Raw genomic sequence first — 288,358 nt, forward strand, 5'->3', positions numbered from 1 at the left:
AGGTCAGCATAAATGCCAGCTGTCTTCTTGGCATCCAGCATGGTAGGCAAACCAGAGAGCTTCAATCTTTGTGGACAGTTCTGTCAATTTCCATAGGAAAAGGGTTATATTTTTTCTACACCTTGTTACTTCAGCAAAAAGCATGGGTTTTAGATCTATTCCATGGATCACAAAGATCATTAACACACAATGTGAGGTGACATTCAAAATTCTCCAAACCTTCCAATTTTTCTCACTGTATATATACAGTAATGGTAAGATTGAGCTTTGCTTTTGACGCATACTTCAGTTTAAACCCCAAGGCTGCTATTTCTTTTTTTCTCTCTTAATACAATACCACTGCTATCCTGGGTGAGAACACATTCATCACAACGGCTGCGCCACTAGCCCAGAGGGTTATTAGCAGGGGAAGTTTCACTATCCCCTTGCTAGTGAACTGAGAGGCTGTAAATTAAGCTGGATCTCCTTTCCCCAGAAGAGCACTGGAGAGAGCCATTAGGACGGCCCACCCTTAGTCTTTTCTTCTCACTACACCTGTCACTTTTGTGATAATATTTTGACCATATTTTACACCTTTCTTTAATTTAAATCTACATGAGAATATATTCTCTCTTGACTCCAACAATCGGAGGCACCTGAGAAAATTCCTTATGTGTTAGGACTGTTAGACAAATTTTTAAATATACGTGCTTTGTACTATTTTTTTCTTTTACAAAAGGAATACCATTTAATTGCAAAAAGAATTTTAGAAGAAATAATATGTTTAAATGTAAATAAAAATTAATGGAAAGCATTATACACTTTAAATGGGTAAATTATATGATGTATGAATTATATCTCAATAAAGCTGTTATAAAAAAACTAAGTGAAAGCCCACTGTCCTAGTGTATGATGTTTGAAACTGCAGCTAATTGTAAGTGGGTTGTACCTTTCACAGATACTTTTATCATGAATTTAGATTTATAATACCCAAGATTCCTAATCTATAGAAAAATTTATTTATAAGAAATTCCTAGTTATGACAATATTTGTTGGGAATCCTCTTTACACAGCATACTGTACTAAGTGCCTCCAACTTAGCAGGTCCAGAATTGGACTATTGCCTTTCCTTGCAGGATTCTTTAGGCAGAGACGGATAACCTGCAGTACCCTGACTGCACGTGGCCAACCTAGCTTCTCAATACAGCCCGTGCTCTTATCTCAAAAAGAAAGATTAGGCTGCTGCCTCAGTGTGGCTGCACAGATATAACTTCTGTGATTAAAAAACAGTGTTGGTTTTCTCTTGACATTCTTCTATCCAATCAGCTAGGTAATCTAAGTTGTGAGGAATGTACCTTTTATCATTTACAAAAGCTTATTTCATTTAGAGTGGAAAAAAGTGTCCTTTGAGCACTTTTATTTGGTTGAATTGGCATTCATGCTAAAGAGGCTGCCCAAGGAGACCTTCCAAACCTACTGCCAGCATGCGCTCAAGTGCTTAAAGCAAAAAATGTGGGGTTTATTCCTACCCTCTCCCACACACTCCACATCCACTCCACAAAGTTCTGTTGCTTCTTCGTCCTAAATATCGCTCCAGCCTATACTCTCTTCTTGAATTCCATTGCCCAGCCTTGCTTCAGGCCCTGGCGCCTGGATGACTAATACAGCTGGTCTGCTATCCTCCAGAATGGCCTGCTCCAACCTGCCCTCAACACCACCACCAGAGGGCTCCTAAAACACAAATCTGGTCCTATCACTCCCTGAATAAAACCCTGCAACAGCTCCCCATCAAGCACAGGACACAGCAAACTCCTCTCTGATCTAGTTACCTCTCCAGTATCCTCTCCTGACAACCTCTTCCACCCCTCACCCACCAAACTTCTTCCCAATCACACATTCTCAGCTATACAAGATACTTGCAATTCCCTGAAATGACGTGTTCTTTCACACTTCTGTGCTTTCCCAAACACTGTCTTCCCAACCTCTAAGGCTCTCACTTCTCCTGGTGAAATCATATTTCTCATTCAAGACAAGACTCAAGGGTCTCTTCCGGTGGAAGCCTTTCCTGACCCATAGCAGGACATGTTGATGGCCTCCTTTCCCTCTCCTTATGTGTATGTGTTTTGTGTCCGTGTTTCATGGAGGGATCCTGACCTCAGAATTCATGGGACTTTAGGAAGACAGTAAATAGATTTCCAGAGATCTGTGAACATAGCAAGTTAAATACAGAATCTTGCATCCATTTTAAGTGAGTCGTTTCTGGGGAGAGGGACCACTTCTTGCCTCAAGCTCTCAAGAGGAAGTCTCACCTACAGTGGTTAAGAACTTTCTGTACTAAACTGTGAACTCTTTGAATGTGGACACTATCGCGTTAATTTTTGTCTCCCTGTTTGTAGCACAGTTCATGGGGCTAGTGAATGCTAAATATATTAGCTAATGGATGAATAAATGGAGTGAATGAAATAACTCATTTAAAAAGAATTTATTGCTATGGGCAAGAACCAGTGTTGGATATAGCTGTGATTAAAATAGATCTGGTTCCTGCTTTCATTGGGGAAATAATCTGGCAAGGAAGACAGACATTAAACAATTCATCATGCAATTACTATTTAATTGCAGTAGTGGGAAGGCCTATAAAGGAGAAGTACAGGCTGCTAGAAGAGGGCGTAAGTGGGAGCTTTGATCCAGTCTGGGGGTCCAAGGCCAGAGAATGCTTCTTTGAGGATGTAATGTTCATAAAGTAAATGAATAATAACTAAGAAATATTATAAAAATGATAACTACAATTACTATCCATTAGTGTGTTACAAGGTTAACTAGAGATAACATAACTTATACATAAAGAATAAAAACCCTAATTAAAAAATTCACTTTTAATGATGAAAGAGATGATTAGTCCAAGTAGGGTTAGCATTACTCCTAGATGAGATCGCTTAGCTTGGATGTTTCACCAGGAAGTACCATGGAAGAGTATAATGCCTGAAATTTCATGAAACTCCTTTTTTTTTAATCTGCCAAAAATTTTCTATGGTGTAAGGCCAGTCCTGGATACTTGGAACCAAGCCCCCAATGCAGCATGTCTGCCAAGTCACACACAAGAGAACTCAGTCTTCCTAAAATTAGTTCTGAGGCTGGCCTCAATCCTCTGCCCTTCCATTCCTGCCATCCTCGTGTCCTTCCATTCCCATCTCTTTGTTTCTTTGGCATCTTCTCTCCTCTGCCCTTCTGGCTGAAGAGTCTCACTTGGCTCTCGACTCACCTGCTGTGTTTCCCAGACTTAAGGGAGCATCTCCCATCCTGGCCCTGCCACTCCTCAGACTGATCAATGTGTATCAGAGGCCCTGGCATGGCTCTGGGACATCCCACCTCCTCATGGGCTCAGGCTGGCAGCCCTGACTGCACTTGGACTCTGCACATTCTGACTCTTCCAAGTTCACCTGGGAAAGCCAGAATCTACACTGTGTGGTTTTAAAATTCAAGACTGACCTGAAATATATGGGCTTCTGTATTTCTGGGTCGCCCCTTTGTGACTGTGGGGATCTCATTTTAATGATCACTACTTTTTGTTCCTTATCTGTGGGCTACAGAGACCCATCCCCCAGCTTGGATTTTGATTACAGTTATGCTGAGTAGAAAACTTGGGCCTATCAGACACACATACACACACACACAAAATTAATTAAAATAGGCCTCTAATTGGGATTAATGTGTGTTATAGACTGAATTGTGTCCCCCCCCCCAAGATTGATATGTTGAAGCCCTAACCCCCAGTGTGGGATGGGTCTAACTCCTCTATTTGGAATAGGGCCTTTAAGGTTAAATGAGGTCATAAGAGCTGTCTTAGTGCATTCAGACTGCAATACAAAATACCATAGACTGGGTAGCTTACAAACAACAGAAATCTGTTTCTCACAGTTCTGGAGGCTGAGAAGTCCAAGTTCAAGGCGCTGGCAGATTCGACGTCTGGAGGACCCTCTTCCTGGTTCGTAGAAGGCAGTCTTCTCTCTATAACCTCACATGGTGGTAAGGGCAAGGGAGCTCTCTGTGGTCTCTGTTATAAGAACACTAACGCCATTCATGAGCGCTCTGCCCTCATAACCTAATCACCTCCCAAAGGCCCTACCTCCTAATATCATGACAGCAGGAGTTAGGATTTCAACATTTGAATTGTGGGGAGACACAAATATTCAGTTTATAGCGCGAGTGGAGCTCTAATCAGCTAGGACGTGTGTCCTTATAAGAAGAGGAAGAGATAGCAGAGGGCTCTCTTTCTCTTTTTCTTTCTCCCTCTGTGTGCACACAGAGGAAAGGCCATGTGAGGACACACAGAGAAGGCAGCCTTCTGCATCCAGGAAGAGAGATGTCACCAGAAACCAACAATGACAGCATCTTGATCTTGGACTTCCAGCCTCCAGAACTATGAGAAAATAAATTTCTGTTGTGTAAGCCAGTCAGTCTGTAGAAATTTGTTACGGCAGCCCTAGAGTACTAATACAATGTGATCATTTGCTTTCCTCTCTACTACAACCAAGCTGCAAAGCACTATTAGATAGTGTCATGAAGCCACGGCTGATTACGTGAGTTAAGTTGGGAAGAGAAATGCTACCGTGAGAATTATTCCGGAACAAAAGATTGAAGATCATGAATCTCATTCTCTTCACTTGCCCATCATTCACAGACATCCAGACTCCTCTGGTCTCTTTCCTATCCTCTTGCCAAAGCTCACTTTCAGGGAGGACATTAAATTCGTCCCCTCTAAGTGGTAAATAATATAACAGCATGAAGTGTTAAGTCGCTTAGGGACGTGAATTTAACAGAGAGCCAAGTGTTAAGCTAAAAGGTGATAATCTAATAGTGAGGTATCATCTAGCATCTATCTATCCAACAATATAATTCTGTGAACTCAGAAATATCCCCAGTACCAGACACAAAGCTCTGGGGATAATAGAACAAAGAAGGCAATTACCTGAATTGTGGAGCTCACATGTATTGGGAGAAATGATACGTAAGCAGGTCATAATGCAGTGTGATGAAGGCAACCATATAAATGTAAACAAAGTGGTAGAGGAGGAGCACAGAGCTTCAGACTCAGGCCGGGTAATGAGGGGGTGTGTGTGTACATCTATATATTTATATGTACATGCACATGCACACATGCATATAAAATATATAATATTTCATTATAGGTCTGTATTATATTATAGGCATGTGTACACTATTATATGTATGTATGTCTGTACATATATGTGTATATGTGTGAGCGTGTGTGTGTGGAAAGCGAGGCCTTACAAGATAACAGCTAATGCTCACTGGATACTTAAATACTACATGCCAAGTATACTGTTTACATGTGTTTAATCCTCACAACAAACTGTGATGTAGAAAATTGTTATTATCCTCGTGTTTGCGAACAAGGAAACAAAAGCACAGAGAGGTTAAACCATCCAAGATGACACAAGCAGTTAGTGCAGAACTGGGATTTCTACCCAAGCAGTCTAGCTATAGAGCCTGCCCTACTAGCTACCGTATTATCGTGTCTCTCTGATCCTGCCAGGAGTCCTGAAAATGTACAACACACTCATAAAGCCCCATCTGGAAACGGTCTTTAGGTAGTTGGAATTGTAGTCAAGATTTTCTGGTTGCAAGAAAGAGAAGCCCACTAAAGCAATTCAAATGCCCAGGGATTATTGTCTAGGACATCACGTCAAAAGGAAGCAAGTTCCCCTTGGACCACTGCAGCCCATCTCTCTGCCTCTCTCTTGCTCTCTGAGGCCACAGGATCCCCCATCTCTGCTCCTCTCTGTCATAAATTCCTGCTTCTTCCTGCAGACCCATTTCTTCTACTTACTCATCAACATGCACATAGTTGAAAAAGGCCAAGCTAGCCCCGTAGAACTTTTCAATTTATTCTAGACATATAATTTGATTCGTCATCACCAGTTGATGGATTAAGAGCATTACTGGGGGTGGGGGTGGGGTGATGTTTGAGGGGGTGCTCAAAGACTTAAGGTGCAACCATAGTCAAACACCCCTACCGCAGGGGCTCAGAGCGGGAGGCTGCTGTTCAAGGAGACCCGAGCTGGGCAGGTCCCCCACTCAGGTCAGATAAACCCACCCAAGCATCATCCTTCTAGGCGATCTTTGCTAAAACTAAGCACTCATTTTAAATATAGCATGTACATCATTCTCCTTAACAGAATCCTATATTGCATTTTTCCCTTTTTAAAGTAGCTGAGCTCAATGCCCCATGACATCTGTAAATGTTTTGTTCCGAATAAGTAGCAGTGGGCCTCAGCATTTAACATATAATATGTAGAGAAATGGAAAAGGAGGTAATGATATCTGAGGAGAGAGATATAAAGTTTTAAAAAACTGAAACAGGTGCCAATACTGTAAGAAATCAGATTCAGTCGTCTTTGGGAATTAGTACTCATAATTTTCTTAAGTTAGAGAGTTAAGGAGCAAATATTTATAGGTCCCTACGTAAACTATGAGTAGAAAAAAGTCAGCCAGAATTCATCTTCTTGTTTTAAAAACTGATGTATTAATTTATTTGGCTAATTTATTGGGCTAACCCCTAGACCATAGTAATTTAAAAGGAATATAATGTGGATGATTCTTAACCAAAACTATGAAAAGTGTCCTTTTTCCCTTTTGCTGAAGAGAGATAGAACAAATCAGTTGAAAAGAATTTGCTTAGAAGGTGACAAACTAAAACATGCGTACTTTTCAGTTAAAGTGGAAGCTTAGTCTGCTATTTTAGGCAAGATTCTATAAATAAATGTGAGATTGGCAATATAGCATCATGTTTAACTAGAGTTAGACTGAGTTTGATCCTAGCTGTACCATATGCTATCTGATCTTGGTAAGTTATTCAACTCTCTGGATTAAAATTTCTTTATCAGAAACATGGGAAAAGTAATACTCATATCAGGTTATTCCAAGCATAAAATGAGTTGATCCTACGTAAAGCTCTTAGCACAAAGCTGTCACTTCATAATTATTCATAATTAGTAGCATTTTCTTTCGATGAGAACTCCGGGCATGCGCATTGAAAGCCATGGTTTAGCAATCGCTATTTAGAGTCTTGTCTTACATCATTCTTCCGGTTTCTTAGTTTAAAAGGCATTCTTTTCTTTAGTTTGTTTTTTTCTTCTGATATCTACTACTTCTTGTATTTCAGACAAAATATATCAATTACATTTCTGGGTGCTGACTTCCACTCTTTTCACTCCTTTCAAATCAATGAACAAAAATATACATTTATTACCTGAGGGCTCAACTCAGACCAGTTTCTTTATTTGTAAAGAATTATCCTCAAACATGTTTCTAAAGTTCTAGTCCTCAGAATGATACTGAAATGCATGATAAAGTGTGTTTCCCCGTTAGCATTTATCACATCCTCCTTTTCCTTTTTGTATAAGTCTGGACTCACGTGGAATTCTGGGAGCTGTTTTGAAGCTATTGATTAAGCGGTGAATCAAACAGAAACAGACATCTCCTTAAAGCAGTGAGCACTGGACACTGAATCACGGCAGGGATGTCTTATCCTCATCTTGTCAGCAAAGAAGAAATGTTAACACAAAGCGGCCTCACAGCAACAGTGTAAAGAGCACCTGAAGGACATGGAATTTTTTTGTAGAGCACCACAAAATAGTAACATATTTAATCATTGCATGATCTAAGAATAACCTTAGTAGCAGAAAACATACTGCATATTGTACATATTTAATATTTTTAAAAACATACCTCAAACACAGGTCCACATCAATAGGGGAAGGCTGACTCTAAGACTATGTGTGATCAGCTATTTTCAAGCTTTCTATTGCTATTTGATTAGTACTTCTTTGTTAACCTGGGGGATCATCTAGGTATTTGTGAGGACCCAAACCAGAGTTTCAAAATAGTAACTGGAGAAAAAAGCGTAAATTGAGAAACATCTATTGATTTACATAATATTTTCTGAGCACTAGGAAAAGACCTCTGTTTTGCAGGGAGAGCAATGAAGCACCTTAGTGTGGTTCACTGAAGGCACGTGCCCACAGATGCAGTCAGAAGACATCCATTCATTGTGTTCCCGTCCTGTGTTAGGGCCTGGGGACATAGTGACGCACAAAATTATTCATAAAGCTTGCAGTCTAGTGGGGAAGATAGACGTTGAACAGGTAGTTATACTTATGACAAATGTTATGAAAGAAAAGTGCAGGCGGAGGGGTCATAGGAATGTATAATGAGGGTAACAAATCAAGCCTGGGCAATCAAGAGAAATTCCCTAAAAAAACAACATTTCAATTGAGTCTTGGCGAGCAAGAAAGAGTTAATCAGGTGAAGAAGGCAGGGGGTCTGGGAGTTAAATGTGGAGAAGAGGGGCATAGGCACCTGGCTATGTAATGATCAGAGATGGAAATTGTTCTAGAAACTGGACATTGGGCCAATGTGCCTGAAACTTGAGACAGAGGAGGATGGTAAAACAAAATGTGAAAAAAGAATAAGTGTGGGCCAGCTTATGCTAGGCCTCATAGCACACATTGCAGATTTTGAAGTTTATCCTAAAGAAAATAGCCATAGATTATCTTAAAGAAAATAAAAAGCCACAGATAATCTTAAAGAAAAAATAAAGCCACAGAAAAGTTTTAAAAGGTGCCATTGGATACACCAGGGAAAATGAATTGGGAGGGAATGAGGGATGATGTATGGAAATCAGATAGGAGGCTATAGCAGTAATCCAGGCATGAGATTATGGTGGATTAGACTGGGGTGGATGTAGTGAGGATGGAGCAAACTTGATGGGTTTAACAGATAATTCAGGGCAAAATCAACGGACATGGATTTTTAAAAATTTATCTCAATAGAACAAATCAACACAGAGAGTGGGAGTATGAGCTAACCAGAGAAACGTGGGATTGCTGGACTGAGGGTCTGTTTGAGGCTAATGACTGTCATTTTCCCCAAAAGTACTCTGCAGTCCAGGTGCTATTGGGTTTACACAGAGATGTTGATTTTTTCAGGCTTGTGTGAAAAATGAACAACTCAGGAAATTTAGTGATGGGCAAGAGAGTGACTGAAATGATAGGCCATGGAATCCAAGCTGTGTTAAGAAACAATAAAACAGGAAGAGATAATACAAGGTAAAATGCATAGTGAGAGCAATTGAGAAAGCAAGCTAGAAAGCCAGGAGGTTAGCGGTAATCAGAGAAATGATGTGCATATTGGTGATTTTCTAGATAATTGTGGAAATAGATGGCTGAGGTAGAGGAAGGATAAGGTCTTTGACAATGAAGAGTTAAAGGGGTGAGAGGCTAGTATTGGAGACGTGGGGGTGACCATACCAATACGAAAGTCAACCAAGCTGATAACAGGGTTTAGAGTGGAGAGTGAGACTATGAGCCAGATACCAAGGTCTCCACTGCATGATGGAAAGTGTCAAGGATGAGACAGAAGACAATCATGGGAAGGGGAAAAAGAGTATAAGATTCTTAGCTTACCAACCGTTAAAAACTAGTTAGAAACCATAATGTTAAACACACACACTCACTCATACACAATGCAAGTTTTACACTAAGGTGTGAAACAGGGTCAAAATGGATGACCAAACGGAAATTAACACTTACTGAGCACCTACTATGTGCTGATGTAGTGGATATCTATGTTTTGTCTGCCCAGCATACTTTCCCTTGCTTCTTCGGGTAATGGTATCTCCCATTTCCTATAAAGAGTGTCATTCCCACTCTCCTTATGGTCCTGGCGAGGCCGTCAAGGACTTAACCCAGTCTCCCGCCCTTTGTAAAATCAGGTGACCTAATCTAGAACAATAAGCATCTATCTCCTGAGAGTTTAAATCTTGAGAAGAACCATAAGTGGTTGGAGATGAATCCACTCATCCACAGAAATCCTCGTGCCCAGAAAACAGCCAGAACTTCCTGCTGCTGAGATGCCTAGAGTCTCCCAGCTCTGCAACTTGGTTGTTCGCTTCCTCCTGGATTCTGTGAAGTTCACAGTATCATTCTAACAGATCTGCTTTTCTCCATTAAGTTTGGAGTCTTGGTTTCTGTTGCTTGTAACCCAAGAGCTCTGACACTGCCAGGCAGGATGCTAGTGCTTTATATGTGAATTCATTTAATTTTATACTCACAACAGCCTTGAAAGGAGGATATCATAATCCCCATTTTATGTGTAAGGAAAGTGAGGCTCGTTGAGGTTAAAGTAACTTGCTCGCAGCCACGCAGCTAGTAAGTGGGGAAGCGTGACAAGGGGCTGGGTCTTTGTCTTGGGTGCCAGAGGCTATGCTCCTTCCTCTTCACAAATGAACAGCGATATTAAAAAGTTTTCCTTCGTTGCCACGTAAGCTTAACATTTTAGATGCGTTCTGCTGTAAGTGATCTTTACTAGATATCAGAAGATACAACAAACTAAAGTTCTCTTATTGTTTTAATGTATATGCATATGTGCATTAATTTCCCTACTTAAAATATCTCATAATCACACAAAATCCACATCTCTTATTCTCTATTCTTTTGTGTTCTAAATTTTTTTGTATTTCTAATTAAGAAAAATTAATTGCACACAGTCTCATAATGGTGATTAGTGTGACTGTGAATCCAAGAGCACATTTAATAACCGTAGTATTAAAGAAAGCTAAAACACAAAGATCAGTAAAGATGTATTGCATAGGTAGGGAACTCTACTAGGTGTCGTAGGAGAAATAAAGTGTAAGAAGTGAAATTTTCCCCCAAGATACTTACTGTCTGATTGGAAAACCAAATAATAAAGACAAGAAAAGTAAAATAGTAGATGGAAATGCAACAAAAATGCAATAGTAGTATGAGTCATTGTAAGAGAGGTGACCATAAAGTCCTATGAAGGACCTAGAAGGACCCTCAGATCTAGGGAAACAGGAAATGAGGAACAATCTGGTTGTTTCTGTCCACAAGGAAAATGGATGATGCCTAAAGAACAACCTAAAATAATAAAAGGTTTCATGATGCATGGTTGACGCACAGTATATCTTCATCCCAGGGGAGAATTTCCAGAAGTCGATTTTCCAGGTTTATAGAACACAACTTCTGAGTGGTCACTGTAGCAACCGTGACATTTTCTTGCCTCTTCTGGCTGAACGAGTAACAAGTTACACTACTCATCCTGAGTTTATTAAGAAGTGTCATCATCTCATGTTAGAAACCTCTCTGGAGGGTTCGGTGCTGTTCTCTCAGGTTGATTATCTGAGATTTATGTCCTGAAATGCCAAATAGCATTTTTAATCTGTCATCAAAGCAAATTATCGGAACCAGAAATGACAAGATTTAACACATGGTTTTTCACGCCTAAGACTAACAGCAAAAACTGCAATGTATTTCACCACAATCAGAGTAAACTTGATATATTAATGAGTGGTTTTTCCTCTCTCGCCAAATAATTATAGGTCCCTTCTTACTAAAAACAAATTATTTTTATTTCCTTTAGAAGACTATGATTAATTGTGCAAAATTACACTTGTCTTTAATTGAGTAGATTTCCTTCTTTCCTCCGGATTAGTGGCATATTATATATTATTAAATACCTTGGGAAAACCCAAAGAAGGAAATCTTCCTCTTCAGGACTAGAGCTGGGTTGGTGATGGTTATTATGGAACTGTACACAAAGGTTGACAGGTTTCATTTCTTTGTTAAAATGACCTATAGCAAACTGAGCGAACAATGTCGTACAGTTCTGTCTCAGTCCATTCGGGCTCCTACAACAAAATGCCACAGACTGGGTGTCTCATAAGCAAAAGAAATTTAACTCTCACAGTTCTCGAGGCTGGAAGGTCAAGATCAAGGTGCCAGCAAGGTTGGGTGAGGGCCCTCTTCCAGGTTTGTAGTTGGTGACTTTTTGCTGTGTCCTCACAGGGTAGAAGGGGCTAGGGAGCTCTATGAGGCCTCTTTTATAAGAACGTTAATCCTATTCGTGAGAGCTCCACTCTCATGATCTCAACACCTCCCAAAGACCCCATCTCCTAATGCCATCACATCAGGCATTACGATTTCGACATACGAATTTGGGGGGGTACATAATCATTCAGACCATAGCAAGTTCCAATTCTATTTTATTGGAAACACATTGATATCACCCAAATCTCACCTAGTGGACAGTAGTCTTAGAAATTTTCTTAGAAAAGCATAAAACAAAAACCAAGAGAGACTGTTACCATGTGAGGGGCTAAGGTTTTGTAAAGACATATTCCTAAGGCAAGGTTTCTCAACCTCAGCACTACTGACATTTTAGGCTGGATAATTTGTGTGTGTGTGTGTGTGTGTGTGAGGAAGACTAGCCATGAGCTAACATTTGTTGCCAATCTTCCTCTTTTTTTCCTCTTTTTTTTCCTCAAAGCCCCAGTACATAGTTGTATATCCTAGTTGTAAGTCCTACTTCTTCTATGTGGGAGGCTGCCACAGCATGGCTTGACGAGCGGTGTGTAGGTCTACACCCAGGATCTGAACCAGTGAATACTGGGCCCCCATATTGGAGTGCATGAACTTAAGCACTATGCCACTGGGCTGGCCCCTGGATAATTTTTTTGTTGTGGGGCGCTGTCTTGACATTGTAGAATGTTTGGCTGCGTCTCTGCATTAGATGCCAGTAACACACACATCCCCAGTTAAGACAACCAATGATGTCTCCAGACATTGCCAAATGTCTCCTGGGGGGCAAAATTGCTCCTTGTTGAGAACCACTACCCTAAATTATAGCATTCCTTCCTGGCCCCAAATCTGAAAGGTATTGTACCTGATTCTGCCAGTTGTTCCCCAATAGCTGTAATCCTGCTCTAATACTAGAAACACTAGCTAATCCCATGGCCGTCTAGAATAAAGACCATACTTCCCAGCCTCCCTTGCTGCTAAGTGGGGCAATGACACCAAGGTAATGTTCACAAGATTTAAGTGAAAGTTATGTGGGTAACTTCCTGATCATGCCTATAATAGGAAAGGAGTATTGTCTCCCATTCTACTTTCTTTCTTCGCTGGCTAGGGGTGAACATGATGGTAAACATGATAGTGATGGATTGAAGCCACCTGTGGAGTATGGCAGGGCAATAAGATAAAAGGCCACTGTTTGATCTGGTAGAGACGCCATATCAGCTCTGACCCCAGAGACAGAAATAAACTCTTGTCTGGCTTAAACTACTGTTATGCTGGAGTCTTTGTTATAGCAACTGGCATTTGCATGTTAACTAACTAAAGCAAATCCCGACTACTGCTGCACTTCCTAAGGCAAGAGGGCAGCAGTTAAGATGGGAGGAGCTTTCTTTGCCCACTGGAATTTAAGGAAGGCTCCAACTAGGTCTCCACCCTTGATTGGAAAATAGTCCTTTTTCTCTCCAACCCTGCTACCAGGGGAATAAACACTGAGCAGTGAGGGAGGATGGAGTTAGTGATCCAGCCAGTTAGACCCGCTGAATTAACACAGGTGATCACACAGGAAGACAGTATACACGGGCGGCCCCTTCTGGGCTTAAACTGAGATTGATGTCTGAGCAGGTGAGGCTGGCAGTCTCCTCCACAATTGTCTATTTGCATGAGATGATTTGCCACAGAAAGTGTGTGCTAGGATGTACTTGTGTGTGAGTATCAAGAATGAGAAAGACATATCAGTGGAAAGGATGGCCGGTGTCTAGTCACCTGCCCAGCCCTGAGGACAAGGTGGGAACCAAGGGAGAGTGAATGTTCACAGGCCCAAGTGAGGGAAGGGGTTCAGGAGGGCTTCATGAAACACAGGACACAGGGTGTGGCAAAGCATACACAGAACAAGGAGGATGAGCTCTCCCCCAACTTTGGCAAGGAATGCAGCCCAACTGCTGTGAGGATTCTAGCTCCTCGATGGTGACAACAAGAGGACCCTGGCAGAAGCCAAGGGGAGGGCAGGGCCCTGTGGACATCATCATACCTCACAGGGACCTGCCAGAGCACAGTGGTGCTGAGTGGGAACTGGAGTTTGCTTATGAGCCCAAATGAGATACCTCTATGGTCACACCCAGAAATACTTGAGGATGGGGTAGAGTGCAACAAGATGAGGCCATGTATCACCAGGTGAAGTCTCAAGTTGGCCAAAGGTGACCGTTAATGTTGACTGACCCCCGCGGCAGACAATGGTGAATGCCTGACCCAACTAGCATTCCAAGACCCTTCTCCCTACAACACCCCAGCCATGAGGGACCCACAACCGTGTTCAGGGCAATGTGACAAAAACAGAAAACCATGATGATGCTTCTGGGAAAACATTTTTCTTCCTGGTACAAACACCGCCCTTTCTCCTCTGTTCTTCCCAAAGGAATGTGGATATGAGCCTGAAGCAGCAGCTGCCATCATCTTTGAGCCTCTGCAACCACTGATTTCTGGACTTCTTGTTATGTGAGGAAAATAGCCTCATGTGCTTAACTGACTGTAGTTGGGTTTTCTCTCATTTGCAGCCATTGCTAACAGATATGTGGCTACAGGCTGACAAAGCCTGTGGAATTGTACCCAACAACAAATGTTCCTGTCAGCCCTCCTGAAAAAGTGGTCTGAGGCTCATATACAAGCCAAGATCTCTTTCCACACACTTTGCTCAGCCTCTTTGTGTGACTTCTTACAATGTTTTAATATTCATTTACCTATCTAAAAAAGTTTGGTACTGGCAAGGATGCAGAGAGAAATGAATCCCTCCCATACTGCTGGTGGAAATATAAAATGGTACAGTCACTCTGGAAAAGTGTTCAGCAGTTTCTTGTAAAACTAAACACGCACTCTTCATACAGGGCAGTAATCATATACTCTTGGGCATTTATCACAAAGAAGTGAAAACTTACATTCACAGATACCTACATAAAAACCTGTACACGAATGTTCATAGCAGCTTTATACATAATTACAAAAACCTGGGAACAACACAAATGTCTTTCAAAGAGTGAATGGTTAAACAGACTCTGGAACATCCATGCAATGGAATACTACTCAGCAATGAAAAGGACTGGACTATTGATACACGCAATAACCCAGATGGATCTCAGGGGCATTATGCTTAGTAAAAAAAGTCAATCTCAAAAGGTTACATACTGCGTGATTTCAGTTCTATCACATCCCAGAAGTGACAAAAGTATAGAGATGGAGAATAGATTAGTGGTTGCCAGGGGTTAGGGACAGGAGAGGGAGGAAGGGAGGGAGGATGTGGATATAAAGAGATGGAACAAGAGAGGTCCTCCGCAATGACGGAAGAGTTCTATATCTTAGTTGTGGTCAATGGGTACGCAGATCTATTTCTGGGATCAACCTGCATAGAACTTTAAACACACACACATGCACACACACACACACACACACGAGTGCATGTAGAAACTGGTGAAAGCTGAATAAGGTCCAGTTAGTTTGCTGGTTTTGATATTGTACTACAATTATATAAGATGTTACTATTGGGGGAAGTTGGATGAAGAACACACGGAACTGTATGGATTAGTTTCACAACTTTCTGAGAATCTATAATTATTTCAAAACAAAGATTTTTTTTTGTCAGTCTTCATAATCAGAATAAAGAGATAACTGACTATCCACCATATCTTTTCTGAATGGAATCTATAATCATTTTCCTTAAAATTTCTTATATAGTTTTAAGCTTGATAGATATTTTGCTTTATCAAAGTTAATGTGACATAACTACAGAGAGAGAAAAAGGTTGGGATAGGGAAGACAGTTGGGAACAATACACATCCTTTTGACTTAGAGATTATCGGTAAAGAAACAATGGAAATATTTTCAATATTTTTCAAATCTTTAGTGAGAGAATTGAACTTCAGTCTTAGTCAAGCCTGAGCAATGGTTGGAAAAAAGTAAGGTAAATATAAATACAATGCAGATGTGAATTTTTAAGTCAGTGACATTGTTTCAGGAAACTCATGATCCAATTACCCTTTATGGGCCAAAGAAAGACTCTCTGTCACTCATCACACAATTAATCATTTTTTTCCACCTCTTTTGGGAAAAAAAGATGAAATTAACAAATTGCGACTATTAAGCAAGTTATACAAAAGCTGTCCGCGCTTTTCCCAGAAAGATAAATTGTGCATATTCACAACAAGTAGAACAAGAAACGCTGGCAAAACACAAGCTCTCTTTGAGGAGAATAAAAGGGAAGCTGTCCGTTGGGCCTCAACTGAAGTAGTGAGTAGTGACTGAATGTGCCAGTTACCCTTGAACGTTGTCCCCACCCTCATTTCTGTCTAGAGGGGTGATAAAGGTGTCAGAAAGTTTTCGATTTTTGAAGTAGTCATTAGGTTATTCACAGAGGTAGCTGTAGATCAGGGACAAAATCCCAAAAAGTAAAAGGAGAGTCCAGATTGCCACAATTTTGAAAAACTTACTCTCCCAAGCCCTAAAGTGGGTGTGGGTGTTACACGAATGCTGTGTAGCATGTCCTTGGGTAGAACACAGAGGATCCAGTAGACAAACTGACATCAGTCACCTGGTGTGTTGAAGTTTATTGAAAAGACCTGAAGTTAGCCCTACAGGGGGAGGCGCCTATCCTTGATTTTGGCAAAGCCCTCATATATTCATGAACCTTCACGCTTTTTTAGTTTTACCTTGACCTCTAGTAGTTTGCAAACGTGTAGACTTGGAAAATGTTCTGGAAGCAAATTACACAAATTGAAAAACCACATATAGCTTCTCTCTGAACACAGCCTAGCAATGTCAGACACACATTAAAATCGTGACAAATATTGGCTACTAAATGAATACCTGAGTAAACAAAATTTAACATAAACTTCTAATTCCCACTCTCCTTTTAAAAGACCAACTGGGGATTGCTATATCATCAACTTCAAATTTCAATGGTAATTTTCAGAACGTTTAAGAAACAAAATGTGAAATGCTAGAAGAACCATAACAATTATTTGAAATTACTTATTAGGATTAAAACTTTCGGAGAAAGGAAAGAGCTATTTGCGGGTTTTGTTTATATGGCATTCCATCTGCAGAAGAACTGGGTTTTTTAAAAGCAAAAAGCTGCATTATGGCACCAGTTTAAGGGCCCAAGATATCCAGCTGTTAGGAGAGACTGGATCGGGGAAGACGGTAATTGTGACCATAATTCATATTGTACAAACTGGTCAATTCCTTTATCTTTAACAGTGACTGCAGAAAATGTCAAAGCTCGATTTTTTTTTCTCCTCTGACTCTCATATTTTGCTGTGTGACTCACGTCCTATAGTAACTCCTGGCTGACTTGAAAGGCTTTCTGAGACATCAATTCCCAGGACTCAATTTTCTCTATCAGATCGTTGGAAATAAATCTCATTTTATATCTCAGCTCATAACAGCAGTGAAAATGCTTTACTGTGTCTCTGCTTTCTACTGCTGTGTTTAATGCTACAGCTGAGGACTTGATCGTCCCTCCAGGAGACACGGAAGATGAGAATATCTCCCTCCCCCGACCCTTCAGCTCCCAGTAACAATTGAGCATTAAGGTAGTAAATCACAGTCGTAATTATCTAGAGATATCCAGTCAACTGGCTTAATGAGACGGGAAGTAGGTTGCTGGGGAAGAGGAATGACATTTTAACAAGACAACTCGCATCAAACTGTAATTTATCCTTCACAACACATTTAATTTTTCTGGAAAGTTATCAGAAGCAAAATCGCCATTTTGAAGATGCCAAACCCTGCTAAACCCTTTTGAATCTCTTCATTAAATCAACAGAAGCCAACAAAACAGTTTTTAAATATTTGAAAATAGATGCTGGAGAAATGCTGTCTACCTACTGCATTTCTGGTGGTTCTGGAGCATTTGCAATTTAAAATAGTCCCTTTGAAAAGACAGTAGTTCAATACTTCTTTTTTCATTCTGCAAGACTTTGCAAATTCCGTACTTGCATTTCCACCTTGTCCTGATAAGGAAATTGACTAGAGCTGAGCTTTCCATTTACCGTATCCAAACCTCACCAAATATCCCCAAACCTGTGAGCGCCCAGCATCCCAGAGTCTACTTGAGGCTGTGTTCAGATTTAGACACAAAGTTAAAGGCTTCTCAAGGGATGGTCGGGGCAGTGGTTTGTGCAGGCACATCTGGGGGATGGGGCAACCGTATTCACCCTAGAGGGGAAGCTAGAAAGAACCACGCCCTGTGAAAGTGTGGCAGTGGTCACGCTTGTCTCTTCATGCATAGCAGCTTTCTGACCGCAATGTAGGTTCGGACTAAACTGAAAATAAAAAATGGAAATCACAAACGCGTCTCTTAATTCTCTCTTTTTAAGTTTTGGTTGAAATGCCTTACGTGTGAGGCCTGCAATCACAGCCCGGCCAGGTCTCTCTTCTACAAGCCAGGTCTGTCTCCTGCATGCCTGTTTTTTGTGCATTTCATTGCTGTTCTCTTTTCTTCTTTTCCTTCATCCTGACCTATTCTTGTCCCTCTTTTCGTTTTTGTTATTTCCTCCCTTGCTCCCTTTCTCCCTCTTTCCCTCTTTCTTCGTCCCCGCCTTCCTTCCATCCCTCCTTGCCTCCTGCCTTCCTTCCTTCCCCGTTCGTTATCTCAGCTCCACAGAGACCCTTCCCCTTGCTCTCTGAATTGGCTGCTGGCCCTTGGTTTAGACGTAATTCAAAAATAGGTACTTCCCACGGATCTTTTTAGTTAGAATTTTGCTGATACTTAAAGCCTGCATTTCTGCTGTGCCGTTGAGGAGATTCAAAGGGCTGACTGCTCCGTTACTTACACTAATACACGCATCTCCCTGCAGCCTTTGCTTAAGGAAGAGGCAGCCACTGTGGTGGAGCAGCAGATCCGCAGAGTCCTGAAAGAGATTATTCTGGGAATGCGTACTCAGCACAACTGCTCCCTAAGCCGGAAATAGGTTTATTTGCTCATGATTTGGACTAAAAAAATAAAAAGAATTCAAACACAAAAGTAGATAGACTAAATAGTGACCATATCAGCCTTGACCTCACTGATTGACTCTTCACGACTGTAATGTAGGTATTATTATTTGCCTCAGTTTACACCTGTGGAAATGGAGGCACAGATAGGCTAAATACTTGCCCAGAGATGCACAGCTCATCTGAGTTAGAGCCGGGATTTGAAACATAGGCTGGCTCCAGAGCTCCCACCCAAAACCACAACTCTACACTGCCTCTGTAGGTGTGTGGGTATATAGGACATAGTTTGGAGGGTCTTTAAAAATATAAATGGGACAATAGTGTACATACTCTTCTGACATTTCAAAATCATTTCTTGGGGTAATGGAGAGTGGCTGCTTACTGGATATGGAGTTTCCTTTTGGAGGATGAAAATGTCCTGGAACTAGACAGAGGTGATGGCTGCCTACATTGTGAATATCATAAAAGTCACTGAATTGTGCACTTTGAAATGATTAATGGTTAATTTTATGTTATGTGAATTTTACATCAATTAAAAAAATCAATTCTCAGTATCTTGGAGAACTTTCTGTACAATCCTATGAATAATCACTGTAACCGTTCCACTATTTATGGACAATCAGGTTGTTTCCAAGTTTTTGCTATTACAAATCATGCTGCAATAAAACTTCCTTGAACTTACATATTTGTACGTACGTGTGTTTCTCTGTGGAAGATCCCTTGAAGTATAATCATTGAGTTGGAAGTCGTGCTGGTTTTAAGTTTTGATAAATGCTGCCAAACTTCCCTCCAAAAAGATGTGTCAATGTATGCACTTAAACAAGAATCACCACTGGGAAAACATTTCTATATTATTGCAAAGTGAATCTCTCTTCTTCCAGTGGAAGTTGGGTGTGCTGTGCATTGATCTCTGCAGCCACATATTAGAATACAACACTCCCTTCTCAAAGCCTAGCTTTGCTTTACTCTGTAACTCAGACAGCAGGTCAGCTGCACTGTGGTTCCTGCGCCCCTACCACGACTTACAGTGTTAGAGGCCCCTCTGCCTCCAGATCCTAAATCCCTCTGTTCTCTTCTAGGGGACCACTTCCGCTGCTTTCCAAAAAAAGAAAAAATCCATTCCCGCCAAATATTTTGTCAGTTTTAGCCTATGCCGAGGCCCCTCTGGGGACCTTCTTCTCTCTCTTTCTTCCTCTTCCTCATCCTCTGTTAGACAAAGTCACCTGACTCTGGCCTCTGAGAGCTGGGCCTTAGCCTAGCCAAACCCTGGAGACTCAGCTCCTCCCAGGGGGACTTGTGGAGGCAATTTCCCCAAAGATGGGTCTCTCCCTAGGAGGACTTTCCACATCAGTTGCTAAACATGTACAATATTCCGAACCTCCTTCCAAAATGTGTCAAGTCTTCTACCCTGAAGAAAGAATGTGCTGACTCCTCCTTGCGGGAAAATGATGCACCCTCCCACTCTGATCTGCCTTTCCCCACCTGCCTCCTCCCACACAGGAGGGGAGATAGCAAATAATTCTCTGGCTCCTTTCACTCAAGTCACTTCATCAATTCTCTGTCAGATTGTCCTTCATCAGGTTAGTAACACCCACCTCGGCATAAGCACATCTAATCGTTCTCAGCAGGTAAAATGAGACACTTGCTCTCCTTTGCCACTTTTCTTTGTGCCAATTCCCCCACCCTGGCTACAAAGATCACATTTTATTCTTCCCGGGCATCTGGATGATTAAGGCCTAGTCACCTTCTCTCACTGCTCACTTTGTCCTAAGAGTGAAGTTAGGAAAGGGACAGAAGAAAAATAGTTTCCTTTCCATCACCCACTTTAGGAAAAACAGCATTTTAGTTCTTGCCTTTTCTCAGTAGAAGGAATTTCTTTTTTTTTTGACAGAAAACACCCCAGGAAGTACATCTGTGGCAGAATCTTGCAAAAGTAATGTCTTCCAAGAATCCAATTATTCAGACTCTCTCTGACTCAAAATCTTTAACTCTCAGGGGTTTGGGTTTACCCCGCAGGGGCAAGCGTCCAAAAAATGAGAGGCTGGAAGGAGCAAATGGTTTCCTAAGGGACAGGAGACACCTGTTACATTTGAATCCCCAGAAGCACAAAGACTGTCCTCTAATTTTCTGAGAGCTAATTGTTCCAAGGCCCAGAGGGACCCTCCACATAATCAATTTCTGCAGAGGCTTCATTCCCTGGCAAGAATAGCCTTTTATTTTAATCTTTTTTTTTTTCCAGTGAGCTTAACCCCTTTAATTCCATCTAATTCTTTAATGAGGCTCTGTTTCCATATGGACTCTCACATTTTTTCTTTTTTTTTTGTTGAGGAAGATTTGTCCTCAGCTAACATCTGTCGCCAATCTTCCTCTTTTTTTGCTTAAGGAAAGTTCGCCCTGAGCTAACATCTGTTGCCAATCTTCCTGGTTTTTTGCATAAGGAAGATTATCCTTGAGCTAACATCTGTGCCAGTCTTTCTCTATTATGTATGTGGGTCACCACCACAGCATGGCTGATTAGTGGTGTAGGTCTACACCTGAGATCCAAACCCATGAACCGGGGCCGCCAAAGTGGAGCACACTGAACTTAACCACTACACCATGGGGCCAGCCCCAAGGACTCTCACATTTTTAAATATGTTGTCCACTTCTATTTCATAAGCATTAACAAGATCATCTGGTTTGCTTAACTTGAGCTGTGTCTACACCATGTCAAAAACAAAAACAAGACAAAAATGAAAAACCTAAACAAAAGCAGTTCATTGATTTGATTGTCAACTGGACAATTAGTTAAGCTGATTGCTTTACTGAACTAGCCAGTGATTTGGTCAATGTGATTAGTTGATTCCCTTAAAACTATCAAACCATATAGATAGCCAAATTCCAGAAACTCTTCTAAGTAATTTCTGTGTTCTCTTCCTTTAAAAGTAATCAGAAATAAAGCTATTCTCAATTTTAGGGGGGAAGTTCTGCCAGCTCCTGATGAATGTCATAAGGCTAAGAGTTGTGCAAAAATTCAACGTAATGGCACATGTCTTCTAGAATCAAGGAACTCATCTAAAAAGTACTGAAAACTTCATACTGCAGTAAGGAATCTCTGGAAATATAAATATCCAGGATCCTGAGGAATTTTTAGTTCATCTTGTTGAGAATTCTGCAGACTCATATCCATGAATTTCAAATGGATTCAATTTTTACTTTTTAGAAATGGCAAAGGGTAACAAGTTGATTTCTCAATATGGTCTCGGAGTGTAACCACAGGCACTTCAGGACCAGTTCAACTGACCCCATCTCTTATTAACAGAGTGATTAAGAATTGTCTTTCAGAAAATATGCAAAGCCACATAGCCAGAGCATGTGCAGAAGAAGAAAACTTGACCTGAAATGACCGCAGAACCAAAGATCCAGAACCAAAGGACAGGGATCCGACTGGAACTTGAAAGTCATACTCTTATCAGAAGTGAGGGATCTCTCATTCAGGAAGATCTGGTGTTAACATTTCTTCCCCACTCATCATAAATGTTTAGAACCTCATCATAAATGTCTAAAACCTTACCATAAATGATTGAAGCCCACCAGTCAAAACCTGTCCCACCAGCATTTCTGGGTGCCAGCCTATTCTCTTCTCCCTGACTTCTTAAATTTCACCCCAAATCCTGAATAGGGGAGACAGATCTGGGGGACACACTCCCTGTCACCCTGCAGGTCGATCTTGCAGAATAAAGCTGATCTCTTCTCCCAATGGTAGTTAATTGACCATTTATGTGCATTGGGCAAGAGAACCCCAATTTTGTGCAGTAACAAGAAAGCCTTCTTGGTGTTCTGCAGCACGCCCCCTGAATGAAAACTCAATTGTAAAATGCCACTCTGGGCAGCAGCTGGACTCAGATGGGGTCCTGCAACAACTAGCTACCAGGTTTTTTCTTTAAATTCTAAAAGATTTTATTCCAAGGGTACTCCACTCTGACAGAACTCTAGTTTAGATGATTTTTCATCAGTCCTCCTCCAGCTCCGATCTCTGGCTGTCCGCAGCCCTCCAGCTCACATGCTACAACTTGCAGCAAAGGGCAGTTGTTCCAGTGTTGACGGCTAAATTGGAAGGCCCTCACCTCTTCCCATCTTTTCATCCTTACTGTTTCCTGATCCCAAAACCAAGACTTACTCAAACATGTGTATAAGCACACACATGCACACCTTATTTTAAATTATTTTAAGAAGCTGGCACCATTTTCTCCATAGCCTTTTGTTAATTTCTCCCCTTTTGTGGATTTTCAAATGCAAGCATTTATCAGAGCAGTCGAGTAGGGGAGAGACATAAAAATCTGTTGGATATGGTGATATATGAACCTTTCAAGATCCTGCTAAGAACAGAAATGCTCATCTGTCTGTGCCTCAGTTTCCCCTCCCAAAAAACGAGGGCCACTGTATCTGCCAGTGGTTTGAGAACGATGAATAGGATTGTGTTTTCAAAGTCTCTTTAAGCTTCAACGTACAACGGTGCCAGCAAAGAACAAAGTATCGTTTTCCTTCGGGCAGACTAATTAAAACAAAATCCCATGAGTCCCATCTCTATGTGTGTCTCTCAAATTGATCACGCAGTGATTTTTAAGAACAGAGCGGCTCTGTGTCATTTATTTATAATCGCTTTTCATTGTTACAGTGGGGCATTCATACCCATCACCTTCGGGCTCTGGGGAACTGTTCACATTCATTAGGGAAAGGAAACAGTCTTTCTTTCAAATAAGCAATTTGATTGCTTCAGGAATAGGTCTGTAATTACTGGAGCATTGGGATACGTTATTGTTAATAAGATGAGGAAACTAGCTTTGCTGCGAATCAGAGGGGGTTTGGCCTCTTCTTGCAAAGACTGTAATTAAAAGAGGGGCCAGCGATTCCCTGTGCTCTGTGACAGGGCAGCCACCAGACTGGAGACGCCAGGTCAGAGGCTCTTCCTCCCACTCTTGTCCTTTGTGGAGTTGGCAGCCCAAATAGAGTAGACATTGGAATATTGAGGTCATCACACGGAAAGGATGTACCTGAAGAGTGAACCCCCCTGCTATTACATTATGGTGGGATGTCAGGGTTGCGACTTATATCTACATTCAAAATAGTATAAAAGCATTAACTGTGGGAGCCTGACGAGCTTTTAGAATTTTACTTTTTATAGCCAGAGGCTACATCAGAGTGAATAAACTCAGGAAGATTTAATACTTGAAATTCAACAGAAACATATTTGTGTCCTATTAGCAGTGGGTAATCTGGTTTTCTGGCCTTCATTATACCAATCCGTTCAATCATTTGTTCATTCATTCAGTTAACCCCACACACATTTATTCGTTTCCTGTTCTATCCCAGGCCAAGCGCTGGGCTCCGGGGCAAAGCGTCTCCAGCCCTTAAGGAAACCCCTTACTGATCTCCCCAATCCCTGCTTCTTGTTCTGCTATTTTGGTTGTTAGCCTTTCCCTTTCTGTCATTCTTGCCTTTCACATTCAGCTTTAAAGTCTTTTGCCATTTTCTTCCTACTTTTGCCCAGCCTTATAAAGTAACCAGCTGTAAACAAGAAGGGACATTACATTGAAATAAGCCTCCTTTTGCTGCCTTTTGTGAACCATTGAAAACATCAGAAATGACATCAAATAAAATGCAGTTTGCGGGCATTGTACACAGAACTAAACCTGGGAAAGCAGTTCTCAGTGGAGAGAGTTTCAGTGAAGGACAGTGCAAAGAACTTCTGAGGACGTTTCAGCCGTGGATACCTAAGGACAACTGCTCATTTTAGTGCAGATCTATCTGCTGGAGTGTGAGGATTTGAAATCATTTTTCAAAGAGCAGATTCTTCTGTCAGGACCTCAGGGAAACTTTCTTCTATTAGAAAAACGTCAGTTTGGGAAGAGAAAGAAGAGCTTTCCTTGCTCCACAGGACTGATGCAGCTGCCTTGCGTGTTTAAAGATGACACTGTTGGTGCCATTCTAGCAGAGGGGGCCCCTAAACTGTGACACTTCGGTGACAATGGAGTCATACTTACCCGTACTTTCCTTCCTGACCCTCATGACCAATGGTGATACTGGCTCAAAACAAGGTTGACATAAGGGAAGCCATATTGTAGATAAGAGACCATGTGGTAACTTTGAATGACCTCTGACTAACTAACCCAGCTGGATTTTCACCCTCCAGGAGATCCACCTGCTCTCTAGATTTTATGACTGCTGCTTGTGCATATAGCTCCCAGCTGTGATCAGACGATAACTTCGTTCTTTTGAGTTCCTTAGGAACGTGATGACCCCCGAACAGTCTATGCTGATAGCCATCACCAATGACAGCTGAAAGATCTGGTGTGGCGACTCTTTGGTCAACATTCCTAACTCCCTCTCCTCTTACCCACTGGCTTATATACCTGCTTCAAGATTCTGTACCCCCTTAAGACAGTTCTTTTGGACATTAGTCGACCATCTTCCTTCTTGCTAGCAAGCTGTAATAAAATGCCTTTTCCCTGCCACCATCTTGCCTCTTGATGATTGGCTTTGTCTTGCGGTGAGCAGATTGTGCCCTTTGTGTGGTGACAATGGCATTCCTTGGAGAGATGGTGGACAAGGTTTTGAAGGGTAGCAGAATATGCCACCCCAAAAAATGCCACTTTGGTATATTGATTATTTTGATCTTCAGGCACTTGAAAAACAGCAAATGCAGTGAGAGGCTTTCTCTGAACTCCAGTTATCTGCCTAAAAACAGATCCTCTAAAGGATCTCAATTGTCATAAATGCCTTCTTGGGAGTTTATCAACTAGGGAGGATTGACTTGTCACAGTAGAGGGGACTAGAAGTCGATAGCACACACAGATGGACTTTGCCACAAGGTATCATACCTCCCACCTATTCTTCTAAGGGCCCATTCATCTTTCCTAAAAATCATTTACTCCGCTCAAGAGGCCTACATCCCCCCCTTCCCTTTCCCTATTAAGAAGGCATTAATCCTGAGTTCTAAGCCACCTCAGAGAGTCACTCCTTTTTCCCTGGGCATCTCCTATATACACATGAGCTATACATATTAATGAACTTCTGTTTGTTTTTCTTTTGTTAATCTGTCTTTTATTACAGGGGTCTCAGCTAAAAACTCGGAAGGGTAGAGGGAAAATCATTTTTCCTCTCCTACAGTTTAAAGATACGTTAGTCAGACTTTTTGGTGGCAAGTAACAGACACCAACTCGACTTGCCTTAAGCACAAAGGGGGTATGTGGTATAAGGATAGGGAAGTGTGTCAAAGAACTAAGGGCAGGAGGGCAGCCAGACCTTAGGAAGGGCTGGAACTGAGAAATGAAAAGCATTCACAGTCCCAAGATGTGCTCTCAGATCATCTCTCCTCTGCTTTTTCTTGCCTATCTGCTTCATTCCCTGAGTCCAGCTTTCTCAGCCTCCCCTAAGGCTGAATATGGCTGAACCACAGCTAATGAGTCTATCTGTAACTGTTCCAGTCATGAGCAGAGACTGATGGCTGTCTCTTCATTTCTACTCCTGGGATGGAAAATCTGATTGGCCTTGCCTGAATCACGTGTTCACCTCCTGTTCAATCATCTGAGGCCTGCAAGATGAGCACATAACACAGGCAGAGTCTCTAGGAGCCCACCTATGTGGATCAGGGGCACTTCTCAGAGAAGGTGGAATGGGTTGAGAGCTGGAATTTTGAGTTTGGGTAAAGATACTCCCAAAAAGTGTCTCTAGGGTAGCCACCCAATTCTGGAAACACAGTACACAATACATAATAAAGGGCTTATTAATATCACACGATAAAATCATTAGTGTTTCCAGAATTGGCGGCTATCTTGTACCACAAGAGATGGAGTCTATAACCCTGAAATAGGAGGAAGCTACAGGGCATGAATCCATGATGTTTACAGGGCACGAATCCACGATGTTGTCATTAGCCTGGACGTCCATTTATCTGCACTAACCAGTCACAAATGCCCATGTGGATCATGTAAATAAATTCATACATAACAAAGAGATAATTATCTCAGCTTTATAGTTGAAACCAAATATCCTCTAGTTACAGAGAATATTTAGCAGGCTAATTAGGAGCATTCATTACTCTCCTGCTAGTTCCCCAAGAATGATTCATCTAAATCCTAAGTAATCCAAATCCTAGTGCTCAACATTCCAGCTAACTACCCCTAGCTCGTATGTTTATTTACCATGCCCTCTGTTAGCCTTTTGGCAGCTGTAGGATCATATTCATGTGGAAAAAAAAAAGTGATCTCTCTAGCATGGATGGCGGCTTCAGTGTAGCTGGACTTATGTGTCAGCTAAGGGCTTTCAAAGGATGTGTTGAGAGAGAAAGAGAGGCAGAGAGGGAGGTAGGAGTTGTACCCCCTTTAATGACCTAGCCTCAGCATCATGTTTGCTGTATTCTACTTGTTACAAGCAACAATCTAAAGCTGACCCACAATTAAGGGGAGGGAAATTAGACTTTTCTTTTGATGGGAGGAAGGTTGAAGAATTTGTGGATATATTTTTAAATCACTGTATGAAGTTTCTTTTCCTTGCACAAGGAAAAGCACAAAGATAGATATGCCATGCCTATTGCAGTGGCTCAGCAGCGTTATCAAGAACCCAAGCTCTTTTGACCTTTCTTCTCAGCATCTTTAAGGACTTGGCTTATCAAGTTATGTTCGTATAATGGCTGCTGCATCTCCAGGCATCACATCTGTATTCTAGGCAGGACAAGGGCAGAACGTCATTTGTCCCCCACCCCCTAATGCCTCCCTGTCTGAGCAGGAAAGTAAAAGCTTTCTTATAATCCATCCAGCTGACTTCCTCTTAGATTTAATTGCCCCAAATTGTATCCCATGGCTCTGTCAGGAGCTCAGTTGGGCTGGGTGTGAGAGCTGAGCTGTCAGGCGTTGGAGTAGCCAATTAAAGCAACAAGGAGCCAAAGTGAAAGTCACAGTGAAAGCTTTCATCACTTTCTACAGGAGTATAAGCAAGAGGCTAAAATGAGAAGGTGTCTGCCCCCTCAGCTTCATTTTCCTCCATGGCATGGTGCACCCACACCACTGGAGGGTAGGCTGGATCAGCACATAGCTGGGGGTTGTCTTACTCTTGAGGGAACCTCAAACAAAAGGCTCCTGAAGTTTTATGGACCTGGGGTGAGGTCAGGGGAACATGGAGTGTGAAGGGGGAAGAGCTAAGAGTGAAAAAGTACTGAGTTGGAGTGGAGAAAAGTGTCTTCAAGTTTCCCTGATAAAGAGACCTCCAAATGGAGCGAGTAATGCAAATACGCATGAGAGCATGGCCGGCCAGGGGTCCCTGAGCCCTTGACTGCAACTCCCCTTAGAGATGGCAATGTGCTGGCTGTGCGCAGAAGTCTGATGGGGAGGGCAGATTTCCCAGGGGGGTCTTCCAGGTAAAGCTTTTGTAATTGCCTATGTCAGGCTTCAACAATTACACACAGGTTTTCAACCAGGAGCTGGACTCCTCAGATTTCATCTAGCTGCAAGAGAAGCTGGGAAGTTGAGATTTTTTTTTTCTTTCTAGCCTCTACAATAAAGGAAGACAAAGGACCAAGGCGGCCGGGAATGCATGTCGAATGAACAGATCAATGTTATCTCTCAAGCAGCATAAATTCCCAGAAAGGATGCTGCATTTCATGACAGATATTTGGATGTTTGATGTTCAACTGTGAATTTTTTAAACATATTTTAATGTACACATGTAACAGATATCAAGTAGGAGAAAGGGAGAAAATGTGAGTTTGAGGAGAGAAAAGTCAGGAAAAAAATTAGGGAAGGAAAAAATGAGAAGAGTTGGTAGGGACAAAGATGGAGCCTCTAAGGCCACAGGGACAGGAAGGGAGATCAGAGAGCTGGGAGCTTGGTTTCTCAACCAAAGTTCAGTTGGTGTTGGTTTCATTTGACGTTTACCATGTGACAGGCCCTCTTATGCCCTGTCCCGTCAGCTGCATCTCAGCATCAAAGTTGGTTTGGCCTGTTTGGGGCAGTAGCAGGATAACTCCCTTGTCAGCATAAAAGATTTATAATCCCAAATGAATCCTGCACTTTTCCAGACTCTTCTTCAAGCAGAAAGTTCTGAAAATGAACACACCCCAGCTCCATATGTTTATTTACCATCCCCTCTGTTAAACTTTCAGCAGCTGCAAGATCATGCTCATGTAAAATAAAAAAACTTCCTGTTAAATTCATTTCTTTAATGCTTAATTTTTTCCTGCCAAAATAAGAGATGAATTAACAATGACTTGGCAGCCAATTAAAATTCATAGTAAGCTATTTTGTGACCCTTGGGTCAGAAACAAATTTCCCATAAACCTTAGAGAGTATCTCTCCTGGGTTTCTTTGGGGTGAGAAAAATTCCTATCCTGCTCTCGGGTTCTCATCCCTTGTGCAGGATGATGACCAGCCGTGTTCCTGAGGCATTGTTTGTGAAACTGAGAGACAAGTCTTGATTCCCTACTCAGTTATTTTTCTGAGATGTGGAGAAAAGATCTGTGGCTACAGCTGCCAGTGAGTGATTCTCAGCAGCAATTCTATGTAAGTGGTGGTTCAAGAAGAGACACAAGGAGAGGGTTAGGGCAAATGTCTGTTTTCCACAGTTCTGAGATTTGATCATTCTACTGAGCTGAGAGGAGAAAGGACTAGAAGGATACCATTGCCAGGTGTTTCACAGGTGTGAAAAACATGCCAAAGGTGAAGTATCTTCTTTTTCACAAGTCAGTGACAGGATTGTATCATTTAGGATCTGTAAGTGGATCTATATGGATGGAAAAGTCTATTTCGCAATGTTTAGAACTTCCCATTCCAGCAGGATTAGAAAACTCTCAAATTCCTAGTAGTTGACAAATCTTTTTTGGTGATGGTCATTCCCCTGAGAAAAACAGTCTTTGACTTTCAGTCATTAAAAGGATTGGATACATGCAACATGTCTCTTTATGTCTCCATATTTATATAAGAGCAAATGCTTTCCAACATGGAACATCTGTGAAGATAATATGCCATTTCTGATACTGTGCTGTCAAAGTGACAGAGAAAAAAAAGGATTTATATAAAAAGAAATGCAAATATAGCTAGCTGGTTAGCCAAGGGGGCAGAGGTAGGGAAGACTTACATTAACCCAATCTCCCCAGTCGCTAAAAACCCGACAAGGGAAATATGAATTTTAACTAGCTGCCAAGCAATTGGGTAGTCATGCGTGACACAAAAAACAAGGGAAACTTTAATTTTCTCCTTGTCAGTTTTAAACACAGAGGCTGTCAATTCAGCAAGTGCAGCTACTAAACATATCACAGAAGGGCACCATCCTACCAGTCACAATATGACATCAAGCTCAAGACCGCTGTGCCATCACCCTTCCATCACATTTCAACCAGTCCTGCCCCTGTTATGGGCTGTTTCTTTTCTGGGTAGCACCCTGCTCCCTGGGCTCTGCCATAGCCCTCCATTTCCAGTCAAGGAAATGTGGAATGACGTCTGCTCTTTTAACAAGCATTGTGAGCTTATCTTCCAGGGCCACTGTCTGGCACCATCAATGGGATTCTTTGGTCATGTGCAATCACTGGTCTGGTGCTAATTTAGTTCAAGTCAATTTAACAAAATATATTAAGCGTCAGGTTAATACTAGGTGCTGGAGCTCTGTGTCATGTACCTTGTTTTCAAATATGATTTCAAAAGTGCTGTCAAACCATTGGCAATCTGGTCACAGTCATAGACACCCCCAGAAAACCTTTGAGTGTTTAGGAAATGTGATACCTACAGTAGTCCCCCCCTTACCTGTGGAGGATCTATTCCAAGACCCCCAGAGGATGCCTGAAACCATACATAGTACTGAACCCTATATATACTAGATTTTTCCTATACATACTTATGATAAAAGTTTAATTTTTAAACTAGGCACAGTGAGAGATTAACAACAATAACTTCTCTTTGGCATATCCATATTGCCAGTATCAGTACTGTTGCACTGTGGGGTCATTATTAATTAGAATAAGGGTTACTTGAACACAAGCACTGTGATACCTCGACAGTCAATCTGGTAACCAAGATGGCTACTAAGTGACTAACGGGGGGAGGTGGGTAATGTACACAGTGTGGATATGCTAAAGAAAGGGATGATTCACATCCCAGGTGGGACAGAGCGGGGCTGCATGAGATTTCATCACGCTACTCAAAACAGTCTGCAATTTAAAACTTATGAATTGTTTATTTCTGGAATTTTCTATTTATTATTTCAGACTACAGTTGACCATGAGTAATTAAAACCATGGAAAGCGAAACTGCAGATAAGGGGGACTACCTTATACATCCACTCAACAGATATTTATTGAGTGCCACCTACTCTCAAGGAACTTACATTCTGGTGGGGGTAGATAGGTAATAATATGTAATCATACAAATAAATAAGATGAACCACTTGAAGTTCCTGCTATGAGGAATATGAAATATGCTAATGGGATAAAGAGATGCTGTGGGGTGGGGGAAGAGGTAGGGAAAAACATAAGAAAGGACAGTCAGAAAGGACCTCTCTTAGTAGATATTTGAATTTAGCCTTGAATAATGAGGAACTAGGCAAGAAAAGATGAGGTGGAAAAGAGTTTCAGGTCAATGCTGAGGCCAGAATGAGCTTCCAGAGAAGTCAGCAGGACTTCAAGCAGGACCCAGATCCTAGGTAGGAGATCCTGGTAAGGAGATTGGATTTTATTTTAATTGTAACAGGAAGCCATTGGAGGGTTTTCAGCCAGGTCATGATACAATACTTTGGCCGCTGTGTGGAAAATAGACTCTGCAGAGCAAGAGTGGAAGCAGGGATGCCAGGTGGGTGGCCTTGCAGCGGTCAAGGGAAGCTATGGCGTCATTCTTCACAAACGAAGAGTCTGCCCTAACAGGCTCATGCTGAAATTTTAATTGGGCCTTACATGAATCAAATGCCTAGTGTGTGACTGGCCGATATTCAATCATATATTATATCATTACAGCCTTAGAATATGGGGTTCCCCTGACCCACAGTTGAGAATCCCTGAAGAATTTACTCTGATCTATCTACTCTGAATATACCCCTTTGAAAACAACAACAGGCATTTGAGAAATATCTGACTAGGACTTGAATCTGAGGCCACAAAACAGAGAAGAATTCGCTGATAAAAATGGTCCTTCGTTCCCATCCTTGTTCACGGCTGTCTCCCTAGCACCCAGCACAGAAGCTGACACATAAATATTTGTTGAAGGAGTTAATATGTTAGCTTAATAAAAGCTCAAGAAGTACTACTGTGAAAGCTTAGTAGTACAGCACCCCAACCAGCTGAACTATGCAGCCTTGGACAGTAGCCTTGGTATTTGGACTATTTTTATGGAAGGGTAGGATGAACCCACATCTACTCCAATCTTAGCATGCCAGCATCCAGGGCTCATTGCTGCTCAAAGCTTCCTGAACCATGTGGAAAACTCCTTCTCTAGCCTGTCTTCCCGCCCCCAAGACTTCACCCTCCAGGGAGACACTGTAGACCAGCATCTCGCTCACACACAGTGCCCTCTCTGTGGGTGCCAGCCCCTTATTCTGCTTCCCAGCTGCCCTCTCTTCTGCCCTATTTCCCACTCTGTGCCAAAAACAGGGGAGCCTTTTGTGGGAGCAGTCAAGCTGTAAATCACTATTCATATTTCTTGGAGTAAACTTAAGGCTGAGAAAAGGTTCTGGAATGACTGCCCTGGGGACTAAAGCCCATCTGGAAACATGAATAATGTGAAATTTATCCCTCCATGGATCCCCCTCAAGACCAATTACAATATCATCCTTTCTGAGAATTGCTGCCAAATTTTTATGGGGTCACCAGAAAGTTATATCTTAAGTGAAAACTGCACAGATTTATATAGTGGGTAGTTAACTGATGAGAAGAGGTGCATGGAAGTAAACTACAGGAAACAATGATACTCCACAGATGGGAATGTCTATGAACTTGGCTATTCACTTCAGGAAGTGGAATGCATTTATTCATCCATCCATAGACAGTTATTGAGTAACTATTGTATGCCGGCCATTCTTCTAGGCACTGGGGAGGGAGCAATGCACAATACTAACATTGCCCTCATGGAGCTGACATTTTAGTGGCATTGGAAGGTGAGCCATAAAGGGCCCACTAAATATGGTGCCATAAGTCAACAAGTGACTTTTAGTCCTGTTTGCGGCATAGACTCACCGAGAAATGTGACGAAATTGAGTTTCTTGCTTCATTATAATTAAGAGTGAAATACATGTGCTGCCCTATTTCTTGAGAATGTGGGATGGAATCGTATTCATTGTTTGAAAACTCCTAGAATAATAAGAGATTTGGCATTTATGTGTTCCCTCATACTTCTCTCCTTAAGCTGCAAAGTTCAACTGAGAGGTATTTGGCAAAAGGCCTCTTTGGCTGAAGCAATCACCTGACAATGTGAGTGGGGATCTGAGCCAGCCAGGTTCTAACTCAACTGGAGCAGTTTGATTAGGTGATGAGCACACATTATCATAAAATTGCAGAGCGGCTGTAATTCACCACATCACGGCTAGAAATTATCTGCCTCCAAGGAAAAATGTCAATAAGCAGTCATCTTTAGTGTCAGTAGTTCTTAAATTTTAGTTTCCGAAGAATCACTCGATGAGTCTGTAAAGGAGAGAGATCCCAGCTTTTCCCCTAGAAATTCAGATTGAGAAGGTCTGGGAAAGTGTCCAGGAATTTGTATTTTACCCACTATCCCTGCTGATTCTGCTGCAGGTGGCACCATACTCGGAGAATCCCCACACTGTGTTAACCATAAGGTAGACGACACAGACCTCCAATTCCCCTGCCTAAATGTAAAGCATCTTGGCCAGGATCTCTTCCTTGGGAGGAAAAGAGAAAGGGAAGGCAGTTGGAACAGTCACCATTACTGATTATGGCTCATTCCTTTCTCTCATGCATCTAGCAAATATTGTTTAGCAACTACAATGGACAAGGTACAGTCTACCACTAGAGGGAGGATGTAATGATGAATAAGTATTAGCTGCTGCCCCTGGAGCATAAGATCTTTAAGGATGATAGAATGGAGTGAACCAGGCCTGAGTTTGCCTGACACTGCACTGTGCTAGGAGTTCTTTCAAACACCCTCTTACTAAGTCTTTCCAGGTTTTCTTTCCTCATCTCCTTCAAGTCTTTCTGAACTGTCTCCTTTTCAGTGAAACCTTGTTAGATCATTCTAAATCAAACTCAGCATGTCAAAAGCTGAACTCCTAATATTTCCAACTTGCTCCTCCCGAAGTCTTCCCCATCTCAGTAAAGAGCAATTCCATTCTTCCAGTTGTTCAAGCCAAAAATGGAGTCAAATTACTTCTACTGCACCTTACATCTGATCCATCGTAAGTCCTGTTGGTTATGCCTGTAGAATATATCCAGAACCCCCTACTTCTCCCCACCTCCATGCTACTAGTCTGGTCCAAGCCACCATTACCCCTTGCCGGAATTCTTGCAGTGGCCTCCCACCTGTTCTCTCAGCTTCTGCCCTGGTCCCCCTTCAGACTGTTCTTGACACAGTAGCCAGAGTGATCCTGTTAAAATGTAAGTTTGATCAGGTCACTTCTCTGCTCCAAACAGACTTTCCACGTCACTCCAAATGAAAGCCAAAGTCCTCACAATAACCCACAGGGCCCTGACCTGCCTCACCACCCTCATCTATCCACCTCTCTTTCTGCTCTCCCCCTCACTCACTCCCCCTACCCACACCAGGACGGTCCTACTTTGGCACCTTTGTACTTGCTATTATTGGGATTCTCTTCTACCATTTGTTCACATGGCTTACCCTCTCCTTTCCTCCACGTCTTAAATCAACTATTGCTTCTTCACTAGGCTTAGCTGGCCCCTTTGTCTAAAATGTGAATACTTCTACTCATTTTACCCATACATCCTTCCTGTTTTACACTAAAATCTCCATATTTTCCTATTTTTATCTTGTTTCTTGTCTCTCTCTCCCACCAGAAAGTAAGCTCCATAAAGGCAGAGATTTTTGTCTGTTGCTTGCTGCTGTATCACCCGGGCCTAGAACAGTGCATGGTATGTGGTGGGCTTTCAATACTATTTGTTTCGATAAATGAATGAATAAATAAAATTACAATCCCCCTGCTCTTTCTATCTCCTCTCCACGACTTATTTTCTCTATAGAATTTCTATATAGAAATATATATAGTTTCTATATATAGAAATATATAAATTCTAATATACCCTATATATTCTATATACTCTATATAAATTCTAATATACTCTAATATACCATATAATTTACATATTTATTTTACTTACTGTCTACTTTTCCTCACTGGAATGTAACTGTCACAAAAGCCAGGATTTCTATCATGTTTACAGTTGTATCCTTATTACCAAGAAGAGCATGTGGCTCTTTGCTCAATAAATATTTATTGAATGAGTGAACTCTTGATGTAAGAGTTGTATTTTTACAGATTGGGAGACTGACTCTTAGTAAGATTAAGTAAATTAAGCATGGTCATTTATACAACTAGTGTGTAGCAGAGTCAGAGTTAGAATTTGGGTCTGTGCAACTTTGAACCTGTGCTCTCATAGTGCGCTACTTGTCTGGTCAAGAAGGCATTTGAGCTGGGTATTAAAGGATGGGTAGGAGTTCAGCAGGTTGATTCCCTCTGCTGCAGAATTCTTTCCCTCTCCTTCACCATAAAGAATAAATCATAATTTGTGTGTCCATTCCTCTGGAAAGCCTGATCTGAATTGCCATGCCTGAGTCTAGGATCCTTGTCTTTCCTTGTCATTTCCTTCCTCCACAGCCTGGCAAGCCAACTGCCTGTTTATTCCTTTTTTCATCCCCTAGGTTGTAAGGTCTGCAGAGGCAGGGGTTGTTTCTATCTTGTTCACTGGTGTTCTTCAGGCCTATCACATGATCTGGTTCACATCAGATGCCCAGTGAAGATCAGTTAGTTTAATGAAGGAGGGAAAGGAAGATTCAGGCAGAACAAATAATTGAACAAGACTCAGAAAATTAGAGAGGGCAAGTAGTACTGTGTGCCTGGGGCAGAGGTTTCATTGAGGTATAATGTGGGATACATATAGAAAGCTGGCACTAGAAGAGATTATGAAAAACACAGAATGTTCTGGATTAAAAATTGGTCTTTGGTAAGCTATGGGGCTCACTGAATTATTTTGAATAGAAAGGCACAAAATGCTTCTTTCAGAAGATTAATCTGATACTGATAGGAAATTGAAAAGAGAAAGAGGAAAAGCAGAATCTGCTGCAACAGCCAAACCATAATGGTGAAAAATATCCCAATTTGGATGGCGGCAATGGGATTGGAATGGAGTAAACAGATGTGAGAAGCATTTTGAGGACAGATACCGGATGTTAAAAACAAAGCAGACCGGGAATTGAAGCTGGCTCCAACACTTTGAATGAACGTGGCTAGAAGAATAGCGGTGCCTTTTATGGAAAACTGGAGAAATTGCAAAGAGGACATAATCCAGTGGAAAGAGAATGAGGTTGGCTTCGAGCATTTTAAATTTGAAACATTCTCAGGCCATTCTGGTAGAAATGAATTGAATTGGAAATTCAGGACTAGAATTCAGGAGAGATGTGTCTCTACAGAGCCTTAAGTACTCTAGCTTCTCTAACAGTAGGTTAGTTAATGCTTAGCTTTCTAGCAGTTTGGCTGTTGTGGACAACTGAAAAGTTTGCAACATTGTTCAAAGGGTTGTTTAATTTTCTGAAAATACTGAGTCATCTTTTCTCATTAAATGGGGCAAACCTCTGAGTAGGTTAGGGTGCACTTTTTCCCACCTATACCCTTTGGAGCCAGAGGGTTCTTGGCGTTTGGCTGGGAGGGGTATTAACCCTGTGGACATTTGGAAAACTGATAGAGAAAGACACACATTGTAAGTCTCAGAAAATTTGTTTAAGTCTTGAGACAAACGCTTTATTGACGATCTTTCTGGTTGAAGCAGATTGCTAGGACTTCAGTGCTGTGCGTGAATCCACAAAGTTTCCATTATTTGAAGACTCAAAGGAAGCTGCTATGTATAGCCAGCAGCTTAGTAGAATTAAACTTGTTTATGCTTTTCCATCTACTAAAAATAGATATGCAGAGGTTTGAAATCCATCTCCAATTTTTAAAAATATCTGATACAGATGAGGCAAAATGTTTGTATTTGTTAAATCTGGATGGTAGATACTTGGTTATCTATTATATTATTTTCTGCACTTTTCTATATGCTTGAAACACAGTAGTTCATAATTTTTTTAAAAAAACTTCTAAAAACAGATCTGCAAAACAGAGCTGAAGACTGAGATTCTGAGGCTTAGGCTAGTCTGGGAAGATGACCCACAGAAGCAATGGAGTGACCCCACTCTCCAAAGTTCCTGTCCCCTCCAAGAACAAAAGGCCATGGTGGTGACCAGACTGTTAGAGGTCATGGGATAGAAAGGGAGGTAGTAATTCTTTGCTCATGCTGTGGGTCCCACAATGTCTATAACAGTCCTCTTGAGGTCAGCCGCCAGCTTGGGAAGTCACAGATCCACCACTGATGGTTAGAAATCAGCATGCTCCCATGTTGACAATTACTTATAATCCAAGCACAGTAACAGAGGAACTTTCTTTACATCCACCCCCACATTGTGCCCCTAAGCTCAGGCTTGGTTCCAGGGAGAGGGTCACCATGTCACTTAACTGCCATGGTGCCTTTCTGAGAAAACACATCAAACCATGCTGTGAGTCTTAGGGACCACTATTCTCCTCCCAGGGCTATGTGTCGGCCTGCATCACCTGGGTAAGGTGGGAAAAGAGCTCCCCAGTGACAACTCCTCCAAGCCCTCCACAGGTTTCCAACTTTGTGTTCCCTTCCTTTGGACAAGTCAACGAAAGCCCCTTTATGCAGGCTCACAATAGTCTGTCTAAGGCTTATGCTTTGGAAAATTCAGCATTTCTCAAAGCTGACAAACATCTCTGACCTCAGCTTCATCTTTCATTCAGGCCTACGTTGGAAACACCACCGTCTGATAAACATCAGCCACACCAATCACATGGTAGGCCCAATGTGGTGACAGCAATGTTGCAGTAAATTAGCTTTTCAGACCAAATACACCAGTAATCCCACTTGAAAGAAATGTGTCCCTGAGGACCACCTGTGAGCTTTAGACTTCTGCAAGGAGAAGGAATCTTGATAGAGGAAGAAGAGTAGATATTTCTTTCAGGGCAGAACCTAAGTGGAAATCCTCCCAATAAAGTATCTTTCAACAAACTGGAGCAAACTTGCCTCTGACTTTCAAGCCTTTGAAAACAGCATCTAGTTCACAGCTCATCCCCTCTGGAACACACAGCTCTTTCTATAGTTCCCACGAAAGCTTCCTTTGGGCCTCCCACCAGCTCCCACATGGGCAGAAATGAAATCCCTTTCTCTCAGGGCTTTGCAAGCTGAGACTCCTCCAGATTGCTGCCTCTTCTGTCAGCTCACACAAGTCTACCCTCTTCCTGCCAGCCCTGCTGATCACCCCCCTCTTTCAGCCAACACGCCACTCTGCCAGGCAGTAGCCTCCTTTTTCTCACTGCACAATTAGGAACAGTCTCTGTGTTCTCAGCTTTTCCTTCCTGTGCCTGTCATTTCCTCCACGAACACATGCTGCTTTGCAGTCCTCATCACACACACGACACCATTACTGAGACAGGTCGGGCGTATGGTGCCAATCGAATTTGCTGTACCAAGTTGCCAGAACTTTCTGGAACAAATAAAATGTAATATTCAGCTCTTGGAGCACCCCCGAAAGCAGACCTCCTAAAGTCTGTTTCATTTTCATGAAAGCATTTGAGTCCCAAATTTTACTCTGAGAGATGAGTAATCAGAGATTTTAAAAGTCATGGTGACTGTATCCCTCCTTTTTAGCCTCCTGGGACCACTGGAGTTGCAATTCCTCCTCTAGTCTGGGGTTTTGCAGGTCAAGTCCACTGATTTCTCTTTCCAGTGGAGGAAACATGGAAAATCACCAACACATCTCCATTCTTCTAGTGGCTCACATTTACCACTCTTTCCCTGTATTTTTCTTCATGGATGACTTGTAAGAATACATGAGTTCTCTTCTTCCCTGTGGCCAAATTTTTGTCCAGTATAGCAGGCAAAATGGCCTGGCATCTCATCATTGTCATGATTGGAGCCTGTTGGAACACAAAATCAATTCTATACATCTATATTGATTGTCAAGATAACAGAAATCATCTTCTCAGCGGTGCTGTTGCCTCTTATTTTGAGGGGCAGGGTACAAGAACAGAGCCCAAGTCAGGCCTGGGTATACATTTAGCAGAAGAGGAAATGAGCCCCTTCTGAGAATCCCCAAACAGCCTTCCTGGGTAAAGGAAGACTCAGTGTACCTCCTGCGCACCCAACTTGCCGAGCACAGAGAAAATTCGAGAGAAGTGTTCCATGGGCTAAACCAAAGCATTTGAAATTTGGGGATTTCAGGTTGAAAAATACTTAATCCGATCATGTATATGCATTCTTTATGCCAGATGAGGTTTATAATGCCATACATACAAATGCCAGAGTTAAAACGAAAGGTGACAGATTGGGGAATGACATAATTCAGCTCGATCATCCAATTCGCCTCTTGTCCCCATAATATATGTTTTGGTAAATAGCATTTGAGGGACAAAAAGAGGATGCTAGATCCAAATTAATACAAAATAATATAAAGAAAAAAAGCCTCCACAGGTGAAATACCCAAAGTTATTATTTATAGATGTTTCATGTTTTCAAAGACCCCATCTTGGCATCTGTCTTTCATAGACCCTATACAGCATATTAAAAAATGCTAGTTAAATCTTTGAATGTCACAGGACTTGTAAACTGCATGATTTGTTTCGTATCAAATAAAAACCAGAACCTTTCTAAATTAAACCAACACTCCTTTCCCGAGTTTTATCTTGCTTATGTGGGGCACAGAAAGTTGCAGCCATTCCAATATAAACCTCTGCCAACACCAGCTAATATTAAGTAAACGTGTAGGATCAACAACTGAGGGTTGTTCAGATTCTTTCAAGTCTCTCTCGTGCTTGGCTCATCAGGATCCAAACCTCTCTCCCTGAGCTCCCAGCTCTAAAATTATAGGACTCTGGTTGTTTTGGCAGCCATTCAGAGGGAAGAGAAAACAGGGAGCGAGGAGGAACACAGATAATTACTTAAGCATCACCTCCAAAATTCTGATGGCATCGAATAGGAAGGCTGTTCAGAAAATCATCCTAATTACACCACATTGACACAGCAGTGACGGGACAAGCATCGTTTAACAACCACACATATTCACTGTTCCATACTGACATTTTTGTCATCCTTCTGGCCTTGATGATTAAACAAAGACATTTCTTAAGCAATAGGTCCCCAGGGCCCTGTGGCTTCATCTTTTCCTGTCTGAATCGAAGGGAGAAAGGGCAGCTCCACAACCAGTTCTGTGTATTTCTTATTATGTTCCTTAGTGGTTCCTAAGGTGGCCGTAAAGCGAACGACTCTGTTACATAAGACAGTCATTGTTGAACCAAGATCTCCCAGGGCCTGTGTCTTTCCCTGGTAGCAACCGTGAAACACATTAACTTTTCGAGGCAGACTAAAATACACCCTAATGGATAACAACTGTAATTCCTCAGCTAAATGCTGCCTTTGTGGTCTCTAAGTCAATGTGCTCCCCCACCGAACTCCAGCACGCAAGGATGGCAGTCCTTGCGTTTCAGATGTATCAAAGCGCGCCCTTTGTTGGCAGATGCGTCACTGGACGCCCAATTTGACCAGCCATTCATGGCAGTAACACAGCACAGGAGAAAAACAGGGTGATAACAAAAGTCACATCACCTGAATGTCCAAAAAGTTAAGATAACAGAGATATTGCTGAAATTTCTCCTGAAACTCATCAGGATGGGGCTGTGCCAGGTCAGGGGGTGGGCTGCCTATGCTCATGGGTGCTGGGGCAAGCAAATGCTAAGAGCCTGCAGGGGACCCTCCCTGTCTCTCTCTGACTCGTTACTTAGTGCTTTATTTATCCCCACCCCTCACCTCTGCTTCAAAATGCCTCAGTCAGCAAGTCGCTGAACTAGATATTGTGGTGGTGTGGTCTTTCATGCTGGTCTTCTCGGCAAGAATCTGATTTCAGTCCTTACTCAGCATCACCCCATCAGATATGGCTACACTGTGAAGCGAATGAAATTGAAGCTTCAGACTCCCTCATCTGTACGAGCTCCTTCCAAGGTCCTAGGAAGGCCCCTTGCTATGTGTTTGTCCATTTTTTAATAAAATAGACAAAGGTAAGGTATTTTAACTTCAGATGGTTAAAACCATTCATATCCCACTTCAATGCCCCCTTATGTAGATGGCATAGAAGCGGCCATGAGCATTTTGGGGACCGGCTAAGGTGAAGCTGAGTTAGGGACACGTTTAGTCAGATTTAGTGGGATATGTTCATCTGGTTCACAGACATGTCTGTGCATAGTTAAAGTCACTGCTAGTCTTCCTTGTGTAGGAATGGCTTCCAGGAAAACTACCACCCATTGTGCCAACTCACCCAGCGTCATGACAAGAATTACGGGGCCAGAATCTGCATCACAGGGTAGATGCGTACTGTGGCTTCTGGCACCACAAGCGTGTGGATCAGGAACCTAAAACATAGTCTGAAACATGTGGAACCAGACGCCAGTCTGGGGGAAAATTCTTCCAGATTTTACAGCTTAGATATAAAGGGAACTTGATAGAAGTTATCCCAAATTTAACAACAACTTTAGAATTTTAAATGACATAACCAATAACAATTCTTTCAAACTATCAATAAACAAATTTCAACCCACCATCCCAAAGGAAAGATTGAGTGATTCTATTCTCCCTAGAGAAAAAAATTATAAAATGGTTTTCTTTAAAAAGGGGAGCAAAGAATATACAGCCAAAGAATATAGGGAGGAAAAGTACTACAGAAGGATAGCAGTCAGTTAATTAATAAAAATATTGTATTATTTTTCTGGATTTTGTGATTTTATATTATTTGTTAGCTTTTTAAAATATGTGATTTGTTGTGACTTCTTTACTCATTGTTTCATAACTCATTTTGTATACATAATTTTGTATTCTTTTTCTTAAAGAGGGTCCCCCAGATTGTGTAAACTTCAGGCTCCACAAAACCAGGATGAGCCTCTGCCCCACAGCGTATAGAAAAGTGCTGGTGAAAATGTTGGATGTAGGACACTCTCAATATTCACCGAATTAAATGCTCTCCCTCTTCCTTATTAAAAAGCATTTCCTCTGCTTATTTTCTCTCTTGCTTTGCCGAAGAGCCCAGCCTCAGCTGCATCAAGCTCACACATCTCTCTGAGTCCCGTAGAGCTGCCTCCTCCAGACCATTTTCTCCACCTGCCATCAGGGTCGTCCACCAAAAGCTCATCAACTCTGCTGAGAGCCCACCAACACTTACATGATCCAGGAAACTGGGGATGAACGGCGCTTGGCGGAGGGGGAGAAGATGATCTCTCGAAATGCGGGGACCACTGGTAATGCCAGCATGAGCAGCAACATCTCTGTGGAAGGCCCAGCGAGGGCATAACAGCTATCTCAGTAATCACTGGGGTTGACCTGGCACTGCACCATCATGTCCACAATTGAAATTTGCAAAAAATACATCAAAGACAACATAAAACTGGTCCAACGCAGACGTGAAGAAGAAAAACCTAGTTTCCCTCTAAAACATAAAGCCTTTATGACAATAAGTTACGAAACAAATCACAACCACTGTGTTCATTTAAAAATCAGTCAGTTCTTTACAGACGAAAACAGGAATCCAGATGGTTTAAGCCTCCACTAGATTTTGGTGAAGGCAATGTGATCTACATGTGATTTTCTCTGTGGGATGGTTTGAAAACAGAGAAATATCAAACTTGGTGAATTCCCTTGAGCTCTTTTTTTTTTTCTTTCTTCTCCCCAAAGCTCCCCAGTACATAGCTGTATATTTTAATTGTAGATCCTTCTAGTTGTGCTATGCAGGTCACTGCCTCAGCATGGTCCAATGAGTGGTGTCAGGTCAATGCCCGGGATCCGAACCGGCAAAACCCTGGGCTGCCAAAGCAGAGCGTCTGACCCCAATCACTCAGCCATGGGCTGGCCCCTCCTTTGAGCTCTTACTAGGGAGATCTGATTTTCCTTATGCATGCTACACCAGGACTGGGAAAAACTAGATTGATGTCGTCTTGACTTTAATTCACATATTTTGATCTTCATTTATTTGGAATGGAGGCATACGGGTTATCAAAAATTAAAATAATATTTTAAAATTTTAAATTGAGGTTCTTTTTCTTCCCAAAGTTTTTGGCTCTCCACCCATTGGTTCAATGGCATTCATTACTTCAGGAGAAAGTGGAAACAGCCAGAACAAAGCAGTGGGTGAAGGTGCTGAATGAATTTATAATTCACAACATCTGAAGTTGAAGAGACTTGAAAGAGCTAGTCGTGTGTATGTGAGAGAGATGGTTTTATTTTGAATTCCAAAAGGCTTAGCTTTAAGATGATAGTAAAAGCTTGGAGGACCAGAGCATAGAGTTTATAGGTGTTAACCTCTAACAGATACAGGTCATGGTACAAGGTCATCTCTTCGTCACAAAAGAAAGCAATAAAAATATTTCCTGATTCAGGACAGAGGGGCAGGGGGCGGGCTGCGGAAGGCAGAGCCTAGACAGATAGAGAGCCTTGTCACCTGACCTAGGTGACAAGACGTCTCCAAGGAGGCCAGTTCAGGCCGGAGAATAGAAAGCATGGGACTCAGACCCAGGACTCATCCAGGAGGACACGATGAGGGAAAACAGCCCTGATGGAGTTAAAATTCTGAATTGACTGAGGAATTACCCAAAAGCAGCTTTTAAGCAGGAAGGGGGACAATTATCCTAAAGTGCCAAGATTGCGTTTTCCACTACCTCATAAGCAAATTGAGTGCAGTTATAGAGAAATAAAGTTCCATTGCTGCACGTCTGAGATGTCACTATAAATTTGAAACTCACTATACACATTTGAAATCCCTGCCCTCCCCCCCTCTATGCCCCCAAGGGGTTCCAATCACCAAGGCAGCCTTGCACGCTAAGAATTTGCTTACATTTCGGGGTGTAATTAGCAGGACCTGGACCAGACATACAGGAATACTTTGAACTTCCAGAAATTTACTTTGGGGAAGTATTCAGGAGAGAGAAACAATTGGTCTTTTATATAGGTTACAAAGACATGAACATTGATAACCCCAATGTCATCCTAATAGTCACAATTACTATCATGATGTCCTAACTTAAGACAATATGATAAGTTGTACAGTGTCTACTTCTTTCCTCATTTCTCCCCCCTTTAACCTGACTCCTATCTTGGAAGCAGAGAATTATAATGTAAACACTTGCTACAACTGTCCTTGTTAAGTGGCATCCGCAATGATTAGGAATACCTCATGGATACCACCCCTGTCTCACTGGGTGCAGCCTACAAGTTGTTCAACCAGTAAGACTACTGCTTCCCTTTATTAGGCCTCTGAATTATTTCGCTCCTCGTATGTGGGTGAGAGGCTTAGACTGTGGTTCTCCAAGTGGCCTGGAGCTAGACATCCTTGTTTGCTTTCTCCGGAGTAATTTCACCGACTCCCCTCACCCTTCTGTATAAGGAAGCTGCGGCTCACAGGCCTATGTGACTGTAATGATTCATGAGTAACTGAATAAAAGCATTACAAACCCAGTAGGTAAATTGAGGACATTCTTTAAGCTCCATTATAAATTGGGTGTAGCCCAAGTCTTCAGCAGAGACTAAGTCAGTGATTACTGGTTGTCTGCTTTCCTTGTCCTCGGGGAGTAGCTTGTTGGCTTGCGTGGGCGGCCAGAGGTCATGGAGCTCCCTGGAACTGCAGCCTCAGCTCTGTCCTGAATCCTTCCTCAAGAGAGAAACTGAATTCCTGGCAATTTATTTCTCTTTTATTGTGGCCCACACTCACAGAGCCCAAACCGAAGAGGCCCAGGAAGACTCTCGCTGTTGACCATTTATGAGCCCTACCCTCTGACTTTGGAGCTTCCTATGTGCATTCCTAAGCAATCTTTGTCACCCTCAGGTCATCCATGAAACGTCTTTATGCATTTTTATGTTAAAAAATGCTTATGTGTATATTAGAGCTAGTTACGTTCCCTTTGTAATGCCTTATATTTTCATAAAAAATAAAAATAAAAAAAAAAATAAAAGCTTAAAGTTGAAAGTTTTAAGCAAAAATAAACAAGTGGGACTACATCAAACTAAAAAGCTTGTGCACAGCAAAGGAAACCATCAACAAAATGAAAAGACAACCTACTGAATGGGAGAAAATATTTGCAAATCATGTATCTGATAAGGGGTTAATAGCCAAAATATATAAAGAACTCGTACAATTCAATAGCAAAAATTCCCCAAACAATCCAATTAAAAAATGGGCAGAGGATCTGAATAGACATTTTTCCAAAGAAGATTTATAGATTATCAACAGTTACATGAAAAGGTACTCAATATCACTAATCATCAGGGAAATGCAAACCAAAACCACAATGAGATATCACCCCACACCTGTCAGATGGCTGTTATCAAAAAGACAGGAAATAACAAATGTTGGTGAGGATGTTGAAAAAAGGGAACCCTTGTGCACTATTACTGGGAATGTAAATTTGTGCAGCCATAACGGGAAAAAGTATGGAGGTTCCTCAAAAACTTAAAAATAGAACTACCATATGATGCAGCAATTTCACTTCTGAAAAAAGATATGTGCACTTCCATGCTTATTGCAGCGTTATTTACAAAAACCAAGACATGGAAACAACCTAGGTGGCCATCAATAGGTGAATGAATAAAGAAATTGTGGTATGTATACAGAATGGAATATTATTCAGCCATAAAAAAAGATGGAAATCCTGCCATTTGTGACAACATGGATGGACCTCGAGGGCATTATGCTAAGTGAAATAAGCCAGACAAAGAAAGACAAATACATATGGATAATCTCATTTATATGCAAAATCTTTAAAAATAAATAAATCAATAAACCTGAGCTCATAGGTATAGAGAACAGATTAGTGGGTGCCAGAGGCATGGATGGGGAGGTGGGTGAAATGGGCAAAGGGGGGCAAAAGGTTCAAACTTCCAGTTATAAAGTAAATAAGTACTGGGATGTAATGTACAGCATGGTGACTACAGTTAATAATACTGCATTGTATATTAGAAAGTTGCTAAGGGAGTAGATCTTCAAAATCCTCATCACAAGAAAACAAATTTTGTAACTATGTATGGTGATGGCTGTTAACTAGACTTATTGTGATGATCATCTCACAATATATGCAAATATTGAATCATCAGGTTGTACACCTAAAACTAACATGTTATATGTCAATATCTCAGTAAAAAGTTTTTAAATAAAAATATTAAAACTAAAAATAATTGAAAATTTATTTAAGCATCGCTTGAGGCCCCTTAACAGCACCTCTAAATGCTGGTCACTACTCTCTTATCTGAACATCTTCAGTGAGAGGTAACTTACCATCTCCCAGCATAGGCTCTTCTAGCTTTGGATTCTCAGATAGAAAGTCTTCCTGTTATGAAAGACTCTCTATAACTTGCACTAGTTTCACCTCCTGACACGCTGTGGGAAAGTCTTACCTTCTTTCATGTGCAACTTCTTCGGGTAATTAGTAACCACTTTCTTATCCCTCCCTTCAAGGCCTCTCTTCCCAGGCCGCCCTCCTTCAGTTTCTGTTAGCGTTCTCCCTCTACCAGGGGTGGGAACCCTGGTGTTCCCCTCTGAACATCCTCCAGTCTGCACCCCCACAAACTGGTGCTCATAGCTTGGCACAGTGCTCAGCTGTGGTTTATTTAGTGCAGAGCGAGGCAAGCTTTGTTCTAAATACCATGCATCTATTTACGCAGCCTAGGGTTTAATTAGCTTTCTTGGCAACCACGTTAAACTATGGTTTGTTTCTTAGTAGCAGCTACATATTTGAGTAGTTGGGATTTTCAAACCCCAAAGGAGAGCCTAACATTTACTACTGATAGACTTGGTCTTGTAATATGGGCTGGTTGGCTCCAACTTGGAGAGAACTTTTGCGATTCTGATTTTGTCCTTGAATGTGTCAGCATTCCACTCTAGCTCTGTGTCACCTGCAAATAAAATAAACTTATTTTCTCCCTCCACCCAAGCCACTGATTAAAAAAAAATCTAGTGTTGGGGTCGGTCCCGTGGCTGAGTGGTTACGTTTGCGCACTCCACTTCACCAGCTCAGGGTTTTGCCGGTTCGGATCCTGGGCACAGACATGGCACCGCTCATCAGGCCATGTTGATGCAGCGTCCCACATGCCACAACTAGAAGGACCCACAACTAAAATATGCAACTATGTACTTGGGAGATTTGGGGAGAAAAAGCAATAATAGTAATAAAAAAAAGATTGGCAACAGTTGTTAGCTCAGGTGCCAATCTTTGGAAAAGAAAAAAGAAAAAAATCTTGTGTAGAACAAAAATGCAGACTCCTATGGTATACTAATAAGCACCTTCTTTTAGATTAAAAAGGATTAGTTAATTAGCAACCTTTAGCTATGATCTTTCAACCATTTATAAACTTACCCATTTACCCTACCCCTCAACATGTGTCAGTAGGACATTAGCCATTCTTTATGGCAGCCATCATCTGATACCCTTTTCTGTTTGAGGCAATTACCCACCTTATGGGTTTTTTAAAAGGCGAGGCCACCTCCTAGTAAGAAAGGTGAAAAATGTCAGTTACTGGATTCCCAGCTTCCTTTGCAGCTAGAGTATAGGCATGTGATCCAGTTCCACCAATCAGAGGCATCATGCTGAACTTTGACCCAGAAGCTAGACATGCAAAGAAGTTTGGACTTTAAGGATTCCATTCTGGCAGAGGGTGGGGATAGCTTTATTACCTTTTCAGGATATCAGGGTTGGTGGTGTGAGCAGTGCAAGCAGTGGTGCTCATGCCAACATTGACAAGCTGTCAGGTCTTCACAAGACCAGCTCTTTCACTTTGGGAGGTGGTTCTGACTTGTGATGTCCAAGCCTGGTTGTCTACCGCTTCTGGAGAGGCTGTAAGCTGCTCTATAACCTTGAATAAAATCCCTTTTCTGCTTAATCTAACTACAATTTGTTCCTGTTATTTGTGACCTAAAAACAGCAAATGATACCCTGCTTCTCTACCTTCTCCCCATGGTACTGGAGTGACCTTGTCAGACTCTTTCTGGAATGTAGACACATCATATCAATCGCAGTTACAAATTTGTCAGTCAAATAATCCTGTCAGAAAAGGAGATGAAAACGGTCTGACGTAACTTGTTTTAGTGACGCTGTGCGGGCTCTCCATAATCACTGCTTCCCTTTCTAAGAGCTCAGAAACCATCTTCTAGCGTTCTCTTCAAGCCTCTTACCAAGAATCAATATCAAGCTCACTAATCTAGAGTTTATAGAATCTGCCTTCTTTCTCTTTTTGAAAATTATAATTACATTTTCCTCATCTCTTGTGGCTCCATTATTTCTCCTGATTCCTCAGAGATTATCCAAAAGATTTCTCAGCGGCATCTGCAAAGTCTCTCAACATCCTGGGATCCAATTTTCCTTACTGGGAAAATGTTCTCATACAGTCCTCTCATATGTTGGATTTATACTTTTTAGTTTGAAGAACATTCTTCTTTGAGAAGACAGAAGTAAAGCAAGACTCGAGAAATTCCATCTTCTCTGTTCTTTTTGAATACCACACCATCCAGTTTACACTGTAGAAGCTCCTCAAAGCCTGTCCACATCTCTGAAGACCAAAGTAGGGTGGAGCCCACTGGTCTCTCTGCAGTGTCAAATGTCTGAACCAAAACCCTGTGCCCTCAAGCTTGAACACACCATCCCTGTCCATGGTTAGTGCCTTATGAATGTTGGGATGAAGCGAACAAATGGCCTATAACCTATCCCAGGCATCCCTTCCTGCCGTCTGAGCTTCCTTCCTATCCTCGTATCCTTAGATTTTACCATAGAAAAATATGAACGATCCTGGAAAAGATGGTTTATATTATCCAGGCCTTATTTAACTTCATTAAACATCACGTTTTAGTCTCACTTCATACAGCTTACTTATCTTTGGCCAACAAAAGCATATTGCAAGATTATTTCAGATTGTTTCTTAGAATCATGAGTCTTGAAATCATTATATTAAGTTCAATTAATTTGCACAGAAATATCCACTATTCAGTTAATGAAATATTCAGAACTTTAGAAATAGGGTTGGAAGTGAGAAAGGGAAAAGGTCCAAGAAAAGAGAGGAGAGTGAGAAAGGTGAGCAAATAGAGTAGGGAGAGAGCGGTTTTCAGAGAGAATGATGATATCCAGAGTAATATGATTATATACACCCCATATTTCTCTGAATTTTTTTTATATCCTCCGTAATTCCGGTGAAACTTGTTTAAGCTGTAAACTAGCAATTTGAAGTCAAAGTTGCCAAGACTGCTATTTAATATTTAAAGAACAAAGTATACAGAGGGAGCCAGGAAAGAAAGTTGAGAGAGTATTAGCAGAGGGGTGGGAGGGGGCGGGAGAGGGGTGGAGTGGGGAAGGAGAGGAAGGAATAGAAGGTGGAAGAGAGCAGAGAGAAGACATACACAGCACACAACACTCTCCCCATCTCCTGGCCTTCCTCTGACACCCTGCACTCCTATGCTACAAGACATTTGTCTTATTTATTTATTTATTTATTTAAAATTCCTACGGTAAGCATGATTTCTTGGTGTGGTTTTTTTTTCCTCTCCAAAGCCCTAATGCATGGCTGTATATCCTGGTTCTTCTATGTGAGCCGCCACTACAGCATGGCAAATGACAGACGGGTGGTGTGGTGCCATGACTGGGAAACAAACCCAGGCCACCGAAGTGGAGAGCGCCATTTCACCAGGCCATCAGGCCATCAGGGCTGGCTCTAGCATTAAAACATGTGTGCATTCAGTACTCGTTCAGTTGCTTTAACTGAATGTTTCATTTTTCTATTTACTGAACCCAGTTTCTCTGAGACTGCTACTTCCTGGAGGGCACACTTTCTCTAATTCTGCCTACTTTTCTTTTTTTTTAAGATTTTATTTTTCCTTTTTCTCCCAAAGCCCCCAGGTACAAAGTTGTGTATTTTTAGTTGTGGGTCCTTCTAGTTGTGGCATGTGGGATGCCGACTCAGCATGGCTTGACGAGTGGTGCCATGTCCGTGGCCAGGATTTGAACCGGTGAAATCCTGGGCTGCTGAAGCAGAGCGCGCAAACTTAAACACTTGGCCACGTGGCCAGCCCCTCTGCCTACTTTTCAATTCAACCCAGCAGCACTCTCACATAAAGGCTTTCTGAGAAGTAAGTCATTAGACTATGTCTAGTGTCCTGGAAGTGGGCAGAAATATTCAGAAATATTGGGAAGTAGACTGTTTGAAGGAACTGAAGACATTATGAAGTGCCCGGGGCTCCTTGGTAGAACTGGGATGTTTCCTCTGCAGTGGAAGCTGGTTTCCACAAGGCACTCCAAAAGAATTCTCACTACACCATGCTCAGAATGCTCCCTTTTCTTCTAAATTCCCATCGAAATGACCTGAAGAAAAACAATGTAGTGAAACATCTATACAGCTCCTGGTAGGTAAGGGATAGTGCCAACCACATGCCAAAAACTTACAGGAATTTTCTTTAACCTGGATTGTGGTCAAGACCAGACAAAAAGGAGGATCAGCCGGGCCATGGATCCACTGCCTTGGAGGGAAAGTCCTGCCTGAGAGAAGGAACGGCTCTCCCAGTGGGAGCCACCAACCTCTCTGGTTGGGATGAGGCTTGAGATGAGGAACACAGTCAGCTTGCTCCACCTATGCCTCTGAGAAATTACCAGATGCTGGATTCCACGCTGGGGACATCTCACTGTAGTCTTTGGGGCTGACAGTTATTTAGCAGAGATGAGGTGATGAGCAAGTCAATTCTCTCTCAACTCTGGCTCCCATGAGGGCAGCTGTATAGTTAGAGAAAAGTCATCCCCTGGATAACTTCAGACGGCCGTGAGACACGTGTGGTGGGGGCCTTTTCACAGTGGTGCCCTGCCAGAAGTTACCTGTGTGTTATTTCTCCTATTTGGTGACAGTGAAAGAGGAGACCCTCCCCTAGGAGAGTAGGAATAGATCAAAGACCCTCATTGCCTGGAGAAAAGGGGCAAATTCATGAGACACTTTGTCCTTTGAGGGTCTCAAAGGAAGTCTGCCCCATCCTTTGGAGAGCAGATCCCTGAAGAGCTGGGTACGTGGTGGTCTTGGTCCACAGAGTGGTGAACCAGAAATCATCCCTACCCAGGGCTCCTGGTGGTCCTGCCGCATTGCATAGCCCCAGGAGGCATCACTCACCCAGAAGACACAATGATGGTGCTCTCTGCAGTTGTACAAAGCCGTGGCTCACCTCCATGGGTGGGTTTATGCCCCTGGGGTGAATGTGCTTATGATGAAGGAGTTGGTCACTAAGGGCTGTAACACTCTGGCCTTGGGCCTGGTAGGAAGTGAGGTCCCCACAACCAAGTCTGGTTCTAGGGAGTCACTGTTTCCAGAGCTGCTACAAAAGGCCTTTGCTCTAGCCTAGATGGAGTGGCAGGGGCAGAGGACACAAAATTCAGTGACAGATTCAATCTCTCCCCCATCCCCTTTTACTGAGAAGACCTAACCACTCCCAACTCCTTAGCTGCTGTGGTCACCCCTACCCTCTGCCACCCTATACCCATGAGCTGACAAGGAGTTGAAAGGGTTTGACTCAAAGTCCCCAGGCCAGTTTGGCTCAGATCCTCCTTCACTGAGATGAAAGTAATGTGGAAGATCTTTAACCTGAAGGTCCCTGACCACTAAGACTGGAACAGATGGGGTGCAAACCCTGAGATCAATTTCTGCAGGAGATACTACCTCTCTCCTGAATACCCTTGGCCACTAGGTGAGTTGGGGGCCTTCTCTGGCTCTGGACTCTGCATGTGATTTGCCAACACCAGGCCCTATTCAGCCATCAGCTCCTCTCCACCCTAATCACTTAGTGATGTGGGATCAAGCCCATCGGGACTTGCCCTCACACCCAAGCTACTAGAAAACTCAGGGACATGAGTGAAGGAAGGTCTTAGAGCACTTCAGGAAGACGGACATCTGGATTCCCTGCCATGGTGGACAGGGGCTCTTGAACACTTGCTCTCTGGGGATGGAATGGGTCATGTTATTCCTCCAAGAAAACTTTAGGTCCAAAAGATACGGTGTTTGGTACCAACAACCCTCCACCTACTCTCATCCTTATCTGTAAAATGTCAAAGAAAAATGACAATAAATCTAAACATTTCCCTTCTACCAAAGCTCTGCGGCAGAATCCATGCCTTTCTAAAAGAACACATCTTAATTCCCATCCAGGTACGTGCAGACCCCTCTCTTTAAGGATAAGCAGAATCACAACAGACAGAATTCTCCAAACATATGAAAAGATTGAACAGTGCAGAGGAGACCAATCTGAAATACCAGAGTAACTGGCCCCTGTCAGAGAATACTGCAAGAAACGGGAGAATTGCTTAGAGAATGTTTAACTTGGATTCCTAACGAGTCCTTACAAAGAGTTTGCAGGTGGGCCTCCCTCAGCAGCTTTCCACGTGGACACCTGGCAGTTACCTGCAAGCAGAGAAGCAGAGCTGAGCCCAGGAGGGCTGGAGTTTGCAGCAAGACTGCGCTTCCCAGCCCCACCCTCCAAGCTGCCCGGCACCGCAGAGACTGGTACCCTGTGGCATCTGACAACCCCTTTCTATTTTGGAGTTGTGTGAGAGAATGGAACGACAGAAGGAACGGGGGAGTATGCAAAAGCACAGGTCACTAGGGATAATCTTTGGCCACGTCAGATGACACCTCCCCCAGGTCTCCCAGCCCATGCGAAGCCAGCCCTGTGAGGGAGTTGGGTCCCCCAGCATTAGCCAAGGGCACACGCTTTGCAATTTGAGACACAGGAATCCATGATCTGGACTCGCTGTCCTTGAGGATCAGCAAAGAATTGTCTGGCTCCCAGGATGTTTCCCTCTGCAAGAGAGGGACACAAACAATTCTGGATACTTCTTCTCCATTTTGTCCTGTCAGGAAGGAAACATTTTCTAAAGTCACCCTATGTTCTTGATCTTGAGAAATCACCAGCAGAGTTAATAGACATCACAGGAACTGCAGAATCAACAACAATGTGTTTCTTTCCTCTTCGTGGCCATATGCCCAGAGGGAGAGATGTAATATAAGAAGCAGAGAAAATGATTAGAAATGGAAAAAAAATCACATAAAGGGAACGACTGGCCAAGATGTGAGTCCAAATAGCAAATGAGGAGGCTTGCAAGCATTCGCAGCAGCAAGCACTTGCTGAAATTGCTACTCATGCCAGGGCTGTGGGTTCTCTGCACACAATTATATGAACAGCACAGTAGGCAAGGGGCTATGTGACTGTTCTCATAGATGATCTGCTCTTAACTTTGCACAAGAAAAATCAATATAAGGAAAACATTGTCATGTTTATATATCAAATATCATTCTGGGTTCAATGAGATTTTTGTATGATTTTAAAGACATCCCTTTTATATGTCAATCCCCCTAAATTCTGCCAGCAGGATTTACACATCATTGCACAATTACAGTATAGCAAGAACACAGAAATTTTATTTCAATTAGGGTCTACAAGATCTTTGCAATCTTTTCCTGAAGAGGAATAGCTTTAAAAAAACCCCAAAAAACAGAGGAGGGAAAAGGGTCAGTAAGGACAGCTGCCAAGAATTTCTTGGTTTGGTTCCAAAGCATTCTGAGTAGAATCTCTCAGAATGTCAAATGTAACAGCCCACTCAGGGATTCAGTTGGATTGTCGGCGATGTGAGAAGAGATTGGGAGACAGAAAGTTCTTTCTCGGTTCTTCTCTCTGCTACAATAGATACTGTTGACCTCTACTTCTGGAAACTGCTCTCCTGGCTTCTGGAATGTGTGACTTATTCCGACCCTCTCTTCCTGGTCTTCTTACCGGGAGAAAATGCTGTGTGATGTTCTTCTTCACGCAGCGACCTCCCTGTGAGCCTCTCCAAACCGCGGCTTTTGGTCCTGAGCTTGTCCACCCAACACACCCCTTCTCCTTGAAGGAGTTCAAAAAGACTTGATTGATGTTTTCCTCACTGTCACCTCACTTGAACCTAAATTTCCTATTTTCAGCTGCCTACAAGACATCTACAGTTTAAACCCCGGCCGTCATTTCAAGCTCAATATTTCCACAATAAAACCATCTTTACCTGGAACTACTCTTCCTATCCAACCCCTGCATCCCTTTTAAAGCCTTCCCCAATGCCACAGTCATCCTGATGCAGATCTTAGATTACTTTTGTTTTTTCTCCTCTCTTTCCTGTACTCATTCAGCTATCAATTCCTATTGGCTCTTTTTTCAAAAATGTCTCTTCTAGCTTGACTTTCCTCTTCCTTCCCTCTGCCACCCCACCTACCTCCCATGGTAGGGCTCCCCATCTCCTCATTCTTCCCGACTCCCTGACCCCCTGGGGCCTCTCTGTAACTCTAATCTTACATACGATGCTGGCCTCATCTGTTCTCCATGTCACTCCTGTATTAGGAAACCTTTGGCAGCATCAAAGCAAACACTTCTGCTTGGTTTGCATGACTTGCTAGCATTCAGTCATACGCTAACTATAAAATACACATTTGTTGCATGGGTCATGGGGTTTCCATCTCCCCACAAATGTGCCTGCCTGGTGTCTGCTGCCGAGCCACTGTGCTTGGGGGCCTGTCCCCAGCATGTCCTTTGCTTTCTCTGATACCTATTCAAACCTCTCTCCATTCTTCATTGCCCAGGTCCTATCACCTTTTGATCTAAAACTTCCTCCTGCCTTCCTGGGCCTCCCTCTCCTCCGAGTTCATGTTGTGTTTGTAATTGCTACCTCAAAGTTATCATAATGATGCACTGTCTTCTAATATTTCTTATAATTTCAATTTGTATTTTCTCCCCAACCAGACTGTAATCTCCTTGAGGACAGGGACAATGTCTTTTATTTCTTCCTTCTATTATCCTTTCCTCTCGATATCTCTTTTTTTCAATGATCTCACTTTTGAAGCTATTTTTATTTTTACTGTGTTTCTTGTATATATTGTGGTAAGCGATCTCCAAACATTTGCAGAATAAAAAAGCATTTCCTCTGTATCTTTCACAATACCTATCACTGTGCTAGCTAAACACACAGTGGTGTGTGAGAACTCACTCAATAAATATGTAATTGGTTTTGAAATATAGTAGGGCATATGTCTATTCACCTCAGGCAACTAAAGAATATATTTCAGCTCCTTAAGAATCCAGATCTAAATGGAGTCATTTCAGTCTTTTTCCCTCTCTGACTCAGCTGTGCTGTCTTTTATTATATCCCGGTACCCTGATCTTCACTTGATACAACTAAAACTGAAGAGAGAGAAAAAGTAAAAACAAACACCGCCAAAAACCTCAGTGGCTCCTCAGATGGGGATTTAAGGGGACTCATTGGTGGACCTTTTCTAGATGAGGACATTTGTTTATGGAATATTCCGCCAGCTGCTAAGCTCCACTACCCAACACCTACCCTGAAAGGGAGGGTAGGGCAGGCAGAGACGGAGACACAGAGAGACAGTGAGATGAGAAAAATAATCCAAAACAGAGAATTTTTTTTATGAAAAAAAAACCCAATGCTTTCTCTGGCATAAGGAATAGTTCAGGATCAAAGGCTAAGATTCTGATTTTAAAAGTTTTGGGTCTGCTTTCTTCATGCCTAAGCCACTGGGTGAATTTAGATGGTGGGAGAGATCATTACAGCTTTGCTTACGCAAAACATTTCTTTTGTGATACCCTCTTCTTGAAAGCTTCACTCGCTTCACTCACTTCAGTTTTATTATAGGGGCTGACTGATAATATACCAATCCCACACATCTGTCTCAGTGGGTAAATAAATCACAGGAAAGAACATTTCAGCTTAAAGGGTAGAAATTCAAGCCCAGCTTTGATTTCTGCAAGCATCACCACATCAGAGCAATCCCACAATTGCTACCCCGTAGAACAAGCACTGCCAGCTATATATGGAGACTGCCCTCTTGCTATGGTGGCCGGAGCAAGAGAGGGAGCAGGCAGCTCGTCATATTTCTTCATATCTGCGAGAGCCCGGCTCTTCCTTTCCAGACAAGAATGGAGGAACGATTCCTCACTCCCTCCCTTAAACTTGCACCCTTGCAGGTGGCTCTTTTGCATGCGCTTGGCTGCTTGAGCGCCATGGGGCCAACATAACATGTGAGCCATTTTTAAGTACTATGTCTGTTAAATTATTCTCTACGTCCATCTTCATCTACTGGACATAGGGTTTCAACAACCAAGGTGGTCTCATTTGATAGAGTGGTTTAAAGCTAGTAGTTGTTTCACACAAAGGACCCACAAGACTTGGTGGTGCTGTCATCTGGTATCTTCTAAACCAGGAAAAAGATTTTTACCCACAGAATCCCCCAAAACAGGATTCTCAATCAGAATCAGTTCTGAACAAAACTTCTTACTAAACCTTTGTAAGAAAGGAAAAATGAAAGAGGGTTACAAATTAAGACCGCAGGCGATGGCTGAATTAGCTTGTATTAAAGAGCGAGCTGGCAGCCAGGCATTAGTCTTCACTGTTTCTGCCTTTAGGGAGTTTATTGAATGTGCTTTTGTGATATAATTTATAAGGAAATTGGTTTTACTCAAAAGGACATTTTTACTTTACGTCTTGTAGCACCCTTGAGTGCTTAAAAAACGGGAGAAGGTAATTCCATTAAGCTTTCAATTTTCACTGGCAAGAAATGAACCAGATGTGATTGGAAAGATAAGGTCCTGGCCTTCACCTGACCTGACCTTGCTCCAGGGGTCAGGGAATAAGAGGCATGGCCTTTGTTCCAGAGGTGTCATTTCACGTTTAATTAGAGGGCTCGAATTCCATTTTTTTTTCTCTATAAACCCCACCCCCCCAATCTGCTGAGAAAACGTTCATTAAAGTTCACAGTAGGCGGATCACTGATCATCGTCTTAACAGCTTTGGGAGTCATGTGTTCATGCTGGTGATCCGCAGTGGACTCAGGATCATGATGAATGTTAAAATCAGGACACACGTGGATGAGACGAGACCTGACCTTTGAGGAATTACAGATCTTGTTTGCATAGAAGGCTGCCCTCCACCCAGTCACACCAGAAGCCCTCAGTAGAGTCTCCCAATTCTCTCCTTGGATCTCATCTCTTAACTTCATCTGTTTCTTCGAGGGCAGGGGGAGGAAGAAACTATTAAAAATGAAAGAAATAATCTCTGTTGCTCAAAGTTAAGATGCTTCCACATATCTTGGGAGGGTTTCTAATACGATCAATTCTGTGACACTTAACTTATCAGTTGGAGCCTTCAAATGAGAAACTGGATATGGTATAGCAATGCCATGGCTTTGTTTTTCCCCCTTTTTCAGGTGATCATTTAAAAATAGATTTTTATTCTCTAAAACTGCACTAATACGGTAGCCATTAGCCACGTGTGATTATTTATATTTAAATGTAAATTAATTCAAATGAAATCAAGTTAAAGATTCAGTTCCTCAGTCACAGTAGCCACATTACAAGGGTTAAATAGCCACGTGTGGTTAATGGCTCCTATCTTGGGCAGCGCAGATCTCTAATGGTTCCAGCACTTCCCAGAGCAGTTCTCCTGGACAGCACTGCTCTAGAATAAATATTGATGAAGTTTATTTCTCTCCTATGCTTATGTACATATATTCAGAATTCCCAAACATTTAAATAGCAATTCAAATGTCCTTTTACAACTACCATATGACTATTTGAGCTGTCATTTAGGTCTCGTGATTTAATGGCAGCTGGGTATGGCAGACTGATCTCCTTCAATAGTGGGTCTTTCAGACACTCCACTTTCACAAATAATTGAACTCCTTGAAAGATAAATTTGAGAATCTGCAGAAAGAGCTGGAGAAAGCCTACAGCTGTAGTACCAGCAAAGACTCTATGAATTTTACATCTTATTTGCTCCAACACTTTCTGCTCTGTGAGGGAGGGCTTAGTTTTTTTGTTGCTACTTGTCTTCTTGCCTACAGCAGCTCTATTGAGAGGGTGTCGCATTAAGCTTAAAGGCCCCTTCCTTTGTGTGAACCAACAGGAGTGGGCAAGGTCTATGAGTTCCAATTTGCCAAGCAGATAACCCTGGCTCTTGCTCTCTCATCTTCCACCACCTGGATGATGAGCTCTGTGTTGAATATCTGCATCTATTTCCATGGATAATTAGGTAGTATGCTTGCCTAAAACTGCTAGCAACTCCTCTGGCAATTTTCAAATCAGGACACACAGGAGCGACAGCCACCAGCAGAAGTCCTGCCTGGTGTCAGATATGTCCTCAGATGAGATCAAATTCTGGAAGCCTGCATGCAAGACTCATCTTTGGTTGATAATTTTCCTTAGTTTTGCACCATGGCAGGAGTTTTCTTAGGGGTTCTGCATCTTGGGAACACAGGCAGAGGCCCCAGTGAAATCTTAGGATTGATTTAAGTATGTGTAAAGTTTATTTTGTAAGGACTTTTTCATGGGATCCATCGTATCATAAAACAAGTCAGTTGGTTCTCAATTTCTCAAAGTAATGGTGAAGGAGTAAAAGTCAATCCTTTATGGAAAATCAGCCTCAGGGTTATCTTGGGTTCTTAAAGACACTGTGCTCTGAACACTCATAAAAGGAGTGGAAATGTGGAATGGCTTTTTCTAAAAGATGACACTTTTCTATCTGTTCTTGAACTGAATAGTGAAATGAGTAATAATTCTCACCAAAGTGGGTATCCCGTGTTTTTTAGCTTAATTTCAAAGATCTCATTTTCCTAAGAAATTTTTAATGTTTGTCTTCCCCCCACTTCCCCTCTCCCTTCCAAACATATGACATCCATAGAAGGCCAGGGGCTTTAGTTTTCTGTGTCTCTTTCTGATGAGAGACTCACTTTAAGTAAGTTAGCTTAAGGTCCCATCTTCAACGGTGAAGGCAACCACCATTCCAGTTTCTTGTATATCCTTCAAGAACTATCATATTCATATACAAGCTGAGAGATGTATTATATATATCTTTCCCCTCCAGACTTTTTACTAAATGGTAGCATACTCTTCATTGTCTTTTTAAACTATACATCTCAGAGATGTTTCCATATTGATATATAAGGGACTTCCCCGTTCTTTTTATGGTTATGTAATATTCGGTTGCATACACTTAATCAAATTCATTTAACCAGTTCCCTATTGATGGACATTTAGGTTGTTTCTAATATTTTACTATTATAAACAACACTGCAGTGAATATGGTAATGTCATTTTATACTTGATGAATAAGTATATCTAGAAGACAAATTCTTAGATGTAGAATGAGTAAATGCATTTGCAATTTTGATATTTTCTAGATTCCTCTCCCTAGATGTTTTATCAAATTACATTCTCATCAGCAAAATATTAAGTGTTCCTCATTTTGTCAACACAGTGATTTCTAATTTTTAAAAGTTTCCAATTTTATAGGTGAAAAATTTCACTGTAGTTAATGTGCATTTACATTTGGGATGAGGTAGAGCATGTTTTAATATATTGGAATTTCTTTTTTGATGAACTGTCACTTTATATTGGTATCAGTCAGGTTGGCTGTAAGAGATTAGATTGCAGTGGCTTAAACTCAAGGGGTTTATTCTCACATAAATCCTATCTGGAGATCAGTAGTTCAGGTTGGCATGAAGGCTGCAAGTTTATCAGGGTCTCAAGCTCCTTCTTTCTTTCTCCTCCACCATATTAAAATGTGGCTTCCATCTTAAAGTTCACTTTATGGCTCAAGATCATTGCTGGAGTACCAGCCATCATGTCTACATTGCAGGTTGCAAGAAGGAAAAGCAAAATGGTAAAACAGTGTGTGCCTCCTTCTTTTTAAGAAGCCTTACCAGAAGTTCCCTCCAACAATTTAGCTTATATATCAGCAACAACTTAGTAACATGGCTGCATCCAAGGGAAACTGGAAAACGTAGCTTTTTAACTGAGCACATTGCCCAGCTATCAGTTAATAAGGAACAAGAGAAAAATGGATATTGGAGGCAATTGGTAGTTTCTGTCACAAATCCTTGGTCAATTTTATGTTTGGGTTTTTCTTATTCTTACTGATTCCTAGGAGCTCTTTATATATAAAGGAAATTCTTGTCTGCTACAGGAGTTACAAATAATTTTTTTCCCGTTATTTTCTTTTGACTTTGATTATGGTGTTTTGTCATGTAGATATTATTTCTGTAGCTAAATGTATCAATGTTTTCTTTTTTATGGTGTCTGGGTTTTGAGCCAGATGTAGGAAAGCCTTCTCACTTTGAAGTCTATTATGGTTTCTTCCAGTAATTTCATAAGGATTCAGACCTTGAAAGATTCAACTCAAGGTCAAAGCCTTCTGGAACCAAATTTCTTTTTTCTTTTTGGTGAGGAAGATTGTCCCTGAGCTAACATCTGTGCCAATCTTCCTCCATTTTGTATGTGGGTCACTGCCACAGCATGGCTTGATGAGTGGTGTGGAGGTCCACACCCGGGATCCAAACCCACGAACCCTAGGCCACGGAAGTGAAGTGCACAAACTTAACCACTATGCCACTGGGCGGGCTCCCCCAAATTCATCTAAGTTGCAAGCAATAGCAGCGGCTCACTGATTACTGGCGGGGATAGTTCTGTTATCTTTGGAGACTTAACAGTAGCACTAAAGTAGCCTTACCCTAGAATAATACCACTGAACGATGGCTCAAAGATTAATGCCAATTGCAGGTCGCTTAAACACGGTTACTGGGAGTCTGGATCATTGCAGTGCAATAAGAATTTGCATCGAGTGAGATCAAGGTGGTGTTTTTGAAATGGAAATCTAAATAGCCAACTCAGAAAGTTATTAATAGGAAACATAAAAGGGATAAAAGAAACATTCATTTTTAAACCAGAGAGAGGATATTTTAAAATGGTAATAGTTCACATTGGCTGGTTATCACTCCAGTAATTCCCTCCTGTTGCTGGTGATAATTACTACCAGGAATGGAGAAAGTCCCTAGCACTCCCCACTACAGCCTGGAGTTCCGAGGAGTCAGTGAAGGGTAAGCTCTTGCTAAGCCTGGACATTGGCTACTCTCTTGTAAATACCCTCTCCGTGATTGTGGTAGGTTGGCAAATTCTTTTTCTTGGAAAGGAGTAATTTCAACAGGATGCTATCTTGATAGAGACATAGTTTAATTTGTTCAAAACAACTTTTAAAAATTTCACATGGATATAGACAAGCTGTACAACTTAGTCTAACATCTATTAAATGCATTTTCTAAACTTGAATTCTAATTGTCGTTTAGGGCTTTGGATTGAAATATTCACCTGAACGTCTGGAGGGATGAAAAACATTGCTCTGTTCTTATTGTTTTGTCAGTGCCTTCCAGTGGATTCTGATTCCTAGTGAACCTGTGTAGAGCAGATGGAACCCTACTGGGTCTTTTTGCTATATCCTCTCACCTTCCGGCCTCTATCAGACAATGCTCTGCTGCTATTCATAGGGTTTTCATGGCAAATTTTCCCGGAAGTGGGTGGACAAGTCTTTCTTCCTAGTCTTTGTTAGTCTGGAAGCTCCGCTGAAACCTGCCCACCACGGGTGACCCTGCTGGTATTTGAAATACTGGTGGCCTAGCTTTCAGCATCACAGCAACATAAGCTGCCATAGTATGACAACTGACAGATGGGTGGTGTGGTTCCCTGACTGGGAAACGAACCAGGCCATGGAGGTGAGCATGCTGAATCTTAGCCACTAGACCACCAGGGCTGGCTCCTATTCTCATTAGGAACAGAAAATTAAACGCATAGCAGTTGGAAACATCACCTTAATTTGTCCCTTCCAAATCCAATTAGACCCCGTAAGGCATTATATGCACATACTCCAAGAGAGTGAGATGAAAGATTGGAAACCAGAGATGAAAATGATGCCACAGACTAAAAGAGCACTTTTCAAATCAGTGACATTGTCTCCTTCTCTCCTCACCTTCACCCAGGGAGGTGGGGCAGCAAACAAGGGGAAACCAAGTAATAAGTGACCTGCTCGGGTGTTTACAGAGATAGCTTTTGGCAAAGCTATGATACCAGCTAGAATTCCTGATTTTTAACTCTGATAAGTAATTTGATAGGAACAAAAAGTTAAATTAGGAAAATATTTTTCAACATGACATACACAGTCTTCCAAACGACTTACTGGCATTCCATGGAAGATTAAAATCATGGTGAGACTAAAGATGATGTCCCCAAGCCTTGCTGAGATCTACATTGCATAGAGTCGGTTGTAGGTCTTGTACTCCTTCTACGGCTAAGATAAAACTTCTAGCAGTCACCAGACTAATTTAGTCACCAGGAAGGGGGAGAGAGGAGCAGAAGAGTGACACAGTCCCTGGTGAGACTTCGCCAAGTCTTTTAAGAAGACTTTAAGCTTCCTGGGGAACCGATTTGTTAGCTGGAGGGGTGTGTGATAACCACCAAGCTGATTACTGTAGACATCCTCTGCTTGAGGTACACGCAAAGAACATTTATGGAGTAGAAATTAAGTCAAATGTATTCCAGGTTAAAAAAACAAAAAAGCAAAATTTTAAGGATTGACATAAGGGACACCATAAAGGTTGAACATCAAATTTTAATCTTGAACCTCTTCTCCAGTCTTCAAATTATTAACATGAAAAGGAATGATAAATTGCAACTTTATCATTACCATATCGCTGTGTAACAAGCCCTTGTTACAAAATCTCCATCTACTGTCTCCAAAAAACCAATAGAAAACCCATACATTATATTATCTAAGTGATCTATTAACAGATGAAATTTTAACCAACTTCATACCAGGAAACTATTAACAGAGGTACTTCAATCACATAGCTTAAAATATGGAGAAAAGACAGGTAAAAAAATTATCTTAACCTGTAGTAGTCTTTTTACTTTTTAAAATTTTTATAAAATACACTAATTTCCCAAAATAAAGAATATTATGACACATTGGTGTCAACTTACACAGATGAAAGCTGATGTCAGCTTTTTTTCCTAACTAAAGTTCATTTCACCAAACCTTTATATATTACATGAATATCCAAGTAAAGTATTTTTAAAAATTCAACACACAGGAACATAATGTACAGTGTTTTATAAAAAAATGGTTAATTTAGGAATGATTTCATTTCAATCACATAATATATCTTTTTAAGACTATGAAACCTCTTGCTATTGCAAGGAGACTTTTCAGTTCACGTTTCCATTTCCCAGTTGTAATTCTCAAAAGCAAAAGAATGCAAAGGTTTTTTTGTTGTTGTTTTTTTAATGAGAAAACTGTAGCAATGATCTCATTCACTGCCAGGCTGTCTTCCCTCCTTTTGTTTTTAGGACTACCCAGACCCACGACTGCGTGGCACCGGAATGAAACTGGGAGAAGAGGCCAATGACATCAAAGAATGGATATAAAAAGACGGGCTCAGCTGGATCCTGCCACAATTGTAAGGTGTGGGCACTTTCACTCACGCCAAGCCTCCCAGAACTGCAAGGGAACAGTCACACGAGCGGTCTCCTGGCGCATCCTTTACATCTGCCAGCCGGGAGGACAGAAAGGAGCATTTTCACTGATGATTTGCGTAATGGCTGATGGATGCCTTAGCCAGGGAGGGAGCGAGTGAACTCAGAGACCTTGGTCAGTAGCGGCTTTGGGGTAGAGAAAACAGTATGTTTATTTTACACCTCCTGCGTTGGTCAATTCTGAGTGCAAACTCATCTCAACAGGAAATTGCAATGAAATATACACACCATGCACAGTCTATATTACTGTGGGAATCCAGTAACACATGCAAGACGGTGGGAAAAGAAACACGCTGGATGAATGTAAACTTTTCACAGTGTTCCTTATAGCCTTGACTTGGCACGAGGGCATCACTTACCACCACTATCTCACAAATGTTTTATGGTGTCCCGGGCATGCAGATGACTTGGGGTAAAATGGGCAATTACACTTCAGAGCCATTCTCAGACAGGAGTACAACTTCAATTTTCCCAACTGCCAACCAATGAATTGAGCTGCTTCTGTTAGAAAACTAAATATATTCCTGAATACATTTTTGTTCAGGGTTGTGCTTTATTCTTCCTTATCCCTTCATTGACTTCATTCTAGAGAAATTAAAAACCCAAAAAGTTAAATGGAGGATTAGGTCTTAAGGGTGATTCCTGGCCAACCAGAAAGACAGGGAATCACAAACTTTTTTTCTCTCAAGTTTCTGTCTCCCTACCCCAGGCCCTTATTGATACGGATTCAGTTGTGTGTTTCGGTTTCCCAAAGAGGAAAGCCAACTTAGAGAACCGGCATTTCTGTCTTAAAGAACAAAATACAACATTGTAGGGGGGTGAGGGGGCGGTTCATTCTACACCAAAAAGAATCTCTTGCTCTCAACAGGAGATAATCCAGCTTCTCCTTAGCTATCATTTCATAAATTAATAATTTCTTAAAATCATAATCCAAAGAATTTATCTATTACAAGAAAAATTCAAGTTTAAAAAAGCAAATAAATTAGTTAAGCCTTGTAAACAATTGTCCATTTAAGCTATATATCTTTTTAAAAAAGGTTTCTCTGTATAGTAAATCAGACAGTACAAGGCACACCTTACACATCAGAATCCAGAGCGATAACACCCACACACACGCCTTCTTCACACTCCTCGCTGGTCTAACTGTGCTGGGGGGCACTGGGGTCACACGCCAATCCTTTGCTCATCACCTGTCCATCTGGACGTCCACAAATGTGCTCTTTCCATTAAATTGCTTTGTGCTATTTTGTTGTGTGATGTGACTTTAAGCGTTCTCCATGTTCGTCTCCTCAGATGTTTTCCACAAAGCTTCCTGGGAAAAGGCCAGTTTTCCCATTACGCTGTAACGTGCCTTTGAACCATCCATCCTCTCTTTTTTTATGAACAAACACAATATCTCCTTCTTTAAGTTCAAGTTCTGCCTCACTCTGAGGAGGATAGGAAACCACCACCCTGTGCCTAGAAAAGAGAGATGCATTTTAGTTAAGCTGGTCAAAGTAGTGATAAAAATGGTGCACTATTAGTCTATATAGCCTTAGACATGACCATGATGTAGCATGAGTTTTTTAACAATGTTTGTAAAACAACTCAAAATACCATTATTCTCTGTTTAGTAGAGACTTGGTATTATCCGAGTTTGGATACGTGTAACAGTCCGCTATGACCCAGACTGGTTTATTTGAGTGACCTTTACAGGGAGAGCCATTCCCATCCCCTCCCAGTGTTTGTATCTTGGCCATACAGAAGGAGAGCTTTGTTCCATTTCCCAGGACACGAAACGTCTCTGCCCTTCCCTCTCCTCCAAGAAGAAAGGAGTGAATTTACTCGATTCGTGAGACTGGGAGAAACAGCTGAGCAGGGGAGTTCAGCCCTCTTTGAACTGCCTGCCTCTGGGCTGAGTGGGCTCTGCTCAGCCTCTGCTTCCACGTTGTAAGCACAGGGGGTCAGGCCTGCCTTCGGGAAGTGGGTCTGGAAGTCCATCTCTGTGTTCCTCACACTGGGGTTTGCCATGGGTGAGGCAGCAATTCTACGGAAGTTCATCTGCCCCATGTACCCCAATTCTCCCTCGGGGAGGGTGTGCTAAGGTCCAGAGATGGAGGAGAGGACCATGGCCACAAATTCAATCCAACACCCCCAGGAATGAGGTTGACCTTCTGATCTCCATTAGTCTGATACCTGTCTGTTTCTCCATTGGTTCTCAACTCAGACATCAGTGGGAAAAGGGGTAATTATCACCTAATTATCAACCAAAAGCCCTGTCAGTGTAATATTACCTATCCCCCTTTTTCCACGCTCCTTAGTCTCCTTCTGCAAAATTCTGGTTAGCAGCCATGGAAGCCAGACGGAGGTGACTTGTTTTATGCTCCATATCCTTATATCCTTCTCTATTTTTCCAGCATTATTACTCTCCTTTATTCCTCTCTTGCTTTTCCAACCAAAGGGGGAAAAAATGGTGGTGTATGGTAGCCAACCTCCCACAATGCATAGAGATGACCTGTGTGACCAATAAAATACCGTGACAATGACAGTGTGTGATTTCTGAGGGTAGATCATAAAAGGCATTGTGGCTTCAACTTTACTTTCTCTTGGCTCACTCACTCTGAAAAATCAGCTGCCATGGGTGAGGCAACTCAACATCCCTATGGAGAAGATCCCACAGTGGGTAACTAAGGTCTCTTTCTCAAAGCCAAAACTAACTAGCCAATAGTGGTGTGCGTGGACCACCTTAGAACTGGGTCCTCCAGCCCCAGTCAGCCCTTCAGATGACTGTAGCTCAGGTTGACACCTGGACTGTAATCTCAAGAAATACCCTAAGCCAGAATCACCCAGATAAGCCACTCCCAAATTCCTAACCCACAGAAAGTGTGAGATGACAAATGCTTATTGTTGTTTTAAGCCACTAAGTTTTGGGGGTAATTTGTCACACAGCAATGGATAACTAATAAATGTGGAGATACATCTTTCTCGGTTGGATGCTAAGTACTGAGTATTCAGTTATAAAGGTGATTTCAAGTTTCTAGTTTCATTTAGTTCTCAAAGCCAGAAAGTGAATTTAAAGCTTCATAGGACCCACTCTTGACTGCAAGTAAAGAATGTTATGGTTTAAAAAATGACAGAACAAATACTATAGAACTGCCCTGAAACTCATGAAAACCATTAGAGACTAGTCCTTTCAGAAGATTCACCAATCTCCCTTCCATAAAAACTAGAATCCACTCACATTAGGAAGGACCACGTGACAGTCCCAGACTACTACTCCACTAAAGAAGGCATCCCTGCAAAGGCTAAGTGGCTGCCCAAACAATTCCCGAGCTACTTTGGGCACAGGGACCAAATTATTCCCCAAAGTCTAAAGCAAAAGCACAGCATGGAGGCTGGCTTATCATTTCCAAGGAAGGTTCAGCTAATTCAAATATGCTTATTTACAGACCACCAGGCTCAGGGTTCAAGCAAGCATGGAACGAGGGAGGAGGCCTGGCACTACGGGGGAAGCCCTGGCCTGAGGGGTTGACATAGCCTTTAAGGTCATTTGGAGCAGCTTAACTTCTGGCCGGTTATCTCAGTTCTCTCGACCTCAGTTTCCCCATCTGTAGAATAGGATTGTAGTGGACTAAACAGGTATTATCACATAATGTAGTGAGATTGTAAGTGTGATGCTCTTAGCACGCTGTCTGTCACATAGTTCACACCCCAAAATGCTGGCTCCCATTACGATCATATGGCTCAGCCAACAGCAGCGGGGCCTGGTGCTTCAAGGAGGTGAAGGATGGGCCCGTCAGTAGCTGGCCACCTCTATTCAGGACAGGAACTCAGGTCACCACCTAGAGAAGACCTGCCTGATAATAAGACATGACAAACTTTAGAATGACACAGTTAGGATTTTAGAATGCCTTCCCTGACATCTTTAAAAGCAGGACAGGGCTGGCCCGGTGGCGCAGCGGTTAAGTTCACACGTTCTGCTTCTCGGTGGCCTGGGGTTCGCTGGTTCGGATCCGGGTGCAGACGTAGCACTACTTGGCACGCCATGCTGTGGTAGGTGTCCCACATAGAAAGTAGAGGAAGATGGGCACGGATGTTAGCTCAGGGCCAGTTTTCCTCAGCAAAAAGAGGAGGATTGGCAGTAGTTAGCTCAGGGATAATCTTCCTCAAAAAAAAAAAAAAAAGAAAAAAGAATAAAAGCAGGCCAAATAATTTCATCACGGACTTATCTGAAGGAAGAAGCCTAGTCCTTCCTTCAGAAGGAATGAAGGAAGGAATCCAGATAAGAATTCTCAAGTCTGATGCCAACATGCTGAAAAATCCATGTAAAAAGCAATGTGAAAGTTGCTCAAAAATTTGAGCAAAGCTTTATAATTCTGGAAAAACGTGTACACGTGACTCAAACCATATTCAGAATATCTCTGATGAAATGTATTCCCCACTGGTTCTCTGTGAGCTGCCTTAAAGGTGAAATGGAACAAAAATAGTTCTTGAAAAACTTGAAGTGAATTAGATTAATATTTGCATTTTATAAAATGCACTAAACCAATTTTGTTAAAAGTTTTTTTGAACTAGAACTGCTGCTGGGCTAAGAACATAATCTTCCTGCCAAGTTCCCAGTGGGAGCAAATTTTCATTGCTAAGTTATAAACCTCTGGGGGGTGGAAGGAGAAACCACGTGCATAATGGAAACTGTGACACAGTCTCGATTGTATGAAGACTACCAGGTGCGGCGGTAACAGACTCTGCTTAGAAAGCTTCCAGCTCGGATCCTGGCCTTGAGCCTTGTGAGGTGTCTGCATACAGATTTCTAATACAGACTCTTACGGCCAAACACTGGGCACAACTGGCCAACTATCTCAGGCATGGAAAGGCTTTGCCAAGCAGAATGTTGACAGATCAACAAACAGATGGAAGGCGCAGCTGCGGGGGTCCTTCACAAGTGCGGCTCCACCCTCGGCCTCACTTGGGTTACGCTGTCTTTATGTGAATGGGGCTTTGGGATGTTGTGAACATCATGAGTCAAAGGTTACTCCCCTGTGAACTCTGCGGGATCTGCTGATGCACCCTGAAAATCTGCACCCCATCCCCTCCTCCTCATGCTCACTGCCACCATCCTGGCGGACGAACTCACTACCTGCCACCTGCAAATACTCTACCTGTCCGCCCTGCCTCGACTCTCTTCCCGCCCTCACTCCACTCTACACGCAACTAACAGATTCATTTTCTTAACTGGCGACTCTATTTGTAGCTATCTATTGCTCAAAAATCATTACGGGCTTCTCAACGCCTGTGAGTAAGGTTAATCCCCGACCTGGTACATAAAGCCCTCAGTGATCTGGCCTCAATGTCTCTTTACAGCTATAGTTACTATTATCTCCAAGAATGTACCAAACACTCTTCTAAACCCGAACACGTCCCCCAAATACGGCCTTTATTTCCCCCCCTCAGTACGTTGGTTTCTGTGGTTGCTTACGCTGGGCACTCCCTTTGACGACCCCCTGCCCACCCACACCCAATCAGCCTCTTGAAGCCTCGCTCCAATGCCCCCTGTGGAATCTTCTCCAGCCCCATGGCTGGAAGTCATCTCATACTTGACCAGATCCCAGAGGCCTCACGGATATTTTTTACGGCACTCAATGATTCTGCACTGGATCACTACCATCTGCATCCCTGTCTCATTTATTCTACCAGACTGTAAGCTGCTTGAGGGGCAAGATGATGGTAAATTCACGTCATATGCCTCACACCACTTAGCATAGTACATATGATAATTCTTAACAAACACACTGAATGACAAAAGAAAAGGCCTAAGTGTATAGTAAGACTTTTTTTAAATGTACAAAGCTCCTTAAAAAGGAAGGACATTCCTGGGGGTGGGGGGGCTTGGCCCCACGGCCGAGTGGTCCAAGTTCTGCGTGCTCTGTTTCAGCAGCCCAGGTTTGTGAGTTCAGATCCCGGGTGCAGACCTACTCCGCTCATCAGCCATGCTGTGGAGGTATCCCACATATGAAAAATAGAGGAGGATTGGCATGGATGTTAGCTCAGGGCTAATCTTCCTTAGGTGAAAAAAGAGGAGGATTGGCAACAGACATGACCTCAGGGTGAATCTTTCTCACCAAAAAAAAAAAAAAAAAAAAGGAATGAAATTCCGACACATGCTGCAACATAGATGAACCTCAAAAACATTATGCTAAGTGAAATAAGCTACACACAAAAGGACAAATATCACACAATTCCACTTATGAGGTACTCAGAATAGTTAAAACAGAGATAGAAAGTAGGATGATGGTTGACAGGGTCTGGGGGGAAGAGAGAATGGGGAGTTATTGCCTCATGAGTGCAGAGTGTCAGTTTGAGATGCCAAAAAAGTTCTGGAAATGGATAGTGGTGATGGTTATACAATAATACAAATGTACTTAATGCTACTGAATTGTACACTTGAAAAAAAAGGTAAATTTTATGTATATTTTACAATGTAAAAAAAAAGATGAATGAATAACTGAGTAAAGAAAAATAATGGAAAGATTAGTTAAAAAACAAACAAACAAAACATCCAAAGCTGAGTGGCGACTTGGTCACTGGACAGTTCCTCCTGCTCCCTGTGAACAGAGAACTTGGGAGGCAGTGTGGGGTGTACAGTGTGGCTCACAGACTCAGCCTTGAATGGCCTCTGCCCTGTGGTGGCTGTGTGACCCTAACTCAGTTTTTGGTGGTAGTTACCAGGGTGAAATTCGAGAAACAGGCTTGCTATCTAAAGAAGCTCCATTGACATCCCAACCCCAATCTTCCTGGTTTGGGCTACAGTGTTCTGGCTTCTATCTAAATGGGTACTTGCAATTTTTTATTAGTATAAATTTTCTACGTCCTTTATTTTTCTGGCTTCTCTCATGTTCTCTGTAGTTCATACATTTTTGTTTCTAATTTCCCCTGGTATAGACCAAATTGGACCCCCTGTGACTCTGGGAGGTACCCGGTCCATCACCCTGGTCTGGGTGGGTAACCTTTTACTGCTTTCTGCCAGCTGCCACAGCAATCTAATATCTAATTAAGTATTTCACTGGCAAAACCATACTAGCTTGCTGTAGCTTGCTTGAAGTCTAAGTAAATTATGTCGATTGCTTCGCCCAGTGGGTTCATTGTCACTGACTCAAATTAATCATACTGCTTAAGCTTGACTGCCTTTCTGTAAATCTCTCTCTATCCAATTTGTATGTTTCCAAGTCTTCTAGCTTAATCCCTGATCAAAGACCATAGGGTCTTTTCTAATTTAGGAGATGGGCTTATAGGTATGTGGTTATCAGTTTAATTCCTAAACTTAAAAATATACAGATAGAGATGACTTGCTGTGTCTCCTTAAGCCCTTTATCTGTATATTTTTTTGGGTAAGAGAAAAAAAAACTTGTCTTACAGACTTTCTTTTATTTGCCATTCCTTCTGAAATATTTTGTATCTATTTTCTCTTTGCAATTTCCCTAATTGTTTTTCCTCAATCCTTCTAAAATAGAGCCTAAAATATTAGTTCTATTATGTCTGCTGTCATCAATTATACATTTTCTGCCTCCAGGATGTAGCGTTATTTCTTGCATGTTTTCTTCAGTCTCTCTAACAAACACAAAAGAATTCTTTTGTTCCTTAGAGACTTGTCTCAGCTGACACCAAGACCTGTCAACACACTTCAAGGTTCATCCTCCTTATTGTGAGATTGCTGAAGTCTTTATATCACGTGAATGCTTCTTTCCATTGACAGCACTGGCTGCCCTGGTCGCATTCTTTTACTTGAGATTTATGGGACAGGGTCACGGTTTGAGAGGAAATTTTATGCTCGTTCTCACTGTAAACTGTAGGTGAATCCTATCTTACACTGCACCAACATTATACACTGAAAAATATTTCTCTGAAATTCAATCAGTAAAAATTTACCAAAAGAATCCCATGCTGTGTCTGCACTTTGCCAGGGCAGGAGTTGTTGATATTTATATTGTGAATCAAGGAATCTAAGACCCTCAAAGGTTTTCTGAATCATACTGATATGAAAGTTAATCTGTCCCTCACTTTGAGCATTAAGTACTTTTTATTGTGTTGAAATTTTTGAAATATTAAAACAGGTAATCCCTAAATGATATACTTGGTTGCTTTCTCCTAACCAAAACATTTCATTCCCAGTGGATAATAGAACGTTTTCCTATACTACTTGTTTCCATACATCTTTCCTGTTGTTTTTATAGTTTTTATAGATAGTAGTTATAAGCAAATAACTACTATCACTTATCATTGTATGATGGCAAAAGGGTGTGAAAAGTTGATCAGGCTGGCTATTATATTTAATATCACATTGAACACATGGGTTGTAAAAATATAAACTCGAGCAGAAATCTTCTCCAAAGACCCCTTTCCCACTTGTAAAGATTGAAATGGTTATAAAAAAGCTGCCAGAGAGTTCCAGCGGGCCCGTGCCCATCTGTCCCATCGTTAAACTCTCCCCATTCCCTATCTGATGGGCATCTCCCACTCCCCGAATCGCCATCACCTGTCTGCATTAGCAATTTCTCCTTTTCAGATGCACTGAACAGCAGGAGCCTGCTGTTAGAAATGAGCTCCTCTAAGAGGAAGGGGCTGGAATGCAGAAGCCACAGAGATTGAGGACATCTGGCAACTGAAAAGGAATGTATAATGGGGGAGGGAGGCGGCAGTGCCCAAGCCAGTGCCTAGGGAGAGTACGGGCAAAGTGAACCATCACTCAGAACAGTCACACAAACACCACAAATGACAGGGAAAAGAGGACAGAGACGCAGGGCACGAATGAAAACCCACAGATCAATGCCTGGGGGGGAAGAGGAGCCTTTGTGACCAAAAGAAAGTAAACAAGTCACTGGACTAACGCCAGGGCCAGAAGGCGCAATCCCTGGAAAGCAGAGGAATACCGCAGGAGAAAGGGTTGACCCTCTGAACAAAGGACTAAGTGATTTTAGGACAAAATTTCAAAGCTTTACTAAGAGCACAATAGAGGAGGGAAAAGGTAGAATGATTTTATTTGTGGGGAAGGAATACTTTTTAGGATAATGTCTCATTCCAAAATTTGTTTTATAAGGATTAGAACTCCAGGAAATTATTTCACCTCCCTATAAAAATATGTAATAAATTGTCTACTTTGTACTTAATGCACACAGGTTGTATGAAGTGTATTCTTTTCCAGTTTATTTTTTGGTAAAAAACTATGCCCCCCTAATTATATGAATGAAGGCCTCAGATTTTGGTGGGTACAAATGCTCATCTGAAATACAGAATTAAGGTGAATTTAAGACATTTTAGGCATAACACTTCATAGTAAGATTTCAAATCAGTAACAGAGAAAATGCTACCTAAAGGCAACACCTCCACCCATTAGAAATTTGCTTTATTTATGAAATGCAATACAGAGGGAATAAAGCTTACAGAAACAATAAAACAGATGACGCTTCTTAAAACAAACGTTTATGTATCTCTGCATTATGTGAAAGCGGTCCACTATTTTTAGTTTACTTCATGGTGTTCTTCTGGGCAACAAACAGTGCTTCACTTTTAATTCATATTATCTCAGCAGATATTTGTCTTATTATATATATTTTTTCTTTCCTAATGCACTCCTAGAACCCCAGTGCCTGTATCAAACAGAACTGCCCTCATTTGTAATCATTATTCAAGGCCAGAATCACTAAAACAGGGTCCGTTGTTCTGAGTGTAACCGAACCAAGTCAGTGGGTCAGGAGGAGAGTCAGATCTCTGAGAACTCAGCCACACTCTCCTGGCTCAGGAAGAACAGAAAGAGAATTCTCTTAGTGGGCAGAATTCTCCAGCTGCTTTACAACAAGCAGGTAGTGATGTGAACCTTTAATAAAAAAGGGCAAAGGATAAAACAAGAAAGCGATTGCTGACAATGGAAGAGAAGTTGGAAGGAAGTAGAGGCAAACAGGTTTTCAGTGATTGACAGATTTCATCCGGATACAGCTCTGAAGTGGTTGTCTAAAGAAAAAACACGAAAAAAGGCTGGGGGCCCAACCCGTCTAAGAAATACGGGAGGAAAAAGTAGAGACTAGAGTATGTTGCAGCAAGTAGTAAAAGAAAACCAGTGCTTGATTATTACAAATTCAGTTAAAAAAACTTTGGAGGATGTGGGAAAATATCTTGAATATCTGAATAAATATTCCAGCATAAAGCCTTCAAGGCATTTCTTAGTTTTCTCGTGGAACAACACTGAACTCACCTTTCACAAACAACAGGCCTAGACTCATTCACGACAGCGCCCAGGGAGGAGCACGGCTGACGAGGAGGTGGAGCGATGGGAACAGCCGAGTCCAGGGAGCTGGCCTTGCGGTGAAGAGCATCCTGGGCCAGAGCCGCGCCTGCAGCCCCCGCTGTGGGCGGGCCATCCCCATCCGCGGGGCAGGAGCCTGCCCTGCCGTGGGCGCCCCCTAGTGGCAGCTCAGGACCCACCGCTCCCTGCAGAGGCAACTCGCCGCCACCCAGCTCCACTTCCAGGGTAGGTGAGGCTGGAGGGGACACTCGGGGCTTACGTTTAGTGGAGGCGCCAGAAAGCAACTTCAACAAACCCTTTTTTTCTTTCTAGAAAAAAAAAGAGTACATTAGTTGGAGACAGACGGTACTGTTGCTATTGTAATCTATAGGGTGCTACAGTTTCAATTTTTGATTTGATCTTTTAAAATTATTTCTGTGGATATTTGGTTATTCATGATCTAGCTACTAATTTCGGTATAGTGTTAACCCAACCTTTTGCTTCTCTTTCTTCTCCCTTTCTGCCTGCATGTTTTTGCTTGTTTTAGACATTCCACTGTCCATCCCTGTCTTCCACTTAGGTAGGATAAGCAGGTAAAACAACTCAAAAAACTCACCAGTTCACATCTCAGGCTTGGTGAAGGCAGAAGTAGACATTTTAGGACAAAATGGAAATTTCAGATTATGGATTTAATTTCCTGAAATTCTGCCTATCCTACCTCTAATTCTTGTGTGCTGAATTAAACACAAACCTAAGAGCAGTTTACTCTCCATCCACAGACTTGATTCCTACCATTTATGGGTAGTGATGTCTTGATCAAGGTTAAGGGCTAAACCACTTCTCACATGTCACCACCTTGATGAAATTTACCCAGCCAATAATAACAGAAGTCAAACCATTTCTATTGTACAAGTATCTCCTGGACTAGAAAGCCAAAAACAACTCCACAAAATTTTAAATAAAGCTTCAGTACAATCAAAAACATTGTCTCTTTTTGCAAGCAAATGTACAAAAAAGCAGCTTTCCCAGCAATCTCACTCCACAGAAACCATCTCTTGAATCTTTGTCTGTTTTGACACTTCTGCTCTTTGTTCTGCTAGGAAAACCAGATCTCGGCCAGCTCTTCTTCATTCCAAACTCTAAGTGTCAATGTTCTTGCTGATGACCAAGCATAGATAACAATCATCATTTGAAATTGTTTTACTAAGATGTCACCTGCATCATAAATTCCTCAGAATGGAAACATTGCTTGAAAATAAAATTATTTCATAGAAAAAAACTTCTTTAGAAAACTCTGTAGGAAAATTGGAATTATTAAGGTCCACTCGGAGAGAAATAGAATTATGAGGGGCCCACAAGGAGATATAACACTGAGGAATTTTTCTTGGGAATGAGTTAGTTCATACTCAGTAAAAATCCCTTGGGGAAAAAGAGTCTGAAGCCATAATAACACAGTTCCATTAGAGACACGATGACAGAAAAAAGGAAGAGACAAAGGTAATAATTTATTGGATGATGAAAAAGCATCCCAGAGAAACTGCACCAGAGACCCCCATTTACCTAATATTGCTCACAGTATGTGTGTGTTAACCCATGGGTTAGAAACAGAGGGAGGGGAAAGATAGTGGGGAGCGGTGGTCATTTCTGTACATGCTCAACTCAGGCTGCCAACGAGCAGAGCCGATCAATCGATCTCCTACCCCTCTTCTCCCTGCTCCAGCCTGAGGAAGTTCTTTTGCATTTCTCTTCAAGGCCTGGCCTCAACTCCCCTTACTGGCTTTGCTTCATTCAACTTCACATTTTCCAAGGGGTTACTATATGCATGCCAATAAATGATCCTATAAACTTGGCTACCTGCTTGAGTGCAGTACCTGTACGTCATACACCTCTGTATCACGCACAGTGCCTAGTGTAGAGACCGTGCCTACTGAGCTGAGAGGCAAAGACTGGAAAAGGATGAGACAGGTGGCAGAAGGGAAAATATTTAGCTAGTCCCAGGGCTAAGGAAATAAGAGAGGATATTTTGGATTTCCCAAATCCAGTGGTGAGAAAGATTCCCCTCTACACAATGGCCAATGAAGTGGGCTGATGAAACACCTGCCAAGGCTACTGCCACACTTCTTGAAGGAAGCCTGAGGTCTGGGGGGCCAAAAAATGAGCTGGGAAAGAATAACATCCTATAGCTTATCCTTCTAAGGAACAGTCAGCCACTACTTCCAGCTATTCCCGCGATGATGTAAGAAAGCACACTCTAATTCCTGGACCCCCAGAGATCCAGTGTGAACATCAAGTCCGTTGATAAATTACAATCTTAGCAAGTCACAGCTAAAGATGTTTCTTAAAAGCTCAGTTCCGGGCACTCAGAAAAATATCAGTTAACTGGAATGGTGCTCAGGGAACAGGCCCTAAAGTGATTAAGAAGAAAAATGACTTGGTTCATCTAAAATGATTAAACACATTAAATACAGCTTGCTTTAATGACTTCTAAGGGATGTGTTATCATCATCAGCCGTTGCTAACTACCTATAGTGCAGAAGGCAGAGGAGTAGGTGTGGTGGCAGGGTGTGGGGTAAGTGGGAGTGCTAACACAGAAAAGATGCTGCCCTGGTGCCAAGGAGCTGTGCTTTTTATATTATATTCTGATGGTTTCTGCATTAGCAGAAATGTGCCACTTGAGAGAGAGAATTTTGCAAACTCAGACACTTATCATCTAAGGACACCTTTGTTTTTTCAAAATCCAACAGCATAAATGAAAACTACAGATGAATTAATAAAGACTACACTTCAGCAAAGCAATTTTTTGAATGTAATGTTAGCATGCATGAAAAAAGGGCATACCCTTTAACAGAAACCTTAATAATTCTTCTCTTGTAGGTTTTCCAGGAAATTATTCCTAGATGAAATAATGTTTTTACAGTCATAATTTTCTCTTCAGAAGATTTGATGATTTAAAACCACATCTCATAAAAAAGAACTATTTGGGTCAGAAAATAATCACCAGATAGCCAGAAAGAGTAACTTTTACATATAAAAATAATTTCTGAAGATTAACTTAATAACTTTCTATTAGTCATATAACAGAGGATGAGTAGAATATGGGAAACATCAAGTCAGAACTTCTTCCCAAGCAAAAATAAATTTCATTTCTACCCACTGCCTCTTCCTCTTTATTCCTCTTCTTGTCCTCAGATGTACGGAGAAAGCAGCAAAAGATAAAAAGTCTTCCTGGGCCATAGGTCATCAAAAATCGACATAGTCAGGTTCCTGATAATCAGAGTCGCTGTTCTTAGCGAAGGCACCTCAGAAACTTAATTCATATGATTGTCTAATAACAATCACTCATTTTTCAACAAGTATTTATTGGGTGTCTAATATGAGCCAACAATGTACTAGGCTCTGGGAACACAGTAGTGAGTAAGACAACAAGCAGTCACAGTCTCTAGCATGGCTGCAAAACAGGCACTCTGCGAAAACATAAAGCAGAGTAAAGAGAGAGAGAATCACTAGGGGGCGCTGTCTGAGATGGGGGGCTGAGGAAAGGCTTTTTAAAGGAAGTACATAGGAGGGAACGGCCATGTGAAATTCTAGAGATAAACACCACCGGGTTCAAGAATCTCGTTAAATGCTTTTACAAGGATTTCCACATGCATTCCTCGCACCCACCTGATGACAGACGAATCAAAATCAATCTTATTCTCATTGTCTAAACCTCTCTAAGCTTGCCCAAAACTACGCAGCTCGTAAGGAGTGGAGGTGGGATTTGAACCAAGCCTCGCTCTTCTTTGAGTTCAGCACAGGCAACCTCTCTAGAAGCACCTCCACTCTGTGGAATAAGAGCAGATCCATTTACTGATGGCTGCAGATCATAAAGGCCGTCTGGAGCCGAACTCTGTGTGCAGATCTGCACTGTCCAGACCTGGTCTGGATCCCAGCTGTCAGCAGGGGCAGGAACAGTGACTCTGACCACTTAACAGGGAGAGTGGGCTTCTCCTTAAGAGAATGAAATGGCGAAGCCCACAGACCATCTTGTTTTTGACAGGGAAATAAGAACTGGGAGAAAGGAAAATCATGTGAGCAAAGAAAAGTGATCAGTAAGGACTTCAGACAAGTGTTCAGAATAGAAGAAATTGGGAATTTAAAAACTAGATGGGTCCTCTGCTTAAGAAAAACCAAGAATAATGGCAAAGTTCCTCAAACATGAGCAGACTGACTGAAGAAAGCCTGCGGTTGGCTCCTTAAAGGAAAGAGTCATTCGCAATTGCAGGGGTAGGGGGAAGGTTTGAGGCACTAGACGTTGACCTTTTGTGGCCTACTTGGAGGAATGCCGTCTTTCAGGAACAAATCCAGGATAAGGCGGAGAGCAGGAGAACCAACCCCACTCCTGCTGATTCATATGAGAATAAATGCCAACGTCAGAGAAGACTTATGAAGCATCTCCAGACTATGAAGGCTGAGGCAGGAAATGGTAGTACTGGGGAGGGTGTCTTCTTTTCTTTATCTGATGTGAGGGTTAAAACTGTTAAATTAATTAAACCATTCGAGGTTTAATTAGAGGCCATTAGTCTGAGGTGGTTCTAATGCCTTAGCAACCTACATTAGCAAACCAAAACCTAAGCCAAAAATGCCTCAAGGTTAAGACATAAAAACCTAAGACAACCAATCACAACAGCCAACTAGGCTTTCCCAAATAAGGCAATGGTTTGAGCTATCGCCAATCCAATAATTTCCTTGCTTGCTTCCATGTCTTCTCTATGAAAGTCTTGGCCCTAGTTCCTGTCAGCTGACTGCTCCAAACCATCTGCAGTGTGGGGCTACCTGATTTGTACATATTTTTGCTCAAATAAACTCTTAAAACGTTTAATATGCCTCAGTTTATCTTTCATCAGAACTTAGAGAATATAAGAACAGTCAATTACATAACTGGTGCTGAAGAAAAAGACTTTATGATTTTATTTACTGGATGAGAGCTTAATATACCAAAATAATATTTGTTATATTTTAGTATATGGGGGAAAAAGCATATATACATCATAAATCAGTGGTTTTCTTTGCAAACTTGGATCACGTTTAAGTTTTCTGTTTGGATGTCCAGATTCTCTCTAACTTCTAAAGAAATATGTATAATTAAAAATCTTTTATAATAAGAAAACTATATATATACACACACACATGCACACGCACACACACACACACATATGTATACATAGTATCTCATAAGGACTGGGAAACACATTTGCCTGGAGACTAGCTGATCAAACAATGAAGCCTTTAACTGAGTATGAAACTAGAAGAATGTCCAGATAAAGCTATTAAACTGATAACTGTAAAAGATATCAGGGATCTCATAGAAAGAAGAGTAATAATCATAGAAGGCTCAGGATTTCAAACAAGAAACAACCGAGATGATGGTTGGAAAGATATTACATGAGTTTAAAATGCCTACTTATCAAACCACAGAATGCAGTTACCAAAACCCACTAGAGATTTTAAGTCAGGGACAAAAACACCTTTCTGAGACTTTGTGAGATAGGACTTCCAAATAAAATATTGCTTAAAAGGAACAACCCGGCTAAGTGAGGAGCTGCAATAGTCCTGTATGTATCTGGAAAAGCTACGTGCCTCTGTGGACACCCGTGGCAGCCCACTGCAGAACATGTGGGTACGGAGAAGAGGAGGCGGCAATCATCAAGCCATCATTTGGGGGATACACTGTGCACTGTCTGGAGAGTTTATGTAAATGGATGATGCTGAGCCCATAATGACAAAGGAAGATAGAAATAATGAGGGAATTGTCCAACACCTGGATATTTGCTGGAAATCTCAAATAAAACTAGAATCTCTGATACAGTTAGAATCTCTTATAGAATTTTTCCTTGACTTGCTGATAATTTCATCTCATGGAAGGTTGAGCAAACTGCAACTTGGGATCTAATTCTGATCAACTAGGGAAAAGTAGGGACCAGGTAAGTAAGGGTAGGGGGTACAGGGGTTCAGCTGGTGAAGCAGAAATATCAAGGACTTAGAGGTAAGCACACAAAGAGAAGTTGACTATAGTCAGGTCTGGACTCTAAAGTTTAAAAGAACTGATTTTGAAAGTTCAAAGAAAATATATGCATGACCTAAAACTCAAAAGGAAAGATATTTCAAGAGGAATGGGAAGACTCTCCAGAATGAAATTCTAACCATACAATTGCAAATTACCCCAGTAGATGAAAATGTAGAGGCATCTGAAGGTATGGATGTGATCCCCTGGGGAGCAGTCGAAAAGGGCTCAAAGTTTTAAAGGACTCCCACAAAAAGATCAAGAGAAGGGCCTTCAGAAAGAACATATCACAGCTCGTAGCAATTCAAGAAAGCTAAAGATCAGAATGGGCTTCAACTTGCAAAAATGCTAAAGATCAAAAAAAAAAAAAAGGTGGAGAGACTGCTTTAAAGTTATGTTTGAAAGGAGAAGAACAAGAAAGACATCCACCTGCTGTTTGGGATGGATGGTGGTTCTCAGATGGTATGAAGAAAGGAAAGGATAATCTTCCGACTGGAAAGGAAGAACAAACCTTGATAAAAGGGAAATGGGTGAAGAGATTGGGATTTAGAGATCAAAAGACTACTCAACAGGTTGAATTCACCCCTGGAACAGAGAAAACTAACAGCTGAAATGCAACCAATAATCTGCAACAGATCCTGGTGAATCTGGGATCAGGTCAACTCAACAGGCCAAAGAAGGGCACATGCAGTGTTAAATTTCAAAAAGAAGACCACAATGCACTTTGCAGACAGTCTGGAAAATTCTAGAACAGTGTAGGAAATGAAAGGTTTACTTAGAAAAGGAAATGAGACTGAGGAGGAGACTCCTCCAGGAGACACTTGCCAACTGTAAGTAACAGTCGAAATGATGGGGCAATTGGGGCACTGTTTGGATGGGAGAACATCAAAGACATTTTGATCTCAACAGGCACCTGGTAAGTTCTCCCATGATATCCTTGTAGACATGATGAGGAACGTGGGGCTAAATGACACTCCAGTCGTGTTAATCATGGAATTACTGACTTTCTATCAAACAGGAGAAGTCTCTCTAGTGGACTTGGAACATTAAATGAGGTAGCAGATTTAGGAAGGGAAAATTTGAAATCTGTGACGTGAGGAATAGTGAAAAATCTTCAAGAATGTAGCCTTCAAAAAAGAGAAGATAACCCTGAAATACCTCAAGGCATCACATGGAAACAAGATCAACATTTTCTATGTAGCCCCTCAAAATAAAGAAAATGGCATATGACACTCTGGAGCCAGGGCACACGTGGTCAATAAGGTGTCCAAGCAGAGGTCAGTGGCCATTTGTCAAGGATCAGGACTCAACAGGATAACCTGTAAGTGCAGGTAGTAGTTGTTGCTGTAACAAATTACCACAAACTTCGTGGTAAGAATCGGGTCCTAAAATCAATGTGTAGCAGGGCTGCATTCCTTCTAGAGGCCCTAGGGAAGACTGTTTCCTTACGTTTTCCAGATTCTAGGAGCTGATTGCATTTCTTGGCTTGTGGCTCCTCCCTCGCATCACTCTTATCTTTGATTCTGATGTCACCGCTCCTTCTCTGGCCCTGATCCTCCTGCCTCCCTTTTGTGAAGATCCTTGCGCTTATATTGAGGCCACTGGGGTAGTCTCCTCATCTCAAGACTTTTAATTGAAGCACACCTGTAAAACCCCTTTTGCTACATAAGGAAATAAATCCTCAAATTTTAGGGATTAGGATATGGACATCTTTGGGGAGCCATTACTCTGTCTCGCAGGGGTCCCTTTCAAGCCTCAGAGATTCAATGTATTCTTTCCTGGTAGGGCAGGGGCTCAAGACTCCCTGTTCTCCTCAGTGACAAGGGCCCTGAGTCACACTGTCCAGAAACCTTCAAATCGAAACTACAAAATAATTCTTTTAAAGATATTGACAAAGTTGAACATGTCAGTTTGAGCACAAGTTTAACGTAGTTAATTATAAACACTGAACAGATACCAATCTCTTTCAAAAACGCTTATGTTAACCCAACAATTAAATATTAACTTTTTAATAGGCTGTAAAGTTTATTTCCTTATAAACCCCTACTTACAGGCTTACCTAACCATTTAAGTAGAGCGACATACATCACCAGGTGGCTAAGAGTTTATGATTACCCCTGAGCTTTCCAGAACTGGGCTATACCTTTAAGAGAAATGCACGAAATACTGAGGAAAAAGTCATGATTATAAAACAATTATCCAGACTTTGTCATCACTCTTCTCTTTCTGTTCACATTTAATCACCATCAATTTCCCTTGCCTCCAACCACCTGTCTCCAAACCCAACCCTAGGTTAGTCTTTCAAACACAGCTTTCCATTTATATTTTCTTTCAAATTCAGCCTCAAATGAGAGATTTGTAAAAGATCTATGGATTTAATAAGTAAATTTTCCCCTATATTCCAAGTCAAGAGAAAAACTATCCATGCTGACTATAATCAAATATACTGTAGAAAAAACAAATCCACGAATAACACTTTTGATAAACAGTTCCAATCCCTTTATATATTAAATTTTTTTTGCAGAACTGTTAACAAGAAGCCACAGTGACTGAACAGGAAGAATGAAGGACCGCACAATGAGGAAAGAACAAGTAGACAAAGGGGAAAGGAAATTCCTCCATGAGACGTAAGCTGCATGAGGAGTAGTGACTAAGTCTTATTCACTGTGGTCTCCACAACATCCAACACAGGGTCTGGGAACTGGTGGGCGTTTAAACGCAGAGAAACATGACTCTAGCACCTGGCAGAGTGACTCATACATGGTGGGCACTGAAGGATCGTTGAACAACGAGTCTTTTCATCACTAGAAAGCACGGGACACAACATAAGCAGAGAAAGAGGACGCTGGTCTTACTTTACTGTCCTTGTCTGGCTTGGTTGCTGAACTGTTCCCACAAGCTGATGAAGCACTGTCAGGAGAGGTGGGAAGTCCGGGGAGAATGGTCACTGTTCGGCCACTGGGCTCAGTCTCCAGAGAGGCAGCGGTGATGTTCGGGGAGGTCAGCGAAGCAGCTGCAGCACAGGCCAGGGGGGCATTGACTCGACCCATATTGACAGCAGCAACGTGGGTGGCAGGGCCTGCCATTGAAGGCGGAGGTTGTGGGGAGGCCAAGGAATGGTGGGGCAGGCCTACAGATGCAGGGCCCAGGCAGGCGGCATTCTGTACCTGGATGGGTGTCACCGCTGCTGTAGGGCGTTCTTGGTTGTGTGCTGCAACTGGTAAGATGACAGGAGGGAACACAGTAAAATTCGACTTTCTAATAAATGCTTCTAACTGAAACATGAGTCATTTCACTGCATCAGACCATAATGAAAGGTTGCTATTGCATTTATTATAATAGATAATGGATGTATGGGTGGTTTAAAAGCACTTAATCTTAGCTGGGTCCCTAGACACTATTTTCCTTCCAGATTAGCCTGTGAGTCTGTTGAGTGCTTAGAAGCTCAGCTATTATCCCAAAGCCCTTCAGCTAGACAGAAGGCCTTTCCACGGAGTGAGAGACACAGAGCCAGTTTCTGATGGTACTCTACAGTGTCAAACTAGGTTGGCCTCCAGTCCTTTTTTTAATTATTCTCCCTTTTCTTATTAAGCATTTTCTTTCTTTTGGTTTTTCTGATAGAGGTCACAAGTTTACCACACCATCGTTCCCTAAGACTCCTGGTAGGTTTTCAATGCTATAGAAAGAAGAAAGCTATTTAAGATCCCACTGGATCTAAAACAGACATGTGACTAAGTTCACCAAAGTAATCAGCACACTGGTGAACAGAGTAGCACATGGTGGTCGCAATGCTGCAGCTGCAGCTGCAGCAGTGAGATCTGAGATCATGTGATCTTGACTGTGATCAAGTACTATTGACATTCTTAGAATCAGCCTAATTTCTTTCAGACTTTTGATCCGTGATTCAGGCTTCAATTAACGTGTAGGGCAGGCTTAGCCAAAACAAGCAGATGGAAAACGCCACTGACTAGACTGTGCCTGCTTCTATTTCCTAATGTTATTCTTTATTTTTATTTTACATGTGCTTTTCTCAACATCTGTTGTAAAAGATCTGGTATTAGGCAGGCAACCCTGATGCTGTCCGGTCTGGTGTCCTCCTTACCTGTCCTCACAGCATTGCGGGCCTGGTTGACTGTCATTTGCCCAGTCATGTGCAACAAGACCTTAGCCTGAGGGCTGGTCTGGATATGAGCTGCTGACACCACTGCTGTGGGGACAACACTGGGACTCGCAGCCATACCATTGCCCTGGAGCTTCTGGGCAGGCCCTCCTGCGGTGGAAGGACTGACCATGGTCACCCCTCGACTTGTCTGACCAGCAGTAGACATAGGGACTTTAGCTTGGGAAGCATTTGTCACCGCCCTGCCAAGACAGAAACACAGACAGAAAGCCCAATCCATCAGTGAAATGGGAGACAGAACAATTAAATGCAAGAAAAATGACTCAGAGCTTTAAGAGAGAACATTCTAAAAAATGAATGGAATTATTTTTACAAAGTGTAAGAATAGCAAATTCAAGGAAAACATGTCCCTGAGGCAGAGAAAGGTCTTAAAATGTATTCTGAGTCACAGAGAATCACACATCATACTTTGCTCAAGAATATACAGTACTGGGTTCAGCTTTCCATATCAAGACCAAACCTCTCCACTGACTTGAAGGCCCTGGATTCTTCTGCTTCATCTATTGAAGAAGCCAGGTTTGCTACCTTACAATATTCCACATTTCCATTGCCTTGCTCATGTTTTCTGTCCTCTCCCTAACTGCCCCCAGTCCTGTATGTGCGTGTACACACACTCTTGGAATGTCCTCTCTGGCTTCTCTTGACCTATCTTAATCTCATTTATGTTTCAAGATCCAGCAGAAACCCCGTCATCTCACGAAGCCTTGCCTAAGGCTCAGGCTTAAGACTTTATGATTCTGCTCTGTTCACGTGGATTTCTTCCCTGTGGCCCTTAACTACAAAATGCAGTGTATTGTTTTTTAGTAAATTCCTTAATAAATACTCTTGACTCACAAAAAGTTCCTTGAAAGCAGGGCTGGTGTGAAATGGTTCTTTTCCATTCCTCCAGTATTTGCACAGTTACAGGGGTAGAGCCAGCTCTAAACTAATACGTACTGGCTGAATTTAATTAAATTAGGTTCAGTGTAGTTTTGTGTAATGTATTTTCTTGATATTCTAAATTTATTTAAATGACAATTCTATATATAGTAACTTTCTATTAAATAAAATACCTTATTAACTCGAACGTCCTTATTATTTACCATGAAGAAAAACAGAGAACTTACTATAGGTAAGCATCTCTCCAGAGACTTTGAATAATTTGTTTTTGAATTTTATGAAAATGTTTTCCTTCATTAACTTAACGTTTTGTTGTTGTCTGGTTTGTTTTATTTCCCTTAGTTGTTATTTGTTTCCCACCAGGGAGGGTCTATCTGCCACCTTCTGGATGGGCCGAATCCTGAATGTAGATTTTTAACATATACGGAAAAGAGGGTTTATATTGATTAAAAATCTGCAAGTCAAATTAAAGCTAACGTTCTGTCACCACCTGCAACAATAGTGATTTCCCTTTGATTAGGCTGCTGGCCAACCTATGAATCAAGGCCAACAGCTGACAAACATGTCAGTTCATTAAGCCATTTATTTAAAATCAAGGGGTTTGAGGAATGATTTAACGCAGTTTAACCTGGACCATTCTGAGCCCCGCAGCCAAAAACTGGGGCTTCCTCAATGTTGATGCCATTATAGGTCATTTCCTTCAGTTTCCAAGGCTACTTTCCTCAGTGACCAGAAGGTAGACTATCTTTAAATAAAATAACGAAAATTTTGTATATCTAAAGCGCATACTTCCTAGTACCCTATAATGGGCTTTCTCAACCTCGGTGACATTTTGGGCCAGATAATTCCTTTCTGTGGGAGCCTATTCTGTGTATTGTAGGATGTTTAGCAGCGTCCTTGCTTCTATGCACTAGATGCCAAGAGCAACCTCGTTCCCCACCCCACTCCATAGTGATAACCAAAGATGTGTCCAGACATTGCCAAATTCCCCTGGGGAGCAAAACTGCCCTCAGTTGAGAAGGATGAAGGACCTACATTATACTTAAGAAATTTTATTTCTGACTGTATTACAGAAATTAGTTGCCAGAATTCAGAGGTAGTCATCAAGCTACTGGAATAAATACAGAGCAGACCACCTGGGTTTGGGGACTTCTTCACTATGAGAGCTCAGACACATTATTTAATCTCTCCGTGCCTCTATTTCCTCATCTATTAAGTGAGGATAATAGTAACACCTACATCCATGAGTTGTTTAAGGACTTAAGAGTCAATATATGCAATGTGTTTAGAAATCTGCCTGCTGGCACATAGTAAGCATTATATAAACATGTAAGTATTGGTAATATAAGCTTTTGTGTATACTAAACACCACATTTTTTGTTTTCTAGCAGAAAAATGTTGAAAATGGTGTAGTTGTGTCTTGTCAACATATAACTTAAAGCAAATAACTTACAACCCAGTACATTTATTGGTAGAAACCTATAATTTCACATACATCCATGTGAAAAGTAACCTAAGAATTTTAGAGTTAGAGGGATTTCAGCAAATATAGATACGGATTTTTAAAATGTTGGTTATATAACAGGCAATTATAATGTGAGAAGAAACATGGATAGGCTGAAAACCATGGACAAGAACAAAGCTGCTCTGTTTAGAACTCAGTGAACCATTTATTCAAAACCATACCTCGTGACTGGTGCCACGTAATTGCCAGGGAAAACCCCGATCTTGCTGGTGTGCATCGAAGTCCCTTTGAACCAGCCATCTTGGCAACGCTCAAACACTAAAAACATCTCGCCTTTTCTCAGCTCCAGCTCATCCTCCTTCCGGGGAGTGTACGGATATATGGCAACATACCTAGAAGGGAAAAGAATATTTGATTTCAGGTGGAGTAGCAGATAATACCCCAAGATGCTCAAAACTCTTCCCTGCTACAAAGTCTTGAATATTTTGTACAAACATAAGCAGAAAGTATAATCCTTTAACCTGTAAGCACCAGGGTAATTGTCCATTGAAAGAGGTTTTTCCATCCACATTTAAAAGACAGAGGCCTTTCTGATTAAGAACCGCCAACCTGTTCACGGTCCTGCTGGTGTGAAGGTGACTATCCCATCAAACGGATTTTGTGTGGTGTGAAAGAATTAATGCAGCTTCCCAGAGGGCCCACCCTGCTGCCGGGGATTAGGTACCCACTGGGAAAACTGAGCTCTTCAAATGGCACTTGTTAGACTTGGGAAGTAGCCCCAAATGAGGACATATGGTGTGAAATCCCACTGGGAAGCACAACGTGCTGCCAGCCACACACAAGTCAAACCTGGAGCCTTGGGCTGCACCTGCTTTTGTATGCCCAGCCAGGAAAAAGGCTGGATTTAAAAAATCAAAGGGAAAGTAAGTCCAGATCATAGAGAGTGCAGAACAACCCCATGATGCAAGGTGACTGTGTCACCAACATCTGGAAACCAGGCAAGCAACACTAACTAATAGTTTTTACCGCTAGTTCTAAACTGTTCCATGTATAAATTCACACAATGCAGGATCCACAAAAATCTAGCCATATTCTCCCATCAGTAAACTCAGAACAAGATAATTAGACTTTTCTAGATACATATTGCTGGGGACTTAAGAGTTTTCACATGCACACTCCAACTAGATCTGATTTGTGTGGAATATCTTCCTATTCCTTAGTATTCTAATGCAAGGAAAGAAAATGGAGACAAAAAGCTCAAACAGGAGTAGTACAAAAAGGCAGATCCATCCACTATAATGTTATGAAGAAGCAAAGAGCCAGGTTTCCCTGAACTCTGAAAGGCCGTCACTCAGCAGGATGGCTGCCTGGCGAGCTCATGCATTAGGCCCACTTTGTTTCAGCAGTTTCTGAATTATATGCATGACTGGGTAGAAGTTTGCAGGACACAAACAACTTGGATGAGCCCTAAGCCTGTCACCAGCTCATATCAGAAAGGTGTTTCTCTACCTCTGCTGTTTGGGCTTAGTTTGAAATGAACGTTTACGCAGTAACAGATGACACCCTCACTTACAGACTGGGGCGAGTCTGAGGCCGTAAATGTGCAATCTGCTCTGTGGGTCCTGCGCTGGGCCTCGGTCCCATCCCAGCAGCAGCAGCAGCAGCAGCAGCAACAGCAGCAGCGCCCGGAGGTGTGGAGGCCAGGAGAGGGGGCGGGGGAAGAGGAGGATTCATAGTCTGGTAAAAGAAAGAAAGAGAGGAAAAAAGAAGGAACAAAATATTTATTTACATCTTTTATGGAAGGTGGGAGGGAAAATGAATCAGAAATCCACGGAGAAAGACTTTAATGGAATCCACACAGAGCAGAACGAGCAGGCTACCTCCCATGAAAGCCTCTTTTTTTTAAACTTCATCTCTTGTTCGTCTTTAAAGATCTTAAAGCCACAGCAGCCTTTTTAGCAAACAGGTAAGTAATCACACTGGGGAGAAGGGGAAGAAAAAAATGAAACAATTGCATGTACTTTTAAGATTAATAGCACTTCTAAGTACAGACTTGGACAAGAATCCAAATGCCTTTCAAGGGGGCAACTATAATGTCACAGCGCTTGCTAGGAATTAATTTGTGATTGTTTCTGTAACCTGAAACTTAAACACAACACAAAACAATTTAGCTGCATTCTATCTCAAACCATTCCCTCAGAAGAAAATTTCCTTTGATGCCTGGTCTCCAAAAAGCCCAAACAATAGCAAGCCACAATCACTGGGCTATTGTTGCTACTTCTGGTTATTCTTTTCTTAACTTTGCCAGCTTTTGAAATTTAGTACTATCAAGGCTGGTAATCTTTAACAAGTACACCAGTGAAAAGCTGCTGGTTCCTTTATGGGCACAGACTAATGGGGTTCTGCCTACAGGCTTCCATGCCCTTTGAAAAAAATCAATGGAGCAATTGTTACCTTCTGATCTACAAACCCCAGATAATTCTTTAGGGTCTGTATACTGAAACTCCTGGGAAAACAGGCACACAAAGACCCGCCTGAACCCCCACCACGCCCTCCCCAAATCTTTGAACCACTAGATGTAAAAACTGAATCAAGGAAGAAATAAGGAGACTAAAGAATGCACCCAGGAAAGCATAAATGGCTTCCACATACCAGCATATTAATAAGAAAAAGCTAATGATCTCTAAACATGGTTCATAATAGTCATTTTGTTTCTGTTTTTTTGAATATCAACATGTACTTCATCAGCCTGTTAATGTACATAGTTCCAGAAACATAATAAACTGAATAGAGAAAATTCTCAAATTTCTAGACATACGTTGCAATTGTTTCACACGTTATATTTAATTTTTTGCTGAGGTGACTTTCAAGAAGGATTTTTCCCATACTGCAGCTGAGCTGTTGCAGAACATTCCGTGCAGAAATAAATAAGGTACAGAGCTGTGAACAGACTGCTAACCTGGCTGAGGCAGAGGTCAGTTCAAAAAGTTAGAACTTCATGAATGTTACTCACGTTCTCCATACAAAACATGACAGCATTAAGATTTGTTACAGCTCTGGAATTTGCATGTACTGGGGCTTGGAGCTTTCAAAACCTTTACCCAGGAGAAGGTCAAGTGTTCACTCCATTCGGTCTCCTCCCAGTGACAAAGTGGAGAAAAATAAAGATAATCCTGGTCAAACACTCAGCAAGTGTGACCCGGGCAGTTCACGGGTGATAACACATCAGTGGCTTGACGGGCGAGATAACAAGTCTAGACTGTACAGAGAATAATATACAGAGACTGTAAAATTACCACTGAACTGATTTCCATTGAAACCTCCCTAAGCCCAACCTCAAAACAGCGTGGCTGTGGAAAGGCAGAAGACAAACGGCACGAGCTCAACAAGGAGCCCAACAACTACCGCTCCTGGAAAGTACTTAAAACAGAACCTGAGGCACAGAACCAGAAAGCTCCATTTCACACTCTAAGTAGAATTCTATGTCAAGAGGAAAGGAAATTAAAATTGTCTGGTATAGCTTAACTTTATTAAAACGGAGGCTGTACTAAATTGGTCCCAAGAAGAAAAAGGCACAAAACATCTATGGACCTGATAAAAACCCAGCCATATTTTGTCAACAAAATATAAAAAAAGGTCACCTCTTATAGTTAAAAAATACAATAAACAAATGTTTCGTTACTTTTACAAAGAGTAAGTTAGAAGGCATTTAAGATACGGCATAAAAGAGGATATTCTGAAAAATCCCAAAGGTTGTGCTTGAGAGAAAATGCAGTTATTTCTCTCTTTTTTGTAGTTGAAACATAGATGCTCTTAATAAAATTGGGCAGATTTTGTTCCCAGCGCTGGGTTACATATCTTTGAGGAGATGTGCACGTGTGTGTGCATGTGTATTTTGGGTATAGAAGCACACAGACAAACACCAAGAGAGAAAGTCTGATCAAAATCAGATTCCTAGAGGTTGCACAGCCCTGTGGGGTTGGTAAAATGATAGAGCTCTGGTGAGTCCAGGGCCGTGACAGACTAGGAAGTTCTGTGGGTTGCTTTATAAACAACCTAAACTGAAATAATCTGGTGATGTGGAAGTTCAAAAGGTAACCCACTGTGTCTTGCGCTTCAGGCAGTCTGCTATCCTGCGAGACCTGAAATTTCTACAGAGCAAACCACAGCCTTTCATTCCCCCACAGCTGACCTGGAGACCTGCCTATTATTTCATAGCCCAGGCCAGCCCAGGCCAGCCCAGGCACCAGAGGCTACGATACATTCTCTACCAGCAGCAAAAAATTATCTATGGACCTGCTGGAAGCATAGGTGACATTTTGCTAACAATATTTTGTTCATTTAATATTGTTCAGAACCAAACGTGATACTCAAATGTCATTTTCACTAGACACTGCATGCTAAACTAATAGGGGCTTGAGAACTGCTCATCACCTATAGTTCTAGCTTTATGGGAATGCAGCAGTGTTTATTATCAAAGTGAAGTTGTCCATAGCCATGGCCCAGGTCACAGAAATACTGATGTAGAAAACTGGATGTTATTCTGATATTCATTACAAATGAGCTTCCTGCTTGTGCTTCTATAGATTCAGACCTTCTGTTTACCAGTATGTGGTAATGGTCTGACACAAGAATTACCATTTCTGAATAGTATTTAGCTTAAAAACAGGACTTAGTGGTCTGCTAATGTGAAATGGCCATATTTTGCCGTATCCAGGTTCTGTTCCCCTGTCCCACTGATCTTGACAGAAGAGGCAGCTTTACACTGTAGAAGTAGCATGGGCTTTGACAGATTCCAATCCTGGCTCAGCCTTTTAGGGCAGTCCTCAATTTCCACCCTTTGTGAGGGAGAGCACCAGGAAAGAACTGTCCTCTCTCTGAGTGGTCTGGGTTCCAGGCCACCGACAGGCCACATTTGCTAGGGGACACTGTAAGTGAAAAGCTTGAGTATGTGGGTATGAAACCCCTCCTCTCTGGTTCTCTCTCCTCCTTTTGCCCTTTTATGCTACTAGCCTGGTGGTTAGATCTGGATTTGACTAAGGATAGGTGACAAGCTCCATTAGGTCTTAGGCCTGGGCTGAGGGCTGCAGGCCAGCTTACCAGTATAGTGCTTTTCACTGGAGTTTGGGGCACAAGTTGAACTGAGAATAAAGGGTTCATTTTCTTTCCAGCTGTCCTTTATGTGTGCATGTCCCTCATGTACCTCCCAGGGTTGGAAAGTGAGTGGCAGAGGAGACTTTGGGCATTTCGAGGCCCTTGGGCAAATATCATTTAATAGCCCCAATCCCATCATCATTTCTTTCTAAACATCTGATTTCCAATCAACACACTTTCGACACTACACATCAACATCTCTAAACAGTCTGTGTACTGAACTCGGACACACGTACACTGGCCAAAGAGGGAAGAGTTCAAGCTGCTGCGCCCCAAGTCAACAGTTACCAATTTCAGCAGAGTTACCACCTACATGCAGCAGTGTTTGTGCAATTAGTTTAGTATTTTACTTTCTTTTTTATGACAATGAGTAGGAAGTAGAAAAATGGAAGTACTGATGCTAGTGATTAAAAAAATCCTTCGGTTTCAGAATTTAATAAAATTAAGATAAAGATGGAAACTAGTGAGTCTTCAGTTTCAACTGGATGCTCACTGGAACTGACGCCAGTCAACTGTGGTACAGCTATGAAGAAAAAGAAGAAATTAAAGAATATCTAAAGAGTGCTAGAAATAGCTGCTTAGAAGACTAGGTCTAAAGAGGAAGATATAATTAAGAATTCGGTAATTTAAAAAATCTCTCTGGGAATGGAGTTTCTCTCACAAATTGTAGATGTATTGTTCTACATTTGATTTGTAAGAAGAGACACCTATATTAGTCAATTGACTTTGTATACATTAAGCAAGGTTTCTACGCCTTAACATACCCATGTGAGATGGAGTTATAATTAGAAATAGTTCAGGGTAAGCTGCCTTTTCCAGTGCCCTGGAGCACAGCAGAAGCTCAACATGGTACATGGAAGCTACTGTTATGATTCACGAGACTGTGAAGTTCAGACACCATCTTACTCATCTTTATACTGCTGTCACTTAGCTTTGCAGACAGAAGGTAACAGATCCTCAATGAGTGTTTCACGAATGAGAAAACATTCTGTGCTTCTACCCATCTTAGAATAATATGATATGGATCAAGATGCCTTGGTTCCTGAGACGATAGAGTCCTTTTTTGTTGTTATGATGAAAGTTTTGGCCATATCCTACCCCTCATCTTGATTTTCAGAACTCCTCCTAATTCCAAGGTTGGCAGTCCCACCCCTGCTAGTTCCAGAGCCCTTCCCTTGTCCTGCCTACAGCAGAAAGTTCTGCTTAGCCTTCCACAATGGGCCACAATGGACTAACTACATAGTGGCTATTCTGAGAACCTGACATCATTTAATTTTGTTTTTTTAAATAAACACACACACATACACAAAATGTGTGTGTGCAAAATTTTTTTAGTGAGGGTTACACATTTTTGGAATGCAATCTGTTTATGAGTTGGCTGTGGGCTATATTTGGCCTTTATTGACCTGGCTACTTTGTGACATCTTGCTGCTAAACACTTCTCAGCTGGTACAGAGGACCAGCGATTATTATCACTTGTTTTAGAAGCTCTTCTGCCCTTGTGTAGAAGATACAAGACTAAGATCTTCACCTTCCTCTCGCAAAATTAGTCGGAAAAAAACCATCACTACTATTAATAGTCTGATGTCTGAATTAGATTGGTGTAATACAAGTTTTGCTCCTAAAACTAGATATTTAACATTTTAACTGTTAAATGTGAGATGTAGGGGACAATATGCTCATAACTTCATTCTGCATAAAACATTAAAAAGTCTCAATTCATTAAAAAAGTACTAGAAATAATTTCAATTTCCAATCCTAATGGTGGCATTTTATTACCTGTAAATCCATGCCATGAAAAGCATGGTTTCCTTTCTACCAAGCTGCATACGATTGCTGTGATAGTACTCAAAGTCTTGGGAAATATTTCAAATTTTAAATAGGATCCTTGCTGTGATTAATGTAAGATGCAGAGGGCACATGTTACTGAGATTTTTTCCACTTAAACCTAACATATTAAATCCAAAACATTTCTGCCAACCTACCAGGCACTTTGAGATCTAGACATCTCCTGGGATGACAGGCAGGCCTGTTCATAGTTAGCTTTTCATTAAATGGAGTTGGCACAGTAGACACACTGTTTAATAAACCTTCCTCTTATTTAAGATGCAGGCTTTCTTATATAATCCTAGGATGAAATGGTTGAATGTGAATTAATTTTTGTATATTTATGCTCTCTTGTGACCTGTCCCATTGATTTGCCCTAGAGTGCACCTGTAGCTAAGAGCAACTGGCCATTTATTATATTCTAAAATTTTCAGCCCACAAGGGCTGAAATTCAGCCAGCTTTATGTCTTTTCCACTAATTAATTTTTCTAAGATCAGAAAAGTCACTCTTTTTCCCTTAAGAAATCAAGTTAGAATTTTTCCATGTGAAGTAGTCATCTGGAAATGGAAATACCAATTGGTTATGAATGTATTGGGGTGGGAAGAGAAGGAGAGTCTTCTCTGGAGATGTGTGGGCAGGAGGATTATGGAACTTGGCTCTGGTCAAAACACCCAGGGCTGATGGAATCTCAGGGAAACCACATTTCAATAAAAGTTAACTGAATTTCATCTTCTCCCCAGATGAATCAATGAAACTTCTCCTCCTGCACCAAACAATTGTACTACCTAGGAAGCTGTAACCATTCTGGGAACATAAAAAAAAAAGGCTTTAACTCCTAACCAGAACTTTATTAACCTCTATTTAAATCCAAGAACATGATTAACTCTATAAAAAGTATTCAAAAGTCTAAGTCAAGCTAGATAATAACTCTGCATTTATTTATATCCCACCTTGTTTCAAAGTCAGTTTTCAATTATTCATAAAGTGTATCAAAACAAAATAAATACAAAATAGGAAAATGAGGCAAAAGGCAAAGGAGGACAATAAAACTAGACGGAGCCAACATTTTGACTAATATGTTGTGAGGTCCTTACTGGGCGGGGGGGTGGGGGGGGGGGCAATTTTGGCTTTAGGCATTCTAGCAGAGGGAAACATAATCTTTATAACATATATAAAACCCACAGCCTAAAAACAAACCAGCTGCTTAGAAGCCTGACTATTCCTAGTACAGGGAGCAGAGAAGCCATAACAAAATGAACCAGGGCCGCCAAGGCATTCTGAGAGTAAGCCAGTGGCACATGTCACAGGCCCACCTTGCAACAGTCCTCATTGGAGGCCAAAGATGAGACCAATAATAGTCATCCCCTTCTACATTCTAGGCACGGTGCTAACTCTACGAAGTAGATAGTATTAGCCTCATTTTATAGGTAAGGATGCTGAGGCTTAAAGAGGCTGAGTAACTTTTCATGGTCATATAACTACTAAGTGGCTGAGCTGGGCTTCCCACCCAGCTCTGTGCCCCCACCACTGGCCACACTGTTTCTCTGAGACCATCACAATCAGGTGAGATTTTATAAAGTAACTTACAGGGGTGGGGTCCAATGGGGAGATCTGATTTAGAGAACTTTTCTATCCTCATTCAACTCAGCACTGGAAGAAATAGTCTGAAAGCATAAGCCCAGGCATTGGCCTGGATGAGAGAGGTCTCACAATTGCTGGCTCCTTGCAGTTCAATTGCCTGCAATTCTAGGAAACAGGATTTAACTACTGTGTTCCTGCCGCCTAAGGTTGCATTTGCTTGCTTCTTCTCTTTTAATTTTCTCTCCGTAGTGTTCCTCTTCTCTGTATCTCTCTCCCTTGTCTGCCCTCATTCTTCCTATTAATTTCCCCTGTTAGGATGTTTTAAAGCAATTAGTTTTTAGACACTGTCTGCAGGATGCTGTTTTCAGAAGCAAAATGAACATCGTCTGAGGGGGCCTTCCGAGGCAGCAGGGATCTTTGGCAGCCGGAGCTATGGCTGCGCCAGCAGAAGACAGGAAACTACAAGGTGAACCGTAAATGTAGAGATTTGGAATCCACTTCCTGTGTGACTCAAAGCAAACCATTGAGTCCAGGCATCCCAGTTTCCTCAGTATTTCTATAAATGTGTCTTTGTAAGAAATAAGCAAGGTCTAGAAACTCAAAAGAAATCAAGGTGAAGCCCTCAGGAAATCAGGCTGAACTTTAATGAAAATTAGAAGTATTTTACAGAGCTCTTCTAAGAGCTTCAGGCCACTGATCCTCTCCCTTAAAAAATTAGCAGGCTGCAGGCAAGAGGCTTTCTAATTTTTTGTAAGATTCACAGAGATAACAGATGAAAGATCCACCCCACCTGGCAAGTGTCAAGGTAAACTGCAGGTGTTAGGAGGTGAAGTGTCCCAGATCAACATGACTGAATACCAAAGAGAGAAATAGAGATGGGAGACACTATACTCACTCCAAGGGCAGCCGGGTAGGGAACATCTGACGGGAAAGTGAAGGAAGGGCCAGTGGTCACTGGGCTGCTTGGGGGTGGGGTCACAATTAACCCAGTGGTACTTATGTGAACCTGCCAAGTGAAAAAGAAAAGTTAATAGAAAGAAGACTATATTTAATACAACGGGTTATACTGGCTAAACCTTGGAAGGGAAGGCAAATCACACCTTAAAAAAAATCTATAGCTTCTATTATTTTGGGAAGACTGAATCCCTTTCAGTTTATTCAACCCAAATTTACGGATTACCTAACTTGTATTACACACCGGAGAGTCACAAGATAAATACTGGCCACTACAAAGTCTTAATACAGAGTTCAACTGCTGTTGGCTTTCACGATAACAGGCTGCCTCACTCGGGATGGTACCATGAACCAAAGTGACCTTTCAGATGGTCAGCCTGGTGCCCGACTAGCCTGCTAGCCGTCTCCCTCAAGATCCTGTTAAGGTGGCTGTGGGCTGAATACTCACCTGTCTATCAAGACGTTAAATCCATGTGAAATGGTTAAGGTATTTTGCTATTCTCGGGATCGTTTTTCATGACTTTTACCTTTCATTGGGGACACATAATTAAAATGCAGCTGCCTAGACAGACCTACGGCAAGTAATTATTTATAAAACCTTTAAAGAAACAATGTCAAGGCAAATTAACTGTTTTCAAAGGTGGCTTATCCACCATACTACCCAAGATGAATTTACTAGACAGAAATTGAGTTATTCGGGTCATTTTCTTGCTTGTGTTCAGTTACTAGATCAATTTCATTCAAGTTGCATATCAGGTCCAACTGCAGAATGCCGCGGTGTGACCTGATGCTGCAGAAGTAGGGATGCGGGTTCTTGAACAAATGGGATGTTTTTCCTCCACTATTAAAAGAATGTGGCTGGCTGGTGCCTTGTTTCCCCAAAGAAACAATGATACACCAAAAATGCTAGGTTTTTTGTAATAAAAACTTAATCCCTAACATAGTTTCCTCAATTTCCGTAAATTAAGAAAAAGACGATCAGGACAAAGAAAAGCTCGAAGATTTGTTCCCAGAAGGCCAGAAGGAAACTTTCAGTTTCCCACCGGGTTAGGCCTTGCCAAGACCGGGCATAATCAGCACCACAGCATACAATTTATTTTCACAAATAAATCTGTGTTATACATGGAATCTATATCCTTTTAAAATTACATCCGTACCTGTTAGCTCTTGTATAGATTGAACCTAAGGCTTGAATCTAAGTAGATCCAAGCGATGCCACTAACAAGAGTTTTTCCCCAAAGCCTCATTTTCTGCCTCTCCTGTGAACCATAGCCTATTTCCAATTAATTTCTAAGGGGAAGCACACTGATTTTTCATTGTAGGATAAAACCCAATGGCCTTTAGCTATTTGATCCAATAAATCTGTTTATATACATACGTCAAGGACAGCTGCAAGTTGGCACCACATTAAAGATGAAGTCTTTCTTAGAGGATACAAGGAAGCTCACTTCAAACTGTGCACCATTATCAATGAAACTTTGGGATAGAAACAAATTACCAAAACACAGCTTCCTGGGCCTGACCCTACAAATATCTGAGAAAGATCTCACTATTGACTGATGTTTCTCTAAAAGGCCCAGACTGGGAGTCAGGATAATTAGCTGCTAATGAGCTCATGGTCTGGGACAAGTCACTTCACGTCTCTGGAGCCCCATGAGGAGCTGGACCAGCGGCTCCCTAAGGTCTCTGCTGTCACAGATGCAGGAGCGAAGCATTGAACATGGAGAATCCTGCAAGCACCAGTTCAACATGGAGCCGCTCCTGGCACTGGAGTAAAGGAGGAGACAGAAGTCATCCAAGAATGACTAAAAGCAGAAGAACAAGAAGCAGAAGTAAACCAGCCAAGGGTGAGCATGTCCAGAATAAATGCCCTGAATAGGGACAATCGGACTTGCTGCTGTGCTCATCCTTTCTGATGGAACTGCCAGTTAGGTTGGTCTCCTCTCCAAGGAAGGGCTATGTGGAGAGGGAAGAGCTGGGGAAAGCAAATGGAAATGAGTCGGTGGATCTTCTGCTTCCCCTGAAGCCACTGGCAATACAAAAATGCCACAGAAACATTTAATATTATGAATCGCTTCACCAGCTGGCAGAGGCCAAGAAATACTGTGAATGTGGCCAGGGGAGCAGACAAAATGTCTTGGTTGCTTGTAGCACCATGTGCTTTTACAGATGTCAATCACAGACATCTGTCTACATTTGTTCTGGTGACTCACCTGGACAGCACAGCCTATAAATAATCTTCTAATTTATATATTTGAAAGTTCAGCTGTCTCTCAATTGTCACCAAATACAATAGCAAGCAAGCCCTTCGCTCCCTTCTTCTGTCCATTTCCCCATCCTGTTGCCTAGAATTTGGATGTGACAGGAAGATCTCTAATTGCCATACAGAAACATGAGGATAAGGACCTAGCCAGCTGGAGGAAAGGTGAACTGGAAGGCACCCTCACACCAGCACTGAACTGGCTTCATGGATTTCACTCAAGTGAGAGAAAATGAACACTCACTTCTTTAGGCCCCTTACTTTAGATTTTATAAAAAATGCAAACAAACTTAATCCTAACTAATACATTAAGAGAAAAAAAAATGGAAAGAACATTGAGGGTAAAGGCCGGCATGAATAAGGAAAAGCCAGACAGAAATCAGACTCAGAGTAGGAGACACACTCAGCAATGGGCCTCAGTCAAATCTACTGAGAGGTCCCTTGCTGTCTCTTTAAACAGCCTCACATGAATCTTTTTCCTATACCCACTGATCTCCATCATTAGGAGAGTGTGTGCCTGTCACATATATTACACACACTCCTTGCTTTATTGTGGACTGTGCTCCTCTCCAATGTACACAGTACCCTAGACAAGTAGTGTTTTCTGTAAACCTAGGCTGGAGAAACCAGGCAGCACTTCAAACATCTCCCATCCTCTTCTAGAAATAACCTCTCCCTGAGGCAACACATTACCACTGCAAACAGAACGAACTAGAATACGGGAGGAGGGGTGGAATGGTTGAAAGGGAAACTGTTTTAACGAACACAGAAAGAGCCTTGTTTCTTAAGCTACTCAACCAAAACAAAAATAGCTCTACTTCATAGCCTTCATTCCCAGCTCTGGTGTGGCAGCGTCAGACATGCTCACACCTGATTGCTGAGTCCTCTGCAAAAGAGGTAAACGCTAAGTTGATCTTCCTTTCTCTTTTAATTTTCTCTCCTGCCAAAAGATTACTGTCCATTCTTTTAAAGCTATTTCCATTCTACGTTGCCACCAGTCTTACTAGCCCCCTCTGTCAGAACCTTATTTAAAACTCTGCAGTTTTGAACCTTTCCAGGGTAACCTCACTTGGTGCTTCTTACTCTGATCTATAATCCATGTCTATTTTTCACATGAGTATTATCATTTACATGGAAAATAACATGGTTCTCCTCCCTACACATTTTTCAAGTGACTCATTCATTAGACAAATATTTATTGAGTGCTTATTCTATGTCTGACATTTGGGATGTATCAGTAAACAAAACAAAGACTTCTGCCCTCATCATAGTCATGTTCTAGTGGGGTGTGTGTGCATACACGTGTGCACGCGTGTGCACTCTATTTCCCTCATACGATCACAAGTTTCATGGCCCTACCACCTAAAAAATGCCAACGAACCACAATCTCATTCATAAAGTGAATGCATTTAACTCACAACATGCAGTATGAATCTAAAGGAGTTGGGTCAAATAAATGAGGCTGAGAGAAAATAATTTTTAATAAAATTGGCAAGGAATACCAAAAACTGTACTGTAAATTTTTATTCTGTGCTCCAAAACAGGCACTTACTAAACTATAAACCTCTTGAGGACTAGGACCATGTATTTGTTTGTTTCTTTTTTTCTTTAAAGGAAAATATTATTTTTATATTTTTTACAAAACCACAGCTATATTGTGAAGTAGAATATAAAATCTATGTGAATTTTAAAAATGAGAGGAAAAAAATTTCTTCCACCTGTGCCAGGCTGCTTTGGACTAGGCTCTCTTACCTTTGGGTTAAGAAAAATACAGTTGTCATCTAACTGGATAATTAGAGCAGCCCTGTGACTTCGGCAAGGCCACAGTTAGGCTCATTTTGCAGTCCAGAATTAAGGTCTAAGGGAGGGAAGTTCTATATCTTATTCATCTTAGCATACACAGTGCCTAGAAGGGTCCAGTAACAAGGCACTTAATAAATGTTTGGCAAACGATGAATAAATATTTCCAACATCTTGTTTATTTTTATTAACACAAGAATAATGTGTAGCTATTTTTTAAGACAGTCCAAAGTCTTGATGAACTAATGAGCTTTAAAAAATAGACTAGGCCAGTTTCTAATTTAAATTAAATACTTCTTCATGTCCTTTCTCTATAACTCTTGGAAGCCTAAATATCAAGGTAAGTTACACAGATGCAGGCAACTGCAAACTTGATGAGTTTTGACCACAGCATCTTCAGTTTGTATGGAAAGTAAACTGGCAAGATCTCCCAAAGCAGCTTTGTGAGAAGGTTCTATAAAACTGAGTGATTGCTTGGTGAAACTAACAGCATATAAGTCATCTTGTAATTTCTGATCTTGCCTTTGAGAATGACTGAATAGTCTGGGTTAATGCACCTAAGTTAGTTTTCCCTTCTCCATTTTCCCTCCTACAGAATGAAGAAAAGGCTTTGCTTCCCAGGAAAGGTCCTATCTTCTGAAGGCAAAAATAGACAGTATCCTTCAACTAATGAGCAAACGTGTGTGAGGAGATCATTTTGGGGCCGAGCTCTTTTCATGCCTTTTGGATGATTTACCTGAGAAGGGGCACTGCAGGACAGCCCGGACAGCTCACTGATGCGAGCGGCAGCTGTGGGGTTGCTGGAGCTGATGAGGACAGGCGGGCTGATCTCCATGGAGTGGCGGTTCTGGGACGCCTGGGAGGATTTGCTGGCCATGGTGAGGGAAGTGAAGGAGTGCCGCTTTTTGGTGTTCTTCTTGGTGTCGGAGTGCTTTGGGGCAGTGCTGCTCTGGGCTGCCACCGAGGTACATTCCCCAGCATCAACTCCTGGCACAGGAGGCTTATCCCATTCTATCAGCTGCTTGGCAGCTGAGTTGAACTGCAAACCAACAAATCGACACAAGAAGGTTACACAATTCTCAAGGACTCACTGGGATTTATTTTCAACAGCTTTTATCTCAAATTTAACATCACCACTTTAAAGTTTGCATATGCAAGTATGGTTTTTTCCATGTGAGATGTCTTTTCTCTCAATACGAGGATTTCACCGTATCTATGTCACAGATAGATGTTAAACCAAGAATAAACCATTTTAATGCAAGACTGACAAGGTCAAAAAATTTTTTTTCCAAGAATTTTTAGAATATCTCATGTTAAACTTTGCAGTAAAAAAAGATTTATTTCAATTCACTGATGAAATTTAGAGAAGAGCAATTAAAAGGGTACATTCGTCTAACTGAATACTCTGTTGCCCAATTATGGCTGAATATTTGCTCAGAGCACAAGTGAACATTGAAGGGTCAACTTTTGGGTTTTGTTAAGTGAGCAAGACGACAAAGAATAAATCATTAAATGTCAACTCATGTACTTCCATGTAAATTAACCTCCTGCCTCTGTATTTTGGGAGAACCTCACAAAAAAGTTGGTAGAAACTCCTGATGTATTTTTTGTCATATCATTGTGTCAGTCATTTTCATATGTGCTTAAATTCTAAATTGTAACAGGCTAAGACATGAAATTCAAGTCCTGTTGGCAAGCTAGCTTGTCTATCTGAAAAGTTGTCTGAATGTAAATAACGGTACAAGGGGTCAAAAGCTGTGCACCGAGCTGACAACATCAGCAAGAAGAAAAAGAACACAAGCTTTTTGTTTCCCCTGAGGGAAAATATAACATTTCAATGATAACATTCTCTTCAAGAGAGCTTCCATGATGACAAGCTGCATATAACTTACCTAGATATTACAATAACGGGCAAACACTGAGCATAGTTTAACCTCTCCTAAAAACCATTAAGATGAAAAATAATAATTACCTTTTAAGAGGTAATTTAGGTCATATTAAGGATAATTGAGATTTTCCTATCTCAGCATTGCATGCTCAGCACTTTGCAAGTGTCCTGAGATAAAATAACATCATCAAATGTTATTTTCTACCCATCTCAATGGTTAGGACCATATCTTCTCACTCTGCTGATAAGAATGTGCTACTAGAAGAATGTAAATCTTGTCAGTCAATATTTAACGGAGTGAACTTGCTTTGGCACAACAGGCTGCTCACAAAGCTGTATTAATTGCAGCTCAGTAGCCAGTGCTTCTGAAGATGATCACAAATTGATTAACAATTTGTTCCTGTGGCTCCCCAGGGAATCAAATTCATCTGGCCTGTCTGATCGATAATTAGTAGTGCACAACTTTTTCAAACATAAGATACCTCTCCTCAGACTTCAAGGTTTTTTCCTACATGATAAACTTTGAAGAATAATAGGCAGCGATGCCACAGTAACACTTATCAGCATCTGAAGTACCAATAGCGGGAGAAGAGGATCATAATGACTCTTTGTGCTGTGTGTCTAGGCATGACGAAATGAGGTACTATTAAAGGGCGGCCTTATTATAGCATTATAATGGCATTTGACCAGGAGATCCAGAATTTACAAATCCTACCTTGGTTTAGCCATCCCACCTTCTGAGTGGTCCCCAAGAGAATCAATGCCCAAAGGAAGCAATGTAACATTTTATTATAATGACAGGAATGGCCCAAACGTCAGTGTAGAGCTTCGATAAACTGCAGCGAACCAGGTGGTCGTAGGGTCCTCTTTCCTACATAGACTAGGTGTAAGGGGTTTGAAATCAAAGCAGACAGAAAAGCTACTCCATTTCCCTCATCCCAAACTTATCACCCAACGAGATGAAAGGCCACTGCACCCAACGATGCCAGAGGAAAAGGAGACAGAGAACGCCTTCTTCCAGTATAAGCTCATTTAGATCCCAAGACACCAATCCTCAAAAGCATGACCTAATCAGTGTGCTGGAATCCAAACAATTAACTTGGCACTCCTGTTGCATTGAGTAAGAAACAGGAGAAGGAGGTGAGAAGACTCCTCGCTGCCGCCCCCCCCCCCCGCCCGAGGCCAAAAATATGAATAGAGAAACTATCACTTCTACTTGATATCACGGTTAAATTAATTCCGGGGTCAAACTGTAGGCTCCATTAGCAGTGTCTGTTTTCAAATAGTTTAAAATGTTACCATAGTCTAGTCATGGTCATACCTAACCAAGTGTTGGTTATAGTTAATACTGTGTCAACATTTCAGGTTTCCATACGCCATGCTCTGGTATAAACACCTGAGAAACGAAGTATCAGTCCCTATATTTTCTGATGTTTTTCTAATCAGAAGAATACTAGGTACTTTCCTTGTATCTTTCTTTGTATCATATACTTTCTATCAAAATAAATACAAATTGATCACGTATTATGTGCTAAATAATATACTAGGTGCTGGAGATCTAATAGATGCAAAGAAATGGTCCCTGTCCTTTAGGAGCTTATAAACAGACATATAAATAACACAAGTGCTCTCTATAATTTCCTATGTCTGGCTTCTTTCACTCAACAATAGGCTTTTTGAGATTTATCCACATTGCACCATGAATCAGCCATCTTTTTTAAAAATTGCTGTGTAATATTCCATTGTGTGGATACACCACAGTTTATTTCTTGATTCTGTTGTTGATTTATATTTGGGTTCTCCTTCCCTCCTCTCCTCTCTCTTCTCTTCTTCCCTTTCTCCTTCCTTCCTATAGATTTTGGCTATTAAGAACAATGCTGCCATGGGGCCAGCCCTGTGGCTGAGTGGTTAAGTTCACGTGTTCCAGCTTTGGCGGCCCAGGGTTTTGCCAGTTCAGATCCTGGGCATGGACCTAGCACCACTCATCAGGCTGTGTTGAGGTGGCGTCCCATACGGCACAACTAGAAGGACCTACAACTAGCATATACAATTATGTACTGGGGGGTTTTATGGAGAAGAAGAAAAAAAAGATTGGCAACAGATGTCAGCTCAAGCGCCAATCTTTAAAAAAAAAAAAAGAACAATGCTCTCATGAATAATCTTGTATATGTCTCGCCACCAAACATAAGCACAAATCTAGATATTGGGTATATGCCCAGGAGTGAAACTGCTGGGCCATAGGGCTGGAATGTTTAGAAAAATATAGTCTACATGCCAAAGCATGTGTACGCAGGTAGACACATCATGGTGTGGTGGGATAGCAAATTGCAGACAGAAGACCACAGTTCAAGTCCTAGCACAACCACTAACTAACTCTGTAACCTTCAGGGAACCATTTTACCTCTCTTGATTGCAGCTTTCCTATCTATGAAACGAAAAAGTTGGAGCCAATGATCTTTTTGTCTCTTTCGGCTCTCCACATGTATAATATATGATCTCCTTTTAAACAGATAGAGCTCATTTTTCTATTTCATTTCTTTCACTTCTATTCCTCTAAATAGCCTAGTATATTTTTCTTGCATTTCATTTTTACACATGGACAGTAATATTTGTTCGCAGGATGTTGCCATACCATAAAATTACTTTAGACTTCTGAAGCAGCAGAGGGTAGTATTAAAAAATGCTATTTGCTGCCTTTATAAGTTCCAAAGAAAATCACAAAGTTAAGACTTTGGTAGAGGCATTAAGTAAATCGGGCAGAAACTTAAAGAGGCTTTTGTTGTAAGTGTAACTTAACTTTCAGTAACAACAGGAAAGCAAGGATCTGACAGCTTTTAACGGAATTTTGATAAAGTTCAGTTTTGAATGTTTGAGCTCAGCCATGTAGGCTTTCCATGACATTTATCTAGCCATGACCTTTGAGTTCAGGAGTGCACTCATCACCTGCAAAATAAATTTGTTTCCTAAAATACCTGCTTCCAAGCACTTAGGAAGGATAAGACCTCGGTTGGATACAAGGTAAAATTCAGTACACTGGAGCTAACAGCAGAGACTGACAGGATTTGTTGATCCTAAAACTCCGAGGTCTCTTTTTAGGAAACTCTAAAATTTAGAAAGAGAATTATCATAAGTATAATTAAACATGAGAAGGGAAATATTGACAAAATAATAACAACAACAAGGCAATTTGAAAAATATCAAAATAACTTTTTGTGTGTGGTTCTCCTCTTTGCTAAAGAAAAATTTGGCCTTCTTAAAAGATGGGACTTAAATTTTTTTAAAGAGAAAAAGAATTTTAATGAGAACTAAGTTGAATAGACACTATTTTATGTGAAGCTTTACAGATGAACCAGCCCCTAGTTTTTGAGCACTGGGGAATACAAATAGTAGGTTTGAGGAGAAGAATCTATTCTAAATTACAATCCACTAGAATGTCTCCGAACATAAGGTTTTTGATAAAAGGCAAAAAAGACTTTTAAAAATGTTAGAAAGTAATATATGCTCATTATTTTAAAAAAACGAAACAGTACAGAATATTATGAAGTAAAGAGTGAAAGGCCTCGGCCAGTTTCACTCGGGTCTCCCAGCAACCCAGTTCTCAGATGGCTCTCCATTTAACAGTTTAGAACACATTCTTCCATATATTTTCTATGTAGATGTTGTTAAATATGTCTCCTTTATTCATTTTTAACCCAAATGAAACCAAGCAGTACATACTATTCTCTCCTCTAACAATATCTCACGATCTTTCCATGTCAATAGAGACAAGCTGACAGCATGGTAGTCCACTGCACAGAGATGTCATCACTTAATGTATCCTGGCATGTTTGTGGAAGCATATCTGCAGGATAAACTCCTAAAAGTGAAACTGTTGGATCCAAGTGTAAGCTTAAAACACTTTTTTGAAGGATATTGCCACATTACTCTCCAAAAAGATGTAAATTTTCATCACCTCCAATAGTGCATAAAAAGTCCCTGTTGCCCTACATTGTTTATAGTATTAGGTGTTATCAATCATTTTTTCAAATCTCCATTAGTTGGAGAGTAAGAAACTATATGATACTATTTTAATTTGTATTTCCCTATTAATGAGATTAAATATCTATTTTCTTTTTCTAAGATTTGCTTATTCCCACACTTTATCCATTTCCCTATTGGGTTGTTGGTATTTCTCTTACAGATTTATATGTTCTTTATATATTATGTAAATCATTTGTAATACGTATGTATGTATGTATACGTATATATTCATCAAGTTAGAAATACTGTCCCAATTTATTTTTTAACTTGATATATGTTTATTATACATAAATTTTTATTTTATGTGCCAACTTTATCAATCTTTTCCATTATGGCATCTCAACTTAACAGCATGCTTTAAAAATCTTATTCCATAGTTATTTTTAAAAAGAAAATCTAATATTTTTCTAGTCTTTTTATGGTTCCTTCCTTTTTTTCTTTGTTTTCACATCTCAGTCTTTGAATCAGGTGATCATTTGGTTTTGTGTAGAGAAGAGGTAGGGATAGTGCTTTGTGTTTTTCACATGACTCAGCAGCTGTCTCATCACCATTTATCAAACAATCTATCTTTTCCTCATTGGTTTAAAATGCCACCTTCATAACACCATGTTTTAAACGTAGTACTTCACCATTCTGCTGCATTGCTAGGTCCAATGTTCCTTCCCCAGATAAGACACTTGGGGAAAAAACAGTGAATGAAAGCTATGGGATGGAAATTCATGTCATTTACCCCCTCTTAAGCAGAAATGAAAATATTTCCCTCAAATTGCAGTCCTTTGCAGAATGTTTTTTACATAATGACAATGAGGAATTTGTATTTCCATTAGTCTTCTATTCTTCCCTGCAATTTAGGTAACAGGTTTTTTGTTTCCGAATGATCCCAATACAAAACCAAGCTCAGCCTTCATTTATAATACAAGACTCCCCCAGAGCAGAGGAATAAGTAGAGAAACTGAAGGGACTACTCAGGAGTCTTCTTAAGTTGATCCAAAAGCCTCCCTCAGGTAGCAGCTCCATTTAGACCTCTGTAAATACTTGCTGAATGGATAAAAATGGTGGTCTCTTAGAACTACCAAGGGGAGGGAGGGCAGCCTCTAGACCAGCACTGTCCAATTGAAGTATAATATGAGCCACATGTGTAATTTTTAATTTTCTTATAGCCACATTTAAAAAGATAAAAAGAAACGGAAAATTAATTTTAATAACATATTTTATTTAACCCAGTATATCCAAGATAGTATCACTTCAACATGTAATCAACATAAAAAATGATTGAGATAGTAATGTTCTTTTTTTCTCCTACTGAGTCTTTGCAATCCAGCGTTCAGTGTGGACTTACATTACATCTCAATTTGGACTAGCCACATTTCAAGTGTTCAATAGCCACATGTATCGGACAGCGTGAGTCTAGACCCTCAGGAACTCATGATGGGGGTGGAACTGCATCCAAGGTGCCTGTCTCCTGAGGCTCATTAACCGCACAGATTTGTTGAACAGAGAAAGGACTACTAAAAGTACTCCCCTGACCTCCCACTGCCCACATTTCTGAAGCCTCCGGAGCCGGAAGTAGTTCACTGGTAGTGACAACAAGGTCACTCCCTTATGCAGAAGGAGAGTGAGGAACAGACTCAGAATGCAACTCTCAAGACATCCTGCCGAGGGAAAAGGATTTTCAAAGTAACTGCCTCACTGCCCTATGTTAGGAAGATGAAACATCAGTTACTTAGCTCCTTGCTTATTTTAATTATCTTCACCTCTGTTGGCCCCAGCTGTTAAAAAATAAACTAGAATTCTCTTTTTCAGCTTTCTAATTTTGAAATGTAAGGGACAAAGGGAGAGTATACTCCACTGAAAGCTTAAACACAATTTTAGCTTAGGGAGCTGAATAAAGGACCATCAGAGGAAACCACAGGAAAAGCTCTGAACTTGAAGCTGAAAGGTGTAGGTTGGAGTCCGGTCTCTGCTCTCACTGACTGAGTAATCTTGGGTGGACCATTTAAATTCCATGGCTTCAGTTTCCTTAGCTGTATAAAATAGGGAAGGTAGTATCAATTCTGTATATGCCAGGGAGCAATGAGTACAGGTTAAAGTGCTTTGTAACCTATAAAGTGCTATATGACTGTGAGTTATGCTCACTATTCACAGAGGAGTCCCAGTGGGCCCTTAACTTGTTTTGTTGTCTTGGGCAAGTCACTTTATCTTGTGTTTGTGTCTGATTTCTCATATGTAACATGAAGTTGGACTTAATGATCTGTAAAGGTTAATGTCTATGCAAAGTACAAATACCTTTTCTCAACCCAAAATAAAAATATCCCATTCAAAATACTCAGAGGCAGAGACCTTTGTGTCAAGTCAGAGCCCTCAGGTCCAGGGATGAGGATCAAACCTAATGGAGCCTTTCATTCATCCAAATGTTTTTTGAGTGACTATTATAAGCCAGTCACAGCACTGGGTCGGGGAGAGGAGGAAACAGAGAAACATCCCCTTGACTTTCGAGAAAAGAGGACGTAGCAAACAGGATCACAGATTTCTAACATGAAGGGTCGGAGGTGCAAATCCACGTGTCTGCAGAGTCAGGACAGGTAACGTCAATGAATGAAGACTGGATAGAGACCAATAAAGAGTGGTGGACACTATGGCAAGCTGGGGAGTGTCTGCTCTCTCAAGGGGCAGCTGCTTGCTGGTGTCAGCTGTTTTTTTATTTTAAGTATCCATTTTGGTGAGGAAGACTGGTCCTAAGCTAACATCTGTTGCCTATCTCCCTTTTTTTTTTCCCCTCCCCAAAGCCCCAGGACATAGTCATATATCCTAGTTGTGGGTCATTCTAGTTCTTCTATGTGGGACACCACCACAGCATGGCTTGATGAGTGGTGTGTAGGTCTGCACTCAGGATCCAAACCAATGAACCCCTGGCTGAAGTGGAGCGTGTGAACTTAACCACTCGGCCATGGGGCCAGTCCTTAGCCGATTTTTTTTTTGAAGGAAATCTAGAAATTTAGGCTTATGTAAAATCTCCTGACTTTTCAACCTTAACAACTAATGAAAACAAAACCACTCTGCAAGCCAAGCATAACAGTCATGTGAGGTCATACTAGTTGGCATTCTCTGACTTAAGGAGGAAAAAAGTAGAGAAGATAGCAGAGGTAGGAGGAAAAGCAAAAAGCATTCAGAATTTGATGCTACAGAGAGACCTGCACACAGTTTCCCAGACCAACAATTTAGCCAATGCCCTAGAAATGAAAAAGGCAAAGAGTTTCAGGGAGACTAAGAACGGTGGTTGTGATGGTTAATTTTATGGAGAAAAAAAAGAAAAGAAAGACTAGTGGTAGATGTCACTGGGAGGATAAAACAACAAAATAAGAGCTAAGAAAAGGCAGTTAGTCGGGAGCCAGGAGAGCAATGGCAGGGGCTGGAGGGACCCAAGGCTGACTGCAGGGAGTAAAAGCAGAGGCAGCGAGTAGGGGTAAGTGATTCTTGGGAGAATTTGGAGAAGGAAAGGAAGGAAAGAGGTAGAACCATAACTTGAGGGGAGTGCAGGCAAGCAATATAATTTTGGGGCTGACAAAAAGTCGACCATTTTCCTACATGAAGAGGGAGCCAGGAGAAAGCAAAGAACTGAAACGCAAAACAGAAAAGACATACATGATGTGACCACGTTGTGGGGGGATGAAAGACCCAGGAGGAAAAGACAGCAACAGCAAAGGAAAGAGAAACACTCCATCTGCCAAGATGAGATAGAGACTGTGAACAGTGAATATGCAGAAAGATCTAAAGAGAGAGGAGAGCTCTGCCCTGAAAGTTAAGGCTCAAGAGGCAGTAACACTTAATAATACAAGTAATCTGTTACTTCTGAAGCAACAGATGTACAATCTAATCATGGTGCTGAGGAAAGAAACCAATGGGTAATTTAAACACATATTCAGTTTAATGAATATATTAAATATATATCAATTTAATAATATATTAAAAATTATATATTGAATATATTATATTAAATATATATTCATTTAATTTAAATGAATATTCAGTTCATTGTGCTCATTGGCTCTGACAATACACTAGACTCTATGAATGTTTCTTTCTATTTGGTATTTGTTCACCAAATGCTCAGCATAAGTAAGCACTGTCCATAAACTAAAGAAACTTTCCAATGACACATTTTATTTTCAAGAACCTCATTACCAGATGTAGGAATACCATAGAAGAAATACACATATATTTTAAGAGGCTAAAGATATGGAATTGTCATTAAAATCTAAGTAAAAATTTGTCAGCATGAAATGACACCCTGACAGACATTCGAAAATGATGTGTAATCAATTAACAGACCAGTGAACGAATATTTTCCCTGCCCTGGGACCTAAAGTAAGTGTGTGTGTGTGTGTGTGTGTGTGCACGCACGCATGTGTGATGAATACAGGGAGTGGAGAGGAGAGTAATCACCAAGAAGGAATCTGACACAGAAAAAGAATAACTGAGAACAGTGACCATTATGACTTTGCGCTTTTCTTTAAGATCTTCCTCCTTAGCACATAGAGAAAATTTGCTCCATACATACGTGCAGCCTAAAAGGTACACTGCCACTAAACTCTATTATAAAAGGCAATGTTGTTTAACAACACTTAAGAAAAATTTTCCTGAAACACATTCTATTTCATTACAGAGAAGCAGGTCCCCATTAGCTCAATAATCAAGATGCTTCTATTCATGTCATTTATATGCCACTTACACATACAAAGGCACATAATACTGTAGAACAATTTATTCAGTCTTCTTCAGGATACAAGACATGACTTAACACTTGGTTAATTAAAATTTGCTTCTTAAAGCCTTAGTTACTAGCAAAATTCAGGATGTATATAGTAATATAATAAAATTTTTAAATAACAAAGTAATAAAACTTAAGATCTTAAAATACTATGGTTTTAATTAATTTGTGATTTTTTTCCTCAAAAAAGGCAACTTGAGATATTTGAAATTGTTGAATAATTAACCATTTCTGAAAATTCACTTTTAAGCGCTGGAACTTGAAAAGCTGTTATTCTTGATGAAAAATCAAAACATCGTCTACATTTCTTCGGCGAAGCTTGATAATGATAGTGATTCTGCACCAACCCTAGGAACGCGATCATCACATGTGCTCTGAGGCTAGTCCAGGGCAGAAGTCTAGGGCAGCAGTGGACTGCTGGATAAAGGCCACAATTCACTTCTCAATTACTGGCTGTGTGTCCCTAAACAAGACACTTAACTTGTTTAAAAAATGGAAGAAGGAATTAACTAAATTACGGTTTAGCTACTAGAATGTTTATTATGTAGTCCTAACAACTGATAGTTAGTAGTCCTATAATTACGTAGAGAAAGGCAAAATCATGTGTGTAGTATCATTAAAGCATAAGGAAAAAAGAATGGAAGGATATTTACCAAAATTATATGTGATGGGACTAAGGGTTACTTGCTTCCTTTCCAACTTTTCTGGAATGTGATTACATTATAGAAATAAAATCATTACAAATATTCTCTATGTAAGAAAATATTTTATACATGGCTCTCAAGGAACACAGGAAAACATTAAATCATGTACACATAATTCTATTCTTAGCATGTGCCAGGTCTGTAAGAATGGTACAAACTGATTATTGCAGAAGTTCAAAGCAAGGAGAGGGTTGTTTTGTTTTGCTTCCTCATAGGAGAATTAGGAAAGAAAAGCTTCATGAGAAATAATAGTATTCATTTGGACTTGAAGAAAAGGTAAGCTTCCTACAGAAATATGGACAAAGAAACACCCCAGATGAGCTGTAAAGGTAGCAATTCCAAGGTATGTTTTCTAGGAATGATCATTAGACCAACTTAGCTAGGGCCCTGGGAATGCGTAGGGGAATACTGCCAAGCTAAAGAATTTGAGGATTCCTTGGGGAATCATTGTGGATGTTAGACACCATTTGGTCATTATCCTTGGCCTCTGATTGGGGCTCTACAGGAGACCTGCATTTTTATGTTCTATAAAACTACCCAGAGTACCGGAAACTGTCCACTCATGCACTGAGAACTCAATAAACATTAACCGATCTTTAGAATCTCAGCTCCCTAAATGTTTTCGTGATGGAAAACAAAAGGAAACTCTTAAATTAGAAAGAGGCTGCTGAATAATAGATGGAGCATAAACTGCCCTAAATAAAGTTTCTTACTTAATTTCAAGGACTTCTTTTTAGAGGGAGGCTAGTCAAGTTGCCTCTAGCCATATGTATTAAGCAGTCGTTCCAGGAGTCCAGAGGACACCTGCCTTTGCCCTTAGAAATTCAGAAGCCAGTGCTCATTTTTCCGTCTATCATTGTGGCAGAACAAAAGGCAACAATTACTTGTATCAAGCTGATAACATTCAGAAGATATGAAAACCCACACCGTGGGAGAGAGCCCACTGTGCTAAAAAAAAAAAAAAAAAAAAAAGCTACTCAACAGCAGATCCAGCGTATTCAGTCAATCAGACTTAAAGATGAAAGCATGATGCTAAGCAACGGAGTAATTCTCCCTTACTGATGTCTCAACAATATCTCTAAATTTCATTTATAAAAATTAATTTACTTCAGAATTGAAGGAGAAAGTTAGTGTGGTAAGCAACACAGTAATTCTGCCTTTCTGACTTTCCAATCATTTCTCTAAATTTCTTTTATAAAAATTCACTTACTTCAGAATTGAAGGGGAAATTTGGAATGCTAAGCAATACAGTAATTCTCTCTTTCCAACTTCCTCAAAATTTTTCTACATTTCTTTTATAAAATATGATTTCAATCAATTGAACATTTCACTTTTTAATTCTAAAGGAAAAGACTACATCCCAACATACAAATGATAGAATATCTTTTTATACTGTTTAATCAACTCTCTCTGATTAATAAGTCAAGGACTATTATTTTGGTCTTCTGCTCTCATTAGTCTCTAGACCCAGGCTTTAAGTTAAGAAATAAAGTTAACATTGCTATTCTTAGCTCCTCCAAGGGTCACCTTGGTGACTTCAAACTACATACTGAAACTTCCACTTCTTATTTCTTGGAACACAGACATCTCCCAATTCCCTAACTCTGCGGGAGAGGAAACTAGCTTTTCCACCCTAAGGCCACTTGTGCTCTCTGAGACCCACATATACGATTTTCCATTGCAAAGGCCGATAAGACTTCATTCTATTCCCTAGGCATAGAAATATCTCTCAAAATTTGCCTATGGGTGGATTTTAAAAGTTGAAAATAACAACACTTCATCAAATTGCACACTTGAAATATGTGCAGTTGATAATATGTCACTTATAACTCAATAAAGTTATTTAAAAAAATGAGGATCCTTGACCATAAGGCCACCCTCCCTCTGCTCAAAGTAAGCCAAAGGAATAATCTCAAGCAGGTGAAAATCAATTTCAGAAAGCATTGGGGAGTCTTCTCTATATTAGAGATAAGGAATTGGGAGAGGCTCCAAGATCTACTCCAGAGCATGGCTACCATTATTTAGTCTGGAAAAATGCTAAATGAGGCATAACCAAATACTCACCCAGTCTCATTAAAAAAAAAAAAAAAGAGATCTCACTAAGGTCACACAACAGTCCTTCTGGCTTTGAGGAATGTAACTTCCCGACGTAATATCAAGATAAACCAATGTAAAACACTGTGTCGGCGTAGGTAGTAAATGATGGGAGTATTAGCTGAAAAACGTGGAAGCTCGTAACATCTAAAAACCAGTTTGATTTTCGTTTAGAACCTTTTGTTCTGAAGGTTCTTAGGTTGCTCATTTATTTGATATTTACTGAGAGACTACTACCGGCAGGACGTCAGGGCACTGAGGCAAACCAGAAAGACAAGGTTCTGGCCCTTGTTCTAATACAGCTCACATTCTAATGGAGGCAGGGAGGGTTGGGAGACAGTAATCATATCAACAAATAACTTAAAATAGTTGCAGAGAGTAAAAAGTGTTATGAAGGAATAACAATAACAATGACGATAATAATCATAGCCATCACTTATACAGCTCTAACTAGGTGCCAGGCACTGTTCTTAAGTATCACCGGAATTAACTTTCCCTATAAAGCTGTTCTATTACTTTACAAACGGGAAGACGAGGCCCAAGTCACTCAGACAATTAGTGGTAGCGCCAAGAACTGAATTCCGGCCATCTGGGTTCAGAGTCCAAGCTTTTCCCCACTGTCACATCACCATGTGTGCGTGAGTGTGTGTGTGTGCACGCGTAAGAGGATAAGGTGGTGAGGGAAAGTCTGTCAGAAGAAGTGACATTTGAGCAGAGATCTAAAGAATGGGAAATATGGCCCTTCTTTCTGGCGTAACTAAAGAGTAAGTATAGTGGTCTATCAGGCCATACCTACTTCATGCCATCTGCACATAAGGAGTTTATTTTTATATCTACAGCAGAGGAGCAAGTTGCTAAATATTTTTTTGTTGTTGTTAAAAAAAACTGGGCAAGTGCTATTTCAAATGAATGACTAGAGATCAAAATAAAATGATAGAAAAATTTATAGTCCACCATAAGCCTACAATACACAATAATGTTTGAAAAACATCCAAAATTCCATATTTAGCACTTACTTCATTCAAACTTTTTGCTTGCTAAGAATCATGTCATCCTTGTCCAAATGACTGTTAAACTTGAATGAGTCAGCTCTGAATTTGTGAGGTTAAAATCTTCCATTCTATTTTGTAGAAGACTGGTATTTTTGAACAAAGAAAGAAGCAAGCTACTGATTTCTTTTTTTACACTGCATTCAGTCCTTGACAAATATACCGTTTTATATATATCCTGACATAGTGTCTTCAAGAATTCCCTGGATTTCCCCCAAGAAACTCCTACCACTCACTACTTTCCAGCTCACGCAAGTCTAGGAGAATCCTGTATAATCCACAAACTCGACAGCTTGACTAGAGAGGGGTCTGAGGAGAGACTCTCCAGAGGGGAAGAGCGAATGTGATCAAAGCAAGAGAATCCTGATCTTAAGAGCTTAAACAAAGGCTCCAAGGAACACAACTCGAGCCATTCTTTCCCCTACTCCCTGCCCCCAACCAGAGAATCTCCCCTGTTCAAATCTTGAAGAATTCTGTACTTTAATAAGAGGTCATTTGTTTGCAAGTCACTATACCACAGCCACCATTTTATCACCTTATTCTAACACAGGTAGAGATTGTAGTCCACATTTATGGGATGTTGAGGGAGAAGACAAAGGATAATTGAAGACAAGAAAGGATGGCAAACTATTCCAACAGCATTTCTCACTATCTCAATCCTCCCATTCAGTTCTCTCTTCACCCACCTCTAATGCTCAGCTTCTTTTAATTTACCCCACCCCCTAATTCCACAGATGAACTTCTGACCTTAGAGATTCTACTCCAGGTCCACAATCCTAGCCCGAGACCCACCCTATTTAGAGTTTCTGCCACAACCAAGTTCCTTGGGAATTTCCATTACCAAAGCCAACCAGTAGGAGTGGAGGGGGAGTTCCAGCTTCTGCCGACAGGCCTGTGGCAAACACAGATGTTGCTGTGGAGACTCAGAATTCAATTCTGATCTCCTTTCCCTCATTATCCGAGGTGGTGAGATTCTTTTATTCAATCATTCCTATACTCTGGCATACTCTAGGTCACAGTCTTATCTGAGCTCCAAACCACAATGCATAAGACATAGCAGTGCCAGATCCTTTGAGAAATGTTATCACATTCAATCTTCTCAAAACATCTGGAGGGTAACAGTTTTTGGCAGCACTGTGGAAAAAGTAAAAGTACCTAACACTGCTGGAGACTTAAATGTATGTTTACAAGATATCAGAAAATGATTTACACATGAATTTTTGTGACGCAGCCTGTTTCTTCATTGGGGACAGTATGGGCCCTGAAGTGGTTTACAGAGCAAGAGAAAGACCATATTCAGGAAAAAGGTCCTGATTCATTTAGTTGGCTTTACTTCACCTGCCTTGTAAGACAGTCTATACTTTATTTAAATAGTTGAATGTTGGTAGGTTGCTATTGAAACTTGCCTCCCCTTTATTCCCCTAAAGGCTCAACCAGGTATCACTAATCCCCAGATGCTCCGCCTCTAGGAGAAACTTCAATCTGATGGCCTGACAGGAGAGAGACGTTCATAAGTCTCCTAGAGAGAGATGATTTGTTTACCTTGTCTCGACTGGCAAAATTCTGGTTCAAATAAGGAAGATACTTATTTGAAAGAAAAGAGGCAGAAGAATGAAAATATTTTGCACTTGGGCACAAGTTTATTTTTCCAACTTAAGTCAGAGTAAATAATCCTAATGACTCGAGTGACTCTAAGTAACTCTGGATTTGCTGCAGTGCATCTTTTATATCTATCTGTGTAATTCTACACCTGCCCAATAACAAAAGCATAGCAATCCTTTTTCATGCATCACAAACCAAGTATTGGCATGTAATATTGATAATAACTAACAAGTAAAGACAGGCTTTCATGACTAATCTTTTGCTCACCCATGCTCTTCAGTGTAACTATTCAAATACTTGGAAATGTGTGTAATTTTCCATGACCCACGGTTAGAATATATAAATAATGTACAAGAAGGATTGCCTGAGAGTTAAGAATTTTTTTCTGTTGTTTACTTTCAAAGGAGGAAAAATATTTCAATAAACAGGAACATCTGAAGAGTATGGATAAAATTCAAGGCTTGTACATGGTTTGAATTACTTTTCCATGGATATACGGTAGTCAAACTGATTTTTTATGGAAACTTTGGTAATCTCACTGTCTATGGGGGAAACTGAGTGCTGGCTACAATAACACAATTTGTCCTGTTAGTTTTCAGAATCATGCCAAAGCAAATGCTTCAGATAAAAAGATGGGAAAATAAGTGATGGTGGTTTTTCTTTTTCACATGCTTAAGCTTATCTTGAACAAGAGAATTACTTTCAATTCCCCAAAGAATCTGTGCTGTCTCTTACTTTTGGCTTTTGCACATTCTGGTCTTCCCGCATAGATGTTCTTCCTGCCATAAAAATGCACCTTTTCCATTTCTCTTGGTTAACCCCTATTTATCCATCACACAGAAATCCACTAAGATGCCACTTCTTCCCAGAAGCCTTCCATGACCTCAGCTGAGCTTGTATGGTTGTTTGAGCTGTGTTTCATTCTTTGAAAATGCCTTCAATTTTGTTTTCAGCACAAAAGTCTTATAACTAAATTACGTGACACTTTATCCGTGACATAATGAAGGTCTATTGTAACTTGTAACTTCCTAGTTCATTTTTAATCTGTGTTATTCCTTAAAATAATACAACCATGTTACTTTATTCACCTCCTCTAAAAAGACCTCACTAAGTCAGGTTGGTGGTAACTTTTCTGAGCAAAGCTAATTAAAAGGGGGAGGGGGGCTAAGTAGTAGCTGGGTTGGAATGGAGGGAGATTCATTCATTTATTTAATGTTTATCAGGGGCCTACTCTGTGAATTACTATTCTAGTTCTGATAATGTGGCAGATAATGAAAGAAATAAGTAAACAAACAGATACACCCATCTCCCACATTACTCAGGAACTTTATCAACCATCAGATCCCAAAGTTGGCAAATGGAACACAACACCAGTACAGGTACTTATAGGAAGCATACAGTAACTTTTAACAAGACACAGGAATGCTTCTAGCAGGGGCTAAAGTAAAGAGTTTCAAACTTTTCACAGTCTTCAGTAATTGCAGGGCAGGATGGAGGAATTCTTTCTAATCCATCCAGTGATCTGGAACAGGGCATTCCTTGTACTTTGTTTGGAGGACATTTTTTTCAATAGGCTAGGTTTTCATCATCCCCCACCCCCATTTTATTAAGATATAATTGACATATAACATTGTATTACTTTAAAGTATACAACATAATGATATGATGTATGTATATATTGCAAAATGGTTGTGAGGACTTCTTAATACTCAAATTGCATAATTAATTTTTTATTTACTAAGCTGAATACTAACATGATTGACGTTTCCACAGATTAACTTACCTCAACATATGAAATTGGAAATATTCCTATTTTGTCTGCTAACATTCCTTCAGCCCAGTTTTCATCCACTCTACGGATCACAGTCAGAACATCATCCTGAAAAAACAACAAACATTAGTCTACCTGATCCCATTAAGCTTGTGACAATTTTTCTTTTCAGTAAAGACAATCAAGTTTTAAGAGTACATGAATAAAAATGATACGACATATCTTTTGTATATGAATCCAAAACTTTCATGAATTAAACAGTAACTCTCAGTCAACTTGCTGTCCTTTCAGACAGTTGTAAAATTATGAACTCTTTCTATGCAAAGGGTTGGCTGCTTATTTTGTTTAGATTCACAAACTGCAACCTCAAATGCTACCCACCCCAGCCTCTTGAACTTTTCTTTAAGATTAGTTCTCAATCTTTTCTCCCTTTCTCTCTGATAATATACCAAATGCCATTTAAGTGGATATCCTACTGCTTTTCTTTACCGAAAACACAGTATGCTGCTTAAAATTCCAAAGCATTTTCTTGGTTCAACAGATATACTCCTGTGTACTTTTCAGCAAAGACATTTACATATAAAATAAGAAGTAATGATGTTTCATTTTGTTATTCATAATTCAGTGAATTAAAATCCCTGAATGGCACATATACCCTGTAAAGTAGCTTAGAATTAAATTTAGGTTCTAAATATGAAAATGACACCGCATATAGCAACAACCAAAATTATCTTTCACATAAGAACAGTCTATGCATAAAATTACTTTCTTTGTGACTTTATGAAGACCTTCCAGGTATTTTTAGAAGCACAGTGATAGTTCTCAAAAAACTACTGTAGCTTTTTGCAAAAGGAAATACAAGCCATATTGCCACGTATCCAGGTACAGAGGAAGAGCTGGCGAACGGAAAACCATCTCATTCTAACTTTACCTTTGCAAACGGAAGGCAATCTTTGTCTGCTTCCTTGTCTTTCACTTCAAAGTCATAAAGTGCTTTGCACTGAGGTGGGGGCTGAGGTAATGGTTTGATAATCTGCACAAAGTTGGTGGGGAAAAAGCCATGGATCCCGTTGACTTCTCCATGGTACCAATTTTCATCCACTTGTCGTCGCAAGATGATGATGTCACCTTTGCTGAACTTAAGGTCTCCAGGCTCTTTCCCTTCGTAGTTGTATAATGCTTTGGCACATGGTAACTGAGGTATACCCTTAAGGAAAGAGATGAGTTTTAATGAAACAATGGTCCAAAAATGTCTGAAAATTTAACTGTATTATCATTGTTTTTTAAGTCAAGGTCAAATCAACACTAGGAAGAAAATCTCACATAAAAAACTAAATATGTGTGTCACTAAGAAACAGCAAACATCAACAAATGTCACAGCAGACCATCCACGCACTCTCTGCAATTTAGACCTCTACTCCCAAGCTTAAGTTAGTGGGAGATTTGCCTTGTTTAGGGGTTTTAGTACACGAAAGAACAATGACCAAGTTTGGCTCCCTGGTGTAAAATCAGAAAAACCATAAAAAACAAAATGAATTTCCGATATGAACTACTTTATTCAGCAGGATAAATAATAAAAACTGAGAAGAAATTTAAACAGAAGCATAATTCATTAATTTACCAATTGCTTTTAAGCTTGATTGATAAGCAATTTGGCCTTTGGGTAAAACTTTTGCAACTGCTTTTCTTTCTTTTTTTTCCTGAGGAAGATTCGCCCTGAGCCAACATTTGTGCCAACCTTCCTCTATTTTGAATGTGGGTCACTGCCACAGCATGGCTTGCCAAGTGGTGCAGGTCTGTGCCTGGGAACTGGACCCGGGCTGCCGAAGCAGAGCATGCTGAACTTAACCACTAGGCCACGGGGCCAGCCCTCCTACTGCTTTTAATGTGGGAAGTAGATCTTATTCTTTCAACTCAACAAGTATTTACTGAAGGTCTACTACATGTCAGGATCTGACACAACAACGAGTAAGACAGTCATGGTCACTGCTCTCTCAGAGTTTATAATCTGTGATTGTCCAGACATACGGTCTTTTACAATCTATATTAAGATCATTCAACTTTGCTCTTTTCTGGTTAGAGAGCACTGTCAGACTGATATGCTAAGAGATGAGGTGTTAAATGTTACTGCATTGTATTATGGTTTTAAATGACAAGTTTAAAAATGTGTGTGTAGCCGTAAGGCAATCTAATTATCAAATGGGTTAAATGTGATACTTCCTGATGACATTGAGGTACCCATTCTTTGAGTGTCAGTTGTCATTTTAAGATCTCTGGGCTCTCCGGGACACTGCTGCCTATCACCGACTCAGAGGATAAATAGCAAATCAAAGATACCTATAATAATTTGACGAACGAGATTACTGGGCTCCTGGTTTCATATTCTTAAATCCTTCATTCATTCATCCAGAAAATATTTATCAAGCTTTTACTTTTCATTAGGCAATGTGCTAGTGCTGAGGATTTAAAGAGGAATAGGGTACAGTTCTTACCATTAAGGGATAAAATATTAGAATATATGACAATACAGTGCAGTGAATGCAATGATAGAGATATGATGGAGGAACAGAAAGCATAGGTCTCTGGGTTTTGTGGGTGGGAAAATCAAACACTTCCTAGAGGAAGTGACACATGAGCCAAGTCTTAAAGAATACACAGGAGTTAGCCAGGCAAAGCGGGAGAGGAAGAATGAAAGAGAATAATCAGGGCATTCCAGGCAAGGCGAGAGCACCAGCAGAGACATGGAGCATATCGTGCAGAGGGACTGGGGCTTTATAAAGAATGCAATGTTCATTGAGAGGAATTATGGAATATAAAGTGTAAGAGAGGTAGGTAGAAGCTAGTTTATGAGGGTCTTTAATGACACGTTGAAGAGCTTGAACAATGAATGAATGAAGAGCTTGGCAATGATAAGCCACTCACAGGTTTGAAGAACAGATGGGGGATCAGAATCATGTGTCAGACAGATGAGTCTGGCAGAAGGGAGGAAAATGGACAGGAAGTGGGCAGGCAGGAGGACAGCTATGTGCAAAGCACAGGCCTAAACTAGCTGAAGTTTTTTTTTAAGTTTAATCTTTCTAATGAAGTAAAACAATATGGAGTATTACTCACATTACTGCCCTCTCCCTGCCTGCTCCCCCAAAAAGCGAATCAAAGTTTTATACCTTTGATGGCAACAGAACTTCATAATACAATTTTTAAAAATTGGTTTGGTTTCTACACAGAGATTTAGAGTCTGGCCTACTCAAAAGTCAAACTTTTTTGTTAAATATTTTTGTTTGGCTTAAGAGGAAGAGCCAGTTCTTGGCTCTTAAAACGCAATTGGCAGTCATCTTGTCTTGGTTTGGTCCACGAGATGTTGTGTTTGGTTAATCAGAGCTGCTCTAGAAGCCAACATCCTGGGAAGACAGCAGGTGAGCCTTCCAGAAGCCCTGAAACCCTCATGTACCCTCTGTCTTTTGGACCCTGCCTTAAGATCCTGCCTCTAATGGCATGACTACTGGTATCCAGCCTTGACTTAATCTTGTAAACAATTCTGCTGTGCCCTTTGGTTTCCCCAGAAGGGAAATGCTCATCAGGAACTCTGGTGCCTCACAATCCTGTGAACTTTGGTCATACTCCATTCAGTGTCCAACTTTGTGGGAGGATTCTAATTTTTGTCTACCCTCACAGAGATGCCTCACTCAATTCTCTACTTTATTATGTATTTCTTGAAGTCTGGTTATCACAGTTTAACAATATTTCCAAAGCTTGAGGAAATAAACACAGCAATAAATATTACTATGAGAGACAAAGAGTGATGGAGCCAGAGTCAGAGAACTGACAAGTACTATTCGCAAACCAACTCTTGGAACACAGCTGATAGGATCATCACCAGGTAGTATAGGGTAAGGGTTGGAAGCACAGACTCCAAAACCAGAATGCCTGGGCTTCAATCCCAGCTCAGCCACTTACAAGCTGTGTGATCTTGAGCAGGTTAACCTGTGCCTCAATTTCTTCATTTTGGTTGTTGTTAGTATTTTGTAAATTAATGTATATAAACTACATACAAACAGCCCAGCAGGCAGTAAGTGCTACATGCAGGAACTATCATCATCATCGTCATTGCCCAGTATGAAAAGCCTGTTCACCAGTGAAATCCAGAACCTGAAAATGTATTTGTCTCTATGAAGCTGGATGCCTTTCCTTTTGGACGAATTCACATAGCAATTACATTTTTAATACATATTCACTGCATAACAATGCAAAGAATGTTCATCCTAGGAAGTGCTCAGGATTTCGAAATGTGCGTTTCTGAAGCACGCATTTGTTTTCAGAGTGGAATCCATTCATCTTCTGGTTGAACAGAAGAAATTACAAATTCACTGACATGCACCGTTTAATAGGGGATGGCATTTTAGATGTGGCTGTAGTTCATCTTGACAGGGCTAATGTAAGGCATTGGAAGCCTGCATGAATTAATTGAAAATCCTATTACAAACTCGGCGACAAATAACTCTATTCACAATTATGGCCTGTTCTCTTGATTTTTTCCCCACCTCAATTTGCTCTGTTTGGCCCACTCTGCCCAAATCTGAGCCAGCCAAATCCATGCACCAAGACACAGATTCAGCACTCTTAGAAACCATTCTGAACTGTCCTTGAAAAGATCTGTACAATTCCAAACAACCCACAGTATGGCTCTTTTGTGATATGCTGATGTGGGAACTGAAGGAATTTATTTCTTTAAAGATCACTGCTACACACCAGTGGCCCAATGGACTTAATAACTTTTTCGCCAAAGCAAATCTATTGATAGTTCCTAAAACCATCAAACATTCTTAAAACAATGAGTGGCAAGAGTAAAACATATGATAACGGTGATATAGATTATGGTTGGCCCAGTTACATCCTTGTGACTGCAACCTAAAATTCATTACTTCACACCAACTTGCTAAATCTTGACTACTAAAGTTATTTCCATGATCAATAACCACAGAGAAAGAATCATAAAGCTTCTGGCAGTCTAACCCATGAGCAGACATTAACGCATCTGGCTGTGTTTATCTATGGTGTTCTTTTTCAATTAAATTCTAAGAAGCTAAAAAGCCAGTTTGTGTCAAGTTTCTCCAAAGAAGGTTTCCCACATTAAATAAAATGAATTCTGCTCTGATTTCAAATCAAGCAAAGTTCAGTGATCTTTAAAAGACTTATTCCCACGCAGCCTGCAGATGATTAAGGATAAACGGTTAAATGACTTGGAAGAGCAATAAAAGAACACATTTTCCTTTTGCAATATCTGAAGGATAAAGCCAAAACAATTGGTTTGATAGCCTAGGACTACTCCTGTGGGTAAAATATGTCCAGAGCCCACGGAGGCCCTGCCTTCTCATTCATCTCCTTAGAAAGGTCTGTGAGTCATGTCATCACCCGGGCCCTCTGCCCTCCATGCCTTCGGCAGGCTTTCCAAACTGCTGCCTTTCTTCTGTATCCTCTCATCAGGCCAAGGCCCCCAAGGATCTGCAGAGCTTACATTTCACTTGGCTACACATAAAAGGGAGGCTTAAAAGGAGAGAAAGCCAGAGAGAACTGACTCTGCAGTCTAACCTTGGGTTTGCATCTGTCATTCATGCCGCCAGCATTATCAAAAATCTTGGCAACTTAGACAGGTGAAGTATTATAACAATTCTTAATCTAAAATACATTTCAATAAACAGTGACTATTTTGCTCACATAAAAAAAGAATAAATATGACAGTGGGCTAGTTTCACTTTTCAAATAATTTTTGCTTCTGTTACAAATACAGGTATATTATATGACATTAAAATCCTTGTGAGACCTACACACAAATATTTTTGATTAAATGCTTTACACTCCATTTCTGTACCATCAAGTGTATTCCAATATATCTGGCAAAGTACTACTTGATGATCTAGCTGAGATTCTAACAGGTAAATAAAACATTCACTGCTAATTTATTTTATAGACTCTAAATGCCAATGCTCAGATATATATGCAAGACAGCCTCTTTAAATTCAAATTCCTTCATGCATTTCTTACTGCTCCATAAAGTAAAAAAGATTCAATGACCTACTGAAAATAATATCTAAAAGATACTCCTGTCATGGGAACAGCAATAAAATGTGCACAATTTAATAATTTAGTTATATCTAAATTGGCACAAATGCTGGCTGATTCCAACTTGACTTTCAAAAATTTTCCAGAAAGAATTGAGGCACAAAGAAATCATATTAATAGGAAGTACTGCAGAGTAACAAGTAGCAAAATGGGTTGAGGAAAGGATTTTTTAAAATGTCTTTTGTACAACAAAATACATGTTGGCTTTTCTCTACAAAGTGAAATATCTGTCAAGATATAACAGTACTTCATAAAAATGCTGATTCTTTAATAGTTAATAAGTCAAGTATTGTTCTCAAGATATCTAGGTTGGATTACTGCACAAATATTATTTGACCATCACTTGAAATGTTTCAATTTCAATATAACAAACATCCAAGATGAATATTACAAATTATTTCTCCAAAGCAATATAAGAAGAGACTGAGAAGCCCATTATCCCACAACAGTCCATCTTTTTATTTGTTCTTTCCTTCAATATTTATTTGGGGAGAGTACTGTGCTAGGGCATTTTTATCTGATGATCACTTCCTTTATCTTCCAACTTCCACCCACCCCAAATTTGGCACATAAAGTTTTCTAATCAGACTAACTTTAATCACATTTACTCTTTTTTGTCCTTATTCTACTATCCTCCCGTCTCCTTTTCTTGCCTAACCATTTTCCTCAGCTTTCTCCTTAAGTAGACTCTTTCCAGCCTGCCAACCTTCCTCCTCTACTCCAGACCTGCTTACAGTTGTACCCTGTCTCAGGAACTAGTGCCCTGATGCACTCGGGGTCTGCTCACGTTCCATATACTGCCCACTCCCCTCTGCACACGCAGCGCCTGCTCACCCTTCACACACTACCCACTCCCCTCTGCACACTCAGCGCCTGCTCACCCCTCACACACTACCCACTCCCCTCCGCACACTCAGCGCCTGCTCACCCTTCACACACTACCCACTCCCCTCCGCACACTCAGTGCCTACTCACCCTCCACACACTACCCACTCCCCTCCGCACACTCAGCGTCTGCTCACCCTCCATACACTGCCTACTCCCCTCTGAACACTCAGCCCCTGCAGTCCTATCCACTAATGCCCATGGAGTTTCTATGCCAACTTGTGACCAAATAGCAATCAGCCAGTTATAGTTTTCAGCCTTACTATTTTAGTGGTATTCATGGTTTAGGGAGAAACGAAAACTAGGGGTAAAAGGAGAGGAGACAAAGCAGCAGCTTTCTTAACAGTGTCCCTGAACTGTACTCTCACTGCCATTTTAATCAAATGGCAACACCTAATCATTTACTTAATCAATACTTGATCAAATACATAACCACAAGTAAATACCTAACAAAGTTAGTTGAGGTCAAAAGATTATGTTCAAACATCGAGAGAGAAAATGAAGAGCACAATTTTCCAAACTTAAGAAAAAAATGATAGGAGACTCTCTGTTAAATTTTTTTCTAGGAACTAACAATACAGAGAACAGATAAATGCATCTGCGTTGGGAGGAATCAGGCCCACCCCCTTAATCCCCTCTCCCACTTGAACAGGAGAAACTGAGTGGGCACCTAGGGACACAGTTTGAAAGGCAATGCTGTAGGGGGAGAAGTGGGCTAAGGGGTATTGTTTAGGAAATACCTATATTTAGGGGATACGAAAACCCTAAGAACGAGAGCAGTAGGAAAAGAACCATAGTAGCAAGACTAATTCCTGAAGCATGGTCTTATCCACATCACCTTTGTCTTTACAACCTGGAGACGATTCCCAATTACCTCTTCAATCAAATTAATGTTCTAAACCATGAGTTTTATGGCCCTCCATTTGGACTGACCGTTCCACTTCATATTTTCTACCCTCAGCAAACAAACCAGTCTGCTGTCATCACCTCCAACCTTAAACATGCCATTCCTCCTTGCTATTGTCTGGGTGTTTGTGTGCCTCCAAAATTCCTGTGTTGAAATCCCAAAGGTGATGGTATTAGGAGGTGAGGCCTTTGGGAGGTGCTTAGGTCATCAGGGTGGAGCGCTCATGAATAGGATTGGTGCTCTGATGAAAGAGACCTCATAGACTCCCTACCCCTTCTGCCCTGTGAGGATACAGTGGGACAGAGCCAGCTATAAACCAGGAAGAGGCCCTTCACCAGACCGCGACCACGCTTGATCTTGGGCTTCCCAGCCTCTAGAACTGTGAGAGATAATTTCTGTTTTTATAAGCCACCCAGTCTGTAGTGTTTGCTTATATCAGCCTAAGTGGATTAAGATACTCCCCCACCACAGTTCATCAAGAGCAGCTCATCTATCCCTCCACCTTCCTACCTTGAGAGTCCCCAGTTCTTGTATATGTATCATTATACAGCTGCGGTTGATAATTACACTGCTTTCTTTTACTTACATTTTTGTATCTAGCTAGGTAGAGGCTTCTGCTGTTTGGGACCAGATGTAGATAAGGTCAAAATCACTGACTGATTCTGGTGAAGGTCAATAGGACAGACTCTGTTTCCAGATGTAACAGCCACTTGTTTAGGACCCAGCAGAGGCCTCCTTGGGGAAGATTCTCCCAACCTCCCCCCAAACCCCAACCGAAGTCTGGAGAAGGTGTTGCTCTTATGCACACTCAGAGTATCTCATGCACACTGATCTTATGGCCTTCATTTCACTCAGTTTACAACCTGCTTCTCCTGCTAGACCATAACCCTGGGGGAGAACTGGGACTATGTGTTATCCATCTTTTAGCATGAGCACCTACCTCACTGTCTGTGAATAAATTCTTGCTGGATCAATAAGTGAAAAAGTGAATGTTATCTCTAGCGGGCTGAGGGTTAAGGTGTGGACAGCTAAGTGGAAAAATACTATATCCAAAGGAAAAGCAACTTCAAAGACAATTCTTTGGATAGTCAGGCTCCCCAGCTTTAAATATACTGCACAATACATGCACTCATGTATTGATGTGTCTCTGGTACTCCTCATGCATGGCAGACTGTTAGCCTATTCTTTTGGAACTGTCCTCAGTACCTCCTATGAAACACAGGACGTGGTGGGCACTCAACGCTGCGACACAGAGGAACAGGAATACTGAGGGAGGAATTTTGCTCTCCATTCTCTAAGGTTGCTGTGAAATCCGGGGCACATGAAGGTGCTGTAGAGAAACTTGGGGAAATGTGAGCATGTACTGTTGATTGGTGTCTACTTCAACGTGCTCTGGAAACAACCAAAAACACACTACGTTCTGGAAATGGGCAGTTGAGTACTTTGTGCTAAGCAAACTGCTGGCATTTGAAAAATGTGAAACAAATTATGCAGCAAACCACAGCAAACAAATATTTTCCTTACAAATTCATTTGATGGTTATGAGGAAACAGACATGTAGCTGATATATAGCTTTTTTCTTGGCTGGCCTTAAAAAGGGAGTAAGTAACTGGCAGACAAATTATTAAAGAAAGCAAATCTTACGAATTTCTCTAAGGGAAGATAACTATCAAGAGCGCAGTCACTGAAATAAAATGCAGGAAATTCATGTCGCTCATTGCCCTGAATATTAGTTTTCTGCTTCATCACATGTTTAATAATTACGATAGTATTTTGCAAAGAGGAGGAAAATCTACTGGGAAAATTCCCTTCAGTAACTTGAGCTACCATCTTGAGGACTCATGGGAGGATGAAAGATATTCCCTGGTAAAAGGTCAAGTTGCTAACAATTAGGGAAACAGTTTGATTCCTGGAAGGCATCTGCCCCTACCTCTGCCTAAACCTCTCACCTGCCCCTGGGGGCATGGGACTTGATAAGAGAGGAATGACAATGCAGGAGAAACTCTGCAAGGCCCTTGTCAAATCCTTATAGAAACCAGAGAAGGGAGGGAAAGTCAGAAATACAGAGGGAGAGGGGTGTGCGGGAGCAGGTTTAACATTAAATGGAAATGCCAGGTAAGGCCTTGATCTAATTCAGTTGCCTGGTTTTAGATTTTCTGTCCAATGTTTTCATTAATATCCTGGAGAGAGTGTGCTCATATAATTTAAACATGACATTAAATGTGAAAGACAGCTCATAGTTTCAGAACTAAAACAACATCAGAACAGACCCACACATATATAGACAATTAGACAACAGTGCCAAGGCAATTCAACTGGGGAAAACAAAGCCTTTTCAACAGACGGTTCTGGAACAATTAGAAGCCCATAGTGGGGAAAATGACTCTTGACTCCTACCTCACATCATATACAAAAATTAATTTGAGATGAATCCCAGAATCAAATGTAAAAGCTAAAACTGTAAGTTTTCTAGGAGAAAACACAGGAGACTATCTTAGAGATGAGGCAGGCCGGGGCGGGGGGGGAGTCTAACTATAAAAATTTATAAAGTGGACTTCATCAAAACTGAAAAATTCTGTTCATCAAAAGATACAATTAAGACAATAAAAAGGCATACATAAGGAAAAATATTTGCAATACATGTATCTGACAAAGGACTTGAATCCAGAAATATAAAGAATGCCTATAAATCAACAACAAACAACCCAATTTAAAAACAGGCAAAAGATTTGAACACACACTTCAAAAAGGAAGATATGCATACAGCCATGAAAAGGTACTCAACATCATTAGTTATCAAAGAAATGCAAAATAAAACCACAATGAGATATTATTTCACATCCATTAAAATGATTAAAATTAAAGACTGCCAAAAGAAAATGTTGTCAAAGATATAGAACAAACAACTCAGAAACATTTCTAGTGGGAGTCTAAAATGGTACAACCACTTTGGAAAACTGTTTGACAGTTTCTTATAAAGTTGTACATACACCTACTCTATAACCCAACAATGCTGATGCTAGGTATCAACCCAAGAAATGAAGACACGTGCCCATATAAAAACTTGTACAGAAATGCTTGTTGTAGCACTATTCATAACACCAAAAACTGAAAACTCAAATGTCCATCAACAGGTGAACAAACACCGAAATCCTCAGCTATAAGAAAAAAAAAATGAATAAATTACTGATATGTGAGAGCAAAAAAAAAATCAGAATAAATACTGTATGAATACATTTATATGATTTCAAGAATAGTTTGTAAAACCAGGCCTGCCAGGGCAGCTTTCCGGTGCAAAGGTTCCTGAAGTGGGGGAGGAAAAGCAGCAGGAATGAAACACGGAGCTTAAAGTTTGAAAATGAACAGTTGGTCTTAATTTTGTCTCTTAATAAACATTTGCTGAATGATTAAAGCAAAAAAAAAAAAGAATAGGTAAAACCAATGTAATGTAATAGAAATCGTAACAGTAGTTTCTATAGAGGGTGGGGAATGAATGAAGGGGACATAAGGAAAATTTTTGAGACTACAGATATATTCTATTCTACATCTTCACTGGGATGTTGGTTATCCAGGTGTGGAAGTGTGTCAAAGCTTACTAGATTCCACACTTAAGAAGTGCAATTCACATAATGTAAATTTTACCTCAATAGTAAATTGTTTAAAAAATAAACCAGTAACAGCAGTTAAAAAAAAAAAAAAGAAATGACCACAGATACCAGATAGGTGATTATGTATGCACATGGAGCAAAAGACACAAAAGTATCACAGTGAATAACAAGCTACACTGTCAATCAAGAGAAGGGCAAAACTGGAAAAACAAGAAATCTGAAGTCCAGAAGTATGGAGATTAGTGACTAGAAAGATGGCGATTTTTCTGAAAAGGAAATCATCACCGAGCTACAGAAATGGGTATACATAATGCAGAGTCTCTGTTATAACCTGACCCTACAGTGAGCACCAGAGCCTCTCACTAGATGTCCAGGATACATTCTGATCCCATGAACAAAAGGAACAGAGAACTGCAGCATATTCAGCGGGGAGAGGTATAAACGCTAACAGTGTTGCAAAATATTGTGACAGACAAGTTGCAGAAATTGAGATGTATTAGTGGGGCAATATTAAAGTACGTCTTCAAATAGAATGCAAGGGTCTTACACAGGGAAAATAAGTCAGCTTCATAAGCACTGAAGGAAAAATACAGGCTCAAACTGATGTGTGCATTATTTAAGTTGGATAAAAGAATCCCCCGACAGCGAGGGTTGTTAAATATTGCAATGGATCATGATCTCTCTTTCACTGGAGACTTTTAAAATGGGACAGTCTCACAAGTTTGGTTCTGCCCAAAGGCAAAGGAACAGATTATGACTTACGATCTCTAGTAATCCTGTGAGTTCCTTGGCAATGAGACCATTTCAAAGAATAATTTTAGTCCTGATGATTTTGTCCTTTGTTTCTTTTTTAGTGGTGGCATCTCAAAAACAAGGGTAGTGATGAAGTACGGGAGAGTGAGCAGGGAGGAGCCATTTGGAAAGGAGACAAAATGAGGATATGAGTTAGCCTGTAGAAATCAAATCGGGCCAGCCTCAATAATGCAACGTCCATCACAATCCGTGACAATGTCATTAGGAAAAGCAGAGGAAGGCTCAGCTGTGGTCAGGCACACCAAGCTGCCTCTTATCTTATTATTTTTGCTTACATCAAAAAAGTAATGCACAATATGTGTGTATTACTGTTACTCCTCTTCAAAGGAGTGTTCTGCTAGTCAAATGTTTAGTTTACATAGTGAAGAGTAAATAATTAGGGCAGGATAATGTCCTATTACTTTGAAATAAAACTGTTATAAACATATAAAACCAGTCCTGTGAAACCCATAGGGTAGAATCAAGGTCTTTAAAACATAACTAAGCCTTTTCATTTAAAAAAAAAAAAAACCCTATCTATATGCATATGCTTTAGAATTTTGATCTTCAAAAAGTACTAACTGAATGTACAGACAATCTTATAGTTCTTTTAGCTCAGCTATTTCATCTTTGATTCAGTCTGTTGTAAAATGATGGTTAAAAACCCTTTAAAGTATTCTGTGGTACTAAAATAAGCATTACCAGAAAACACTAATTGCCTTTACTGTTTAATTTCTCCATTATATGACTATGCAAGAAATACTACTGTAAAGAAACAAAATATGTTTGCAATGAATAATTTTACCAATAAATAATTATTTTAAAACAAGCGTTTTTGGGGGCCAGCCCCGTAGCCAAGTGGTGAAGTTCGCGCGCTCCACTTGGGGGGCCCAGGGTTTCACCAGTTTGGATCCTAGGCGTAGACGTGGCACCACTCATCAAGCCATGCTGAGGCGGCATCCCACATGCCACAACTAGAAGGACCCACAACTAAAAATATGCAACTATGTACTGGGGGGCTTTGGGGAGAAAAAGGAAAAATAAAATCTTTTAAAACAAGCAGTTTTAATGAAGCTCTCTTCCAAAAAAAGTATTCCAATTCAAGTATACTGATCACCAAAAATAAGAAATAAGAGAAACTTAAGAGGAAAAGATTTACTAACTAAGTCAGTTCTGATAAGCCTAAATTCAACTTTTTCATTTTCCCCCAAAGAATTAAACAGTAGGATATGAATTACAGGTATTTTCAACCAAAATGAACCCTTATATAAAAATGATATTTTTTATACTTCTAAGTGATTAAATACATAGCAAAGAATATAAAATTAAGCAAGAGTTCATATGTGTGCATCTGAGACTACTTTTATTAAGCATTTAATAAGTACTGTATAAGAGGATAACATCATTCTAGCTGTAGTCACAGTAACAGAAAATTTGAGATAATGAGAAAATTGATCATCTGAGATGGCCATGACAACAGATTAAGTTCCAGTTTTAAATCATCCACTAATGTACAATATCTGTATGTTTTTAAAAAACTGTTTAAATGTTTCTTTGTGCAAAGCAACTAGTGTTTCATGTTCACCAGGCTGTAGCAACTTGAGGGCAGGGACTAGATGTCAATCATCTTTGTATCCTGGGTGCCTAACACATAGTGCAGGATCGACTCATTAGATGACCACTTTTCTGCTTCTCTTGCATCATTCCATCCTACAGAGATCTCCCAGACTAACCTTCTTAAAATATAGCTTTTATCAGATGATCTGTCTGATCAAACTTTTTCTGATTCCCTTTCTAGAAAACTGAGTTCAAATCCTCTCTTTGGCACTTAAGATGCCCACAATCTGACCCAAAACTATTTTCTCAAATACTGCACACTGCTTTCTAACAAGTATCCAATATTCTAACCAAACTAGACTCCCTCTAGTTCCCAGAATATGGTCTCTCTTTTCCCACCTCTGGGACTTTATTCCGACATTCTCTCCACCCAAAAAGCCCTCTTCCCCACATTCCATGTCCATTTGTCAGAAGTCCATCCACCCTTCAAGACATGACTCAAATATCACATTTTCCAACCTCCTTCCTTATTCCCTAATACAGAGGTGTATTTCCCTTTGAAGCCCAAAAGGTTTTGCCTATAGTTCTTGGTTGGCTTTATCGTACCTGATAGTATCTACATTTGAGTACTTAACTAATAACACTACCACAGTGAAAACCCTTTGAGGACAGGGATGGTCGCTTACACCTTCTTGAATCACCTGCAGTCTGGGACTGTACCTTATATACAGCAAGCATATTTATTGAAATGAATTAGATCAATCCCTCCCTCCAGGCAATTTTTCTTCCCACCTACTACATAATCCTAAGAAAGAAGGAAAAGCTTCTCCACTCCTATCTTGCATCCTTCATCCAAGTTGGCAGTCTGTGTCTGGTGCTATACCCTAAAGAATTCCGCTTAGGAAATTAGTAGAGTGGCCCGTATGGTATCTACCTATATGTACCAACCAAGCAGAAGGTCAGGGCACTGACATGGGTGCCTGTATTTTTCGTTATTTTACCTGACCTAGGCAAGGACATCAAGGGAAGAGACTTAAGTCAAGGCATAGTTTGCAGTGGTGGGCTAAACGCTTGTTTAATTGCTAGAATGGCGTTTCTCCTAAGGACATACTGAAATTAAAAAGTTTTCTTTTTTAATAAAATGATAGCAGTTCTAGAAAATGGGGAGAACACTCATTAGCATACCAGAAAATTTTAGGAACTTCTAGAAGAATGAAAGCAAGTGGAATCAGGAAAAGTTCAATGGCTGGACTGAAAAATACACACGGCAGGTGGTGACTGTTCTAAAGACCAAGGTGGTAACTTTCCTCATGGAGTCAAGTACATATCCCAAAACACAGGGAAAAAAGCGAGAGAAGAAAAATGACCAAAAAAGTTAAGACATAGGAAAGAGAGCTCTAAAAGGTCCAGTAACCACCTAAAGTGAGTTTCATAAAGAGGGAATAGAGACAAAAAGGAGGAGAGTCATGAAAGAAATACAATAATGGAAGAAAATTTTCATGTGCTCAAGACACCCAAGATCTCAGTAAACAGTCTCATTAACTACCAAGCAGGATTATTAAGGGAAAAAAAGATTCAGATTCAGATACATCTCATTACATTCCAAAATTCCAAAGATAAGGAAACAATTCCAAAAGATTTAGGGCAGGAGAGTTTACTATTAAGGAACTACATTCTGATTTCTTGGCAGCAGGATAACGGAGGACAACAGAACAACGCCTTTAAATTTCTAAGACAACATGATTTAGAAAAACTTAGCTAGCTAAGCCTTTAAATATGTGCGTGGACAAAATAAAGATATTTTCGAACACGTAAAATCTCAGAAAGTTTATCCGCTGCGCATTTCAAATGAAAAAAATTTATTCACGGAGGTAGCTCCCATCCTATGCCCCCAAAACCACAGAAGACTCCTAGAGAGATGATATGTAACACAAGAAACATGGATGGCTGAATACGGTCGAGAAGACATGAAGAAAACAGAAAAGAAACTTAAAGAGGATCCACTACACTTAAAGGCTGGATTCATCCCACTTGCAGGGGGGCGGGATCTGGGGACATGAGTTACATTTCTTCTGTATGGATCCACCCACGCTGCAGTAAATAATGTTTACATAATCACAATACTGCAAATGCTGTTTTTATGGGGTTTCAATTTTTAGAATCAATCCCCTCACACAGTAAAGAAGGATTAATTATAGCTACAGAAGAGGATGTTATAAATTCTGATAATATAAAAAATATACACAGAACAAATCTCAGGAGTTAGGGAAGAGGAGGTGGGAGGCAGAAGAAGTAATCTAAATTTTATCACTTGGTGTCTGAAACTGATATTGGCTAAGGCTAAGAAATCAAGAAATAGACACATGCTATTTGAGGTTGTAAATGTAACCAGTAGAAGAACTAAAGAACAGAAAATAGATAAGCACTTACTTCTGGAAAGAAGGACTCAGATACAAGAGGAGGGACAACTGTATTTTTTATTTTAGAATATTCTGTGTTGCTATACATTTTCTATGATGAACAGATATATATACAGAATATATAAACAGTATAACTTTAAAAATCAAATGCATAAAGAAAATGGATATAATGTATACAATTCTAATGTACTCACTATAACTTTTAAGACTATCGTAATTAAATAATTCAGACATACAAAGAAGATGAGTAATATAAAAGCTAACTCTGTACCCACAACTTAACTTTAGAAATAAAGCATTTAAATGCAATGGAAGCCTCCAATATTTTTCTTCACCCATCAAATAGTAGCCTTTAAAAGACAATGAAAAGAAGAAAAGCTAGGTAAACCTTAAATATTCACCCGCTACTCTCATTCCCAGTTACTCCTAACTATTACTGATTGGGATATTCAGTTGCAGTCAATAATTGACTCCAGCACTTTAATGCAGTATCAATAGAACATCAGTAAAATTCCCACTATGCCTCTCATTTTCCAGACTCTCCCTTATAATAAGTACAGACTTTTTAGTTTGCTGTGCTAAATTCCTTTATGGATATAAAAAAGGAGCAAATGTACACAATAAGTCCAGTAGTTAAAAAAAGAAAAACGATGTAAATTGTCTCCACAATCATGTTCCCCATTCTACAAGACCTTGTGATTCAGTTAATCAGTGTGAGTTCACCTTGAGAGGTTATGTCTAGGAGCTGGTAATCCTGAGACCCCGTAGATCATGGAGCCTGGAGAGTTAAGGGTGTTAGCTTTGGAGAAAATAAAAGCCTAAATGCCTTCCCTCAATTTAAGAAAGGTTGGTTTACCCAACACGTGAAATACGAGCTCACTTGACATGCCACCTTCAAAAATAACTACTTCTTACGTAAACTTAGGAGATCAAAGTGTGATCCTAACTACCTGCTAGCTAATCATTTACAAGCTACTGGTAAAGAGTGGGGGATAGCCAGTTGATGGTATTATGAATTCTTAGAACCAGTCGCAAAAACTTAATTGGAGACTAGATTTTAAAATGTTGAAAATAAAATCATTCTGTCTTTCTCACAAAGTCTTTTAGAAGAGCAGCCCACCCCCAACACAGATCTGACTGTAAGGATATAGCGTTAACTTCAATTTTAATTTCCCCTGAGTTGAGAGAGAGAGAGAAATGGTGACTGGATTCATACCTCATGCAGCCCTATCCTGATAACACAATAAAAACTGGTGCTTTTCCAACTTTAACGAGCATTCCCATCGCTTGAAGTTCCTGGTACGTGCATGTACTGATGCAGTACGTCTGGCTGGGGGCTGAGGTTCTGCATTTCTAACAGCTCCCAGGTGATGCTGATGCTGCAGCAGGAACCACACTTTGAGCAGTATGGGAATCAAGGATCAGTCTCCTTCCCAATCTCTTTTGCTGATTCTTCTTTCTCAGTTGCCCCAAGGCTCAATCTTCTGACAGTTTCTCTTTTCTCTCTAAATTCACTCCTAAGGTGATCTCATCTATCCCATTCTTTTAAAACCATTTATCCCAGCTGTTACCAACCCTGACTGCATATTAGGATCAACTAGGGGGGCGGTTTCTCCTTCTTCTTTTAGAGTTGTCTAAGTCCCCACCCCAACCAATTGAATAAAAATTTCCAGGATTTGGTCAGAAGTACAGGTCTTTTAAAAGCTCCACAATGATTCTCACATAAACGGCTAAGCCTGTTGATCTACACACTGATGTCTCCCAGGCCTGATCTCAACTATGACCTCTCCCCTAAGCGCCAAGTGCCTACTCCACATCTGCTGAACGTCTAATAGTTCTCTCCAAGTTGACATGTCCAAAATAGACCTCTTGATTTCTACCTGCCCGCACCAAAATCTCATCCTCTACCAGTTTTTCCCATCTGGGTAAATGGCCCCACCATGCACCTGGGTGATTGGGCCCAATGACTAAGCTTCACCATGATGCCTCTGTGCCCATTCTTTCACATTCCACATCCAATACATCAGTAAACCTGCTGGCTCCACCTTCAAAACACATCCCAAACCAGTCTACTTTTTACAACTTCCACTGCTACCATCCTAAGCCAAGACAACACTACCTCTGTATTGCCACTCTTGAACCCCTAGAGTCTGTTGTCTACTGTCTTGACTGTTAACCTCCCAATGGCTTTCCCTCCTCCTTACAATAAAATACAAACTCCTCCTGATGGCCCCCAGGGCTTTTCATCATCTGGCCTCCACTTACTTTTCTGGCTCTCTCTTCAACTTCTTCCACCCCTTAACCTGCAACTCCTGCTACACTGGCCTTGTGGTGGCTCCATGACCACTCCAGGCTCTTTTCTGCCTAAAGACCTTTCTTCTGTTTTTCCTTATGCCTGCAACATTCTTTACAGGCCTATTCCTGGACATTTTTCAGGTATCTACTCCAGTGTGACCTCAGAGAAGCCTTTCCTGACTATCCCAAAACAGCCTCTCACAACCAGCACCCATTATAACCTCCTCACCCTGCACTTTCAATCCCGCTCATTTTCTTCATGGCATTTATCACCACTTGAAGTTACACCAGTTGTTCACTTGTTGGCTTGTTTATTGTCTCCTCTCATCCACTCAAAAACACTAGGCCATAAGCTCTAAAAGACAGTGAGTTTGTCTTGCCCAAGGTAGGATCATAGGCTTATGTCGATACCTAGCAAGTAGTAAGCATCTTGCTTGTTACAAACAGAATGTTTGTGTCCTCCCCAAAATTTGTACATTGAAGGCCTAATCTCCAATGTGATGTGTTTTGGAGGGGCCTTTGAGATGTAATAAGGTATAGACGAGGTCATGAGGGTGGTGCTCTCCTGGTGGGATTAGCACCCTTATAAGAGAGACACCACATAGCTTGCTTCCTCTTCTTCTCTCTCTATGTGTGAGCACTGAGGAAAAACCAGGTGAGCACACAACAAGAAGGTGGCCATCTACAAGCCAGGAAGCGAGCCCTCACCAAGAACCAAATCTGCCAGAACCTTGATCTTGGACTTCTCAGCCTCCAGAATTGTGAGAAATAAATGTCTGTTGTTTAAGCATCCAGTCTGTGGTATTTTGTTATAGTAGCCCAAACTGACTAAGACACTGGTAAAATGAATAAATGACTCAACAGAAAGTAACCTGGATGGAGAGCTCTGTGATGTGCCCCTCGGCTCTGTAACTGTCCATCCTCTGGGACATCCAACATTTTTATCAATAATTTGAATGAAGGTAATTAGGGCATGATTAATTTGCCAGTGATACAAACCTACAAGGGAGAGCTAGCTAACTAAGGTGCTGGATGACAGAAATATGATTTTGAAAGGTTTTCACCAATGATTAATATGAACCAAACAAAGTAAATATTTACTGGGATGAACGTAAATTCACATATTTCATTGTTTAAAACCACTTGCTCAGGTACAGAAGACCTGCCTTAACAGCAGATTGAATGAAAAAGACTCAAGAGCTTTTGCTGTCTACAAGTTCAACATAAGCCACAGGTAACACGGCTGCTATGAAAATTAATAGGGACATTAGCCTGCATGAATAAAATTGCTGATTACAGTCAGGGAAAGAGACAGTCCTTTCAATGTACTGACTAATCAATAACAGCTGGAGAATCTTGTTCAGTTCTGTGTATCCCAAGTTAAGAGGAATATTAGGAAAATGATCTCTAAACACAGAAGGGTAAATGGTCTAGAAATCATGTTGGAGAACCTATGTTTGAAGGGCTTAAAAGACTTGAAAAAGACAACTAGAAAGTGAAGATAATAATGGTTATTAGTTGTTGAGCATTTCCAATGTGCCAAACAGACATTCATATACACAGTACATTTATGAGGTAGGTATCATTATTATTCCCATTTGACAGTTGCAGAAACCAAGGCCCAGAGACACTGTGCAATGTATTCAATGCTACATACCTGGTAAGTGCTCTGGTTTGATTCTAGAGCTCACACACACAATCAGGAGGTAGTGTTTAAAAACTCGAAAGCTTGACATAATGAAGCAATATTAGACTTATGCTTTATAGCTCTAGAGCCTAAAACTAGAACAACAGAGGAAAGTTACAAGGGGCCACGCTTATTTCCAATGTAAGGAAGAATTTATGTAACAATGAGATCCTAGTCAATAGCAAGTATTCAAGTGGAGGTTGGCTAGCCATCTGTCAGGATGCTGCCCAGAAAATGGCCAGCTTATAGGGGGCTCAGAGGTCCCTTCCTCCTTTAGGCACTATTCTTCAACAATACATGTTTCCTTTTCTACCTCAACACCGACTTCAAACCCTCAGCAGAGATACTGAATGGTAATTTTTACAACTCTTCAAAGCAGTGTTAGCTAGCTACATTTGAAAGGACAATAAGCCATCTTTAAGCACAGCACTTGTATATAATTCAATTATTACAAAACAAATAAGGGATGTTATGTCATCTGATGTCAATCTTGCACACAGCTGCCTGGTGGACACAAGTATACTCATAATTAGGGTTTTTGCTTATCTCTTTGCCTCCAATTTTTTTTTTATTTTTTAAGATTTTATTTTTTTCCTTTTTCTCCCCAAAGCCCCCCGGCACACAGCCGTATATTCTTCGTTGTGGGTTCTTCTAGCTGTGGCATGTGGGATGCCGCCTCAGCGTGGTTCGATGAGCAGTGCCATGTCCGCGCCCAGGATCCGAACCAACGAAACACTGGGCCGCCTGCAGCGGAGTGAGCGAACCCAACCACTCAGCCACAGGGCCAGCCCCTCTTTGCCTCCAATTTTAAATTCTTTCAGAAAACATACATCTTCTCCTAAAAATTTCCTCAGCTTGTACCCTAGAGATCTTTACTTTATAAGCACCCACTTGTACCCAAGGAGACATTTTTCATCCTCTAATTAAATAAGAAGACATAAACTAAACAAAGACAACACTTGCAAAAACAGAAACAAAGAGAAGTTATAAAATTAAGCACTGAAAGATCCCCAGACTGATTTTAACAGACACATAATAAATTTGTAAATGCAATTAGTTTATTAAATAAACAAGAACATTCATAACCCATTACATATGTCCATATCACTAACAGGATTAGTCTAATAAAAGCTATTTTACATGTTAATAATTTTACAATGAGGCATATTTTAACTATGTGTTAACTGTGTGATCTACCATTTTAAAAATAAAATATTCAAATGTTTTAAAATCTCTCTATATTTTCAAGTTGCTTACATATATGTAAACAGGTTTCCATAGAGTTCAGGGGTTAAAAAAGGGAAGAAAGAGCCTACATGTAAGTTCACAGATACAGTTCCCTGTATATTTTAAGAGAAAACATTACATATGTGTACACATAATGTGAACACATACACAGATACTCACTTACAAAGTGAGTGATAAATAAAGGTGCTAAGGCCTTGGTTCTCACAGATGAGATCCTTGAGAGTTAAAAAAAAAAAATTTAGAAATTATGAAACTAACCCTGTTTTGAGGCAGAGAATCACAAGATGCTGGGGCAGAAAGGGACCTTAAGGATTATTTAGCCCAATCCCACACATCAGGACAGGAAGGTGAACTGAATGCCCAAAGTCATACAGCTGGTTAATGGCAAAGCCAAGACCCTAAAGCCTGAGAAGATGTCACCTTACAAGGCAAAAGAGACTGTCAATGTGATGAGTTAAGAACACTGAGATGGAGCAGTTATCCTGGATTATCTAGGTGGGCCGAATGTAATCACAGGGTCCTTACAATCAGAGAACATTCCCAGCTGAGTTCCGAGTCAGAAGCAGATGTAACTATGGAGGAACGGTCAGAGAGAGGCAACGCTGCTGGCTATGAAGATTGAGGAAGAAGACCACAAGCCACGAAACGTGTGTAGCCTCTAGACTGTGGAAAAGGCAGGGAAGCAGATTCTCTCCTAGAGCCTCCAGAAGGGAACACAACTCCTACACCTTGCCTACACCTTGGTTTAGCCCAGCGAGACCCATGTTGGACTTCTGACCTGCAAAACTGCAAGATAATAAATCTGTGTTGCTTTAAGCCACTAAGTTTGAGGTAGTTTGTTACAGCAGCAAGAGAAAACTAATTGACCATGTGAATAGATATCCAACATTCTGTCTCTTGGCCAGTGTGATGCCCGAGGCCACAGGGGACAGACGGAGCCTTACATCACATCTCTCTTTGGGGAACTTCCCACCCCCTCAGGTTATACGAGGATAACTTGAGTAGAATGATGCACAGCTTGACAGAAAAGAAGGCCGCTGAAAGCCCTATACTCAGACAACACTGCACCAACTTGGAGCGAGTTAAACTTCACTGTTTACTTTAGCTCATTCTTTGAACTACATTTGCTTCCAAGTGAAATAAAATTGACTTTGAATAAATTTTACAGTGTTCTACTTGAAACAGCTGGTTGGACTTTTCAAAAAGCATCTTGTCAGAATTATATATTTTTTTCCAAAGACATATTCCACCCACTAAGTCATACCAGAAGGCTTGGTAATCACGGTAGATTACAGTGTGAACGCAAATCCCTTAGATTTCCATTCTGCACTAAGCTCCTTAGATGAAGGTGTAAATGTACGAAATACCTTAAATTTAATGCATAGGAAACCTGCATCAACCTTGGCTCTATGCACTGCATGGAGGGGCAAGCAGAATTAAAAGGAAAACTTAGTTCTAGTGCTCTACAACCAAAGCCAGACCATCTGCAAAACAGCAAAGGCAGCAAAACGCGACCCAAGCCTTAACTGATTCTTTCCTTTCCAATTTCCAACTTCATGTGTCTTGATCTGGGAAGGGATTATCCATGAAGAATTCAGTAGTGTGGGGGGAAAAAGGAGTTAAATGGAAAACCTGGAAATGAGAAAAATGTGCCCAAACCAGAGTGTCTAAAGGCCCATGTTCCAAGCCCCGCTTATACAAATACTGATCCTCCACCTCACTGAATTGTTGACATTACATAATTGGCCAGTTACAATAATAACACCACAGCTTAACACACAGCTACAACTGGAGGAATTTTAACTACCCTAGTGAATTGCCTGTCACCAGCTACATGTGTGCTGAGCTTCAAAGCAAAAATGGGGAAAGAAAAGAGATGAATGTTTAGTATGCAGACTAACACAGAGTAAACGAGAGGAGTCTGGTCCGTCCAGGATTTGAGATAATGGGTGCCCCCGCCCCTTCCTCGTTTGTTTTTTGTTTTTATTTAGTTGGTTCGGCCTTTGGTTGCTGCTACTTAAAGCAAATAAGATTCAGGAAAAGCACCTCATCTACACTGTGATAGAGTAAAAAACATATTAATTTATATCAGATTAGTGTGTACATGAAACAAACTCAGACACTTTTATTCTTCAACTTCACAAACTTTAACATAACCCTCCCTCTCAACAAACAACTTAAACCCAACACTTAAACACACTTTGGTTCTTCAACTTTTTAAAATTCTAACCTAAACAAACAAACAAATACATAAAGAAAAAAAATCCACAGATGACTGGAGCAGCTATTAGCATTCCCCTCACAGGCCAGAGGAAGTTTCACCTGCCAGTGACCCGTTCTTTTCTCTTTAATCACACACTTGCTCCAGGGAACGGAGGGTGCTGTATTCTTTTCTTAGTGAAGTGAATCTGAAATGTAGCCCAACCCAGCTATTCAGGAAAATCACATTCGGTATTCTGAATGTTCTCAGACTTACTGTACAGGAATGCTCAGTCCTTCCATTGAGATGCCAAGTATTTCTGTACAATTGTTTGAGACCACTGTCCTATGAACTATTAAATCTGGAAGGAAGTTTAGAGAACATCTATTCCACTCTTGTTTCACAGAAGAAAAAGATTTGCAGTATCTTTTCTCCCCTGTAGAAATTAAACCACGAAACCTCGGTATGCTGAGCCCTTCAGGGTGGGCCAGCTCCTCCTGCGGCTGTCCCAGGGTAAGGGCAAGAACAGACAGCAGTGGCTCATACTCCTTCGGGGAGCCATACTGAAGATGATGGCCTTCCTGTGTGATTTATCCCGTTTCTTTCCTGCCTTATTTGGTTGGTACCTCATCTTCTCCTCATTCCTCCCTACCTGTGTCCCATATCCAAAATTCTTTTGGCAAACATTCACTTTGGAAAAACCTTTTAACAGAGGACTCCTGGAGACTACTAAGATCATTTAGGTAGCAAAGAAATGACAATAATGGTGAAATCTAAAGCACCCTGATGATATTTATGTGTAAAAGTCCCCCCAGCACTCTTCCATCTATGTCATGTGGATAATTATCTATTACATTCATATAAATTTGACTCCTTATTTTGCACAATTTTTATTTTTTATTTTATTTTATTGTACTAAGAACAGTTAACATGAGATCTATATTCTCAAATTTTTAAGTGGACAATACAGTATTGTTAATTATAGGCACAATCTTATACAGTGATCTCTAGAACTTATTCATCTTGCATTAAGTGAAACTTTATACCCTTTTTTTCCTTCTCCCCAAAGCCCCCCAGTACAAAGTTGTATATTCTAGTTGTAGGTCCTTCCAGTTCTGCTACGTGGGACACCGCCTTAGCATGGCTTGACGAGCAGTGCTAGGTCCAAGCCCAGGATCCGAAGCAGTGACACCCTGGGCCACTGAAGCGGAGCATTCGAACTTAACCACTCAGCCACAGGGCCAGCCCTGAAACTTCATACCCTTAAAATCCACTACCTTGCCTATTCTGTCCTTTTGAAACACTTCTACTGTTGTCCTATTATTCCCATTTTTCTACGATTGTAGTGCCAGAGAAGAGTGGGATGGAGACCAGCATGAGGCCATGACACCTGAGAACTTAAGCCTCTTTGGCTCTCAGAGCTGAAAACAAGGTCGTCACCCAGCTGCTCATTCCTGCCAGTGGTCTCAGGGGCTTGAGTGAGTTCATCTCTCCCTTCAGAGTTTCCAACCCTACTGCCAAAAGCCATTCCTCGATAGCCATCCTCCTCACTAAATTCTTCAAACTAAAAATTAAGATGCGTGGTCTGACAAAAATGGTTTGATATTTATGTTCCCACTACTCTCTAAATCTCCTTATTCGGTTTCATTTTTCTTTATAGTACTTACAGTCCATTGCATATGTATCTGTACCACACATGATATTCTATTAGATATCTAGTTTTTGCTGTATATCGTGTCTCTCCTATTAAAATGAGAGGAGGAACCATATTCGTTTTATTTACTGTTGTATCCTCAGTACCTAGAGCTGTGCTTGGCATACTGTAAGTACTCATTTTTTCTTGGATGAATAAATGGATTTTTTTGTGGCTTACGTGGGAGAATGGAAATAGAATATTTGAAATGGAGACCATTCCAAAAAATCCAAATATATGATTGCCCTACTTACACCGCATATCCTTGATTCAGTGCAATCAACTTAATTTTAAAGTTATTTGTGTGTTACTCTATAAATGAAAAGAAAGATTATACATTATTACAACTGATTTGTTAGAAATAGCTGATTTTTATACTCAAACCAGGTAAAACACAATTTACAAAAGAGGATGACCAATAAAATCATTTACTGAGCAACTGCTTGTACACGAGGACATCATGCAGAATGATACATATGTTTCAACACATGTATAATTAAGAATGCTGAAATATTCTCTCTTGTCAAAGTATTCTTAATTTCCTAACATTACCTAGAAAATTCAAAACTCCTCAAAAATATTATGATGGAGACTTTGAGAGTATGGAAACTAACATAACATAAAAACCAACCTCCACAGTTGGTTGAGTCATAAACTAATTTTGGGATTTTTAGATCCAATCTTGCTCTAATATGACTTACAAAGGGCTTATGGGAAATGTTTTTCTGGAACACAAACGATTAGTTTCAGCTCCCTGTTAATGGCCACTATTCCCATCTTGCCTCTCTTCATAGTAGGTTCTATTGCAAAAGGCATTAGAGGATGCAAAATGCTCAAGTGTAAAGAATAGCAATACGCTGACAATCCAGACACTGGGATGTTTACTCTGTTTCCTTAGAGATTACACTATGAAATAGGTTAGTAGTTAAAGAATTGCTCTTTTCTATCATAAAAGGAAAGAAGCAAGGTGGCTTTTAGTAGTTTTTTTCCCAAGACTTTTAAACAACTGCTGAAATAAAAAAAATGTCAACAAGAAACAAATGAGTTAGGACATGGCTGCTTGTTGGACGCCTTTGCTAAGATAATAGGAATGTAGGAAAGAGACTTTTTATTTCTATAAAATCATGAAGTTTATGAGACTACAAAGATAAAGCTGACAGATTTTCTCCATTAGCAGGGCTAACAGGAAGGTTCGTTTATTTTTAAAAGCAGTAATAGCTTATGTCATTCTTTTTGCCTAAATCTGTCACCTGGGACGTAGTAAGGAGGCCAGAGGGCATTAGCAAATAATCCTCGGTGACTAATGGAAATTCTCTCACAGAAGGTACTAGACCCACGGCACCCCATTAGCAGGCTGACTATGAACCTACATCCCCTCCCCTGAAATCCACTTGATATGGAAGGAGATCTCTTGCAGGATATCTATACTTTCAGAGTGAATTATATACTGAATGCTTTACAGCAATACTCTTTATTCAACTCCAAATTTTAAGGTGTCTCTAGCTCCACCGGCAGTACCAGGCACATCACACATGCACATGTCAAAACAGATCTGACCTTCCACACCTGAAGATTCTAAAAAACCAGATGGTGAGGCCACGGAGCAGCGTGTAACCAACATGGGCTGTGAAGTCAGTCAGACCTGGGCTTGAATCCAGGCTGCTTCACTTTATCACAAGTTACTTCTGTTTTCTAAGCCTCACATGAGCAGAGCTATTCTTTTCCTTTTGAACCATTCAAATTTAACAATGTAATAATATTCTGAAGAGAGCTAAGCCTCATGACCTTTAAATGCAATTCACAGCAGCCACTAATTAACTATGAGCCCCTGAGGAGATGCCTATCTCTGGATGATGAAGGCTGGTAGAGAAAAGATTCCTAACTTCCCAATTACAGAGAGTTTTGTTATCCTTTGCACACTGGCTAAGTGTGGCATAAACCAAGACAAAATCTCTGCCCTAGGGTGTACAATCTAAATTATATCTTGAATAGCATCACCTAAAACTAAACCAGACTCAGCAGAAGAAAACGGACAGCAGTGGACAAGATAATACATGTGAGGGATTATCTGCAAGATGAAGGATTTTATTTCCTGACTGAAATTCTTTGTGGCTCATCTTAGTTTTCAAATAGCAACGTTGCAGGATCACCAAGATTAAGCCTCCTTATTCCAAATATTTTTGCAAGTGTAGTAGTTGTGTCGTCGGCTTCCTACGATGAAGTTTCAATCGAAAGGGACAAGTTTTAATAGGTATTTCAAGATTTCCTTCCCTATATATGAAGAGGTTGTCCATTCATTTTGCTCATCTATCCCACAAAGATTTATTAGATATCCACCCCACACCAAGCATCATGCCAGACACTGAAGATAAAATGATGAACAAGAAAGGTAAACCTCTGCAGTTTGGGAACCCATATCTGAGCTCGGGGACAACCGCCAAGAGAGAATAGTGGCAGGAGGCATCGTAACCTTCGCCTCTAGACCCTCTCAGACAGTTGAAATATTCTAGACCTAGAGGAGAGAAAGAAGTCTAAAATTTTAAAAGTGAGTTGCACTCTCAGCTGATCTCTTTAGCTGCACAGAAAAGAAGTATTACTGTTAGGGAGCAATGATCTTTTCTTTTAGGAAAATATTTTAATTAAAAGGCGATTACCAATTGCTGACTCCCATCCTTAAAGCTGGTGTGGATAGGAAAGAAAAAGAGAGAAAGAGTTGACATTCTACACAATTAGGTACGAGGCACTGGAGAGCTGGTCAGGCTCTGCTACCCAGGAAGGAACCAAGGGCAAGAAGGACAGGATGAAGGCCCAGAGTCTGGGGGAAAGATTGGTCTGGCTCGGGGTGGGAGGGTGGGGATGAGTCCAAAACCCTCACAAGGTCTTGGGCACTCCAAGCCCTAGGTTCCAAGAGTGATAGGAACTTGAAGGTGTTAAACTGTCTGCTTTAAACTGTGCTCTAATTCAGCCTCCTTTATCTCACAAGCCTTCAGTAGAGTCTGTTACACTCGACAGCTTTGGGTAAACGGTACTTTGAGGAATGAGGGAGAGGGGAGGGGATTTTTTTCCGCTGCTTGAGGCAATGAGGTCCGAGTGAGGGCAGCAGTCACTGGGTAATCAGAACCCAATGGGAGCAGGACTCCAAGGTTACAGAGACCAGAAAAACGCATGTCACAAGCTTCCTCCACACACACCTCCACCAATGTACCCTCCACTGTCCAGCTCCTCCCCGAGATTCTCAGAAACACTAAAGAGGTCACTGTACTTCCCAAAATATATGGAATGGGGACTAGAGTCATTCTGTTTAACTACTAAGGAATGAGTAATGTTATGGAGCTGAAAGATTTAGACTTACAGGTTCTATAGAAAATTTAGTACAAGTAAAGAAATGATTCCCTCTTCTAACACAAGTAATGATTGCCCTGTTTTCTGAGTACTTAACTTTAAGTGATGTGGTAGCTGGAAAGTGCCTAAACTTACTGTTAGGAATTTGTTTAAACAGTTTAGGTAACTCACTTTATAAAATGAAGCCATTTCTTCTCCAAGACTGACTGTAAAGTAATTGTTTACATCAAATCCTATTTTCTTTTTGACTCCATTATAAAGTATCCTGTTCCTTTAGGTGCAAGAAATAATGAAAATTGCACTTACTATTTTAAAAGGATCCCTTTAACTTCATATATTCCAAAATATTCTTTAGAAAATACCACTGTTAATATAAATAATATTTCCACTGATACATTTTCTTGGCTATTAAAATATCCTATCTATAAAGAATCTGTCTTTAAATTCAGTTTACAGCATCATCTCCACTCCAAGGTAAATTAAGATTCTTTCTAGAACCTCTCTGTTTTACATATAAGGATTCTTTTTGATATTTTTTAACTATTAGGGCTACTAGCAACTATTTTTCTAGTTTCTGGTTAAAAGCTTTAAATTAGCTTGTTTCATATAGTTTTATTTTTTTTATGACCAATCTCTCTCTCTTCTAGTTGGCAAGCAACTTGTTTAAGTTTATTCCCTTTTTCATAAGAGCAGGATCCAGCTATAACAAAGTAGTCAAGGTCTTATTAAAAACTATCAAATCAGGCATCTGAAGCCTATAAATTAAAATTTTTAATCAAGTTAATACCAGATATAAATAAGGTGTCAGTAAAATGAAGTAACTGTGCCTTGGAACAAATGAGGAAGAACAGTTCAAAGTTCCTGTCCACCTGGAACCTCAGAATGTGACCTGATTTGGAAATAGGGTCTTTGCAGATGGAATTTGTTACAGTGAGGTTATATTGGATTCGTGTGGGCTCTAAACCCAATGACTGGTGTCCTTATATGAAGGCCACAGAGACATACACAGAGGGAAGAAGGCTCTCTGACATCAGAGGCAGACTTGGGAGTGATGATACTATCAGCCAAAGAACACCAAGGATTGCCAGCAATCACCAGGAGCTGGGAAGACAGCAGGATTCTTCTCAAGAGCCTTCTGAGGGAGCATGGCCCTGCCAACACCTTGATCTCAGACTTCTCACCTTTAGAACTGTGAGAGAAGAAATTTCTGTTGTTTTAAGCTACTCAGTTGGTGATAATTTGTTACAGTAACCCTAGCAAACTAATAAAGTATCTTTGACTGAAACGCATGATTAGAGAAAAACAGCTTTCTCATGACCATTCATTCTTAAAGTGAAATACTAACGCAGCAAAGATATATAGTACTAGTGTAAATTCCTACTTAATATTAACAGCAACACAATCTTCACATTCCTTCATCACTCTCATTGTAAACCACGGTGTTCATACATTCAGGCAGCTCTTTGTACTCTTGGATTGATACAGGGTAAAAGCAAAAGCAAACCACAAAAATGAAAGGCGCGACACAAGCGTGTTATTCTAACAGTATGACCATTGAGGAGTGATATACTGTTTTTCTATAATCATTTCTGAAAACCCTTCCCTTACTGACAGGACAAAAAAGTAATGAAAATATAGTTGTAATCATTATAATTCACTGAAAATATGACAGGAAAAAAGCCCACATCTAAAAACATCGACATACTCAAAATCCTTAAAGCTTTTCTGACTTATTTAATAATTTCAACCTGCCTGCCACAGCTCAATAAATTCTAAATGAAAAGCTCTGTGTAAAAGTGGCCAACGGTTCTGCGACCCGGAGGGGAAGCGCCGGAGCTCCGCCCGGGCAGCAGACAAAACTCTCTGTCTGCCATTAGCAGAGGGGCCACGCTGAGCATTCACGGCTCCGGGAGAGGCCCGGAGAGAATCCCAGAGGGCGGGGCGACCCCCTAGCTGCCGTTGCCCGCCCCGTGAGGCTAGGGATTGCCGGAGATCTCGGAGAGGACTGGGGCTGGAGAGAGTTCCAGAGACCCAGCTTAGTAGCCTAGGGGGAAACCCTACAGGCTCACAGCAGCCTTAGGGAAAGCCTCTGCACAGCACCAGTAGAAGGCACCCAGCCGCCAGCCACAAGGCTGGAAGACCCCAGGGCAAAAGCAGCATAGCTAGGTGTACTAACCACAGACTGTAGAAGATGCCAATAGCTCTCCTGCGACCCATAGAGGACAAGTGAGATTTGGTGGGTGCCGACAGCAACGGAGCGACAAATATAAGTGATCCCACCCCTGGCCGCTGGAAAAGCCCATAACACCGTTGCAGACCCCAAGGAGAGAGCACATCTAGGTGGGCTGCAACAGTAGGCACCTGCAGCCTGAAGCCCCCCTGTGATGGCCCCCACAGCAGAGGAGGGAATCCAAAGGGCCACTGTGGCTACGAAGAGGGGCCCAGGCCCAGTTAGCAACTACGGACAGGGTTCCTGGTTGGTGAAGTATAAACAGCTGCTCCCCCCACCGCAGCAGCTGAAACAAGTGAAAGGAGCAACTAAACTCTATCTCCATGCGGAGGCACAAATCAACAACATCAAGCAATATGAAAAAATACATTAAATCTCCAGAACAGAAAGAAAGTAACAAATACACAGAAAACAATCCCAAAGAAAATGAGATATATAACCTAAATGATGATGACTTCAAAACAGCCATCATTAAGATTCTCAATGAGTTAAGAGAGAACTCTGACCGACAACTCAACGAGTTCAGGAGCTATGTCACAAAAGAGTTTGATACGATAAAGAAGAACTAAACAGAAATATTGGAAATGAAGAACACAATAGAGGAGATTAAGAAAAATCTAGATGCTCTGAACAGTAGGGCCGATAATATGGAGGAAAGAATTAGCAATTTGGAAGATGGCAATATAGAATTGTTGCAGGCAGAGGAGGAGAGAGAAGCAAGACTTAAAAGAAATGAAGAAACTCTCCGAGAATTATCAGACACAATTAGGACATGCAACGTAAGGATTATAGGTATACCAGAGGGAGATGAGAAGGAGAAAGGGGCAGAAAACCTATTCAAAGAAATAATGGCTGAGAACTTCCCAAATCTGGTGAGGGAGATGGATCTTCAGGTGACAGAAGCCAATAGATCTCCAAACTTTATCAATGCAAGAAGACCAACTCCACGGCATATAGTAGTGAAGCTAGCAAAAGTCAACGACAAGGAGAAAATATTAAGGACAGCCAGGCAAAAGAAACTAACCTACAAAGGAACCCCCATCAGGCTATCAGCAGATTTCTCAGCAGAAACTTTACAGGCTAGAAGAGAGTGGAATGATATATTCAAAAATCTGAAGGACAAAAATCTACAGCCGAGAATTCTCTACCCAGCGAAAATATCCTTCAAATACGATGGAGAAATAAAAACTTTCCCAGATAAACAAAAATTAAGGGAGGGGCTGGCCCCGTGGCCGAGTGGTTAAGTTCGCGCGCTCCGCTGCAGGCGGCCCAGTGTTTCGTTGGTTCGAATCCTGGGTGCGGACATGGCACTGCTCATCAAACCACGCTGAGGCAGCGTCCCACATGCCACAACTAGAAGGACCCACAACGAAGAATATACAACTATATACCGGGGGGCTTTGGGGAGAAAAAGGAACAAAATAAAATCTTTAAAAAAAAAAAAAACAAAAATTAAGGGAGTTCATTGCCACAAAACCTCCTCTTCAGGAAATCCTCAGGAAAACCCTCATTCCTGAAAAATCCAAAAAAGGAAAGGGGCTACAAAACCAAGAGCAGAGGAGATAAGTAGAAGGACAACAACAGAGAGTAGCAGCTCTACATCAGAACAGATTAAACCATGGGACGAGAAACAAAGGAAACTGAAGAAAACCGGAAAACAAGACACAAAATGGGAGTGGTAGGCCCCCACGTCTCAATAATCACTCTAAATGTAAATGGATTGAACTCCCCAATCAAAAGACACAGAGTGGCAGGATGGATCAAAGAACAAGATCCAACAATATGCTGCCTCCAGGAAACACACCTCAGCCCCAAAGACAAACACAGACTCAGAGTCAAGGGATGGAGAACAATACTCCAAGCTAATAATGAACAAAAGAAAGCAGGTGTCACTATACTAATATCAGACAAGGTAGATTTCAAAGCAAAACAGATAAAGAAAGACAAAGAGGGACAGTATATAATGATAAAAGGGACTCTCCACCAAGAAGACATAACACTTATAAATATATACACACCCAACACAGGAGCACCAAAATTTGTAAAGCAACTCTTAATAGAACTAAAAGAAGACATCCACAACAATACAATAATAGTAGGGGACCTCAACACACCATTAACACCAATGGACAGAACATCCAGACAGAAAATCAACAAGGAAATAATAGAATTAAATGAAAAATTAGACCAGATGGACTTAATAGATATATATAGAACACTTCATCCAAAAACAGCAGGTTACACATTCTTCTCAAGTGCACATGGAACGTTCTCAAGGATTGACCATATTTTGGGAACCAAAGCAAACATCAATAAATACAAGAGAGTTGAAATAATATCAAGCATCTTTTCTGATCATAACGCTATTAAACTAGAAATCAACTACAAGAAAAAAGCAGAGAAAGGTGCAAAAATGTGGAGACTAAACAACACGCTTCTCAACAAACAATGGATCATTGAAGAAATTAAAGAAGAAATCAAATATTATCTGGAGACAAATGAAAATGAGAACACGACATACCAAATCATTTGGGATGCAGCAAAAGCAGTCCTAAGAGGGAAATTCATTGCAATACAGGCTCACCTCACTAAACAAGAAAAAGCTCACGTAAGCAACCTCAAACGACACCTAACAGAACTAGAAAAAGAAGAACAAACAAAGCCCAGAGTCAGTAGAAGGAGGGAAATAATAAAAATAAGAGCAGAAATAAACGATATTGAAACAAAAAAGACAATAGAAAGGATCAATGAAACAAAGAGTTGGTTCTTCGAAAGAATTAACAAAATTGACAAACCCCTAGCCAGACTCACCAAGAAAAGAAGAGAGAAATCGCAAATTAATAAAATCAGGAATGACAGAGGAGAAATCACAACAGATACCAATGAAATACAAGAGATCATAAGAGAATACTATGAAAAACCATATGCCAACAAATTGAACAACCTGGAAGAAATGGACAAATTCCTAGACTCCTACAATCTCCCCAAACTGAATCAGGAAGAAATGGAGAATCTGAATAGACCAATCACAAGTAAGGAAATAGAAACGGTAATCAAAAACCTCCCCAAAAACAAGAGTCCAGGACCAGACGGCTTCTCTGGAGAATTCTACCAAACATTCAAAGAAGACTTAATACCTATTCTCCTCAAACTGTTCCAGAAAATTGAGAAAGATGGAGAACTCCCTAACACATTCTATGAAGCCAACATCACTCTGATCCCCAAACCTGACAAGGACAACACAAAGAAGGAGAACTACAGGCCGATATCACTGATGAACATAGATGCAAAAATCCTCAACAAAATTTTGGCAAACCGATTACAGCAATACATCAAAAAGATTATACACCATGATCAAGTGGGATTTATACCAGGGACACAGGGATGGTTCAACATCCGCAAGTCAATCAACGTGATACACTACATCAACAAAATGAAAAACAAAAACCACATGATCATCTCAATAGATGCAGAGAAAGCATTCGACAAGATCCAACACCCATTTATGATAAAAACCCTCAGTAAAATGGGTATAGAAGGAAAGTACCTCAACATAATAAAGGCCATATATGATAGACCCACAGCCAACATCATACTCAATGGACAAAAGCTGAAAGCCATCCCTCTGAGGACAGGAACAAGACAAGGGTGCCCACTTTCACCACTCCTATTCAACATAGTACTGGAGGTGCTGGCCAGAGCAATTCGGCAGGAAAAAGAAATAAAAGGAATCCAAATAGGTAACGAAGAAGTAAAACTCTCGTTGTTTGCAGACGACATGATCCTATACATAGAAAACCCCAAAGAATCCACAAAAAAACTATTAGAAATAATCAACAACTACAGCAAAGTAGCAGGGTATAAAATTAACGTGCATAAATCAGTAGCATTTCTATACACTAACAATAACCTAACAGAAAAAGAACTCAAGAACTCTATCCCATTCACAATCGCAACGAAAAGAATAAAATACCTTGGGATAAACTTAACCAAGGAAGTGAAGGATCTATACAATGAAAACTACAAGACTTTCTTGAAAAAAATAGGCGATGACATAAAGAGATGGAAAAACATTCCTTGCACATGGATTGGAAGAATAAACATAGTTAAAATGTCCATACTACCTAAAGCAATATACAGATTCAATGCTATCCCAATCAGAATCCCAAGAACATTCTTCACAGAAATTGAACAAACAATCCTAAAATTCATATGGGGCAACAAAAGACCGTGAATTGCTAAAGCAATCCTGAGCAAGAAAAACAAAGCCGGCGGAATCACAATCCCCGATTTCAAAACATACTACAAAGCTACAGTGATCAAAACAGCATGGTACTGGTACAAAAACAGGTCCACAGATCAATGGAACAGAATTGAAAGCCCAGAGATAAAACCACACATCTATGGACAGCTAATCTTCGACAAAGGAGCAGAGGGCCTACAATGGAGAAAAGAAAGTCTCTTCAACAAATGGTGCTGGGAAAACTGGACAGCCACATGCAAAAGATTGAAAATTGACCATTCTTTTTCACCACACACCAAAATAAACTCAAAATGGATCAAAGACCTAAAGATTAGGCCTGAGACAATAAGTCTTTTGGAAGAGAATATAGGCAGTACACTCTTTGACATCAGTTTCAAAAGAATCTTTTTGGACACTGTAACTCCTCAGTTGAGGGAAACAATAGAAAGAATAAACAAATGGGACTTCATCAGACTAAAGAGCTTCTTCAAGGCAAGGGAAAACAGAATTGAAACAAAAAAACAGCTCACTAATTGGGAAAAAATATTTACAAGCCACTTATCCGACAAAGGGTTAATCTCCATAATATACAAAGAACTCACACTGCTTAACAACAAAAAAACAAACAACCTGATCAAAAAATGGGCAGAGGACATGAACAGACATTTCTCAAAAGAAGATATGAATATGGCCAATAGACACATGAAAAGATGTTCATCATCGCTAATCATCAGGGAAATGCAAATCAAAACTACACTAAGATATCACCTTACCCCCGTTAGATTGGCAAAAACATCCAAAACCAAGAACGACAAATGTTGGAGAGGTTGTGGAGAAAGAGGAACCCTCATACACTGTTGGTGGGAATGCAAACTGGTACAGGCACTATGGAAAACAGTATGGAGATTTCTCAAAAAGTTAAAAATAGAAATACCCTATGACCCAGCCATCCCATTACTGGGTATCTATCCTAAGAACCTGATATCAGATATCTCAAGAGTCCATTGCACCCCTATGTTCATCGCAGCATTATTTACAATAGCCAAGACGTGGAACCAGCCTACATGCCCAGAAACTGATGACTGGATAAAGAAGATGTGGTATATATACACAATGGAATTCTACTCAGCCAAAAAAAAAGACGAAATTGGCCCATTCACAACAACGTGGATGGACCTCGAGGGCATTATGTTAAGCGAAATAAGTCAGTCAGAGAAAGACAAACTCTATATGACTCCACTCATAGGTGGAAATTAGTATATTGAGAAGGAGATCTGATCGGTGGTTACCAGGGAAAAGGGGGGGTGGGGGGAGGGTACGGAGGGGGAAGTGGTGTACCCACAACATGACTAACAAAAATGTACAACTGAAATCTCACAAGGTTGTAATCTATCATAACATTAATAAAAAAATAAATAAATAAAAAAAATAAATAAATAAAAGTGGCCAAAATTGCCAAAATAATTTCTTCCATACTCCCTGTATCAATTTTTGTGTGTGCTTCAAGCTTTCAGCAAGGAGTGTTAAACACATGCTCTTTTCTTCTCCAATATTTTGGTGGCTGTGTCACTAAGGAAATAGTTTATCAGTGTACCACTTGTAACTGACTTTTTCAATGGAAGCATGTAGTCACCCTGACATTTTCAACAAGTTAGCTATAGTAGAAAAGAAAAAAAGGAAAAAATATATATATTCAAACATACACACACAGAAAACGAAAATTTCTAGGGATACAATTAAACTGTCTCATTCTAGTAAAGATGGCTTTGGCTTAAATAGTTCTGAAGAGACTCTTAGCAGTTCAAGTAGAAGCTTTTCTACATGTCTAAGAGGAAGCACATTGTGGTTTTCACAATTCTATTTTCCTTGAGGCCACATTCAAGTGTCCCCAGAATAAAGCTAACATTTATCACAATAACGAAAGCAATAGCCTCCCCAAACCATTTACATCAATTCAGAAAGGACTCACTGTAATTAGTCAAATACATAATAAAGTGGTAAAGCTGTCAGCACCTAGTGCTGATATTTGGCTGTTATTTTAGTCCCATTAAAACACTCTCCTTTAAAGATCTGGTATTTTATTTCGACAGGTGCCACGTGGGACCAACCAGGGCAGAAGTCATGGTGAGTTAGCCTGAGTTTTCTTACTCCTTATCATAGCTCTACACATGAAAAGCCAGAACAACATCGGCATTAGGGCAGGGAAAGAACTGGGTGCGAAAGAACCAGAGAGTTCTCTGCAGATCTTTCAACAGTCAGAATTTTTCTGTTTCAAGGTCCATCAGTGCAATACCCTGGGTCAAAAATAAAATCAGTATTTCTCTACGCTGTAAAAGAAAGTAGAGTGCATAGGAAAAGCACAAGCTTTGGGACCTCTCCCTACTTCCCCACGCTTAGCTGTGTGCTCTTAGGCAAGTTGCTGAGCTTTCCTGAAGATCTGTTTCTTCATTTTCAAGCTGTGAGGCTGAAGGGAGGGCAAGTATGCAAAGCATCTAGGGCCACAGAGGTCTGCTACACTCAATAAATGTTGGTTCCTTTTCCTCTTCTCCCCCTTCCTCCAGCTAAGTTTAGGTTTAAGGTTTAAGTTTCAGCAAAAACACTACAGACGTGACAGCCTCCAACAGACAAAGCCCAAGCACTCCACCCCCGGAGAGTTATTTGGGGCATATTTGTTCTTTTAAACATAAATAAGTGCCTGTAGCTATTCCAGAGCTGTTATGTTCTACTTCAGTATATACAGATATTAAGTCTGCAAGTTAAAACTGTCATTCCAAAATTGTTCCCTCTAGGACAAATAAATACTCTCCCCTGTTACTAAGGATGCCTGGCTGATTGTACAGCTAAATAATCATTACAGTGTAGGCACCATTAGGGAACACATCACTCCACCCATATAACAAGGAGGCAAGGACTCACCATAGCCCTGCCAGTCACCCGAAGAAAAGGTCTCTTGGCCTGGGAACTGGAACTGAGTATGAGGTCTCTATTTAGAGTTAATAAACACTCTCTCAGTGATGGAAAAGGGCAGTCTACAAGCCTTGGGAATAAATTAGCTGGTAGATTCAAAATCTGAACAAAAGAGACTGTTTTTCAGGTTTATGTTCCTTTGTTACTGGCATTTTTTTTGCCTTTTCCTCCCTGGATATTTGGTAAAATCTTTCTTCAGCTGTGCTAAGGCAACCTAAGGATGGGGATTTTGCTCATATTTGGGCCAGAGCTGTAAAAGGGTACTAGGAGACGAGCCCACTCCTAACAGCTTGCATGAGAGCTGCTGAAAAACTGTACCAAGAGAATCTCCAAAATATGTATCCTTTTTTTAAGAGAGACAGACAGAGATAGACACACACACTCAGATAATACGAAGTTAAGATAGTTCTCCATCTAAAAATTTTTCTGTATGGTTTGAAAATGGCATGAATACGTACTTTAACCTTTTTTGTTGTGAAATAAAGCATCCACAGAAACATGCACAAAACAAGATGTGCAGTTCAAAGATTTATCACAGAGGGAAACACTCACGTAACCACAACCAAGTCGACAGAACTTGCCAGAACCTAGAAGCCTCCTCCATGATCCTACTAATAACTACCCCCTCATTTTCCCAGAAGGCAAGCACGATCCTGACTTTTACCTAAGTATGCATCCTTAGACACTATGGTTCCATTTTGCTTTTAAAAATGTTATTTAAGTGAATCACGTGGTCTGTGTGTCTAGCTTCTTTTGCTTCACATTGTTTGCGAAATTTATCCAGGTGTTTGGTTACATGTAGTTGTCAGTTTATTCCTTTTCATTAACGCATATTCCACTGTCCGTCTAGTTTTGGTGAACATTTAAGTTCTTTCTAGGTTAGTTATTACGAATGGTGTTGTTATGAACATTCTTAAACGTGTCTTTTGTATGCATTTCTATTAAGTGTATAATAAAGAGTGAAAGTGCTAGATCATAGGGAATGCATATCATAAACTTTTGTAGATTACACCTCTTTCTTCAAGCGGTTGGATCAATCCATGTCCTCCTCCACTAGTTTCTGAAAGCTCCAGTTGCCCCATATCATTGCCACACTTGGTGGAGTACAGCAGTATCTCACTGTGGTTCTCTCTCCCATTTCCCTGTAACAAATTATGTGGAGCACTTTTTCAAAACCTATTTGTCATGTGTTTAACTCTCCATATATTTTAAACCCAACACGACATTATTATTTTATACAGTCAATAGTTATTAGATTTCTCTCATAGTCATACTTATAGTTGCATTTCTGACCATCTGGGATAATTTTTCTCCTACCTAAATACACCCTTTAATAATTTTTTTTGACTAAAAGCTGTTGGTGACAAAGTCCTTCAAGTTTAGTTTGTCTGACAATGTCTTTATTTCATCCTCATACGTGAAGAATATTTTTGTGGGGCAGAGCACTCTAGGTTGGCAGTTATTTTCTTTCCTCACTTTGAGACATCATTGCATGGCCTTCTGGCTTTCACTGTTTCTGCTAAGAAGTCAGCTGTTGATATAAGTGTAGCTCCTTAGAAGTAATTTGTCTTTTCTTCTACGGTTGCTTTTAAGATCTTCTCTTTGTTTTTGTTTTCATCAGTTTTACAGTCATACATCTAGATGTGAATTTCTTTTTATCTATCCTTCTTGGAGGTCATAGGATTTCTTGAGTTTGTAGACAGAGGTTATTTATCAGTTAGAATGTTCTGAGCCATTTTCTATTCAAATATTGCTGTGCTCCACTTCAGCTCTCATCTTCTTCCAAGATTCCAAGTATATTAAAACTTCTTACCACATCCTTTACGTCTCTTAACCTCTCTTCTGTATTTTTCCTCCTTTTGCTCTGTGTTTTATTTTTCATATTTTCTTTCACCTATTTTTCAGTTCGTTAATTCTGTCTTTGGTTATACCTAATCGGTTGTTAAACTCATCCACTGAGTTGTTCATTTTGGTTATTGCAAATAGCAGCTCCAGAAAAAAACCACTCAAAGTAAAACAACACAAAACAAAACAACACTCAAGTAAAAGATGACACAGAGGGAAGACCAAGTAAAGACATGGAAAGTTGGCTATCTAGAGGACAATGAGAGAGGCCCTCAGAAGAAACCAGTCCTGCTGACACCTTGATCTTACACTTCTAGTCTCCAGAACTATATGGAAGTAAGTATTTATTGTTTAAACTTAAAAAAACGAAGTAAAAGAAAAATCATCTATAATTCTATCACTTTTATTTTTAATTATACAAAGGCCCATCCCAGAATAACTGTGTTTGTTGTATCATGTGTTATAAAACAAATTGCATTTGGAATGGTATAATGACCCTTTAAATATAAATAAAATTTTACATTAAAATTGCAAATTAAACAGATCTAGTAATCTTACAGCAAATAAATGACATAATTTCTCTAGCACTTTTTGGTTAAAATAATATTATATCCTTTTAAAACATGACTAAAAGTTTACTCTTGACTACAGGACACTGATCAAGAGAAAATATTAAAAGTTTCAATTGTTTTCTTTGCTGTAAAAGAAAACTATAGTTGATATACCTGCACGGACTGCTAAATGCAAAGTGACCCTCGAAATCAGAATGTTCTCCTTTGAAGGGAGAAATGAAAACGTTTCATAATAGTGATTTAGAAAATCCATGGGGCCAAAATTATTGCATCTAATAAAATTTTCTACCCTTTCTGGCAATATTTTTGAGCTGGAGAAAAAGGTAAATTACCTTATGGAAGGGTCCAAAACAAGGTCCTCTGTTTCCACCTTTCCTTTCTATAATCAGAAATTGATTGTCAGGTTACTGTAACTGTCAACACTTTAAAAAACAAATGAAAGGCCTACTGCTTAGAATACAGGCAAATGAACACTTTTAAGATCCCTAGTTATATTAGTATTAGTGTTCTCCTTCCGCACTACATATAGTCTACACAGAGAAGAGTGTTAGGGGATGGCCCATGGCTGAGAGGTTGAGTTCATGCACTCCGCTTCAGTGGCCCAGGGTTTCACTGGTTCGGATCCTGGGTGCAGACATGGCACAGCTCGTCAAGCCATGCTGAGGTGGCGTCCCACATGCCACAACTAGAAGGACCTATAACTAGAATTACAACTATGTACTGGGGGGGCTTTGGGGAGAAGAAAAAAAAAACAGAAGAAGAAGAGAGTTAGATCACTAGGTTCTTAACTCTTTATATGCTGTTATTTCCCATAGGACTGGTCAACATAAACATGTATTCAAAATTATACACTTTTGTAAATGTCTGAAAAATATATATATTTGTTTTTGCTCCTACTTTTGATATCATCAGTATAATACATATCTACCAATACATGCATCCTGATTTGTATAATACGTGGAAAGAAATTAATGTTATTACAAATAATGTACTCCCTATGGAAATAAGTCAAATGATTCACCTTTTTTTGATCATCCAATTTGTATAAATCTTTAAAAATGTATTAATGCATTAAGCAAAATGAATACTAAAGAGGATAACAAAAAGAAATCACACCTAGATATAGTATAATGAAATCAGAGAACCTCAAACACAAAGATAAGCCTTTAAAAGAGAAAAAAGGCAGAACATCCAACAAAGGAATGACAATAGGTTGAAAACAGATTTTGACAGAAACAGACACAGCAGAGGCCAAAAGTGAGTGAAGATATCTTTAAAGTGCTTAGCCATCACCTAGACTTAAAAGAACAAGAGGAAAATGAAGACACATTCGGGCAGGTAAAAAAACGAGAGGATTTATTTTACCAGTAGCATTTTACCCACTAGAGCTTCTAAAGGACATACTTCAAAAAGAAAAATGACTCTAGCAAGCAGGTCTGAGTTACAAGAAGGAAACGTAACCACACAGATTGGTAAAATGGAGGCAAATCCAAACAATCAATAAAACAATAATGATGTCTAGGGTTTTAAAAAAAGAACAGCATGGTGGGGCTGGCCCCGTGGCCAAGGGGTCAAGTTCTCATACTCCGCTCCGGCAGCCCAGGGTTTGGCTGGTTCAGATCCTGGGCACAGACATGTCACCTCTCATCAGGCCATGCTGAGGCAGCGTCCCACATAGCACAAACAGAGGCACTCACAACTAGAATATACAACTATATACGTGGGGGCTTTGAGGAACAGAAGAAGACTGGCGACAGATGTTAGCTCAACTGCCAGTCTTGAAAAAAAAAACAGCATGTAAGATAAGAGGGAGGCAACTGGAGTTGTGTTCTAAGATCTCAGGTTCTTTCCATCTTGTGCCTCAACCATTCTTTAGGGTCTCATCATCTTCTGCATCCAGAAAGCAGAAGGTAAAATAGAATATGGATAAGGTTCAGGCACTCCTTAAAATCTTGGCCCCAAAATGGCATACGTACTTCTTTCAAATTCCACTGGCTAGACCTCAGACACGTGGTAATGTGTAACAGGAAGGGAGGATGGGAAAGGTAGTTTAGTTGCTTGCTCAAGAATAAAAGGAAGATATATGTTTAGGAACTCAGCTAGGAATCTTTGTCACAGCTTCCAAACCAGTGGAATAGGGCAGTGGAGTAAGAAAACAAACAAAATTCAACCAATTAAAAAAAAAAAGGACAATAAAGGAAAAAAGAAAACGGCTAAAAAGTGAAACAAATAGAAAGTATAAGGTAAAATGGTGGTAACAACATCAAACCTATCAGTAATCATAATAAATGTAAATTAATCTGCCAGTTTAATGTTAGAGATTGTTATAACATATTTTAAAACAATAATAATAAAATCTAGCAATATACTGTTTACAAGAGGTATACCTAAAACACAAAGATGTCAAAAGTTGAAAACATGGAAAAAAATATCAAATATTTATCAAAATAAATGTTATTAAAATACAGTAATATCATTTTTTAAATGAACTTCACAACAAAAAAATTTAAAAGAATAGGTAGAATAACTACATAATGATAAAAAAATTAACTTAGGAAAGTATAACAATTCTACATATATATACATCTATTAAAATAGCCTCAAATAAGTATAGAGCAAAATTTAATAAAAACACAGGATAAATTCATAAACCCATCATCTAATAGGAGATTCCAAACCATGCTGGATGTAGGGGATACACGTATTACCCCAAATAATGAGAGTAGACATTGTTTTCACATACACATTTTCAAAAATTTTGTATGTGCTAAGCCACAAAACAACTCTCAATGGATTTCCAAGAATAGGTATTATATAGACCACGTCCCCAAATCACAAAGCAATTAAGTTAAAAAATCAATAACGTAAAATAAATATAAAATCCCCATATGTTGGAAAATTTTTAGAACATTTCTAAATGACCCATAAGTCAAAGTAAAGATTGGAAAGGAAATTTACACATCTGTAAGAAAGAACCACAGTTCACAAAAACATGGATGAACAAGAAGCACAAGATTGAATGAAAAAAACAAACTGCTATAGCTAATGTGTTACCATATCTTCAAAACTATTTATACTTACGTGGTAAACTACTCAACTCTATTTTGACAAGACAAGTGAATGTTAAACACAAATTAATAGAGGAACGGAACAGTGTAAGAATGTACAAGTAACTTCACTGGAACTGGTAATGTTCTGACAAACTGAGTGATAGGTTCATCAGCATATATGTAAGTTTCTTAACACATATATCTGACAGAGTCTTTCATATGTATCAAATACTACTATTTCTGACACACTGGCACATACATCTGTGACCAATTCAACTCTCTCTGTCTTGCTTTGACCATTTTTAAATTCCCTTTTATTTAAAAGAAAGTGGCACTGCTATTCAATATTCTCTTCCTAATACAGGTTAGGGAAATACTTCAGATCCCAGAAGAGAGTAGAGAGAAAGATACTTGGGATCCCAGAGTAATGTGTGGTACTAACTGAAATGAGTAAACTGACAAGTTTCGAGAGCTTAAGGAGCCAGAAGAACTATGAGGTTTCTATCGAGAATCATTAGCCCTTTCAGAGTAAAATGACAGCAGTAAGACAACAGAAGTCTTCAGTGTGCCCTGGGGCAAGTCAGGCACAATGTTAGTTAAATAAATAAAAACACTAGCGGGTTCTGAATATGAAGAAATTAAGATGGTGAACAATAATATAATACTGTCACCACTTCCAATTACTGGCTATCTAAAAAATTTTTCTATAACAAAGTTTAAAATATACGATTAATATTTTTTTAATAAGCATTTTTTTAAAGATTGCATTTACTGAACACCAATAGAAATAATGAAATTTGGAAGTTAAAGCTTCTATTGGAAAAATAATAGTTTTTTATCACATACCCTCTTCCAACTGCCAGAATTGGCTTTAACAATTAACAAATACCAGTGCTAACTTACTCTACAGGGAATTTGTTGATGCAAAAACCAGGAAACAGTTTATCTCCACTGGGAATCTCTTGAAGAAGGGATTAGACGGGGGCTGGGGTGGGGAGGATCTGAGAAAAAACAATATTTGCTAAACTAAAAACACATATGCACACATGGGAATTATTTTACTTTCAACAAGTTCTGAAAGTAGTAACAAAACCAGGAAGAGTTAAAAGAATAATTTAACATTGACATTTTGGGAACGCTGAAAGAGACTAGGCATTTAGACCTCATGTTGCTAAATCTGTTCATCTAAAATATAAAAGGCACTTTCGTGACAACGACTTTGCTGTTCCTCAGCGTCCTGCCTCCTCAGGCAGCTTATTTCCCACTCAAGGTTATAATTCTGTATTCATAATACCATAACCATTTCCATGGTAACTTCCTGTGATGTCACAGAGAAAACACTACTGACTTCCTCTGCAGCTCTGATTTCCCAAAATCATACACTGATTTTATTCTTTCCAATGTAAACACAACGTTTTCTATTAAAAGTTCTGGGGATAAGGTCTTAAAACCAAAACCCCATCTGTCATCACTACAGAGGCACGTAGAGAAACCTAGTAGCACAGGATAGTGGTTAAAACTGCAAGTACCAGACTCAGTCTACTTGGCTTCATAGCTGGGCTCCACTAGTTAGGAGAGACGGTTCTTTGGGCACAGTATCTATCTAACATCCTCAAGCTTCAGTTTACCCATCCATAAAATGGCAAAGCACCTCATTCGGTTGTTATGAGAATGAAAAGAGACAGTGTATATAAAGACAATGCATACAAAAATATATTAAAAAATAGCATAGCATCTGGCAAATGTGAACTAAAAAAGAAACCGTCTTGAGTTCCCAGAACTCACACAGTTATCTCTGACCTCAGGATACAGAACTGAAGAGGAAGTTATTGTTTTAGTCATTCAGCAAATATTTACTGAGTGCCTACTTTGGGCCACATGGTGTCTGGGTGCTGGGAGGATAAAGAACAGTGTTTGAGCTGTGGCCCTAACAAAAACTGTCTCTTTACCCTGCTCCTTCGGTTTAACGCTTACCTCCCTCCGGAGGAGGCTGGTTCCTGGTATGAGATCAACCTTAATTCTCGGCCCTCTGTTTTCTCTTGTGCCCACACATCCAGGCAAACAGAGCACACATTTAACAACCTCAAACACTGAGCCTCTGTGTCGATGAGAAACAAGGTCCGGGGTGGGCAGCACTATTTCCATTTCCCATCTCATCTGCAGGAGGGATGTGGTTCTTTTTAAAGGGTAATTTAAAATGAATAAAAATCTTCAGCTTGCAGCCAGCTTATAATTATTATTTGGGCTTAAAGCATAGTGACAATTGTCTGAACCTCTGAAAACACAATGGTAATAAATACCTACCTTCGGAAACCAAAGTATCAGTTAATTCCAGGCCTGTGTAAGTGCCTATTTCTAAAGAAATAACATAATAATTTTACCTAGCAACTTCATGACAAGTGGAGAAGCAGTTTATGATAAAATGAAAGTCTAACCTTGGAGGTCCTTAGATACACAGTTGTCATCAGATAGTTAAACTCTGCACCTAATAAATGTACCATTAGAAATGCTAGGGAGGTCTTCAATAAAAAGAACCTTGAAAGACACAATTGTGTGCTTTCTGAGAAGGTAAGCAAAAAAAAAAAGTAAAGGAAGAAGACATAGCATTCTACATAAGATAGTAACGTAAGTTCTCCTGAACACTATTTGGGCTAGATAGCGCTCAGACAAAAAAAGTCTATGGTCAAATAAGCTTGGGAAATACCGCCCAAGACTGACAATGCACACTAGCAGATTAAGGGCTCTAAAACGTTTTGCAGGAAAGAAACCTGTTTATTTGCATTTAACCAAGTATTTCCCAAAATTATTTGACCAAATACCCCACAAAACACACTGAAAGAAATGCTGTTATTTAGCACTTTCCAACTACGCCACATATTAACATAGTTACTAGATACGCAAAGTGCACCACAGAGTAGTAACTCACAACTCAAAACATTTCGCTCTTTGTATTTTCCTCAAAATAAAGATACCATGGAGTTGTTCTCTAATGACTCAACAATCCCTACCAGAAATAAGAGTTCTCTCCTATAAATGTATAAATCATAGCTAAATGAAACAAAAGAATGGAAGTTGTTTTGCCTGTTTCGGGAGGATATACCTGGCACAGAACCTGGCATATAAAAATATTTGTTAAATGAATGACTGAATAAACCCCTTTTATTTTTTCTCAATTCTAGTCAAGAGATAACTCTTCTGATCTGCTCTAAGAGCTACCAGTGATCGATGAGTCTATGAAATCACATATTTAGGAGCATATCACAGAAGAAAGAAACTTTGCTGCTAAACAGGGCTTAAACTCAGGTTGCACTATGAACTAGCTGTGTGATCTTGAGCACTGACTTTTTGCAAAACAGGAATTAAAACTGTTTTTATCCCATAAGACTACTGTGAAGTGCCTGGCATAATCTTGGCACATAGAAAGACTCAAAAAACACCAGTCATCTCCCTCTCCCTCATTCTAACTTTTCCCTAATTTAAACCCTGAGGAAACAGAAACACAAGGGATAAGTAAAACTTCATGGTTGACCATTAAATGAGATGAAGTCAAAACAAATCCACATTCAATATGATAAAATAAAGAAATAGTTTCTAAGATTGTAATACTATTCCCTGTTTTCCTAAAGGTCTTGAATAGCTTTTTTAAATTCTGAGGTATTTGCCTTCTTTTAATAAAACTAATTCAATGAAAATTCCAGCACATAATTTCATTAACTTACCTTCTTCCCTGTCAAAGGCTTTATCATCCTCAAAATCAAAACAGTATATTTTTACAACAAAATATTGTCTCTTTCCTCCAACAACCCTCAAACAGAAAAATTTCCCAAAGTAAACAAGTTTAATATTCCACGTCCACTAAAAACAACTAGAGTATGAAGTTGGGTATTTCATATACAACTAATTTACACAAGATTCAATCTTGCCTGGTTATCACTGACATCAACTTCTCCCCTTTGAAAAGTCTGGGCTCATATTTATCTTGTTTCTGGAATTTGAAGCAATTGACAATGCTGAGGAGTTGATTTGCTGACTAAAAGACTTTCATAAGAGGGCTGAATTTCCTTTCTCTGTCAATCAGTCATTAGTGCACAAAGGAAAGATGGGAATCATATTTTAAAATGGAAATTCACTAGCAACGTGGAGTTACCTGATGTGCTGACAGAATAACAAGGGAATCAAGAGAAAGAGCTTCATTAAATTTAGCGCTATTTACGTTCCAGTAAATCCAGTGTTTTAAAATTTTGACATTTGTTTTGAAACCAGATTCAAATTTAGTACACAGTATTTCTTTGTTGGCAAGAGCTGCAAGAAAGTTAATGCCAATAAGTCTAGCTATTTTACACAAACTTTTTGTGTGTTAGAGTATCAGAGGACCTATGAATCAGGTCAAAATTAATACCACATGTATGGCTTTGGAGAAACAGAAATGACTTGTCGGATTTCTATCATAAAAACTAATTTATATTTTTGTAATCCCACTGATAAGGCAGTAATAGGCATGGCAAACTCTCTCAAGTGCTATCTGTCTTATATTAATAACTGATCTTGTAAAAATAAGATCAAATAACCTAAAAATGCAGGCCAATTTCTAGGCATGTCAAATAGACTGCCCTAAACTGAGCGGCAGAGACAGAACTGAGCACGTCCTTCTTGGGTTCTTTTTAAGGCACTTGATCTCATTAAAGTGTTGACCAACACTCACCTGTCAGAAATATCTTCCAGCATATTTTTTCACTTAGGAATATAGCCAGTAACTCCGAGAGGTGCCCAATGACATCCTTAACTGGACTAATACATTTCTATCTTTCCCTTTCTTGAAATTTGCCAACACATCATAATGACACTGAGTGAAATTTTTCTGACTCAAGGAAAGAAAAGAGAACATCGGCCTATTTAAAGAATTTCTTAACACACACACACATAAACACGAAAAATCCGTATCCTTGACTTGAGAAAGCAAGCAAACCATATCCAAAGGAGTTCTCAACTCCATTTGGCAAAAGGGCCTCTGAAAAAGAAATTCCAGCTCACTGGGGACATTTACATTTTAGTGATGCTTAGAATTTCGGGCCTTTTATAATTGGTTCTTCCTCTCACTGCCAACACAAGAACAATAAATAATTTTTTTTTTCTGTGAGGAAGCTTGGCCCTGGGCTAACATCTGTTACCAATCTCCCTCTTTTTGCTTGAGGAAGCTTGTCCCTGAGCTAACATGTACACCAATCTTCCTCTATTTTATGTGGGATGCCACCACAGCATGGCTTGATGTGCAGTGCTAGGTCCACACCTGGGATCCAAACCTGCGAATCCCAGGCTGCCAAAAGGGAGCATGCAAACTTAACCACTACAGCACCGGTACAGCCCCCAATAAATAAATTTTTTAATTTATGTTTTTAAGTGGAATAGTGATTGAATTCTGGAACAGAGCATGCACAGCAATCTGAGAGGCAGAGCACCCAAAATCTCTCCCAGATCAATAATTTCAGGAATTTACAACAGTGGTTCTAAAAAGCACTCTTGAATATCAGAACTTCAAGAGAACACTGAAAAAATATAACAAAACCTATGAAATATTTACTGCTATAAATGACACAGCACTTCCAAATATTTGAAAATGATACCTTTGTGTGCCATACATATGATTGCAGTTATAGGGGACGTTTGAAGTTCTACTGGATTCATGACCTCTTGCAATAATTTAGTGCCCATTCCCCACCCAGGGATCTGCCAGCGCTGCCCCAGAGTCTAATGTCCAAAAAGACTGCTCATAGGATTCAGTCAAATTAAATAAATGAAGTCAAGAAATATCTGGGTCAAGCACTTGCGATGTGCAGTGCTCCACAAGGATGCTCTAAAGACGCTATACAGCGAATCTCTGCCCCAAGCTCTCAAGATACCCTGGGGGCAGCGAAGGTCCATCCCTTATATGCAGTGGAAAATACACCAAGCCATGAGAGATGTAAGAAAATTACAGTTAGTACTGTTGTCATTTTACCAATGGGAAATGAAGAAAGTGGTCAGGGACAAAGTGAATGGGGCAGTAATCTAAAAAGAAATGATGCACAATGGAATACTACTCAGCTATAAAAAAAAAAGATGAAATCTTGCCATTTGCGACAACATGGATAGACCTTGAGGGTCTTATGCCAAGCGAAATAAGTCAGACGGAGAAAGTCAAATACTGTATGATTTCATTCATAAGTAGAAGATAAAAGCAACAACAAAGAAACACATAGACACAGAGACTAGATTGGTGGTTACTGAAGGCGAAGGGGGGAGGGAGGAGGAAGGAAGATGTGACAGGGCACACATGACGATGACAGATGGTAATTAGTCTTTGGGTGGTGAACATGATGTAGTCTACACAGAAATTGAATATAATGATGTACACCTGAAATTTATATAATGTTATAAATCAATATTACCTTAAGATAAATAAACAAATATACAAGAAATGAGATCTTCTAACTTCTGACTATTATACCATCTGCTAAACAAAAATTCCTACATTCTAAAACAAGTCACCATGATATACTAAAACCATTTAGGATTGACTCTGGCCTCTGAATCAATACTATCCCAGGAAAATTCGAACAGCTTGGAGCTCTGTCCACAGGTGTGGTAGTGGTCTTCTATGCTCTTGAAGCTCAGCCCTCCGGGTTCCAGCTGCTGGAAGCTCTGCTGGGAAGATCAACCCAAGAGTAGAACGATGGCTGGGCCAGTTCCAGCCAATCCACCTCTGTGGAGGACGTTTGTTTAGAAAGCTCCCTTTTCCTTAACCACTTGTCTACTGTGTCAAAAACCTCCACTACGCAACAGAGGACAACAGGAGACGGGGTTGTTTATACAGGTGCCACTGTGCAAAGGGCGCTCACTGGAGCAACCCTCCCTGCAGGGCTGGACTCAGATCACAGGCCTAATGACGACATCATGGTGGGCGTCAGTGGGGGTAGGTGGATCCTGCACCAAAGAGACGGGTAGTGCCTGGGGGAAAACCCAAACACAATCTGGTGGGTATAACCTCTAGTCTGATTTGCCAAGTTTTCATGTCTGCGGGTATGCAGCAGATAAAATGAAACAAATTAAAGTAAAAGATATTAGAAATGCAAAGATTTAGCTCAGACTTGCTTATTTAAGGCCTCCAGTTTTGTTTTTTTTCCTAAAAGGAAACCACATTCCTTCACTAACCCTCCTTCATCCACACCCCCACTGCCTGACCCCAAGTATTAGCAGTTTCTGTCCAGAGTTTAAATGACCTTTGCCCTTCCACCCACTTTATCTTCTATAGGAATTCCATTCATCCTTTTGTTACTCACTGAAACCCATTGTGCCCTCATTTTCCCTCTCACTTTTAATTATATTCCTAAAGAAACTCTTAATAGAGAAAGGAAATAGTTATCACTGCGTGGGGGGGAAAAGATGAAAAATAAATTTTAATATCACAAAGCTCTACTTTTTAGTAAGACAGACACAGAATTTTCTAAAAAACATACATGTGTATACACACACACACAGACACAAACACAATCTATTTGATGTTAGTTTTAAGAAAACTTGAAAAATTGCCATCAAGGCAAATATTTCTTTCCTAATGATTTAGTAAATAATTATTGTTATTCCTAACTATTAAAATAAGTACACATAACCTAAAAGGCCAGTAAATGACAATTAGCTATCTTAGTTATAGCAATTTTACCCTGTCAGCATACCAAGGACAAAATGAGATGATGCTGAGTTTTGAATCAAGCATCAAATATCTAGTCTGAAGGTGCACCAGGCTCGCCTTATCTATCTCCTTCATTCAGGTCCAGCTCCTAGAAAGGTGCCTAACATTCACTGCAAGTCATTTGTACAGTAGCCCCCCTTATCCATGAGGGATATGTTCCAAGACCCCCAGTGGATGCCTGAAACTGAGGATAGTACCAAACCCTATATATACACTGTATATATATGTATACAATATATACAACGTATGTTGTATGTTCCTAGACAAACATACCTCTGATAAAGTTTAAGTTACAAATTAGGCACAGTAACAGATTAACAACAATAACTAATAATAAAATACAAAAGTTATAACAATATACTGTAATAAGTTACCATAGACCTTAGCAACCTCAGCATATGATTTTTTTCTTTTCTTCTTAAGTCAGGAACTTTCACCTTTTCACTTAAAGGAAGCACTTTACAGCTTCTCCTTGGCATATCCAAATTGCCAGTATCACTACTCTTGCGCTATGGGGCCATTATTAAGCAAAATAAGGGTCAGTCAAACACAAGCACTGCGATAGGGCAACAGTTGACCTGATAACCTGACAACAGAGTTGGCTTCTAAGTGACTAATGCATGGGTAGTGCATACACTGTGGATAGTCTGGAAAAAGGGATGATTCATGTCCTGGGCAGTACAAAGTGGGACAGCGAGAGATTTCATCCCACTACTCAGAATGGTGCACAATTGAACACTCATGAATTGTTTATTTCTGGAATTTTCCATTTAATATTTTTGGACCACAGTTGCCCGTGGGTAACTGAAACCACGGAAAGCAAAACCACAGATAAAGGGGGACTACTGTAATTCAAGGGACAAAGCCAAGAAGTAGGCTGTGAGCCCCAGCCAGGCATAAAGCCCTAGGCATGAATAAAGATATGAGAACTTTTCTCAAGACTCCAGTTTCTCTGGCCAAAAAATAAGCAAGGGATTGGGAAAAAGTAGAAATGAGGGAAAAGATGAAAAACACAACAAACAAAATAAAAAATGAGGCAGTTTGTTATAGGAGAGGAGAGTGATCTTTGTCAACCTGTCCCTCAGCTCTCAAAACAAGGGTCTACTTCATCCAGGAAGCTTTCCTTGATGCCAAGTCTGTTTGAGGTGCTGTCACCCCAAATTCTCCTACTACATTCCCCTACCTACGGCATTTATGACTCTACACTGTAATTGCATAGTTACTTGTCCGCCTTCGCCACTGGAATTGAGGCTATGTGAGGACAAGGACCAAATCTAGCTTGTACTGTAGTATTCTCAATATCAAGCATGGCCAGTGATGAGTCAGTAAATATTACTAAAAAAATTAAATAATATAAGTTCAAACGCTAGTTCTACCATTAACTTACACAGTGACGTAAAGATACTCAAGTTTCCTTACCTGCAAAATGGAGATAATAGGTGACACTATAACATACCAGACATGCTGGCACAATTCATGGCACTCAGTAAGTGTTATATGTTTTCCTTTCTTCACACCTTTTCATGAGCCCTCACATCTCTCCACTCTGATAGGTCCCTCCCCGCTTCCTCCCTCACTAAAACCTCTCCACCTCACCTCCGTCTTGTGTGAGTCTTTCTGTCATTTTGCCCTTTTCTCCTCTCTTATTTTCTCTCCTGCTCCTCTTTCGGTATTTATCTTTCTGTTTATTTCCATCTTCTTACTAGCAAGGATCATTTGTACTTGAAAACTGTGAACTTTACCTTCTAAAATTCACACTAAGACAAAACATTTTATATGACTGCTTGGCTCATACTCTAGATATGTTTTAACCTATGATTATTTGTAGTATGATGTAAAAATCAAAGTAAATGCCAATTTCATAAATTATAATGAACCATTATGCAGACTTTATTATTTCCAAAAGAGGTCTAAGCCTAATGGGATATTTAAAATTAAAAAAAAAATCACTGAAATGGAATTGCATTTACTTAAAGAGCTCATGAAAAATATTTTCTTTTCATAATAACATGCACAACTTTGCATAATTATTTTATTTTTGTGATGCTTCAATGTTAAACTCTCAAAAAAAACCTTTCATCAACACAGAATTATTTATTTTTAGAGGACAATGTAAATAAGAATAAAAGACCAAACACATATCCTTAAATCCAAAGTCCCCAAACAAGTCTCCACTCTACCCATCAGTGAGCAGGTATGGGTATTTCAACCCCTTCTCTAAAGAAGGAACTAAATCTAAGACCAGCGGGCTGCCACCATTCCCTGGTGGCACCTCAGAATACGCAGGTCGTCACATCAGCACTTGTCTACTGTGAATGAGGAACGAGGTCAAACTGTTCTCCGACAGCGAGTTACTTCAGTTTGAATGAAAGCCTGTGTGCTTCTACAGCATTTTTCATAATTAAAGGGGGAAAGTTCCATGAACAATTAAAGCCTAGAAAATGAATGTATAAATGTATGTGTGTGGCTGGTGGATGAAACGCGTTCAGAAGTTTTATCTCCATGTACACCAGGGAATTTGCAGATGCCAATGAACCCAGTGCAACATCGTACTGACCCCATTCAAAGTCACCATCTGGATGGTCACCACTCCTGACTCCACTCCCATAGGGGAGGCTTTTCAACATGATATTAACTTCTGATCTGTTTTACACTCTAATACCAAAAATATAAGAAAAATCGCAAAATCCAGTTTTAGATAGTTCTTCCCAAATGTAGCTAATTAATCCTTCCACCTTTCATACCACTATTTAGCCTTTGACGAATAGCGTCGAAGAGAAATAAATGTTTCTGTGATGTCTTATTTGTCTACTTTCTAAAATAGTCTCTGAAATATTTAATCATTATCAAATAAGTAAAAATCTCTAGTTTGAAGCAATAGAATGACACAATAACCTCAGGACTCTTTTTAATATTTAAGCAAATATCTATATAATTATTCTTTTTTCATTATTTCCTTCCATTTGTTTTTCCTTTTAAATACACTTTACTTTTTAGAGCAGTTTTAAGTTCACAGAAAAAACTGAACAGAAAGTATAAGGGAGTTCCCATATACCCTCTGCACCACACACGCACTGCCTCACCACTATCAACATCCCCCACCAGAGGGGTACATTTGTTATAATCAATGAACCTTTGTATACTGACTCATCTTTACCACCCAAAGTCCAAAGTTCACATTAGGGTTCACTCCCGCTGTACATTTTATGGGTTCTGACAAATGTATAATGACATCCACCATTACAGTATCATATAGAATATAGTTTCATTGCTCCAAAATTCCTTCATCCCTCCCCCCATAACCCTTGGCAACTAGTCACCTTTTTACTTTTTACTGTCTCCATTGTTTTGCCTTTTCCAGAATGTCATATAGTTGGAATCATACAGTATGTAGCTTTTCCAGATTGGCTTCTTTCACTTAGTAATATGCATCTAAGGTTCTTCTATTCTTTTCATGGCTTGATAGCTCAGGTCTTTTCAGTGCTGACTAATACTTCATTGTCTAGATGTACACAGTTTATTTATCCATTCACGTACTGAAGGATATCTTGGTTGCTTCTAAGTTTTGGCAATTATGAATAAAGCTGCTGTAAACATCCATATGAACATTAGTTTTGACTCCTTTGGGTAAACACCAAGGAGCACAATGGCATGATCATATGCTAAGAGTATGTTTAGTTTTGTAAGTGACTGCCAAACTGTGTTCCAAAGTGGTTGTACCATTTTACATTCCCACCAGCAATGAGAGTTCCTGTTTCTCTATATCCTCGAGAGAATTTGGTTCTGTCAGTGTTCTGGATTTGGGCCATTCTAATAGGTGTGTAGTGGTAGCTCATTGTTTTAATTTTCATTTCCCTGATGACACAGGATGTGGAGCATTCTTCCATATGCTTATTTGCCATCTCTGTATCTTCTTTGGTGAGGTGTCTGTTCAGGTCTTTTGCCCAGTTTTAATAGTGTTGTTTCATTTCTTATTGTTGAGTTTTAAGAGTTGTTGCGTATTTCAGATAACAGTCCCTTATTGGAGGTGTCTTCTGCACATATTTTCTTCCGGTCTGTGGTTTGTCTTCTTATTCTCCTGACAATGTTGCAAAGCAAATTTTTTTATTTTAATGAAGTCCAGCTTATCAATTTTTCCTTCATGGATCACGCCTTTGGTGTTGTATCTGAAAAGTCATCATTGTGGGGCCAGCCCCCTGGGCAAGTGGTTAAGTTTGCACACTCTGCTTTGGCAGCTCAGGGTTTTGCTGGTTCTGATCCTGGATGTGAACCTAGCACCACTCCTCAAGCCATGCTGAGGTGGCATCCCACAGAGCACAACCAGAAGGACCTACAACTAGAATATACAACTATGTATGGGGGGACTTTGGGGAGAAGAAGGAAAAAAAAGAAGAAGAAGATTGGCAACAGATATTAGTTCAGGTGGCAATCTTTAAAAAAAGAATTACCAGCCGGCCCCTGTGGCAGAGGGGTTAAGTTCACACGCTCTGCTTTGGCAGCCTAGGGTTTCACCAGTTTGAATCCTGGGCGCAGACATGGCACTGCTCATTAAGCCACGCTGAGGCAGCGTCCCACATGCCACAACTAGAAGGACCTACAACTAAAAATACACAACTATGTACTGGGGGACTTTGGGAGAAAAAAGGAAAAATAAAATCTTAAAAGAAAAAATTAATTAAAAAAATAAAAAGTCATCATCATATCCAAGGTCACATAGATTTTCTCCTGTTATCTTCTAGGAATTTTATACTTTTGCATTTTACATGTGGGTCTCTGCTCCATTTTGAGTTAATTTTTGTGACGGATGTAAGGTCTGTGTCTAGGTTCATTTTACTGCATGTTGATGTCCAGTTGTTCTAGCACCATTTGTTGAAAAGACTATCTTTACTGCATTGTATTGTCTTTGCTCCTATATTAAATATCAGTTGACTATATTTGTGTGGGTCTATTTTTGAGCCTTTCATCTTGTTTCATTGATCTATTTGTCTGCTCTTTCGCCAATACTACCCTGTCTTAACTACTGTAGCTTTATAGGAAGTCTTGAAGTAGGTAGCGTCATTCCTCCAACTTTGTTCTTCCCCTTCTCTATTGTGTTGCCTGGCTGGGTTTTTTGCCTCTCATATAAACTTTGGAATCAGTTTGTTGACATCCACAAAATAACTTGCTGGGATGTTGATTGAGACTGTGTTGAATTTAGAGATCAAGTGTGGAAGAACTGATACCTTGACAATATTGAGTTTTACTATCCATGAACATGGAATTTCTCTCCATTTAAGTTCTTCCTTGATTTCTTTTATCAGAGTTTTGTAGTTTTCTTCATATAGATCTTGTACAAATTTTGCTAGATTTATATACACAAGTATTTCATTTTTGGAGGTGCTAATGTAAATAGCATTGTGCTTTTAATTTCAAATTCCACTTGTTCATTGTTGATATATTTGAAAGCAACTGACTTTGTACATTAACCTTATATTCTGCAACCTTGCTATAATTGCTTATCAGTTCTAGGAATTTTTTTGTTGATTCTTTAGGATTTTCTACATAGACAATCGTCATCTGTGAACATATTCTGCAACCTTGCTATAATTGCTTATCAGTTCTAGGAATTTTTTTGTTGATTCTTTAGGATTTTCTACATAGACAATCGTCATCTGTGAACAAATACTTATTTCTTCCGTCTCAATCTGTATGTTGTATTTCCTTTTCTTGTCTTATTGCATTAGCTAGGACTTCTAGAATGATGTTGAAAAGGAGTGGTGGGAGGGGACATCCTTGTCTTATACATGATCTTAGTGGGAAAGCTTTGAGTTTCTCACCATTAAGTATGATGTTAGCTCTAGGGTTTTTATAGATGTTATTTATGAAATTGAGGAAGCTCCCCTCTACTCCTGGTTTAATGAGTTTTAACATGCATAGGTATTGGACTTTGTCAAATGCTTTTTCAGCATGTATTGATAATCATGTCATTTTTTTTCTTCTTTAGCTCACTGATGTGATGGATTACATTAATTGACTTTTGAATGCTGAACAAGGCAGACTTCCATATCCAGGATAAATCTGACCTGGTCATGGTGTATAATTCTTTTCATGCATTGTTGGATTCAATCTGCTAATATTTTGTTGAGGATTTTTGCATCTGTGCTCATGACAGATATTGGCAGTTTTCCTTTCTTGTAATGTCTTTGTCTGGTTTTGGTATTAAGGTAATAATGCTGGCCTCACAGAATGAGCTAGAAAGTATTCCTTTTGTTTCTATCTCCTTAAAGAGATTGTGACAATCTGGTACAATTTCTTCCTTAAATGTTTGGTAGAATTTACCAGTGCAGTCATCTGGGTCTGGTGATTTCTGTTTTGGAAAGTTATTTTCATTATTGATCAATTTCTTTAATAGATATAGCCCTATTGAGATTGCCTATTCATATACATCATTTTTGATTATTATAGAAGTTGCATGTTATTTCTCTTGGGAACACCAAATTCACAAGTTTGCAGGGTCAGTTCCAGACTACTGCAATAAAGTGAACATTGCAAATAAAGTGAGTCACATGAACTTTCTGGTTTCCCAGTGCATATAAAAGTTATATTTACACTATAGTATAGTCTATTAAGTGTGCAATAGCATTACATCTAAAAAAACAAGGTAGATACTTTAATTAAAAAGTGCTAACCATCATCTGAGCCTTCAGTGAGTCATCATCTTTTTGCTGGTGGAGGGTCTTGTAAAAAGCACTTAATCTATGGAGCACAATAAAGCAATGTGCAATAAAACAAGGTATGCCTGTATTTGTAAGGCAGGCAAACAATAACTAAAGAATGTTTAGAAGCCCATATTTTGTAAAAGGTTTAGGAAAATTGAAAATTATAATGTTTAAAATTAAGAGGTTTTGGGCCGGCCCGGTGACGTAGGGGTTAGGTTCGCACACTCTGACTCAGTGGCCTGGGGTTCGCAGGTTCAGATCCTGGGCACAGACCTAGCACTGCTTATCAAGCCACACTGCAGCAGTATCCCACATAAAATAGATGAAGACTGGCACAGATGTTAGCTCAGTGAGAATCTTCCTCAAGCAAAAAGAAGAGGATTACCAACAGATGTTAGCTCAGGGCCAATCTTCATCACAAAAAAAAAAAAAAAAAAAGGTTTAAGCGTTTTACAAATTAGTTTAGCATCCATCTTTATGATTCCTAAATTAGAGACACTCAGCTATTTTAACTGCTTTCTAGCAATTTTTGAAACATTATATTTTTAGGTAAAATTTTCTATAACTACCCTCACTTATTTTGTTGTTGTTGTGAGTGTAAAGAAGATCTATGTAATGACTATGATGGAGCATACAAACATCTGTTCAGAAATGAGAAATGCTCTCTCATGTTTTCACATCAAAAATTCATGTTACATTTTAATATATGAGGAATATCTCACGAGAGCAATTCATTTGAAAATTATATACACATGTGCAAAGCAGTATTAACTGCCTAGTTATCCCAAGCAAAAATTCTTTTCTCTAGTACACTAGATACACACACACACACACTATATATGTATAAATATATATATAATATATATGTAAACAATTACTTGGGTGTATTTAACTATTTCTTTAAAAGAGTTAACAGTAATCTAATTAAATCAGATTAGGAGTAAAGCTTAAAAAATGTTAGAATAAAAAACTAATAAAAAGCATCTTGGGATACTGCCATCAAGTAAAGAAGCTGGCCTAGACTGAGAGACCATGTACAGAAAGAAAGGCCCAGGTAGCCTCAGTTAAGGTGCCAGATGTGAGGGTGAAGCCATCTTGGATGTTCCAGCCCCAGCCAGGCTCCCAGCTCAATGTAGCTTAATGAGTGACCCCAGCAGACAGTACATGGAGCCGAAGAACTGCACAGCTGAGCCCAGCCAACCCAAGAACCATGAGAAATAACAAACTGTTGTTTTAAGACATCAGATTTAGTGGTGGTTTACTACACAGCAATAAACAGCAATACAACAACATATGAAAATGTCTTCATAACTTGGGTTAATACAGATATCTTAAACATGTAGTCAAATTTATTAAAGGGAATTATTCTACTATCCCTTTTGTATTATCCATTAATTGCTAACTGAAAATTTATTTTTAGAAAGTTAGTTAACAGTCTTCAGTATTTTTCCTGCTGTTTACATTTTTGGTAAATTAAACAAATACATTTAGTAATTCATTTTTCAGTGTGACACAGTATAATAAAGTAAAATACCATTCAGTATCTTGTATAGTAGACTTCCCATGGTCTTCAATAAAATAAGCTAGTTTAGAATTTAAAATCGACCTGATATTATTTCTTCACGGTCAGGCAAGGCTTGGTTAACCACATGAGCCGGGCAGGCTGGACAGGATCAAGGCCAGTAAAGGCAGCTGCAGGAAGAACAGACTGACCCGGGAAGAAGTCTGGAAGCTAGCAGGTAGAACACCAAAGCCAATGGCTGGGTAACAGAGAAATGACCCAACAAAGCTGTCACCTTCAGGAATGTCTCACCAGGCGGTGAATCAAAGAAACAGGAAATCAGGGTAAGTAGTGGCTGACAAAATCAGAGAAAGTCAGTTGGTAAAAGGGCCCAGGACACCAGTCTGGGGCTCAGGGGTAGTTGAAAGGGGGAAGAAGCACTAGAGACAGAAAGGTGGAGCGCAAAGCTGGAGGCGGACAAGACAGGTTACTACACCAGGAGTTCCCCACAAAGGACAAAGCCCCAAGGTCGCAGTTAGCTGAGCGTCAGATGTGACTTGATGGTGAAGAATAAAAGACTGGGCTGAGCACAGGGAGAGAGAAGAGGGAGTTCTGGCTTAACGGATAGGAGAGCTGCAGGTGAGGAAGATGAAAAGGTTCTGCGGATGGATGCACGGCAGTGTGAATGTACTTTATGTCACAGAACTGCACACTTTAAATTGGTGAATTTTGTGTTACATATATTTTACTACAATAAAAAGTAAATTCTTCAAAAATGAGAGAAAAAATGTTTTCTAGCATCATTGGTCAAAAATACTGGGTCTCTTGGGGCAGGCCCAGTGGCACAGTGGTTAATTTCACACATTCTGCTTTGGCAGAACCGGGGTTTGCCGGTTCAGATCCTGGGTGCGAACATATGCACCGCCTGGCAAGCCATGCTGTGGGAGGCATCCCGTATAAAAACAGAGGAAGATGGGCACGGATGTTAGCCCAGGGCCAGTCTTCCTTAGGAAAAAGGGGAGGATTGACAACGGATGTTAGCTCAGGGCTGATCCTCCAAATCACCTCAGTGCAAAGAATAGTCTACAGATTGAACTTCCAGCAAGAAATTAATTCAAATGTGAATGCTTTTATCCCTAGAGAGAATAAGTAGTAGCCAGCATTTGCATCAGAATCCAGTCTGATACAGCCATCTTTATTTTAAATGTGTGTGTACATACATATATGTATTCATACACATATATATCCATATATATCCATAAATATGTGTGTACATATATACACACATACACGTTTAATATTATATTTTAATAATTATTTCTATTATATCAATAAGTATATTAATATATAATTAATAACTAATAAATATGATATTTCATCATATTAAATCTATTTAAATATAAATATTTTAAATAATAAAATATTCGTCCCTCTCTCTATAAAATCACCGGCCTGAACTGAAACTCCTTTCACCCATTTCCCCGGAGCTGGGACCAGGAGCCTGGGGTTGGAGGCGGAGCCACTCTTGAAGCAGGGAGGAAAGGCTGCAGGGGAAAAACACCCAAAATGCAGATAAAGCCGAAGTCATTTATTTTTAAGAATTAGAGCAGTGTTAATTGCCTAATTACAGCTGAAGCTAGTACTACATGCATTTGTAGTATGCAAAGTAGGTAGTGTAGTGTCTAATAAACATATGAATGAAGTAATCAATGGGAGAAGCATCTAAGAGTGAAAAATGTTAAGTAAAGATAATCTAGGAGTAAGATTTTGCTTCAGGTAATTAGGAGTGAACTATGCTTTCAAGTTGCCTTAAACACAACGTAATTTACAGTATTTAGAAGTCAGACTTTTGGCAGATCCACCCTCTAAAATAAAGCCCTGAGCAAAGCAGCATGACTCCCCCACCCAAACACAACTTAGCACAAAGACTCCATCCTCAACTTCCTTACATAGCAGAGAAGTCACAGTAAATCCAGTTATCTGATTTCTCAACTCATAAAAAAAGGAGGAGGAGGAGCTGATAGAGGCATAATGACGTGGGAGAGGTGACAACTGACAGCCTGACCTCTACAAAAGACAGGAAAAAACCAGACTCTGGACTGTGTTAAGGCACGGGGTACTAATGAGTGTGTGGAATGGTACTCCTACATCCTCAGGAGAGGGTTACTCCTGGCTGCGTAGTCGTTGTTCAATCAACGTAGCGAGTGCTTGATGTATTTAAGGAAAGACTGAATAAAAATTACAAAAATAAAAAGGGTTCTGGTATTTGACGTAATAAAGTCCAGTAAGCTAAATATTCACCCATGAGAACACCTAATTTCCTAACCAATGTCAAATAAAGGAGCCATTACTTTATTTTCAAGTCGTTCTTCCTAAAAGAAACTATTTGAATGCTATCAAAGATTGTCTGCTAAAAAACTAATGGACTCCCCTCTGAAATCCCTTAGCGAATATTTGAGGGGTGTGTATGAGGGGCAGCTTGTGTTTGTTCTCCCTTGTCTACTGTTTTCTGTTTCCTTTAGGCCTGTCTGCAGGCAGAGGGCCAGTAGACAGCTGCTCTGATTCCTCAAAGAGACCAAACTCAACTGTGTTCACGCCTTCTTGCTGTTGCAACAAGGGGCTTTAAATTTTGAAGATGAGACTATTTCTTCAGTTGTGCCCCTCTACTGATTTTCCTTATCAAGCAATCATCAGAATCACTTATTTCCTTGTCACCCTGTATAAAATCATTTTATTCATTTAAATGTCATGCTGTTTGTTCCCAGATTTTTATTTTGTCTCAGTTGACTAAAAAGATACTTGAATAGACAGTTTGTTATTAATAATCAACAACCATGCAGTCAGTTCAAATTAGCCTGTGGTAATCTAAATTAGGAGAAAGAAGAGAAAAAAGAAAAAAAGAGAAAGGAGGAATTTTTGGTTTACGCTTGAAAGAAATACTAAGATACTGCAAATCAGTCAAAGTGAATCATCTGTCTGTCTACCAGCATGCCTAATGTTTCACTGCCTATCTATAATGAAGAGAAAAGTAACTAATGTAGGAAACAGTTTTGTTATAAACTGTGCATAATTTTGACTGTTTTAATAATGAAATTGACATAACTTTCTTTCTTTACTATGAACTTATAACTGGAAGGAAAAAGGCAAGTCGTGTCCACAGCTAGCTGACTCTTCACATGAAGACTGATAAGAATAAATTTCATTTTAAATAGATGTCATTTCACAAGTTCTATGATTATTTACACGAGCTTTCTTCAGTCAAAAATGAATGAACCAGATGAACTTCTGTTTGATCCTCTCCTTCACAGGATAAATATTCCTTTTACTAATGCTTTGAGAGTGCCTATTTGGCAAGGGTGAATTGAGGAGTGGGGCAGCTGTTGGGGGTGGGGGACATTTGCTCTGTTTCAAGAACAGGCATCATCTGGCCTTTGGCGATTTTAGCAGTTCGCAGTCCTGCCCACCTTCCAGCAGTGGGCACCTGGACACCAGTTCCAGCAGGATTACCTTTCACTACACGGGACACCTCGGTCAAACCATGGACCTGCAAAGCTCTGTTCACCATCATGCATCATAAAGCTTGAACATCCTAACAATCTCTGATTATTTATTGGTATGCAATGCACACAGGAACTTGAAACAACATGAAAATGCAATCTGGAGTAAGAATCTACAAATCCAAACATTTTATGAGGTCAGCAGTTATCATTTTCAAGAACAAAGTCATTGCAGAGGTTTTGATTATTGCCAAAATTAATGAGAACGAAGGTGAGTCACAGGTTAAATTTGCCTTAAAGGTAAGCCCACAAAATTTTGCAGGCAAAAAATTGTGGTTAAAGGTACCTAGTCTTTGAACGTCATGGGTCAAAACAGTTTAAACACAACTTTGACAAAAGGTCTCAACTGGTTAATCAGAAATGAGAGGTGCGCAGGGCATTTTATACTGTTTTCAATTTGCTGACACCACATCATTCTGTGCTTGCTAGTGAGCAGGCGTAATCCTCAATGGCATTAAGATGAAGCGGCTGAGCACAAAACGACGGGCACATCAAGTAATGATTTTATTCTTTGTGTCATTTTTCTTTCAAGTGGAAGATTCCCAACACTCTCTGCTTCTGACAGTGTTTATAAACACAACTCTGAGAAGCATCTGGACATAAAAAAATAAGTCTTTCCAACAAACTGTGATAGACAGTCACCCAGCTGAGTCCTCATCCAGCAGACATGGATTTGGAAGCACTTTTAAGACCTAGTTCCCACAAAAATAAAACTCAAAAATTGCCCAAATTGCTGGGTTTGATCTCCATCAAAGAAAAACAATGTATAACCCAAAATTTACCATAATCAGCTATACTAACAACTCTGTTCTGGGAATATTGAGAAAACATTAACATTGGAAAAGAAGGCTCAGAGTCAGATATGTGCACTAGGCTAAAATCATCTTCATGATAGCATTTCATTTTAACATATAAACACTATACCCCTTGTAACAAACCTTATAACCTACAATTAAAGGCAACATCTTTAATGCCTTACAATAAAATAACGTAGCTGTTAAAGCAAAGATGACATGATACTTCATCTTTTACTCCCTAAAATTTGCCATGAGTTTTAAAATTCAGCATTCACGTCATATCTGTATTCTACAATTCTGATGGCTTTTTCCTAAAGGGATCCTAAGTCTTTCTACAGCACATACAGCAAACCGCTAAGCTAAAGCATGACCTTAGTGCTTACTGGATAAACAATAATAATAAACTACATAATTCATGCTTAAGCAAGTCTTCTTCCTCTCACCCACCCCAAAACTACTCTACCACTAGTTTTTCCTTGTAATATTACTAAGTGTAGACGTCTACTACGTGATAATAACATATATTCCATCCATTTGCTTGTTGTTTTCTTTTAAGTTGACTTGTTTTCCTGCCAAGGCAAAATATACTGCAATATAAAACCAGAAATGTGGCAATGATTACATGCTTTTAAATTATAAATCATTGGTTGTTCTGTACATTTGACACCTTCCTAACAGGGATTTAAGATAATAGAATTTAACTCTAAATTAACAACAGTTAGATAAATACCGTAACAAAATAACAAAGTCTGCTTCAATAAAAGTGGAATCGTAATCTGAGGATAAATTTCAGTCAGTTTATTGCTTCCCCTGTTAATCTTTCACCTTCTAAAATGCATTTTACAACTAAAAGTGAGAAAGAACTTAGGTTAACAACTCTCTACTTCGTGACACGTTAACTTTTATGGAACATGTTTATTCCCCATGTTCCATCCTGCTCCCCACCACACCTCAAACACACAAGTTCAGCTGAGAAAACTCAATCTAAAATAGAACGTTCTGAGATGCCTATGAGGCCAAATGGGCTGTAGGAAATGCCTGTGTGGACAGCATCCTGGTACTCATGTCGATTTTTATGAGGTGCAGTGTCATACTCCCTGAGGCCTGCCCAGCTGCAGACCTTCAAAAAGGTAAAGCACACACAATATTGCCCCCAACCCCCTTCCCAAGTGGCATCAGTCCTCCAACATGTAGGCCACTTTACGGCACTCCTCCAGGGCCTTCCAGGCATGAAACCTCAAGGAAGGACCCTTCTCTCAGGAAGACACAAAAGAAAACCTATTCAACTAACAGGTAATGGATGCCCACTGAGTGCAAGATGTTGCGCTCCACACATAAGGATAGGAGGATGAAACGGACACTGAGCACGGACCAGCGAGGGAGACGGAAACATAAGCAAATCATCACACCTGCCAGCGAAGGCAGCACAGACAATAAGAAATACTCACAACGTTCTACAAGAGTTCTGAGGAGTTGGCAAGATCAGAGAAGGCATCGTGCAAGAGATGGCAGCTGAAAAGGCCCTAAAAGGATGGGTAGGAATTGGAGGGATGAATAGAGTGGACTCTAAATAGGTGAGGAAAGAGGGGACACTACAGCATGAGGGAGGCAAGTCTAAGACATCCGTTCCTTCAGTCGATTCATATCTTAAGCTTATTCCACTCCATGTCCTGAAGTGATTCATATCCAAAAATCACTCAGTTGATAAATGCTTACTGAACACTATGCAGTCACAGGCACAGTTCTAGGTGTTGAGCATACACTGTGAACAAGACAGGCGAGGTCACTGCTCTCATGGAGCTTATTTTCCAGTGAAGAAGACAGACAAACAGATCCACAAATAAATATAAAGGTTAATGTCAGGTAGTGATAAGTACTAGAAGAAAAATAAAGCAGGGTAAGGGCACAGTGATTTAGGGGGGTTTCTATAAGAGTGCTCAATGAGAATGTGATATGTGAGCAGAGACCTGAATCAAGTGAGAAAAGAAGTTATTCAACAGAAGAAAGATGGAAAAGCATGTGCAAAGGCCCTGAGGCACAACAGTTTGGCATAGTTTGAACAGTCAGCCAGTTACAAGACTAGCTAGAAGACCAATGTGGCTGGAGTAGAACACTGAAGCAGAGACAGGTAAGAGATGCTGCTGGAAAGGTAAGCATAGATAAGAATGAGTGTTTCTCAGTAAGAACACTACTGTCATTTGGGGCAGGATAACATGGTCTTGCTCCTGCCTAGCATCATGGCCCTGGAGACACTGAATGCCAAATAGTACCATCCTTGTAACAATCAAGGAGCCACCACACATTTCCAAACACTCCTACGGGTGACAGAAAGGGAGCAGTACCTCCCACTGAGAACCACTGAACCAGATTCTGAATGGCCTTGTTGTCATCAATAGTTGATACGATTTTGTTCTAAGTGGAAGGGAGAAGCCACTAGAGAGTTGTGAACAGAGGAAATGGCATATTGTCTATTTCTACAGAGCGATGATCTGAATTTTATTGTTAAAAGATGTCTCTGCCAATTGCATGAAAAACTGACTCTAGGATATAAAAGCAGCCTCAGGGTAACCAGGTACAAGGCTATTGCAGGAATCCAGGAGACTATGACAGCTTGACTGGGGAGGTTACAGCAGAGGTGCTGAAAAGTAGAAAGATTAGGCGTATTTTGAAGACAGAGCCATCAGAATTTGCCTAATGCGGCTTCACCCAGCTGGAACAGCATATTGAAGGGGGAAGTCAAAGATGAGGTTGGAACGGGAAATTGGGGCCGATCACTGAGGGCCTAGAGAGCCAGCCCAAGATATGCAGTCTCATTCCGTAGGGAACAAGGTGCCAAAGGAGGGCTTCACCATGCTCTGAGCAGAGTAACCCCAGAGCAGTGTGCAGACTAAATGGGAAAGAGGAGAGACCGAGAAGAGGGAGCCCAGTTACCGCAGCCCCTGGGGGTACAGGGGGCAGGCTCTGCGCACCGATGAATCCAAAACACATGACAAAGACAAAGGGAGTGCCAGTAAAGGACTGGCTGACCCTGAGTGCACCCTGGGTGACAGAGGGAGGACAGGGCCATGAACAAAGCTAGGCATCAGGGAAAGAGGACAGGAATCGAGAAGAAAGGGAGGTGTGCTTCCAGCTTCCGCTTCAGACATGCTGGGTTTGAGTGCCGGCCAACCTCACAGAGAAGAAAGTCAGCTAACTGTGTAGGACTGTGCACTCAGGCACCAGTTAGGGCTGGAGATCACTAGGAGTCATCAGCAAGGTGGTGACCGCTAAAGTCACAAGACTGAACTAGGGTCAGCCCCAGAGAGGTCAGAGAGAAAACCCTGGAGAGAATGCCAGGCACAGGAGAAAGGAAAAGGGCAGTTTCAAGAACCCAGTTGTGTGCAAGAAGGTCAAATGCACAGATGTAAAGAATAAACACTGAGAAAAAGCCAAAGGATTTTGTGACTAAGAAGAATCAGGAACTGTCAAGAGGGTACTTTCATCAAGAGAGAAGGGCGACTGCAGAGTGCTAAAGGAAGTGAGTCAGTCTAGGAAATGCAGCCCGGTGTACACTGCCTGCCAAGGCCTGGTCATAAAAGGAAGGACCCAAAAGGCTGGTGGCATGAGGGAGCAGCAATGTGGAGAGGAGGTCGTGAGACTGAGTGTACGTGTGGGTGTCTGGGTGTGTGTCTTAAGGGGGAGAAGTAATTTGAGGAGTTCAAAGAGAAGAATCCAGTGGAAAGGGAGAGACTGAAATTGCAGAACGACAGCATCTACTAAGGAACAGGATAAGAGAAGAGATGGGCGGAGACACATTACTGTCGGAGAGGAGAAGGGGCACGCCTTCCTCTGGCAGACAAGGGAAGATGGTCAGGCCGTGACCCACAGTGGCTGCCATGTTGCTGACAGCCCCTCTGAATAAAACAGACTGGAGTCAAGAGTACGTGACACTATGCAGTGGCCCATGAGACAAGGAATAAAGCTATATATAGCAACACACTTCGGATAATCACTTTCAGGAGAAACAATATTCTGACTAATGCCATTATTCTAGTTAATGTCGTGACATCAGAACAACCAAATGTTGTGACTCATAGTTTGTCTCTTTTGTTTAGTGCTCTTAATGTGAATGAAAGAGGTGGGTGGTTAAAGTGCCTTTGGTAAGTGAATGAAGAACCTTCCAGACAACAGAAAACATGCCATATATAAAAGAGTATATTTTGTTTCTGAAATTAATTTAAACTCCTACTTGGTTTGCCTTTCTCAATCACTTGACATTTACCATTCAGTTTTAAATTCATAAATCAAAGGATTGTGCATTTTACCGCACTTGTCGTGTCTGTATATCAAGTTTTTTACGGGTCACTGTAACACCACTATTCCATAGCAGTGAAAAGCAAAAAATAAAGAACGCTATAACAAGGAAAAATGTGATGGAACTTGACTAAAAAAGGAGCAGGAAAGAACAGAGAACATAGACTCAGTAATTAATGAGATAATGAACCATAGCTCATGCTAACCTGCTTTAACCACCGCTCCCTCCAAAAAAGGGAGGACAGAAAAAGCATAAGCCAGCAGCAAATGTCTTTAGGTCAGGAGCTATTTAAATAATTGGCTAAGATGCACCATCAATTTTACAGGAAACTACTGTAGATAATGAAATATATCTTTGTAACTGTATTTCATACTGTATGCCAAAATTATCAGTGAAGCTAAAGTCTTATAATAACTGTGATTGGGTGATGAATTGAATGAGTTAAAATAACATTAGTTGCCCCTAATTCTAAACATAAGTTGTACTACCTCAACGACCAAACTGGTTTTAAAAATACATAAAAAAGAATCAAGACGTCAATTAATTCCAATTACAAAATGATAAGAATAAGAAAGAACAAAAACAACAGAATATAACATTAATCAATAACCTATTTTCAAAAAACTCTAAATTTATTAAACACTAAAAAGATTTGAAACGGTAAATGGAAACAAAGAACTATTCCCTATTTGACATATTTCAAAAACGTTCCTCTCGAATAAACTATATCTGTCACCAAATAGTTCATCTTACACTGATAGGTATATGGCAAATGATTCATGGAGACCATCCATGGCAACAAAAATATGTGGTTTTCTTAACAGGTGTCAGGTGTCAAGTTGGAATTTATGCTCTACAGCTTATAATGGAGCCCACAGCAACATAACGTTTCTTTTAAAATCTTAATTAGCATTTTATATTCTCAAGCAACATTTGGCAGGGGTAGCTGGGATCCCTGGGTGTTCCGTAATATCCACACATTATTTATTTTACTATACTACCATATTGATCTATAATTACTCTCCGTGTGTGCCTTTTTCCACTAGTGGACTGGAAACAATGTGAGAGTAGAGAGACTACACAGCCCTGGCAGCACCACAGTGCCCATCGAGACAGACCCAGCCACTTTTAAGAGGACTGTCAAAGGGCAGTGGGTGAGCTATACCAGAATTTCCCACAGGGAAACAGACCATCCCAGGACCCTGGAGCAGAATCTACTGCATTCCCAAATGCTTCAATGCAGGAAACTCATAAGGAAAACTTTTACAAAATAATGCCACAAGAGCGAATAAAGGAAGGTCCATAAATCCTGTAGTCATGAAGTGATTCTGAATCCCAAATGCCTGATTTGAACTTTACTGAGGATTTTACTTCCTATAAAAGTAACATAATGCCCTTTCAAATCTTATCTTTCTTCAACAAGTTGTCTCACTCTTCCACTTTTTAAACTGTTTCCAGGAGCAGTAATCAGATCATCATGAATACATATGCTAAATGTATACTTTCCATAAGAACTAAAAATCTGCACTAGACAATACTGGCTGTAAAATCAGGTGATCATCAAATACAGGTAGTCCACCTAAACAGATTTCAGCATACAGGTGTGTTAGTTTTCTATGGCTGCTGTAGCAAATTACTACAAACGTCGTGGCTTAAAGCGACACAAATTTGTTATACCACAGTTCTGGAGGTCGAAGTCTAAAATGGGTCTCACTGAGCTAAAATTAAGGTGTCAGCAGGACTGCATTCCTTTCTGAATGCTCTGGGAAGAATCCATTCTCTTGCCTTTACCAGCTTATACAGGTTGCCTGCATTCTTTGGCTCATGGGTCCTCCTTCCATCTTCAAAGCCAGCAACAGCGGGTTAAGTCTTTCTCACCTGGCATCTCTCTACCTTCTTCTCTGCTCCCCTCTTCCACTACTAAAGGCCCATGTGATTATACCAGACCCATCTAAATACTCTAGGATCATCTCCTCATCTCAAGGGCAGCTGATTAGCAATCTTAAGCTCCGTTTGCCATGTAACAACATATTCACAGGTTACAGGGAGAGAATGTGGACACACTTGGGGGAAGCGGACATTATTCCACCTGCCACAATTTGTAATCATCTATTAGTACATACACCATTTCAGTTTTTCATACAGACACATACACACTATATCTACACTCAAAAAAATTGTTTGAATTTCCCTGTCCTACTTTAGGAATTCTAGACTAACTCTGCTGAATAGTTCCACAAACATCTCTTATAACTTTACAGTGTTAAAATCTTATTTTTTTAAAAAATCTGCTCTTGAAAGAAATTCCAGATGGTTCCAAGAGTGCAAACCAAAAAATGTCTTACTTTGATTAAAAATAATAATAATAAAAGCACCACCAGAAGAGCTCTTTTAGGTTCACAAATGGTTTGATATCTACCATAATTCCATTTCAGGGCTTATTCTAGAAAAGGCCTTAAGGCTCCTGTCCATAGTTATAACTCATTCTGCTATAGGCAAGTTGACCCATGGCTACACTTTTCTTAAGTCAATTTTACTTTATCTCAAAACAGTGAGTTTTTCCAGAAACTCTCAAGGTCTCCAGTTAACCAAAGATATCTGAACTCTGTCTCAACTGTCACTGCTTTCCAATAAAAATAAATCATGATTTTAATTCCAACCTCGGTTGTGGGAAAATGGACTCATCCTTACATTCTCCTTCTTTTATTAAATGAAGAGACTTACATAGAATAATTAAAATATTTGAATTTAATTAAGAATGCTTCTTTTGTCAACCTCAGTTCAATCCTCTAATACTTCTGCTGGCCACTTTCTTTAAATAATTATCAAAGGAACAATTTCTGAATCTTCAAAACAGCAACTTAAACAGTAATAATTTATTCTAAAATACATGACCCTTTTGTTCCCCAAACTGACTGTGTTCCTTGGCACACTTGGAAATGTGTACTGGTGTACCTCAAAACAAAACAAAACAAAAAACCCTATTATGGTCACATACATTTGGGAAAGGATGTATACTATACTCTCCTTTTAGAAGATTACAATGAACATTCACTGTTTAAAACTCTTAACAAGTCCCAAAGCACTGAAATTTCTAACTGTTCAGCATCATTGTTTTCAGAAGGTTTTCCTAACACCCCTCTAAATATCCTGGGTTGAGGCAGGAGAGTGACAAGAGAAAGCTAATGTAGAGAGTAACTCCACAGAGCATTACTTACTGAGCACTGAAAGCATTCTCTTCACAGCTGGGAACAAAACCAACCCCTGAGAGTTTATAAGATATATGTGCAAACGTCAAATGTAGAATCAAGGCCAAATTGCAACTATGAGTAAGATTTACTTGAAACAACAAATATAAAAATGTACTGTAACCTCTAATTGTACTTACATGGATGGATCATTTAAAAGAAAAAATGTTTAACTCAATATGACTTTAAATGAACCAAATCTAAACAAACCATACCACGTTTATAGTCAAAATGTATCTCATTCAAAATGCTGGCCCTCAAATAGAGCCATCGATGTTTCATCCACTCTATCTAAGCAACAGATTAATAAAAGGCATTTCAAACGTTTCTTTTCTTCATCCACTGAGTTAATAAGAAATAATTTTCAACTGTCACTTTATTGCAGCATGGTAGAATTAAGTACAAATTTAAACTACTATTTGGTAATCTTTAGTCAAGCGCCAAATTTTATAAAAAGCAAACTGCTTATTCAAAAGTGATCATGGAACAACTCAAAATGCAGAGCAAGAAGGATGAGAAATATCTCGCCAGCCAATGGATTATTTTAATTCTCTCACTATATGAAACTCAAACTTTTCATTTTTAGGAAAGGGAAACTATAACTTCAGGAGACAGCAATACAGAAATATTTTGTCATATAGACTAGTGTCCATTTACTCAGCCAACTGTTGCTGGCTGTCTCAACTGGGAGAGATGCTTTTACAGAACTGGCTGTGCTTGAGCCTTCTTTGAGCTGCTTTAGATCTGAAACGCACTTGGCTATTGTCTCCTTTTCCTGCTGTGAGGAGGTGCTCTGTACCACGTGATTCTCCACCCACTTTATCATGTGCTCTTGTTCCTTCAACGCATCATATTCTGCAGGGAGATATGATAGTCTAGGCAATTCTTTACTTCCTGTGTACTCCAGGCAGCGTTCCTAGTGAGTACCCTCTGAGGCCATAGCAATGTTATTCCTCTGGAGATCAAAAAGGTAATGGAGCTTTTGAACCAGTGCCTGCTGTGACTTCTCCAGATCAGTCGCAGCCTGGATGTGTTTGATGGAAGCCTGCTTCACCTCTTGTAGTTGGGCCATTTTTTTTTTCAACATGTTTCTCAGCAAATTCTCCAATAGAGGCACCATATTTTTTAATTACTTAAGACAAGAAACTCTATTGTTGGTATGGCAGAGATGGTCTCTGGAGTAATCACATATATTTCTTTGGAGAGAAAATATAAGACAAGCCCAGTTCTGAGCATATAGGGTCCTGTTGTACCGGTTTTAGGATAAAGAAACTGGAAGAATTCCTGAGGGATCGGCCCCAAAAGAACTTTTCCTCCATATTCAGGAAGACGTGGTACAGCAGCAAGACTTGGCTGCCCCGTGTGAAAGATCCTTGTTGCCTGCAATACCCCTGGACCAAGAAGGGCTGTGTTCCTCAGAGGTGGCTGCTGTGGTGGCAGCAGAAAGTACCATGCGGGACAGCATGCTCAGCAAGGGTCCAGGCACCAGTATAAGCGTCCCAGTGACCAGGACAGGAGAATCTGTCAGGGACAGGAACAAGATGGTGGCTCCAGAAAATTTCTTTTAAATGGTTTTCACCTGTTTTTCAATAAAATTCTACAAATATTTCCAATCTAAATTAAAAATCTCAACTTTAAGCTTAAAATAGTAAGTATTAATTATTCAAATATTACTGACTTCCCTTTTTTAAAAAAATGCTCTAAAGATGAGATACACTTCTTTAAGTTTATGGATGTTAAGTAAAAACAATATACTAGGCTCAAGAGGTTGACAAACAGTGTCTTTGACTGTCCTGTTCCTGTGAGGTGGTAAGATCCAGTGTAAAAGCCACAAGCACTGGGGCCTGGGGTGGGATCCCAGCTCTGCCTCGCAGCAGCTGTGTGCCCTGGGCTTACTTACTTGCTCAGTCCCACGTGTCTTCATTTATAAATGGGAGAGGGTAATAACACCTATCTCATTGGGTTGTTATGAGAATTAACTGAGTTAATATGCCAAGCACTTAACATAGTACTGGCACGTGGGCATTCAATGAATGTGTCCCGTTTCTATATTATGGTTGCTTTTACTACAGTCTATCTAATGTTTTACTGCCCCACATTTGTTATTCATAAATAAAAAGGAAAATAAATTTCTCTTACACTCAAGATTCTAAACTGCCAAGACTGGATTTGCCCCGAGCTGTGACAGGATACTTACTCCTCCACCAACTACCCATCACCACCAAAACACCCATTTCTATTCCCATCAGAGTCCTGGACAATCAATGCCTTTTTCTACTTCTGCCTGAACCATTTCTCTTCAATTACTGATTCATTCAACTATATTCATCAAATACCTACTACACGTCAGGCACTATTTGACATTGGAAATACAAAGATATATAGATATCAGGTCCTGTTTTTAAAATGCTATTAGTCTAGAAGAAACATGAAAAAAAAATATTTCAACAGTTTAAAAAATTCTAGAATGGAAATATATCCAAGACACAGTAGAGTACTGGCAAAAAAGAAGGCCTGAGTGCCAGGCCAGGGAGCTGGTCAGGTGGTCAAAGAGGGTAGAGGTGATGGCCTGCACAAAGGCAGATATGCAGCAACTGGTTCAGAGTATCCTAAATACTGGACGGCCAGTGAGGGCGCTTGTAAGGACCTGTAAGGTAAGAGTAAGTGGATGGCTCTTGTAGACTGTGCTAAAATTTTGGCACTTTATTCTCTATTCAGTAGAGGGTTCTGAAGAGATTTACACAGGAGAGTGAGTGTTTAGATTCACATTTAGGAAGATCACTATAGCAACGTGGAGAACAAAACAGTGGAGGTAGAAACTAGAAAATACAGCTAGACCAAGTCATCGAGCTTCATGATTTCCATAGTGCCTTCAAAATTCATTCATTCTTACAATGACTTTATGTTAGGTGGGCATTATTACCCCTACTGAATGTCGGAAACTGACCTTCAACAGGATCCAAAGACTAGCCCAAGGTCAGATAATAATGATGAAATAATAGCTAAAATGGACCCTTGAATCCAGGTCTTCTCACTCCACTGACCCTTTCTCCTCAACCCCTTGAAGTTAAAATAAAAGGCAAACTTTGGTCATATCACATCCTAGAGTAGTAGGGGAGCTGGTTTAGCCAGGGCAAATGAACTGAACCTGACTAAGATGCTTTCTGATTGAAACAACATAGTATCTACATCATAGCTATTTAAAATGAAGTTGATTCAGTAAATTTTTATAAACTGTGCTTTAGTCCTGAAAGTTGGCTGCTACTAGATATTTTTTACTCTTCTTTGGTGATATGCTCAAACACCCAAATAAGGCTCATGCCCATCAAACTTAAATTAAGCAGGACTTTAGTTTAATCCCTAAACTCCAAACATGATATAATTTACAAATCTGACCAATGGTAGAAACTGCCCGGTTGTAAATATTAAGTCTTAATATGTAGCAGATTATAATAAAACTCTGATTTACTCCAAATAGTTGGTAAATGGGATGTTCTAGTTAATTTAATATTCTGATTATCTGGAAGTTAACAGGTAGTCTATATATCGTAGAAGAATTAACTAATTTTCAAAAAATTAGAATAAAGTAATTTAAAATTGAAACCATACTGAGTATGATTATTCATCAGTCTTCATTTTAACAACTAATGATAACTAACATTTATTGAAAGCTTACCATGGGGCAGGTAGTCTTCTAAGTTTTTTTAATCTATTAACTCATTGCATTACACTTTTCCTCATTAACTCATTGGTAAACAAGAATTGTCATTTTAAGTCATAAAAAATAAATCTACTTATTTTAGTTCCTTTTTTTTTTTTTTTGGTGGTTTGGCTTCTGGAAAAGTGAAAGTTATATTTCACCACAATAATTCATTGACTGATTTTCTTCATAGCCTCCAGATAATGAGCAGCGTAATCAGCAAACCACCTCCCTCTACCCTATTATTTCACAGAACCATTACTCTTTCTTACTTGTCAGCTCTGTCCTTACAAGCTGACATTTCATTAAGAGACGTAATTGAAAATCTAGCTTTCAGGTAACTCTGAGGGTCTTCCTTCCCCCTCAATTTCTCTATTTCTACCCCTGCCCCAGAGCAGCCGTAAAACATATTCTGTCCCTGCCAGTTACCATCTGCTTCCCCATCAGGTACTCCAACTCTTCTCCAACTGTCATTCTGATTCTCTGATTCTCTCTCTGTCCCTAAAGCTGAAAAGTACTCCTGGTTTGTTGTTCTTCTGTCCCCACCTCACTCTGCTAAACCTGTCCATTTAGTCCATCTGAACAACTCCCTGAGAAAACAATGTCCTCGTCCAAATTTACTCTAAAGCAGGGGTTCTCCTCTGGGAGCATTCCCTCCCCTGCCCCCACCGGAAAACATTTGGTAATGCCAAATTCTTTATTGCCCTACTGGTCAGGAGGAGGGAATTGGAGTGGAGTGTGCCACTGGCATCTAGTGGGTACATTTCAGGGATGCTGCTAAATATCCTACAGTGCACAGAACAAGCCCGCACAGAAAAAGGATTATCTAGCCCAAAATGTCAATGGTGTGAGGTTGAGAAACCCTGATCTAGAATATGATCTCAGATCAAGTACCACAATCTTCCACTTCTCACAGGAAGCAAATTAACACGTAACTCTTCCAATATACTGCCACAGTGGTTAAAGAACATAGTTTGGGGGAAGAACATTTACTATACCTACACAGAGATATCCTAATAGCTGCTTTCACGGGTGAGGATGAATTAACACGCTTTGAACACTAGACTTCTCATTTAATAGACTTTGCTCTACCTCCCAGCACAGCTTTGCTAGAAGGAGCTGCCCGGCAGTGTTTGGAAATAGCCTCATGCTATTTCCAATAGGTCATTACAAGGAGACTGACTACAACAGGAATCTACCTGCACTCTCAGGATTCCTTCTAATTCAAGCAATCCCCAGTAAATTGATTTCTGTTTCTAACTCCGAGTTTCTCAACCTTGGTACAACTGACATTGGGACCTGATCATTCTTCGTTGGGGAAGGTAGCCTGTCCAGTGCATTGTAGGATGTTTAGCAACATCTCTGGCCTCTGCTCCAACTAGATGACAGTAGGGCCACCTCCTCCAGTTCAGTATGACAAATGTCTCCAGACATTGCCAGATGTCCCCTGGGGGACAAAATCACTCCCAAGCCCCCACTGACAACCACTGTTCTAGAGCTCAAAAAAATCCTCTAAGTCTTCCACATCTCGATTTTCATATATTAGGTTTGCTGGGTACAAACCTATTTAATAACTAAATCAATAAGTTCTTTTACGTTGAGATTCTCAAAACAGGATTCCTTCTATAATCCCACTGTGGAAAACAAGACTTAGTATAACACTTCTCTAATTCTTAATGAACACAAACGGAAATTTATAAACACTGAACTGTACCCAAGCATTATGACTGTCTCGTTTACACAGTAACAGTGATATCCTTGTAGCCTAACCTGGTCATCAAACATTTTTGCTTATAGTTAAGTTTGTAGAGATGTCACTTACTCTGCGGCATGACAAAATTCATAATAAAAAATAGTTGCTAACATTTATTCAATATTTACTATGGATTTCATACTTGCTATTTAATACCAATACACACACAATTTTAAAAATCCCTTTCAATGATACAGTAACTCTATATGATAGGTGCTATTACTATTCCCATTTAAATATGAGGCAGTTAAAGCACAGAGCAGTTAAGTAACTCACCCAAGGTCACACAGGTAATCTGTTACAGAGCTGGCATTCCAATCCAAGCAGCCTAACTCCAGAATCCATGTTCTTACCTATCATGCTACACTCATCCTCATATCATAGCATGCCATATTAATAATTACAAATCATATAGTAAGGAGCAGATTATAGGTGAATTTTACTTAATTTCAATGATACGTCCTCTGCATCTTAAGTGACGAAACTGTTCTGGAAAATATATGCCTTAGGATATTTGCCATGCGTCTTCTTCAGTTATGGTCATTGTGCTCTAGGAATGGCACAGCCTGTGTAGCTGGACTGCCTGGATTCCAGTCCTGGCTGCACCACTGTGGTAATTATTAGGGCTGTTCACAAACAGTCCAATTCTTCTCTGCCCCTGGGCACATGGCAGGACTGCGCGTCCCTACTTCCTTTAAATGGAGTCACGGCCAAGTGACTTGGTTTGGACAACGAAATGTGAGAAGTAAAATGTGTCACTTCCAGGTGGAAGCTTTCAAAGCCAGAGCTTGACTCACCAGTTTCCTTCCTAGCAGTACGTGTTGAGAGGGAGCCTTTGTCAGCCTGGGTCTGTGAGTAACTGCCATGAGTACAGTGCCCCTGGATCCCATCTGGACATGGATCATGAGTGAGAAAGAAGTCTTTGCAGCATTCAGTCTCTCAAATTTATGGGTTGTTACTATACCATAGCTTAAGTATTCTAAATGATACAGTTACTTATTAGCTGTACCACAAACAAGTTACTTAACCTCTCTGTGTCTATTCCCCATCTGTGAAATTGAGATAATAATAGCAACTACCTCATAGTGTTGCTGTGAGAAGGAAACAAGTTAATACACGTAAAGCACTTAGAACATTGCCTGGCAAACAGCAAGAAGCTACTATTTATTCTAAATACTTCCATATAAGTTAACTCATCATCACTGTGGTCATGGGTCTCTACAATAGAGCAATGGATATGTGAATATGTATATTGTTTCTTATTATTCTAACAATACAATGCTAAATATGTAGACTCAAAAGCTAACGAATAATTTACTGACAGGCATAAAAACTGAGTAACAAAATCCAGGATCTCCTCTGCTACAAAACGAAGAGGAGAAAAAGAAAGAATATAGAAGAGAGATGACTGTATTTAACCAGCCCAATTTTTGCTTCTGCCTCATCCTCCGCCAGTAATACACATATAAACAAACACAAACACACATACACACATACGCTCTTCTCAATGAACAGATTTAATTTGCCAGCCAACTAGAAAGAGATTCATTGGAAGGAGCCAAAAATGTGGTGCCAACTGGCTGTGTGACATGCACAGTAATGTCTGCTAATGAACCGGCACCTGACGTCTAGTAGCCAGGAATAAAATAAGCAGAGAGAAAAGGAGTGGTGTGATGTGGAAAACCAACCTGGAATGTTCCTAGACACAGAGTGAAGGTGATTTGGTTGGGAAGAGGGTCACGCTTAACATCACAGAACATTTTAAAGAACATAACCATCCAAAAGTGATTCATAACCATCACCAGGTGCTTCTTTACTCAAGAGAGAAGTAAAACTGACTGAGAGGAGAAATAGTTGCATATGTCCAGAAGGTGGTTGCCCACATCAACAACTAGCAGGCTACAAATACTAGATTCTGAAGTCTTTACCAGATATAATTTTGGTGAAGAAAATAGAGGAGGACTATCTTAAAGGTTGAGAGAAGAACGAGAAGAACCACACTTACATATTGAAAAAATATCCTACTCTATCGAAAAGAAAAGAAAGAACCTAGTCTGGGGGCTGGTGTAATGTACATGTGGAGTTTCACATATTTTGTAATGCAGATTTGAATGATAAGGCCCCCAATGTGGCTCATGGGAGGGAACCATACATGCAACTGAGTCACATATAGAGTGAGGAAACACAGTGATGAAACGCGGGAAGCGTGGTTATGGCGAGTTATGGAGTTTTGAAAAAATTAAGGAGCGTGCCCTGAGACCAGAAAGGTCAGCAAGAAGATACAAGATAATGAAGATGAAGGTCAGACGGATATGTATTACTGATAAGGATTTAGTAATAAGACTGAAGAGAGAGAATACCCTATAGTCTTAATCAAGAAACAGGAAATAAGCTTATTCGAGACCTGTGGTTCTTACCATTTTTGGGTTACGCAGCCCTACAAGAGTCTGAGGAAAGTGTGTGGACTCTCTCTCCAGAAAAAAAAAAAAAAAATGATGTACACACAGAATTCTTCATACAAACTCAAAAGAAAGAAAAAAATATCAGGGGTTTCTGGACGCTCTAGATTTATGTGAAAGGTCAAGGAGAAGAAATGAGGAAATGGAATAGAAACTTCCTCTCCTAGGAACTAAAAGATGGGAAGTCAACATCAACAGTTTGACCTGAGATTGAACATCAGAACAAAGAGAAGAGCTGACTGGACTACACGTCCTCTGTACGCCCTCGATCACCATTCCAAGACACATTTAGAAAAATGCTGCTCAAATATCGTACTTTTTTCTATACTACAATTGGCGAGAAATGACAACACTGAGGCTAAAGGTTAAAAAAAAAAGTTGAAAACTGAGAGTATCTCCAAGCTTGTCCAGAATTGGGACAGAAACCCAAGTCCAGCCTGCGCTGGTAAAATTCATCACAGCAGAGAGGAAAGGGGCCTCCCAGGTGTCCTGGGAGTGAAAAGGTAAGGGGAATTCCAAACCTGGCCAAAAGAAAGGAGGCCCCATAAACCGTTTTCACCACTATGAAGAAGACAGAATGTTAAGCTGTCATGGAGACTCTGCTGCCCTCCCAATGTACCAACACCACAAATCTACGGGACATCTCTGTTCCAAACATACAGGACATTCTTACAGATCTGTCCTAACAGATGCCTGTGGGGCTGAAAAGGCTGAGAATTATGGACTCACGTCTATCAGGGTCAAATGACTTTCTCAAGATCAGATCTGACAGCTAAAAGATCAAGAACCAGCTCTGGGCTCCTTTCACAAGCAACAAGTCATTGCCTCTTTTATTCTGGCACAACTCAGCCAACTATACTGCCAAGGTTTATTCCTTCACATCACCTAACCGCTAAATAAAAATTATCACAGGCTCGTTAGCTTAGGGAATATTCACTTACATTTTGAAAACGTTTTGGCTGTGCTAATATACTGCTATAAAGAATTCTTTTACCATTACCATCTTCCTTCTACTCCCTCCTGCCTCACATTTAGTTCTGCCTCCCGTCACTTCAGAAGCAGCATTTATAGCTTCCTCATCCTTTTTCTTCCTATTTGATTTTTAGGCTATCTATTTAACTATCTGAGGCAAAAAAATTGACAGGTAAGTAATTTCCAAGCTAATTTTTTCTTTTAAAGATTGGCACCTGAGCTAACATCTGTTGCCAAATTTTTTTTCCTCCTCCTTCTTCTCCCCAAACGCCCCCAGTACATAGTTGTATATTCTAGTTGTGAGTGCCTCTGGTTGTGCTACATGGGACGCCACCTCAGCATGGCTTGATGAGTGATGCTATGTCCATGCCCAGGATCCGAACCAGCAAAACCCTGGGCCGCCGAAGTGGAGCACATGAACTTAACAACTTGGCCACAGGGCAGGCCCCGCAAAGCTAATTTTTTTTCTTTTCCTCCTTCACTTTTTTCCAGCTTCAAGACACTATATGGGTCTTTCATGCACTCTCAAAAATGCACTCTTGGCACTGTCCTTGATCAATTCTTAAGTACTAGAATATACTTACTGAAATAATGCTTCATTCATTTTTTCTCTTATTTATCTCCTGCTTCAATGTGAAATTTTTGCCTTTTCACAACCACATGTGGGTCACTGTTTTGGCCAAGATTAAGCCAATAAGAAAGGTTATAAATCTACCTATTTTGTATAAAGGGAATATTCTTGTTACCATCACTTATCTCCATTAAACCATGAAGGATATAATGCAGGCCAAGTGCGCAAGCAACAGAAAGAAAAAAGCTAATGTTCAAGAAGTCAAGCATAGAGGGAAATAATGAGAGGTTAATGAAGTGAGCCCTGAGTCACAAGTATTGTTCAGAAAACAAAGCAGACATCTGTAAGGATCAACCTTGGAACTAGCCACTGCTCCTCAGTCAATGTGTGCATTTGAGTTTTTATTAAATAACTGTTCAAAGACTTTTCTGAAAAAATTAAAAGGCATAGTCAAAGGTTTAAAACTTTTAACCATGCCAGCTTTAGCAATGTCCACTTCACTATCAAACATTTCTATCTTAATGAAATGAGTACATTATTTTAAAGGAGTACTCAGAGTAACTGCAATTAATTAACTGCAAATTATACCACAAGACCTATCAAGGAAAACTTCTCTTTAAAAATAATTAAGGTCTCCAGGGAATATTACAAAGCACAAACTCTCAAAGTAGACACTGGAACATCTAAGAGTGGAATCTTAAACTGATCAACTTTTTGAAAGTCAATTAAAACTTCTCAAGGCGTTTTATAATAAACTCAGTTTCACTTAATTATTTAAGGAAGCAGTTTGAGAAACTGTGTTCAACTTAGGATACTAACCTGCTGTATTCATTAATGACTTACACCACTTGTACACAAGTCCCTCATTCAGTACAAGGATCCATGTGCTTACAAGACTGAATTGAACATCATCCAAGCAGCCCCCTCATTGCAGGGGGACCTTCTTGAAAAGAGTGAAGCATTCTTTTTAAAACTTTTACTAGGGGCTAAAAAAATTTAAACCTATGCCACTGCTCAGGTCTATGTGAAATGGACCTAAGTTTAAATATTCCAATTAATACAAGACATACATGCTAAATACTACTATTTAGAAGGGACTTTGTCTTCAACAAATTCACCCTTCAGCAGACAGGCAGTGAACTTCACCCCCAGTTCTATATAGGATTGTTTGCTCTGATTGTGTGGGGGTTCTGTTTACATTTTAAATCACCATCCACTAAAGTAGAGGCCTTAGGGGCAGAGAAAGGTTGGAAAGCACATGAGCAAACGAGATTTGCTTTGGCACTGGCCCGCCGCCAAAACACACACACACCCCTGAACTCCACCCAGGCAGACACTGAGAAAGCCAGCACGTCCTGGAGGAGGGTCCATGTTCAGCAACTCCAGGAGTACATCTAAAGCAAAAGGAGAATGCGGCTATCTTTCTAAAATAAAAAATCAAAAGCACAGGCTGAGAGCCTGCTGAAATGTCATTCAGGCAACCCGACCGGGTGGCGTGGCAGCTGAAATGCATACTGCACGTCTAAGGACATAGGAGCTAGCTCCCTCCCACCAGGCCCTCTGACTGACGTTGGGCAAAGTCTATCAGGGCTTCTCTGGCCCTGATGGCTGGGGCCCCTCAATCTGTTGACCAGGTAGTTGAACAGCAGAAAGCACAGCATCAAAAACTGTTCTGAAAAAATATGAGGTCAAGTTTCAGGTCATTTGAGTTTGAGGTCATTCATATTTTGAATAAAATCTGCAGATTATATATATGAACAATAAAGCTTATATGCCCAAAATATTATCAATAGGATCCTTTGGTGACAAGGGAGGGACATGATTCTTAATCAAATATTTTTCTTCTTCAATTAGAATACTTTTTTTTTTAACAGAGGAGCAAAAATTCTAACGCTAAATGATTCTCTGTCATGCTCCCCAAAGGGAAAATACTCTGCCTAAACCCATTTCAATCATGAATCTGATATGTGACTTAATCACAAATATAAAACTGCTTTCCATGAAAACTTTTCTCCCCACAGGGACACCTCACTTGAGCAGCGGCCCAAGTTCTAGCATCTAGGTAATCTTTTCCCATCAAGCAACATTTTTAGGGTGAATTACCAGTTCCAAAGTTATGCCCAGAGGAAAGAGAGATTTGAAACATAAAATTCATGTGTCTTGATAGCTCAGATTTGCACTTAGAGTTTGGAAGTGTTTTCCCTAAAAACACTAGTGTGCAGAAGAACTTGTTCAGAATGCAGATTCCTGTGTCCCAGCCCCAGGAAATCAAAATCAATGCGTCTAGGGCAGGACTAGTCATGTGCATTTCTAATAAGAACCCCGGTGTTTCTGATGCAGGTGGTCTTGAAAAACAGCACTGCAGGAAAGAGAAAATTCATTTCCATTACAGCTGTCCAATCTTCAAGTCCCCTCTCCCAACTCCATGACTTTTTTTTTCATTTGACACTTTTTAAACAATCCCTAGTTGGATTAGTGTTTTTCAAGGAAAATCTCTGAAATGTCATTTTCTCTGCAACTGCAGAATAACAATAACACCAAAAGGCAAAGCAGCGCAGAGTAAGAGAAAGCGGGAAAGCCCACTTGCTCTAAGGAACCATTTAAAATTAGAAGTGGATGGGATCTTGATCATTCTAGGCTCATTCTCTCATTTTAATCTTTAAACAATATTTTAGGCACTCCCCTGACTACTAATTTTGTTATCTACATTCTCCAGCTACCTCATTGATGCTACAAAGTGAGATGATGCCTGAAATTTAAATCAGTCTCAGCCTGGGTTTTCAATAAGTCTTGCTTTCATTTACTGCATTTTTCCTATTTGAACTTTTTAGAATCTGAAATCCTTATTTGATCCATTTATTTCGTTATTTTCCAAGAGATGACTTAGAACCTCCTGGAAACTGCCACCCAACCACAAATGTACTTTGTTGCACTGACTATAGTAAACTTATATTTTTAAATCACAAATTCAGATTTCACTTAAATAACTGCAGACATGGCAAGCTACCCCAGAGTTGCCAAAGTCAATATGTGAAGTCTGTCTCTAGGGCAACAGACTAAAGAGTAGTAAATGAGGTTTTGAACTGCATTCCTGTTCATTTCTGATTTAGCAACAGGCTTCTACATGCTCCCATTATGCTCTGGCCATCCTTTTGTCTGATCTCGAAATTACATGGAGTGACTTTTTGGTTGTTGTTTTACTATTTGTTTTTTAAGACACTCTATTTCAATTTTTCTTGCTGTTTCCACCATAAATTTTTTCTACTTTTCACTATCAAGTCATTACATGTGCTGCCCTTCACAAACACACGGATGTACACGCGCCTCACCACCATTTTAAAATTTTTCCATGTGACTTGAGGACTGTAAGTATTCAGCGGCTTAATTAGAAATCTCCAAACCGCTCCACACAATAGACCAGTGCTGATTCAGTAAGTACTTCCTGCTGCTTTTGTAAAAGCTCTTCCCAGTTTTTTTTTAAAGCCACTATACAGATGATCTCTTTCTACCCAATTCTAGAGTTTAACAATACATCTTTTTTGTGGACTCAAGAATACACTATATCGCCAATGCCAGAATGTCAATCAATCTAAATTCTCCTAGACCATAATAATTTAAATTCATCCAACTATAACCAGCATTACTTGAAGGGTAAAGACACACAGAATCCAGTGTCCTAACTAAGCAAAATGCATGTGGGAATATTTAAGATAAACCGATATGGGAAGGATGTCTAACAAAATAATACATAGGACAGAATAATGATTTAAGTTGCACATATTTAACCAAGACACAGTCACCACCCCACAGTGCTAAGCTTTTCTGAAGTTTTCAGTTCAGTTGTTACAACCTGTTAATTCCTTTAATATCTTTAAATTGTGCTATATAACATTTTATTAATAAGAAACAAAAAGGGTAGTATACAAGGTTCTGCATCAAAAGAACTGAAATTGTAACAAATCAAAAATGTGAGTCACCCAATTTTAGTAAGGTTATGTCAAACACAGGTTACATATTTATATAGATCACTTGACACATGGAGGTAAACACACTACAGTGAACATACCCATATTCTGTAAGCAGATATTCCATCATAACAATAGCATGATTGGCATCAAACATCTGCTAAAAAAATACATTTATCGTTCTCTGTATTATAAATCAAATTCCTAAATTGGTCTAGATGTTAAAAGAATTGGCTTATGTTTACTCTAAGAAGAAGACTAGTTTGTTTCAAAGATTAAAGGAAGAACAAACTTCAAACCCAACTTTAACTCTACCCACTCTGTCAGGGTAACCTCAAAGACGGAAGTAGAAAGGAACTGGCACCTCTGAACAAACCTACTTGGATTTAAGCCTGCGTCTATGGATGAAATGTGAAAAAAAGGTTGACAACCGTGCAAACTCCTGTCATAGCACAAGCCATACTGACAAATAATCTACATATTCAAATATCTGTGTTCCAAATCTCATCCAAGTTTTCTATCATTCACCCAAATCCGTGATATTTTGATAGCCACAGAGGAAGTAAGCTTGTGTTCCCATACCAGGATTAGCAAGAACAGTCCAGAAAACAAAGCTCTCACCTGCCTAAAATCACTAGCTATCTATCCTCAAGACCCTATTCTTGCCTACATAGAGAAAATCACACAATCCAGCTATAAACACAGCAGTGACAGTAAACCTCAGTTTCTGCTACAAACGATATGGTCAGAAATACAGCAAATGCAGCTGAAATAAAACGCAAAATCGCTGTGGTAGGTCGGTAATAAAGACTGTAGTCTTGTAACTGCAGGATATCCTATAAAATGAACATGTAATTTATAAATCATTTTTAATGCTACCAGAAACCAAAAGAAGGGCAATAAGGGAGTATTTATACAAGACCACCTTCAACTAATTCTTCCAATAAAACTGAATCTACTGAACAGAAAAGCGGTCACATTCGTTTTCAATGAAAGGCAGGGAAAACATCTCAGTTCATTCACCTCTACAAATATCAATTGCTTAAGTTGAAAAGAAAAACACAGTTTTGGCAGGGCTTCACATCCATTGTAAATTGCAGCCACTGAAGACCTGATGGGTATAAAACTACTTCAGCAGCCCAGACGACATTTTTACCTGGCCCCTCTACTTTGCCCGCAACGGAGCCTTTCATGCTAATGGCATCTTGTTAGGCCAGGTGTTTACCTATTCAAGTTTTACTCTGAAACTCAAATTATTCCGTAACATTCACGATAGGACTCAGCTATAATCCAAGCCAAATTGGACCATGCGAAAGACATTTCATAGAGAGAGCTCAGCTTTCCAAAATTAAGATTTAAAAAGTGGGGGAAGGTTAGCTAGAAGACACAAATTTTCCCCAGCATATTTTAATCTTTCCATCTAAGTGTGTTGTGTAGGTATTATCACTGAAGAAGCAAATTCTGAGCGAGAAGGATGTGCAATCCTGCCCATCTGCATTCTGTCACTTTGTTCTGGTCCGTAGACCCTGACGAGGTCATGCTTAATGGCCAAAAAATTCACTACGTGCCTGAAGGAGAAAGTAGACAAAGATAGGCAGGCCTGAGGGTGTGATTATCTATTTAAGCATGCGACTGTATTTTAAACATAATTAGACTAATTGCCTCCCAATCTTAGCTGACGCATCTGCACACGCAATTAATTAGAACTGATTTTAAAAGCCCTGTTTGGAATCCTTTGTTCCCCCCTTTCCACAAATCAAATTACCAAGGAACAAATTTAATTTTTCAACTTTTATTTTAAGAGAGACACAAACTTACATTAACTGGGTCTGATCCACTAATGTAAGTCATTTAACTAGCAATTATTTTACTCTGAAACTAAAAGCCAATTCAAATTTTTTCATCTATAAAATAATTCCCCAGTAAATATGACAATCTTGCAGGCCTGCTGTAGAAAAACTTGAATAATCTCATTGCTCTTCATATAAAAAAGGAAGGTAGAAGGAGAGAAAGTTCCATTTTGCAGGAAAATTAGAGAAGTATACTATTAATGTCACCTTAACCATGTGCTTTATTCTCCACTGGTTTTTCTACCATAAATCAAACACAGTTAAGGAATTAAAAAAGCACGTTAGGGGCTATTTTAACAGAGTAAGACACGATGTGCTGATTGAGATGAGCATGATGACTGAAGATAAAGGCTCAGACACTGAAACTGGAGATGGGGCCAAGAGAGGGTGGTAGTGGAGAACCAGAAGAGGCAAACACAAAGTGAAAAGGATGGAAAAGAAAAAAGCAAGTTTGATAGGTTCAGACAGAGATGGAAGCTGGTGAACAGGAAAGGCGGCCAATCTAGCTGAGGGATTTTCTCCCAAATAAATATTTGCTGAGTGAATGAACGGTGGACAACGTCCACACCAACATTAGAGGTGTGTCCCTCATCCAGAGAACAGTGATTGACACGTGGTAAGTGAGGGAAGCCACAGTCACACCCGCAGGCCTGGTAACGAAAGGCAAGTATGAAGTGGCAGCTAGAGCCTGGAGAATGGGAGGTCAGGCAGGCAGACTCAAGATTACTATGGCCTGTCCTGAGGTCTGACCCCGAGTTCAGGAGGAAGGTTGGCATCTAGAGAGGTGAAGAAGGTGGCATCACTTGATAAATGATAGTAATACATGTGGGGGTGGGGGGAGCACGATCTTTGCACTGGCGCCAGCAAGAACAGTAGTCCTGTCCTGAAGACAACGAAGAGGGGTTTGACCTTGTGATCTACATCAGAGGAGGTATCATGACATTCCTGTGGATAATGGAAATTCTGGAGCTGACAACTGGAACAGATATAGGAAAGGGAAACAACCACGTGGACAGTCCTGTTTCCCAATGCACAGCTTGAAGCAGCTCATCTGGCAGGTGTCTGTGATAATCCAGGTAGAGACACCAAGAGTTCCCAGTTTGAATTGTGCTGCCTACCTAAAGTGACCTTGGAGAACTGGCCAAAATCATTTTCGATGATTCCCCATTAGGAGGTAGAGGGGACATCCTCTAATTCTACATGGAAAGCAGACCAAGTACCACGGTAAAGCACAGAACTATCTGTTACTGAAAAAAATACAAAGATCCATTCCCCTGCTGGAAGCACACAGGGCAACAAAGGGAAAAATAAATTTTCAGCAAGCTGTGCCTCCTTGAGTCAATAAGCCAGAAAAAAACGTATGCAGATTCAAGTATGGTAATTGGTGAAACATGTGACTGTGTCATGTTTCTGAGTGCCTACACGGAGACACTTAAGTGAACGTTACGTGTCATATATATAGCCATGATTAGATTTGAAAAAGGAAATTCATTTCTGGCATCAATCAACAGGCTCAGGATACTCAACAGAATCAACCCACAATTTGGCTATATTATCTTGAAAAGGAAAAATCAAGGATATCTGAAGGCTAATTTGAATCCACACTACATCTTATGGGGAAATATGCTCAAGTCACGACACAGCCAAGATTAATAGGTGTTTCCACCCACTCCTTAAACAGTTTTAGGTACAGAAAACAATGTCACTTCTCTTCCTGAGAATATGTTAAGCATAGAAGTTTGCAGAAATCTATGAAAAAGACAGTGTTCCTTCCCATGTTCTCATTATCTGGTGTTCTGGGTAGCTTTAAAAGTATGAGTACTCAAGCACACCGATGCTGTCAGTTATGAAGGGTGTGTATTCATTTCCGAAAGCTAAAAACAGAGATGCCACTATAGTTTGAAATCATGTTGCTCATCTCTTGGATTGAAGAAAAAACGCTCATGGCAAGATTATTTTTTAAATCGTTCTGCATTTATCTTCCTGAAACAAAACAATACAAAATGAATCACCAAATAAGCAAATATGACACTTTAACTTACTCATCTATAAAAATTCTCGGTTCCAACTTAAACATCTGAACGATTAACAATCATTTTTCTATTTGCCATATTTTTTCAACACGAAGTTTGTGGAGTAATTAAGCCCAATATACACCCCAGTAAAACTCATTCACTGATTTGTTAATCTAACAAATTCCTAGTGAGAGCCTCCTGTGGACCAGGCAGTGTTCTAGCTGTTGGGGATACAGACAGTAATAAGCTTATCAAATCCTGGCCCTCACAGAGCTTACTGTCAGGGCGGGGGGAGAGGGGGCAGGGGGAGAGGGACAAATAAATATATAATTTTAAATGGACAGAAGTGCTACAAAGAAAAATAAAGTAGGGCAAGGCTAGAAGATTGACAGGAGTAGAGGGAGAGGTTTTCTGGTCAGACAAGACCCTTCTAAGGGAGTGACATTTGAGAAGGGATCAAACTGAAGTAAGGGAGCAAGCCACGTGGAGATCTGGGTAAGAGACCTGCCTTCCAAGCAGAGCAAAGAGCAGGTGCAAAGGCCTTAGGCCTTGTTGGTGTGACAAAGAGCAAGAAAACTTGTATGGCTGGAGCAAAATATACAAGCTTGACAGAAAAGGCGGAGGAAGAGGCTCGGTTATACTGCCTCAGTCTAATGGCCATTATACAGTTTTGAACAGGAGTGCCCTGTCACACTAACTGAGATGCAAGGGAACGACTCTAGGAGACACGAGTGGAGCAGGAAGATTAGTTAGGAGACTATTCCTATAGTTAGAGCTTAACCTGATACTTTCCAAATGCTTTCTTCATCTCTTAGATTTTGCGGGGGGTGGTGAGCTACTTCTTAAATGTAATTCTATCTAGAGAAACAGACATAAAGAGGTTTATACACTATAACACACATCCCTCTCAGTGACTTTATAAGTCTGAATAATTAAAAACTATTGTTTAAATAATCTCAGTCAAGCAGCCTTAAAATCATGCACAAAACAACGTGACCATCCTCCTCTCTTTTATGATAACTACATGAAAGTCATGTAGGAGTGAATAGTTCTTTTGTCCTTAAACAGGCTATTTGAAAAACAGAAGCATACTGTCTTTTATTGTCAATTCATGGTTCACAAAGCCTCTCAGGTTAGCTTTCGTCCCTCAAAAGCTTTTAACGGACAGGTACTTTTAAGCCTTATTTTATGGACTGCGAGACATGGAATGCACTGGGAGCGGTCCACATCTCCCTTTATGAAAAGGAAAAGATATCAGCAATGCAGAGTGACCTCACCTATAAGGAATGCATCAGTGACATGGAACAAAGGTGGCTTCCTTTGTAAGGAAACACAATCTGTTTCAGAAACCTGCTTCATTACTTTTGGATGATTTAGGGCTGCACAGTCTACTAGAAACAGTTCCAGCCTTTAACCTCTATTTATTTTATTAACAAAACTGTTTGTAATATCATTGTTTGTTCAAACCTTAAAGAAAAGCCTAGCATATTCATTTAACAAACCATACATTCTTTCGATTACCTTTGAGCATATGTGTTTGTGCCAAATAAGTGTATTTATCAGCTAGAGACTATAAACGATAAACTATATGTCTACAGCAGTAAGGACTCTGGTATGCTATGCAGAGACTCAAGAACCATGTGAAATGTGGAGGAACGGCAATTAACCCAATATTTCAGGTTGCACTTAGTAAATAAAAGGAAGCCCTGCATTTTCTCACTTTAGGGCATGTTGAGTTTTCCAGCCTATGAAATTTATCACAGCTTCCTTTTTCAAAACTGATATCAGCACAAAACAAGTTCTTTGAGAACAAAGTAAATTCATTCATGGCTAACCTAAATGCAACAAATTGAACACAGTTACTAAAACATTACTTCACTCTTTCAAGATCTCAAAACATCTTGCTACATATTCTCACCCAAGGTCAGGTAGCCAAGAATTTTCTTTCTTGAATCAGACATAATTATTCCATAAGAGCAGCTCCTAAAATGATTTCATAACCATTTAAAAATGGTTTTGCTGTCAAACTAAAATTCCTACTATTTTCATGCTAAAGTTACTGAAATACAGTTGTGATGTAATTACTCCCAACTTTGCAAATTGTATTATCCAGTACATGGCTCCCAATAATTAGCAACTCTGCATACTTGTCAGATAACCCTCAACTGACTAGGAAAACTGGTATTAAGTATCACACTGTACATCACTCTTGGCCTCAATCTATCTTTAATCCAACTATTCTCTTCTTTGACTTAATATCCCAGTGTGTCTGGTAACAATGCCAAGAAATGGTGACCTTTCAGTCCAGAAGAAATGTGTACTGAGCGACTGACACATGTATGAGCAAAACATAACCTCTGTTTTCATAAATTCTAAATTTCAACATATATCACTGAACATAAGGAAGGATATATAAATCCCAAACTGGCCAACACCCCCCAGTTACAGGAGGGATGGGTAGATTAGAGCATGGCTGCAGTTAAACAAAGGCAAGATACTAGCTAACTGTTAATGCTGGGTTCCCCCTGCTCAGATACTGACCTGATACCACTAGATTGAAAGGAGGAAAAAACCACCAGTGGGGGCTGAGAAATTTACACATCAGGTTAATGTGAAAAATAAACTTGCGTCTCAGTCCAGGAAGTAAAGAAAGCTAGGATCACAAAGAAGAAACTTAAATAAACCTAGCAACACACACAAATTTACATAATAAATATTCATGTAGCATTCCCACTCCTTCCACACAAAGATCTTCATTCATAGCATACCTAAAAACCACAGTATGACACATTTCTAAAGTTACCAAGCCTTCCTAACGTTCTGCTCCTAGGATATGCCATTCTCTTTCATCTATAATGAAATAGTAGGTAGATCTAGTGTTACTTATTTGTAGGCATCACATAGCTTAGTCTCCTGAAAGAGGTAATAATAACTCAAGGTATTCCCATGCATTATAGTTAAATATTTGATACATTAACAATCACAGAGAATCAGCCTTGCAGGTATCTGAACTAGAGAGCTTGGGGTCCTTGTCATGTCTCATCATAGCTGGCTGGCTTATGGTTTGAGAATTGGAAAGAGTCCCTTGGGGTTAATTTATTCTTCTAACTGCCCTTTTCTTTCCCCTTTCCACTTCATTCTCAAGAATTTTAATTTTATTTTGAATGCGCATGTTGCCTTTCATCAGATTTAGAATGCACAGGTCCTATTATTACTGACCATATCATTACCTGTGCTTCCTACCATCCATAGGATTACCCACTACAGGAATTACTCAGTATACAGTATATGGTATATAACATATATATATAACTTAGTATATAGATAATCTGCATCAAAACAAAAGCCTTTATTACACATAACGTTTTCATTCCAAAAGATTTATTTGAAAGCAGATAAATCACAAGGTGTTTAGTAAAGATCAACACGATTGTTGTATAGCTAATTCCTATTAGATCCATTTCATTTTCCTCTGTGTCAGAATGATGATGTGTCTGGGGGACAGGAGATAACAGATCACATATTTTAACTTTTATAAGGCTTCTGATTCAATTCTGCAGAACGTGCTTTCTAATAAACTAGGAAAACATGATTTCTAGACCACAATGGTGGGTGCAACACAAATGTTTCAAGAACTGTTATTCAGGATCCAATTACTTGATCTAAGTTTCATAAGGGTTTACCCAGCCTTTGGATAACACTTTCATTGCTGACTTAAATAACAGAGAAATTAATGTGACTAAGCACATGAAAAATACACGTGTGGTTAGGCACTCTCTCTTATGAAGATATGAATGTGTCCAAATGACCTTGTGGATTCAATCTATCAATCAACCAAGATGTTTTTACTGAACTGAATACCTACTACTTTTTCAACAGTAAAGTACAGAAAAGAGGTATAAAATACAAGACTGCCTGCTCTCAAGTTACTTATAACTTGGTACAGGAGACAAAACTAAAACACAATTAATTAGAAAACAATCAAAGAACAAATAGGGGCAGAGGATACACAAAATAAATGTAATAAACAAGTTATGTGTGTGTTTAAGATCAAGCATCCATATAATTACAAATATCTATTAAAGAAACAGCATTTGGGATTGACATTTTTCAGTCCCGTTGGTAGTTGCAAATTACTGACACTACCCTGAGGATTATGGGAGACAACAGGAGGCAGTTTAATTAGGAAGGCAGTAAAAACTAACCACTCAAATAAAAGAGAGGAGAAAACCAAATTTATATAAAAGAGAAACTCTGAGGGCCTAGGAAAAGTATGAGTCAGCAATGTTGTGAATTCTTTTTAAAGATCCATAGCATCAGGATATAAAAACATGCGGTGTGCTCAGGAGGATCACGTGACAGCACTTGCACAGCACGATGTTCTATTCAGAACTTTATTACCACACTAAGAGCTATTCTGGACCTGAACCCAAGCAAGACGAGTAGAAGTTGGAGAGCGTCCAAAAGGAGAGCAACTAAAATGATTAAAACGTTAGGAAATGGGTCGGAAGAGGATGTGTAAAGGAAACACAGTTATTTAGGGCAGATAAAAGATGCCTAGGGAGGAGGTCTGCCTGCACACGTCCTGCAAGGTTATGAAGGAGAGTGTACAAGGAGCACTTCTCTTCCATTAAGGATGGGACGAGAGGAATGTGATTAAGTTTCAAGGACAGGGATTTGTATCTGGTACAAAAAAAGAACTTCCTGGCTATGAAGATTGCAAGGCAGTGGAATAAGTTACTAACAAGCTTTTGAAATATCTTTTTCAAAAGACTTTTTAAAAATACAGTAGATGAACATCACCATAAAATGCTCACTCAGTGTCCTTTCTTACCCTACAAAACGAGGAAGTGAGTATTTTAACTATAAATACAAGCTCCATTAAAAAAAAAACAAGGGACGGCTCCATGGTGTAGTGGTTAAGTTCCACACACTGTGCTTTGGAGGCCCGGGTTCACGGGTTCAGATCCTGGGTGCAGATCTACTCCACTCATCAGCCATGCTGTGGGGGTGACCCACATACAAAGTGGAGGAAGGCTGGCACAGATGTTAGCTCAGGGCTAATCTTCCTCAGCAAAAAAAAAAAAAAACATACAAAGTTATTGACAGTTGAAGCATAGCAAGGCCCTTCACTGTTGCTGCATTTTCAAAATTCATCAGAAAGTTATCAGTTACATAAATGTACTTATTTAGTCAGAGATGATATAAAAAAGCAATCAGTTGCTCCAGATAGGAGATATAAAAATAATCAAAATATGGATAAACTAAGCAGCAATATCTATTTAAGAAACATAAAATTGATGCTATGGAAGGAGGGAAGGAGCGGTGGGAAAGGGTAGGACAGGAAAACAAAAATCAGCCACAGAGGAATAAACACACACATATGCTCTCTACCCAATGGTAGCATTAGAAGACCCATGTGATGACTAACAATCTTTCCTAACACTAATTTTTGAGAACTAGAACTGTACTACAAGCCACACCTCGTTTCCCTTAGAGAAGTCTTAGGGATCTAAGTCTTTTCAATACTATGCCAAAGAACAAGGTCATAACATATGTATTTTAAATTATTTGAGCTACTATTTTCCCCCATATCATCAAAAGGAAGGAAGGAGGGAGGCAAGGAAAATAGTCACAGATGGTCTAACATATAATGAATTCCGATGGCCAAGTCTCTTACCATAGGATGAGCAAAGAGGAAGAGGTGCAAGAGACAATGTTGTTCACCATCTCCTTTTACAGATGAGGCCCAGAAAACCAAGGCCAAACCACAGTTAGCGGTAGAACCAGGACTAAATCACAAACTTAGCATCATTTGTCGACACGAGCTGATGAACAGCTTGTGTACCTAAAGTTTAAGTTGGCTGTTCAAAAAGAACAAAATGTCCTATGGCATAAATATTATAAATGTTGATTGATTAAACTACCAGACCACATGCACCCAAACACATGCATGTCTGCACGCACGCACACACACACACTTTATTTTATAATACAACTGATACATGGTACTAGAAGTTCTAATTTATGGGAAGAGAAAAAACAGAAGCTACTAACATTTACTGAGCACGTGCTAGGTCCCAGTCACTTAAGCTTCCTTATCTCATATAATCCTCATGACCCTGGAAAGCAGATCTTCAATCATTTTACAAATGAAGAAATTAGGCTAAGGAAGTAACATTTCCAAAAGCCACACAGATTACAAAGAATAAAGGAAGGTCTGCCTGATGCTAAATCCCCCGTCTTTTCTATTACATCACATCTTCTCTCCAGCGAAAACCACAGAGCACACAGAAGGAGCATTCAGAGGAAGAAATCAATTCCTCTGCATTTCCCCTGAAAGTTTTTGAAAGAGCTTCTGTATTCTTTGGCATCTTCCCCACACTTGATGAAACCTTCTTCTATATCCTGGGCTCGCTCACACTGCCCTCAGCTAGGGTGACCATATGGACCTGTTTGCCCCAGACAGTCCCGATTTACTCCTGTTGACTCTGCAAAATTATCAACAGCATCCCTTTTCACTCGCAAAAGTCTCCCCGCCTAGAGGATACATCACATGGTCACCCCTCCTAAGCCCCTCACTGCACTCCCCCCATCCAGGCTTGTCTGACTCTAAAGAAGCTCAGTTACTTCTCTCTCTCCCTTTCAGGGTCAACGTCCTGTCCATCAGAGTAGCTGTTCCCAAGTCAGTAAGAATGGGAAAAGCAACATGGTTAGACAAATTCATTCTCTTCCAAACAGCAGACCATTTTAATATGTGGACACTCTAGTTCTAATTGTTGGAATTTCAGGCAGTGGGACAACTTTACGTGAAGATAACATGAGGAATAACTGTTTTAGGCAGAGGAGGCCCATCAAGCAAGCCAGCCCTGCTTGGAGCTTGATCCTAAATCAGGCTCCCAAGCTGTCCTTGCTTTTCTGCTCTGCCTCACTTCTAAATGCCCAGATTATCCAACAGTCCATCTGAAGCTTCCCATGGCAGGCACAGTGTGTGCTTCTAAGGGGGATTAAACGCAGAATGTCCACAGGCAACTGTGAGACACACATTCATTTCATCGCAACAAGACAATATCCAGACACCAATCTCAGTTTTGTCTAAATGTTCAATATCAAAGTATTTTAAAAATGCCAGAGCTGCAAAGGAACTCAGATACCAAACAAGCCATCATTTGATAAAAGAGGAAACTACGGCCTATGGGAGAGAAATCACTGGCTTAAAGTCACAAAGCCAGGACGAGAAACCAGGTCTCCATCATTCTTGCCACCAAATAGGTATCCTCAACTTCCACATATCACACATTTTCATACCTCATACGTTGAGACACGATACTTTTCTGGTGCCAGAGTTGGACTTTGTTGGAATAGTTAATACATAAACATTTCAAGTTGTCACATGATGGTGCCTTTCAACCAACACTTCAGTTTCAGCAACCTCACTACCTTTGTATAACAGAATTACGGCTTTCAGCATCTTCTAATACTCTGGACTTGTTTTATAAAAATGAACAGAAAATAGAAAAATGAAAGTGCTACAGGGCCAGTCTTCCTCAGCAAAAAAGAGGAGGATTGGTGGCAGATGTTAGCTCAGGGCTAATCTTCCTCAAAAAGAAAAAAAGAAAATGCTAATACTAGTACATACTATTATGTATTAGGAAATACATAATATTGAATGAAAATAATTAGGCCTACCAAAAATATTTACCCTTGCATACTTAAGCTCTTCATCTGTGCTCAACTGTGGGGAAAAAAGTAAGAACATGAAATGCTGGAAGTAATTCATCAAAGAGTATGCTTAAAAGACAAGTTTAACAATGGGAAAAACTGAGAGATTTGCTAACTAAACGTTACTCTGAATACACTGGGCAAATGAAAATTTAATTTTGTATTTTGTATTAATATTGTATGTATCATATAATGCTTAATCTATGTGTTTAGTGTGTTAAAGAACTCAAACTTTTAAAAACTAAGCAGTTATATAATTAGGAGTATATGAATATTTTTAGCTCTTTAGGAATTGAATCTCCTTATAACAAATCAAATGCTCAACTTTTAAACATTAGTGCTCAAACACACTTTCAGGAACCTTATACAGATGTCACAGCCACTGGTATCCCACACCGATATTCTTACTCTATTGCCACTGTATTATTTGGGGGTGGGGGGACACCTCACATAAATTAAAAGTAGATATGGAGCACCCCATAGTAAACTTTAGTTCCATTTCTGTATAATTCTTCATTGCTTAGGACCACTCACTATGTTTTAAAATAATGAAAATTCACTCCTGTTCATTCATAGCTGACTTATAGACAGTGAACACGCAGTGTTTCAAAATGATTTTGTTCTTGCAAAAAAATACTTTAAGGAATTTTTTATTTCCTTAGGCTAACAGAAAAATGTTCAAACTTGACAGTCCTTGCCTTTCCGCATTATCTTTAACGTAACTTAAAAACTCATTTGCACACCCTCCTACTACTCTCCTTCCATGTTTCACAACTCAAATAATCTACTACTTAACTGCTACTGTCAACCATATGAAATGGCACCTCCATTCCCTTCCCTTCCCAGCCACCCCGAAAGAGCCCACTCGCACATCTATCTTTAAAATGGCTGTGTTTACAGCTACCCATATGTCACCATTCATGAAGCAACTGCCTCCATCCTCTTGACGAGGCATTGGCAGGCACACAGACTGGAAAAGATTGCAGGGCCACAAAAAGGGTGGTTGGGGCTCAGAATTTTTCTTAAGGTTACTACTTTCAGAAGTCACTGAAATTTTAAAAAAAAAAAAAAAGTGGGGAGATATACGCACTCTTTATTAAAAGCTTTGGGAGGGTGAAGGGTCTCCGTTCCACAGTGAGGGAGCCTTGCTAGCAAAGCTGTTTCCAAGTGTAATATTTCTATCACAAGTGTACCTCACTATATTATTTGCTATGTAAATGAGCCTTGCCTCGTGTGATATCTGAGTTCCTCACTATACCATGTTGCTATGCGTAATATTTCTATCACAAATATGCCTCATTATACTATATATACTATGTTGCTCTACTATTGTGGATCCTCATGAAGAATCCTTTTAGAAAGAAAATTACAAAGTCATCTGCCTTTTTTTTTAAACTAGTTTTTACTTTATTTAAAACTCATAATAAATGAAAATATATGAATTATTGCTTATTCAGGAATGTATTTGTGAAAAATTATGAGATTGGTAATTTAATTCTTTGTTTTCCCAGCACTGAAAGAGGTTCCCTATAAATTTTTCTATCATTTGATGAATAGAACGGAATAATTTGTTCACCAACCCACCATACTTCTAAAGTCCCTTGCTAATCCTAAGTAAACTGGTATTTCTGTTTTCAATTTTTTTTTTTTTATTAATGTTATGATAGATTACAACCTTGTGAGATTTCAGTTGTACATTTTTGTTAGTCATGTTGTCGGTACACCACTTCCCCCTTTGTGCCCTCCCCCCACCCCCCCTTTTCCCTGGTAACCACCGATCTGATCTCCTTATCAATATACTAACTTCCACCTATGAGTGGAGTCATATAGAGTTCGTCTTTCTCTGACTGGCTTATTTCGCTTAACATAATACCCTCGAGGTCCATCCACGTTGTTGTGAATGGGCCAATTTTGTCTTTTTTTATGGCTGAGTAGTATTCCATTGTGTATATATACCACGTCTTCTTTATCCAATCATCAGTTTCTGGGCATGTAGGCTGGTTCCACGTCTTGGCTATTGTAAATAATGCTGCGATGAACATAGGGGTGCTAAAGTCATCTGCCTTTTGACCTTAAAATGAAAAAGGCTTTTCACGTATCGTCTCAGGTTTGCTTAAACCATGTTAAAGCAATGGACTGGAGATGGGATGGATTAACAAAGAGAGTGAGTGTCTGACTGGAGGGGGGAATGGCAGGCACTCTTCCTGGCAGAGGTGGAAAGCGAAGGAATGGAGGCATGCAGAGAGGAGCCAGGGGTTCTCAGAATGGTGAGGAAGACACCACAAGCAACAGAAAGACAGTCAGAGGTAGGAAATGACAGCTTGCCCCTACCTGCATGCCTTTGTGTACCTGTTTTTATTCTTCCTCTTCACAAGCCCAGAGACTAATTATGGGGCAAAAAGAGAAATTTGAGAAAGCAACCTGGAAAAGCAATTCAAGGGAGGAAATGGAACAGCCCAGGAGTCCTGCTCTCCTTCTCTCCCTTTCGGTTCTACCATTTCTGCCATCTTCCCCTTAGCAGCTTGGAAAACGCAGACCATGGTTGGAGGACAGGGTAATACAAGGTGGCCTGAAGGCAGGAAAGTGAACTACAGAGGTTCCACACCAGCAGATGCTGGAGCCAGGGGTCATCAGTTGAAGCCAGAGAACCAGGGGGCAGAGGTGGGACTTCTTAGAGAGCAGCAAGAGCAGCAGGGACCTACAACTACAGCAAAACTAGATTTTCCCTCTTTTTCCTCCCTTTCTCTGCCCAGCCAGCAACAATAGAATAATCTCCCCTTACCTTCATCTCTTTCAGTCACCCAGAGGAGAAATAAGAAAGACCTGCGGGAATGGTGACAAAAACGGGGGAAATGGGGAACGAAACCCCCAGGACAGCCAAAGAGACTGGACATTCATCAGGCTGTTTCTCACATGGAAGGGACCAAAATCACTGAGCTCACGTGCCCATTTTGTGTAGCTCTACATGCCTTTTGTGATCTTTTAGATTTCTTTTCAATTACTTTGGTTCTTGTCACCCCCAATAGAAATGATATTATATTCCTTGGTGAGGAAGACTGATAATTTTTATAATCATAATACTAAAACAATAATACATTCATTCACATTGACTTTATAATTTTCAAAATGTCTGCACATCATTTTCTCCATCCACAAGACTACCTATTAACAGGCAGAGAAAGTGTTAACCTTATTTTACAGATTGTGAGGAAACAGCACAAAGAAAGGGGTTAATACATACAAATTGTCGAGAGAATGTACAGCTAAGGATCCCTACAGGGTGTTTAGAATTCACATCACTCATTCATTCATTCATTCTGTTACGGGGTTGAACTGTTTCCCCCAGAAGACACGTTCAAGTCTTAACTCCCAGTACCTGGGAATGTGACCTTATTTGGAAATAGGGTCTGGCAGACGTAATCACGTTAAGATGAGGTCATGTTAGTTTAGGGTGAGCCCTAATCCACAATTGGTGTCTTCATAAGAGGGAAATTTGGACACAGACACAGGGCAGGAGGCCACGTAAAGATGAAGGCAGAGTTTGGAGCAATGCATCTACAAGCTAAGGAACACCGAGGATTCTGGGAACCATCAGAAACTAGGAAGAGGCAGGAAGGATTCGCTCCAGAAGGTTTCAGAGAGCATAGCTCTGCCAACACCTTGGTTTCAGACTTCCGGCCCCCAGAATGGTGAGATAATAAACGTCTGCTGTTCTAAGCCACCCACTTTGTGGTACTTTGTTACAGCAGCTCTAGGAAACCAATACACATTCATTCAACAAACCTCTTTTGAGTGAGTACTATGTGCCAGACACCACAAAGTGTTCTGAAGAGCCAAAGATGAACTGGACTCAGCATTCCTTGTCCCCCCACTCCCTGCATGGACTTTAGAGACCTAAGATTCTACGTTTCTGTGCTGAAGAAATGAAGCCCAGAGAAGCCAAACAGCTGGTTGATGGCAGTAGGGGAACCAGAAGCCACAACTCCTGACCTCGAAACCACACTCCTCCCATACTCCAAGCTAAAGAAGTTCTGGTTCCCTGGTACACTGTCACTGTAAAGGAGCTTCATAACGTCCCTTTTTTAATCAAAAACAAAAAACCATGCAGCAATGACAGTAAGGAGAAAAGACATCCACTAGTTACAACTAAGGAAAGCTTTCTGCTGCAACAGGCATGGGGACCCAGGCAGAGTGTTGTCACTTAAGCAGTGTGTGGTTAAGGCAAGGAAGCACCTGGGATCAGAAAGGCCCAGCAGGGAATCCTACCTCCATCACTTACTAGCTAGGGGACCTTAGACAAGTCATTCAGCCTCTTTCAGCCATACTTTCTACATCCATAAAATGAGCATGTTAATACATACGCCTTCTGGTAGATCAGGGAGAGTCAGTTTGGAAAGTTACGAAAGATAGATGGTTAAACAGAAAACCTCAAATTGCAGAACAGCACGTATAATGTGATCCTATTCTTGTTAATTTTTTTTCTAGGAAAAACACAAAAAAACTCGTCACGGTGGTCACCCCTGGAGATTAGAAATAGAGAGATTAGAAGCCTTGATTTTCTCCTTTTCTACCATTAAATTTCTTACTATGGGCATGTATTATCATTAATTTTTAAAATAGAAAAATACTATATAATCATTTAAAAAGAAAAAAGCATGATAATTCAATGATTGCATACTTTCAATACGTGCACTTTTCTATATGCCTATTATACCTCAATAAAGAGGCTTCTTTTAATGAAGCAAACATATGTGCTCAGACGGGAAAAGATTTCCCAGCTATATTAAATGAACTATCGTGTCATCAAATGCAGAGTACACATGCAGAGTACAAAATTCCATTTATGTAAAACAACAAAACAAAAACTATCTGCACACACATATAAATATATATGAACAGTTCTGGAAGAATATACACCCTTAACACATTGTTCTATAATGTTGAATCTTTTTTTATAATCAGAATATTTTTAGGAACTCATTTTGAAATTTACATTCTTTTTAATTTTTTAAATAATAATAGTACTTCACCCCAGAGGGTGGTTGTGAGATTTACATGATAATGGTTACACAATACTTTAAGTGATATAAAAAAGAATCATTAAGCCTTTCTTTTTGTAAATTTCCAATCAGTGTGCACCACACACTCCCTCCCCCATGCCTGCCTTCCACCCCAGTCCTAAGCCCAGGCTTGAGCCTCACTGTTGGGCCTAACTCACGAATAAAGTAAAGACCAGAGACGAGGTGGACATGAGGACTGAAGCAGGGGTCAAGAATGAAGTGATAAATAAAATAAGAGGTCAAGAATGTCTGCAATACACATTATTTGGCAAAACAAACAAACAAAAACACCTTTTCCTTTTTAAACTCAGCCATTTGGAAACATCAAAATTTCTCCCTCATCCAAACCACCACATGAAATGTCTTGCTTAGGTCCAGTATGGATGAACGCGGACCCCTCGTCCCGATCTGTGCAGAAATGTTTGGACTGAACCTTCCACACCAAGGGAGTGTGTCCTTCTGTGTCCCAGACCACTCTAATCCACTTCCTCCACCCTTTCACCAGACACTTAATCCAGGGGCCATTCAACATGAAACTCACTGTACAGACTTATTCCATATCTTATCCCACAGTTTGGTGCTTCACTAAATGTTGCCTTATTTGTTGTTTCTTGTGTGTTCTACCTCCCCAAAACGTAAACTCTTTTTCAACAGAAACATGCAATAATGCCATCTTTGTCCTAGTACAGATCATAGCACAGAACTGAGCCTGAAAGCAGTTCCCACAGGTACTTGTTCACTGACCAGAGGTCAAAGATGGCCCATGGGGCAATTCATAGCTAGCACTAGCTTTCCACACCCTACCTGGAGCTACACTGTTGTACTGCCTTTCTGCCCCACCCTTCCTTCAATTCTCTACTGCCTTTCCTTTAGATAATATCTCAGACACCACTTCGTCCAATACAGCACCTTCTCCAGATTCCACTTACAGAGGAACTTGTGAGAGATAAGAAGGTAGTAGTTCTCTCCTCCTGGTGTTTCCTTCCTTCTCCTCCAAAACTTTCTGTGTATCTGATATATTGTCCCATAAATCTCGTGTCTATTTTATGAAACTACGCCAGGCAAATTTGGGCAGTGGAGGGCGTAGGGAGTGAGTGAACACCTCTCAAGCTTCAGGAGTAAAGAGCACAGAGGGGCTGGACCACTGCAGGTCTACGGGGAAACCCCAGGACTGAAGGGACTGGCTGTGGACCGAGAGGCCACTCAAGGGGCTTCCCTTTAGGAGTATATCCACAGTATATTAATTTGCTAGGGCTGCCGTAACAAAGTACCACAGACTGGCTGGTTTTAATAACAGAAATGTATTTCCTCACAGTTCTGGAGGCTAGAAGCCTAAGATCAAGATGTCAACAGGGTTGGTTTCTTCTGAAGGCCTCTCCATGTTTTGCAGCTGGCCGTCTTCTGCATGTGTCTCCATATGGTCTTCCCTCTGTGTCTCTCTGCATCCTAATCTCCTCTTCTTATCAGGACACCAGCCAGACTGCAGATTAGGGGCCACACCAATGACCTCATTTTACCTTAACCACCTCTTCAAAGGTGCTGTCCCCAAATACAGTCACATTTTGAGGTACTGGGGGACAGGACTTCAACTTACGAATTTTGGGGAACACAATTCAGCCCATAATAGTCAGCAATAGAGAGAGGAAGAGAAAGGAGGTCTGAGTGTGGCTCTAGAGAAACGAAAGCCTACTCAGCATTTGCAGGAGAAAGGAAATTTCACTTGTGTTTCCCTATATCTAGAATTTCCTTCTTTTCCTCTCTGTCCCTCAATCCTTTGACACCAAACACCAATCCCATCTCTGTTCTGAAGCTCTGATCATCTCAGTCCCAACAATCCGCCTGTCAATCCCAAAGGCAGAGCACGCACCAGCTATAGCGCTCAACTGGACCTTAACCCCATGTGGCCTTGCGGTGGCTCTCGAAGTCTGCACATCCTTGCACGGGAGGCCTCGTCTTAGGTCATTATCCCTGTCCTTTGCTTACTTCACACTCCCCTTCCCTCGGTTCTTCCCAGGAGCCATCCCCGGTCCACTGTAGGTCAGGGCCTTGGGAATATTCATCCCCTCTACCCCTCCCCTGCTCAGCCCCCTCTCAACTAATTACAGTAATATCATTTCAACTAAGATCTTAGCTCAAATGCCTCTTCCTCAAGGATGCTTTTGAAGACTGCACCCCCCACACACACACACTTACCTTCACACTAAACACAGGTCCCTCTCCCCACCCCCAGCTCTGTCATAACACTTATCACATTTAATGACACCCCTGCATTGTCATTATGTTATTAATGTGTGTCTCTTCCATGAGATTGACACATACTCCTAAATCCATAAGCAGAATCTGTACCAGGGTTGCCCATCACTATCTATCCAGCAGCTAAGGCAGTGCCTGACTCTAGTAAGTGCTCAATAAATATTTGTGAGATAAAGGAAAGAATAAATGAAGCGTAAATTAGTGTAAATCAGTGTTCATGTAATCCATTTTTGCTGAATACACTCACTTTCAGGTAGAGGCAGTGTGGAATCACTAAGTAATAATGCCCCAGATAGCTACAGACACAGATGTTAATAGATCTTGAACCAATGGAACTACATAGAAAAAGAAATTGAACTATTCTATTAGGTCACAATCCTACGGGAATTACTTAAACATGTTTTCCATATCTAACTTTGTACATATATATATAAAATCAATCTCCTGCAGGTATTTTTCAGTCCACTGAAACAGCCATCCGCAGTCACCATTTCCCTGTGGCTTATTCCACTGCTTGACTTTTGGCCTAAAACCAACAGGAATTCTTTACTCGGAGTAAAGAACAGACGGATTCCCCTGGTGACTCCAACCCAACACTTTTTCATTTTCTCCTTCATATTAGGCAGGAAACACTAAAATTCTGGGAACAAGATGTGTGTCACACGTTGGAAACGTTCATATCTGCTGATAACACTCCATCTACCTCAATGAAACACATGAGGAAGCCACATGGTCACAATCTAATGGAAGGTAGAACATAGCTAATAAACTGAAGCAACATTCCACATGTTATCACTTTCAGCTTTGCGCAACATGTGGAAACTGGCTCATGCACCACTTGGACGTGTCAGAACATCTAAGGGAGGAGGATGCATGTCTGGGATTTATTATGGTCATTCACCTCAGGGAAGAGTCCGAAGGAGTGCATTACAGCCTCCACATGTCCGTACGCTACAGATTTCTTACTTTTAGGGGGATTTTCTGAGATGTATTTATCTTTCAGGTGCTTGAACTATTTGTGCAGCCCTGTCTGTTTCGAATATTTGAAAGCATAAAGGTGCTAGTAAGTGCTAACGAGAAATCATCTATAGGGAAAAAAACTATTCTTTTTATAGTATTATAGCATTTGCATCAACTCAGATTACTGAAAAATTTTGTTTATCGTTTTATCCTCTACTCTCCATGCCCCTCCCCAAAGTAACAGACATTATCTCCTGTTTTATCAATCTCAACTATTTTATCCAAGTTATAAGGCTCAAGTTCAGTTGGGCTTCTTGGCAAGCAATTTTTCTCATGCTAAAAAAGAAACATGAAGTAAATTAGGAAAATCATATAAGCCAGAAAAATACTACTAACATCAGAAAAATCTGAAGATAACTTACCTAAGAAAAGGGAAGCTCTATTTTGGGAGCTTAGCAGTTCAAATAAATGAACATTACAGCACTACATAGTCAATTTCTATGTTAGAAAGAGAACTTAAATTCAAAGGATGTTTAGTTGAATGCTTGAGCCCTCTTCTTGCACTCCTTTTTATCAGTAATCAAACATTCAATGCATTCCTCCCAACAGGTAAGGCAATGTGTCAACAACTAAGCTACTTCTACTCGCAGCCAGAAGCTTTGCCTTCTCTAGTCTAATTGACAAGGAAACAAAATCTCTCCAAAGAAGCAAACCTACTCCCTAATTAAGCTAAGCAGACCTATTCAGGTGTCTCAGAAATGATCAACTTGATCACTGGTTCTGAGTTTAAAATATTCATGAGTCCGTATACATTAATCAAGGCACCAGTAAACTCCATAAAAACAATGAAATCTAAGAGCAGTGCTATAAGCAGACCAATTTCACCACATGTGGGCTTCAAATATGGAAAGAAAATCTCCCCACCCAAATTCCCGCTATCTTGAAAAAAAAATTAAATATGAATCAAAAGAAATCTGACAGCTCAGTGATGTAAAAGGTTTTCTAGTGATTAACATGCTTTATATACCTTATATCTAGTGATGTAAATACTTTATATTATTTGTAAAAGAGGGGCTTGAGAAGGAAGTAGGGGAATGGTTATAAGGCAGTTACTCTGTTACAGCTGATATTCACATCTGTGAATTTACACCATCTAATGCCATTCCGAGGGGCTGTTCCTACATTAAATGAAAGAAGTCAGTTTTGAGTGTTTACTACGAATATTTGAAAAATATATTTTCATTCAGATTAACTGTTCTTTAAAAACAGATTCTATCAGTTTGGCCAATTACCAAAATTGATTCTTTCAACAAAAATTGAATTGTTTTAATTATCTCATGTCCCTAACTACTTTTTATTTTTACAAAAATCAGAACAGCATGCCTTATTGGGGTACCATCACCCACAACGTAATTTAGGTGTATTCAGAATACCTCACCGTCTAGAAATTGAAGTTATAGTAACTGTCCAAATACTTAGCTTCCCTTAAAATTATTTCAGCCCAAACCCAAAACCCAAGAAAAATCATTTTGGTGGAAACAGTTCATTTCACTCCCTGTTAAACCCAACATAAAGCTAGATTCTCTGCCGTTTTAACATAGTACTAAATGACATTTGGTTGCTACAGCAACGAAGCTCTGCTACCTGTGGCCATGATTTGTGAAGAATTCCTCCAACCAGTGAATTCTGTGCTGTGCATTCATAAAACCAACAGAATAGCTCTAAGCAACATAAAAATTAAGGCTTGATTTCCTACTTATGATTTACCCACACACAGATCTAGGGTATGTATACATGTATGTAGACATTCATATATAATTATGACTCTCCCAACTCCACCAAAAGGGTAAAACCATACCAAGTTTCCATTTTAAAATAGGCATTAAAAATCCACTGTTTTAGATTTCATTGACTAATTTCCACCTGTTTCCCAAAATTTATCTTAAAAGGTAACAGAGACTATCTGGAGAGAATTTTAAAAACAAGAAAACGTATAATTTATATGCAATCTCATTCCAAAAGGAAAAAAATTTCCTGAGGCACAATTTCCTATATGTTCCAGTAAGGGTGGCTTCCTTAGCAATGAGCTGATTTAGAAAACATCGAGCCAAAGAATAAAGGAAAAAAATGGGGTCCTCACCACCTTTATTCCCCACACTGCTTCTGCAGGCTACTCACCCTCACTGGGGGGCTCCAGGCTTGCACCCGTGGCTGCTGTCCACCCTGGGAGCTCTGCAGATCTTTTGAGCTACAATTAGCCACCGTGCTGCTCTGAGCCCTTAATGCATTTGTGCAGTTCGTCCCACTGCCCCCACCAGGGCCAGGTTTCCAAGGCCTCTGCTTGATGCCATCCAGGAGTCTGACTAGCAAGATGTTACTTGGAAGCTCCTCAACACCCGAGCCAACGAGAGTCCTGCACTCAGGACATCTGAGTTCATTTCGGGAACCTACAATCCCCAGCAAACATCGTTTGCAAAAGGTATGCTGGCAAGGCAAGACCTTTGCAGAAGCATCAAGCCGCTCTAGACATACAGGACACTCCAGAAGATCCAACAAGGCAGATTCATCCATCTTTCTCTAGTTTACTGCAGAAAAAGCTTCAGAAATGTTCATAGTTGTGTGCATCCCTTAAAGTGATTCATGTAACATCCATTTCAGACTTTGCTCTGGAGTCATGGGAGGAGAGGGAGAAAAGACAGAAAATTTGTATTGTTATCTGGAGAAAAGGTTCACAGAGGAGCCAAGAACCAAAAAGTACACAAAAAGGCTTCCTCTGAATAGTGTAGCTTTGCTTTGGAATGTAGTTCCTGGACTCACATATCAACAATTAAGGATAAAACAGGCTTTTTAAACAATTCAAAATTAACCTCTAAAGATATCTAGGAGTTCACTATGCAGAAACGGCTATCAAGTACTACACAGGATTCCTGCAATAAATAGGTGTTATGAAATGCAATAAAGAACATAATTTCTTCAGCTCTCAAAGTGATATTAGCTGCCTTAATAAAAATCCTCAACTCATATGAGAAGCTGAACAGAGGCAATTCAAAGTTTCCTCTACCTGAAATTATTTTTAAATACAACAAAGTTGTCAATATTTAAGCCGCTTCAGTGTTTAAGAAACCACGCTTGACGTGATTACTGTGGTAAATGATCCCAGTATCAATATTTAATATTAAATCTCAGTATTTAATACACGCTTCTTCCTTGGTCTTAAAAACAGAACTGTTTAATCTTGCCCAACCAAAATGAGCTGAAGGTTGACAATTCTAAAGGACACAGCTAAAGATTGGCTTGAAAGCAGCTAAAATATAAAAGCACCCTTCAGAGCAGCGGTTGACAAACTCTGAAACGGATTTCTGAACGGCCTGTCCTAATCCCATTCAGAAAATCTGGCAAAATTATCACCCAAAGAATTTGACAATGGAATGCTGGCCTGAAAACTGTGAGCGTAATCTGAAAACGGGGCCATTCAAGAAAAAGCACTTAAACCAGTGAGTGCGCCGCTTCCCCCCCCCCCCCCCCCCCCCCCCCCCCGGCAATCAATGTAAACGTGAACGCCTAGGAGAAAGGGGGGGATGAAGATGTTGATGGAAGCATTAACAGCTGCTCTTGACAGGGCCCGGCGGGGGGGAGGGGGGGGCGCGGGCGGCGCCCCTCTCCCACGCAGCCCGGCACAGGTACTCCGAGCCGCAGGACGCACCCCGGAGCCAGGTGTCGGCGGCACCGGGCAGGGGACGGTCCTGGGCTGGGGCTGCGGCCCGGCGCGGCCGGAACGGGGCTCTCCTTCAACAGCCTCATCTCCGCCTCCCTTTGGGTCAGCCCGGGCACAAACATCCCCCCGCACGACGGCTGGAAGTTTTCAAGGACTTAAAGATGAATTCGCAGCCTTAAGTTGCGAAAGTCAGACCCCTAAAGTGCCACCGGGAAAGAACCCGAACCCCGCAGAGAGGAGCTGGGCGTCCCCAGGGAGACCGAGCCAGCGGAGGGCAGGGGGCGCAGGGCTGCGCCCGGGAGAGCCGGCCCGCAGCCCGGGCAGCTTCCCGCCGGGAGAAGGCAGCGAGGCCGCGGCTCCGGGCCCACGGGGACCCCGGGGACTGGGGGGAACCAAGAGAGTGACCCGCGCAGAGGGGGCGCCCCGGCCACCGCCTCCTCGGGGCCCCGCGCCCTACCTCGCGCCGCGGCTCCTCCTCTTTGTTCGTGGCCCCGCAGCAGCAGTGGCGGCCGAGGAGATGCGGCCCCACCGCGTCCGGCGCGCTCGTCGCTCGCAGTGGCTCTGACGCCGCCGCCGCGGCACCGGGAGACTCCTCTCGGCTGCCCCCTCCTGCGCGCACTCACGCAGCCGCCGCCGCCACCTCCCACTTTCCCAGCCCCGGAGGGCGGAGGACGCGGAGGAGGACGAGGAGGAGGAGGTGGTAGAGGAGGAGGAGGAGCAGGAGGAGCAGGAGAAGGCCGAGGCGCAGCCGGCGCCCGGGGCGCGAGGGGCGGCCCGCAGCACAGCGCCTCCCCCGGGGCGGGCGCGCCTCCTCCGGGAAGCGCGGGCCGGCCGCGCCCTCCTCCCGGCGCCAAGGTACCTGCGCGCCGGGCCCCGCCGGTGCCCGGGCGGCGGCCTGAGGGGGCGCGCGAGAGCCCAGAGTCCGGGCAGCGGGGTCCCCGGGGGGAGGGGGGGGGCGAGAAGGGAGGTTTGGGGACAGACGCCTCCGCCTGAGCAAAACACGCCCGAAAAATGGAGCAATCGCAGAGGGGGAGCGTGGGGAGGGGCGGCGGAGAGAAGCAGGCCGGCGCCACAGGGCAGGGGCCGGCCACGTCGTCCTCCTGCCCGGCGGTGCCAGGCGGCCGCGAGCGACGATCGGGGCGGGCCCGGCGCGGCGCGGGAGGGGCTGGGTCCCGGGAACGGACGGGAGCAGCCCGGGCGGGACGGGAGCCCAATTTGCGTTGCCTCGGTTCGCCCTGCCCTAGAGAGACGCTTGGGAGAGGACTAGCCAGAGGTCATTAACCCTTACGTCCCGGAGAGGCATGCGGAATGCGTGCGGGGACAGTGCCAGCGCAGCTGTCCACCCGCCAGCTCCCGGGCCGCCGCCGCCCAGCCTGGCCCCCCAGCGGCCCGCACCCGGGCATCACGCCGCCTCCCCCCGGACCCAGACCCGAGCAAACTGGAGGACTGCTGCCGCAGAAACTCAAAACGGGAAGGGAGAGAGCCTAGGAAATCAGCAGTGTGGGTTTAAAACCCAGCCTTGGGAGGCCTTGCTATACCTGCCCTAAAAAGGGAAAATTCAAAGTCTGACCTCAGGTGAGCTGGCACCGCGAAGCCAGCTAAGAGGCGCCTCTTTTATCTGAGCCGGGGAGGCAGCCGGAACCGTCACTGTAATCTTTGTTTTGGTTGCCCCAGGCACACACCTGTAAACTCTGAGCTGTAGTTTTGAAAAACATATCCACAGGTTTTGAGGTTGGTTGTTCAGACTCAATTCAGAGGGAAAACAGAATTTTGTCATTATCTCCAAGTTGTCATTATTTTATTTGCATTTACCATCAATTTACAAAAAGTAATCCCAAACACCCTCCCTCGAAGGTGTGCAGAAACTAGGTGAAAATAAGGAGAAAGGGTTGCTGATATTATGCGGGAATCCCTTCCTGGCCACCAACCAGGCTGACATTTTGAAGGAGTCAGATTATTTTCTAGTCTCCAGCCATTGCCAAGGCTAAACCATTCAAGACAAGTGAGAATCACCTAAGGAAGAAAAAATTATAACCGCTAACAACTATTGATCATTCTCTGTATGCCAGTCACTGTGCTAGACATTTTACTTGCATTAATTCTATCTTCATTGCAACCCTGTCCATCATCCCCCCTTAGCTTTGTTCTAAGTAGATTAATATGCTGAGAATCATACTGTGTGAATACCAGAAATAATCGCCTACTTCCCCCTCCTTTAGAAGTGAGCAAATACACATGCATTTGAGCTGAGAAAGCAAGGGAAGGAATGAACAGAATGGAGAATTTTTAATCCGATAGTCTACAAACAAGGCACTCTGAAAGTGACTACTTAGCCCATATATTTCTGCATCTGGAGCTGTGCAGATGAAGGAGAGTCTGACTGGAAGGTTACAGTCAGTAAACAGATAAACATTATCATGTGCAGTTTACACTTATTAAAACTGAAGCTCACATAGGTTCGTGTCATCCCCACATCACACAATAAGTAATGTTGAACCAAGACTCAGCCTCAGGTCTCTGGATGCCAAGTCCCCTCTCTTTTGCACATCAACTCAGGCAAAACCGAGCACACTGTCTCTTGCCACCCAAGGGAAAGATGACACTGTTGATCATGTTACTCTGGAGAGCAAGGGACAATTTTTTGTTTTGTTTTGGGTTTTTGTTTGTCTTTACAGAGAACAGTATACAAGGTCAGGGTGGAATGGTGCAGCTCTTGAAACCAGACAAGAAAATCAGTCACACCCATGAAGACAGTGTCCCAGACTGTAGTGATCAAAGAAGCCCACACACATCCCCTGAATATTAGCTGGAACATGGTTGCAGTTCTTTGAATGTCCCTGGTGCCAGTTCACTATATTTTTTAGAACACAACTCTTTTATTAGCCTTAATTACTCTAGCTGTAAAATGAAGTTTTAGGAAAATTACGTTAACCTCTTGAGCCATTGTCATTGCAAATAATCCATAATCAATCTATAAATCAAAATTTGAGATGAGTTTATTATGAGCCTGGTCTGAGGACTATCGTCTGGGGGGCTTCCTTCCCCCAAGGAAAGAAGCACACCACAGAACTGGAGTGTACAGAGTGGTTATATACTGTCTTGGAACAAAATGCATGCATCACGTATGACAGGAGTATCTCTTTTACTACTGTCATGAGATGCTTAGCTGGCACAGCAGGTCAGTGGTCACAAGGTGGGCACAGCAGGTCAGTGGTCAGCAGGAGAGTGGTCACAAGGTGAACACAGCAGGTCTGTAACTGATCCTTAGTTTCTAGGAAGAGATGCTTATCCTTAAGGAAATGCCGACATGGGGGAAAGCTACATCCCTATCTTTAAAGGGCATCATTCTTGTCTTTGGGACGTTGTAGACGTTTAAAGCAGATGTACAACGCATGTTCAACAGGCCACATCAGGCCCTTTTGGAAAAACAAGTTCCGGCTGAATTAGTTTTAAACCAAATAGCTTCCTCATATACTGCAGTATATCTTATTGCTTTTCATTTATTCATCACCATCTTCCTTCTGTCAAATGGTGAAAAAAGAATACCTTCCTTAGAGTGTTATTGGAGGATTCAGTGAGACAATGTGCTGGGTCTTTGTACTCTATACACCTCCATTAAAGGAGGGTATCATCATTGTCCTTATCTGCCAAGAATTACCCAGACAGTTATCCTGGGCAAAATTCTTTCTTCCCAGGGTCTTTTTTTTTTTGAGGAAGATTAGCCCTGAGCTAACTGCTGCCAATCCTCCTTTTCACTGAGGAAGACTGGCCCTGACCTAACATCCATGCCCATCTTCCTCTACTTTATATGTGGGACGCCTACCACAGCGTGACATGCCAAGCGGTGCCATGTCTGCACCCGGGATCTGAACCGGCGAACCCTGGCCGCCAAAGTGGAACTGCGCACTTAACCGCTGCGCCACCGGCCTGGCCCCTCCCAGGGTCTTAAAAAAATCTGAGAACACTAATAATTGCAAAATCCTGTCAAGAGAATAGTGTAGTGAAAAGGACAGTTAGGGAAAGAGAAGCATGTTCATCTTACCATTTCTGGGAACTGAACATGAAGAAAAGAATGTAAGCGTGATATACTTATGGCCCCTGTGACTTTGAGTAGATCCAGGAAAAATATAAACTCACTCTGTACATAATAATGATAGCTTGGATTTATCCAGTTCTTATCCTCCGAGACTTCAAAGTACTTTCATATATGTTATCTCATTTATCTTCCCAGCATCCCCCTGAAGCAGTAAAGACAGATATAATCATCTGCATGTTGCAGATGGGAAAAAATGAAGTGTAGAGAAGTTATTGCTCTTAGTGATGTTATGACACAAATTGGGCTTTTAAACTCCCAGTCCAGAGCACTCTTTTGTGAGCTTTAGTATCATGTTTACACATGCATATATATATATACATTTGTCTGATCATCATTTTCCTTCAAACTTTACTCCTCCAGTTGCCGCAATATTGGTAAATGGCAGCACTATTTACCCAGTTGTTTAAACTAGGAATCCAGGGACCATCTTTGATTTCTCCCTATTCCTCTCCATCCCTCTCCATCAACAAGTCTGCCAGCGATCCCCTGCTGGCAGGGACAGTATTTATAGGCTTGCGCCATATCTTAAGCTCATTTCTTACCTCAAGGAAATATATTTCAATTTCTACCACTTCCATTTGCCCCCATTGCACCTTTATTTAAGCTGCCATCACTCTTTGCCCCTGGCCCTCCTAGCCAGCTTCTCTGCTTCCACTGCTGTCCCCACAATCTTGCCCTGAATGTAGTGACATTCAGAGAAAGCTATAAAAAAAATGCATAACAGATCATATTACTCCCTTTCTCAAAACTCATCAGTTTTTCCCACTATACTTGGAATAAAAATCAAATGCCCTCCACATGTCACAAGCTGCTATGTCACCTGGACTCTGTACCATCATGCTCTACCAATCCACTCCGTTTATCTTCTTTTTTTTTTTTTTGAGGAAGATTAGCCCTGAGCTAACATCCACTGCCAATCCTCCTCTTTTTGTTGAGGAAGAGTGGCCCTGAGCTAACATCTATGCCCATCTTCCTCTACTTTATATGTGGGATGCCTGCCACAGCATGGCTTGATAAGCAGTGCATAGGACCACGCCCGGGATCTGAACCAGTGAACCCCAGGCCACCAAAGCAGGGTGCACAAACTTAACCACTATGCCACTGGGCCAGCTCCCGTTTATCTTCTTTATAGTACTTTTCACAGTCTAATTTTTTTTTAAAGATTTTATTTTTCCTTTTTCTCCCCAAAGCCCCCTGGTAAATAGTTGCATATTTTTAGCTGTGGGTCCTTCTAGTTGTGGCATGTGGGATGCCTTCCCCCCCCTCCGCCCCCCCCCGCCATGGCCCGATGAGCAGTGCCAGCAAAACCCTGGACCACTGAAGCAGACTGGGCCAACTTAACCACTTGGCCACGGGGCTGGCCCCTCACAATCTAATTTTTTGATTGATTATTTATTGCCTATCTTACCTTACCTGAATATAAGCTCCCTGAAGGCATGGACTGGGTCTGTCTTCTTCACCATTGTATCCTTGACAGCTAATCCATAGTGGGTACCAGTGAATCATTTTCAAAGAAGGAATTAATATTAATAAGAAGGACTTATATTTGTTACCATCCTAAAGCTACATATATACTTAGTACTACACTGCCCTACAGACAGGAAATTGGGTAGGCAATGTTCCAAATTCCATTGGGTTTTTCTACTATCAATTAGTTTTTATGTAGATGATGAGGACACATGATTCTTCCTCTTATATTTCACAGTTAAGCTGGAGAAATGCCAGCTGTGTAACACAGAACATAAATGCAATGCCAGTTTGTCTTCATTCTAGGTCTTAGTTAATGGTGTCACTATCTACTGAGTTCCCCAAGCCAGCAAGAAAACGCAGAGTTATCTTCAATTCCTCCTTCTGCCTGTGCTCCCTCCGCCACCTCCCATCCAGATAGATGATCCAGAGATCATCCAAAGTGCTTCTTAAATGTGTCCCTTCCTCCCAATCCTTATTTCAGGCCTGGTTACCTCCTACTTGAGCAATAACTACTTTCCCTGCTTTCAGTCTCTTCAGGGTACTTGATTCTGGAGAGAGCTTTGGGATCCAAGGCTCCTCCATCTATTAATTGGGCAAGTTTCTAGTCTTCTGTGCCTGAGTTCTTCCTGTACAATGGGCGTAATACTATTGCATCCCTCAGGGATTTTGTGGAGATTTTATGTAAGTTAATAAAAATAGAATGATTGGAACTATGCCCAACACATGGTAAGTGCTTACTAAATGACAGTTAATATTATTATTTTTATTAGAATCTAGATTCAAACCTGGATCCATTACCTGTTAACTGAATGACTTTGCAAATTTCTTTAATTTTCTGAGTTTCAACTTCCTTATCTATACAAATGGATATAATGTTATCCATTTGAAAGTTTGTTGTAAAAAGTTAATGGCAAAACTTATTGAAAAATCTAGCAGAGCGCCTTTCTGGCACATAGTGGGGACTCAACAAAATGCTTGTTTTCTTGCCTCCTTGTCTCTGTATCTGTCCGCATCTATTTCTGTCTAATTGGAGAATGGATTGGATTGTCTCTAAGGTTCTTTCTAGCATTAAAAGTTTGTCTCCATCCTAAATTGCATCAAGGACATCTAAGAGCAATGGAATCCCCTTGTAAAAAGCCAAGTGGTCTTGAGGCACCATAGCTGTCAGGAAGCGGGCTCTTAACCCAGAGAAGCTATTTTGGTCTGCAGTAGTGGGAAGGTGGTGCGAACTCCACTGTCTGGCAAAAAATCTGAGCAGATGGAATATTTATAGGCACTCTCCGAGGATTTCAGTTCAATCAGATTGGATGCTAGGGAGAAAAACCGATGAGTGGGAGGTAACTGAACTGCATCTTCCTCCAGCCTTCTTGAAACAAGTCTGAACATTTGAGGAGCTGTTTGACAGCGGAACACCTGGGGAGAGCTAGTGTTCTCTAAGTTGACTCTAATTCTAACCCAGGCTTCAGGGAGTGGTTCTTGAGGTTTAGTACAGTGGGAATCGCCTGCAAAGCTCTTTAAAAATGCAGACACTCTACCCTCTCCCTAGAGATTCTCACTTAGTAGGTCTAGCATGGATTCAAGAATCAGATGATTCTAATGTAGATGGTGCTGGGACCACAGTTTGAAAAATGCTGAACTAGAGTCGCCCAGAGGAATGTTCAAGAGAGGTACCCCAGGCACTGACAAGAGAAACTAATCTATAAAGGGGCCTCTAGGGCTTTGGTTTTATTAAGAAGGATATAGGAGCTTGGAGCCATTGCTGATTTGCTGAGGACAATGGGAGAGCGAGTGAGTGTTGCCACTGCCATTCATTCCAGTCTGCCCCCATCTTCCCTGCCCACTCCAACCAGTGTTCAGCATCTCCTCTTAATAAATGCTGGAATATCAGTTTAAAAGGGAGTCGAAACCTTAGGCTGCCCAGAGAAACACACATGCCTGGCCCCAAGTTACCCCACGACCCCGAATGTGGACTAGGGTCACCCACATCAAGCCTCAGAAGGTCCTGTTGTTTAGTACTGTTAAACTTCAATGAAAACATCCTGAAAAACTAGATGCCCCTAATATATTTCTGACCCAAGTTCAAAGATAAATTTAACCTATATGGGAAAAATATAATAGGATTTCTTCCTTTCTATTAAAAATACTTTCTCTTGTCAAATTCCATTATCGTTTCAAAAGTTTAAACCTTAAAGTGGTCTTTTTGCTTCTAAGCAAACTTTACCTAACAAACTCTCAGAGAGTAGATAAATATCCATTACTTTATCTAACCATCTTCGGGAAATGAAATTCCGTAATCTTCCTTGGTAACCCATCTTTATATATTAAAAATTGTTTATCAGCCAGCCTCATGGCCAAGTGGTTAAGTTCACGCGCTCTGCTTCGGCGGCCCAGGGTTTCACCAGTAAGGATCCTGGGCGCGGACATGGTACAGCTCATCAAGCCATGCTGGGGTGGCATCCCACATGCCACAACTAGAAGGACCCACAACTAAAAATACACAAATATGTACCACGGGGCTTTGGGAGAAAAAGGAAAAATAAAATCTTTAAAAAAAAAAGATTATCAATTTTCAGACTTTTTTTCTGGTCAAATTTAAAGATAAAGGTTGACTTTTCTAATGCATTCAAATAGGTCAGCTTAAAAACACACACACAAGGAAAACATATATGAATTCACTAGAGACTCATAAATATAGACCCAGGTTTCTTTCTTCATTATAATATTGGGCAAAAGATGTGAACCTTTCTCAATTTATCTACCCTAATTCACATGTATACTCAAATACAAGGCTATCTTCTGTGATTTCATAATGAGTAGAAATGATCCCATAACGTCTTCTCTTATCCATAGCTAAAGCTTCACCTTCTCTCTTTCTTGCTTCTAAAAAAAATGTGTATTTATTCTTGTTTTTAAAGAGCATAATTATCATCGCACTAGGTACTGATCATGCTATTCCTCAAACCTGTTTTTCTGAAAACTTGCCTGAATTCAGTAAGCGGTTTTCTTCCTTTCACTGCAGTCAATTTCCATTACTATTTTTCTGCCTTTATTCCACTTAAACTATACCACCAAAATTTTCATCCCAACCTTCACATTGTTCTTTAGAACTTCTGTCCTCAGAGCTTCTTGTACATGTTTTCTTTGCTTTGCTTTGCTTTTTATTTTGTGTAATGTATGAATCAGGCAAGCATAGAAAGTGTAAAAGGGCAATTTGAAAATCTTTCTTTTAAGTAATAAACACACACACACATATATATACTTATTTATTTATTTTATTTTTATTTTTTGCTGAGAAAGATTTGCCCTGAATTGACATCTGTGGCCAATCTTCCTGTTTTTGCTTGAGGAAGATTGTCACTGAACTAACATATGTGCCAATCTTCCTCTATTTTGTATGTGGGTTGCCACCACAGCATGGCTGCCAATGAGTGGTTTAGGTCCACACCTGAGAACTGAACCTGGGTTGCCAAAGCAGAGCATGCCGAACTTAACCACCAGACCATGGGGCCAGCCCCAGTAATAAACATAATTTTAAAAATTAAATTTCCGTCATCATTTTAGGCCATATAAATTAATCTGATGGAATATCTAATAAATTTATTATAAAGCATTCCCCATGTAAATTACATAAAATATAATAAAAGTACTGAATAACTCATCAGAAAATGTATTAATGGTGGATGTTAATGAATTAGACCTAAGCACAGCAATATAGAAGGTAGTGTTTTTAACCATCTCACTCAAAATAATCTTTTTCCCCTGTAATTCAAAATGAGTGGCTATAGATTTTTTAAAAAATAGGAAACCAAGATGGTATGAGTCCAGTTGACATTCTTTCTCTTTGACAAGATTGTGGAAGGCTAAAGATTAAGATAATTTCCTTGTTTTCCATGATGCTTTTATTGCAAAAATGATTATTTGCATAATTTCCTTTCAGTCTCAATTGAATTTCTGAAGCTATTTTTCAAGCAAACTTCGACATGTCTCCAGTGTACACCATCTGTCTCATCTCTCTTTCTGTCTTTTTTATAAGTATTACAATTATCTTGTAACAGAAGCTGTCAAATCTTTATTCCCCAAGGATTCTTTCTTTTGATAAATGAAAAGGAACTGTGTATATTGTTATGTGTAGTTGTATGAAGGTGATGGGGGTTAAGAAAGGTTAGATGTTCAAAGCAGCTATGGCTAAGTTGACATATTGGAGGAAATGTGATCAGGTAAGCTGGCAAGACTTTTAAATCAGACTCTTTACTCCAAGAAAATGAAGGAATGTTTAGTCAAAAGGTGGGGAGGTCTTATAGCAAATAAGAATTCGCAAATAGCCTTACTAAGAGTTCTGTGGCCCATACTACAAGCATTAGAGAAAATGTGGGAAAAAGGGGATGACCTTACTCACAGGCTGCAAATTGTTTATAAAACCTATTGACATTTGCAAATGGTTGATGCTTTTACTGGGGGAATCAAGTTTTATGTTCACATAGTAAGTGTATACTCAGCAGGAACTTCCAGGATATCACACGGATTGCCAAGAAAAAGTCTATATTGAAGTATTATTTAGGAAAAAATCCTGCCAAAACATTTAAAAGGCTTTTTAAAAAATTGAAGTTAACAAGGAAATGCAAAAGATAGAAGTTATGTGGTACTCAGAATTTACAACCAATATATTTTATAGAAATTCACAAAAATTTTATTTGCAACTCGGTCAGTTTGTAGGGCTCTAATTACTGAAATTTAGTAAGAAGCTGCAAAGTACAGTTAAAGGTTCCGCTATCCAGAATTCTTGAAGACTGGCTCACTCTGGAAAACCAACTTTTATTTGGATGCAAATATTTGAGACATAAGTTTCCCTGGTTTTTTAAAATAAAAGACATAAGAAATTAACATTTACAGATAACTCCGAGCCATCATTATAAATATCAAGTATCGTACAAACAGAATAGTTAAGATTGTGGAGTCAGACAGACTTAGGTTTGAGTCCTGGCTCTGGGAAATTTTACTTATGTGACTTTAAGAAAGTTATTTAACCCCTGTCACCCTTAGTTTCATGTAAAATGGAGATAATGGTACCTACCTTATATGTTGTTGCGAAGCTTAAAAGAGATAATACGTCTGTCTTTCGTCTATTTACATGGTACTCAGTAAGAACTCAGTAAAGCTTAACTTTGCTGTTAGTGTCGTGGAGTGGATTCCAACTCCTAGTGATCCTGTGTACAACAGAGCTGAACCCTGTCGGGTCTTTTTGATATCATCTTCTCACCTTCTGGCGCTATACCAGACAAACCTCTGCTGCTATTCGTGGAGTTTTCATGGCCAATTTTTTCAGATGTGGGTGGCCAGTTCCTTCTTCCTAGTCTGTCTTAGCCTGGAAGTTCTGCTGAAACCTGCTGTCCGCCATGGGTGACCCTGCAGGTCTTTTGAAAATACTGGTGGCATACCTTTCAGCGTCACAGGGTGACCACGGTGTGACACGCAAAAGATGGGTGGTGTGGTTCCCTGACCAAGTAATGAACCCAGGTCGTGGCGGTGAGAGCATCAGATCTTAACCACTAGACCACCTGGGTTGGCTAAAGCTTAACTAATCTTAGTATTAATGTTAGTAGTAGTAGTAGTAGTATTGACATGATTATTTTACACTGAGGTGTTTAGGAGCATTTTTCTCTTAATAACATCAGAATTCTATTTTTAAATCTTGTGTTTATCGTTTTTTGTTTTTGTCTTTCTTCCCCTTCTATCGGCACCAGAAGCTGCCCAAACCCTTTACTGGTGAGGGTTTGGAAGCGTCACACAGGAGGAAGAGCAGATGAGGACCACCCCAACTACATGGCTTCTTTAGCACCTTTACTTCTCTGAGATATCCCTAAGCCCCAGGTCCATCTTCCACTTACGTGATTCTCGCAGTGTGAACTTGATCATGTCTTCACTCATTCTCAGCCTGCAACATCCTCTGATGCTGGACTCTCACATTTGGAATCTTGCTCTGCTACTCACCACCTCCTCGCCCACTTTTGGTAACGAATCATCACCTGTGGATTTTTTCTTAAACTTTTCTTGGACCTCCATTCTCACAAATTGTTTTCTGAGCATGTTAGTCCCTTGTCCTGCTTCCGACTGCTGGTTTCCTCAGACTCTAGGCTTCTCAGCTGGGGCTTAGCAGTAGATCTACAGACTTACTTCTCACTATTTTCACAGTAGCAGTCTTTCTCAATTAATTTATCCAAACTGCTAGCATCACAGTAATCAATTAACCCAGATTGTAAGAACCATGTATAGAGCAATAGAAATTACTCAAAATGGAGCAATACCATCAAAGTTCATCTTATCCTTCTTATCCATATCCACCCCTCCCCCCAAACCAATGTATGGTATGGTAGCTATGTGAGTATGCTTCTGTATCTTTCTACATGCTCATGTAACCAAATATAAAATATACATACACATATTGGAGAGTTAACTTTGTTTAAAAAAATAGGATTATATCTTATTTATTTCTCTGCATCTTGCTTTTTTCCCTCTAATAAACATTGTAGGAATCCCTTTTAGTCAATGGGCATAGAGCTAACATTCTTTATAATGGTTGCATAGTTTTCCATGGGATGGTTGTATCCCAATCATTTTCCTATGAATAGTCATTCACTATTTTGGTTTTTGATACTAAAAACAAAGCTGCAATAAACACTCTTGTTTCCATATCCTCATATAGAGAATAGATTCCCCAGGATGGAATTTCTGGGTCAAGGAAAATGCATTAAAAAAATTTTTTTTTATTGAGAAGTAATTGCTATATAACATTGTATAAGTTTGAGGTGTACACCATGTTGGTTTGATACATTTACATATTGCAATATGATTTCTACAGTAGCGTTAGCTAACACCTTTATCATGTCACCTAATTATCATTTCTTTTTTGGGTTAAGAACAAGTAAGATCTAGTCTCTTAGTAACTTTGAAGCCTGTAATACATTATTGTTGGCTATAATCAGTGTGTTGTGCATTAAATCTCCAAAACTTATTTATCTACCAGCTGCAATGGAATGCCTATTTGTAACAGATATTTCCAGATTGCATTCCACAAAAACTATACAATTTAGATTTCTACAATCAAAGTATGAAAATACTCATTATACATGCCCAAATCACCCTTTCTGGCTATCATTTTTTCAATTTTTTATCATTTTGATAGGTGCCTTATTATAACTGATTAATATTTTAAATTGCATGCCCTTGACAACTAACAGGGTAACCTCTTTTTATTTGTTTATTGTTACTTGTCATTTGGAGTTTCTCTTATTTGAGTTTGTTAGTCTTTATCTTATTGGTTTAATTATAGCCTTTTGTATGTCAAAGATATTAGCCTCTTATCTGACATTGGCATTGGGAATATTTTTCCCAATCTTCCCCAGTCTTTTCACTTCCTCTACAACTTTTTAATTTTTTAAAATTTTGAAACAATCTCAAATTTACGGAAAAGTTGCAAGTACAAAATAAAGAATTTTCATTTTCCTGAACCATCTGAGCGTAAGTTGCCAACATGATGCCCGTCACCTCACAGACATTCTCCTACATAACCACAATACAACCATCAAAATTGGGACATTGACATTCATACATTATCATCAGTAAGTTTTGTGCATAATTATAAGCCCAAATAATATCCTTTTGGAGCAAAAACCCGTCCAGTTCAGAATCACACATTGCATTTAGCTATTATGACTCTTTAATCTCCTTCAACTTGGAAAGCATTTCTCAGTTTTGAATTCTTTTGAAGATTATAGGCCAGATATGTTGTAGAATTTGGGTTTGAAATTATTCCTCATTATTATATTCACGTTATGCACCTTTGGAAAAATTTCACGGAACTGATGTTATGCTCCTCTCATGGCACATGATCTGGATTTGTTGTTGTCCAATTTGATAACTTGTTTATGATGGTGTCTTCTAGACTTTTCCACTGTAAAGTTATGTTTTCTCTCTGTAGTATTTTCTTAGAAAGTATTTTGAGACTAAGTAAATATTCTCTTATCGAACTTTCAATTTATTCGTATATGTGTGTGTATATATATATATATATATACATATATACTCTCATGGTTTTTAATTTCATTCAAAGGGTTATATGCATTTCTATCATTAGTTATTTTGATGCTTAATGTGTCCCAGATTTGTGGGCATCTCTTCAAGCTGGCTTCTGTATCCTCTTGCTATGTTCCCAAATTCTTTGAGCATCTCCTTGCTTTTTTGGCATTATAAGATGTTCCAGGTTCCTTTTGGACTTATCCTGCGTCAGCCCTGGTATCTCATTTCTCCAAGGAGCCCTGGCTCTTTTCAGTGGAGAATGGTTTTTAGAAATCAAGATCCTAGTACTACTGTGCTCATTGCTTTTGGAGTTTCTTGGCCTCAGGCCCTCTCGGTGGACTGATAAGGAATACACACACACATTTGCATCTATATTTATTGAAATCCATGAGCTCAAGATACTTCCAATTTCAATCAATACCACAGGGGTGATTCTATTCTCTCTTTTTCTATATTTATAACTCCCTCTGCCTGATTTCCATTTCCTCAGTGTATTTACTGCTTTGATCAATCCTCCTGTATGTCACCAAACTCCCATACCCTATGCTGGCCCTTCCTCCTTGAAGAAACGCCTCTCACTCCACCTGTGCTCTGCCACCCTGTTCCTCACACAGGACATCCTCCCTTCCTAGCTCAGGCTCCAATACCTTGGGCCAGGCCAACCCCCTGTGAGGGCAACTTCTTCACCCAAAATGTTCTCTGATACCCTGCACCACAATGTCCTTCTATGCAGACACCCTCCTCACCTTGCTTAGGCCCTGACATCCCACTCTGGGACATCTCCCAGTGTGAACTCTCTCATTCAGACACACTCTTTGCTCTGCTTGGTCTCTGACAGTTCATACCGGCTGCTCCTCCATGTGGACACCTTCCTTACCCTGCTCAGGTTCTGACACCCTTTTTCAGGCTGCCCTCCTACACGGCAGCCCTCCTCACCTCACTGGGTCTCTGACACCCTCCTCCAGCCTGCTGCTCCCTGGGGACAGCTTCATCATCATCCTGCCCAGGCTCTGTCACCTTGTGCTGGGACATCCCCCCCTGCCCATGCCCTGCTCACACCACTCGGGCTAGGACAGCCTGATCTGAGCCACGGTGCAGCTCCTCTCAACCCCCCACCCTGTGGACATCTACTTCGCTCAGTTTTATCTAATGGCGTTAGGCCTGAATTGTTCAGGTAGGGAAGGGGAGGGAAAGGAAAGAGCTCTTTACTTTTCTTTCTGTATTCAAATATGTCAGTCTTTTTATTTATAACTTCTAGATTTTCTTCTGTCTTATTTGAAAAGTCTCCCCAAATCCTAGGTTATAGCCCCTAAGTGTTCTTCTTTTTCTTCTTTTTTTTTTTACATTTAAGTCTTTAATCATCTGGAATTTATTTATTTTTCATTATGGCATGAGATTCACCATTTTATTCCTGACGGGATGGCTGGTTGTGAAGCATCGCTTACCTCCACACAGTCCTCCAGTTGATAAAAGAGAGAACTAGAAATTCAAAAGCGGGACTGAAGAGAATCAGCCAGGCAGAAGTTGCCAGCCTGCATGGGAATGCTGAGGGGTGCTCTCATTTCCCTCTCTTACCACCACAAACCAAGCGGAGCAAACTTTAAGAAATATATTTGTAGGAGTGGACGTTTGATGGAAAAGGAGGCTGGCATTTCTCTCCCTGGCTGTGGGGCCGGGCAGAGCACAGTAGGAGCCTCACAGAAGAGCTGGACTTGAGCCCCCTGCAGTTTGAGGGTCACTTTCTAGAGCAAGAACTTGTCTCTTTCCTAGAGGAGTCTGGGGGAGGCAGGCCACTGAAGCAGCCCCTACAGCGCGGCAGGGAGAGAGGGCCGTAATGGGATGGAGCGTGTTCCTGATGCGGGGACGGCGAACGGAAGAGTCGAAAGAAAGATTTCTTGGACTCTCAAGGTCTGGCAGTAGTGTTCGTTTATTTAGAGAGTAGTGTGGAATAGCGTGGAGACAGGACCCATGGGCAGTCAGAGCTGCTGCTGCAAACGTGGGTTGAGAGTAGGGCTAAATTTATAAAGCATGGGTATGTGACTTTTTTACTAGACAAAGAAAAGAGGTTGTAAAAAGTCCTTAAATGGTTTCAGTACAGATGGGGTCTGGTTATTGTGTGGTCGTATAACTTTAGATATGAATCTGGTCACATAGATCGGCATGTAGGCCAGGACACCTTGGGCTTCTCTACCTGTGGCAGTCTTGATCCACATCATAACTCCCCTCTCGAGCCCATTTGGCCCTGAAACCTTTTGGGGATATGGACGATGGTCAATCTTCTGTAACTACTTCCGGCTATACAAGCTCGTAGAGCTGTCCCTAAATGGGGCCATAGGTATAGGTAGGAAGTTCAGCGGACCAGAAGATTGCGCCCGTGGAGTCCAAGGCCGACAAGTTGTACAGATCCTCTGGAGAAAAGAGAGTCATTTGATGAGAAGTGGTCCACGAGGTAAAACAGTGGAAGACAAACAATGAAATAGACAACAAATTATAGTAAGAAATACAAGCAATATGATTAACCCAATGAATAAGATTTTGATAGTAGTCCAGAAACCTGGACCTGACCAAGAGTTCAACCAACCATTTGGAGATAGGGTAGGGTCACACATGGATTTAATTTGGTGGCTCAGATCCGATAGGAAGCCAGATATATTTTGATCGTAGTCAGGAATATAAACACAACATTTACTTTTTATAATGGCACAAGTGCCCTCCTGTGCTGCTGTCAAGACATCCAGTGCCATTCGGTTTTGGAGGACTGCCCTACGCATTTGGGATACTTGTAAATCGAGCAGCAAAAGGCTATGTTGTGTATCATTTAATGCCTTCATAGTAAATTTGTTTAGAGCTTCCACGTGCCAGATGACACTTTTGATTCCTAATTGGGGAAGGGAAATTGAGGCAACATGGTCATACCAGTGGAAGACAGAGCGGGTCCAGCTCTGTTGCAGGTTGGGTAGGGTAGCAGGAGGAGATATAGTAGATGTAGTTTTACCTTGCATCCAGACGAAGCCTAGGGTGCATCGTCCAATCCATCCAGGTGGCAGCCAAGGCCATAAGTTGGAGCCACAGAACCACCGAGTGCCATTAGGGGCTAACCAATGTGTGCTGGGCCGTCTATCCCAGTCAGTCCCAAACCAATCTGTATTTTTTTTTTTAAGATTTTATTTTTTTCCTTTTTCTCACCAAAGCCCCCCAGCACATAGTTGTACATTCTTCGTTGTGGGTCCTCCTAGTTGTGGCATGTGGGACGCCGCCTCAGCGTGGTTTGATGAGCAGTGCCATGTCTGTGCCCAGGATTCGAACCAACAAAACGCTGGGCTGCCTGCAGCGGAGCGCGCGAACTTAACCACTCGGCCACTGGGCCAGCTCCCAATCAGTATTTTTTTAAGGCTATGATATGAGAACACATATAACGGGGAATTTTCCCCATAGGTCAGGTGCTATTAGGCAATGTATCACATGTGTCATTGGTTTGTTCCCAACATAGAGTGGACTTTTGACTCAGTTGACCACTAGTAGGAGTGAGCCAAATATATTCATCCCAAATTTGATATAGTCCATCCTGTGTGTATCGATAAGTTGGGGACTTTACCTTTGGAACTTGTTGTTCATGATCCACCTGTGACAAGGCAAATCTAGTTAGTATTTGGGCAGTAGTATTGAAGGAAAAGGTTTGATTGTGGCCAGGGAACTCCTAGGTATTAGAGACCGATGGCCACAAGGAGACATTATGATTAGTAATAGATGAATCTTGTAGAAGAAAAGAGCCAGAATCTAATATCCATGAATGCGTACTGTAGTTTCCACTGAGACATAATTTTTCTCTGTAAAATCACCCTCATTTTTACAAGATAGATAAATTAAGATTAACTGGTTTGGAAATAAAGTGTAGTTTCAATACAACTTGGTCCAATTATTTACATAAGTGCAGCAAGAATAGCAATTGATTATACAGGTTCTTTAAAATCTGCTTTGCTGGAATTTTTTTATGAGGAATCAGATTGAACTATAAAGGCCTCTCGGGGCCAGAAAAGCCAAGCCAAGGACTTGCCATAAGATTTTCCCTGGAATACCTACAGGTTTGGATGTACTCCTCTCTTCTCAAGGTCCCCTAAAATATTCCGAGGTTCCTTGCACCTGCCAGATAAGCAAGCTTCCTTACTTACCAGGTAAGATTGCCAGAGTCTCTGTAAACAAGGTACCAGGCCCGTATTTCCAAGTGGCTTTATTTCCAGAAAGTCCAATCTTTGTTCCTGAAAAGCTGTCGTGTCATATCTGAGCCTGTATGTTTCTCTCAAATATAACATTCCAGTCAAAGCTTTGGTAAGATAACCAATGTGTCCTGTTATAAGGAGAACAGATTCTTATTGAACTTATGCAAATAACTATATTGCCACGAAATAACCATACTAACTCACAAAGAGTTTCCAAATTCTGGAGGGATCAGGTAGGGAGAAAAAGATAAATGTTTCAGTTTTGCTAATAAAGGTATAATTTCACTAAATTGCTGTAAGTCATAGTTAGCATAAGAGAAAAGATTTCCTTAAATCTGAGAAAAACAAAACAACACATCAAAACTCAACAATATTTCAAGCAGAAGTCATAAAAATATTATAATTATCCTCATCGGTTGACAGTCCTGTATAATCAATTCTTGAGTTTAATCTCCTGTGAGCAGATCTGTGAGCTCAGTTTCTCCATTAGAATTCTATAATTTCTTACCCAGTTCAGTTTTAGAATCTGAAAGTTTATCAGAAACCTGTAGTTTAGAACCCTTGTGTCAGAATCCTTTCCAGGAATTTCTCTGAAGATGAAACATATTTGCAAAAGCAAAAAGCCTCACAGCAAAACAGCAACTATCTGTAAATGGACAAAAAACTCAAAAGGGCAATTGACAAAGGAACTTGACTACTTCTGTGACACACAATGCTTCAGGATAATAACTGGAATTATGACCGATAACCAAGACAGATCAGAATTTTAGGAATGCTATATAATTTTAAGACAGCTATACCAATAACATTTAGCTACATTCCCACCACCTGACAGCAAAAGGATGCTTTGTTGTTTTCATAGTACCATCAGGTAGCAAGGCTTGAAGCATCTTGAAATGATTCCCAGAGAGAGGTGACTTTCCAGAGTGAACTGAATTCCAAAAAACAAAAAACCCACAAAAACAAAAGGTAGTGGTACAACACCAGAGGGCAGGGGCTATGGGCAGCTGAGGTGTTTCAGAGTTCAGCCCGTGACCGTACCAGCTACTCTGGGCAAAGATGCAGGTGTGGAGGTCTCCAAGGGAAATCCCCAAAGACTTAACTGCTGCACACCAAGAAAGAACCAGAATTTGAAAATGTGTCATGAGAGAGGGTGTATGATGGCCAAGAGATATGTAGTACAGATGGTGCCAGCTGGAGAGCCCTTTTCCTCTCCATACACTCCCTGGCCCACCTCTGGAGGAGGCATAAGGGGAGAAGGGATGGAGGTAAAGGGGGCAAGCACACCCCTTCCTCAGCTCTCGTCTAGCATCCGTGAATGAGGCCTGAGCTGGGAAGAGAGGAAAAGCATTGAATTGGTGAAATATTGAGGTTTTCATTCAGGTTGGATCAAATTACAAAATATCTAAAAATCGGGCTGTTTTTAGAATCAAAAGTGGGTGAAATCCATGGAATCTACCGGAAGTGTTACCAGGAGCAAGGAAATATTTCTGACAAAACAAATGTGTGAGGCAATGTTGGGAGATAACAATGCCTTTTCCTGACTGTAGCCTACGAAGCCCGACCAACTCAATAAGCTGTGGTTGCAGCAGCGTTCGTTAGTTCATTTCACTGTCCTTTGTCAGACTGGGACTTTATTTTGGGGATTCTTTCACAAGAATCAGGTTTTAGATGTACTTGTCTTTTCTATTTGATTTGTTTTCTATTAATTAATTTCTATCTTTGTTCTCTCAACTTTTTGTTTGGTTCATTTTATTGTTCTAATTTCTTAGATTGAGCTCTACGTTTATTTTGCTCTTTTTTCTTTAATAATAAAACATGTAAGGCTATAAATTCCCAACAATAATAGCTTGAGCTATGTCATGTATGTTTTGGTATGAAGTTTTCTCCATCATTGCTTTAGAATTGCAAATTACGGTTGGTTTGTAATTTCAGTTTTATTTACATTTCAATGAAGAGTTATTTAGGATGTTGTTTCTTAAGTTTCAAGTGATTAGCAGAGTTTGGGGGAGGTATCCCCTTTTCATTATTTCTTCTTCTTTTTTAATATTATTACAATCAGGAATGTGGCCTATAAAATCTCTACTTTTGTCAATCAGCTTAGATATCCCAGATATTTTTGGGGGCAAGATTAACTTTTGTAAATGTTCCATTAAAATACAAAAGAAATATAACTATGAGATGTAACATTCCATGCATCTTTTAGGTCAAATTTGTTGGTTGTTTTATTCTATTCCTCGTTCCTATTTGGTGTTTTTGTCTGCTAGATTTGCCTGATTCTGAAAAAAAGTGTATTAAAATACCATGTTATAATTGTATTTTTACTACATTCTTAAAATACTTTTTGCTTTATGTATTTATCCACTATATTTATTGGTGAACATGGTTTATGATTGTTATACCTATTTTATAAATTTGACTTTTATCATTCCAGAATGTCAGTATTTATCCTGTTTGTTCCCATATTAACATTGCCAGACTTGGCTTCTTTTCATTTATACTTGTCTGATGGTATTTTTTTTTTACGACCTCTAGAGTTCAACCTCTATCACTTTGTTTAAAGTGGGTTTTCTAAGTAAAATGTGGTTGGGTTTTCATTTCTCACCCACACTGACAGTTGTCAGTAGATATCATCCGACTGTCTTCTGATTTCAGAGTTGCAGATAGAAATCTAGAGCCAGTCTGATACTTTTTTTGCATGAGTAACTGGTTCTTCTTGCAGGAAGACTGTAGAAGTTTGTCATTATCCTTGGAATTAAGACATTTTACTGGAATCTGTGCGGTGTGTTCCTGTTTTGCTCTCTCCTTCCTTGGAACTCAAAGAAGTCTTTCTATCTGAAGATTCAAGGATTTCTTTAGGTTTGAAAGATTTCTTCACCTATTTATTTAAATATTGCCTCTCTTCCCTCTATTGCTCTTTCTCCTTCTGAAATTCCTATTTATTTATGCATTACAACTTCTGGACTTATCTTCTGGTTTTCCTGTATTTGTTTGTATGGTTTCTGTCTTTAAATTTTGGCTGTTTTGAGGGATTTTTTTCCACTTGTTCTTCCAGGCCTCTCTTCACTCCTCATCACTTGGCATACTCTTTTTCAATACATCTGCTATATTTTTAAACTTAAAAATCACGTTCTGGAGTTCCAGTGATAGCAGTTTAATGCTCTAATTGTAGCCCCTCGATTGCATTAATTACTTTTTTTGTTCAAGTTGCCGTGCACTGGTCCAGCCAATGTATTTTGCTGGCAGCTGCCTGCCCAGGGCGCTCTGCTCATTCTTTCCCTCCTGGGCTTTGTTGTTACTTTGCCTGCCTGCAGTATCATTCACCCTGGGGCCAAGTCTTAAGCAACAGCTGCCCCATGGGTTCTGGGAGGTTCAAGGGTCTCCACTCCTGTGGACAGACAAGGTTTCAGCTGGAAAATTCTGAGTTTCTCATCCTGTCTTCTCTGCTCCCCAGTTTCCTCAGCTACAAAGGTTAGTTTTCTCCCAGTCTCAAAGATACAGAGGCTTCATCTCACCTGTTAACTCACCAGCCACTATGTGAGGGTCGGAGAGACCAGCACGTCCTCCAGGGACAGTGGTGTCAGCTGTAGGGTTGCCAGATAAAATATATTACGTGGGACATATTTATACTAAAAGAATTATTCATTGGTTGCCTGAAATTCAAATTTAACTGGCTGCCTGTATTTCTCTCTTTCCCTCTCCCTCTGGCTAAATCTGGCCACCCTAGTCAACTGAACTGTTCTCCCCCAATCTTTCCTCCAGTCTATGGGTCCCATTGGCCAAGCTCTCTCTAATAACAATGGAGCTCTGACCCTTGCTTCCAGGCACCCTTCTGAGGCCCCACACTGTCTCTGGCCTGGAGGATGTCAAGGTCCATGTCTGGTAGAGGCTCTTTCCACGTTGGATCCCCACAGCACCAAAGACCCTGCCTATCCTCCCTTCCCGCCTCCTGAGCTCCACTGGAGAAGGAGTTCCCAGTCACAGTGAGCTGGAAGAGGAGAGAGCACAGTGGAGGGACACATTTAGGCAGTTCTCATAGAACATGCGATGAAAATGATTCTTACCCTAGAGCTCTGTACCCAGCCAATCTAACAATTATGTAGAATACAGGCAAAAATACTTTCAAAGCTGCAAGCACTCAGAAAGCCTATCTCTTAAGTATTTTTCTGAAGAAGTAATGTGAAGATGTGTTCAAGCAAACAAGGAAGTAAAACAAGAAAGAAGAGGATGTGGGACCTGGAAAAGAGTGGATCAAACCAAGGAGCACAGTGAAGGGAAGTTCCATAGTATTATCTATGCAGTTGGCCTGGAGGGGAATCAGGCCAACATGGAATAGAAGGATAGGACTACAGAAGGGAGATATCCATACATTAAATAGTGTGTGAGAGATAATGGAAGAATTTATGAATATTATAAAAGACAGACAGTCCTAGTCTTCCCAGTCAACTTTTATCAGATCATTCAGGGCTGTTCACATCAGTGGTCTCACTCAGGGTTGATCCTGTTCAGATTCATACCCCCAGGGACAAGTGTAAATCAAACCAATATCTGAAGAATGAAGTAGGATATATATTAAAGGCCAATCAATGCAATAATTTCTGCTCAAATTTGGACTTCTGAATTCATTTCAAAGAATTCTTTTCAAAAGAATTCATTTCAAAACGAGTTCCCACTTTTGTCCTGCCTCCACTAATTCCAGCTAAAAAAAACCAAACTAAAAAACATATTTTTGGTTCTGGATTGGCACGTAAGGAGCTTGGAAGTTGCCACTCCATTCTAACAACAAGTAAAAAATTGAACAAACTGGAAAATCAACAACTCTGCTTAGATTTGTAAGAGAAGGGGGTAACATGGCCAACCACTGCCTCCAAAATTGGACAGACAGGTGAATCTGGAGAATTACAACTTACTGGAGCAGAAATCCACAGCTGAAACCACCACAGAAACCAGCAGCTGGGAAAGGAAAACTTGAAGTGTAATTGACAGAATGCAGGAGGCTGAGTGTGGACAAGGGGTGTAGGGCACAATTTTGTGACTTTTACCTTCTGGAGCTCTACCAGGTTCTCACAAAATATTAGAGAAAATCCCCTCTGTTTCTGGCAGGGGAAGGGGAGAAGGAACCATTTTGAAATAAACCAGAGCATTCTGTTCTTAACAAGGTCTGCCCTTAGGTGAAGCTATTTAACCAGAGCCTAAGTTTCTGGGTTTTATCAGAGTCTAACTGATGTAGGGGAAGAGAGAAAGGAACAGAAGAAATGTTTGAACAATAATGATTGAGAATTTCCCCTAAATTAATGTTGGATACTTAACTACAGATCCATGAAGCTCAGAGAACACACAGTAAGATAAATGCCAAAAAACTATACCTAGTCATATTTTCAAGCTACTCAGTTTTGGAGGTTCAAAGTAATGATAGCAACAATAACAGATTATGTATGTATATTTGCATATCTAAAAGGCTTATGTATAAGTGAAATGAATGACAGCAATAATGCAAGGGACAGGAGGAAGAAATTAGGATTATTTGTTGTATAAAATACTCACACTACCTGTAAAGCAGTATAGTGTTATTTGAAAGTGCACTTGGATTAGTTGTAAATGTATATTGCACGCTCCAGGGCAACAACTAAAAAAGTAAAAAAAAAAAAAATAAAAGAAGTGAAACTTATATGCTAAGAAAGGAGAGAAAATGGAATAACATAAAATGTTCAATTAAAACCACACACAAAAAAGAGTAGAAGACAAAAATAGGAACGAAGATTAAGGGCACAAATAGAAAACAGTAACAAATGTGGTAGATCTTAATCCAACTATATCAATGATCACTTTGAATGCCAGTGGTCTAAATGCACCAATTAAAAGTCAGAGGTTGTCAAAGTGAATCAAAAAACAAGACCTAACTATGTGTTGTCTACAAGAAACCCACTTTAAATATTTTAAAGGTAAAGACACATATAGATTAAAAGTAAGTGGATGAAGAAAGATATACCATTTAAACACTAAATAAAGGAAAGCAGGAGTAGCTATATTAATTTCTACCTAGCAGACTTCAAACTAAGGAAAGTTATCAGAGATAAAGAAGGGCATTACATAATGATAAAGGGGTCAGTTATCTATGACACATAACAATCTTTAATGTGTACGTGGCTAATAGCAGAGTTTCAAAATATGTGAGGTGAAAACTGAAAAAAAGAGACAGTACACAATTACTAATATCAGAAATGAAAGAGGGTTCATTTTTACAGATCCCATGAGCATTAAAAGGATTATCAAGGAATATTACAAACCACTCTATGCCCACAAATTTGATAATTTAGAGGAAATGGACCAATTCCTTGAAAGACACAATTTACTAAAACTCATACAAAAAGAAATAGACAATCTGAACAGGGTTATATCTATTAAAGAAATTGAATCAGCAACTGATAACCTTCCAAAACAGAAAGCACCAGGCCCAGATGGTCTCACTGGTAAATTGTACTAAACATTTTACGGAAGAAATTATATCAATTCTCTACAAGTATGCAAAACTGGTTAAACATTTGAAAATCAGTTAATCATACCAATAGGCTAAAGAAGAAAAATCATACCCATAGGCTAAAGAAAAAAAATCACATAATTGTATCAATAGATGCAGAAAAAGCATTTGACAAACTCCAACGCCCATTCATGATAAAACTCTCAGTAAGCTACGAATAGAGGGGAACTTCTTCAACTTGATAAGAAAGATCTAAAAAAACCCCACAGCTAACATCATACTTAATGGTAAGAAACTTGAAGCTTTTCTGTTAAGATCAGGTATAAGGCAAGGGTATCCCCTCTCATCACTCCATTTCAACATCATACTGGAAGTCCTAGCTAATGCAATAAGACAAGAAAAGGAAGTTACAGATAGAGAAGGAAGAAATAAAACTGTCTTTTCTTACAGATGACATGATTATCTATGTAGAAAATCTAAAAGAATTGACAAAAAAACTCCTGGAACTAATCAGTAATTGTAGCAAGGTTGAAGGCTACAAGGTTAATATACAAAAGTCAATTGCTTTCCTATATACCAGCAATGAACACGTGGAATTTGAAATTAAAAGCACAATACTATTTACATTAGCACCCCCAAAAATGGAATACTTAGATATAAATCTAACAAAATATGTCCAAGATCTAAATGAGGAAAGCTTCAAAGCTCTGATGAAAGAAATCAAGAAGAACTAAACACATGAAGAGATATTCTCATGTTCATGGATAGGAAGACAATATTATCAAGATGTCAGATATTCCCAACTTGATCTATAGAGTCAATGCAATCCCAATCAAAATCCCAGGAATTTGTTTTGTGGATATTGACAAACTCATTCTAAAGTTTATGTGGAGAGGCAAAAGACTCAGCATAGCCAATACAATATGAAAGAAAAGAACAAAGTCAGAAGACTGACACTATCTAACTTCAAGACTTACTATTAAACTATAGGAATTAAGACAGTGAGGTATTGGTGGAAGAATAGACAAATAGATCAATGGAACAGATTAGAGAGCCCAGAAATAGACCTTCATAAATATAGTCAACTGATCTTTGACAAAAGAGCAAAGGCATTGCAATCGAGCAAAGGTAATCATTTAAACAAACTGTGCTGGAACAACTGGGCATCCACATGCAAAAAAACTATCTAGACACAAACTTTACACTTTTCACAAAAATTAACTGAAAATGGATCACAAACCTAAATGTACAGTGCAAAACTATTAAATTCCTAGAAGATAACATAGGAGAAAATTCAAATGACCTTGGGTTTGGTGATGACTTTTTAGATACAACACCAAAGGCACAATCCATGAAAGAAAAACTTGATAAGATGAACTCCATTAAAATAAACATTTCTGTTCCGTGAAAGACAATGTCAAGAGAATGACAGATAAGCTACAGACTGGGAGAAAATATTTGCAAAAGACATATCTGATAAAGGATGGTTATGCAAAATATACAAGGAACTCTTAAAACTCAACAATAAGAAACAACCCAATTAAAAAATGGGCCAAAGACCTGTGCACACACTTCACCAAAGAAGATACACAGATGACAAATAAGTATATAAAAAGATGCTCTACATCATGTATCATCATGAAAATGCAAATTAAAACAGCCATGAATTACCACCATATACCTGTTAGAATAGCCAAAAACCAGAACACTGACAACAGCAAACGCTGTTGAAGATGTGGAGCAACAGGAACCCTCATTAATTGCTGGTGGGAATGCAAAATGGTACAGACACTTTGGAAGACAGTCTGGTGGTTTCTTACAAAAATAAACATGATCTGACCACATGATCTGGCAATCATGTTCCTTTCAATACCCAAAGATATTGAAAACTTATGTCCACACAAAAACCTGTGATGGAGTTTATAGCAGCTTTACTCATAATCACCAACATTTGGAAGCAACCAAAATGTCCTTTGGTAGGTGAATGGATAAGTAAACTGTGGTACATCCAGACAATGCAATATTACTCATCACTAAAAAAGAAATGAGCCATCAAGCCATGAAAAGACATGGAAGAACCTTAAATGCATTTTACTAAGTGAAATAAGCCGATCTGAAAGGGCTACATACTGTTTGACTCCAACTATATGACATCTGAAAATGGCAAAACTATGGAGACAGTAAAAGATCAGTAGTTGACAGGAGTTAGGGTGAAGGAGGGATGAATAGGCAAAGCATAGAGGATTTTAGGGACAAACTACACTGTATGATACTATAATGGTGGATATGTGTCAGTATAAATTTGTCTAAACCCATAGCATGTACAACACCAAGAATGAACCCTAACAGAAACTATGACCTCTGGGTGATAATGATGTGTTAATGTAGGTTCATCAATTGTACCAAATGTACCATTCTGGTGGGGGATGTTGATAATGTGGGAGTCTATACATGTGTGGGGTAGGGAGCATATAGGAAATAAAGTCTATTATATATATTATAAATATATGTATTACACATATTTTTTTACATACACACATATTTCTGACTAGTGAGGAAAAGCAGTGTGTGTGTATGTGTGTATTTGTGTGTATGTAATATAGACTATATCCCCATCTCTTGGTATAAAAGCACAATAGGTTTCAAAATTTTTACTGGTCTCTATTTCTTCATCTGTAAAGTGAAGCTAATAATAGCAAGTACCTTAAAGGATTGTGGGGAGGATTAAATGAGTTAAGAATAGAGAACAGTGCCTGGCACATGGTGAGCACCATAGAAGTGGTAGCTAATGTAATTAATGAATGACAGTCATACTTTGTATTATTGGAAAAGTAAGCTCAAGCATCAAATTGGTAATAGGAATGATGTAAATTTGCAATTACTATTAAAAATTATATTACGACACAAATAAAATGCAAAACCAAAAATATTCCTTTAGCTACTATAACTTGGTAGTAGCTGCAACTTCAGTGTTTGCTAAGTTGACATGTCTACTTGAAAATTGTGCAAGTTAGTATAAACTAAGTAGTAAAATAATGTATTTGGAATCATTTTGTGCAAAATAGGACAATGCTTTCCAATAAAGCATTACATTTCATTGCAAAAAAATAAGAAAATTTAAGAGCAAGCTGAATATAGATTTATACCAAACAAATATTAGGAAAACCTTTGTGCTGAGAGAACCTGATGCCACCTGCTTCTGAGTAGACACTCACAAGACCCCAAAATCCTCTGAGCATGAAGTTTGCTTGGATAATAAGATGGTCACTGTGACCTCATCTTGGCTCAAAGCCCCTCGTTTATTTCTGGTTCTCAGTCATGCTCCCGGCATAGCTCAAATGCTCAAGAACATTTATCATTCCTGTTCACGTTTCCAAAGAGACCAGGATTTGCTGTTCCCTGCCATGGGAGGGGAGCATGGAGTAAGGACACCTGCTGTCCTTCCCATGCCAGGGAGGAGGCAGCTGATACAATACAGGGGGAGGGCCTGGCATTCCCTGGGCCATGCCTTGCTAGAAGATAGGGGTAGGTGGCTCAGGTAGCCCAGCCTGTGGCTCTCTTGGGCCTGTTGGCCATCAGTCTGTGACCTCCCCTTCACTTCTTGTCTGCAGCATTTAAAGTTCTCCTTCTTCCCTCCTTCACCCTCTTCAGGCAGTTGGGAGGATGAGGCCAGCTTGAGGTTCTCTGTGGCTGCTCTGTACGTGGGCTGAGTGGGCCCCAGACAGTCTACATCTCAGTGGGGAGCAGAAGACCCCAACAGGCTTCAGCTGTAAGCCTCATTCTCCAACATGGTTTTCTGGAAACCCTGCTCAGCCATTTATTAACAGAATACCATTTATTAATTAAAACTATTAATTAATATAAATGTTATTCTCTGATCCACATTTGACTGGTAATTCTTACCTCTAGGCTTTCTATTTGTGAAAGCCCTAGAGGGAAAGAGAAACTAATGGTAGAATTCAGGTTCTTAACTCCTTTCCATGCCTACCAGTTCATCTGACTAAAACCTTCATATGGAATACATTTGTAAAGTAAGCATAATCATCTATGTATCTACACACACACACACAAGTTTTTTTATATGTTAGTTCCTTATAAGAATTACTAAGGTAACTATAAATTTTCTCATCATATTCCCAGGATGACATGCTGATATGGTACTGTGGGGACAGTTCCAGATCTGAATTCTGGCTCTGCCACCTACTAGATAAATGACTTCAGGCAAGTTACCAATGTTCTTGAGCCTCAGTTTTCGGATTTATCAGAGGTATGGAATCTTACATATGTCATCAGGCTTAATGAACAGATATGCAGAGGACCTAGTGGCAGATATGACAAAGAGAGGGCACCCAAGTGTTGAATTCATGCCCACATTTCTCCTTTCTGGAACAATGCAGCTGTGTCTACAGGCAACTCCCACCTCTGAGGATCCCGCACCACTTACAAGCAGCATCAGGAGCTCAGTCTGCTCTGTAGTGAACCCAGTTCAATTTGGTGTCTGCAAGCTTATCAAAGATCACTCTGTGGACATTGTGGGCTCACTATTTTGTAGGAAGACTAGAGCCATGCCCTCTTTACGAAGACTTTGAAACAAGTAATGACGTCTTGGAAAAATGCTTATAGCTTTAGAACCACCCACATCACCTCTGACCGGACCTACCCCTGTTGGGATGGACTAGTTTCATGTATGAATTAGATTATGTGCCAAGAAAGGCTCTACTTTAAGCCTGCCACAGGAGCCTTGTCACTAAAGACCCAAGAGTACCTCAAAGCAGGTGCCATAGAAATCCAAACCATTAAGTTGGCCCAGGAGATTGATTTCAAAGCCAGCCAACTTGTATGTGTATTTCAAACTTGGTAAAACCATGCAAGCATGAAAGTAAATGGAGACCATAATCTCCTCAAATGTAAATAATTAAGTAAACCTCTCATATAAAAGCCAAATCATAATTAACAGGTACTCTTTATTTGTCAGGGCAAGATAATGTTGCACATGGAAAATTTGTATTAAGAAGTATGAAAGTAACAGAATTGTTCTATGATGGCTTAAAGTATCTCTGAGACTTATATTCTGTAATTCACACTCTCTGGGACAATGCTGAGTTGGAATTCCATTCAGAGGTGGTTAGCTTTAAAGGGGCTAGCCTATCTCTGCTGTTGAGCAAAGTGAGGTCTATGAGCTGTCAACACTGAAAAGGGAGGACCCTAACACAAGGGCTGCCGAGGTTCAGGCGTCAGGGAGAGTGTGGACATGAGGGCAAAACCCAGCCATGAAATGAAAGCAAGTTGGAGACAGACTGAGGTCAGAAACCTAATACATTTTAGGACTAACTTATTCTAACAGCTATATGAGATATGCCATGGTAATAGCAGACAATCCACTCCCGAAGGTTTTCTGTGTCCACAGTGGGCAACCGGTAGCCTTTGCTCTGAAAACTTTTTCAGACCAAAACTATTTCTGCCTCGCTTTATGAGGAGGATCTCATGCATTTAAGTACTAAGGTGGGCCCCAGAGCTGTTCCTAAGAGAGATCTATATTTGTGTGGTCACCCTCTTTGGAAATGTGGCATAGCCTTCTACTCTGGAAAAACATTGCTTAGGCTCCACAACTTTCATATTTGAGTGTCATCTCTACAATCTCCTCCTTTGTTTTCCTAAAGGAACTGACCTGAATCAGAAATAAAAAGGACCAGCACTGCAGCCCTTACCAGGCAGCAAATGATTAAGCTATTCACCACCCAACTCTTACAAAGAGCCCTGTAGAGGGGCAGTATTTGGGGAATGTCATAGGGATGAAGTACCTAGAATCCAGTAATTCTAGGCTTTCTAAATTCTACCTTAATTCAAGTCAACCCACCAAACATGATATTGTAGACCCCATTAACTCAGTGCTTCATACTAGAATCATCTTGACTGAGTTATACTTTAATGTTTAGCATTCAGGTTTTGGTGAAGAGGCTGTAACTACCACTTGTATGAAATCTGCTTTTGTATTTGTTGCAAAAAAAGAAAAATCCTATTAAGGACATTATCCATTTCAGTAGCATCTCATTATACATGATTTTGACTTATGTGAAGCAGCCATTTATGCTTGGAAAGTGGGTAGGAAGAGGGAAATTATTTAAATGATGTAACTTAAGTAAAAATTACATTTTGCATATGTTCTATTTATTACATACTGCATAGTTCTACATATGTTATATATGTACTCTTTATTTTATGGACCTTATAAGGAATTTTGCCAGAGTAATTTTGATTAAATGTAATTTTTCTTACACCCTAATCTGGAACCTAACTCTTTAATGTGGAAGACCACTTATGCTGGACATCATCACTTAGGGTGCCCTCTCTGACCTGCTGGGGCTCCTGTTGGGCCAGGCCCATAATTCTGTGAGCTGAGCTAAGACCCCCTTGAAAAGCCCACCCTACTGAAAGGTGCAGTTTCCTGCCTCTGTCCAATCCACTCGGCACTTCCAGCTCCCATGTCATGCAACGCTCCGGAACAGTCTCTAACCCACTTCCTAGACTTGAACTCTGCCCACTTGTCAGTCAGCTGCCTGCTCAGCTCACAACCTTTGGCTTCTCTGCCAGCTCCTGCGTCACTTGGCCATCAGCCTCTCAGGAGCAGGGCTCTATCTTACTGTTTCACCAGCTTTTAGTAGAGTTTCTGGCACATAGGAAATGGCAAATAAATATTTGTTGAACAGACCTTATCTGCATTTGGCTTTGTTGTTGCTCCTGGTGCCGCATTCCTGAGAACGGAGCCACTGGTAACAACCTCCCACTCCACAAACACCCCTTTCTGCGCCCGGCCTTGCCAGCACCCTGAGTAAACCTGGGTGCCTCATCTGTAAAGACCACTCATAAAAAATATTTTGCAAAATCTAGTGTTAGGAGAACACTTTTCTCCTGAGAAATAGTACACTTTCAATTTTCCATTAATGAGAGCCATGTAAATGATCATCTCTTTCCTTCTTTGAAAAAGTTGCCAAAAAGCTCAAAATAAGCTATATTAGAGACACTGTATTGAGCCTTCCAGTTACTATTTTTATGTTTTCTCCTCTTTGATCCTGATTTTCAGTTTGGGGATTCTATGGCAATATTTCTCAATATGTGGTCTGAGAACCGCCTGCATCAGAATCAGTGTAGGTGTTTGCTAAAATGCTGATTCCAGGGCCTCTCAGCAGACATTAATCAGAATCTCCAGAAGTGGGACTCAGGAATTTGCATTTTACACAAACATCGCAGGTATCCCAATGCTCAGTTAACTTTCAGAGTCAATCGCCCATTTTTACATGTTTTTTTAAAATACCCCATATTTTTCTTGGAAGAGAAGAGAATTTAGACAAATGGTATGATATCAAAAAATATCCTACATAATATGATGGCAATGGCCTTCAGGTAATGTTGCAGCATTCCTTAAAATAATTATTAATGTATTTTAATTTTTGCTTGACCTTTGTACAATGTATGAAAAAATGTATGAAAATTGTTCTGTATCAGGATTTATGTTCAAAATGTTCTCCAGTAAGTATCTATTACTTTTTCTTCAGAAATTAAAACAGCATTGAGTGAATTAAGTAAAACAAACAAACAAACAAAACACAGTGCCTAAGAGGTAGAAAAAAATGAATAATATATTCATTCAATAAAATATTTACGGAGAGCCACTATTCCAGGGGCTGCGCTTTGTCAGGGAGACACCTGCCCTCAGTTGCTTGTGGTCTAGCGGGAAATGCAGACAGGCAGACAGGTGAACAGGCGGAACCTCTCACTTGCCCCCATGGCATCTGGCTCTGCCTGGAGGAACAGGCCGACGCCAGAAAGAAAATCATCTATTAGCTAGATCGAGTCCAGAAAATGATGCAAGAACGAGTCTTCACTCTCCCCAGGGAAATGAATCCCTTTCAGTCCACACAGGAGCAATCGGAGGGTCCTCCAAAAACCACGCGGGTCTCTGGGGTTCCTCCATTTCCTCTCCTCTCCTCTCCCCACCGGCCTGTCCTCCCACTTGTCCCTCCTTACTGCCAGTGGCAGAGAGGATTTCGGTCTCTCTGACGCTTCCCAGAGGAGTATCTAAAAGACCGGCAAACCGTCTCCCCGAGGATGAGCGATTCACGTGAAGTCTTTGTTTTAGCAAAGTCCTCCCTCCCCAAAAGTCCATCCCACTCAGCCAACCAGGCAATTTGAGCACCGCGGAAGAACTTCGCCCCCCCCGCCGCCGCGCAGAAGCCAGAGGTCGCCCCATGGAGCAAGAGGGGGTGGGAAGAGAGACTGTTTAGGGCAGAGGTGATCGCGTGTGTAAAGGCCTCGAGACAAAAAGAGCGCGGGGTGGTGAGAGAATTTCAAGCCATTCTAAATCTCCAGAGAAGTAATTTTAAATTCTACTCATATTTCAGGGTTCTATTTGAATCCCACCTCATCTATGAAATTTTCTGGGATTTATGCTGTTCTCTTTCATCTCCTCTTCTAAGAATCTGCGATATCTATTATCCTATTGCGTGACTAGACGTTTCATTCTACAGGGACTTCTGTTCTTTCCTTGTTTCACATGAACACAGCTTTATTGAGATATAACTCACATGCCATACAATTCACCTATTTAAAGTGTACAATTCATTGGGTTTTAGTATATTCATACAATTGGGCAACCATCATCACAATCAATTTTAGAACATCTTCATTATCCCAAAAAGAAACACTGTACCCATTAGCAGTCACTCCCCATTTCTCCACGTTGTGGGTTGAATTGGGTTCCCCAGAGATATGTTCAAATCCTAATTCCCATAACCTGTGAATGTGACCCAATATGGAAACAGGGTCTTTGCAGATGTGATCAAGTTCAGATGAGGTTGTACTGGATTAGTGTGGGTCCTAAATCCAATATGACTGGTGACCTTATAAGAAGGGGGAAGCTTGGACGAAGAGACGCAGACCCACTGGGGAGAAGACCACGTGAAGACGAGACAGAGACTGGAATGATGCTTCTACAAACCAAGAAAAGCCAAGGATTGCAGACAACCAGAAGTTAGACGAGGTCAGGAAGGATTCTTCCCTAGGTCCTTTGGAGGGAGCATGGCCCTGACCACACTGATTTGGGACTTCTAACTTGCAGAACTGTGAGAGAATAAATTTCTGTTTAAGCCACCCAGTCTGTGGTTCTTTGTTATGGCAGCTCTAGGAAACTAAAACACTCCCCAAGAACCCTCCTCAACTCTGCCCTAGGCGACCACTAATCTACTTTCTGTCTTTATAGATTAACGTATTCTGGACATTTTGTATAAATGGAATGATACAATATGCGATTTTTCTTTCACTTAGTGTAATGTTTTCACTCAGTATAAGGTTTGTCCATGTTGTAGCATGTATCAGTACTTCATGCCTTTTTACTGCAAAATAATATTCCATTATAATGGTATACCACATTTTGTTTATCCGTTCATCAGTTGATGGGCATTTGGGTTGTTTCCACTTTTGACTGTTATGAATAATGCTGCTATGAAGATTCATGTACAAATTTTTGTGTGGACATGTTTTCATTTCTCTTAAGTGTATACCTGGGTGTCGGATTGCTGAGTCATACGGTAACTCCATCTTTAACCTTTTGAGGAAATGCCATACTGTTTTCCCAAGTACCTGCATCATGTTACATTCCCATCAGCAGGATATAAGGGTACCAATTTATCCACATCCTCTCCAACACTTGTTATTGCCTGCTTTTTCAGTTATAGCCATACTAGTGGATGTGAAGTGGTATCTCACTGTGATTTGGGTTTGCATTTCCCTGATGGCCATTGGAGGTGAGCATTTTTTCATGTGCTTATTGGCCATCTTCTTTGGAGAAATGTCTAGTCAGATCTTTTGCTGATTTTTAAATTGGGTTGTTTTTCTTTTTGTTGTTGAGGTATAGTTCTGTATCCATTCAGGATAATTGGGTGTCTTTTTCTTGAGTTGTAAGTGTTATTTATATATTTTATACTTTTAAAATATTTCTCAGTATACCTGACAGTACTGAGCACCTGTTGAGGATTATGTTTGTGCTCTTGTGCACTTCTGGTGTTCAAAGATCATTTGATTTTTATTTATGTTTAACAAATAGGCTGGAATAACATCTTCCAGAGCTGTCGAGTCAAAACTTAGGGTAACAAAAGGAACCTAATCTTTACTGACTGCCCACGACAGGCCAGGTATCACTACTGGGTGATGCTTACAGCAACCTAAGGAGATTCCGTGTTATTATCCCCAATAAACAGGTGAGCATAAAGAAATTGCTTACCAGACAGCACACCATTGATACACAGTAGGGCTGTTTTTGTCTCTAAAGCCTGTGTTTTTTGAACATCCTGCTTCCTTGTCCCTTCATAATGTGGTAAAACAAAGCGATGTCAAAACCGAAGGACTCGCTCCTCAGTCCTCTGATGCACGTAAAATGTCAATTCTGGACTTCATGTCTCACCCAAGGAACTATAAACAGTTTATATGGTTTTTCAGCTCATAAATTAATAAAATCCATGCAAATGCCTCTCTTGCAGTGAAGTGTAGGAATATATGTATTGTGCCAATTCTTCTGTTAAAAACTAAAGCACAGAAACGGGAATATGCCCAAATCACTGGGTAGGAAAAGACAGGACACGTGGCTCTGGAGTTCAAATAGAACGTACGTGAGCCCTACACAGGTCACCTGTGGGTGCATGCTTCAAAATCCACTGGCACTTTCCAGGCAGTCCAAAGTGCAAATGGTTTCTGCAGATCCTGATTCTGGCTCCAGGCCAGCGATATGCTCACTTGAATTGTAGCCAAACACCCGCGGACTTATAGCCCGAACGTGTGACTACTGTGCTCTGTTTCTGCTACAGTATGCTCTTCTGCAGACCCACTGACATCTAATTCTCAGAGATCCCATTTCATTCTTTATAGACAAGTGTCTTCACCCTTCCAACCATAAAAATAGAAGTGTGATGAAGACATAGTTTGGAGGGTCTTAAAAGTTCTATATAAAGTCCTCCAAACATTTAAAATCCTGAGATTCATTTCTGGGAAACAGTGCTTCTGATTATCTTAATTTACAGCCTATTCTGGAAATTTCCCTCCTGGGAAAAAATCCATCTCCAAAACTTTCCTGTTTGTAAATAAATTATTTCCTTAAATGTCAAAGGAAGATATCAGAAAGTAGAAAAAGAAATTAAAAGTGGGATAATTTCTTGAAATTACCCAAGTTGATTATAGGCAAGACAACCTATAGCTTTCAGGAAAAAATGAGAATAAGATTAATGTGGCCATATCAATAGCTTAGTTTGACTTATTTTCACAGGGCTGCCCAAGCAAAGATAGAGAAAAGGAATTATTTTGCCACGAGATGAGGCTAAATCATCTCTAGGAAAGGAAATCCAAAGGAATATTGCTGCTTATGCAAGAAAGATCATGTCTTTGCTGACTGATTCTTTTGGGTTTCCTCACATCATATGTGCTTGTGCAGTTCTGTCCTATCTGTGGACCTGCTTCCTAGCTGAATGTCCCCACAAGGCAGACTGCATGAATGCCCGCAGGACACCACTTCTTGCCAGAATTTTAGGGACAATGGACAATGGAATTTTGCTTCCCTGGTCTGAGAAAAGAGCAAAGAAATGCTTGTTTCCCCCAAAGGCCAATTGAAAAATGTCATGTTGCCGCAGAAGCCCAGCCCAGGACCTTGCCCACTGCTAAGTGTCCGTCAGCGCCCCTGGGCCTTGGTCCCCCTGCTGGCTGACTGGTGCAGAGGGAGGCATCCCTGGGCCTCATCTCAGCTCAGCCCTTTGAGGCACTCGCAGCTGCTGCTGCTGACACTTTCTCATCCCAAAAGAGGAAGTAGCTTCCAAAATTTCTGAGACATAGCTCCCAGTCTAGATGTTTGAAAGGGTAAAGCAGTTTTAATATTACCTTAAAGAAGCATTTTGTATTTATTTACACAGTGCATGGTTCTTTTTTATTCTATGCTCCCCAGGGGACATGTTAATTGAAAGTGTACGTCATCCTATGTCAGGAAGGGATGAAGGTTGATGGATAGATTTTCCTCTGGTTGTTAACACTCACCTTTCCTCCCCGCTGGCTTTGCCGAGTTCTATCCGTCACATCTAAAAACCTGGTTTGAACTACAAAATGGTTGAGAGGATTAACGGGTGAAAGCATGAAGTTTTCTCTTTGATAACTTATTCAATAGGTGCTGAAGATTTGGGGGACTTCTTGTCTTGATTGAATAGTGGGACTTTACTTGGGTTAAGTCTAGTGAATTTGTGAAAGAATTGCATAGAATGGGCACAGAAAATTGTACATTGTATAAAAATTTGTATAGCATTATTTTAAATATAAATCTATATTCCTCCTTCACCATAAAGCTGGTCATATTGATGACAATAATGTATTTTTGCTTGTTTTTGGAAAATATAAAATCACCAGATTAACGACTGCAGCACCTCTGGAATAATGGTACTGATTTCTTGAGCACCTGCTAAGTGCGGGCCACCTTATGGATATGATTTCTAAGCACCATAAAGTGTGTATTATTGCTTCCAATTTACAGATGAGTAAACTGAAGTTCAGAGAGAGAGATCCTTTGTTCAAAGTCTGAGCCCCATGGGATGGAATCCCAAGTCTACTGGGATTTAGCAGACCAGGTAGGTCTGAAGTTCCTAAAGCTGAGCACAGTTATTCAGGATAAGTGTAAAATGCATGAAATGCTGGGACAATAGGCAAACCAGGACAAACCGTCACTTAAACTATATGGCATCATCTTGAAAATATGGGCACCACAACCTCAGTCTTTGCCAATAATCAAATGTACAGGGGTTGGGAAAGTGAAGTATAGTTATAGGGAGTACTTAACAGAAGAGTGAAGTGTGAGAGGATACAATTGGACGGTTAATTTCAGAAAAGTTGTCAGGGACCTAAGTCCCAGGAAAGGAGTTTGAACTTTATCTGTAGGCAATGCCACATAACTACTAACATCTGTAGAGTGTTTGACAAGTGCTTTCACACGTTATTACACTTGATACTGAAAATGTGATGAATCGTTTATCCAGAGAGGTTAGGTAACTTTCCCAAAACCACTAAGCTGTAAGCAGTAGAGGTCCCTGTTTCTGTAAAACTTGGGCTTTTCCCACTTTCTCATACAACTTTCTAGCTTCCAAACCACACAGTCCTTCAGGATTTACAAATTGCCATCAGAAACCTCCAATAAAAAGCAAAATATTTTACATGGGGGAATAGCACATGGCCAACCCATTATTCTGTTAGCGTGCCTTATAACAGTTTCCTAGTAGAGGGCTGAGTCTTAAGGAATAGATGTTAGGAACAAGAATATAGTTATTCATAACCTTCTCTTGATTATGAAGGTAATAAATACTTTGTAATTTTTATAACTAATTTAAAACTGGGAAATAAGGAATATAAAGAAGAAGACAAAAGTCATCTATAACTTCACAACTAATAGATAATTTTAACATTTTGGTGCATTTCCTTCCAGTCTTCAGTGTACCCCAGCAAGGAACTTGAATGTCACCCTTCCCTCACACAGTGCACCTGACCAGTCTCCCCGTCCTATGACCCTGTCTGCAGAATACATGCCAAATCTATCCAGTTCCACCCAGCCTCTACCCTCGTATAGACTCCCATCATCTCTTGCCTGGATTATTGCAACTTCCCCCAACCAGTCTCCTTAGCTTCAGTCTGGCACACACTCTCTCTATTCACTCACCACACTGCAGCCAGAGTAGTTTTTCTAAAATGCAAACTGATTGAAAGCCTTGGATGGCTTCCCTTGCCCTTAGGATAATGCTCAAGCTACTTACCATGGCTTCCAAGGCCCTTCCCCTCACAGCTCCCACCTCACCTCGGTCTCCCCACCTCCAGCCACCCAGACCTTTTTACCATGCTCTGCTCTCACACCTCTGAACGGCACTCTATAGGCTGGAACACTCTTCCCAGGCTCTTTGCCTGACTGATTTTCAGCTTTCAAACCTCAACTCTCATTTCAACTCCTTTGGGAAGAGGTATTTGACTCCCTTTCTCTCTTTGCATGGGATTAGAGGCTTCTGCTATAATCTCAAATTCTCCCCCTATCATGACACTTATCTCACTATATTATTATCTTGTTGTTTAACTGCCTATCTCCTTCACTCCTTGTAAGCTGTGACGGCAGCGTCCAAATCCCCTTTGTTTATCGCTCCATATTCCACATGTAGCACAGTATGTACCTGGCAGAGGGTGGGCATTCAATATTATTCACTAACCATACATGCACATTCTGATATATAACACATAATGTGCTTAATACATTTTAATATTTTTTTCTGTAGATTCTCTTGGATTTATAACTAGAAATAATCTGGAAACTAATGTTATCTGTGAGTAATGACAGTTTGGCTTCTTCCTTTCTGGGCCTTCTCCCTTCTCTTGTTTCCCTCCTCCGATGGTGCAGCTGAGACCTCCAGTGCAGTGTGAATAGATGTGTTGATAGTTGGCATTTTTGTACCTGATTTTTAAAAGGAAGGATTTACTTTCAACATTAAGTATCATGTGTGATGTAGACTTTTGACTGATGGTTTTGATTATTTTAAGGAAATTCCCTTCTAGTCTTAGTTTACTGCATTTCTCTTTTTATAAATTAGGAACACGGAATTTTATCCAGTGCATTTTCTGCTTTGCTGAGATGGTTTATCTTCTTTAATCTACTAACATGTTGAATTATGTTAGATTTCCTAGTGTTAAAACATCCTGCATCCTTGCATTAGTCATGATGTGGTATTGTTTTATACATCACTATATTTGATTTATTAACATTTTATTGAGAATTTTAAAAATCTGTGTTTATTAGTAAATTTGACCTATAATTTTGTTTTCTCTTCCTGTTCTTGTCTGGTTTTGATATGGAGAATCTTTCTAGTCTCAGAGTTGGAGAAACTGTCTCTTTTTTCTATTCTCCAAAGCAATGTATTCTTCAATGTTTGGTAGCACTCATCTATAAAACTATCTGGGCCTAGTGCAGGTTTGTACATACATCCATTAGCTGAAGTTTGTTAATTGTTTTGTTCAAATCATCTGTGTCCTTCATCCTATACCTTTGTGTTTTGGAAGAATTCTTAAATTTGTCTTTTATGTTTCAAATTCCGTTTTCTGCACTGTCAATTCTGCTCTATATTGCCTTCATGAGTAGTTTTGTTACGTTTTACTTTTGTTTTATCCTTTTCATCCAACTCTATTTTTGTCTCAACCCCCATCCTTATCTGTTGATTTTTAGTATCTTGCCCATCATTTTGTAAAGTTAGTGTTTCTTTGTAACTGTTTGAGATCACAAAGAGGCTCCTTTCCAAGGTTGACTTCCATTTTTCCTATAGTAAATCTTCTTTAAAAGTATGAATTTGCTCTGCATCTTCAGGGCCATGCTCTTCATACTTTTTAAGATTTTTATGGCTCCTATATTGTTGCTATTTCAGTTCATTTATCCTAAAGTAAGGAAATCTGGAAAGATCATACGTACATTGACTGTTGGAAAATATCTGGATATCTGCTGGATGTCTATTATGTTGAATAACACTGTTGTGCCTGAAAGGTTACACATCATTCTAGGACGCATTTTTCACACAATGCCTTAATAAGAGAGGCTTTTTCACAATGCACAGCACTTGCCACGTCCCCCAAGGAGCTCAGGCCCTCACTGCTTTTTCAGTCTGGTGTAGTCTATATGCTATTTACCATTGGAAATGTCATGTGGGTCCTCCCTCTGCTGATTGGTCAAGGCATGATAAAAAGGTCATTGGTTAGTTGGCTTGTGACAGCACACGACAGGGATAACAAATACGCCAAGTCACATACTGGGGAGTGACTGCCTGTAGAACTTTGTTGAGAATGATTCTGAGGCCCTTTCTGGCTCAGTGGGAAAGAGTGCTCTGATTAATTAGTTATATCTGCTAGGGGCGTGGGAGTGGGGAGTGGCAGAATGAATGCCACTATTTGCTGCCCCTATCTTAATGACTGCCAACAGGTGTGGCATAAGGTATAGAAATCAATAGCCAGCAGTATTTAGAGGGCCCTGGCCTCCATGAAGCTTATAAGGGACTCAGTTCCACGTGACCCAGCGTTATTGACAGCAGATCTGTCCTTGTAAAGTGCTTACCCCAGACACTAGTGATCAGAAATTGGCCAAAACTCCAGAGATGGGCAGACTAACCCAGGCCAGCTGTGTGATTAATTAAGTGGTGCACTCCCTAAGCTACCGTATGTCTAGATATGGAAGCACCCAGCTTCTTCACAGCCATATCAGAGCTCCGTCTTAATAAGCCTTTGGAAGCGTGTAGGATCTGGCGAGGATCTCCACCCCACACTCTCATTCTCCCCTTCTCAAAAGAACTGGCCATTCTTTGGGGAGCTTGGCCTTCCTCATTCCGTGTAGCGCTGGTGAGGCTGTCACTGCACAAGACTGGGCATGTGACCCAGGCCTGCCCAGTCCAGAAAGTGGTCCCCAAATAGGTATGTGACCTAAGCTGGAACTGAGAGTCCTTGTCTTGGATTTAAATATGAGCACTTGAAGGGAACCACTCCCTCTCCTCTAGAATTGCTGAGCAGGGATTATAGAAGCCTGGAGCTCTCTGACTCCCACACACTGGGGAAGACATCCGTATGCAGTGGAGGAGAAGGAAGGTGAGAGAGAAAAGCAGAGGAGAGAGAGAGAGAGGCAGAGACACAGAAACAGAGAGGGGGTACTTCCTGACATCATTGGGGTTTCTTGAGCCTTTGATATATACTCTACTCCTGGACTTTATGTGAGTCAATAAATCCATTTTTAATTAAACTTGTTTGATTTGGGTTTGTGTCCCTTATGACTGAAAGAGTCTTGATAAATACCATGATTACTCCTTCCATTTTGGTGTTGGTTGAGAGTGGTTGATTTGTCTTTCTGTTCTGGGAGGAATTAACAAATGGGCTCCATTCCCTTGGCCTGCCTCCATTGCCTTTGAGCCTTTCCAGAGGCCCCAGTGTACCACACCGTCCACCCTCAGCCACATTCCATACAGGGAGTGGAAGTTACAGCATGAATGTGTCGAGAGTGGAGTCCTGCAGGCAGCTGGCACAGTTTGCATGGCTGGAAAGAGAGTTCTACAGTATGGAGTAGCTGTCAGCCCTCTGGTTTTCACATCCTCGCTACACTAGCTAGAGTAAGATTATAGCAAGATCTGAACCTTCTCCACTTCTTTAGGCCCCTCCCCACTTTCTTCAAAGTAAAAGGCAGCATGTACACCACATAGAAATGTGTTTCTCAATTCAACCCACCAAAGATACAGTTTCCCAGGTGTTGGCGTATGGTTTTCGGTCTATAACGTTACTTACTTGGGTCTTCTGGGGCTCTCCATGAGTGATTTAATTGGAAAGCAAGGAAGGATGAGTGGGGCGCTGTTAGTCAGCAACAGGTACAGTGTGGAAATTCTTCGACAGGTATGTTTTGATGGTATGTTAGGGATTGGCGGAGGACCAGAGCTTTGGCACCACAGATGACAGCCAGCCGCAGCTGGGAGATAGCGTGCAGATCCTGGTGAAAGGTGCTAAAAGGAGAAAAGGAGTAGGCGGTGCTGGAGACAAGCTGAAACGGTTTCCTGACTGCCTCCAGCCTGCCCTGACCAGCTCGGGCTTGTGAACTAAAGCATTCTTCCTAAGCCTTTCTCCTGCCTAGTTCTGAATGATGACAGGATTGTTGATATGATGCATTCGCAACATTTAACCATGAATGGCACCAATTAGTCATTTCACGAAGTTCAACGTGCACCAATACGATTCCTTATCTCAGCTCTCTGGGGCTGGTGGGGGCATCGGGAGCGGAATATGTGTCTCTTGCCTGAAGAAAAGTTGTCAACCAATTATTTCTTCATCTAATTTGAGGTGACAAGTTGAGATGATCTAGTCTAACTAAAGCCTTCTTGACTCTATCTAACTTTGTAAAGATAAAATTTGTTCATATTCCTATGTTCATCAGTGTCTCCACTCCTTGACTTTGCAAATTTTCAGAAGCAAAAATTTCCCTCTTATTTACTTCCCTTCCTTAACTGATGAAAATGTGAAATGGTATAATCAATCTTTTTACAATTTATCTGCTTCTTTGACCAATAATGTTCACATACTTTTAGAGAATTGGGAGGGAGGGGATAGAATAAATTAGGCATTTACAGAGGGTGGGGAGAGAGCTAAAGTGGTACTCACAGCTTCATTACAGAAGATTTAAGAATAATATCTGTCAATAACTGTGAAGAGGCTGAGATGTAACTTACATTCAAACTGACAAGTGAATTTGCCTCAGTGTCCTGGATGCTGCCAGAAGGTGTGAGACTCCTGGGGTTAGAGACAGCAGACAATTTGTTACTCACAGTCATAGCTGTAGCCAAAATATCAGCATTTTGCACCAGTCCCCAAAGCCCCAGTTCCCACAGGTGATGTGAAGAGGGCCAGATCACACCTGAACACACAGTGGACGCATTGCAGGGGAGAAACCAGAGTTTAGGAAACCCAAAGCTTTTATAAGGGGCAATAATCCTACCTGCCATTTGCTCTGAAGGGAGACACTGTATCTTCCAAGGCTGTTCCTTAAAGAAAAATCCTTGAAAAGATAATGTAAGGCCAAGTCAGTGCCTTGCTTGAAAGACATACAGAAAAATGAGATACTTAGGGACAAATTTCTCCCCCAAATATCCAACCTTCATTTCAACGCTGTTGTATCAGTTTCTCGAGAGTGCCCTAACAAATGACCACAAAAACTAGGTGGCTTAAAACGACATAAATTGATTCTTCTGCAGAGGCCAGGAGTCTGAAATCAAGCTGTTGGCACAGCCATGTTCCCTCCAAAGGCTCTAGGGGAAAATCCTTCCTTGCCTCTTCCAGTTTCCGGTGGCTGGAAGGCGTACCTTAGCTTGTGGCTACATCCCTCCATTGCTCCCATTTCTGCCTTTGCGTGGCCTTCCCCTTTCCTCTCCTGTGTCTCTCCCCTGTGTATGTCTTATAAAGACACTTCTCATTGGATTTAGGGCCTACCTGGATAATTTAGGATGATCTCATCTCAAGACCCTTCATTTAATTAATCCATAAACACCATTTTTCTAAATAAGGTCACATTTATAGGTTCTGCGGGCTAAGACATGGACATATCTTTTGGGGGCCACCATTCAACCCAAACTTCTCAGCTTCTAGTAAATTTTCTCATGAATACACCACTTTGTCAGTCATGCTGATTCATCTGACTGACGGAAGCTAAGACCAAATCCACTCAACTTTTTTCTTACAGCATTTAATTAAAGCTACTATTAGCAGGACTCCAAGCACCAAGATGAGGCTAATTTACAGAGTCAGTCTCAACCATCCTCCCCAGAGTCCAAGGCCCAAGTTGAACAAATCTTATAAACTATCAGGGTTTACCTCGGAAATCCAGGTGGCTTACTCTTTCTCTTATGACTTGTCTGCTTGGCTTGAGGCGTTACTCCAAGTACAGCCAGATGTATTACCAGTTGCACAAAGTGGAAGTCTTGGGCAATTCTATCATTCCTAACAATCCTGGCCAGTGAGTTGAAGTTATCTGATTACCTTCCAGGGCTGAAGTTTTGTTTCCATAAATACTTGAAGATGTTTATGACTATTCCAAATATGCATGTCACTGTGTTTCCAGGAGTGAGGCAAGTTAATGCCTGGCTTCCACATAAGAATTACAGTCTCTGGAACATACATGGTACCCTAGAAAGAAAATATTGTTTACACTTGCTGGTGCCACTCAAGTCAGACATCAGTTGGGTACCACAGTTGAAAGTACCTCAAACATGATCTCCTGGCTGGCTGGTAGGCATTGGGGCAGGCCAGTGCAGTAGAATAATTGAGTCTAATCCTTATTTTTGGGAAGACTGCCTGACAGCAATCAGTGCAACCTGTCCTTTTGTCCATCCTACCAGTAGGTTGGATATGTTTACTACATGGAATGATTGAGTGATGCCTCAAAAGAAGGAGAGTGTGAAGACATCTAGAGTCTTGACAAGTGTGTTGCAAGAACTGGGCCTATTGCCTGCTGCTTCCGTTAAACGTCTTGGTAAGATTAAGGGGAATGGAAATCAAATTCTGGTCAGAGTTGTCTGGCAGGGGATGGCAGACCCAGCAGCCAGCTAAAGGAAAGGTGTTTAATGCAACAAGCACTTTCTTTCATGGGGAATGCTTCAGGATGATTCTGAAAGACATAGATCATTTGTGTCTTTCCCTCCCTCATATTTTCCAGTGTCTGAGGTATTCCCTTCCCAGGTTCCACCACCACAAATTCAGTGTGTCCATTCCAGTAGCTATAACTTTTTTCTTATCATCAGTACTTGCACCCAGACCTTTTGTCTTGACAGCTTAGGCGCAAGAGGGACAGGGGTATTTTTATAAAACTTAAAGAGACCCATTATATCCTCCATTTCGGCCCACATAGGTTGAGCAGTATACTCAACAAGTGGCCATTATCCTGGTGATCTAGGACATGTTCATCCAACAAGAGAATCCAGGTATCTGAACCAGAAGTAAATTTGAATTCCTAAGATTCCATTTTGGACAGGCTGCCACAAACCAGGCCAAGCTAGGGTTGCTCTTAGGGGAAAGAAAGACACACCACGTCCAAGAATTGTTAGGGCAGAATCCTGAATTTCAAAAAAAGATCTTCCCTGGGCTAGCCTGGTGGTATAGTGGTTAAGTTCATACACTCTGCTTTGGCAGCCCAGGTTTTGTGGGTTTGGATCCTGGGTGTGGACCTACATACTGATCAACAAGCCATGCTGAGGCGGCTTCTCACAACAAAATGGAAGAGGATTGGCACAGATGTTAGCTCAGGGCCAATCTTCCTCACTAAAAAAAAATCTTCCCTCTACTTTTGTCATGATATTACTTAGGAAGCCATCAAGAGGAGATGATCACTTTTAGGGCATAGCCAATTCAGTGACCATATTGCCTTAGATAGGTGTGGGAACCTAGATGAAGTGAGGGAGATTGACTCAGAAATCTTGTTGAATTGAGTGTTGAGGAGGCCATTCCAACAGTCAAAAATATCAGATGCCTATGGATTGTAGGGAGCATGGAAGGTCCACTGAATACCTTAACTATCAGCACTTTTTGAACAGCTGTTGTGATAGAAGGTGCACCGTTGTCAGACTTAAATCATCTAGAAAGCCAAAAGCTTGCCACAGATAAGTTTCAAGGGCCATAATGATGTGGGCAGACTCAACTGTTCAGACTACAACAGCAACACTGTAAACTATAACAGTGTCAATAACGGTGAGGCATCACCAGCAGCCTCTAGAAAGATCAAAGGTTCAGTTGATTCAATCTGCCAGGAGCTTACAGAGGTAACAACCCGTGCAATGTGGCCTTACTCACCACAATACAAATGGGTCAACTTATGTCAGGAATCCCAAGCCTAGCATGCAGTGTGACCTCTGCATCAGACACAGAATCCTCTACTTTGTACCACATCTCTGATGGTGGATGTGCTGCCATGTGAATATGATGATGGATCCAGGCAGTGCTGGTGGCAATCTGGAAGGTGCAGACTCAATAGGCAGCTTGATTCCAGTTGGTCTTATCAGAGAATGGGCCCTTAGTGTGGGGATCTATGTGAATGACCCAGATGGTTCAATCAGCAGCCACAATTTGTTTCCACAGTTCACAGCCCCAAAGATAGATGTCTTTAAAATGCCAATCTGTAGCTTTCAAAGTGGCATCTAGACCATTGACAACAGCCAAAGAGTTAGTAAAAATATAACCTTCTTCATCAAGAGGAATACTGACCTGAGTTATGAAAATGTCCTTGATTCTGCCCACAGAGCAAAATGACCACCTCTATTCTTGGTTCTGCAAAGCTTGTGCTGAAGTTGAACAGACAGGGCAGCCCAGTGGACACCATCAGTGAACACAGGAACTTAGGGGAACCATTGTGAGTCAAGGACCCCATTTAGCCAGCAGCTTTGCTGCAGGTGGTAGAATGGGGATGGTTTCCCCAAAGAAATAGCTTTTTCACATAAAGCCAATATGTCACAGGAGCCAGGTTCTTGAATGTATCATTTCCATTTGACAAATGAGGCCCATTGGGCCCTTTCCACTTTGTTAGTCATTGAGTCAAAGTTGATCCACCACAAAATGAGAATGTAGGATGGAGAGTCATTTGAATGCCTCCATGGATCACTCACTCAGTTTCAATAAAAGCCTAGAAGCAAGCTAAGAGCTGCTTTTCAAAATGGGTATACCAGGTCACCATGTCATGGAAGCAACAAGTCCAAAACCCCAAGGACTGACTCTAGGTGGAGGCTGCCTCCCTTTGCCAGAGACTCCAATAATAATCAGTCACAGAGACTTACAGCTCAAAGGGTTCATTAGGATTGTTGAGCCCCAAAGGTAGAGTGTGTCACAGCTTGCTGGATGGCGCTAATGCAGTCTCTTTGTTGGGGATCCACTCCAAGAATCCTGATATAAAGGAACAAGTTGAATACCCACTGAGGTTCATACTGTCTCTAATACCCAAAGAGTCCGTGAAGGTTCTAGGCGTCCTTTTTGACGGTGCTGGTGGTAAGGCTGAAGTGAAAGAAGTTTTCCCTAACTGCTGAGATGACTCAGCATTGTAAATCTGCTCCTGATTTTGTCAGGGTTTATCAGTTTCACCTGCTGGCAGAGGTATGACAATATCACAGTCAAGGTCACTGAGAATGATGCTTCTCACTTGCCAACCAATAGGAAGTCATCTACATAATGAAAGCTTTGGACTCTAGAGGTAGAGCGGCTCACACTAAATTCTGACCTGCCCACTACTCGTGAGTGGCAGGGAAATTTAGGTACTCCTGAAGGAATACTGCAAATATATGTTGGAGGCCTTGCAATGTGAATGGGAATTGTTCTTGACTCTTAGGTGCCAGTGACATGGCAGAAAGGCATTGGCAGCATCCAAGACAGCATGCCAAGTGCCACTGGTCTGTGTAATGGATTCAGTTACACAATGTCTGGAACAGCTGGGGCTATGGGATCAGTAACTGAATTCATTTGGCAATAATCTACTGTAAGCCTCCAGCTTCTGTTAGCTTTTTTCACTGGCCATACAGGACTACTACATTAAGATACCGCATCTCTTACAATCTCTGCTGCCTTTAAATTCTTGGTCAAGGCTGTTCTCCCCCTGGAATTCTATACTGTTTCTGTGGGACCAGGCAGGAGGGTCAGGGAGGTGAGTTGAGGAGCAACATATGTATTCTACCAGCACGTCTCTCAAGGTGGCTCTTCTCTAGGAGGAGAATTCCCTTGGGACTTTATGAACATTCACAATACAAGTAGGTAGAACATCAATAACAGTTGTACACACAGCAGTGGACCCACAACAACAGTGCCCTGAATCGGCCCAAAGGACCCAGGTGCAAGACCACTTCTGCTTCCCTTCCTCATTTCCTAAATTCCATCACTTGATTGGGAGACTCCTTCTCCCCAGGACCACACAAGATATCGCCTTGGGCACCTGTATCCAACAGAGCCATACAATTTTAAGTCCCGTCTTTTCCTCCAAATCCCCAGCATGCTTGCACAGGTGAGTACAGACTTTGATTCCCTCTTGTGGACAGAGAGACCCAGCGTGACCTCTAATTATTTTTCTCTTAAGGTGATTGAGGTTAGACTAGTGTAGGAGGGAGGAATCGGGGGCCTGAAGGCAGAGAGTGCCTGTCTTGTGGACTGAATGTTTGTGTCCTCCAAAATGCATAGATTGGGGCCCTATTCCCCGGTGTGATGGTATTAGGAGGTGGGGCCTTTGGGAGGTAACTAGGATTGGATGAAGTTATGATGATGGGGCCCCCATTCTGGAATTATAACAAGAAGAGAAACCAGAGCTCTCTCTCTGCCATGTGAGGGCACAGTAAGAAGGCAGCCATCTGCAAGCCAGGAAGAGGGCTCTCAAGAGGAACCGAATTAGGCTGCACCTTGGTCTTGGACTTTCAGCCACCAAATCAATTTCTGGAGTTTAAGCCACCCAGTCCGTGATATTTTGTTACGCCAGCCTGAGCAGACTAATACAGTGGCTCTGTCCATTAAACTAGGCTTTTAATTTACTTTCAGTTTCAAACAGCATGGCAGTAGCTCATTGCTCAACCCACTGAACTCCCACTGATTTTGGCCCTCACAGTGTTCTACAATGGGGCTGGTGACATCCCCGTGACTGATACTATTTATTTCAGCCTTGGGAACTCTTGACTCTGCAGCTACAGCCACAGCTGCGTTGTTTTCTGGGATCATGGGGTTTGCACCCTCTGTCACCTTGAGTGTGGCTCATACAGCTGTGACCTTCTTTGAAGAGTTCATCTTAATCTAGAACAATGGTTAGCCCATTACACAGACATCTCATGTTCTTGTCTTGTTTCCACATCAGGGTCAGGTGAATTTTCCATGGTGGCAGAACTGACCACAAGAATTTGTCTAATTTGTCTGAGTCAGATTCTCATTCTACAGTTGGTCACCTTCAACAGCATTTTAAACCCTATCCAGGGCAGTCAGAGCCCAAATGCTGGTCAATGCTTCATCTACGGTTTCCTATGAGGGTCAGTTTGTCTCAGGGAAACCTCTCTGAGATGGCCAAAGCTTCTCTATAGCAGCCAGGACCTGCTGCAAAAAACCCTGAGTTCTTTTACTCTTGTCTCCAAATGGATCTAAGGTTGTCCTAATAGACTGCAGGAGGGGTTGGGCTGTAAGACACACAGCTGTTTCTAGTCTTTCTTTTCTTTTCTTTTTTTTTAACTTTTTATTGAGACTTTGATAGTTTACAACCTTGTGGAATTTTAGTTGTACATTATTGTTTGTCATATTGTAGAGGCACCACTTCACCCTATGTGCCCACCCCCACCCCCACCCCCCCTTTCCCCTGGTGACCACTAATCTGTTCTCTTTGTCCACATGTTTAACTTCCACATATGAGTGGAGTCATACAGAAATTGTCTTTCTCTATCTGGCTTATTTCACTTAACATAATACCCTCAAGGTCCATCCATGTTGTTGTGAATGAGATGATTTTATCCTTTTTTATGGGTGAGTAGTATTCCATTGTATATATATGCCATATCTTCTTTATCCATTCATCAGTTCATGAGCACTTAGGCTGCTTCCATGTCTTTGCTATTGTGAATAATGCTGCAGTGAACATAGGGGTACATGGGTCTTTTTGAATTGCTGATTTCAGGTTCTTTGGATAGATAACCGGTTGTTTGTAGTCTTTCTTAATAAGCATTATAGGTCTCGAGGTACCTCATCTCCCATGAAAACCAGCTGAAGTTCTAATGGTCTGCCCATTGTTGCCTTAAATTTCCCTCCTTTTATACTAAGTGTAGGTGCAGATCTTAGTAACTGTTATTTGAAGGGGGAAGACCTTTCTGCCCACCCGGGACAAATCTGGATGCTAATGGTTACAGTAGGGTGGGCCTGAGGCCGACCGCCAGATTGGCAAGGAGATCCTCCATCTGGAGGTGAGTTAGCAACAACCAGGGCACCATTTGGGCAGCTGTCTTTCATGAGGTCAGCCTTATCTGCACCCCTCTCCCCAGTTTCTCCTCATTAATAGCAAATAAAGTGGAAGACTATTTATTACCTTATTGACTATAAAATTTCATCAGCATGCTTCTTGCCAATTCCCAGGGACTTTCCTCAAACCCCATTAGGTATCTTACAAGGCCCTCATCCTTCTTATTCCAGGAAGTCAGCGTGCCTGTCCTTTGCTCTGAAGGGAGACACTCTCTCTTCCAAGGCTGTTCACTAAATAAACCTCCTTGAAGAGAGAGTCCAGAACACAGAGCAGTCAGCGCCTCACTCACAAGACGTGCAGAAACACAAGAGGCCCATGGAGCATTAGCTCCCAACAATACGTGTTCTCATTTGACAGAATACTTTTACAGTTGTTCACAGGTATTTTGAAATGTATTTCTGCGGCATAAAGTTTTAAAAGACAAGGCAACAAAAATTTTATCATCAAAATCATAGGGAGAGAATATTAAATATTCACCTCCAGAATGACTCTGAGATGGATAATAATGATGAAGCCTTTCTGCCAATCACTCACCTAAGAAACAGCAGAGGAAAACCTTTTAGGGGATTTTTAAAAGCTAAACTTTCTCATTTTGAGATAATTGTAGACTCACATACAGTTGTAAGAAATAATACAGAGAGATCCTATGCACCGTTTACCCAGTTTTTCTGATGATAGCATCTTGTAAAACTATAGCACTATGTCACTTCTGGGATGTTGATGTCAGCATAGTCAAGAGACAGAACATTTCCATCACTACCAGGATCCCTATGCTGCCTTCTTGTAGCCAGCAATATCTTTTTAACCATCCCAGTTTTCTCTAAATATGCTTTCTTAGCTAACCAAATCCTTCATTTTTATCTGTGAAGAAATAGGGTTTTAAGTAACCCATCTTCTTGGTTTTAGGGTAAATCAGTCTTCAACTGATTAGACTGTTTGCCACAGACCAAAAGCATAAGATGGTTTACACTTAACAGGAAGATATTTTATATTTTATTTTTGTAAGTATCAATAAAACAGCTCATTATAGAACATTTAGAAAGCACAGTAACAAAGTGGGAAAAAAACCATCTACTGCCCAGAGACAACAACTATTTACCAATTTGGTATATTTCCTTTCAATCTTTTTTCCTTTGCTGAGAGAGAGAGAGACAGAGACAGAGAACTATTATTTATCTATCTACATGTCTGTATATCCATGTATAAATACATTTCATTACATTCTGGAAATTAATAACAGTGAGAGAGACAGACAATTCTCATACCCTTTTCCTCTCACCTTCACTACAGGAAGACAAAGGAGGGAGACAGCAGACTTTGTGGGCAGTTCGTCAGGTCTCCACGATTCCAACCAATTACGATTACCCTACGCCTCAGGCTTAGGGACCGTCCCTCAGCAGGCAGGTAGCCAGGGGCTCCTGTGGGAGCTGAAAGAGAAGAAAGCCCTCTAGTTTCTGGGTTTGGCCAACGATCGGAAGGAGACGGGAGAGCTGAGGAAGTGGTTGTCCCCTACAGAGTGGCACATTTTCAATAATCATTAGGTTTATGATGCAAAGATATTGGAAGCAGTGGTATGATGTATGTGAGTGTCTCCTCAGAGGTCAGAGCTCGAGCTGCCCTGACTTAAGCAGTCAACAGTGGCCCTTTGTCGTGCACCCACCTCATCTCATCAACCAAAGGCACTGTTCCTCTGTCCCTCTCTCTCCTCTTCAGTGCCAGGCCCTAGCCACAGAGCTAGTGGTGACAGGGGCATTCTGCCAACAGTATTCCAAACGCCAGTGGACTGGTTAGTCAATGCTGACTCAAACAAGCCTTCCCAGTGAAACCATAATTACCTCCCACTCTCAGAATAGGATTTACAGATGCAGTTATTTCTGTATGATCTTTTCACACATGATCTCACATATTTTACTCATGCTAATTTGATATTTCCCATTAGATTTTATGTTTCTTATGAGATTTTACTATGAGAAAAATCCTCTTATATGGATGTCATTACAAATAAGTTATCGGCACAAAAAAACCCTTGTTAACCACACATGGCCATGAGGGTAAAACTGTTTATCCCTTCATACAATAATACATTTCTCTTGTTATTTTTCCTTCTTCTCCCCAAAGCGCCCTGGTACATAGTTGTATGTTTTTAGTTGTGGGTCCTTCCAGTTGGGCCATGATGTCGCCTCAGCATGGCTTGATGAGAGCACTGGGTCAGCGCCCAGGAGCTGAACTGGTGAAACCCTAGGCCGCTGAAGTGCAACGCTCGAACTTAACCACTTGGCCATGAGGCGAGCCCTCTCTTTTTATTATAAGAATGTTTCCTTTTATTTAATTTACAAACAAGGCTGGGAACCAATTAAGTTTTAAGTGCTGAGACAAGGGATATGATTTGTAATAATAAAACAAAATAATTTGGATGTCCTTTGGAGGTAATTATAATAGGATTTTATTTAAAAGCTCCCATAGAATCTACTAGAACTATGAGACCTTATGAAAATTTATCTGAGCACCAATTTCATCATCAATAAGATGGGGTAATTGGTGACAACTTCATAGAGATGTCGTGATCCAACAGTGGAGGCTCATCTTGTGTGGTCATTCCAGGAGTCCCAAGAACAGGTGCTTCCCAGTGTCCTGACAGCCTAAGGGAGTCCTGCTGGTGAAAATCTCAAGTTCAGTCACTGGCCCTGCTTGTTAGTCAGGAAAACAGGGCTAAATTGAAGTCGTAAACTATCAATAACCAGCTGCTGATTATGAACAAGGCTCAAACTCTCCGAGCCTCACTTCATCTACAAGTGAATGTGGAGGACAGTTGGGGAGTAGCTAGACTAGATCAGAGGTCCTTAACCCCCATGGCACATTAGCAGCATCTGGGGATATTTTTAAGAGTCTAGCGCCCAGACCACACCTGAGGCCAATTAAATCAGAATCTGAGGGGTTAAATTAACATCAATGATTTTTGAAGCTCCCCAGGTGATTCCACTATGTAGCTAAGACTGAAAACTAGTAAACTAGATGTCTGTCACAACTCAGCTCAAAAATTCAAGGATTCTGGGGTTTGCCCAGTGCCGCAGCGATTGGCAGCCCTGGGTGAGCTAGTTCAGATCTCGGGTGTGGACATGGCACCACTTGGCAAGCCATGCTGTGGTAGGCGTCCTACGTAAAAAGTAGAGGAAGATGGGCATGGATGTTAGCTCAGCGCCAGTCCTCTTCAGCAAAAAGAGGAGGATTGGCAGCAGATGTTAGCTCAGGGCTAATCTTCCTCAAAAAAAAAATTCAATGATTCTAAATAAAATATTTAATAGTATTCTGAAAAATAAGATACTACTACTGTTATTCTTAGGTCCATAAAATTCCAATCCAAGGACCATGGTATTCTCCATAGGGTGAGGGTGCCAGAGATGAGGACGTAGGGTCTACGAGAGGATAGAATTCCTCATAGAGGGATTGTGCCACACGCAGTCCTCAAGCCTGCTTCAACCGTTGTCTTCTGTGACAAAGATTTCAAGAAGAATCTGTCATAAGATCTGTGAGTAATAATGCGGATACTAGCAGTGCAGCCTGGGGAAATTAATCTCATCGTACTGGCCTGTTCTCCTCTGTAATCTCCTTTGACTAGATTATGTACCTCCATGGCTCGCTCCTGCTTTAACCTTTAATGATTCCAGTGCACTGTTTTACTCATAGTAGGGAATTAAATGTCTGTGACAATAGTGTTTTTCTAGAGGAAGACATGGAAATGTGTCTAGTAATTCCACTATTTTCAAAGGAAATCAGAACCCAATGCTTTTCAATCTTGGAGTGTATTTTTAGGAAGAAATTTTTCTTGCGCATTTAGAGAAGGATGTTAACTATTTTATTTGAAGGAGCCAGACACTTTGGAGATAGGTATAATACTTCAAAAAGTTATTGGGGCCGGCCTGGTTGGTGCAGCAGTTAAGTTCACATGTCCCACTTCAGTGCCCAGGGTTCGCCATTTCAGATCCCGGGTGCGGACCTGTGCGCTGCTTGTCAAGCCCTGCTGTGGCAGGTTTCTCACGTATAAAGCAGAGGAAGATGGACACGAATGTTGGCTCAGGGCCGGTCTGTCTCAGCAAAGAGAGGAGGATTGGCGGCAGGTGTTAGCTCAGGGCTAATCTTCCTCAAAAAAAGAGAAAGTTATTAGTTATGTAACTTAACCACAATTTTCTTTTTAAATTTGGCACCTGAGCTAACACCTATTGCCAATCTTCTTCTTTTTCCCTCTTGCCAAAGCCCCCCAGTACATAGTTGTATATTCTAGTTGTGAGTGCCTCTGGTTGTGCTATATGGGATGCCACCTCAGCATCGGCCGAAGAGCGGCACCATGTCTGCGCTCAGAATCCCAACCAGCGAAACCCCAGGCCGCCAAAGCAGAGCCCACAAACCCAATCATTCGGCCACGGGGCCGGACCCCTTAACCACAATTTTTTTTTTTAAAGATTTAATTTTTTTTCCTTTTTCTCCCCGAAGACCCCCGGTACATGGTTGTATATTCTTCGCTGTGGGTCCTTCTAGTTGTTAACCACAATTTTTATGCTTCATTTTGAACCATTATAATGCTAAATTTTCTACTTATTGAAATTTTATTTGCAAAACACAGGCAAGACTATATAATTAAATCATCTAAAAGGATGATGAATTCATAATTCCCAATACAACATAAGACTTATCAAGAGCATACTGCAGCTCAGAATTATGTTTTTGTTGATGAATTATAACCATATTTGAGTTATTACTCAAATTTTAACCAGGAGATTAACAGTTTTGAAGTCTGTTTTTATATGTGTATATTTTAACAGAATACAAAGATCCTATATTGATCAAAATTTCTCCAGCTTGCTTGATAGTTTTTCTGTAGAATATGTAGAATGAATAGTACTCATCTCCTTTCCTTTTAACTAAATGAATATATGTGTATATAACTCCATTAAGTTGAAAGTTTCTCTCTCTTTTCTGCATTATTTTATCTAGGGTGTGTTATTAGTAGTGAAACTTAAATGGATTGTAGACTATTGGGCCAAGGTTGTGCCCAAACTAGAGGGGGAAGGAAGCTGTTTACGCAGAGCATAAATGTAGTTTTTCTTGTGTATTTTGATTACATAAATATGCTTCTTAACAAATATAGGTACCAAAAAAAAAGCATGTGTGTGTATGTTAGGCAGGTAAAGGGGTGGACTGGAGTTGACAGTTGTCATTATTTTGCTGTCCAGGATTGGAACCTTCTTATGTTTAGACAATTCTCCATTGGGTAAGTGTGGAAAGACACAGAACTCTCCTTTCACTATAAAGAATAAAAAGATCAAATCAGAAAAAAGATTTTTAAAAAATTACTACTCGTTTTCTTCATTTCCCTTGTAACTAGAGAATGATCACGTAACTAAGGCTCAGCCAGTGAGAGGCTCCCACCCAGGCCTCTGAATCAGGAGTGGTGATATAAAGATAAGGAGGTGGTGGAGAATCCCTTCTGTTGGCAGCAGTGGCAGCAACACCCAGTTTCCGAGGGCAGCAGGCACAGCAGGGACAACAGACCCCACTGCTGCCGGCGGAGGTGATGGTGCAAGCGGAACATCCAGAGTTCAGAGCAGCAGCGTCCTGCCCGCACTGTGTTTTGGGGGGATTTAGACTCTGATTCCAGTTGCCTGGCTGCCCTGTGTTCCTGACAATTCCTCAAGCAGGGCTCTCCAGCACTCCTGGTGACTTCCTGACCCACCAAATATCCTTTAAATAAATCCCTTTTTTACCTGTAATCAAAAACCCAGAACGGCAAGGCTCTATAAACAACTTTGGCAAGGATGCTTTTCTGGGGAAAACAGCAGACAGAACAGAGAAATCACCCATTATTAGGTTTTCTCAAAGGAATTGGACAGGTGCTTTGGTCTTTTAACTTCCCTTTTCCAGCTGATATTTGTTGCCATGGGAGATGACAGATTTATATGTATATTTCTCTGCGTATTTTTCTTCCATAGCACTTAAGACAGCTTATTAAAAAATTATGTAATATACCAAGATCACATTAATTAAATGTAGGTAAGAATATGTTGCAAAGGGAAAAAATTGATAGCGATGTAAGCTAGAACCGGGAGTGAAGTTAATGCAAGAACATACACCATGAAGTTCTATATACTTGCTAAACATTAAGCAACAAATTTGATTCTAAATTTGCTACCAGCAACAGAAATGTGATCAATTATACAATTCATAGTTGAAGAAAAACACAAACTGATTGCTTGTGAGAAATGTATCTATTTCTAATATTAAGATTGGGTCACGATTTTCCCCAAGGGTCTTTAACTAATAGGGTACAGTGTAATGAAAGGAACATAAATCTCAACAAACAGGGGTTGTAAGGTTTGTTTGTTTGTTTGTTTTGAGGAAGATTAGCCCTGAGCTAACATCTGCCTCCAATCCTCCTCTTTCTGCTGAGGAAGATTGGCCCTGAGCTAACACCTGGACCCCTAGTCCTCTATTTTATACGTGTTACGCCGCCACAGCATGGCTTGATAAGCAGTGCGTAGGTCTGAGCCCAGGATCTGAACGAGCAAACCCCGGGCCCCTGAAGCAAAGTGTGTGAACTTAACTGCTACACCACTGGACCGGCCCTGTTTGTAAAGTTTTTTAGTGCATTCAGTAGCTATATTTGGAGGGCCTGAGTTACGGAATATCTTTCACTCTCTTCTGTTTTGCTCATGTATCTGCAACCATGTCACATGTGCACTGGGACTGTTCAAGATAAAACCTGAAAGAAGAGAAAAGGAAGCAGCATATACTAGGTCTCACTTTGGGCCAGTTTTTATATCTTATCTCCCTTAACTTCACTAGGGCATTTTATATGCTATTTCACTTCACCTCCACAACACCTTGAGGCAGTCCCATTTTACAGATGTGCCTACTGAGGCAACTTGAGCTAGGTTACCAGACTAGAAATCACTTCTTTTGGGAGCAAATTTTATCAATCTGACAACTTCAATTTAACAAATATCTGATGCTGGACATTGTAGGGAAACCAAGAGGAACCAAATATAGTCCCTTTCCCAGCAATGGAACTCACACCTCAGAGAGTTATCCCTTGCGATGTTTATTCATTAGGGGGTTACATATTTCAAATAGACCTGAGAATTCCGTTACAGAGTTCTGTGCCCACAAGTGAAGTCTTAATTCTGTGTTTTAGTCCTTACTTTAAAGACTCTATTGTATTTTGTAACGGCCCTTGGCTAAAATCATGAATTAGTTGACTCTTTTTAAATTTTAAATCATCAAAGCTCAAAGATCTACGTTGGAAATTTATTCCGGGAAAGAGGAGTGGAGAAGGAAGTAAGACCTAAAATACTTTTTGAGGCCCCTTCAAAATGAGTCCCCCCTCTTCCGTCGTCTCGCCCCTTCCAGCCTGCCATAGAGCCTAAAACCCATACAGAGTTGCTTCTTTGAGTAATTTTAATCTAAGAAGATTAAAAGATTGGCCATTAATAGATTTACATAGATATAAGTGACAGATTCCAAACTGACTAGATATTGCCTTAGAAAACAAAAGGATGGTCTCCACAAGCAGAAAACAGGACATGCGAGACCTCCTGAGGGGGTGGGTGGGGGCTCAAGCAGGCAAGGGGCCGAGGGAAGGTGCTGACCATTCAGAGAAAAAAGTGAAAGGGACATGAGTAAAGTAGCCTAGTAGACAGATTCCAGTTTTGTGGGGAGCAGCAGTAGGCAGCACATGGAAGAACGGCAGACAGATGGTTGAGAGATGAGAGCTGAAGAGGGAGACGCTAAAATCTGAGAAACAGACATTTTTCCATGTCTAATCTGGAAAAAAAGGCAAAAGTATTCACCCTATCCAAGTGAGTTTTTTCTGCTCCCCTGAATATCTATAGGTCACCTTTAATCAGATACTACATTCCATTATAATTGTCTGAAGTTTCAATGTTCTAAGAAGCATTTTTGTGCCATTAAAAAAAATCAACTCGTTTTTTAAAAGTCATTGTGATTCCGTCAGACTGCACCATTTGGAGCTTGGAAGCAATAATGGCGACCAGCTTATGCAGCTAATTAGCTGATGACCTTCCCAGGGTGACGTCAAGGAAGGGCATGGCCAGCCATGAATACTGCATTTGGCGGTGCAAGGAGCCGTGACTGCCAAAAGGTGCTATTTGTTGAAGCGTGAAACCAAACTGGAGCAAGATAAAAGGGGCTTAGTCCCTATAAAAATAGTATTGTTTTTCGTTAATGAGCTCTTTTTAATCAAGTGCTCTTAATCAAGAATGCTTTTTCTCTACTAAAGTTTTAGATTTCCATCTTCAGGTAAGAATCCTTCTGTGCCAAATGTAAAAGCTATTTGATGAGACCCAGTAACTTTCATTGGCATGCTAGAAGGAGTTTATAATTTTAATTGCTTTTGTCTCATTAGTACAAGATACAAACTTTAAAGATAAAATTTTTTTCTAGAATTTCCACAGACCATAAAGAATTTATGTATTCATCCTTTTGTCAAACATTTACCGAATACCTGCTATAAGCCAGGCATGGAGCCAGACCTTAGAAATGCAAAGATGAGTAAGCCACAGTCATTGCTCTAAGAACCTCACAAAGCCTTGAGGGAAGGAATGTTAAATCAATAATTTTTATGCAATGTAGGAAGTACAAAAATTTGTGGTATGCATCAAGTGTTGAGGCGTTCATGGAGGAAGGAGGAATTAGCACTGTCTGGGGATAGTAGGTGGTCACGGAGAATGGCAAAGAAGATTGAAGTGGCCACCACCAGATAGCATCTCAACTCCTGAATATGGCGTGTAAATGAAAACAAACACCCAAACCAGCATGTGCCAAACTTCAGGCATCTTTATGCCAGTTTAATCATTTTTACCTTACCTATCATTCATACCACTATATACTTGGCATTATTCTTTTAAATGACTGACTTTAACAAATGCAGTCTTTGATGTGCTGGTCACGTTTTCCTAACAGTATTTGTAGCGGACGATATCCCCTCAGAGCACTTTTGGATATTTTTGTGTGCTCTGTGGGCTTCAGTGTGCTTTTGCTTCCAACAGTCAACACTTGTGACTCTCTGACCAACTGCCCTTGGGCTATCCAAGCCACTCTGTCAACACATGCAGAGCCCTGTGCCTGGAATTGACATCCCGGGGCTGGCAATTAACCAGTACTGGAGAGGTGTACGAGTATGAAAGCCCGCTCCCTTACCTTGGGGCTGGACAATTTGTCAGCGCTCCCTGGGAACAGCTGCAGCTACCCTTTACAAAAGTGCCTTCAGCTGCACCCTTCCCTCTTCTACACCCACCTTCTCCGTACCAGCCTCCCCTGGAGGCACTTCCTTAAGAAATCACCTGCACACAAATTCTTGTGTCAGATCTGCTTCTGAGGAAGTTGATTTAAGACAATATGAACCCCACTCCCCACGAAGAAGAAAACTGTTCTTCCTTGTACTCACAACGTATCTTGTCCACCTACCTCAGTGACACACACAGCTCCTGGAACACTAATCTGACTGTTACGTGTTAAATTCTGCTCAATAGGGGCGGGCGCAGTGGTGCAGCGTTAAGTGCGCTTGTTCAGCTTCGGCGGCCGGGTTCGCCCGTTTGGACCTCAGTGTGGACATGGCACCGCTTGGCACGCCATGCTTTGGCAGACATCCCACATATAAAGTAGAGGAAGATGGGCACGGATGTTAGCTCAGGGCCAGTCTTCCTCAAAAAAATAAATAACAATTAAAAAATTAAAAAATAATTCTGCTCAATAGAAAACTCAGTTACATGGCAGAGAGTTTGTATTCTTCTCCAAGAAGGAGCTATCTAATGAGACTGATTCTCCTACTAGAAATAGTCATACTTTCTTTAGTTTTCTTGTCTCTGTTCATTTGCTTACCATCAATCCTTCAGCTACTTGGTTATGTCTCTGCGAGCCCTCAGCCCGGAGGTCGTGCCTGCGTCGGCTGCGTCTGTTTGCTTCTTCCTCCCTGCACGGAACCCCATTTTCACATATCTTCTATTCTTTAAATTGGAAAATGAACTCCCTGCCTTTTTTAAAATAATTTTTAAAAATTCTTCTCTGCCAAGCTTTAATAATTCTTGTGAATTATAATTAATTCCTTGTCATTTCCCTTAATGGGATTATAGCTATACAAATCATTCTAATACATGTTTGTGTTTATTCATTCATTCTCTGTTGCCTCACTGGAAGCTAAGCTCCAAAGGGTAGGACTTTGCTTGTCTCATTATTGCTAATTCCCAGTGCCTAAAACAGGGCCGGGCACATAATAAGAACACAAATATTTGTTGAGTAAATTGTGTGGAATTTTTCAACAACATAATTTCAAATTCAATTCTTTATTCTAATTCTTTCTGTGATTACTAAATACACCTATATATGTCTATCACATTTGTATAGATATGCTTGTGGCTTTTTCATGAAATAAAAAATGGATGGACCATTCCTGATCTATCTTGGTCATCTCTGAGGGTCTAAAGTCTTTGGCAAATCAATGTAATATCCAAAATATTTATGTGTATAAAATTTCATGTTACCATCAATAATAGGTCACACAGTAGAATCAAGCTTGTCTGCACTGTTGGCATATCTGATTTTTCTTTAGTCCATTCATATGAATACTCTTGAGGGAAATGGAAGGCACATAGTTTGACCCCTCAGAAAATCTGCATTGGCGTCTAGCTTTGCCTCAGTCTTGTGGACATCGCGGACACTCTGAGCATCAGTTTCCTCTTCTATAAAATGAAGATAATAACAAACTCCCTCAATCTCATAGGATATCTATAAAGATTGAAGCTCCGATCTGTTCAGCCTTAAAAAGGAAGGAAATCTGTCATTTGGGACAACATGGATGAACCTGGAGGGTATTATGCTAAGTGAAATAACCCAGACACAGAAAGGCAAACACTGCATAGCATTACTTGTATGTGGAATCGAAAAAAAAAGGAAAGTCGAACTCATAGAAACAGACAGTAGAAAAATGGTTACCAGGGGTCAGGGATCAGGAGAAGTAGGTAAAAAAGAGTATAAACGTTCAGTTATAAGATGAATACAGTCTAAGGATGTAATGTATAACATGGTGACTATAGTTGATAATACTGTGTTGTGTAACTGAAATTTGCTAACAGAGTAGAACTCTCACCAAAGGAAAAAAAAAGGTAAATATGTGAGATGATGGATGTGTTAATTAGCTCAGTTGTGGTGATCATTTCACAATGTATATGTATATCAAATCATCATGTTATGCACTTTAAACACCTTACAATTTCATTTGTCAATTATGCCTCAATAAAGTTGTGGAAAAAAGGATTCCAGCTTCCAAAAAAAAAAAAGTGTGAAGAAAAGAATTATATGCCTTAATGGTTAGAAATTATGTCTGAAATTGCTGGGTTTTCATACTTACTAGCTGTATGACCTTTATTAGCATCTTAACTTCCCCTAAATCTTTGTTTCTAATGTAGCACATCGTAGTGTTATTGTAAGATAAAGTGAAATAAAGCACTTCCACACAAAAGATTAAGCTTGCAAATTTATGTAAAAACTGGTAGTGTAAATTGTTAGATATTATACAATTATTAATAATGGTGTTTTTCTTGAATATCACAAACTACCTTCAGTTTATGCACATCTTTCAACTTCAAAACACATTTGAAACAGACATAGAAGTTGCATAAGTGAAGAATATGATAACTGACATTAAAAACTAACTGTGATGGGGCCGGCCCCATGGCCCAGTGGTTAAGTTCTCATGCTCGGCTTCTGTGGCCCAGGGTTTCGCTGGTTTGGATCCTGGGCGCCGACATGGCACCGCGCATCAGGCCATGCTGAGGTAGCATCCCACGTGCCACAACTAGAAGGACCCACAGCTAAAATATACAACTATGTACTGGGGGGATTTGGGGAGAAAAAAGAAAAATAAAATATTTTAAAAAAGGAAAAAAGCAACTAACTGTGACCTAGGCTTGGCAGGGATGTGGAGCAACTGGAACACTCCTACAGTACTGGGGAGTGGGGACTGGAACAGCCACTGTGAAAAACTGTTCAGTACTGTCTACTAAAACTGAGCATATACACATCTTACATCTGAAAAATTACATTTCTAAGGATATACTCAACAGAAATTCATACATGTGTTCACCAAAAGGTAAGCAG

The 288,358-nt window shown here is 40.5% G+C and overlaps 1 protein-coding gene and 1 pseudogene across 7 annotated transcripts; both read right to left on the bottom strand.

Annotated features, from left to right (window-relative positions):
• Window positions 1-62,587: 62,587 nt before the first annotated feature.
• On the bottom strand, window positions 62,588-227,081 carry SH3RF1 (SH3 domain containing ring finger 1). 7 transcript variants are annotated; one of them, XR_011502011.1, is made up of 14 exons: window positions 226,753-227,081; window positions 224,759-225,246; window positions 118,753-119,028; window positions 117,834-117,929; window positions 100,662-100,964; window positions 95,807-95,917; window positions 87,922-88,085; window positions 86,570-86,740; window positions 83,927-84,186; window positions 82,680-83,041; window positions 73,752-74,110; window positions 65,803-66,023; window positions 64,720-64,987; window positions 63,978-64,114 (listed from the first exon to the last, which is right to left on the bottom strand). XR_011502011.1 is itself a non-coding variant. In XM_070505053.1 (13 exons), the coding sequence occupies exons 2-13, from the start codon at window positions 225,149-225,151 to the stop codon at window positions 64,794-64,796; spliced, it is 2,910 nt and encodes a 969-aa protein (XP_070361154.1). In that variant the 5' UTR covers window positions 225,152-225,246; window positions 226,753-227,081; the 3' UTR covers window positions 62,588-64,793. The 7 variants fall into 7 exon arrangements, 4 of the variants coding, with proteins under 4 accessions (XP_070361154.1, XP_070361155.1, XP_070361156.1 ...); XR_011502012.1 differs by lacking the exon at window positions 65,803-66,023 and having other exon boundaries at window positions 62,588-64,114; window positions 64,605-64,987; XM_070505053.1 differs by having other exon boundaries at window positions 62,588-64,987.
• On the bottom strand, window positions 189,869-190,765 carry LOC106848458 (ATP synthase F(0) complex subunit B1, mitochondrial pseudogene; annotated as a pseudogene).
• Window positions 227,082-288,358: the final 61,277 nt, after the last annotated feature.

The sequence above is a fragment of the Equus asinus genome, chromosome 3 (genome assembly GCF_041296235.1).
Source record: "Equus asinus isolate D_3611 breed Donkey chromosome 3, EquAss-T2T_v2, whole genome shotgun sequence".
Lineage (NCBI taxonomy): Eukaryota > Metazoa > Chordata > Mammalia > Perissodactyla > Equidae > Equus > Equus asinus.

What these genes read in the sequence shown, in the direction of transcription:
- SH3RF1 (XM_070505053.1), bottom strand. Translation starts at nt 225,151, where the DNA reads ATGGATGAATCTGCCTTGTTGGATCTTCTGGAGTGTCCTGTATGTCTA. An exon ending in CCTGGAGCCCCCCAGTGAGG is followed by an intron (nt 119,029 to 224,758) that starts GTGAGTAGCCTG and finishes TCTTTCCTTAAG; the next exon opens with GGTATACCTCAGTTACCATG. An exon ending in AGCCAGACAAGGACAGTAAA is followed by an intron (nt 74,111 to 82,679) that starts GTAAGACCAGCG and finishes TTTTTTTTCTAG; the next exon opens with AAAGAAAAAAAGGGTTTGTT.